The sequence below is a fragment of the Dipodomys merriami genome, unplaced genomic scaffold (genome assembly GCF_024711535.1).
Source record: "Dipodomys merriami isolate MVZ:Mamm:240054 unplaced genomic scaffold, mDipMer1.0.p SCAF_2, whole genome shotgun sequence".
Classification (NCBI taxonomy): domain Eukaryota; kingdom Metazoa; phylum Chordata; class Mammalia; order Rodentia; family Heteromyidae; genus Dipodomys; species Dipodomys merriami.
Genome location: NW_027203381.1, coordinates 74,250,329 through 74,498,930, shown reverse-complemented (window position 1 = coordinate 74,498,930; position 248,602 = coordinate 74,250,329). Strand labels below are relative to the sequence as shown.

General features: G+C 39.6%; 3 protein-coding genes, 1 non-coding gene and 1 pseudogene across 7 annotated transcripts; 3 read left to right on the top strand and 2 right to left on the bottom strand.

Moving 5' to 3' along the window:
- The first annotated feature begins 7,894 nt into the window (after positions 1-7,894).
- Cfap91 (cilia and flagella associated protein 91) lies at positions 7,895-53,845 on the top strand. 2 transcript variants are annotated; one of them, XM_070030141.1, is made up of 18 exons: positions 7,895-8,084; positions 12,446-12,522; positions 13,130-13,287; positions 14,248-14,331; positions 16,348-16,404; positions 21,189-21,373; positions 26,320-26,497; positions 29,967-30,124; positions 30,575-30,757; positions 32,702-32,844; positions 33,375-33,491; positions 35,038-35,109; positions 36,920-37,066; positions 40,381-40,602; positions 43,055-43,203; positions 44,136-44,227; positions 48,227-48,790; positions 53,530-53,845. In XM_070030141.1, exons 1-17 carry the CDS (start codon positions 7,964-7,966, stop codon positions 48,787-48,789), a joined length of 2,706 nt encoding a protein of 901 aa, XP_069886242.1. In that variant the 5' UTR covers positions 7,895-7,963; the 3' UTR covers position 48,790; positions 53,530-53,845. The 2 variants fall into 2 exon arrangements, with proteins under 2 accessions (XP_069886242.1, XP_069886243.1); XM_070030142.1 differs by having other exon boundaries at positions 8,062-8,067.
- Positions 53,846-62,022: 8,177 nt separating this feature from the next.
- Positions 62,023-84,461, top strand: Nr1i2 (nuclear receptor subfamily 1 group I member 2). Of its 2 annotated transcripts, XM_070030140.1 has the most exons (10): positions 62,023-62,313; positions 62,880-63,014; positions 77,002-77,220; positions 78,183-78,316; positions 78,591-78,778; positions 79,503-79,777; positions 81,187-81,329; positions 81,493-81,609; positions 81,914-82,019; positions 83,391-84,461. In XM_070030140.1, exons 3-10 carry the CDS (start codon positions 77,030-77,032, stop codon positions 83,536-83,538), a joined length of 1,302 nt encoding a protein of 433 aa, XP_069886241.1. In that variant the 5' UTR covers positions 62,023-62,313; positions 62,880-63,014; positions 77,002-77,029; the 3' UTR covers positions 83,539-84,461. The 2 variants fall into 2 exon arrangements, with proteins under 2 accessions (XP_069886241.1, XP_069886240.1); XM_070030139.1 differs by lacking the exon at positions 62,880-63,014.
- A 2,834-nt stretch (positions 84,462-87,295) lies between these two features.
- On the bottom strand, positions 87,296-231,479 carry Gsk3b (glycogen synthase kinase 3 beta). 2 transcript variants are annotated; one of them, XM_070030136.1, is made up of 12 exons: positions 230,672-231,479; positions 176,523-176,716; positions 159,302-159,385; positions 150,753-150,863; positions 145,567-145,697; positions 143,999-144,105; positions 138,369-138,466; positions 123,890-123,985; positions 115,416-115,454; positions 112,612-112,798; positions 101,953-102,051; positions 87,296-92,718 (listed from the first exon to the last, which is right to left on the bottom strand). In XM_070030136.1, the coding sequence occupies exons 1-12, from the start codon at positions 230,757-230,759 to the stop codon at positions 92,651-92,653; spliced, it is 1,302 nt and encodes a 433-aa protein (XP_069886237.1). In that variant the 5' UTR covers positions 230,760-231,479; the 3' UTR covers positions 87,296-92,650. The 2 variants fall into 2 exon arrangements, with proteins under 2 accessions (XP_069886237.1, XP_069886239.1); XM_070030138.1 differs by lacking the exon at positions 115,416-115,454.
- Positions 209,008-209,122, top strand: LOC138832732 (U5 spliceosomal RNA). Its single transcript, XR_011373664.1, has one exon. It is a non-coding gene; the product is annotated as a U5 spliceosomal RNA (small nuclear RNA).
- A 5,368-nt stretch (positions 231,480-236,847) lies between the features above and the next one.
- Positions 236,848-236,978, bottom strand: LOC138832729 (small nucleolar RNA U3; annotated as a pseudogene).
- Between the last annotated feature and the right edge of the window lie 11,624 nt (positions 236,979-248,602).

Sequence of the window (248,602 nt, the reverse complement as noted above, 5' to 3'; positions counted from 1 at the left end):
ATTAAGCCACTTAATTATCTTCTTGTTTTAGAATGGCTATACCCAACCCCCACTTTACTTTTCCTTCTACCTTTTAATTCTTTTTTTTTGGGGGGGGGGGTCCAGTCGTGGGGCCTGAACTCTGGGCCTGGGTGCTGTCCCTCAGATCTTCAGCTCAAGGCTAGCGCTCTACCACTTGAGCCACAGCGCCACTTCCGGCTTTTTTCTTTTTGCTTATGTGATGCTGAGGAATCGAATTCAGGGCCTCAGGCATGCAAGCCAAGCGCTCTACCACTGAGCCACCTTCCCAGCCCTACCTTTTAATTCTTGACTAAGTAAGCCTCACAGTCAACTTTGATTTTCACATTACCATCATGCTTTACTTACTTATCTTGCTCAGCTTGATTTCCTGTAGACTTGTTGGAAGGTCTGTTTTGGTATTAAAGGGAAAGTGAGAATATAAAACATGGAATTTATTGTTTCCTATTCCACTCCAAGGGAAAAAATCTCAATAACCTGTTGCCTCCAAGAAAAAAAATACAATTTTTAAAGAGCTATAATTATTGATCAAATTGGAAGTAGGCAGCATATGGAGATTAAATAGTAAATGACTCAACCATTTATTTTATGAGTGTAATTTATGAAGGTAGTTTGGTTAATGCTGTTAAAAAAACAAGTTCTCGGGGCTGGAAAGGTGGCTTAGTGGTAGAGTGCTTGCCTTGCATGCATGAGGCCCTGAGTTCGATTCCTCAGCACCACCTAAGCAGAAAAAGCTGGAAGTGGCGCTGTAGCTCAAGTGGTAGAGGGCTAGCCGTGAGCTGAAGAGCTCAGGACAGCACCCACACCCAGAGTTCAGGCCCATGACCAACAGAAAAAGAAAAAAAAAGTTCTCATTTCTCAATTCTGATTTGAATGAGCATTACAAGTAAGGATGGGTTGTTGAAATTGATAGAGAAGGAGTGACACCATTTGTCGAGAGAGAAGAATTACAAGGTTTAAATTCTCATTTGCCTAGTTCATGGGTTAACTTTGTATAACCTACTTATAAAACTAATTGAAGTAATTTTTGCATGGTCTTTTTTTTTATTTAGAGAATACTTTATTAGTTTCTGTAATCAAACCCACGTAGATAAGACCTTACATATTTAATACAGTGCGTTTACCCCTGTACAAATGGAAAAAAATTAAGTTTAACATTTCTAGACCAATATGGCTATTAATTTCTGTACAATGCCAACTCAACACGGTAAACTGAGATACTTTTTCCAAAGTTGACAGCACAGCTAAAGTTTCCAAAAATTCAAATTATATATGTATATATATATATTTATATTTATATAAAAGACCAATAATAGCAGTATGTTATGCATCAATAGCAGCAACAGCTTTTCCAGGTTCTGCATTTTTGCATGGTCTTTACATATCTACCTTTCTGGGGGGATCTTTAAAATTCCTCCTGGGTAAATATGTGTTAACTTACATTCTCTACAGCTTTTCAAGTTCCTGAAGAAGCTGAGATTTTACTTGTTTGCCAGTTTAATGACTGCTGGCAGCCACCAAATTAGAGTCACAGATAAAAGACAGTTTATTACTAACAACAGTAGCAGCAGGATCAGCAGCTGTTTTGCGCCAGTTCCTAAAGCACCAGTTCCCACAGGGTGGTATGGAAAAGGCCAGACAATGCCTGAGCTGCATTACAAGAGGAAAATGGAACTTAGGAAAGCCAAATGGGCAGAAGGTAAGAGATAGTATCTCCCTTTAAGCAAAAGGAGACCTTGGGCTCATTTCTTCCACACACATTGAAACAGGACAGGTGGCGCTCCCTGCCTCACCAGGCATTCAGGACCCCAAAAACCCCGGGAGAACTCTCTCCCAACAGCGCCAAATAACTTTCATCTCAATTCAAGTTTTTAACTAGGCCCCTTCTTGGGTACCAAAGCTCCTTTTATACAAGTTGACTAAATGACACAGAAGCTAATTTTATAAAGACTGCATATTAGTCATTTACTGTTGTTACAGTGGACTTAGTTTGTGTTCTCGCCAAATTCCTATATTGGAGCTCAAGTCCCAAATTGATGGTATTTGGAGGTGGGTCTTGTGGGAGGTCATGAAGATGGATGCCCAGGAGCAGGTGAACACCTTTATAAGAAGAGAAAGAGACCAGAATTCTCCCCATCCTTTCTACTCGGCTGATAGGAAAAAGAGGAAGAAAGCAATTATGTACAAGCCAAGAAGAGTAGGAACAGAACTGACCAACACCTTGACCTTGGTCTTCCTGGCCTCCAGAAATGTGAATATTATTGTTGAATCCACTCAGTGTATAGCATTTTGCTTTAACAACCCAAGAATACTGAGCTAGTTCAATAATATGACCACAATGCTAGTAGTAACACACAAAAAACTTCTCTCACAATCCAGGAATCTGGACATAGTATGTGTGTGGGGGGGCAGGGGGGTCCTCTGATTAGCAGTCCACAAGATTGCAATGAAGACTGGTAGAGACTGGTTTCTTCTGAGGTTCTAGTGGGGAAGAATAGGTTTTCAGTCTTAGGTTGTTGGCAGAATTCCATTTTTTGCTATTGTAGGACTGTGGACTTTCGCTTTAGGCTGGCTGTCAGTTGGAGGCTAGAATGCTGAGGGTCCCCTTAAGAGCCTGTCTACTGCAGATTAATTATCTAAAGGTAAGCCTAAGACTGCATAAAATATATTCACAAAGGAAGAGAAGTTAGCAAACACACATATATGTTTGCTTTTGATTCCTGACTGCACAAAATTTCTTCAATTCTAGATTTTGAGTCCATAAACCACAATTCAGAACACCCACAAATTACCAAGATAAAAAAATCAAACCTTAATTTTAAAAGACCTGTAAAATGTTAAAAGTGTGAGTCAGATTGAAGTGGAAGTTTTGTTTTGTATTCTATTTCTTATATTTTAAAAATTACTGAGTTAATGCATGTGTATTGAATATGTATTTAAGCAAATGCATTGAATCTTTGACAGGCATTCCTCTTTTTTTACCTTTACATTTGTCTAGTGTATGCTCCAAGATTTTAAGATAAATATCCAATATTAGTCCTGGGTAATGGAATCATTGTGATATGCAATGACAAAAAGGGAAAAGATGGTAAGATGGTTGTATTTAGGGAAGAATACTGTCAATATTTATAGCGTGTACTATCTACTAGATTGTATTCTAAGTAGACATTATGATCTCTGGTATTACTGCTATATTTATTGATAAGAAAAGTGATCCACATAGGTATTTATTGCCCAAAGTCATCTACATGGTAAATTTTAGACCTAACTTTAGACTTAACCCAGGAAGTCTAATTCTAAAGCTTATGCAGTAAATTACTGTATTAGAGTCTCTACAGTATAAGAAAATGTCACAAATTACTCAAGAGAAATTAAATTTGATTAGATGATGCTTGGCCATTTGAGATATTAGGTCCTAAAGCTTGTGGGGCTATGCCCTGGACAGTGAGATAGAAGTGGAGGCCCATGGAATGGGCCCATGGCCCATTCAGCCTGAAAGCTGTGGGTGGATTCAGGGTCAACAGGACATTTGAATCTCTGGTCTCACAGAGCTTACATTATAATGGGAGGAAATTAAATAAATAAGTAAACATAAACATTGGAATGGCATACAAATAAATCAAGAAGCTGGGCGCTAGTGGCAGAAAAGTCTTTGAGACTCTTATCTCCAATTAATCACCAAAAAAGCTGGAAGAAGCACTGTGGCTCAAGGGTTAGAATGCTAGCCTTGAGCAAAAGGAGCTTAGGGACAATGTCCAGGCCCAAAGTTTAAGCCCCACTACCAACAAAATAGATAGATAGATAGATAGATAGATAGATAGATAGATAGATAGATAGATAGATAGATAGATAGATAGATAAATAAGGTGGGGCTGGGAAGGTGGATTAGTGGTAGAGTGTTAGCCTAGTGTGCATGAAGCCCTGGATTGATTCCTCATTACCACATAAACAGAAAAAGCTGGAAGTGGCACTGTTGCTCAAGTGATAGAGGGCTAACTTTGAGCAAAAGAAGCTCAGAGACAGTGTGCAAGTCTTGAGTTCAACCCCAGGACTGACAAAATCAAATCAAATCAATCAATCAAGGCCATATCATAGTGTCCTTCAATGTTTTTGTGGAGAGTGCAGGCTCTTGTATAATAATTTATCTCATGGGGGAGTGAGGAAAATTCTTCCTGAAGAAAATGTTTTACCTGTGCTGGGGTGATGAAGCGCTATGGAATTGGGTGTTGGGGGAAGACAGGAGCACAGGCCATTCTAACAAAGACACGTGGGCCCTGAGAAATATAGCTATATTCACCCACAGAAAAATAGGAGACCATTATATTTTATTTTCCTCTATGCTTGCTTTCTCCATTTACCAGTGACCTGTCCAAATTAATTTTCAATACTATTTTGTTTAGTAGACTCTCAGGAAATGTATTTAATAAATGGATAGATCTATCCATTTAGTTTTTTTCCCCCAACTTTCATATATCAGGTACTTCAAAGGTTCAAAAAAAAGAAGGCCAAGTATTCACACTTGTCACTTAATTACTTAGGATGCTGAGATCTGGAAACACAGTTCAAAGCCAGCCATGGGAACAAAGGGCCTTAAGACTCTTTAATTAACCAGCAGAAAAGCCCAAAGTGGAGGTGTGGCTCAAGTGGTAGAGCACCAGCCTTGAACAGAAAAGGCCAAACAAGGCTTTGAGTTTGAGACCCAGTACTGACAATAAAACAAAACAAGATGACAGCAACAAAAACCATGTGGAGGCCTGTACTTTCAATGAACTCAAAAGGTGTGAGGAACAGAGTTGGAAACAATTACTAACAGAAGGTAGTCACTACTATTGGTAAGAATGGCATCTTACTCTATTAGTGGGGGTTGGAGAAATGGCAAAGAAACACAAAATGAGATGTGAGTCTTGGGGAAGGTTAAAAAAACAAAACATGCAGTGATGTTTATTGCACAGTAACTAGCTTCTATTCAGGACCATTGTGATAGGTATAAGGATTGCTGCAGCAGGGTATTGCGGTGGGAGACACATTGGATTTAACTGTGAATCCAGCAAGGGCAAGTGGGAACAGAACAGGGGTCACGAACAGAACAGGGGTCAGTGGATGGAAAACTACTAAGAGGAAACTTTAGATGAATGTTATGCTTTGGAAAGAAAGTTCTTCTCACTCCCAATGCAAGGCTTGGTCCCAGTGCAACCCAGGTTCAAAGGTGGGGCATTGGGAAATTGATTAGACCATAGGTCCTCCTCCGTGGGGAGGATTAATCCATCTATGGATTCAAAATCGGATTAGATTGTTGGGAGGTATGAAAGTGTAGAAGGTGGGGACTCTTTGGAGGAGGTCTCTGGAAGTAGGCCTTACTCTTTCTCCCTTTCTCTCTCTCCTGTTCACTATGAGGCAAGTTGCGCTCCACTGTCGGGATGGCCTGCCTCACACCAGCGCCCAGGAACCCTAATACAAGGAACAAGAAGGATTCTGGCTACACTGCCTTACCAGCATTCTTGTTAAAGGCAGGCCATGGTGTTTAGGTCACCTGGGGAGTGATCGTAGGTGAGAAACACAATCAGGTATGCAGAGTACAAAAAGGTCTGGGTCTGCCAAACTGACTTAGTAGGGCTCTTCACTAAAGCTGAATTTTACAAGGAAGTGCACAGCTGGTCAGGGGTCAAGGTTTAGGAGGTTGCCTAAAGTTGAGCTAGGTAAATCTTTGTCAGGGGCATAATAGGAAAAGGTAGTTTAGATGAAAGGACCAGCTTGTACAAAGGTTTAGAGGTGACAGAATGAGTAGCCAGCTTGCAAAATCCCTAAGAATTTCAGGAATAGAGACAGTTAACACCAGGTACATGCTGAGGGAAGCAGATCACCAAACTCAGCCAGAAGTGTCTAAAACTCACATTAAAAAAGACAAAGAAGTCACCTTTAAGGAAGGCCACTAGCTTAAGAGGATATTGTGAACATCCTAAAGAATAACCAGAATGATTGATTAAAATATCAGATATGCAAAAATTCAAGCATTTGTAAGATACTAAACAGATTAAAATTTTATGGTTAAAAATTTCAATACATATCCTACAAAATTAAGAAAAATGGAGTGGGTTGAGAGGCCTGGGTGAGAACGTTGGAAAGGGTGACATTGATCAAGATGCACTGTGTTCATAAACTGCTTTGTTAATGGCAGCTCCTTTGTGTACTGCTTCAAGATAAAAATATTTTTTAAAAACTTTATGGTTGACATTGGTCTTTGCTAGGGCACTGACCCATTTCTCTGAATTTGATACTTAAGAGAAAAAAAAATCCAGCATTCCCTCTATGATCTATATTTCAGGATAACCATTGAATTGGCTTAAAAAAAAACTCTATAGAAGAAACCCCAAAATAAATAATTTCGAGCAATTAACCTTTCTAGAAGAAAAAAAAAAGATTTAAGAAATATCAAATGTAACTTGAAAATATTCTTTAAGACTTTAAAAAATGATTCTCTTGAATGGAACAAAGCAATAATAAAAGACATTTTGAATTTGACTGGGAAAATTTACATATGTACTATTAGACCACAAGTATTTCTTTAATATATAACAATAGTGAAGGTTATTATAGAGATTTCAAAAAACCAATTTGAGATGCAGATTAATTTAAGAGCAAATAGTTATGATTAGGGTTTCTTTTAGAAAAACAGGGAGGGAAAGATGAAACTAGACTGTCAGAATGTTGATAAATGTTCATTCTGAACATAGGTACTTGGAGGTTCATTATTAGAAGCAGAATTGCACTGGCACCAGTAGCTCATGACTGTAATTTTAGCTTCTCAGGAGACTGAGGATCACAGTTCCAAGCTAGCCCAGACAGGAAGGTCTGAGATTGTTATCTTCAATTAACCACCAAAAAGTGGAAAATGGAGCTTGGCTCAAGTGGTAGAGCACTACTAGCCTTGAGCACGAAAGCTCAGGGAACAGTGTCCAGGCTCAGAGTTCAAGCCCCTGTACCAACACACACACACACACACACACACACACACACACACACACACACACACACACACACACACACACACACACACACACACACACACACACACACAGAATCACTTGCTTATCTTTATTTTTGGGTCTGGTCGTGGGGCCTGAACTCTGGGCCTGGGCGCTGTCCCTCAGCTCTTCCGCTCAAGGCTAGCGCTCTACCACTTGAGCCACAGCGCCACTTCTGGCTTTTTTCTTTTTGCTTATGTGGTGCTGAGGAATCGAACCCAGGGCCTCATGCATGCAAGGCAAGCGCTCTACCACTGAGCCACCTTCCCAGCCCTGTTTATCTTTACTTTTAATTAATGAACTAGTTAATTAACCTATCATTAAGTAGTTGAGCAAAGGAATTGCCACTCAACAAAGCAGTTTTATGAGTAAATGCATATTGATTAACATCACACCTTTTATCACTTCCACCCATCCCTCTCCCCGCAAGGTTCTTAATTTTGAAGGGCATACCTTGAATCTCATGACTCCATTCTCTCCCGGTTCTCCTTTTCATTGTCTACACTCCTCCTCTTGATTCCACCCCCCTTCCCCTACCTTTTGAATACTCATTTCCTGGTGTTAATTTTGCTGGACTGCGAGTTAGCCTTTCTAAGGAATTACATCGTTTGGATTCTACCCTGAATCTACCATATTTCAATGAATACACGTGTACGTCCTTTTAGAATCAATAATTTGTATAAGCAGAACCAGTGACTATGTCACAGCTTCCCCAGCTGATCTAATATAATGTCCAAGGCCAACCAAGGCCCAACATTTCTCTTCCCCACTGGACCATTCCGGCGGCCTGGCCCCGCCCCTCGGGCGGCCCCGCCCCCGACGTCCCTCCCCTCACCCCGGGAGCGCCTGCCGTGGTTACCATAGCTACGGTGCACACCGCTGCCAGGACTCACTACTGCTGGCGGGAGGCGAGGAGCAGCACCATGAGACGCACAATGACCGTCACCCAGCCCAAGGACCGGCCCCAGGAGGCTCCACACCTGGACTTCGGGAGGTCCATTGGCAGAGGACACATGCCCAATCGAATGTACGATTTCCTGTACGGTAAGGGCTGCCCCAGAACTCCTATCTCGGCAACTTGGCCCTGCAGATGGCGCGAAGGACCACGGAGCCTCTGGACAGAGGGGCTGCCCTGCCCCAGGCTGTCCTTCGTGGGATGGGGCAGCTCCGCGCCGGCCCGGGGACCACGCAGTGGGGGCGCCTGGGGAGCCAAGCCGCTGGTGGCTCTCCAAGCCCCACGCGGGGCCGCCTTGTTACTCCTCGTCACCCACTCTTCCTGATCATTTGCTCGGCACTGAGCCATCTTCCTGAAGCCTTAGTCCAGAGCTTTTGGTGTGCAAAAAGCATGGAATGATTGAGCAGAGTTGGAGATTCGTGCAATATTCCCTCCTTTCAAACTTCATCAAATGCCCAACGAAAACGATCTTCCTGCTCCCATTCTTGGGGCAGCTCCAATTTTGATGCGCTTGGTAAAGAAGTGACCCTTTCCCTCACGTTTGTTTTAGTGGATTCCCACTTCCTCCTTCTTATCCATCAACACATTGCTTATAAACTAGGTGCAGCGGTTCCTCTAAGGCAAGCAAAGTCCTGATTTGTTTTAATGCCTTGATGGTCTATTTGTGGGCTCTTTTGCCTGAATGTTTAAGTTCCTGAAGGATTCATCTTTAGTAGCCTCTTCAAGCCAATTTTACTACTGATGCAAATACTGGATACTTTATGATTATTAATCGACTATTAAAGTTTCTGTTTTAACACGTGTAACCAGTTAAGCATGCTATTTTCCAACTTTGCCCTCAGTAGTCCCCAGCTGCCTGTCACCGGAGCCTTGCTTTATCTTCAAACGTGTAATGTCACCTTTGGAATTCCCAGGGTCTACTTTGGAGGGGCAGCTGTTGGATAAGCATTTTCTGCATTAGGGATTGTAATGATTACTTACATATTCTGGTCGGTGTTCTTCTTTGTTCACTCTTCATTTCATCTGATAAAAGAAAATCAGTAAATTTCTGTAAACATATCCATGTTATTTTTACAAGGTAATTTGGGAATGCAAATAAACCTCTACAGTAACAGCAAGCACAGAATTTATTAGGCCATGTTTCTTTTACAGAGAAAAGAAACAGTTCAATGTCCCTTGCAGAGAACAGAAATCCACTCAGAGCAACCTGAATGAATTTTATACAATGGAAAAAAACCAGTCTCACTTGACTCATGGCCAGGAAGCAAAGCCTACACAGCAGTCTAAAACCCAGACAGGGAAAGTTGGAACTAGGGGCTCTCTTTCCTGCTTTCGTTCTTTGACCTTATTGTCTTTAATTCACAGGCTTGCCAGATGAGCAAATAAATATAGAGGGTGTGCAATTAAATTTTGAGCTTCAGTTAAATAACATAATATTTTTGTATGAAATTTCATCTCATGTATCTGTATTAAAGAGTTAGTGATTACTTATTTGAAATTCAGATTTAATTGACCATGGTGCATTTTTTTTCTTTCATACCAAGGTTTCAACTCAGGACTTGTTAGTCTGACACATTCTACCACTTGACCCATGCCTCTAGCCCAGCTTTTTTGCTGGTTACTTTTGGAGATGGAGTCTCTTGGATTTTTTTTTCTGCCTGATTTGGCCTTGTACTGCGATCCTTCTGAATAACTAGGTTTACAGGCATAAGCCACTGGCAGCTGGCTAGCCTCATATATATGATGAAGCTCCAGTTTTCTTTTTGGTGCATCTGCTCCCTTCTTTCATTTGATAAGAAGCCACTTGCATTTGACTTTCTATTATTAGGACAGTGGCTTTGCGGCTGTCTATGTAATGTTATCTTAAAGCTAACCACCAATTGTAGAGTCTTTCTGTATCTTAGCTAAAATTTAACAGAGAAGATTTATTCAAGACCAGCCAATGATCTGCATCAGACTTCCATCTGAGAGAAGGAACTGTGCTGGGGGTGGGTATGGAGATCATGGCACAACTATGATAACTTTCAAGCTCCTTTCTCCTACAAAGTCCCATGTCTAGGTGATCTACCCCTTGTTTCTTTCATCTACTAGTAATTCTTTCCATCTTCATTCCCTTTTCTTTCCCTTCAGTACAGAGGATTAAGCTCAGAAAGCACTCTACTGTTTGAACAAGTGCCCCCTAGTTCACTAACTTTGCCTGGGTTGGCCTGGAACTTTCCATCTTCCTGTCTTCACTCCTCAAGTAGCTGAGACTACAGTACAGGTGTGTGACACCTTACCTGACTTCTCATTCTGCTCCATTTGTTCTGGTTTCTTTGTTGTTCTTCAACTTATCAGTCTCTCTCTTGTCCTTCCCTCTAGCTATTAACTTCCTAGTACACTCTGCCTCCAAATGTCCATAAAAATATCTTCCTCACTTGCAAGCCACTTTACTTGTCACTTCTCAGTGAACCTGTCCTGCTCATCCTAATTAGAAATTGCAACTGTTTTCCTTAATCCAATTCCCTCTTCTTCTAAAACAGTTATTATTTTCTACCTCTAAGCATATTGTAGGATTTTCTAGCTTGCTATTCTTGTTGCTTATTGTCTCTCTTCTCCTAATGAAGTTTGGGTTTTTCAAATCTTTTTGTGGAGTAACATGTTCCAAGCCCCTAGGACTACTAGCCATCCAATAAGTATTGTCGAATAAAAGAAGAGAGAACCTGAGACTTGTTGTTACTCAAACTTGTTGGGAATGTCCCATGACAGCATCTAGGAAGTTGTTTTTGTTTGGTCACCTCAAAATTGTGTTTGGTTTTAGGTACACAATTTTAATTTAGGTACACAACTTAAAAAAAATCTAAGTCACAATACTATTTTCTTAATTTCTATGAGGAAATATATGTCACCAAGTGGTTTAGTCTAGTTTGTTTCCCTAGAGGTAAGTCTACTTAAGAAATCAAATCTTGGGGCTGGGAAGGTGGCTCAGTGGTAGAGCGCTTGCCTTGCATGCCAGAGGCCCTGGGTTCGATTCCTCAGCACCACATAAGCAAAAAGAAAAAAGCCGGAAGTGGCGCTGTGGCTCAAGTGGTAGAGCGTTAGCCTTGAACTGAAGAGCTGAGGAATAGCGCCCAGGCCCAGAGTTCAGGCCCCATGACCGGACCCAACAAAACAAAACAAACAGACTTTGGGCTGGGAAGGTGGCTCAGTGGTAGAGTGCTTGCCTTGCATGCCTGAGGCCCTGGGTTCAATTCTTCAGCACCACGTAAGCAGAAAAAAGCCGGAAGTGGCGCTGTGGCTCAATTGGTAGAACGCTAGCCTTGAGCTGAAGAGCTGAGGAACAGCGTCCAGGCCCAGAGTTCAGGCCCCACGACCGGACCCAAAAAAAAAAAAAAAAAAAAAAAGAAATCAAATCTTGATCTGAAGACTGCTTGTGAAATTAGTCCCCAGTTAGTTGATTTTAATAGATGGCATAATCAGTTACCAAGACTCGTCATCATTAAAGCTATACCTAATAAGCAGCTACTTACAACAGCAAGTTAATCTTTTGTTTTGGAGAGATAAATGAAGCTCACTGACAACACATAGTACTTACAACCTTAAGGACTCTGGGCTTGGGTACTGTCCAGCTCTTCAGCTCAAGGCTAGTGCTCTACCACTTGAACCACAGAGCCACTTCTGGCTTTTTTTTTTCTGCTTATGTGATACTGAGGAATCCAACCCAGGGCTTCATGCATGCAAGGCAAGCACTCTCCCACTGAGCCACCTTTCTAGCCTGCAAATATTTAGTTCTTAGAGAATAACTTTTGCTCATTGCATCTACCAATTCTGCTGAGGGGCCATGCTGTTTACATGTTGCCAGTGCTCTGAATGTGAAATGAACTACATGTATCCCTCCACCTGTAAATAGCCACAGTGCATAGACACAAGGGCTATCCTCTTTAAATACTTTTTGGGCTCCCCAGATCCAGAAAGTTTTCTCGCTGAGAAGCAAAAGAGATCATGTTGTGCTTAAAACGTGCTAGCCTTTCTTTACATTCCAATTCTGTAATTTTGAATTGACAGGAAAGAAATGTATGTCACAGACCTTTCCTGGTAGGTGAGTCAGAATAACCCGGCCATAGCTGCTGCAGAGATAAAGATTACTTGTTCTTTCTAATTCAGAGATTAAGAACTAGGGAAGGTAACACATATCTATTCCTGCCTACTCAGGAAACTGAGATAGAATGATTATATGAGTCTAGGAGTTCAAGGCCAACTTGAGCAACATAGCTGGACCTTCATCTTGAAAAGAAATAAAAAGGAAGGAAGGAAAAGAGGGAGGGAGAAAGGAAGGAAGGAAGGAAACAAGGAAGGAAGGGAGGTAGAGAGAGACCATGGGAAAAGGAAAGGGACTACTTGCTTTGACTTTTTTTTTTCATTATAGGTTTAGATATGTTCTATTCCTTATGCTACTTCTATTGCTCCACAGATCCTTTATTTATTGTGTCAAGTGAAAAAAACCACGTTCAGGCAAATATTCAAGCCACCCTGATTCGAAGCAGAATGGTAAGTCTAATTCGGCTACCAAGGCAATTTAATAAAGCTGAGTCATCTCCTTCAGCTAACTGCATGAATCAGATTGACTACTCACGAAATATACATTGAATTTCTAATCCTGCAGGAATATTATGATTACTTGGGTGGAAGGTATGTTAATACTTGTGTCCTATTGTGAAGATGAAATTACTAATAGAAAATAAAGGACCCATAAACTAAGTTATTTCAGTGGAAAATGCATCTGTGCCTGTGTTGGAAACATATACAGTTAGAAGTAATTTTAGTTCTGGCCCTTGCTACATAAACTGCCATTATCACAAATTAACTTGGATGACATTTTAGACATTTTTGTTTTTTGTTTGTTTCAGAAAAGGTTTTGCGATGTAGCCCAGGTTGGCCTCTACCTTGAAATCTTCCTGCCTTTGCCTTCAAGCTCTGGATTCTGGGCATTATCCACTATGCCATACTACTTCTATATGTCTATCAATGGCTCCTTTTCCTGTGCTATATACACTGTTGTTTTTTTTTTTTTGAGAAGTTTACAACGTAAATTAAATACTTAAGAAAATCTGATGGTATGATTTTTACTTTTTCCTTCCTTCCTTCCCAATATTAGAAAAAAGTTCCCAGATTTAGAGCCATGTTCAGCAACCTGATCCATTATCCAAGATATTCTCTGTATTGGAACAATGTAGATCCGGTCCCACCATTTATCAGGGGAGAATGGAAGGGAAAGGAGGTAAAACGGAAAGAAGCTGTCTGCAAGATGGCTGAGTAAGTGTTGGGAAGCTCCAGCTTCTAAAAGCACATATTTTTAATGAACACATTATTTTAAAAATTGTTATTTACTTACTCTACATGACTAGAAAGTATACAGTTGGCAAATAAGCTTCCTTGCCTAAAACAAGCCTGATTAAAGAGCAAGGGTTATATACTTGTTGGTTGGTAGACATTCTCAGAAGGTTGGCATAAATATTTATATGTATACTAAATGACAAAGACACCAAAGACATGAATGATTGAGTTAGTTGTTCCTTTAATCCACTTAGAGATTGCAAACTATCTTTGTGTGTGTGTGTGTGTGTGTGTGTCTGTGTGTGTCTGTGTGTCTTGGTGGGACTTGAACTCAGGGCCTGGGCACTGTCTCTTAGCCTTTTTCTCAAGGCTAGTGCTCTACTACTTGAGCCAGGGCTCAATAAACACCTTGCTTATTTTGGTAGTTAAGATTCTCATGGTCCTCCTGCCTGGGCTGGCTTTGAACTTTGATCCTCAGATCTCAGCCTACTGAGTAACTAGGATTATAGGTGTGAGCTACAGGTACCAGGCTTAAAATATCTTTTGAGACAGATAGCTTAAACACCTTTAGTAATAAATCTCATATAAAGTACTTGATTTTAAAATTACTTGCAAGTTTATGTTTAGTAAATTAACAAATAAGAATGTCTTCCAACGTGGACATCAAAATTACTTTGAAACTGTTTTTCTTGTGTACTTTTAATTGAAAGTGGGCACTTCTATTTCTCCTCTCTTCTTTTCTCTTAGTAGGCCCTGGTTTCCTGGCTTGGGAGGTGTGGTGTGTGTGTGTGGGGGGGGGAGTATTTTGATCTAGTTTAAACACATGTTACAGCAGACTTTGCTATCAGTATGGAATATTCTATATAGACATAAAAATATTAAGTGGAAATTATATGTGGAAATGATAGACTTGAATAATGTTTTCCTGCTTCATTTTAGAACTGACACTTCTTTTCAGATACCTAAAGAAGTTTATGAAGATCCAGACGTGACTGGAAGGAATCGCTATAAATACTTTGAAAGGTAGAAAATAATACCTAATAAACATTTGAGCCCTTTCTTGGTTGAAAAAGCTCTATGCAATACAGTGGCAGCTATGAGTTCTAACTGCATGTGATATACCATGCACCACTAGATATGGTTAGCATATCTAAGGTAATCCTGCCAACAGCACTGTCAGATAGTTTGTATTAGCCCCATTTCACCAATAGTGAAGCTGAAATGGAGATGGAATATAGGCAGGTCAGTGTCCTGGAAGCTAGCTAGTGGCAGAGGTGGAATTCCAATGAAGCCAGCCTGACTTTACAGGGACTCATTGCAACTACTGAGACTAAAACCAAGTCATCTAATGAAAGGCGACATGGCACTGATATCATGAGGTCATCCTATAGGGATATTTGTTAAATGTGTTACACTGAACAATGTTGATTCTCTGTGTAAATGTTGCCAAATCAACATAGTGCAAATATTCACTTTCTTTCATTTGTGACCAATACTCTTGGATAATCATATATGCAAATCAAATGAGAACAAAGTGAGGATTTTTCTGTAGGCCTTACTCAGATCAATAGAACTGTCTTGGTACCTCATTGAATAACCTTTCATTAGAAAGTACATAAAACATTTAAATTTTTAAACACATTTATTTCTATTATTCATACAAAGGAGTCTTAAGCTCAGAAGCTGGATGATTAGTACAATGCTAGAAAGGACATTCTTAAGCTACATTAAAAAAAATTAAGAGCAACTTCTTTATGGGAATATTTTTTTTTTGGATGCTGAACTTTTTCAGAGAAATGTTATTGCAGTGTTAACTATAGTCTACTCAGTTCTTAGAAGCATTAAAACTAAGCCATGTGGAGCTTCAGAAGGTTTCATGGAACTTGAGATGTTGCTGGGGACTAATGGAAGCTGAAGGGCAAGTGGAGAGCAGTTTCCGACAGTGTGACTTGCTCATCCCCTGCAGAGAAGACAACACATTGACTAAGCCTCCTGGGATAGACCAGGAAGTGTTTAACCCAGAAACCCTCATCCCACCCCCTCTGCTATGGTTTTATAGATGCTAAAGTTTGATCATGACTGATATGTAGGACAGTTGACCTCACTGACTTTTTTTCTGTTTATATTTTTTATTGTAAAAATTCTGTACAGAGGGGTTACAGTTACATGAGCAAGGTAATGAGTACATTTCTTATCAAGCATTGTTACCTCCTCCTTTGTTTTTCCCTACCATCCCTTTCCCTCCCCACCTCTCCAACTCCTCACTCCCCACAACCACCCCCAAGCTGTAAAGTTCATTTTCTTTTTTTTTTTTTTTTTTGGGTCCGGTCGTGGGGCCTGAACTCTGGGCCTGCGCGTTGTCCCTCAGCTCTTCAGCTCAAGGCTAGCGCTCTACCACTTGAGCCACAGCGTCACTTCCGGCTTTTTTCTTTTTGCTTATGTGATGCTGAGGAATCGAACCCAGGGCCTCATGCATGCAAGGCAAGCACTCTACCACCGAGCCACCTTCCCAGCCCTGTAAAGTTCATTTTCAACATAGTGTCCTGCACATCTCATTGTTACAATGGGTCAACCTGTATCCTTATTTCAGCATTTTGTTATTTCCTTTCCCCAATCAAGAAAATGTGATATACATATACATATATATATATATATACCATGGAATTCTATGCCTCCATCAGAAAGAATGACACTGCCCCATTTGTAAGAAAATGGAAAGACTTGAAAAAAATTATATTAAATGAAGTAAGCCAGACCCAAAGAAACATAGGTCCCATGGTTTCCCTTATCTGCAATAACTAGTATACATCTAGGACAAGCAGAAGAAGTCAAAAGCTATGTACCACATGACATATAACTTGATGTTAAGTGAAGTGAACCCCAAGAGAGTGACATAAGAGGTTTTATCTTTCTTGCTGTTGTTTTTAATCTATTTATAATGTACCTCACTGATTTTTTAAGAAACAATATTAAAGTTAGCAGGAAGCTCAGAGTACACCCACAACAATATCACACTTTGTATTTTCCTTTTCCTTCCAGGCCTTTCCTCCCATTTCTTCAAAAGATACCACTCAGTTATATGCTGGCAACAACCAAGTAAGTGGCTGTTATTTCAAAACTCTTTTCAACTTACTCTTTCTTTTCATATTTCTCCCAGAAGATAGTTCTCCTGAGTCAATATTTTTTCAAGCTGTGGATCACAAACCATTCCAAGGTAAACCAGAATTTCCCCAGCCCTTCAATGGTCTTCCATATGCTAAAGTTTGAATGTTACTGATTACAGAGTTAATATATTTTCAATATGCCAAAGTTGAATATTGGATATTCAAGCTCATTGGTTTTCTATGAGGTCATGGGCAACACTAAAAACAAACAAAAACAAATAAATAAAGAATAGTAGAAAAATAACCAAAGTATCAGGCAGATTGAGGACAAGTTGTTTTTTATATTTTTCGTTTAAGATAAATATATGCCTTTGTTTATATGTATATAGAAGATTGTGATATAAAATGTATTTCTTATTGTGATCTCTCTGTCTGCATTGCTATAATAAAACACCACCGGCTTGGTAATGTGTTCAGTAATACAGAGTTACTTCTCATAGTTCTGGAGGCTAAGAAGGCCCAACCTTAATATTATTAGAATGTGAATAAAGTATGATTTGTGAAGTGGGATTTTTTTTTTTTTTGTCGGTTGGCCTGGGCACTGTCCCTCAGCTCAAGGTTCAAGGCTAGTGTTCTAGCACTTGAGCCACAGCGCCACTTCTGGATTTTTCTGCTTACGTGGTGCTGAGGAATTGAACCCAGGGCCTCATGCATGCAAGGCAAGCACTCTACCACTGAGCCACCTTCCCAGCGCTGTGAAGTGGGATATATCAAACCATAGCAGTTGTTTTACAAAAGGAGTTGGAAACATGTTTTTTTTAAGTTAATTCACTTTATTGTCATTATAGATGTAATATTCAGAGGGGTTACATTTACATAGATCAGGTAATAAATACATTTCCTTTTGTAGATTGTCATCGGTTCCCTCATTTTCTCCTATTCCTTTCCTCCCATCTTCACCTGCAAGTTGCATAGTTCACTTTCATCAATGTCCAATGTGCTCTACTGCTGCATTTTTCATCCTTTTCCCTCAAATTCTGTGCCCTCCTCTCCCCCGGAAACACGTTTTAAGTGGTCTCTTTTGCTTTCCTAGAACACATACTTACTTGACAATTCTTTTAATGTTTACTCAGACAAATAAACCAGCCATGAGATATTTTTGGAATGCTAGAATGTTATAATTGATCATTTGACCTACACATGTGTTAAAGAAAGAAGTGATAGTTAAAGCATAGCTCATGGTTACACAGGAAGAACAGCACAGGACTGAATTTGGGACAAATTAATTTCAGAGCAAGATAGCAAGCGAGGCAGCCTATGCTTTTAACAATCTAGTTATTGCTATGCTCTTTCATACATTAATATGATTTAATATTTTTTAATTTAAATTGTCATTAGAAAGATAACATACAGAGGCCAGGTAATGAGTACATTTTAGTGGAACAATTCTAAAAGGGAAAAAGTAATCCAATGCATTCATTAAACGATTAGAAAACTAGTCTTTTTAAAAATTCAAATTTTGAACACAACGACGTATTTAAAGAATATACTCATTCATGGGCTGGGAAGGTGGCTCAGTGGTAGAGTGCTTGCTTTGCATGCATGAGGCCCTGGTTTTTGAGCCTCAGCACCACATAAGCAGAAAAATCCAGAAGTGGCGCTGTGGCTCAAGTGGTAGAGTACTAGCCTTAAGCTGAAGAGCTGAGGGACAGCACCCAGGCCCAGAGTTCAGGCTCCACGACTGACAAAAAAAAAAACAACCCTCATTCCTAATGATAGACAGCATCTTTGAATATGAATACAACACATGTTATTAAATGTCTCTAATCTCTAAAATAAATACCAATTTCAATCATACTTCTCCCTGGAGATTTTAAAACTGAGTTTGAGAACAGAGTTCCTATTGTCCCCAGATGGAGCAGCTCTGCGCGGTGCCAGCTTCTCTAGAGACAGCTGTGAACTTGAATCTTGTGAGATGTATGTGTGAGAGAAGGGGGAAGTATTCTGTGATTTTCTTGTAAATCCTCTGGTAATTCTTTGAAAGCAGATTCAGTGGATCACTTGCTTTAAGGTCATCGTTGATGGAGGTTTAAACGTTGCTAAGTAGATAGATTATAGGGAGTTAAAGGCCTGCAGTGATGATCACCCAGCCTTCCCAACCCCTTCTTTATAACGGTGTCATAAGTCATAGAGACTCTCTTCAAGAGTTAAAGAATGACATTTGGCCTTCGGAGCTCTTTTTCTCTTGGAAGGTTGAAAGAATGAATTGGTATCATTGAATGAAGTGAATACTGGAATTCTGGCAAGACTGGGTGTCTTGGTTGTAGGGAAGATTGCATCTTGTGTGGCTGGGACAGGTTGTCCTGAAGCCACACCTCTCTGCGTCTTGGCTGTTGGATGGAGTCTTTGAATCCCATGAATGCACAGGGGCACGGAGAATAAGAAATGTAACTGTGCAGAATACTCAATGATAATACTCATAGTAACAGAACAGGATTTGCTAGGTGTGTGAAGCACCTTTTCGTGCTGTTGGGCTGGGAGGGAGAATCTGGAAGATGGTGGGTGTGGTAGAGAGTACCTGCTTCTGGCACCTGGCCTGGGGTGAGCACAAAGTGTGACATGCAAGGGTTCCACAGCTGGAGCATGTGATGTAGCAGGGGCAGAACAAACAGAAAGCAGGTATCTTTTTCTGTGTCTCAGTTCTGGTCAAGGTTGGAAGAGGCAGGAAAGAAAAGACCATAGTTCATTCTCCCTTATTTTGTGCTCCAAATGGGGACAAGCAAAATGGGGGTGAAAGACTAGGTTAGTGAAAATGGGTAAGTTAGGGAAAGTTGTGTCAAAGTATCATTTTTCTTTTACACATGTTTCTTGGAGCCTACAAAGATCCCAAGGCATCAGAAAATTGTCTCTGAAGAGTTCAGTAGGCCTTAGTGTAGTCTGAAGCACATTTCGTCAGGTAACTTCAAATGCGTAATTATTTATTTAGGAACCAAGAATTTCTCTTGCTTCAAGCTGCTAGTATGAGACTATAATAGTCTAGGATGATGGAAAGCCAGTTTGAAATGATGTTAGTCAACTAGAATTTTTTTTTTTTTGGGTCCGGTCGTGGGGCCTGAACTCTGGGCCTGGGCGCTGTCCCTCAGCTCTTCAGCTCAAGGCTAGTGCTCTACCACTTGAGACACAGTGCCTCTTCCGGCTTTTTTCTTTTTGCTTATGTGGTGCTGAGGAATCGAACCCAGGGCCTCATGCATGCAAGGCAAGCGCTCTACCACTGAGCCACCTTCCCAGCCCTCAACTAGAATTTTGTAGTAGAATAATTTTGCTGGAAACATTAAGAATCTGTAAACATGTTTATTTCATATATACGTTAGAAACCCATAGCAACTGCTAAAAAAGTGATTTACTTAGAATTCACTTTTGACATTAAAATTAGAAAAAGTGCTTGCTCCATGATGGGTAGAATCTCCAAATAAGTTTCTTAGTGGCTTGAAACGCATTTTTTCCTTAGACTTAAACCCTGACTATGCTGTGCTCTTATCTATGTTCCTGCTAATGCCACTATTTTTCAAAATAGAACTATCTCTGTTTTTCCCATTTTAAACTTATTATTGATATGTTTTAAACAGATCTAGCAAGTAGGACAAATTATTGTTACTACTTTTGGAGGTAGTGAGGTTGGAATTCAATCAAGGCCTCTCACTTGATAGTCAGGTCCCTTATCTCTGAATCATATCTCCCGTCCAAAACTTACTTTTTAAAGGAAAGTAGCTATATTTTTTCTCCAGTATTTTTATTTATTTATTTATTTACTTTGGTGCTGGTCCTGGTGCTGGCTTGAACTTGGGGCCGGGGTGTTGTCTCTGAGCTTCTTTTCCTCCAGGCTAGCACTCTACCACTTGAGCCAAACCTCTGCTTCCAGCTTTTTGGTAGTTTATTAGAAATAAGAGTCTCATGGACTATTTGGTCCAGGCTGGCTTCATACTGTGATCCTCAGGTCTCAGCCTCCTGAGTAGCTAGGATTGCAGGTGTGAGCCACCAGCACCCAGCACTTTCTTGTTTTTAAAACAATACATATATATGATTATAGTTAGTTAGAAAATTTAGACAACTATAAAAGATGAAAACAATTCTCTATGTAATTGTACTACTGAAAAAAATAGTAGGGATACTATGTAAGTGATTCAGTAACTTTTCTAAATGTTAAGCAACATTAATCATTGCAATCATCATTCAGAAAGAGGCAGCGAACTTACTTGCTTGTTCATCACAGAAAACATGGCTTTTCTTTCCTCGCTTTCTATATTTCTGCAGAGAATCATCTAAATTGGGTATGTAACTGAAAGGCACAATGAAACCAGAGTGTGTAACAATTATGAATAGGTCCAAAAGTGTTGTACAATACCCTAAAGTCCATTTTATTTTCTTTAAACTAATATAGTTATACAAGAGGAGTTCATTGTGACATTTCCATACAATTTCCCTGATTCGTGATTTTTTTTTTTTAAAGCAAGTATCTTTATCCCAAAACCTTTCCAATGGCACATGGGTAAATACTGTCTAGATAGAGTGACAGATTTATTGCCATTCAGTTTCTTGTTGGAAGTGAGAATAATCAGATAATTCTGTCAAGACTTTGAGGGCATAATCCTGGTTAACTGAATTTATAACTAAGTGAGAGTGTGTTTAGTGAAGTTCCAAGGTTCATTTCTAGATGATTACATAGTGTTTAAATAATCACAATGAGTTTCAAATTTTAAAATACTTTTTTCCTTTTAGGATTGAACCTTATATCCATACTCCTGAAACTACAGAACAACTGCTGCCTATCTCTTTTAAGTCTACAGTGGCCACCCAGACTGATTACCGGGATGCCGATACTCAAACAGACCCCTACTCTCCAGAATATGTAGTGTGTCAGGACACTATCCCAGAGCTCTTGACCCTGGCTACTCTGACATGGGGTGAGTTGGTAATTATCTTAGAGTATTTGGAGATGACAGTGCTCATTGATAGATATGCTGTTGACTTCCTGGTGCACATTCACACACATACACTGACCACTCTGGTTTACAGGGTAAAGAGGTAACCCACAGATCTAGAGAAAACATATACACACTGTACATCAGATAAAACACTAACATTCAAAATATCAGTGGAACTCATACTATTCAGTAACAAGGAAATGTAGCCTAAATTAAAAATGGGTAAAGCACCTTAATAGACATTTCTCAAAAGAAGACGTATGAATGGTTAACAGATGTGGAAATGAAGGAAACTCTAGAAGGCGACACACAGAGGTAGAACAAGATAAAGGGAAAAGGAGAAAGGATAATAAGCTCCAGACAGTGAGGCTTGAAGGGACGAACGAGAAGCAATTCAAAGAAAGATAATGGCAAAGAATTTTCCAGGACTGCAGAAAGGCATGAGCACCGATAAAGAATATTCTACTGAGTAAGAAGCAGGATAGTGGAATAGCACTAGCCTTGAGCAAAAACAAACTAACAAACAAACTCAGTGTCAGTGCTCAGGCCCTGAATTCAAGCCCCAGGACTGGCACCAAACCAAAAGAAACACTTTTTAAGAATTCATATCTACTGGACTGGGAAGGTGGCTCAGTGGTAGAGCGCATGCCTTGCATGCCAGAGGCCCTGGGTTCGATTCCTCAGCACCACATAAGCAAAAAGAAAAAAAAAAGCCAGAAATGGTGCTATGGCTCAAGTGGTAGAGCGCTAGCCTTGAGCTGAAGAGCTGAGGGACAGCGCCCAGGCCCAGAGTTCAGGCCCCATAACCGGACCCCCCCCCCAAAAAAAAGAATTCATATCTACTAAGAAAAGAAAAAAAAATGAAAAGAGGAAGGTTGGGTGAATATAGTCATGACATTCTTAGTACATATGTGATGAGGAATATTGAGGAGATAAGCAGTGATGGTATAGGTGTGGAGGAGGGGAGAAGATGGGAGAGGCAACTCCCATTTTGAAGCACTGTGCACATAAGTGGACATGTTAAACTGAAACCCTCTTGTGTAACTATACGAAGATAAATAAAACAGTGGAAAAGAAAAGAGAAAACAAAGAGTGCAGAAACTGCGAGAGGGAAAAGTCACATTTTCCACAAAGGAAAAATACCAGATTGACATTTTATAGTATAACCTTTAAGGTGCTATGAAGAAATAAGTGCAAAGACAGAAATAAGGGCAAAGATACGCACACTGCTCCTGGAACTTGAATTCAGGGCCTGTCCCTGAGCTTTTCTGCTCAAGGCGAGCACTCTACCATTTGAGCCACAGCTGCATTTCCAGCCTTTTTTTTTTTTTTTTTTTTTTTTTTTGGTGGAGATAAGAGTTTCAGGTTTTCCTGCCCAGGCTGGCTTTGACTGATTTTCAGATCTCAGTAACTCGGATTTTAGGTATGAGCCACCAGTTCCTGGCCAAATCTACACATTGTATTAGATAAGTCTCTATGAAAATGAAAGACATTTGAATACATCATGAAAGTATCTATCTTGAAGAAAATCTAAGGTTTCAATTTTTATGCAATATGCTCATTACATAAAAATCAATCTACAATCAAGAGAGTTCATTCCTAGCTATATGTCTAAGAAAAAATGAATACAAATTTCTAGTCACAGAAATAGCTATGTGTAGTCACCAAAAGAAGTGTACAAGAATGACCACGGTAGCGCTGCTCACAATAACTCCAAAGTAGAAAAAACCCCAAATGCCCATCAGCCATAGAGTGGGTGGATAAAATCCAGTGTGTTCACGCAATGGATTCACAATTCATGCACGTGATCATGCATAGCTCTACTTCTATCCTCATCGATGAGAATGGAAGTAGAGCTGCAAGTAACCACATGGGTGAACCCCACATAGACAGTACTTGCTCCGTAAAGGGAACAAGACATAAAAGAACACTGCACTGTGATTCTACTTGTGCAAAACTCAAAAGCAATCAGAAGGAAATCAGTCTGTTATGTGGGAAGATGGCGGCTCTCCTTGGGGCTGGTAGAACCTACGAAGGAGACTGAGGTCCCTTCTGGTCATCCTCTGATCTGTGCTGGTTCTATGGGATACTCATATGTGCAACTTTTTGCATGTGTGGTATGCATTACAGATGTTTTCATAAAGCTAAATGAAAAGGCCAGGAGTATTGCTTAGTGGTAGAGTGCTTGCCTGGCATGGGTGAAGCCTTGGGTTTGAGCCCCAGCAAAATGAAAAGTGAGAGAAAGAATAACTGCTGAGCCAGTGCAATAAGATAAAAGGAACAATGAGGAGTGGATTAGAAGGAATTGGCAAAACTGAAATTTTTAGAAAATGCTCATTTTTTTTTTTGGTTTGTGTCAGTCTTGTGGCTTGAACTCAGGGCCTGGGTGATGTCTCTGAGCTTTTCTTAGTCAAGGCTAGCACTCTATTACTTAAGCTATATCTCCATGTCCAGCTTTTTGGGGGTTAATTGGAGGTAAGTATCTCACAGACTTTCCTTCCCGGATTGGCTTTGAATTGTGATCATCAGATCTCAGCCTCCTGAGTAGCTAGGATTATAGACACGAGCTACTGGTGCCTGACTGACAATGCTCATTTTTAAAACTAGTAAAATAAATGACCAGAGCTAAGAAGAAAGCTCCACAAAATTGCTGATGTTAAAATAAAGATACAAGGCGTAGTAGTATTCCTGTGCATGAGTAGTATCTAATTTTTTTAAGTTGGGGAAAAAAGTCACATTCATATGACTAGCAAATAAATGTCATTAGGAAATTGCTTAATAGCCTTTGTAGCAAAAAGTTATAAATTATTCTTTAAGCCTATAAACAATAATTCGGTTAAAATAGTGATACATCATGTTTACGGATAGGAAAACTCATATTCCTGAATAGATTTAATTTCTTCCCCAAAATAACATCTACCTTCAAACAATTCTTTTTTTTCTTTTTTAACTTAAATTTTATTGTAAAGGTGATGTACAGACAGGTCACAGTTACGTAAGTAAGGTAATGAGTACATTTCTTTTTAAACAGTGTTACCCGCTCCCTAATTTCCTCCTGCTTTCCCTCTACCCACCCACTCCCATCTTCAAACAATTCTAAACCGAATCCTCCTCTCCCTAGAGCTATGCCTCAGTAAATTAGTATCTTTCCTTTTCCTCCAAATTATATAGAGGCGACAAAACAGATTTCTATGACCTCTTTTTCCTGTGAAAGTAAAATGTATGTGTAATGTCTGAACTATTCGTAAGGACTGCTGCAAGAGATTAGGCAAAAGCATTGTGGGGGAGGATGTGAGGAAACATTAGGATGGAGAAGAGCTGACAGAGAATCTCAGAAGACGGGAGCGAAAATGCGCTTTCTGCAGGAAAACTTGGCAGTGTCCCAAACTAAAACGATCATGTTTTATGAGCTAGTTATAAGACGTTAGCATTTCCTCCTCTAAAAATCCTAGAAAAGCTCACACATGGACCCATGTGATTAGGATGCCTAATCAAAATCTCTAAAAATGTCCATCTGTGAGATAGCTTGAATTGAATAAGGTCTTAGGTCTCTGTAGGTCAGTATGGGTCAAGTCCCGAAAACAAGGCTGGGCGAAAAACCCAAGTTCTAGAATTATGCAGGCAGTGAGGAACCATGTATGTATATGTAGTTCATTTTTTGGTTCATGTTTAACGCAGTTTGGGTTTCTGGTTCACAATTGAGCTTATTAGCAAAGGAGTAGACTGCATTGAGTGAGAACTCAGAGCTAGACTGCCTTGTTCAAATCCAGTTCCTACCCTTCACCAGCTGTGACCTGGCACAGTTACTTCACCTTTCAGCCCTGTGGTCTCTTTACTAGTTAAGTAAGAATAATTGCTGAAGATCAAATGGGTGAGAACAGTAGTTGACACAATGAAAATGCTTTTAAAAATGGCAGGTTTTTATTATCATTGTAAGTCATTATACACAAATCTGTATCTAAACTGCTAAGGCTTTGAATTTTTGTTGAGCCATACATCCACTATATAGAATGCTAAGATTGACTAGAAAGAAAGCCTCAAGTTTCTTTGTATGTTTCCTTTGGAAAAAGGGATAAGAAAAAAGGGTGAATAAAAAAATATCCACTTGCCTTTTAATTTCTTTTATAGGAAAGGTAAAATGATCCAGGCACTGGTGGTTCATGCTTGCAATCCTAGCACTTCAGGAGGCTGAGATCTGTGTGCCTTAGTTTGAAGCCAGCTTATCTCCAATTAATCACCCAAACAGCCAGAAACGGAGCTGTGGCTCAAGTGGTAGAGTTCTAGTAACAAAAATTGGTTTGTTGGAGTTCAGTGATCAAATAGCTCTCATTTCCTTTAGCAGCTGAGTCAGTAAACCAAGGTTACATTTCAACATGCTTGCCACTTGGTCCAAAGAGGCATAAGGAAATCAGATCTGAAGCCATGCTTCTGAGATGGTCAGATGACATAACCAATGACCCCACCCATCTGCCTGAAATGAAGGACCATTCTAAGTTATCAATGCATTGTGGGCCACAAAGATGAGGAATTCTCAACCAATGACTATTCCATTCATTGTCTGTTGTTTTTAACAAGTAATTTTTTTAAACCTTTGTACAACAAATTCTCTACCTCTCATATTTTCCCTTTAGGACATTGTCCCTTTAGGACAAACTATGGATTTGTCCAATACAAGGTTAGTTAGTGGTCACTTAGTATTTCTTAAATGCTTTCCAGCATCTTAGCAGCAAGTGAAACATCTCCTGGCTCAGTCACCTGCTGGGCAATGCAAGGCATGGGTGGCACAGGTGCATCTAGATCACCTTTCCCAACAGACTCATCCTGTCACACCCCTTGGACTCAGAGAAGATAATAGGAGCTGATGATTAACTGAGCGCACATGGGTTAGCCCATTTGCTTCTGAGGTGTGACATGTCATCCCGCAGGCCGAGGACTCCCAGCAGGACTGGCTGAAGTGGAGATGATAGAAAGAGCCCGGGAGAAGCGTGCATGGGAGGCCACCCTTCCTCCTCTGAGCGACACTTCCCAGTATGAGAAGAGGCGGAGGATGATGGATGAGATGGAGAGGAAGGAGTGGCTCTTCAGAGATCAGGAGATTGAGAAGTATGTTCACTGACTTTCATGACTCTATCGATAGGAGTAATGTTCATATATATATATATACATATATACATATATATATACATACATATATATATTTAATCTCTGTAAAGCTTGTCCCCAAATATCTTGTTTCAAAACAATTCTTCTCTTACAGAGATGGGAAACAGGGTTTCTGGTGTTTTCAATAGCAATCATATACTTCTGATGTGGTCCAAGAGGCTGTTGTAATTTTCCCTCTGGAAAGGAATGATGTCCCCCCAGGGCATGTGGAGTTCAGCAGGGAACTCATCCAACAGCTCCTCCAGGGCCTTTCTGATTCTTCTCCCTTTTTCTCCAGGATCTCTCTAGACTGTGAAAGCATCCCCATGGTTTCTGCAAAGAATCTTGTAATCTGTCCTTGTGTTCATTTCAAGTGTTACATCCCTAGGCCTTAGCGCCATCCCCCCACCCTTTGAAACCCACCAAGCTGTGGCATTAGGTTTACCACTAGGACATGGCTTCTAGTTAGAGTTGAGGGGACTTTCCTATCAGAAAGCAAACTGTGGTCTCCTTCCAGGAACGTATGAGCTTAGCTACCAGTAAACACAAATAATAATATGTAGAGGCCTTTCTGCTTGAGTTTTCAGTTCTTTTAACTGGTTCACTTTGGGTAATGAGGTTGTTGCTGATAAGTAGAGATGACGAGAAATAATTACAACCAAAAATTATGACCCCTACCAAGCAAAGGAACAAGAACACTTGTGGAGATTGCACTCTATCCAAGGCCAGATGGAGGCAAGGTCCCAAGATCCCTTGCACACAGGAGAATTGGGGATCAAGGCAGAACCAACTCAGCTTGCTCACAATTTTAAAGTGCATTTCTTCTCTCCCTGCTCCCCAGTACTTTCTGATTAAGGTTGAATCCAGATTATGTGATGTTTTCATAAAAAGCTTACCCAAGCCGGGCACTGGTGGCTCACGCCTGTAATCCTAGCTACTCAGGAGGCTGAGATCTGAGGATCGTGGTTCAAAGCCAGCCCAGGCAGGAAAGTCCATGAAACTCTTATCTCCAGTAAAACATCAGAAAACCAGAAGTGGCGCTGTAGCTCAAGTAGTAGAGCACTAGCCTTGAGCTGAAGAGCTGAGGGACAGTACTCAGGCCCAAAGTTCAAGCCCTACCACTGACAAAAAAAAAAAAAATAGTATCTGGGCAAGGTAAGTGTCAAAGTATTTAATTGTTATCTGCAGAAATTTTAATTTATTGCTGTCCTCATATCTAGCTGCATGAAGACATCATTGGAGATGCCGAGGTAATATGTTAAACTGAAAACCTTTTTTGGGGGGGGAAGGGTCAGTCATGGGGATAGAACTCAAGGTCTAGGAGTTGTCCCTGAGCTCTTTGCTCAAGGTTAACACTTGAGCAAATAAGAGTAATATAAGTAATAAGAGGAAATAAAAGTCTCACTGACTTCAGTCTGGGCTGGATTTGAACCAGGATCCTGAGATCTTAGCCTTTGAGTACCTAGGCTTACAAACACTAGTGCCTGGCTCTGAAAAACCATTGTCATCAATGTAAATCAGTTCTCTCCAATGTTCTGTTCTGTATACAAAGAGCCAGAGGAACCGAGGTGGCTTTGTTTATAGTGGACGATTTGGGAAAGGTAGCCTCTGAGCTAGGTTCTGGTGGATGACGGGTGCTATCAGAGCTGGGTGCTCACACCTGTAAATCCCAGCCACACAATAGGTAGAGATGTGAAAGATTGGGGTTTGAGCCATGTGAGGCAAAAAAAGTAACGGTGAGGGCTGGGAAGGTGGCTCAGTGGTAGAGTGCTTGGCTTGCATGCCCGAGGCCCTGGGTTTGATTCCTTAGCACCACATAAGCAAAAAGAAAAAAGCCAGAAGTGGCGCTGTGGCTCAAGTGGTAGAGCGCTAGCCTTGAGCTGAAGAGCTAAAGGACAGCGCCCACAACCGGACCCCCGCCCTCCCCCCAAAAATCACGGTGAGACCTCTTCTTAAGTGGCCTCTGTAGTAGTATGTACCTGTCATCCCAGCAAGGTGGGAAATGTAAATAGGAGGATTATAGGCCAGCCTAAGCCAGCCAAACCCTATCTCAGAAATAACCAAAGCAAAGGGCTGGGGGCATGGCTCAAGCAGGAGTGCACTAGACTAACAAGCAGAAGACCTTTAGTTCAAACTCTGGTATCACAGAAAAAAAAAGAAAGAAGGAAAGAGAAAGAAAGGAAGGAAGGAAGGAAGGAAGGAAGGAAGGAAGGAAGGAAGGAAGGAAGGAAGGAAGGAAGGAAGAAAGGAAGAAAGAAAGGAAGGAAGGAAGGAAGGAAGGAAAGAAGGAAAGAAGAAAGAAAGAAAGGAAGGAAGGAAGAAAGAAAGAAAGGAAGGAAGAAAGAAAGAAAGGAAAAGAAAAGGAAAGAAGACATTAGGTCGCCAATAACAATATGATGCTGGTGGTGGTGATTTGGAGGTACTCACTGAGCTTGCAGTACTTTACAGAGTGTCTACCATGTGCTAAGCCAGTGGTTCTCAGAGTGTGGCTGGCCCTCAGACCTGATGCACCAGTATTGACTGTCCCCTTGCTATCAATGCATCTTTGAAGACCCCCTCACAGACCCACTGAATCAGGAGGGGATCAGCAATCCATGCCCTACCGTGCCCTCCAGAGTATTCCACACTTGCTTCAGTTTGAGACCTGACCTAGCACTTTGTGTACATGAACTCACCAATTCTTACCACCATCTTATAAGGTGGCCACCATCATCTTCATTTTGCAATTGAAGGAACAGAGGCAAGGTGATAGATAGCTGAGCTTCTAAGTTAGTCACAGGCTGCTGAGTGGTAGAAATGTGTTCTGAGAATGTGCCATTAGGTAATTTTGTTGTGTGAACATTACAGGGCAGGCTTCCACAACCCACATGGTATACATCAGTCTTTCATTGTGGCCTCTCAGTATGACCAAGAGGTACAGTAAACAAGAAATGGGTTAGGCTCTGCCAGAGTAACATGGCAGACTGTTTTACAGTAACCAGGAGGAGTACACACTAAAATAACAATGCAGGTATAGTGTTGTACATAAATCAGTAGTCATTTATCGTCATTTGCAAGCATAGAGTACTGCATGTGCACTCTGTAGGACCAGCTGCACAGCAGATGTGCTGAGCAGCATCGCCCCACATGAGTGATATGTTGCACTGTGATGTTACTATGGTGACGATGTCAGTCAGCAGTTCCTTAACATCTTCCAGGATTGCAGAGGTGCTGTGGTCCATTCTTGCACACAATGTGGTTATGTCGCATGTGACTGCATTGCACACTCTAGAGAGGAATAGGGCCCATTATTATTATTTTTTAAAATTATGCTGGTGCTGAGGTTTGAACTCAGGGCCTCGAGCTTGCTGGGCAAGTGCTCTGCCATATGGGCCAGGCCTGCAGTTCAGGGATGCTGGATAGTTCTTAATGCTTTGAAATTTACTTGAAGATTGCAGGATATTCGTCTGGAGCTTTTGCAAGAGCTGCTAAAGCAGCGAGCAGAGAATCAAAATGAATTGAATACGAGGCTGTTGAACGCACAGTGGTGTCGACTGCAAGAAGCCAAAGAGGAGAAAGTGGACAAAATTCAGCGCATGCACATGTCGGGTAGGTGTGTTTGAGACAGGAAAGCAAATAGGAGGGGTTCTGCTTTAGGTCTTGGACCAAATGTTGACTTAGCTATGATGAAATTCTGTCCTGTACCTGGTGAATCAAATAAGTTAGAGGTGAGAGGCAACTTGTTTCTCAACAATGGAAGTGTGTGTGTGTGTGTGTGTGTGTGTGTGTGTGTGTGTGTGTGTGTGTTGGCGGGGGGGGGGGGGAATCCCTCACTAAGAAAATCAAGTGTCTGTGTTCTCCCAGGTGGACAAATTATTGACATTATGTGTTGCACGCATATGTGTATATGTGTTTTCAATATCAGGTTCAGGCTACAGAATGAAATTCATTCAATGCAGTTGTTTCCCTGTGAGTAAAATTAGAACTGGTTTGCCATTCTGCCTTCATAATTTAGAACAAGATTTTTGGAGATGGTCATGGAGGTATGTCTCATTTCAGCAATGAGGAAATTTCTGTCCAAGTCAAAGAACGTAGAGGGGAAGTTGGAGAGGAGAGATATCATCAAGGAGTACTCTGACTATGGGTCACAGGTCTATGGACCTCTCTCTCGCCTTGGTCGTTTCCCGGACATCAGCGGGCAGCAGTTTGTAGTAAAAAACTACTATCTCAACACCTATGAAGGTAAGTGATTGATGAGATCTAAGAGCACTCTAGACATAAGAGTTAAGTATATAAATTCAAATGAAAAGTTTCCAAAATATTTGTAAAAAAAAAAAAAACAACCAAACAAACCTAAAAACAAACCTTCAATATACTCAATATACTCAGGTTCAATATACTCATTAATAGTTCATACAAACTAACAAAACTGCCAAGACCTAAATAAATAAATGGGCATAATATAGAATAATTTAGCAGACAGTAAAGGTCAGTTAACTACTAAATATTTTAAAATACCAGCTGGATGTGGCAGCATCTGTCTGTGGTCCTAGTTAGTCAGGAAGCTCAAGTGAGCTGATTACTTGAGTCCAAGAGTTTGGGGCCAGTCTGGGAAATATGGTAATGGAGTTTTTGTATGTGTGCCAGTCTTGGGACTTGAATGCAGGGCCTAGGCACTGTCCCTGAGTTTTTTTTTTTTTCTCAAGGATAGTGTTCTACCACTTGAATACATCTCCACTTCTGGCTTTTTAGTGGTTAGTTGGAGATGAAGGCTCATGAACTTTCCTGTTTGGGCTGGCTTCAAACCTTGATCCTCAGATCTTGGCCTCCTAAGTAGCTAGAATTACAGGTATACGCCAACAGTACCCATAGTGAATTTTTAAAAAATGGGATTTTGGGCAGTACTGGGTTTTGAACTTGGCCTAGCTTTATGTTCACTTGGCTTGCTTGCTTGGGTAAGGCTCTACCACTTGAACCATACCTCTAGCCTGGAATTTTGTTGATTATCTTGGACTTTTCTTCCTGGAATGGCCTCAAATCAAGATCCTATGCATCTCAGCCTCCTTGGTAGCTAAGGTAATGGGTGTGAGCCACTAGGACCCAACTCCGTTTAAAAAACATTTAATGACATTAATAATAAGTTATACAGAAAATGAAGTAGCAAAAATATTTTGTATCAGGTTTATGAAACAATTAGATGCATAGTGACATCATCCTTCTCAAAGGAATGTCAGAAAACTAGGGGGCAAGATAACAGGTGATAAATTCATGGTGAGGGCTATGTCAAGACCAAGAGGATTTGTACATTTCAGTTCACATAATTGAAGCTTCATGTGGCCAAGATCAAGACTTAGTCTTACACGATTAAAGCTACAGCTCTGGGCTATCATATTCAAAGTGGAATATGACAGATTGGTGAGTCTCTCTGTCTCTGAGCTTTTGTATTCAAGACTAGTGCCTCATTACTTTGAGCCATAGTGCCATTTCTGGCTTTTTGGTAGTTAATTGGAGATAAAAAGTCTCATGGACTTTCCTGTCCAGGCTGGCTGTCTTTGAACCCTGATCCACAGATCTCAGACTCCTGAGTAGCTAGGATTACAGGCATGAGTCACCTATGCTCTGCTTGACAATATTTTTAGTTTTAGAAAATGTTTCTCATCTTATAGTCTAGGTCACTGAGAACCTGCATTAATTATATGGACATAAATGGGCTTTACATTTCATGGACAATGCATTCTATTATGTGAGATGTGCCTTAAAAAGTATTCTAAAGAAGCCGGGCGCGGGTGGCTCACGCCTGTAATCCTAGCTACTCAGGAGGCTGAGATCTGAGGATCACGGTTCAAAGCCAGCCCAGGCTGGAAAGTCTGTGAGACTCATATCTCCAATAAACCTCTAGAAAACCGGAAGTGGCGCTGTGGCTCAAGTGGTAGAGTGCTAGCCTTAAGCTGAAGAGCTGAGGGACAGTGCCCAGGCCCAGAGTTCAAGCCCCAGGACTGACAAAAAAAAAAAAAAAGAAAGAAAGAAAGAAAGAAAGAAAGAAAGAAAGAAAGAAAGAAAGAAAGAAAGAAAGAAAGAAAGAAAGAAAGAAAGAAAGAAAGAAAAAAAAGTATTCTAAAGAAACCACTTGACATTTGTTGTTAAAATTAACAATATCCTCTGAAAACATGTACTTTTTTCCTGTAGGATTAGTTGAACTTGAGGCATGTCTCCCAGATTTTGTGACACAACCAAGAATCAAAGCTCCAAAGCCAAGGACCATCGTCACCAAAGCTGGGTTTCTGAAGCGGGTAGCGAGGACAGACTATGAGCTGGCAGAGGTCCATAAGGTACACTTTTTATATGGAAGACCAGATATTTCTCATGTGGCTTCCACAGAGAAACACCGCACTTCCCAATTTCATTCTGTCTTGGGCATTGCTGATCACGAAGCTAAGGCACAAGCTGACATTCCTTCTTCTCTAGACTTTTCTCCCCTGGAGGTTGTCCATGATGTGCCTAATAGTTTTTCCCCTCATTTCATACTGCAGGAAAACTTCTCAGAGTTCATTGTCTTCACTTACAGAAGTCATGTTATTTCCTGATAGGCTTTCTGACTTTGGATCTGCATTGGTAAAACTTGACGCTACCTAGAGGTACAGCAAATTCCTAGTATTAGACATTACAGTTGGTGTAGATGTTGTAAAGAGGCTCTACTTACTCCCTTTAATATTTGTTATCAGGACATCAGGAAGGAGTCAAACTCATCTAGTTTAAAATTCAAGAAAGGCTGTTGGTGCTCACATTGGAGCAGATTGCCTTAGCCTAGTGGTGGAGGAAAACGCCAAGAGAAGGGATGACGTTCGTTTGATCATTTCAGGTGCTGTTGGACAAGAAGAATAAAGTTGCAGAAACAAAGAAACCTCTACGCTTCCTTCAAAAAGTCTCCATGCCTCTGCCTCGACTTTCCACTCCAACCTTGGAGATGGGTTCCTATGTGAGTTGGAAACTGGCAGTCAGTGTCGTTAAGAAAGTTTGGGTTGAAAGAAAAATCTGCACTGTAGTTAGGTAGTTTCTCAAGCTCTGACTTAAAATTGGTTTTTTTTTTTTGTCTGTGTCCTTTATTCTTAAGTATCAAGCATCAAACACAAACACAGCCACATACGTGTGTGCACTCCTGCATGCTCATGCGTGCACACACATGTGCGTGTACACACACACACTGAAATCTGAACCCAATCATGCTCAAGAATGAAGCATCAGCATAGACGGCAGCCCTCTTGTGTGCCAAATAAAAGACTGAGAACAGTCTCCACGCCGACTTCCTTCTCACCAGCTAGTGGCTGTAACTGTGGCAGTCAGACAGGAATAAAATGCTGGTGGTGACATCACGACAGGGTGGCTTTTAGATGAGGAATGGCTCCAAGGGGTCCCACTGACCACTTCTCACCAAACTCCATGTGTGCAAGGTGCCAGAACTGGTAAGGATATAAAGGAGGGCGTCACAGCACACAAACCCACAGGGAACTGCTGAGCATGTCATGATAGAGACGTGGAGAACTCCCCCAGCAGTGGGAGCATCTCTGGCTGCCAGCTGAGCCTTCCAGAGGAAGGCTACTGTGTTCCTTGTCAGGAGATGGGTGTGGGGTGGGGTGAGGAGGGATTCGCACCAAGGCCTGTTTCCTCCTGTCCTAGAGGGAACCATACCCACTGCTTCTTCAGACTCTGTGCAGACCTTTGAATCCTCCCTGTCTGTGGTGGATGTTAATGCTACTACTGTCCCGACATTTTCTCTTACTAGAGATCCCTTCATGAGAAGGCTAGACCTCCTTCTTCTTGCCTTTGACCTTTTCATTTACCAGTTTAGCTAAATGTTCATGCATAGCACGTCACTCTAAACACGGACTAGCTGCGTTGTGTTTGCATGAGCAAATGTGAGCACGTGATTGCTGAAAGGATATTACGCACTGTGCTTGCTGCTTCAAGATTTTGCTGGAAATAGCATCATTTGCAGGGATAATAGAGCAGTCCTGGCATTCATTTTCCTTTCATATGACCTGGTAGCAATGCATTATTCATAATGAAAAAGAAACTGCGTGACATGGTAAGTACGGCATGTTCAATGAGGACAGAGAACAGGCTCTGTGTCTTTCAATCCAGCATCTGACACAGTCCCTCTTGTTTGAAATAAGTCTTGCTCGATACAAGCATTTGATGAGGTGTAGGTACCAGTGGTTCAAGCCTGTAATCCTAGCTATTCAGGAAGTTGAGTCCTGAGGATTGCAGTCCAAAGCCAGTCTGGGCAAGAAAGTCTGTGAGACTCTTATCTTCAGTTGACCAGCAAAAAAGCAGGAGATGTGAGTCAAGTGGCAGAACACAGCTTTACACTGAGAAAGCTCAGGGACAAAGCCCAGACCCTGGCATCAAGTCCCAGGACAGGTATGCACGTGCGTGCGCGCACACACACACACACACACACACACAGAGCATTTGATGCTTAGGCTGCTGCTGTTGTCAAACTATTTGCTCCGTTTTTCTCTCAGGAGGAAGAGGAGATGGAAATGGCTGTGATCTACCTGCAACAGCTACTCCGGGGCAGAGTGGTTCAGAACATGGTGTGTAGTCCAGCTTCCAGCGCTTGTGTTTCAGAATGCATATGTGCGTGCGTGATGGGCATGGAGGGAATGCTTGCCTGCCCCTCCTACTGACTTGTCTGCCACTTGGCACAGCGGAACCTAGGCAGTGTGAACCTTTTTTCTTCTTTGGGATACTCTCTATGCACATTTTCCCACCTGGATTTTGAGAAAAGCAACATTATAAAACAAAGAGACTCTCTCTAGTTTTCTAGAAGGATATCCTAATGCAGTTATTTGAGTTTGCCTATATCTGGAAATATCTTCATTATCAATGAGATAGCTAAAATTATAATGGCTACACTTTTAAACCCCTGCCATGTACCCATATTATCTATTGTTGGTTCTACATGTATCATCTCATTTTTTCCTATCAGGACTATCACTAGCTAAGTAAGTAACCTGAGTCAGGGAGATTTAGTTAACTACCATCAAATTCAACTCCCTTGTTCCTGACTATAAAACTTCAGCCATTTGTGTTGCTAGAGCTGGCACAATAGAATGATAGAATGGCGCAGCTATATGTGTATCTCCCAAGACACACATACACACATATACACACACATGTGCACACACCTTGCAGGTACTAGAGCTTGAACTCAGGTTTGGCTTTTTCACTCAAGACCACTTGAGCTACTTCTCCACTTCCACTTTTTGCTGGTTGGTTGTAGATAAGAGTCTCTTGGATTTATATGCTCATGCTGGTTTTGAACCATGATCCTAGGATCTCAGCCTCCTGAACAGCTATGATGACAGGTGTGAACCACCAGTGTGGTCCATGCATGACTTGGTTCTGATGAGTAAGTCCAGGGAAGCTAGAGAGAAACTTGTGCTCAGCACTGTTCTTTTGCACTGGGGGTTAAACTCAGGGCCTCATGCTGACTAGACAAATGCTCTTCTACTTGAACCACATCCCCAGCCCTTTTTATTTTAGTTTAGTTTTTCAGACAGGGTCTTAATCTTGTCTCAGACTGTGATCCTCCTACTTCTGCCTCCTGAATAGCTAGAGTTACAGGCATGTGCCACCATAGCCGTTTTTTGTTTTTGTTTTTTGATTTTGATTTTGCTGGTCCTGGGCCTTGAACTCAGGGCCTGGACACTGTCCCTGAGCCTCTTTGTGTTCAAAGCTAGGGCTCTACCATTGGAGCTACAGCACTACTTCCAGCTTTTTCTGTGATTAATTGAAGATAAGAGTCTCATGGACTTTCCTGCCAGGCTGGCTTTGAGCTGTGATGCTCAGATCTCAGCCTCCTGAATAAGTAGGGTTACAGGCATGAGCCACTGGCATCCAGCTCATGCCTGGTTTTAACGTGTTTCTTCACCCCATTTAATATTCTCCTAGAGGAATGCCATACTTCACTTCAGCCAGTACCTTATGTATTATAAGCCAGGGACACATTCTTGGATTAAAATAAAGGCAAAACAGAACAAACAACAAAACCACCACAGCCATGAAAAATGCCATCCTCAGGGAAGGAGGATAGGAAATTGTGGGGAAGGTTCTAGTTTCTTAATATGATCCTGTAAGTTGCCACCTAGTCTCTGAGAGGCATTGTTAGGAGCTAAACCAATAACTCACCTCTCTGCCTGTAAATTCTTTCTTTCTGAACCCCTGAAGGCACAAAAAAGAGGCCTAAATCCTAGCAGGATGGAATACTCCTGCAACGAGAGCCCTTTATGCAGGACAGAACCCACTCTCCCAAGATACTTTGCATGCTGCTCGTGACTCCTGGAGCACATCACCTTGAAGGATCGTAACGGCCAGGTCTTTGTTTGACTTGATTTCGTGCAGATGTTTGAAGGGAAAGAAAAGCGGCGAGAGTTGATCCACGAGCTGCGCACCAGCCATGCACTACAAGAAGATGAAAAGATACTGAAGAAAGCCGAGAAGCAACTGACACTGGCCCTACAGCGACAGAGGAACCTGCACGAGCACAAGGTTCTTCCTGTCTGTCTTGCTGTATTTTCCCTCTTCCTTTTATTATAGCACAAGGAAAATTGACACGATAATAGAGGACACGATAAAAAAAAAAAAAGATTCCTCCAACCTCAGCACTTTGCCAGCATTCAGCATCCATTTTGAACTCAGGGCCTCACACTTGCTTAGCTGGCACTCTACTTCTTGAGCCACACCTCTATTCTCACCTTTATTTTTTGGCTAGTTAATTGGGGATACGAGTTTCTTGGATTTGAAGCCAGCTGGCTTCAAACTAAGGTCCTCAGATCTCAGCCTCCTGAGTAGCTAGGATTATAGGTGTGAGCCGCCAGTGTCCAGCTATGTCAGCACTTACTTCTGAAATGGGAACCCATCAGAGCGCATGCTGGATGAAGTGCCTGTTACCTATGTTCACTCTGTGTTGGGTGACGTGCACCGTGACCTGCTATCTGTCCCCCATGCACAGCTTGAGAGTCATAGCTAAATGAACACCAGTAAAAGTTGTTCTTGTTCTCTCCCAATGTTCATGCTATTTTTGCATACTTCTTAATGCTGCTGACAACACTATAGACACATTTCTGCTCCTTCCCCCCACTTTGCTGTAAATCAGTATGAAAAACACAATCATCTTGCACTCTACCGCTTGAGCTACCCCTCTACTTCCAGCTTTTTGCTGGTTCACTGTAGATAAGAGTCTCTTGGATTTATATGCTCATGCTGGCTTTGAACCATGATCTTAGGATCTCAGCCTCCTGAATAGCTATGATTACGGGTGTGAACCACCAGCGTGGCCCATGCATGACTTGGTTCTGATGAGTAAGTCCAGGGAAGCTAGAGAGGAACTAGTGCTCAGCACTGTCCTTTTGCACTGAAAATTAAATTTAGTGTGAAGAAAGTGATACTTTAAAGAACTATTAATGTGACTCATGCATAACTCTTGTGCCATTGGGAATTGGATATAACAGTCAGCAGCTTGGAAGTGACCACAGCTTTACTTCTCTTACATGAAAGCAGGGCCATGGATGGTCGCTGAGCCAGGAGAGCAGGTCTGGGGGCTAAATAGGGGAAGAATAAGAAAGACACAAGCCGTGCCACCCAAGCAAGGGACCAGAAGCAGATGAGGGGAATGTGGATTGAAGTGTCTGGGTTCTATAGACCTAGAGATGTTCACATAGGGAAACAATGAAAACAGTAGGTCCGGAGTCTGTGGATGGCCTTTTAAGGATTGGGATAAAAGCCTTTAACAGATGCAGGGAAGCACTTCAGGCTTTTCAGCTCATTTTCCCCAAACGGTGGAGACATGACTGATGGTATCAGCTAAGTGTAGAGGTAAGAGTTAATGTGAAAAGTTGCCATTCATCCTGTACCTGTTCCCAGAAACACCAATGATATGCAGGCATCTGAGGATTAGGCTCCCGTGTATTTGTATAGCAATGCTGGTCTCCCTTAATCTGCTCTCGTTTCTCTGGAAAATAGTCCATAAAACACAGTTCCCAATTATGCAATGGATCCCATGATGTGATCACAAGAGAATCATCTTCCTACGTATGTTTTGCATACTTTTTTTTTTTTTGTCGGTTCTGGGGCTTGAACTCGGCCTGGGCGCTGTCCCTCAGCTCTTCAGCTCAAGGCTAGAGCTTTACCACTTGAGCCACAACACCACTTCAGCTTTTTTTTCCTGTTTACATGGTGCTGAGGAATCAAACCCAGGGCCTCATGCATACGAAGCAAGCGCTCTACCACTGATCCACCTTCCCAGCCCCTTTTGTATACTTTTAAGTTAGATCATCCTACCTAGATTGAGAATACCCAGGTTTGTGGGTGAGGAAAGAGGCCAATCATGAACAGATAGCTATCTTAGGATCTTGAAAATCAGTCTATTCTCCAACCCCTACTTCCACCCCTTGGCCTCAAGTAAAGTTGCGGATGCTGCTCAGATACAAGGAAGGAGAGAATCTGTTCTCATCTCAAGGTTGAATGTTCACTGTTTATTCATGAAAGAGCAGAGAGATGCTGCCACCCTTTCTTTCCATACTCCCAGTTATAAAAGTGAACTTGAACTCTGTGGTTAGGAAGTGTGCGTGCGTGAGGATGGATGGTCTAGGTACCAGGGAAACACCAGCCTTTGACTGACAACCTCCCCTCTGACACCTGTGCAAATTCCTTCCCTTCAGAGTCAAACCAGAAAGGGAAATGAGGAAGGAGGAGCTATCAGTGTTAAAAGCAGTGAACAGTGGGAAGAAGAACTTATTTTTCCACTCTTAAGACCTAGGGTAGGTGGGGGCACAAGATGAAATCAACAGGCTAAACAATCTCAAGCACTTTTCCATTTGATGTGTCAAAGATGGGGCTCACGGATCCATAAATAGGTACAGTGGCTTACTCCTTGCTGAGAGCTCCACGGGTCTCTATTTTACCCCGACAATCACATAGGCATTTAGGCTCTTTTCCTGTGCTGGTTCAAAAACAGTTGTTAATTCCTTTGGAGTTATTAAAAAAATCAAGAATAACAATGTTTTCTGCTTTCCTATTTTGGGAGATATTAAAATTCCTCAAGCTTGTATGAACGTATCAGATGGACACGACTTTAAAAAATTAAACGTGTCATGAGTGAATTTCTAGGAAATCCTATGTTATTAAGCTCCAATATTATGTGTGTGTGTGTGTGTGTGTGTGTGTGTGTGTGTGTGTGTGTGTGTGTGTGTGTGCCTGCCCTGGGGCTTGAACTCAGGACCTGGGTGCTGTCCCTGTGCTTTTTTTGCTCAAGGCTAGCACTCTACCACTTGAGCCACAGCTCTGCTTCCTGTTTTGTCTTTTTGGTTTTTTTGGATGGTTAATTGGAGATAAGAATCTCGGGGACTATCTTGGCTAGGCTGGTTTTGAACCACAATCCCCAGATCTCAGCTTCCTAAGTGGCTAGGATTACAGGCGTGAGTCACGGAGCCTGGCTTAAACTCCAATATCATCTTCAATAAGAACCTTGGCATTTCTCTTCCCGTCTGAAAAGACTTCACTTGACCTTCTGAATAAAACTGAAGGAAACAAACAAACAACAGATCACACCCCAAGTGGCCACTTGCAGAAATGTTTTGCCCCATCTCATTTGTAAGGTGGAGACTGACCAATCCGGGACAGCAGCCTACCTCCTGGTCTGAGTGACACACGTTCCCAGTAAGAGCCCTTGGGAAGGGGATCCTAAGGAAAAAAACAACCACCACAACAACCACCCAGCTGCACCCAGATCCAAGTAGTTAGACGACTCGACTGCCAAGATCTCCATTCCTTAGTGGCCTACAATTATATTCTTATGTTTCCAGCTGTCCCTGATTGAAAACCACCTGGCTGGCCTGGAGGGCAGGGCACTGGCAGACATGTTCGACTTCCTGTCCAAAGAGCTGGTGAGACTGCAGGAAGAGAGGCGCATCCACGCCTTCGCCATGCTGGCGGAGCGCCAGCGGCGCACGCGGGAGGCGGAGGAGAGCGGCCGGCGCCAGGTGGAGCAGAGGCGCCTGCGCGAGGAGGACGAGATATTTAAGGAGGTAGGTGGGCGCCCGCCCGTGGGGAAAGGGCCACCCCTGTCCTCTCCCCCGCAGGAAGCCGGTGGGCCGGAGGAACCGCAGGACAGGCCATGGCACTGAGCTTTCCTTTTCCTTTTTTTTTTTTTTTTTTAAATTTCCAGCAAACAGGCCTTAAGCTCCTACTCCATCCAGGCCCGGCACAGGCCAAGGGCATTATGAGATTATTTGGAAGGGAAAAAACAGACTTAATCTCTTCTCTCCTACTTGAAGGAAACATAAGTAGAGTTAGAAAATGGCATGATTCCATGAAGGAAACAAATGGGGCCCAATGATGTATTCGAAACAAGATTACTCTGCCACAGATAGACATATATACGTCTATGTATATCTATCTAATCTATATCTAGATAGGTAGGTAGGTATCTAGATAGATAGATAGATAGATAGATAGATAGATAGATAGATAGATAGATAGATAGATAGATAGACGGACGGACGGATAGACAGACAGACAGACAGACAGACAGACAGACAGACAGACAGACAGACAGATAGATAGATAGATAGATAGATAGATAGATAGATAGATAGATAGATAGATAGATAGATAGATAGATAGATGTGTCGGGGTGCCAGTACTGGGGCTTGAAACTTGGGTCTGCTGTTCCTTAGCTCAGGACGGTCACTCTACCACTTGAGTCACAGTTCCACTTCTGACTTTTGTTGGTCCATTGGAGATAAGGGTTTCATGGACTTTTCTGACCCGGCTGGCTTTGAAGCATGATCCTCAGACCTCACAGTGTCCTTGGTAGGATTACAAGCATGAACCACTGCCTTCCCCCTACTCTGCTTTTGTGTGGGGAAAGATCTGGAAGGGCGGAGAGAGAGAGGTACATAGAGAGAGGTGAAAGAGAGAGAGAGAGAGGAGAGAGAAGAGAGAGAGAGGGAGAGAGAGAAGAGAGAGGAAGAGAGAGAGAGAGAGAGAGGGAGAGAGAGAGAGAGAGAGAGAGAGAGAGAGAGAGAGAGAGAGAGAGAGAGAGAGAGAGCACAAGGAAACCAGGAAGGAGGCTGCTGAAGTCATAAAGGCCAGAATGAGAAACAGAGAGCCCAAGTATGGCAGGTGATGCTACTGTTTTCAAGGTAGGTAAGAGGACAGAAACCTAAGTTTCAGGCAGGGGTAATTTAGTCTGGGACTGCTAGATGGAGTTATCATCACACACACACAGAGGAAGAGAGTTGGGCTACCTGCACTGAACTATGGAAGAGTCTGCATGGTGGCCACATTCCCAGAGTACCTTAAGGGCAGCTAGGTGAGTACTTCCCCTGAACCAGCTGTAGGAAGAAAAGGAAAAGCCAGGCTGGAACTTTAAGACGTAGACCCCATAGGAGTATATACAGCTATACAGCTGAGCACTGGTGGCTTATATCTGTAATCCTAGCTACTTAGGCAGCTGAGATCTGAGGACTGTGGTTTGAAACCAGCCAGGGCAGGAAAATCTATAAGACTCTTGTCTCCAATTAAATACCACAAAGCTAGAAGTGGAGCTGTGGCTCAAGTGGTAGAATGCTAGCCTTGAGTACAAAAGCTCAGGAAAAATGCATAGGCCCTGAGTTCAAGCCCCAGGACTTACACACACACATACACACACACACACACACACACACACACACACACACACACACATACACACACACACACACACACACGTACTATGTGAATTTGGGGAGTCTTCTAAGTTGCCCTGAGAGTTTAATGATTAATGATTTACCTTATCCTGTAGAATTAAGATTGACCTAAGAACTGTGTGGTACTTTTTTAATTAAAAAGCTTTAAAAAAAACCCTCAATGAATTGTATCTTCAACATACAATTGAAGATGTTTGTAAGTATATATTATTAAGTTCAGATTTCTAATTTGATCCAACAATCACCTACCAAAAAAAACCCACAAACAAGCAAAAATAAAAACAAACCATAAAGACAAGAGCTCGATGAAAAGCTTCCTAGGGAGGTATCTTCTAAATACCATTTCTGAATTATTCTTTTGGTCAGAAGTTGTGGCCATGCTGGCTTCTATGGGTGCTGGAAAATAAAGTCCCTTTTGCCCAGCTAAAATCTAGGGGTTCTGTTATTTAAGCTGAAAGACAGAAAAGACAATGGGAAATATTTCCTAGCTTCTCTATGGTTAGGTAAGTTGGCCAGCTCACACTGCTGCTTAGAACAAAGCCAGAATCCAAACCAGATTATTGATCTGAAGCCATGGTTTTACTGCCTGCCTACCTCCAAGTAAGGTCCATGATTCTAAAATAGGCTGGACAGATGAGGCCCACCACAATGAAGACAGGAAAGAAGTGGAAATGTTGACTTGATGAATGAGGTACCTATGACAAGAGGTCAGCCAAGGTTTGACTTATTCTTATCTTGTTCATCGTGGGATGTTGTTAACAAGAAGGGATATTTCTGCTTTGTGCAGGTGGTTAAAGTTCACCAGAGTACTGTTTCATCCTATCTGGAAGAAATTATAATGAATACTGAAGCAAATACTGCAGATGAACAAGCCAGAGCAGAAATTGAGAAGGTGGCTGAGGAAATCAATAACATTGCCTATGAAATGGAAAGCCGGTACGCAGCAGAATCTCTCTCTCTCTCTCTCTCTCTCTCTCTCTCTCTCTCTCTCTCTCTCTCTCTGTCTCTCTCTCTCTCTCTCTCTCTCACACACACACACACACACACACACACACACACTCCTTTGCTGTTATGTGAATATCAATTGTCAGGAGCTTAAGATTTTTGTCACCAAGGGGAAACACATAAAAGAACTCAGATTGCTTGTCCATTGCCCTACTAGTGTAATCATTAGAAGTCAATCAAGCTCCTATCTCTGCATAGTTGCAATATTGGGAATTGAATTCCCAGCTATCCTCTGCAATGTTGATTACTTTCATAGATGCACTCTTAGAATACTCAGATGTGGGTGTGTACAACATTACTTAGACTTGATCCCACGTGTGGGGCTTCCTTCCACTTTGAGCCACAGTTCCACTTGCAGTTTTCTGGTGGTTAATTGAAGGTGAGCGTCACTTGCAGTTTTCTGGTGGTTAATTGAAGGTGAGCGTCTCAGATTTTCCTGCCTAGGCTGGCTTTGAACCATGATCCTCAGATCTCAACGTCTTGAGTAGCTAAGATTACAGGCATGAGTCACCAGTGCCTGGCAATAAACTGAATTTTTAACATTTCTTTCTTATCAGGTTGGTAAATGAAGGACAGAATCAACTACTAATTTTTCATGGAGTTTAAACAAGGTCTCCAAAAACGTGTTATTTCAGATTATTCAATCAAGGAAAAGGGGGTGGTGAGATTAGGGCACTGGAGTTGCTAACTATAATTCAGCAGTTCAAGCAAGGGAGCAAGAAAACAGTTTGATTTAAAATTTTTATTTTATTTATTGTTATCATAAAGGTGATATGCAGAGGGGTTACAGTTGTATAAGTCAGATAAAGAGTATATTTCTTTTTGAACAATGTCACCCTTTTCTTCTTTTCAAAATTTTATAGTCGAACACAACTTCAATCTGAGGAGATTGTTGCTGAGTTGGTTTACAGTTTTCTGATCCCAGAGGTTCAAAAAGACTTTGTCAAAGAAAAAGGTAAGCCAATAGAAATGCTTTTCCTTAGGTGTTTTAGAAAGCTCTAAATTATTTTTAGTATCCTAGAAGTGAAAACTAAATGGCAGCGTGTATGGGACTTCTGAAGAAGCATTGATTTCCCTTGTTAACAAGTTTGTCAGGTTCCCTTCCTGCTGTGTGAGTAGAGATTCTGAACACCCAACTAGATTCTGCAGATGAGATGCAGTTGCAATATGCTTGCCAGCACCTCAACCCTCTTTGAAAGGAAGTTCCCCAGCTTGCTGAGGAGGAGTGTCTTATGATTCACCCTGAAACAGCCTTTTGTAGGCAGGGCACAGGAAGCGTGGGTGTTGAAAAGCAGCCATGCTGAGGGCCTAAATCTATTCTACTATACTTCCTTGTGTCAGCCCAAACTGTGCCTCTCCTGGGGTCATGTCTCAATATAAATACCTCAACCTATCATTTGTCAAATGTGGCATGTTTGTAAAGATTAATTAATGCTTTCCGTCAATAGAGGAGAAGACAAAAGGAGATCATAAAAGGGCAGGTTCTTCCAGAGCTCTGAAACTACTGGCTTCATCCCCAAGATGGGTGATATTAGAGCAAGGCCATATTTAGGTGAGACAGCAGCACAAAGCGTGCAGGATTCTGTAGAACTCTGTGGAGTGTTCCATTGAGGATGAAAGGATGGTGGGATCAAACACATTAGGACAACGAACTTCCATGTCTTCCTCGTTCATGGTGGTTATGTGCTTTTTAAGCCAGTACCCTCTACTCATAAGCATTTAGTTTGTTAGTTTTTTCTGGTCAGTCCATACCTTTTACACCTATCCTGGGCCATGCTTCTTCTTTTTTTTTTTTTTACATTTCTTTTTTTATTTGTGAACATACTGTACAGAGGGGTTACAATTACATGGGCAGGATAATGCGTACATTTCTTACCAAGCATTGCAGCCTCCTCCTTTTGTTTACCCTTCACGTCCCTTCCCAGCCTCCCCCAATCCCAATCCTTCTCCTTCCCCCCCATTCCCCGCCCCCTGCACCGACGTTGTAAAGCTCGTTTTGGACATGACAACTTGTACTTCTCATTGTTGCAACAGGTCCACCTGTATCCTTAAACAACTGGTTTTTCCCCATCTCCTCCTCAAGTTATACTGACATCAAATATAGTGAAAGCAGGGGTTATACTGTGGGGGAGGGACATACAAAGCAACAAAGAGATAATCTTATAAATGCGTTAGAAACACATGCATGAAAGAAAAAAAAACATTAAAATACATATCTAAGGGTTCATTTTCCTGACATCACATTATCTGACCTTTTCCACTTGACTCATACATATACTAGATATTGCAAGTAAGGGAAACCATGGGACCTATGTTTCTTTGGGCCTGGCTTACTTCACTTAATATAATTTTTTCCAAGTTTTTCCATTTCCTAACAAATGGGGCAATGTCATTCTTTCTGATGGAGGCATAGAATTCCATTGTGTATATATACCACATTTTCTTGATCCATTCATCTACTGAGGGACATCTGGGTTTGGGCCATGCTTCTGAAGAGAGTAAAATCCTTGCAGTACAATTACTGGCAAGTAGGATTATGTGCATTTTGCACTGTGATAGATTCTACCCAGTTGTCCCACAAAAAAAGATTGTTCTACTCCCATAACAGTGTATAATACTGCCTATTCCAAAACAGTTAATTTTCAGACAAAGTAAGACATATTTCTATATCAACTTCACAGTGAAAATGGGACACTCTTGTTTTCTAAATCCATTAAAATGATCAGTTCTTTCCTGCTTCTCCCAGGTCCAAAGTCAGGTCAGTTTGCATCAGAGCATTCTACCTGAAGAGGATGAATGAGGTGTGGAAATGATGGGCTTAATATTTATTTAATCTTAGAGGGAGATTTTGGAAGGGGAATTTGAGTGGAAGAAATCAGTGGGAATTGTTTATGGTCAATTGTTTATGGTCGCATTAGTTCTGAGCCTCTTCCCTTCCTATTTATGTCAAATCAAAAAAGAGAAACTTTCATTTCTCATTTAAAATGAAGAAATATATATTTTTATGCATAATATGTTTCTATATTTGTGTTTTTATTTTATTTATGTTTATATAAATATATTTATTACTATGCAAGTATGTATTTTATATTTATAATATATATTTATATATTATCTATATTGTATGTACTAATTACCCAAGATTAAGGTAATATTACATGTGCGCCATATTGAATTATCTTTTCAAAAAAATTTTGGTGCTGGTCCTGGGGCTTGAATTCAGGGTCTAGGTTTTGTCTGAGCTTTTTGCAGAGTTGAATCCAGATCTCTGTGATTGCAGAGGTCTTGTTTTTTCAGCCACACTACTGTCACCTGCAAAAAGCTGCTATGTATTACCCTGTATAAAATAGCTGATATCCAAAGGACAAAGATTATCTATCATCTATCTGTCTATCTATATCTATCTACTTCTTTAGACAGGGTCTCACTATCTAGCCCATATTGGCCTCAAATTCATGATCCTCCCACCTTAAACTCTTGAGAGCTAAGATCAGAGCCATGTGCCACTGAGACTATTCCATAATACTTTTTACTGTCCTTTATTTGTTACATGACTTGGAATAAGTTACCTAATTTCTGTATGTCTATGTCTATTCTTCTGGAAATGAGGATATTAATAATATTCTCTTCTTGGGTTGTGAGAGAATTAAATGAATAATTACATGTCAAGTGCTTAAAAGTGTGGTTGGAACAAATTAAGGACAAATGCTAATGAACACCTCTCCTCTCCAAAGGCTTAGGCACTAAGGCTTGATAATAAATATTCTTAGAATTTGATGATTAAGTCAGCATCAATCAACAGTGCCCTCTCTGTGAGGAGCTAAGGTTCAAGGAGAAGTATGAGGCAAGAGTTTCATTAAGACTAAACAGTCGTTCATGATGTAGGTAGAAAACAAAATGTACCTTACATTTTGGGGCTCCCTGGTTGGCCCAAATGCAAGTGTGGTGAGTAATAAATGGGGATAACCCAATCAGAGTAGACATCCTAGAGGAGCAGAGACTTGAACCGGGCTTTATGAAAGTGTAAGACTTATACTGCAGACATTGCAGGTGAGGCAAAAGCTGTGGAGGGGTGAAGGGAAGGACAACCCCAGACAGACTGACCCAAAATGTGAGCAGCACTGAGTAAGGTATGGAGCCAGGAGCAATGGCTCACATCTGTAACCCCAGATATTGGGGAAGTGCAGGTAGGAGAACCACAGCCCTAGGCCAACCAGGCAAAAAAAAAAAGTGAGACCCTAAAACCCTGAAATCCTAAAAGCAAAAAAGGCTAGAAGCGTGGCTCAAGGTAGAGCACTCAAGTGCAAGGCCTTGAGTTTAAAGCCCAAGGAGACAGAGGGAGGGGTAGGTGTGGGTTTTCTGCTCGTCACTTTTCACTCTTGCCACCAAATACCTGAGAGAAACAATTGAGAAGGAGGAAGGGCAGAGCTGGGCTCACAATCAGAGGGGTTTCAGGCAAGATCTGCTGGCTCTGTTGTTTCTGGACTACGGTAAGGCAGAGCATAGTGGTAGAAGGGCATAGAAGAGTGAGTTGCTCACCTCATGGTGTCCAGGAAGCAGAAAGAAAGAGAGAAAGGTCTGAGAACATAATACCCTTCAAAGTCATGCTCCACTGACCTCCTTCCTCCCGCAAGGCCCATTCCTCCTAATGGCCCATTCTGCTGTGGAGTCATCAGTGGACAGATCCTAACCTGTACACCAGCTTGCCTTTTGGTGAAGCAGAAGGTGGAGGGCTGGGGATGCATTTCATAGCTAACCTGCAGCAGATGTGGTTTACCTGTAGAGGATGTCCTTCTAAAACAGAGATCCAATAATCTATATTGAATCCAAGTAGCCCTAGCTAGAGGATATGTGGCTTGGAAATTAGGGTTTGTGTCCCTCTGCCCTGGAGAGCATTTGGGAATGACTTCCTTCGGGTTTTCACGATAGAGATTCTCCTGTCTCTTTGGCACAGTGAGGAACGCCCAGCGGAAGCACATCCTGGCGGCCCATCAGATCATCCATGAGTTCACCGACGCCATGGTCCAGGAGCACTTCTCCGAGAAGCTACAGGCCAGGGGCCAAGCCACCGATGCTAGGGAGGCCTCCGAGAGCCAGGAGGCCCCCAAGATCCCGGAGGTCTCCAAGAGCCAGGAGGCCCCCAAGATCCCGGAGGTCTCCAAGAGCCCGGAGGCCCCCAAGATCCCGGAGGCCCCCAAGATCCCGGAGGTCTCCAAGAGCCTGGAGGCCCCCAAGATCCCGGAGGTCTCCAAGAGCCCCGAGGTCTCCAAGAGCCCGGAGGCCTCCAAGAGCCCGGAGGCCCCCGAGACCCAGGAAGCCCCTGAGAGCCACAAGGTACCCAAGAACCAAGAGGCGCCAGAGGAGGTGTCCGAGAGTGACGAGGTCCCAGAGAGTGACGAGCTAACCCAGAGCGACGACTTACTGGAGAGTGACGAGCTAACCCAGAATGACTTGGTAACCGAGAGCGAGGAGCCATCCAAGAGCAACACTGAAGACAAAGAGGATACAGACAGCTAAGGTGAGTGCGCTGGTCCGTGGGGAGGAAGCAGCAAGGGTGGAGGACCAGCCCTCACCCTGTGCTCTGCTCTGACAGCATCATGCCAACAACTGCCTTCTTCTTTAAGAAATTTAATGTAGCACTCCTGCTTAAACTGACTCATACCTTCCAAGTTAGGGCTCCAACGGTTGAAATTTAGAATTGAGTCAGCGATCACCACAGGTGGGACTCTCCGGATCTAGAAAGTAGGAATCTAGGTATTTCTAGTGGGTTATTTGAGCATATATCTAGACAAGATTGTCTGTAAGAAAGCCTGACCATTTTCCCACCTTTCGTAATACTGGGATTTGAACCCAGGACTTCACTCTCGTTAGGCAGGTATTCCACCTCCTAATACACGCCTTCAGCCCTTTTGGCCTTTAGTTACCCTTCACAGGGCCCTGGCTGACCTGGACTGCAATCCTCCTCCTTACTGCCTCCCACTTAGCTGGGACTACAGGTGTAAGCTGCCACATTTGACCGTGCACACTGTTTTAAAAAGCTTGCTCAGATGGGGGTGGACAGGATATGCATTTAGCTAGTTGTAAACACAGCATGAAGCACTAACCCTGTGTGAGATGCCAACTCAGATGTCATCTGCAATGCCCACCAGGAGCTGATGTTAGGCTCAACTAAACATTCATCCTCACAAGTCTGACCCAGACCACATTTGGCGTGTGCGTACTCAGCAAGATGCAGCAGGAAACATGGCATATGTCACTTTTCTTCCTATAAAAGTTCTATCATAGCCATATAGGACACAGAGCTCCTGTCCTTAGCCCTGGGTTACCAAGGAAAAGAGAGTTGGATGGGAGTAGGCTTGGGAGCCTCGCACCCCAAGGGCTACAAACTTTTCTAATAGTCTCATAGGTATAGCTTCGAGGATCCTCACAGTCACTTTGCCCAGTAACAAAACATAACACACCAAGGGAAGCTCAAAGTTACCATTTCCTGTTGGATAGTTGTAGGTTATTCATCAGTCCACCTAATTCAGGCGCAGGTTACTCGTCAGGGGTTATTTTTATCTGAAGGAATAAAAGTCACTTAGTAGCCCAGTTGACACATACCACATTATCTATCAGATGACTAGGAGGACAGAACTAGAGTCTATTGAAAGTTAACATGAAAGAGTCAATTGAAAGTTTTTTAAAGGGAAAGGGGGGCTGGGAAGGTGGCTCAGTGGTAGAGCGCTTGTTTTGCATGCATGAGGCCCTGGGTTCGATTCCTCAGCACCGCATAAGCAGAAAAAGCCGGAAGTGGCCCTGTGGCTCAAGCAGTAGAGCGCTAGCCTTGAGCTGAAGAACTGAGGGACAGCACCTACGCCCAGAGTTCAGGCCCTACCACGGACAAAAGAAAAAAGGAAAGAAAGAAAGGGGGTGGGGGGAAGGGAGTGGATCTTGGCCCAAATCAGCCCTTCTTTTTATACCTTGGTGGACACATACTTTTGCTTTTTACCTGGAATACTCTGTCATGTTGGGGGACAGGCACTAAGGGTTGAAAGAGCTTGTCTTGGCATCTGCTGCTAGCAATATACACTCATACACTGCCCTTCTCGAGGGGTCTGCTCACTCACTGCACATGTTCAAAGGGACCTGGTGCAGGGAACTATTGGAATCTTAAGTCCCAGTTAAAGGGAGGAACATGAAGGGAAGGTTGAAATAAAATGATGATGATGATGAGACATGAATGTAAAAGAGTGACTGTCTCAATAACAAAATAAAAGTAATGAAAAAGCCTCAGAAATCTTTGAAGATATTAACCATATGTTTATATGTAATGACTTCTACCATGCAGCAATTCAAAGCCTACCTCATTATCCTGCTAAAAATAAGCCAGAGGAATAGAGTGTCATTTTTTTCCAGCATGCAATTAAATAAAATTAGTATTTTTTCCCAGTTTGAGTTAAATATATCTGCATTCTGATTTTGATACCTGACCTAAGACATTCCATGGTGGTCCATGAAATAAAGGCAGAGGAGTCAAAAGACATCTTCGAACTACGGATTAAAAGTAAAATACACCTCATCAAACCCATGTAAAGTGTATATGATAGTCATAAAACATAGCTACAAAAAACCCTAAATTTTTTTTTGAGTTAAGGACCCTCAGCAAAGATCAACCATGTGAGTTCACATGAGTGGAACTCAAAGTTCAGTTGTCCCCAACACATAATATTTCTCCCTATTCTATCTTGCAGGGGTAGGAGAGAAGTTCTAAATTGATTTAGTAATGCATAGGGAGAGGGAAATTAGAACAACTACGAACTATTGAGACACATACATCTCACTTAGGAAGAAATGGGGATGTAGTAACACTGTGGAGAACTTCTGGACCAAAATCTTAAAAAGAAATTCACAGTTGATTCTGGCATATGGAGCTTCTGTTTTCCTGTTAACACGCTTTATAATTTTCAGTGATTTCCAAAGTCCTTTTGTCATTTTTTTTTGTTTTCATATTTATTTCCTGAGGAACTGTGACAATTCTAGAAAATGTGGCTCAACAATGCTACTTAAAACCATAAACTAAGGGGACAAAAACTAGAGCCAAAGTTGAAGCCCTGATGATTCCTCTTCCATTTTGTATAGAGACTCTGAAAGTCTATGCCCTAGTGGTAAGCATTAACTGGAAGTAAGTCTTCCTGCATATACTACAGTTAAGTTTATAATCCAAATTTTTAAAAAATAATCTCAGAAACTGAAGTTAGATACTTGATTCTTCAGTAACTTGTCAGATATAACATGTTCAGTTTTCCTTTGAGAAGGTTAACATCACCTTGGACCTCAATTTATTTCTAAAAACAACTTATCACATACAATTGGTAGAGCATAGCCAAAGATACCTGGGTACAAGCAGAGACATGGTACTTGAACAAGCAGTAGCAGAAACAGTAGGTCACAGAAACAACCTGAACACATCTAAAATACTGTGATTCTCAAAAAGCTTGTGTTCACTGTATGGACTTGGAACCTCTTGAATTGTGAAAAAATTAATTTCTGTGATATAAGCCACCTAATCTGTGATGTTTTGTTACGTTGAAAGACACAACCCATTTGAATATAGAATTGTAACACTATGCAGTGTACATTTCCAGAGCCTTGTGTATATTTCCAATGGACTTTTTTGCAAGCATACTTGTAACCATATGTATATAATTAACAAATCTGTGCATGCTTATGCCTGGGCACCTATTTTTTGTAACTCTTGTGTAGATTGTCTCAAAACAACGTGTGATCTTTATTTCGAAAAATACAGATCTTTGGAATCAGAAAAAAAAAACCAAAACAGGGTTGGATGCTACTGTAACAAATATCTACATATGTAGGAGTGGCTTTATAAAGGTTAACAGGTAGAATGTTGGAGTGTGTGTAGTGTCAGATGGAAATATGCAACACGTTATTGCAAACCTTCCTGACCTGTGTTCTAATCTTTTGTGGAAGGGAGAACATATGAGCAGTAAGACTGGATAATTACCTGAGTAGACTACTAAGCAAATATATTAAAAGACAGTGTCTTCTCCTGGCTGCTTATAGTAAGACAAGAGATGGCTTGATGAAAAAAAAAAGTGTTAAAGGGAAAGAAACCAGGTCTGAAAGATTTGAAAAATTCTCAGCCTACTCATATTGCAAAAAAAGAAGCAAGTCTTCTGATGAGAACATGAGGATGTGGCTGAACAACCATATGAAAGGGAGTTTATGGGGATTATATGATCAGCTTACTTGACCAGTTTGGCCTGGAGAGACAGAGGGAAGGCTACTGGACTTCTGAGATTTGATTGGGTGGGATGAAGGAACTTGTCATCATAAGGAAGGAAAACGACCCCACAGGGGATTGAAATGTCGTCCTGGCCATGTCCCCACTTCAGCAAGCCAGCCGTCCCCCACTCTAAGCCCCTTGGTGGTGAGACTCCAGTCCCAGCAGAACTACAAAGGAAGAAACCCTACCTAGAGCCATGGAATGGGACACGGCGGAGTCCAAGGATCAGAACCTCCCCACAGAAGAGCAATGGAAACAGTGCTCCTGTGGGCCTGGAAGGAAGCAATTCCTCAGGCTTTAATCTCCAATGGCATTTCCCTCACAAGGTCTTAGATTTCCTGGGGACCATCACTGGCTTCTTGTTTCTACTTTTTCCCTTTGGGAATGGGAGTATCTACGTAGTGCGTGTCTGCCATTGCAATTTGGAAGCACTCATAAGTTGTCTGGTCTCACAGGCTCACAGCTAGAAAGGGAATGTTGCCTGAGAATGTGTTGTATCTTGAGTCTCACTCATATTTGGCTTGGGTAATATTTAAACAAGAGTTGGGACTTTAGACTTTAGGGCTGATACTGAAACCGGTTAAAAGTTTTGGGACTGTTGGGAATGGAATGAATACGTTTTGTGTGTAAGAAGGCTATTCATGCTGGAGACCTTCTAAAATGCATGTGGTAAAGTCTTAACTCCCAGGGTGATGGTCTTTGATATTATATGTGGTTTGAATATTTTACAATGCACACATACTAAATTTTCAGTTAATTGAAAGCTTTTTTTTTCCAGTTCTGATATTTGGAAAATGAGACACTGATATAAGAGATGTGTGAGTCCATAGGTTTATAAATGGCAGAGCTAAGGTATGCCCAGGGGCTGTCTGTCTTCAGTGCATTGTAGCTAGGCATTTTACTCATTCTGGAAATGAATGTTTGTAAAAGATGGCTCACTCTTGAATATTTGTTCTTTTTTTTTTCAGATTGTGTGTGGTTTTTTATTAAGCTGTACAAATCATCTCGAGAACTCCAGTATTCTGTGCTTCTAAGACATGCAGCTCTCATGAGCATGTCAACACGTGCTTCCTGAGGAGAGAGATCTCTTTTCTTAACATGCCCAAGAACTTCAAATGGTTTGCACTAGTAACAGTTGATTGAAAAGCGTTTTGTTCTCTTTGGTGTTTTCTAGATTCCCTCTACTTCAAGAGAAAATTTTTCTTGTGTCTTTTATCAGCATTTTACTCAATATTGTGCTGGCTTGTTGACTCAAACAAAAAGAAATGTGCTGAATATTTCTTACATTGTTTCAGTGTGTCATTCCTAGGACACTGGAATTATCTATTAAGGTAGAAAATGTGCATCATCCAGCATTTCATCTCTGGGATTTACATCCAACAGAAATACATGAGTAACATGTATGACCTGTTAGTTGGGGTGACTTGCAAACTGGAAACCCCCATATCCTCACTCCTGGAATGGATACTATAAACATGGATGTATTCCTTCAACAGCACGCACCCCAGCATTGAGCATGGGGTAGAAGATGTATAGTCACACAACCCGCCTAGGGAGCGTGTGGAGGGAGGGCAGTCTGCCCATCCACCACAAACATCAGAATTGAATGGATTTCTCCTCAATCAAAGATGAGCAAATAGAAAAGCAATCAACAAACAAAAACATCGGCAACAAAATCAATTCAGAACCCCTGCAAGGATTTACAAAAGAAAGTCTGTATTACACTGAAAACAGAATAAAAGTTTATCTCACCTGACATTACTTTAAGAAACATCAAAGATTTTAGAAACACCCAGTGTTTTTAGTAAGAGGTAGAAAGAAAGGTCTTCTTTGGAATCAAATTAGGGAATGATAAAAAATACTGAAAAGAAAAAGTCATTCAAAAAGGATTAATAGGGGCTGGGAAGGTGGCTCAGTGGTAGAGCGCTTGCCTTGCATGCCTGAGGCCCTGGGTTTGATTCCTCAGCACCACATAAGCAAAAAGAAAAAAGCCAGAAGTGGCGCTGAGGGACAGCGCCCAGGCCCTGAGTTCAGGCCCATGACTGATGAAGAAAACAAAATTGTGATAAAAAGGATTAATAATCCAATATCAAAGGCTGCAGCTGTGGTTCAAGTCAGTGGTAGAACACTTACAAACACAAGGCCCTGAGTTCAATCTTAGCACTGCATCAGCAACAACAGAAAAAAAAACCCAATGTCAAAATTCCTGTATTCATTTGGATACAATGTAAAGAACAGAAGTATTGCAGCAGCAAACAAAATGGGTTTTATTGGTGACAAATTGGCTAAAGATGGAATGGGAAAGAAAGGGCCAAGTGATAAAAATGACTAAGAGATTAGCCCTGGATGGCCAATCATATGAGCAATAGAAATTCTTGAAGAAACTACAACAAATAAAATACAAATAATAAGCAGAAGTTGAATTCAAAACAAAACACAAAAAACCCTGAGCCAGAAAAAAAGGAGGCCAGAGATAGTGGTACACACCTATAATCCCAGCTACTTGGAAGGCAGTGATCATAGTGGTGTTGACGCAGCTGTAAGTAAAAGGATGACAGTCCAGCCAGCCCAGGCAAAATACAAGGCTCTATTTGAAAAATAAATTTTAAAAAGGCTGTCATGTAGCTCCAGTTACAACCACAAAGTGATAGAGTACCTACCTAGCAAGCACAAAGCCCTGAAGTCAAACTCCAGTATCACCAAAATTAATAATAATAATAATAATAATAATATACCAGATTGTACAAACTTCTGAGAGTTTAACTCGTCCTAAGGAAACTAGCATTAAGGCAACCTTTCATTTTCTCCCAAGGATCACAGATGAACAGAAAAGTACCTCACCAAGTAAGAGATTTTTTTTTTATTGTTTGTGCCAATACTGGGGCTTGAACTAGGACTTGGTAGTGATTACACTTTGTTCCTTAAAAACCATAGCCTGGGAAGTAGCACTGACAGCACCCAGGGCCCCTAGTTCAAGCCCCATGACTGAAAAAAAAAAACCACATACAAAAAAACCCAGCACTAGCCTGAGCTAGGTAAAGAGCTGAGGACTAAACTCAGGGCCTTGCACTTGCCAGGCTAGTGCTCTTCCACTGAGCTGAATCCCCAACCCCACATGAACTCACACTTGAAATAAAGTATCAGAAATACCAAAGGAGTGGAGGTGTTAGTATTGATGGGAAAGAAGGTGGAGGGGAATATGATACAGCAGAGAACAGCAGGGCCACTTGAACTAGTTTTGCTTTGCAGGTCAAGTGATAAGTACTGTAGCTATTTAGCTCTGCTGTTGTAGAGTTAAGTAGTCATAGGTAGCATAAATGAATAAGAATAATTGACTTCTAATAAAAGTTTACTTTTTAATTTTTTTAAGTTTACTTTAAAAGCAGCAGGATGATTGTGGCCCATGGACCAAGTTTGCTTACCTCTGCTACTATGTAATGATGAACTAAAACTAAAATCCATATGTGCTTTTCAAAAGGATTTAGAGTGACTTCTAACAAAGGGCATTGGAATCTTTACCTAGAAAAACTTCTGTCTTCCCTAAGTTTTATAGTTAAATATCAAAAAAGAAAAAGTAAGTTGAAGTTTTCCAGGAGAGAAAAACATTTTTTCCTGGTACCAGTAACCTTATAATGACTTGAGTTTAAACACTCCAACTTTTACAACCTTTGCTGCTGAAAATAAACCACCCGCTGTGTGATTGGAGCTCTGTAGGAATTTGAGGCTAGAATAGTAGTTTATAGTAATATAAACTCACAGGTGATTTTCTCTGTGTGTGTGTGTGTGTGTGTGTGTGTGTGTGTGTGTGTGTGTGTGCGTGCGTGCTTGAACTCGGGGCCTGGGTGCTATCCCTGAGCTTCTTTTTGCTCAAAGCCAATACTCTACCACTTGAGCCACAAAGCCACTTCTAGCTTTTTCTAAGTAGTTTGTTGGAGATTAGAGTCTCATAGCCTTTCCTGCCTGGGTTGACTTTGAACTGTAATCCTCAGATCTCAGCCTCCTGAGTTGCTAGGATTACAGCCGTGTGCCACCAGCAACGGCCACAAATGATTTTTGAGGTTGAAATGTTTGCATATGTGTACCACACCACACCCCCATTTTTTCCTAGCTCAGATTTTTTTTTTCAAATTCAACTTTGCTTATCATTTCTAGTGTACTTGTTCTGGCTTCTTCAAGAATTAATATTGCTTGTGGGATAGCAATCACACCAGCTCATTCAGGACTAATCTCTTTGTCTTTTTCATCTCTTGATCATTTTTTTTTTTTTTTTGTCAGTCGTGGGGCTTGAACTCTGGGCCTGGGTGCTGTCCCTCAGCTCTTCAGCTCAAGGCAAATGCTCTACCACTTGAGCCACAGCTCCACTTCTGGTTTTCTGATGGTTAGTTGGAAATAGGAGTCTCATGGACTTTCCTGCCTGGGCTGGCTTCGAACTGTGATCCTCAGATCTCAGCCTCTTGAGTACCTAGGATTACAGGTGTGAGCCACCAGTGCCTAGCTTGGTCCTTTTTCCCATTCCATATTTCACAAATAAGACACATTTTGTTTGCTGCTTTAGTACTTCTTTAAATTGTATCCAAATGAACACACTAATTTGTCATTGGGTTTTTCTTGCTGCAGCACTAAGGTTTGAACCTAGGGCCTTGTGCTCTCTGGTAAGTGCTCTGTCACGTGACTTAACATAGCTGCAGCTGTTGACATTGGATAAACTATTTTTTTTTAAATTGGCAGAAGAAAGAGGTCTACAACTCTCACTCACTACCCAAAGCTTATAGCTGGACACGGTTGACCGAAACAGTCATTGTAGGGAACCAGCTGTGTACTTGAGATGAACAAGAAATGGAAGCCTTCCCCGAGGTTCCGATGGAAGAGCACAGATCTGCTCCTTGCCCCCTAACTCCTACCCACTTCAGTCCCTGAGAATGGTGGTTTTCCAGTGTAGTGTTAGCTTTGAGGGTGGGTGTTGAAAATCTAACCTAAAATTGAATGAGGCGTCTTGAATGGGTTGACATTTTCTCCACACCTCTTGGCTGAGTGGGAATTCTACAGATTAATCCAGAAGGTAGAAGGAAAGAGGAGGGGAAGACTGAATACAACTTGGAGTCTGTAGAAAGTGAGCAGCAGCATGATATGCTTGAATTTAACATTGAATTTAACATTTAACATTCGTTAAATGCTATTGGATTAAACACTTGAAATCATACGCACAAGTTGTTAACATGTTTTTCTTTGTTGTTTTGGCTTTGATGGCACTGGCATTCAGTCTCACACTTGCTAAGCAGGAATCTACCACTGAGCCATGCTTTCAGCCATTTTGAAAGAAATACCTTTTCTTCTGGACTGGCCTGAATGCCAGTCTTACTATTTATGCTTCCTGTTGTAACGGGGGTGACAGGCATACACTACCACACTAGTTTCTTCCCTTGCAACAGAGTCTTGGAAAAGCCATCTTTCCTGGACTGGCTTGGAACTGTGAACCTCCTGATGTTAGCTTCTCAAGGAGCTAGCAGTGTAAGCATGTGGCACCATGCCTAGCTCAAATGTTGTGTGTTTTTTAAAGCAGAATCCCAACTATATGATTTACAAAAGATGCCTTTAAATATTACAACAGAATAAACACAAATAGAAGGAGAAGATGAATGAGGAAAACATGACAATTAGAGTATCTCTGCAGCTTGCAAAGAAAACTTCAAGGCAAGGAGGACTTCCAGAGACGCGGAGAGTGCTTCATAAAATAGCAGGATAGCTAGAAAGTCTTCACAGACTTTTCTCTCAGGCTAGCTTTGAACTAGGATCCTTGGATTGCAGCCTCTCAAGTAGCTAGGATTACAGGTGTGAGTCACCGGCATCCAGCTACAAGACATTCTTGATTGATTACCTGGTTAATTAACACTAAATGTAAAATTCCAAATCACTTTTTAGCATTTATAACCATATGTGTGTGTGTGTGTGACACAATTATTTCTCTGCTATCAAAATGGTTTTATCTTCATCATGACACTTGCCATCATATATGTTTAAAATTTTAAATTTACATTTCACACATTTGATTGGCAACTTGTAATAAACTAAATATAAGCTTCATTTAATAGTGATAATGAGCCTCAGGGAAAATGTGAGTGGGTTCTTTTTTTTAAAAATAAAGGCAGAATTCTAATTAAGCAGTATCAGTAAAAACCACATTAGAATTACAAAGAAGTGAAGCTGTGGCTCAAGGCAGTAGTGCACTAGCCTTAGGGAAAAGTGCTCAAGGACAGTGCCCAGGCTCTCAAAGTTCAAGTCCAACCAAAAAAAAAAAAACCCAAAACTAAATTACTAAGCTGCTACCAATGTAATTTGGTATAACATAATCTAACAGAACTTCTGCCATCAAGATTATGCCAAACACAGCTCCATTGCTATACCCAATACCTGCAGTAATAAACTTAGAATAGGTTGCTTTGGTACACTGTTTTGGAGATTTCAGTCCACCACAAGACAGCATATATATTGTTGCAACTGAATGGCAGTGAAAAATCACCTTGGTTCCTCAGGTTCCTCAGGTTCCTCTTAGCCCTGTTGGGCATACTGCTAATGACCTAAAAACCTCTTATTAGACTCCACCTCTTAAAGTTTCTACCACCTGCCAATAGCACTTCCTTGTGGGCCAGGCCTTTAACACATGGATCTTTGTGGGAATTCTAGATCCAAAACGTAGAAGAGATTAGAACTGAATGGGAGACTGTCACAGACAGCATACTCTGCTGTGGAATTTATAGATCAGGTGAAAACAAAGTGTTCTGAGACTCTGAAATGATGGAGATTGGGATTTCAACCACAGCAAGGGTAATAATAGTAGAGTCTCAAACAGCTAGAGCTCAGTTTTAGTCTTCTTCCTAAGGCCCATTGCTGGAACTTGCCATGTCTAAAAAGGGAAAATTTGTGTCACTCCTCTATTTATGATAAAAACGGAGCCACTTTCAAAGAAGAGGTTCCTCCTCCTCCTCTTCTTGAGACCTTGCTGCCTCCCCCACTAAGGATAAAAAGGAGAATGTTCCTCAAAGATTGCCTCCAGAGGCTCTGACTTTGGTCCTTGGTCCACACCCAGGGAGATGTTGAGAGATTTGAGAAAGACCACTGGCTGGCTGATAAATGCTGGTTTTACTCCAGATTATACTATCCATGCACGACTCCTTTAGTTAGATCCTTCAGCTTTTGATTTTTAGGGCTTGTTGTTGTTGTTGTTGTTATTGTTTGGAGGCTTTTTTGTTGTTTTGTTTTAGTGCTGATCCTGGGTCTTAAACTCGGGGCCTGGGTGCTGTCCCTGAGGTTTTTCTCTCAAGGCGAACACTCTACCACTTGAGTCACAGTTCTACTTTTGGCTTTTTCATGTTTAATTACAGATAATAGTCACATTGCCAGTGCCTGTAATCCTAGCTACTCAGGAGGGTGAGATCTAAGGATTATGGTTAGAAGCCAACCCAGGCAGGTAAGTCTGTGAGACACATCTTCAATAAACTACTCAGAAAAAGCCAGAAGTGATGCTGTGGCTTAAGTAGTAGAGCACTAGCCTTGAGCACAAAGAGGCTCAGAGACAGTGCCCAGGCCCTGAGTTCAAGACCCGGGATTGGGGGGAAAAAATAGTTGCATAGCCTTTCCTGCCCAGTCTGGCTTCAAACTGTGATCCTTAGATCTCAGCCTTCTAAGTAGCAAGGATTATAGGAGTGAGCCACCAGTTCCTAGCGTGTTGATTATTTTGGAGGCACCCAGACCGGCTTGGGCTGTAATCTTCCTACTTGTGCTTCCCCACATCACTACGCATGACATGCATGAGCTGCTATGCCCAGCCATTGGTTGAGATGGAGTCTCCTGAACTTTTATACCCAGATTGGCCCCACACTGCAACACCCTTCCCCCAGCCCCTCACAATCTCCACCTCCCGAGTAGCTAGGATTTCAGGCTTGATCCACTGGCACCTAGCAGTACTTACATATTTAAATATATTTATTTATATATTTAAATGCAAATATTCCTGGGAGGAAGAGAAAATATTTGATGAATGCAAAGCCAGGAAGGTACATCAGCTTTTCAGATCTGCTTTACCACAGTAGAAATGGGGGGAGGCGGGGGGAAGGAGAGTGTCAGGTACAATTTCACCTACTTTCCCTATGTGCTTGGGTTTACTTTAGGCCCTGGGGTCTGGGAGCATCAATAAGCTGTTGTTGTTTAATAACTGGATGCTTTGGTTTTTCTCCAAATGCTGCCATGACTAACACAGACTCTGTAGTTACCTACTAGCAAGACCTGGCAGTCCTGCGATCTATGGCACCTCACACTCAGAAATAAAGCCAGGCCCTTGTGAGTCGGGAGAGATGGGAGAGATGATGCAAGCCTATGTATTTGATCCATAACTCCTATGGCTAGCTGCCTTTCCCGGGCTGGGATCCTGCCCATTTTGCCCTGGGTGCGGACCTGCCTGGCTCCTTTCCATCATGGAAATGAAAATCCTGGGTGAATTCTTAACCCTTTTCAGCCTTCCCACACCCTTTGGCTATGACCTTCGAATCTGTAGCTTCTCTGAGGTACATCCAGACCTAGGATATTGCCCCCAGGCTATGTCTTGCTACCCAGATCACACAAGACAGGCTGTCTCCACTGAGAAGCAAGTTCAGTATTGTACTTGTTCTGGATCCTTCCTGCCCAAGGCACCCTCCTGGGCAGTTGAGTTTTGTGTCAACCTTTGCCAGTCCTGGTGGGACGCGGATGAGAAAATTACCCTCCAAACTTTCCCATGAGTCCAATGTCTCTGTTCCTGGTCAGTTTCTGTCTTGAAATTGGAGTGCACGTGACACATCTGTCTTATAGCCGTCCCCTGCTGTCCTACCTCTGTTTCCCTTCCTCTCACATCAACATCCCAGTGACAGACACTGTCATAATTTAGTACTTGTCTCAATTTTACCTGAAATAATACTGCCCAGGAAGGTAACTTAGACCAAGGAAGAAATCTTAAGGGAACTTTGCAGCCAGGGGCCAGTGGCTCATGCCTGCAATCTTAGTAACTCAGGAGGCTAGATCTGAGGATCGTGGTTTGAAGCCAGCCAAGGTAGAAAAGTCCATGAGACTCTTATCTCCAATTAACCACAAAAGGCTGGAAGTGGAGCTATGGTTCAAGCAGTAGAACCCTCGCCTTGAGCACAAAAGCTCAGGGACAGCATCCAGGCTCAGAGTTCAAGCCCCAGGACTAACCAAAAAAAAAAAAAGGAACTTTGCTCCCAACTGCTAATACACAAAGACTTTGAGAAGCACAGTTGGCCTAGAATTACTTGGGCAGAGTGGACAGGTATACTGCTCCTTCACTTCAGTGTTTGACAGGAAAGACAAGTGTGAGGGGGGGAGAAAAAAGGAGGGGTAATATAATGAGAGTAAATACGGTAATCTGTTGGTTTGCTAGTTCCTAGCTGGACTTGGGACTTAGGAGTGCCAAATGGAGCCACTTAGAGCCTACATTGGACCTGGGCTGAAATGCAGGTGAGAGACAAGCCTAGCTCATATCCGGAGATGCCATAGCTGAGGCCAACACAGGAAAAGGAAACTGTCCTTTCTTCAGCAGGACCTCAGCCTCTCCCTGCCAGCCCAGCCTTCACTCCTACAAAATGTGAGCAAAGCTGAGGCCCCACTGCACCCAGTGGCCGTGCTGCGCTTCTGTTTGGTCCTTCACCCCCAGTGTTCAAAGTGACACCCAAAGAAGTGGGAACAAAGCAGCTGCACCCCAGCAGGTATGGTCTTTCTTTACTGGCTTTTACTGGGGACCAACTGTCCCCCAGCTCCTGCAGAAGGGTCGTGGGAAGGAGAATGTGTCTCACACAGGAGGTCAGCAATGGTGGGCTGGGAAGCTTGGGGGCTTTGCACTCCCCTCGTTCCTCGGCTGAAAAAGAGAATGAAGACACGTATGGAATATTGAGCTCATGGCCCCTGCTTCCCTGGCCTACCCTTGCCTCTGAGAGGAATAAGTGTAGTAGATGCTAGAGTGGGTGGCTATGACTTAGCTGCGATGGACTGGAGTCCCCCAACCGGAAAATAATGCTGCTCTGGCCTGTGGGAGCCAGGATCAATTTACCCTGGATCTTCTGGGTTCATCTGGGTGAGGGTCAGCAGCCTCCGGTGCCAAGGACAGCAGCAGGACAGTCACCAAGCCTCGCCGCTCCTTGGAGGTCCCTCCCAGCCCTGTCACAACCAGGCACAGCACTGAGGTTGGGCTTTGGAGGTCTGAGTTTCCAGCTTGTATGGGGGGTCACCTTGTTCTGCAGACTGCCTCTGTCCTGAAATGTTCCATGTCCCCCAGGCTCTCTGCCTCCTCCCCTCCAGCACAACCCCTCCTGGCCACGTTGATGGCCAGAGGCGCGTCCCTAAGACCCTTGTAAATCTTGTGTGGGGCAGAAGACACCTCCAAGGCCACTGAGCCCTTCCCAAGTCAAAGGTGGGTCTGGGGCTTCTGTAGAAAGGTTGTGTGATGCTGCTGCTGGGCGGGTGAGTGGTCTCCACCCAGGTGAAAGGTTATGCATGATCTCCACTAAGATGAGTCTAAAGTATTCTGAGCTAGGCCTCAGAGACTATAGCTTATTTAATTAGTTGACTAATAGAAAAGATGGGTTTTCTGTACATGAAAACACTTAAAAATATATTAGTTATACACTAATCTTAGTCTAAACCTGAGATTCGCCAACTTTAAATTCACAGGCTAAATCTGGCCTTCCAGTTGTTTTATTTTTATCAATAAAGTTTTATTGAGACACAGCCATGTTCATTCACTATGCATTGTTGGTGGATGCTTTTGTCCTACAAGAGCAAAATGGTATAGTTGCACAAAAGATGGTACAGCCCACAGAGCCAAAATTGTTAACTATTCAGCCCTTCATAGCTCCTAGCAATCAACTTGATCCCAAATTATTCCAGAATAAACATCATGGGCAACCAAAAAATTAGTTATACTCTTTTTGGTAGGTATTCACTTTTTGAATTGTAAAATAATAAATAATTACATGGCCCTGGCAAAATGGCAAAGCAGGGTAGATAAAACTAAATTCTCCTTTGTTCACCTTGTTAATCCTGACCTCCTTTTCGCACAAAAGTAACCAGTGTACTGTGTTTATTACCCTTCCACACATGTGTATGCATGTACACATGTGTGTGTGTGTGTGTGTGATGGTCAGTGTGTTTTTCATCATGTCTTCTCATTCTCTTTTGCAATCAATAGCACGGCTTGGAGATTATCCATGTCTGTATGGAGCTCTACTTCAATAAGTGTACCTGCAGCCTAAGATTTTACAGTATAAAATCACTTCATTAAGCCAGTGCTTTGTGACAGATACTTTCTGATGTTTCAGATGTATCACTGGCCCTCAGTTTGTATTTATATATGTGGCTGGCATATGGGGCTAGTGTTTCTCTAAAGGAGACTCTGGGGAGTTCAATCTCTTCATTGCAGCTTATATGTGGTTTGATTTTGGAGCTGTCTAGCAGCTCTCCTCCATGCCTAGGTCACCCTACACCTTGTCAGCAGAACACTTGCTGTCTATTCTGTAGTTCATTTTATTCCTTTGGATGAATGAAAATGATGAACTGTTTTACTTTAGTTTATTGATGGCCTACTATTATAACCTCAATTGCAATTGAGGTTGAACATTCTTTTCCTTTTTTTTTTTTTGTGCCAGTCCTAGGTCTTGAACTCAGGGCCTGGGTGGTATCTCTGAGCATGTTTTTGCTCAAGGCTAGTGCTCTACCACTAGAGCCACAGCTCCACTTCCTGTGGGTTTTTTTTCTTTTTTGGTAGTTAATTGGAGATAAGTCTCACAGATGTTCCCGCCCAACTTGGCCTTGAACTAAAATCCCTAGATCTCAGCCTCCTGAGTAACTGGGATTAAGGGGTGTGCCACCAGTGCCCAGCAAGAATTCCTTTCATGAAATTCTTGGTTGTTGTATTTCTTTGACTTAATTATCCTACTCATGCCCTTAGTTTATATTATGTTTTTTTACTTATTTGTAGGAATGATGGATTGATTGATATTGATTGATTGATTTTATGGTAGTGAGGATTGAACCCAGGGCCTCATGCACAGTAGATATCTCCTACCCCGCACTCTACACCTGAGCTACATCTCCAACATTTCATTACCTATTCTTGATGTGGTTATCCTATGACACATATGTATCACTTCTTTTTGTTGTTAACTTTGTTTATAGGATATTTCTAGTTGATATAAATTTTTACTACTGTTGTTCTGGTTGTTGTTATTTTGAAGTCACTAAATTTGTTATTTTCCATCTTTGTGTATTTGGTCTGTGGAACTTATTTCAGGAAGCTACCTCAGCTTGTGAGATTGGGAAAGCATTTGGCAAACTTTCTTGTAATACTTTATTCACTTTAAAAAAAAAAAAAAGAGTCAAGCCAGGCTCTATTGGCACAATCCTAGCTACACAGAAGGCTGAGACCCAGAGGAGAGACGTTCAAAGCTAGCCTGAGCAGGATAGTCCACGAGACTCTTAATTCCAATTAATCAGCCAAAAGCTTGCCTGTAAATATGGCTCAGTAGTAGAGTATCAGTTGAGCAAGCTGGAGATGCTGAGTTCAAAGCCTGATACTAGAAGAAAAGATTGTTCATCCTCATGTAACTTATTTGAATGAATTATTTCAGTGTCATTTATGAAAAGTTTATCTTTTCCCTATTTATTTTAAATATCCTCTATTATGCAGAGGTGACATGTTATTCATCACAGGAATTCCCACTTATACATGTGGGTGTGTTGCCTTTTTTATTTATTTCCTTCTCCTGAGGAGCTTTTACCTACCTTCTTTCTTTTCTTTGTCTTTTCTTTCTTTTTTCTTTTCTTTCTGTCTTCCTTCCTTCCTTCCTTCCTTTTTTTTTTGTTGGTTGTGGGGCTTGAACTCTGGGCCTGGGTGCTGTCCCTCAGCTCTTCAGCTCAAGGCTAGCTCTCTACCACTTGAGCCACAGCACCACTTCTGGTTTTCTGGTGGTTTATTGGAGATAAGAGTCTCACAGACTTTCCTGCCTGGTCTGGCTTTGAATCATGATCATCAGATCTCAGCCTTCTGAGTAGCTAGGATTATAGGCATGAGCCACCGGCTCCCAGCAAGCTTTTACCTTTCTAACTGTTCTTTCTCTTAGCAGAAAATCTATGTAGTCTGATATTTTATTAGTTGCTTTATTGAATTCTCTTAATGGGAATGATATTTTCTTTTTGGAATTTCATATTATCTAACTACAGTGAGAGGGTTTTTTTTTCTCCCTTCCTTTCTTACTTAGCTGAAGAGGATTTTGCCTTATTGCATTTTCTTGGCCCTTAAGAACACTGCTGAACAACAGTCCTGGCAATAGGCAGTCAGGGTCGATTTATACCACTGTGTGGATTGTACACTTTGCAAGTCTAGGGTGGATTGTTCACAAAAACTTAGATGTTCTAGGTATTTTTTGTAATCTGCCTAATTTGAGTCACTTTTATTTCATATTGTGAGCTTGTATTTCTTGGAGCCTTCTCTGATTCCTTGAGCTTAGGGTTGAGACTATGTTCTTCCAAAGGATTTGTATTTACCTTTGCCACGAGTAGGTGGCTGCTGGTCAGAAAGTAACAAAGCTGTCTTCTACCCTTTGTTCAGACCTGTAGGAATGACTAGAGGTCTCCCTGAGTTTTTTCTCTGTCCTCTTCTCACCAATCCTCAATGTTTCAGAGAGCAGTACTTTGGGTTTTTTTATTTGCATGGTGATGGGACTCAAGTACATAGCAGAACTGTGGGCTCTTCATCAACAAGATCAGTGACTCAGGAAAGGGAGTAATGTTGATTCAGACTGTGGATGCAGTTGCTGGCTCTGTTCTCTGAGCCATGCATCCTAGCCATGTTCCCTTACTCCAGGTGTTGTGTGATGCATGGGGAACATGGGAACTCCCCCCCCCACACACTTTGCATTTAGGGCTGAGATTGGGCAGAGCTCTCTGTCTCCCAGAACCTGCTCCTCTGCCCACACCTCCTGCACGTCTATCAAATGCTTTAACAAGCCGTAAAAGTGAGAGAAAGAGACACAATTTACTCCAAGTTCCAAACAAGGAAGTCAAGGTATAAAACGGCAGGTGACAAGAGCACTACATGAGCTGAACAGGGCTAGGCAGTCAATTCAGATGACATTGTGGCCTGCCGGACACTGGAAACGGGGACAGAGTGTACTCGTGAGCCGATGCCAGCTGCCACCTCTGATCCACATAGAGTAACAGCCTTCTGACCTCGTGGGTCTGGTGACTGAGTCCCTGAAAGCACAAAGGCCAACTTCTATTTATGGTCACATGAAGGTATCAGATGAGCTCTCTTACTTGAGTCCATAAACTGTGACATTCATTTATTTATTATTAATATATTAATTTTTCTAGCCGATGATCCCCAGAGCCAGAGAGGAGGAACACTTTACTCATTGTATATACCTGAACCATTTCAAAAGAATTTTAAACATATGATCTCATTTTACCCTCACCCCCACCCCTGGAATTGTGTGATAAAATGTAAGTTAGGTGGCATATCTGTGTATAGTATAGAAAGAATCAGAATCAAGCAGAAAGAGAAAAGGTCCTGCTTACTGGCCTTCATCACTCAAGCCATTCCAGCACCCTGCAGCCTTCTTTATCATGTCCCAATCCACTGCAGGGAGGAGCCCTGCTGCTTGCTGTCTGTAGGTTACTGGCCTCTTCATGTGAGGCTGTGATTTCAACACAGCCCTGTGCACAAGTGACTTAATAAATTCACCAGTCTTCTCCCTGTATTGGATGAAGCCAACAGTTTCATGCTTCTCTTATAATCCATCTATTCTTACATTTTTCCCCCTTCTTTCTTTTTTCTCCCTCTTCTTTTCACTTAGGATCGTCTCACACCAAATATACACTGAACAAATAACTGTTTAATATTATTTGTCAGTTGTGGGGTTTGAACTCAGGGCCTGGGCACTGTCCCTGAGCTTTTGTGCTCAAGGCTAGCACTCTACCACTTTGAGCCGCAGTGCTACGTCCAACTTTCTGGTAGTTAATTAGAGATAAGAGTCTCATGGATTTCCATGCCTGGGCTGGCTTTGAACTGCGATTTTCTGATCTCAGCCTCCTGAGTAGCTAAGATTATAGGCATGAGCCACTGGTACCTGGCCCAATAACTATTTAGGGTGTGGCTTATTTCTCTTGTTTGTCTTCTCGGCTCCTCTAGCTCTAGGACAAACCAAAAAGATTTTTTTTTCTTTCATGCCAGTAGTGGAGATTGAAATCAGAGCCTGGGTACTGTCTTCAAGCTTTATTTTTGCTCAAGGCTAGCACTCTACCACTTGAGCCACTCCTGGCCTATTGGTGGCTAATTGGAAATGAGTCACATGGACTTTAGAGCCTGGGTTGGCTTCGAATTGTAATCCTCAGATCTCAGACTCCTGACTGGCCTGAGCCACTGGTGCCCTGCCAAGAAGATCTTCGCCATTCCATCTTTTCTGTGTGCTGTAATTTTCTATGTGCTCACCTGGATTTCTTAGGTCCTTACTCCTCCAAGTAGGATCTGCGTACTGGTTCCATCAACATCACAGAGAGATTGCTGGAAACGCAGGAGCCTTAGATCTCCCCCCTTTGAACTGGAAATTTGCCTTTTAGAAGCTGCGAGGTGGTTTGCATGAACATTAATGCTGCAGAGTCAGCTCTGAGATTTTAAGCAAAGGCTCCAGGTTGACTTCAACAGTGGGGATGGTGATGTAGAAATCTCAGCTGCTCATACCCTGGCTGCTCAGGAATTCAAATGTGGTTCAAAACTGAGATCATTCAGGATCAATGTGGCAGGTGGACCAGGCTACCTCTGTATTTCTTGCTGTGGTGCTTTTCACGCTGGGTGCTACTTTCCCTCCCATTTCCTTTCTGCTGCCGCTGTGCCTCCAGGTCTCTCCCTTCTCATGGCTGGCTTCACATCTGCCTTCTCTCCTCTCCTGTGTGCTCTGACTGCCATGCACAGGCATAACTGAGCCTGTTGGCGCTCAAACCAGACTTACAGTTTGGTTTTTCCTTTCAGTGTCCTTTCAACATTTCCTCGACATTTATTTACTCATTAAAATAGTTAAGTGGGAAAATACATATAAGCAAATGTATTAGCTTAATCATTTGTGTGGGGGTGGGGCAGGTGTGGTGTGTACTGGTATTGGGGTTTGAACTCAGAGCCTGAGTGCTGTTCCTTAACTTTTTTGCTCAAGGCTAAAACTCTACTACTTGGAGCTACAACTCCATTTCCAGCTTTTTGGTGCTTAAGTGGAGAATGATTGATTTGGTGATGGATTGGAAAGTCTCAAAAGCTTTCCTGCACAGTCTGGTTTTGACCTGTGATTCTCAGCCTCCTGAGAAGCAAGGACAACAGGTGTGAGCCACCAGCACCCAGCTACCCTATTTTTAAGTGTACAGTCCATAGTATGTATATTGGCATTGTTGGCAACCAATTTTCAGACCCTTTTCATCATATAAAATGGGAATGCTTGATCCAGTAATCAATACCTAGTGCTCTTTCTCTGGCAATTGTATTCTTTTTTTTTTTTTTGTATTTCTTTGAGTGTGATTGCTACTCTTCATATAAGGAAAACCAGACATTATTTGATTTTTTTGTGATTGACTTATTTCAGTTGGCATAATATTATTTGCATGTTTTAGCATTTAACCAAATTTACTTCCATTTCAAAACTGAATTATATTCCATTGTGTGCAGATACAACATTTTTTTTACTTGTTTATCTGAGGGGTTGTTTTCTATTTGTTTTGTAATATTGGGGATTGAATCCAGGGCCCTGCACCTGCTAGGCCACAGCTCTACCACCTCACTATACCCCTGGCCCAATTCATTCATCTGTGATGGGCATTTGGGTTGCTTTTCTCCTTTTAATTATTGTGAATTGTACTGCTACGAAAATAGGTGTGTAAGTATCTCTTCTAGACCTTGATCTTAGTCATTTGTGTGTGTGTGTGTGTGTGTGTGTGTGTGTGTGTGTGTATGTGTGTGTGTGATTACTAGGCTGCATATATTCCCCTAGTGATTAGTGATGTTGAACACCTTTTCAAGTGACAAGCAATCTTGGTGTTATTTCTTGTTGACAAGCAATCTCCTTTTAGTAAAAAAAAAAAAATGCTTACCATGTATCTTATGGTTAAAACAAATAGTTTACACTGTAGGATTTTCTGAACCCTCAACTTCTTAGAAGGCATGATTAAGTGTTTAGATAGTAGTAGTCTACTTACTTCCTGAAAACAGTTCCTCACCACACATTACTATGGTGCTAGTTCTTGTCCAGGTTTGTTTATCAACTGCACGAGGCTGTGGCCACACAGAGTGACACTGTGTGACGTTTGTACATCAAAGTGCCCTGAATATTGCCGTCTTGTCTGCATTGTCTACAAGCGTTTTGGAATCTCCCCCTGGGTGTGATGACTTCTTTGGTAGGGAAGGAAACAACTTCAAATCTCACTTTATTTCTGACTAGTTCCTGCAACGTTTTAGTGTCTATGAAGATGGTGGCAACTAGCAGTGCTCCAGCCAGCTTACCCTTGAAGGAGTCTGACATTCAGACTCTGGCAGGATCTGAACGTAGATATCTCTTGTCTGCAATCACGCCATCCTCCATGGGCCCCGGAAAGCCTGTGGCTCTTTCTTCATGTATCTGGCCCATCTGGCCAGGGGTATGCGTGTGTTGTGTGTGGGGCCGCAGAGCAGCTGGCCCTCACCACAGTAGTGTTTGCAATAGTCCCCTCTTGCAGGGAGACTGCAGACAGGAAGCTGTGGACCTGCATCTGTGACACTGTTTCCCCTCCTGGAATCGCCTCTGGAGTGAGGGCGTTTATACACACCTGTTTAATGACTAAGGAGGAGTGGAAGTTACGCCTTTTTAACCAAAAGCTTTCTTTGACTCCTATTCTATAAAGAAGGTATTTGATGGGCCTCTTCTCCACATCTTACGCTTCACTGTTACTCTTACTTTGCTACCCTCCCTCCTCCTCTCACCTAAGCCTACTCTTCCCCCCCTCGGAGCTGTTAGAAAGAAAATGAATGACCTGAATCCTTACAATGCAGATGAGATTTAAGAGCAACCATGTGGCAGAGGCAGGACAACCCCTGCGGCCAAGCAGTTCCAATCTTTGCCTTCCAAGCTTTGCCCAGCCAGTGGAGGTTTCCTTCTGGAGGCCTTTTAGTTTCTAGGTGTCACTACCCTCCTGATAGCATAGTCCCTTCCTCCATCTCAGAAGCCAACAGCTTAGCATCTGACCCCTTCCATGCCACAGCTCTTTCTCTTTAAAATTCATGTGATTTAGTTGGGCCCATCTGGAAAATTCTGTCTAAGAAAACATTCGCATGTTCTAGGATTTCAGGTATGAACACTATTCTGCACACCACAAGGACACACTTAAAAGTAGTATAAAGATATGTCCCACCATTCATTCATTCATTCATTCAGGTATTATTTCACTTACTCTTTCTAATGGCTGTCATTTATCATGATTTCCTTTTCTCTTTCTTTCTCAAAAATACATATTTTGGTTAGTACCTAACTCGGAAACTGTAACTTTGTATTTCTTTCTTTCTTCCTTTTTTTTTTTTTTTTTTTTTTTTTGTGTGTCGTGGGGCTTGCACTCTGGGCCTGGGCGCTGTCCCTCAGCTCTTCAGCTCAAGGCTAGTACTCTACCACTTGAGCCACAGCGCTACTTCCAGCTTTTTCTGCTTATGTGGTGCAGAAGAATTAAACCCAGGGCCTCATGCATGCAAGGCAAGCACTCTACCACTGAGCCACCTTCCCAGTCCTGTAACTTTGTATTTCTTGACTTAGGGAAGATTTCTCAAGTTGTTTAAGCTTCAGATTCTGTGGAAGTGGACTGGACACCTCTATCAGCCCATTGACTTCAACAGTGAAATTTCTTCTCCAAACACCACTGGCCAGGGAGACTTCTTGAGGTCAGGGTTGGCCAGCGCTCAGCACAGGCCAGCCAAGGGACTGGAAAGAGCAGATGTGGGCACACTTGTGTCTCAGACAATGATTCTCCTATCTCGGTGATCTTGAAGAGGCTTTACCTGTATAAAGTGCAGTATATAACAGCAGCCTCCAAGAACAAACCAGCCTGGTGTGCTTGGGGGCAAAAGATGATAAAAGCCCCCAAGCTATTTTATGCCGGGCCCATTGGCAGATGCCATGATTGTTGTGGCTTCTCTGGCTGGATGTTGCTCCTGTTGATGACCACACACTGCAGCTTTCTGGCCTTTCTCGTGATTCTTTCCTAGTCTCCCCATCAACCAGATGCCTTTCAGAAGACCAGTTTTTGAGTCTGACTGGTATGGGCTCTGACTCTGGCTTCATCTTCTCTTTCTCCTGAGCAGGGAGAGCAGCTCAGGTGTGTGTGCTCTGCGTAGCCTGACAGTACCACGTCCCCTTCATGGAGAAACACCACACTCATTGATTTAAGAGCATGCTAAGAACATAATGTTCTCTATGGTTTTCAGTATGAATACTGAATTTTACTTTTGTTTGTTTGTTTGTTTTTGGTAAAAGCCTCATTGAAGAAGTATTTTACTTTCACTGAATACAAGAGACCATCATTTCAACCCTCTTCTGGCTAGATTTCCCAGTCTGAGTGCTTAGATGCCTTACCCAGAAGCAAATACTGCTGTATTGGACTAAAAGCACACATCTAATTAGGCGCATTTTCCTGTTCCCAGAGCACCATTCCTGTAAGAGGGCTGGTCTGTTTCTAATAAAATCCCAAATGTTCTGTAATCATTATCTGCTGTTGTATAACAAATCTCCCTTACATTTATTAGGTTAAAACAATCCTGGGGTTGGAGTCTGGTGGCTCTCACCTGTAATCCTAGTTCATTAGGAGGCTAAGGTCTGAGAATCATGGTTTGAAGTCAGTTGGAGCAGCAAAGTCCAAGTCTGAGACTTTTATCTCCAATAACCAGCAAAAAGCCAGCAATAGAGGTGTGGCTCAAATGGTATGGTGTGTGCTTTGAGCAAAAAAGCTAAAGGACAGTCCTCCCCCCCCCACACACACACATACCTCACCTCCACCATCACTACCACCACCAGCAGCAGCAGCGGCAGCAACAACAAAACCCAAACAACTCTGTGCCGGACTGGGATGTGATCCTTGTACTCATGCTTTCTTGAGTCACTGGGATGACAGGTATGCGCCACTATGCTCAGTCATTGTACTTCCCCTGTGGTTAGGATGACAGGCAGGAATCATTGTATCTACCCATTGCTGAAATGGGGGGAGGAGGGCTCTCAATTTTATTTTTGCCCAGGCTGACCTCAAACCACAATCCTTCAATCTCTACTTTCCAAGCAGTTATATCACAGGCTTGAGCCACTGTGTCTGTTTATCTCTCTATTATCTTTTTAAAGATTTTAATTGGTATATAATACTTGCATATTTTATGGGGTATAGAATAATAATGCAATACATATGTGCAGTCTAGAATGGTCAAATTGATTAGCATTTCCATCTGTTCAGACATTCATCATTAGGAGCATGTGGACTCTTCTAATTATTTTAAAATACATCATAAATTGTAGACTAGAATTGCCCCTGCTGACCTTTGAATCACTGGAAACCTTTCTTCCTGTCCAATTGGACTTTGATCGCCATTATCTAGCCTCTAACTTTCCTCTTCACTCCCTTTCCTAATCTTTACTGAGCAGTATTCTGCTCCCTTTTTCTAAGAAACAAATCATATTTTTAGCTCCATAAACGAGTGAGAACAGGAAAGTCTTTGTCTTTCTGTGCCCCACTTACTTCATTTAACATAATATACTTCATTTTGTTCTTGATTCCCAGAAGTGACAGATTTCATTATTTTATGGCTGTAAAAGATAACACTGTGACACATTTTTTAATCTACTCATCTACCAACAGACACCTGAGTTGATTCCAGACCCCAGGCATTGTGAATAGTCACAATAAACATAGCAGTGGAGGTACCACTTTTGCAAACTGATTTCACGTCCTGTGGGTGTGTTTATGATTAGTGAAGTAGCTGAGTCGTATGGTGAACCTCTGTTTTTGAGGAGTTTTGGTATTTTTTCCATAATGCTATACTAAGTTATATTCCCATCAACAATGTGTGAGAATCTGCCATACTTTGAATCTCGTCAGCATGTTTTTAGTTTGTGTTTTGGATAAGAGCCATTCTTGTCCCCAGACACCCAGAAATGACATCTCATTGTCTTTTAATTGCATCTTTGGAGCATTTTTTCATACACTTATTGGCCACTTACATATTTCCTTTGTCTATTCTGATTATTTGCCCATTTTAATTGGATTTTTATGATGAGTTTTGTGAATTTCTTAGTCTAGATATCAATCCTTTGTCAAATGGGCAGTTTGTGCATATTTTCCCCTAGGCACGCTCTCTCTCTCTCTCTCTCTCTCTCTCTCTCTCTCTCTCTCTCTGTCTGTCTTGGGGCTTAAACTCAGGGCCAGGGCACTGTCTCTGAGCTTTTTTTACTCAAAGCTAGTACTCTACCACTTGAGCCACAGCTCCATTGCCAGCTTTTTGATGGTTAATTAAAGATAAGAGTATCGTGGACTTTCTTGCCTGGGCTGGCTTTGAACCAAGATTTTCAGGTCTCAGCCTCCTGAGTATGTAGGTTGTCTCTTTACTTCACACACACACACACACACACACACACACACACACACACACACACACGTGAAGGTGATGTACAGAGGGGTTACAGTTACATAAGTGAGGTAATGAGTGCATTTCTGTTACCCCTTCCCTCGCTCTATTTTCTTTACTGTGCAGAAGCTTCTTAATTTGATACAATCCCAGTTTTCCACTTTTGCTTTTGTTGCTACATTTTTGGATTATATATGTGTGTGTTATATATGTGTGTGTGTGTGCGTATACACACACACCTATATAATTAAAATCTTTGTCACCATCTTGGTGACAAAATGTTTCTCCTTGTGTTTTATCTGTTTCTACCATTTTCCCTGTGTTTTTCATTCAAGTTGCCTTTCAGCTTCTTCTTTTCTCTCTAGTGCCTTCCTTTTCTATCTCTTATGGCTTTCTTCCTTCCTTCCATTTTTCCTTCTTCTCGGTTACCTAGCCAAATATCATATTCCTCCACTTATTGCAGATATATTGGGCATTTTAACAAGCATACTTTATTAATTAAAATCTAAGTCATTTACTTTCTTCTTTTCTCTCACCAATATAGACCACAGACAACTTGCACTATGGCCACCCACCGCCTGGCTTCTATTGGGTGCATATGTCAGTTGGATTTCTCTCTCTAATGATATTATTATTGGTTCATATAATCACTGTTCAGATTTTGGCATCTAGTTTTATTCATCTTTCAAATATACGTGGTTAATTGTATACCTTTTTTTCTTTGCTTATATCTTCAATCTCTTCTACTGTTTATTTAAACATGTTTGTGTTTGTTGATTTGGGGAGTTGTTGCATAGTTACTTGTGCTGAAGTTGCTTTTGCTAACTCATTCATGGTGCTGTATTTGTCTTTGGTTCATGATTTGTGAGCTTTTTTTTTCTTTATTTTTTTTTGTTTTTTTGTTTTGTTTTTGTTTTTTGTTTTTTTGTTTTTTTTTGGAGGGGTGTCCGGTTGTGGGGCCTGAACTCTGGGCCTGGGCACTGTCCCTCAGCTCTTCAGCTCAAGTTCTACCATTGAGCCACAGCGCCACTTCCGGCTTTTTTCTTTTTGCTTATGTGGTGCTGAGGAATCGAACCCAGGGTCTCATGCATGCAAGGCAAGCGCTCTACCACTGAGCCACCTTCCCAGCCCCGATTTGTGAGCTTTTGCTTATAATCCTTGGAAGTTATTCATGTAACTATGTCCTGTGGATGGGAAGGAGAAGGTGAGCTCCTTCAGAGCAGAGCAGCTGCAGCTGCCTTACTGGGTATCCGAGAGAACTGTTAACCCAAGGGAACTTTACACCAAATCCTCGGTTGCAGGTTTTTGTGGACAACTCAAATATACCTTATTTCTGCAAGCTGATATAAAGTTAGAATTATAACTTGAACACTTAGGAGAGATCCTCTTTGCATATTCGTGCAGTTCAAGTTTCTAGTCCATCAGTATGATTCACAGTTTTCTAGAGATCTAAGATCAAGGACAAGTTAGTTCCCTGTTCACTATGAGAGGTGAAATGTTGGGTGCCATCTGTTGAATAATTTCAACAGAATTTATTCTCTGAATGGAAATTTTCCTGGGAGTTTTATTTTGGTTTTGGAAAAAGTAGCATCATCTATGGAAGGCTGCTTTGGACAGGGGTGTGTGTGTGTGTGTGTGTGTGTGTGTGTGTGTGTGTGTGTGTGTGTGTGTGTGTGTGTGTGTGAGTGAATGAGTGTATACCAGTACTGAGGCTTGAATTCAGGGCCTGAGCACTGTCCCTGAACTTTTGTGCTCAAGGTTACGGTTCTACCAGTTGAGCTATATAGCTCCACCTCCAGCTTTTTTGGTATAATTGGAGATAAGAGACAACCAGAACTTTGTTGCCTGGGCTAAGCTTGAAACTGTGATCTTGAGATCACAGCCTCACCTGGCTCCCTAGACAGACTTTTGAGCATGGTGAGGTCAGTTGCTAATTTCTACTCACCATCTTCAGTGCCCATTCCAAGTAGAATTCATGTCGCACTGTGGAGAGGGGCGTGGCCTGGGAAAGACATCCTGAGCACGGCTCTATTAATGAGCACAAGTTCTTATTTATCCACTCACACTCCACCTCCACCATGGTGGAGATCCTGGCTCCACTCTCACAGCTGTTTGGTTTTTCAGTTGAAAGTCTTGCTTCTTCTCAGTATTTCAGTGCTCTCTCTTTCTCTCTGGGATCTTGGACCACATCACACCTGCAAGGCCATCCTCCCTCTAACTCCTCAGCTCCCGAAGTCATTTGGAAGAGTAGTGTGTCCTATGAGCCATTCACTCTTCAAGCTTTTTTTTTTTTTTTTCAAGTTGTGGGATTTGAACTCATGGTCTGGGCACTGTCCCTGAGCTCTTTTACTCAAAGTTAGCACTCTGCCACTTTGAGCCATAGCTCAACTGACTTTGAACTGCGATCCTCAGATCTCAGCCTCTTGAGTAGCTAGGATTACAGGCATGAGCTACCATGCTCAAGCTTTGACCAGCCTCTTCAACTCATCCTCTCAAGTACTATTTGACCCGATCCAGACCGCCTCTCCTCCTCTTTCTCTTCTCACTTCTTCCCCCTGATCACCCCATCTCTCCCACAGGTGTTCTATCCTAAGACATTCTCCCACATTTTTGTTTTCCATGACAAGTCAGCTCTTTGGCCTAGCACCAGACCCAAATGTGAGCCATGTTCAGAAAGCATAGTCCCTAGCCGGTCACTGTCCAGCCCTTTCATGCTCTATTTGTTTTTCACTTCTAGTTCAAGAGGCTAAGAAGAAAACCTGGAGATGAGACCTGAAGAAAGATGGAGCCAGGCTGCCCCTGTGGCCTGTGAAGAAGCAGACTCGGTTTCAGGAAGGTCCACCACCGATGTAGACGAAGAAGATGGCAGTCCCCAAATCTGCCGTGTCTGTGGGGACAAGGCCAATGGCTACCACTTCAATGTCTTGACATGTGAAGGCTGCAAGGGGTTCTTTAGGTAGAGTCACGCACCAACCTTCGCTCACCTGCTGCCATGGGTACACTGGGGCACATCTAACTGGATCTTCCCTTAGCCCTCCAGGCAGTGTCTCAGAGGCCTCAGTTTGCTCTGTCTCCAATCTGTCTCCATTCAAACGAGCCATTTCTATAGCAGAGGATTCTTTCATCTTCCATTCTTGCTGGATGTACCCAGTCAAGGTCCCCTTCCCTTAAAATACTCCTTGTTCCTCATGGGTTCTTGAATAAAAGATGAGTCAGTAAAAAATGAAAGAATAGGGAAATCCAAGGGGCAAGTGTTCAGTCTTATAGGGAAATTAAGTAAAGACTGGGCATACAATGAATGGATAAAATAGTCTCATCTCCAAATAGACAGGGAGGAGCCACAAATGAGGCACTAAACTATTCCATCTCAAAAGCAAGGCAGCCCTGGGCAGAAGATTCATATTGTCCAGCTGAAGAAACAGAAAGACTAGAGCCAGGCAGCTCAGCAAGGCTACTCTCAGCACAGAAGGGAGGGGAGAAAGGAATGGGTGAGGAAGGATCAGACCACCCCCACCTTTGAGTCCTTATTTATTCCCCCAATGGCCAGCCTAATTTGGCTCTCTCTTGCTTCCTGGTGGTTGAATATTCACCTTTCCCCACAAATCCTAAAGATGGGGTACTGGTCAACATGTGGGTAGACCACTCAGACTTCTGCCCCAGGACATAGGAGAAGGACCCTCCCGACCTCACTGTAGCAAGCTGTGTGTTGTGACAAGTTCAGTGTCACCAGAGTGAAGAGCCTCCAGCTGCCAGGGCCAGGCCTTGGGGACAGACCTCCACGGCTGCTCCTGCAGCTAGCTGGGTGAGCCAGGCCTCTCCTCTGAGTAGCGTGTGGCCCCAGCGGCCTGGCATCCCTGGCCTAGCTCGGAGCCAGGTGTTCCCAGCACGGTGCCCCAGTTGCCCCCTCTCCTCTCGCAGGAGGGCCATGAAACGCAACGTGCGGCTGAGGTGCCCGTTCCGCAAGGGCACCTGCGAGATCACACGCAAGACGCGGCGGCAGTGCCAGGCCTGTCGCCTGCGGAAGTGCCTGGAGAGCGGCATGAAGAAGGAGAGTGAGTGATGGGCGCTGGCAGGCTGTCCGGGCACCGTGCGCTCTGGGTGGGTAGGTGGGATGGGGGGGTTCCCCGGGGAGAGGGGCCGGGGGAGGGACGCTGGGGGCGCACACCGTGGCCAGACACGGGGGGCAGTCACTGGTGTGCACACACGCTGTGCGTCTGGATGTGAGCGCGCACGTGTGCGTGGAAGGCTGCCGCTGCTGGTTTTTTCTCACCTGGATGAGGAGGGCACGCGTGCATAGCCTGCTTCGCGGCCCTCCCCACCCCGCAGTGATCATGTCCGATGCTGCGGTGGAGCAGAGGCGCGCCCTGATCAAGAAGAAGAAGAAGGAACGTCTGGAGGCGCAGCCCCCCGGGGTGCAGGGCCTGACCCCCGAGCAGCGTATGTTGATCGCGGAGTTGATGGACGCTCAGACGAAAACCTTCGACACCACCTTCTCCCACTTCAAAGATTTCCGGGTAAGAGGCCTTTCCACCTGGCTGCGGCTCCTCATAAGCCCCAATGGGTTTATCCCTCGCCCCCAGGGATTCCTACAGGGGAGACTCAGGGAGGTCCTGGACTCAGGAAGCTCCAGAACCTTGGGGGAATCTGTGAGGAATGCAGATTCCCAAGCACTTCTCTGAAGTGGGGGACAAGACTCCCTGGGTTGGAGAATCTCTGCCCAGTCTTCCCATTTTAGGTTTGAGGCTAAACGGAGAGGAGGCTAAGTAAAGTCCCAGCCTGTGGATGGCATAGGGGGATTTTTGAAAGGTATGCTGGAATAGTGACCTTTCTGTGGGCCCTCCCCCAGGGCCTCTCTCCCTGAGTGCGCACAAGTATCTCAGGTGATCTGCCCCAGCTCCCCGAAGGGGATTCGATTGGCCCAGAAATCTCAGCTTCTGCCCTTCCCACCTGTAGCTCCTGAGCCCCACAGTAGGGATGCTTGGGAGAAACATCTGGAAGGAGAAACACCCCCGCTCCCACCCTCCACATGGACCAGGCATGAACACGTTTGGCCATTCATTCACAGATTCACAAAGCATCACCCGATAGTGCCAGAAAGAAGGAACAAGGGCTGAGTGTGCATGCGGCTGCGCATGGACCTGCATTTGTCAGGTGCAGTGGCCATGTGGGGCATGGATGGAAACATCTCCATGAAAACACACAGCCTGTCCCCTCTCCCGCCTCCTGTGTGCATTCTAGCTACCAAAGGTGTTCAACAGTGAGTGTGAGACCCCAGAGCTCCTGCAGAGTCCACTGGGAGAGCCGTCTCTCAACTGGAGTGAGTTCAGGAAAGAGCTCTGTCCCATGAAGGTTTCTCTGCAGCTGCGGGGGGAAGACGGCAGCGTCTGGAATTACAACCCCCCGGCCTACAGGGATGGCAAGGAGATCATCCCCATGCTGCCCCACCTGGCTGACATGTCAACCTACATGTTCAAGGGTGTCATCAACTTCGCCAAAGTCATCTCCTACTTCAGGTAGGCCATGAGGGTTGAGGGGGGGAAATGTGGAGAGGAAAGGAAATGGCCTAGAGGTTCACAGGATCTGGGCCCCAGGAGTTTAGGGGATGGACTTCAGTGGCAAAGGAGAGTCTGTTAACCCCAGCAAAGGGCTGTTGTACGAAATAAGAAATGTCCCCCCAAATAATGGCCACTTCCCTTCCCTTTTCCACCAGAAGGGCAGAAATCACAATTGGACTTTTTCAGAGCCAAGAATGAGTTGGATGGGAAAAAGAAAGAATTGCAGAAAGGGAAAAGAGAAGAGAGGAGGGAATAGACATTGGACTTCCAGCTGTCTCTTTCCAAGGGGAGGATGGGTGACACTGACATCCAAAGAGCCAGGTCTAGACATAGCTGGACATAGAGGTCACAGCCAACTGGGCTCATCAGGCAACCCAGTACCCCTTGTGTAATGAGAACCTAGTTCCATAAGATAAGGTCTCAAGGACTGGAGAGGGTGCAAGGTATATTTGCCTTGGGGCTAGCCACCTTGCTTGCTGAGCCTGGACAAGTGGGGCTGAATCACACATGCAAAAAGCCTGGATTTCATTGGTAGGGAGAGGGCAGGTGCGAATAGCCAGGCTCAAGTCATCCAGGCTGTCTGGAGAGAAAGGGCAGAAAGAAGTATGTGCACATTAATACTGGGAGCGATTATCTCCACTCTACAGAGCTCAAAAAGGAATGACATGTATGGGACTCTGCACTCTGGCAACAGCTCTAGGAGGGGCAAAGACAGCTTGGCTTGAAAAATGAGCACAATTTACTTAGGTGATGCTCTAAGTAGAGCAACTGAGGCAGAAGAAGGCTAAGAAACATGAGCTAAGACATTGACTGTAGGCCAGTGGCTATGTGAGAAGTTGGAGAGGATGGGCCAGGTTGTAAAGCTCCTACATGTCAAGCTAAGTGGGCCTGGAGGGCTCCCGAGGGCAGCAGGAGAGGAGAGGATGCTGTAGGGGAAAGTCACTTGCTTGGCTCGACTGTCATGGGCAGAGACTGGAGGGAGCCATAGTCCTCTGGAGGAATCCTTCCTGCCTGTTTTCCTCCTCCTTTTCCTTCTCCTCCTCCTCTTCCTCTCCTGCCTCTCCTCCTTCCCCTTCTCCCCTTTCGACTCTCCTCCCTTTCCTCTTCCTCTCCTCCTCCTCTACCTCTCTCTTCTCCCCCTCCTGCTTTTCCTCCCCTCCTCTGCCTCCTTTTCTTTTCTCTTCCTTCCTCTCCTCCTGCAGCCTCTTCCCTTAATCCTCCCCCTTTCCCTCCTTTCCTCCCCCCTTTCCCTCTTCCTCCTTCTCTTCCCCCTCCTCTTCCTCTTCCTCCTCCAACTCCTGGATTATCGGGGTGGCCTGTGGGTAGTTTCCTGGGAGCTGTGATCCCCTCCCCATCCTTGCTGCCAGGGACTTGCCTATCGAGGACCAGATCTCCCTGTTGAAGGGGGCCACCTTTGAAATGTGCGTACTGAGGTTCAACACGTTGTTCAACACAGAGACGGGGACCTGGGAGTGTGGCCGGCTGGTCTACTGTTTTGAAGACCCTGAAGGTGCCCTGGTGGAGGGAGGCGGGGAAAGGAGGAGGCAGTGGTGGGAGAGAGGGAGCTACAATAGGCTCTCCTGGGCTGGCAGGGCAGGAAGACTGGGCAATGGTGAGGGAAGGCTGGCTCCTGGGTCAGCGTCCTGTTTCTCCATCAATATACCCATCCACAGGTGGCTTCCAGAAACTTCTAGTGGATCCTGCGATAAAATTCCACTACATGCTGAAGAAGCTGCAGCTGCATAAGGAGGAGTATGTGCTGATGCAAGCCATCTCCCTCTTCTCCCCAGGTGATGGCTTTGCCCAGCTGGTGTCATTTCCTCAGAGGATCTGCCCCTAGCCCACCCACCCTCTCCCCAGGGAACTTTCCCACCACTAGCCTGTCTCCCCTACTCAGCCCCCAGCTAGACTGCAGACAGGATGGTTTCTCTGGGTCAGTGGGGTGACACAGAGAGCGCCAATGGGCCTCCTTCCCAGCCCTGCCTGGGTGACTTCTCCAGCTTTGAAGGTGCTTGGTGGGGAGAGGCGAAGGGGGGAGCCTGCCTGTGTCCGGCCTGCCCTTGCTGATACCACTCCCTTCCCTTCGCTCCACAGATCGCCCTGGTGTAGTACAGCGCAGGGCAGTGGACCAGCTACAGGAGAGATTTGCCCTCACCCTGAAGGCCTACATTGAGTGCAGTCGGCCACAACCTGCCCACCGGTGAGAACAGGCAGGGAGAAGGCTGCATAGGGCACTGGGATCCTGCTTGCAGCTCTGCCCTCCCGCTCTCTGCCTGCCTGAGCCTCTCAGGCAGCAATATATTTCTGAGGTAGCCTCTGACATCTCAGGCTCTGGGGATGCATCCTGTGGCCTCCACCGAGACCTGCCCTTCCTGGTTAGCTCTGGCACCAGCCTAGTCATGATGAAACTAGAGGCTAGATCAGATGAAGGGACATTTGTCTGCTCCTATCAAAAACCAGATGCCCCCAAGTCTCCTACAGGGTCTTCTAGCAATGGCCAGTAATGAGCCATAATGATAGTGCAGATAACAACGATACTGACCATAAGACAATCACAACAGTTATTATTTCTTGGGAAGTGCTGGCCACAATGCCCAACAATTTCTGTGTGTTATTATCTTTAATCGCCCCAGAATGTAGTTGTAACAGTGTCCTGTAAAGGCCTGAGGCTCAGGGCTATGACCTAAGGTTCTACAGAGGGGTGGAGACTGGCATGGGCTCAAAACAGACCAAAACCAAAGCATAAGCTTTAATACTTTCCCAGGAAGAGTACAAACCAAGACTAGGAAGGAAGCAACCTATCTGGTTCTGGTTGCAACTCAAAAGAAGGCTACTTGGAAGGTGGCCTCAACAGAGGCCCAACACCCTCACTGGACCTTAGTATTCCTACATTCTAGTGTCCAGTCTGATGCCCACAGCCTGAGAACCAGGAGAAACTTGGGTCACAAAGCGCCTGATGTCCTGAGGATTAAGGCAGCCAGCCCTGGTACTAGAGTGTTGACTTGAAACTCAAATTCTCCCTTGGCCCACACCAGCTTCCTTTTGGGCTCAGAAGAAGATGAGATGCTAGAAGTGGCCATGTCAGTCTTCCCGCTGTATATAGCCAAGAGGCTGGAGGTGCCAGCCAGCTTTCTTTATCTTCTGGAGAGAAGGAGGCATGTAGTGTATCCAGACAGACACTAGATCCAGAGTTAAGTTCAGGAAGAGAGCTGAGTCTGCAGGTCTTGGCTCCTGGATTTTAACCAAGAAAGTGATCCCTGGTCCCTTTTCCCTAACCTATGTATTTGATGCCTGTAAGTCAAATACATTTATGCCTGTAAGTGCCTTCCCCACTAAGATGTCTATGTATTACTCAAGGCTTTTAGGACTTTAGCCTCTGGGTGGGGTGGGATTACAGCTTCTACCTGAAGTGCTGGCATGCCGTCTGCCCTCCTTGTAGATGAGCTAAAGGAATTGGATGACCTGAGCTGTCCCGAGACTGACCTTGCACTCTCAGAGATGTGTCCAGGGGGCTGGAGGATGGGAGAGAGGGCGGCTGTATCTCCATCCTCTTCCTCCGGCTGACCCACAGGTTCCTGTTCATGAAGATCATGGCTGTACTCACAGAGCTACGGAGCCTCAATGCTCAGCACACCCAGCAACTGCTGCGAATCCAAGATACCAACCACTTCTTCACCACCCCACTCATTCAGGAGCTGATCAGCAACACAGATGACTGAGCAGCTGTCTCTAAGTGAGGCTTCTGTGGGACAGGCAGACCCGGAGCCTTCCGCCCGAGCTGCCACTTCCAGGGCTACACAGATGGACACCGTGATAGCTCACACTGCCTTGTGACCCCAGCTGGCAGGCATTTCTCCAGAAGGGGACTCAGTTCAGCAAAGGAAAACTACAGACCCCATGTGGACAGACACTATCAGGGTGGCAAAGCTGCCCTTCCCTTAGACAAAGCCCTGTGGTCTGGGAATAAATCTCTAAATCCCACTAAGTCCCAAATCCCACAGAAGTAATGGGGTTGGGAGAGAGAAGGGGTGACCAGGCCTGGGCCAACTGATGGTCCACACTCATATACCAGCTCAATGGCTTGGCTTTTCATTGGCATTTTTAATGTTCAACCCCAACACCCAGCCACGTTCTAGCTGCTCAGTGGATTCCAGGCCTGTGTCCATCATTCATGCAGTGACTTATCTTCTAGAGAAGCCAGGAGGCCTGCATTACATGCAAGAAGCGTGTCACGACCTTGTTCTGTGCACATTATTCTGGGTCTGTGCATCCACTCAAATACATTAATAATATCAAGACCTGCTTGAGTTGGTATGCAGTGGTGACTGGGATATAGATTCTGACCTGAGTTTATAGTTAAGAAAACAAAGCACTTGTTATTAATAGTTCCCCAAACCCTGTCATAACAAACATGAATCAAAACAAGTGACATGTGACCTAGCAGAAGGAACTTTACATGGAGGCTGAAGCTGCACTGGGGTTCAGTGAGACCAAGGTGCCAAGGACAGGTCCCTGTGGGAAGACAGGGGCTGCCTGTCTGACTTTGGGTAGGTATATCCACTCCCATCCTGACTGGGGCCTGGCTTCAGATGTGTGGCGACAAGCCCAAGGGGACAGTTAATAAATGTGCCACTTGCATGCACTGATGTTCCTGTGCATCTCTTCTCAAAGGGTGTAGAAGTGTCTGCCTTGCTCACAACCATTTATGAAAATAAAAATGCTATTTCCACAATCTACACTTCACTTTACATAAGAATGAGGCTTAGCAAATAGATTCCTGGGTTTCATGTGAAGTCAAGGCAAGGAGATTTAAGATATGTAAAACTTTTGCGATCTCCTTTTTGGGGGAAGAAAGAAATGTGGGAGTAGGGAAATAGAAATTTTAACAAATGTACAACACGCTAGGCACTGGTGGCTCATGCCTGTAATCCTAGCTACTCAGGAGGCTGAGATCTGAGGATCGCAGTTCAAAGCCAGCCTGGGCAGGAACATCCGTGAGACTCTTTGTTTGTTTGTTTGTTTGTTTTTTAACTGTATTTTTTTTTCTCTTTTCTTCTTTGGTACTGGGGATCGAACCCAGGACATTGCACTTGCTAGGCAAGCGCTTTGCCAATGAGCTACATCCCAGCCCCCCGTGAGACTCTCATCTCCAACAAACCACCAGAAAACTGGAAGTGGCACTGTGGCTCAAGTGGTAGAGTGCGCGCCTTGATCTGAAGAGCTGAGCATCAGCACCAAGGCCCAGAGTTCAAGACCTATGACAGACAAAAAAAAAAAAAGCACAACATGATGTAATCTCAGCACTCAGGAGGCTAAGGCAGGATCAAGAGTTTGAGATCAGCTTGGACCTCCATTGTGAGACCCTGTCTCAATATATACATATATACATGCACATTTTACTATTTTATTACTGCCCTTTATACCTACCTGTAGACTCCACTGGTATAAAAACATAAACATGATTTAATTTGTTCATGAGTGTTCTGTACAAACACTTAAATGCATATAAATGTAAGACTGATTTTACCTTTTTTGTGTGTATGCTGTTATTGGGCACTGTCATTTGGCTTTTTCACTGAAGGCTGGCACTCTGCCACTTGAGTCACAGCTGTACTTTTGGCATGTTGGTAGTTAATTGGAGATAAGTCTCATGGGCTTTGAACTGTGATTCTCAGACTTGAGTTTCCTGAGTAGCCAGGATTACAGGTATGAGCCACCAGAGACTGGCACTGAATTAATTTAAAATATGTTGTTACAAAAAAGCTGCAAGCAATTGAGTTGCTTAATGCTCAGCATTGCCCAGGCCCAGAGTTCAAGCCCCATGACTGACAAAAAAAAAAAGGCTCAGCATTTTACAAGAAGCAGGATTGTTGTTTTTTGCTAGTCCTGGGACTTGAACTCAGGGCCTGGGTACTGTCCCTGAGCTCAAGGTTAGCACTCTACCACTTGAACCACAGTGCCATTTCTGCCTTTTTCTGTTTATGTGGTACTGAGGACTCAAATCCAGGGCTTCATGCATGTTAGGCAAGCACTCTACCACTAAGCCACCTTCCCAGCCCCAAGCAGGATAATTTTTGAGGAATCACTAAGTGAAAGTAATAAACTTATTCTTTCTCCTACCTTTAGATTTACTAGTCTCTCAATGGGCTTCTTTATTCCAGGTTGGCACTCTTATCACTTGAGCCACAGTTCTACTTCCTGTTCTTTTTTTGCTGGTAACTAAAGACTTTCACTGACTTTTCTGGGCTGGCTTTGAACAGCAATTCTTAGATCTCAACCTCCTGAGTAGGTATGTATACAGATGTGGGCCACTGGTGTCCAGCTAACACTGGTTTTGAAAACAGGGGCTTGCTTCCTGCCTGGATCAATGCTGGAAGGTCAACTTTGTGGGGATGCAGTCACATGGACTTTTCTGTTGGAGCTGGCCTAGAACTACAATTCTCATCTCAGTCTCTGATAGGTGTAAGCCACCATGCCCAATTATTGGTTAAGGAGGGGTCTTGCATATAATGCCCAGCTGGCCTTGAACCACCGTCCTTCCAAACTTAGCTTCTGGAAACTAGCTAAGATTGCAGGAATGAGCCACTAAAACTTGTTTCCAGTATTCATTTTTAAAACACTCAAGCACCTCCCCCAAACAGTAAATCAATGGAAGACTCATAGATTGTAATGTAGTGTGTTGCAAGAGTAGTTAAGATGCACCATTAGATGCACTGATGCACAGGGTGCCTTTTCAGCAGCTTCGTGTTTCTCTATTAGGATGAGGAGCCAGATTCAACTTTTTCTTTTGGTCATTCATGGGGTTTTAAATCTGGGCCTGGACACTGACCCTCAGCTCTTCAGCTCAAGGCAAGCTCTCTACCACTTGAGCCACAAGTGCCACTTCTGGTTTTCTGGTGGTGAATTGGAGATGCTCATGGATGTTCCTGCCCAGGCTGGCTTTGAACTGCGATCCTCAGATCTCAGCCTCCTGAGTAGCTAGGATTACAGGCATCAGCCACTGGCACCCAGCTTCATAGAGATTCAACTTTTTTTATTCTCAAACATTTCAATGTCCTCATTACCCCCTTCTTTGAGCTTTTAAAACAAGAACTAGACATCTCTGTGGCCTCTTTTCTTCAAGTTCCTGGCTCAGGAGGGGAAGATTCAGCGTTCAGAGGATAGATCTATATGTTATTGCCTACCTCCTGGCACTTACCTGCCTCTGTCATGTTTTGATATGGACAGCATATCATGTGGGAAGGTTAAGTGGCCCCTCATTTCTGGAGAAAAGCAGTTACAAAATCCCAAAGGAGCCTTTTCACATTCTAAAAGAACAGCTTACAGGACACCAAATCCCAGTTCAAATGGTAATGCTATTTCCTAATTAGGGCAGCAGTGAATCCATGCCAGGTGTAGACCTGTGCTACAAGTACAAGTGCTATTTGTGTTTCTTCCCCCATTAAAAATTGTTAAGGCAAATAAAGAGAACAAGACTTTATCGAATATAAATTTGTTTTTATTGAAGCAGCAGTCACATGACCTTTTATCTAGCCTTTAGGTTAGGCCTGACAAGTCAGCCCTGAAAAAAAAAAAAAGATGTTTCTTTTTGCACTAAGAGACAGAACATGTTTACATACATCATCCAGTATTGGAAATGAGCAGAGTCAAACACAATGTGTTGATTACCTGGTAGGTACAGCCCCACTGTTTGTGGTGTTCATGTTTTACAGAGACCCTCCCCAAAGACCATTATTAGTAGGATGAAAGTTAAAAGAAAATACAGCTACACCAAAGTATGAACACAGTAATCAAAAGACAGCAGCTTTTACACATTTTTACAACTGTCCCTTTCAGGGATATTTATTTTTCAAAGCAGTGTCAGCAACCCTTCCTCAGTATCAGATCCAAAGGTTTCCACGCTGGAAGCTGCACCTCTTGTGGCTATGCAGTGGAGTTAAGGTTATTTCAAAGAACGAGACATGATGGTGACGCCTTGATTTTTGTAACAAAGAGTCATGTTTCCCTGGGGGGGGGGGTGATGTGACTACATTATTACAGTGGCAACACAGGTAGGGTGAAGAAAGAGGGTGGGACTGAAATAAAGACCACACACTTGTGAATTTTAATTTCATTTCCAGACTAACCTACTTTTTATTTAATGCAAATTACAGTACCAGTTAACTATTTCCAAACCAAGTCACATAGAACGAAATGTATTTACAAGGGAATGGGGAAAAGAGGAAAAAAAAAAACATTGAGCATACTTTTCACAAAAAAGTTTATATTTAAAATGAAAAAAAATTCAGTCACAGAGGCATTCAAGTAGTAATAATGTTATACAGATTTTGCTTTTCCTTATATCAAGACAGATTTGCACAAGTGTTTGCAATAGTTTGTATACAACCCACAGTCCTTTATATATATATATATATATAATAAATTTTTAGATTTGTTTTTAAGATGGAAGTGGTCACGCTAATTGGTATGTGTACAGGCCCAAGTGATCCATCGGCAACACATTTATAAATGCAAATTTTACAGGCAAGCACATTTTCATACATCTATCTGTATCTGCCTGTAGACAGATATAGTAAGAAAAAGAAACTTAAAAAGTTACCACAAGGAAGTCTACTTTGTCAAGAGAACCCCTCATGTACTGGTTGTCACTTTACTCTTATTGTGGAGGTGCAAAACGGAGCAACAAACTTGAATAAAACGGCATAATCTGCATGAAAATAATCCAAAACCCAGGGATTACTTTCAGACTCTCACAGGTAGAATTTAAGTCTGGGACTCTACTTTGCTTCTAGTTGTTTCTCTTATTTTCAGTGGCTCAGATTTCTACCAGAAAAGACAGATTACATTGTAAAGCATGCTTGTTCTTTCATATAGGGGAGAAAAATGTTAGTCTCTGTGATGACAATGATCACGAACATGAATAGGAATCAGATACAATTCTGATTAAAACAAAACAAAACAAAACAAAACCCCCAAACTCCTGGGGATCTGGCATTGGCCAAACTTCCTTTGGAAGACTCCAAATTCATTGAAAAGAAAAAATAAAATGCCAGTGTCTTTATATCCACAGGGTTAGAGAATGAATAATCCTCTCAGAAACCTTTGCATTGGTGCAGACAAGATGGCTGGCTAGGCATACCTTTATTAAAACACAACCAAAGGGATGACTCTAAAAATCAAGAGGACTTTTTAAAAAAATGACGCATGTCATTGGAAAGAAGGTGCAGTCTTCTGCCTTGCTGGACAAACACATGATGTTTTAAAAATAGCAACCTTTGGTCTTTTTTTTTTTTTTCTTTTCTATTCAAGACATCATATGTGGAGTAGTTGGAGGCAAAACAATACTATTTTTCTTAAAAGTAAAAAAGGCCTTCATTTTGGGCACACAATAAGAATGAAACTTTCTTAAGAAAGAAATGAAAATGACATTTCATGGAGCAGGGGTAAAGATGGCAGGATTGGGTGGAGAGTTCCCTTGTTAGACAATGACCCTCCATCAGCATGGCGCCAGTAACTGCCAACGAAGGCATGTACATCACTGATGGAACAAAACACAGTACTACTAAAACACCTTGATTTGTACAAAAACAAGAAGACAAAAACAAAACCCACTTTTTTTCTCCCTTGCTCTCATTTGGGAAGGATGTACATAAGGAGAGAGCCAGCACAGAAGGCTCTTAGAATCTGTTGTTACTAAGACCCAGGGCTGGGGTTTGTGGAACAGATGCGTAGTATGTAATCTATTCTATATCCTCCAGCTCTAGAGCTTCCTGTGCTACACTGAGTCCCTGAATGGACTGTGCACAAAATGAAACCAAAACAAAGGCCAGGCTTGAATGAAATGAGATTACGAACATGTTTTCCTCTTCCCACTCCTGAGCATGCTGTCACTGAAACTTATCTGGAGGGGTAGATATTGTTCTCTCAAAGGGAAAAGAGATGGACAGTGTGACATGGATAAAGGAGATCAATTAAAACTTTAAAAAATGAGAACAAAACAAAAAACTAAACACATGGAAGCGAAGGCACTCCAAACTATATAGATACACTATACATTGCTAGAGTTATTGTTACAATAATACAGGCCGGTACCTACTGTACAGAGTTAAAACTATATGGCTTTAAAAAGCTCGTCTACATTTTGTCTGATTATTAAACAGAATCACTGCCCTGAACAGTAACTTTTTGCTCATTAATAACAGTTCCTGGGTCCATATATTTACATACAAAACAATAAAACTTAAATTTAAAAACATTGAAAGAAAATATAATGTACAAGCTTGAATTTGGTGAGGAGCTTTTAATTATTATTATTATTATTATTATTATTATTTACACAGATATTCAGAGACCTGGATCTCACTTGTATAAAAGAGTTCTATGATCCTGCCATGATCCTTGAGAAAGAAAAATCGTGCACCTCAGCCCTCACACATGCATGTGAATGCACATACACACGTGCAAACACACCCAAACACGCACACTGAGAGAAAAGCATCTGACTTTCCTCTCCTCTCCTCTTCCTCCCATTTGTAGGGGGAAAATATTCTCTTACAAGCATTGATCTTACTGGACTCTAGTAAGTGCCCCAAGTCCAGCTTAGTGTTTGTACCCAAACATCTGGCTGGGCAGTTTGATCTGAAAGCTGGTCCATTTCTGTCATGGACCTGCCTGTTCAGATTCTTTATAAATCCTTTCTGAAAATGGTCTACCAGGTCATCCCCTGCTGCTAAGTAATTTTTTTTTTTTCAAATCTTAATTAACTCTCAGAAGCACTTTTTATAAAAAGGAAAGTTCAGTTGGATTTGGTTTGACTGAAGTTTCCCTTCTCATGAACTCTGATATAACTAGAGGTTTGAGAAACCTCTTTTGTGACCCAAAGAGCTTAGCGAAACAGTGAGTGAAAATTAAGATGGCTCACAGTTGTCCTTCTGGGTATCAGCAGGCAGTATGACTCTTGAGGAGTCACACAAATGGTTAAGCAGGATAGGGTGTTGGGGCCTGTGTGAGGGCTGCCAGGAGACTGCACTTCCTAACCACCCAGAGGATGAGACCCCTACCATGACCTAAGATGGCAATAAGAAGGGTGAAAGGAGGCTACACACAACCTAGGGCTCAGCTCTGAAGCCCTACAGTTAATCCCAGCGGGGAAGGACTGGGTGGGAAGGAAAGGCGGCCATCACTCAAGTGATCTTTAAAAGTAAGATCTAACTGATTGTGCCTTAAAGATTCATAGGTCAAGTAATGGCCCATAAGCACCAAGGTGACTAAGGTTCTTTTAGAGTATATAAGGCCCATGAAAATACCAACTTTAAAAGTATTTAAAAAAAACTAGTTATGAAAATCTATTTCCTCACTGCAAACATAATCCTTCAATCCTCCTTGCTTTCCAAGGAATATTGCTTTTTCTTCAAAAACAAGAGACTGATTCTTACACCATTCACTGATTAACAAAGAAAAACAGAAACGAAAACTCTGAACTGGGTGTGGGGGAAACATTCTTCTCATGCTTCAACCAGTCAACTTTGATATTGTAGACAGAAATAAAAAGGCAGTATTGAATATATGTATATATAACATATACACACATTTTATAGACTTAGTTTTCCTATAAAGTCAGCAGGTACAGGTGACTGTTTATTATTTTGCTGTGTACTTTTTAATATTCCTACCATCTAAAATCATGGCCTATCTGACATGCATCAATAAATAAATTTAAAAAGCATGAGTTTAAAAAAAGCTGAAATTAAATAGATTCTAGATTTGGATTTAAAATTAAAACTATAGTAGAATGTGGCGATTCCCGCAAACTTGATTTTCAATTCAAAAAACGAAAAAATAAAGCAGTAGACTGTTACGGTTCACATTATTTATCGATAATGTCCTCTTCTCAAGTGTATCTCTCCAAGGGAAGTAACTTTAGACAAAGTCTGGACAAATTCGTTCACAGTGGTGAGATCTGCCCCCTGGCCTGGCCCCTCCCCTAGGCCTGTCAGACTCTGGCCTTGCATGCAGATGGCTTGCTCAACACTCTCCAATCTCTTCCTAGGGAACCAGTTTAAAACTGTATGACTTGCAGAGAGCCTTTGGTCAGGCAAACAAAGATCCACTTGAAGAGTTTTGCGAACATGTAAACAAACCTTAACCAATCAACTTACAAACTTCTCTTGTAGTTACAAACTTTATTAACCTCCCTGGGTTACAAAAGATACATGTATCATTTTTTGTTTTTTATTTTTGTCTGCCTGCCACACCTGCCATCATATGCCAAAGGCAAGTCCTCAAATACCAAGAATATGCATTAATTTTACAAGTGACATTTAAGTCCCTGTTGAGTTATACCTGCTAAGCTCCCAACCAATTTCAAGTTGTGCACTATACCAAAGTCTTATGCTAGACTTCAAGAGAAAATAAAGTTCAAGAAAACTTCAGCACAGAACAAGGTTTTCTTCTTTTATGGAAGGGGCATGAGGCAGGAGCCCTGTTTTTAAATACACAACAGCAGACTTTTGACAAAAAAAAAAAAAAAAAAAAAAAAAAAAAAAAGATTGTCACGGGAGAGAGATTGTGTGTTCTAGTGCTCCGCTTTCCCCCTCCCAGCAGCCCTTCTGCCCCCTGGATCTCCTGCAAAGTGAGAATACAATGAAATTGGTTTGTATTTATAGGTATTTTACAAGGTTAAATAAGAACAATAATAAAAAAAATTGAACACTAAAATGAACAAGTTTTTTTTTTTCTCTTTTTAATTTTCTTTCCAAACGTGACCAGTGTTGCTGAGTGACACTCAAGTAACTGGTGGTTTTTCCTGTGCAGCTGGCTACTTGGGACTGTTCAGGTGGAGTTGGAAGCTGATGCAGAAGCGGCATTATTGGTCTGTCCACGGTCTCCAGCATTAGCATCTGCAATTTAAAAGTCCCAAGAATGCATGAGCAATGCTTTAACACTCAGAAGAACAAGTCCATTGCCTCAACTACAGACTGAGCTGTATTGTTAATGGGATGAAACCTGAATTTCTTCCCACTTAGACCTAAGCTCATGCCTTTGCAGGACTGACAATACATGAATGCTGAGTTAAGACTCTAGCATGCTAACTTGAAAATAAATGAATAGTGCACAGCTGGAAACTCTTACTACATTCTGAGCTATGTTCCAAATATGGTGAATGAAAGAAAGACATATGGGTCAGTGTAATTCAAGCCCAGTTGCTTGTTTCCTACGTGCTGTCATTTTCCATTATTAACAGAGATGGAAGACAATCAGCACATGAGAAGTAGCCACTGTGCTCTTAATGCGTTCACTTGTTCAATAAAACATTCTGCAGTCATGTATCTTGTCTGATCTCCCCAAGGTCAGCTTCACAGCTAACCTCTATCTCCTATTCCCTTTTAAAGATCTATTATTATTTCATGGCACCTGTTGGCATTTAAGTGGGTATCTGTGTCCAGACTGGCTGGCTCTCCATCCTGGATAGACAACAGACTGTTCTTTCAGTGGCTTTCATTTGTATATACAGTGACGGGGAATGTACTGCTGGCCAAATATTCCTCCCAAAGACTTCATCCTAAGTCCTGAGCAAGAGAAGTAGTTTGACTTGGATGGGCAACTTCTAACAGCTACCTCCCTAGTATTCTTGGCCACCAAAGTTAATGAAACCAAAAAAGCATACCAGAAAATTTCTGTCTCTCTACAACGGAAGGGATCTGTAATTTCCCATGTCTTATGATGAGTAGCATAAACAATGAAAGGACTGAGTGCAAACATTTGGTCCTTTATCTTTCTTTGAATTTATTAAACTAGAGTGAGATATAGGAGATCCCAAGGAATACTTAACCATTCCCTTACTGCTTAAGAAAATTTAATCATTTCTATAGCTACTCTAAAAAACAATATTTCTTTTCCAAATTCCTAAATAAGAATAAACAAGGACTTAGTTTCATAAATTATGGCACAGTCCTAGAACGTTAAATATTATATACCACTATATATAACATAGTAAATTAGCTTCACCCACAAGATAGCATAACCCTAACTGAGAAGAAAATCACGTTTAGTCCATGCATACAAAAAAGAGCCAAGAACATAGGAAATTTTTATTTTCTAAAATATGGGTTTTAGGCCATAAAGCAAATCTTAACAAATAGAGGAAAATTGATATTTTTTGGGGGGGAGGGGGTTGGGTAATGTTGGTTGTATGGTTTAAACTCAAGAGTCTGGATACTGTCCCTTAGCTTTTTTTTGCTCAGGGCTAGTGTTCTACCACTTGAACCACATCTCCAATTCCAGCTTTTTTTTGGTAGTTAATTGAAAGTAAGAGTCTTGTGGATTTTCCTGTCCAGGATGGCTTCAAATTGTAATCCTTAGATATCAGTTGCTAGGATTACTAAAATAGCTTTTCTTTTCTTTTCTCTTCGTGTGTGTGGGGGGGGGGGGGAGTGTGTGCATGTGTACTTAAGTCCTGGGGCTTGAACTCAGGTGTTGTCCTTCAGCTTTTTTGCTCAAGACTAGCACCTTACCAGTTGAACCATAGTCCACTTTTGGCTTTTTGGAGCTTAACTGTAGTTAAGAGTCTCATGGACTTTCATACCCAGGTTGGTTTTGAACTGAGATGCTTAGATTTTAACACCCTGAGTAGCTAAGATTACAGGTGTGAAACATCAGCACCTGAAAGTTACTTATATCTTACTAGATCATAATGGAATAAAATGAAAAATCAATAGCAAACACAAACTACATAAACACATTTAATTGAGTAATACACTTTGAATGAAAATAGTGGGTCATGGTAGAAATCAGGAAGGAAATTTAAGAAAATTCCTAGAATCTAGTTAATACTAAAATACAATATACTTGAATTTGGTATGTCAGAGAATGTAGCAAAGGCAGTTCTAGAAGGGGAGTTTATAGCTGTTAGTACCTACATTGAAAAGTCAAAAGATCTCAAATAAATAACCTATGATGAATCTCAAACTTTTAGAAAAACAAGAATAAGCTAAACTTGAAATTAGTAGATGGGAAGAAATAATAAAGATCAGAGTAGGAACTAATGAAATGGAAAACTTAAGCAATGAAATAAAGCATATAAATAAATAAAGGATATAAATAATTTAACCAGAACTACAAAAAGCAATGAGACTGAAGCAGTAACAGTCTCCCAATGAAGACGAGCCCAGTAGCAGGTGGATTCAATGTTGAATTTTACATCTTTTAAAGAGCCAACACCAATGTTTCTCAAACCATTCCATAAACTAGAAAGAGAACAAACACTACCAGCATCACTTGATACCAAAACCAGAAAAGGATATCACAACAACAAAAAAACCCAAAACTATACACCAATATTCCAGATGAGAATACATGTAAAAATTCTCAATAGAACAACTGAAACATTAAAACAATCATTTATGCCATGAACAAATTAGTTTCATTCTAGTGATCAAGAATGGTTCAACATATGCAAATCAATAAAGGTAGTAAAGCAGAAGCAGGCACCAACGGCTCAACTTGTAATCCTAGTTACTCAGTGGATGTTGGTATGAAGCCAGCCAAGCAGACAAATCTGAGACACTCATCCCAATTAACCAGCAAAAAGCTGGAAGTAAAGGTATGGCTCAAGTGATAAGAGCATCAGCCTGGAGTGAAAAAGCCAAGCAAGAGTGAAAGGCCCCGAGTTCAAGCTCTTGTATCAACACACATGCACACATAGAGAAAAAAGTAAAACAACACCTTAAATAAAATCAAGGCAAAAATCACAAGGTTGTCACAATAGATGTAAAGGCATTCGACAAAATTTAACATCTAGAGACATAGCTGAAGTGGTAGAACACTTGCCTAGCAAGTTTCAGGCCTTTTTTCGTGAAACTAGGAACAGAAAGGACATATTTCATAGCAATAAAGTCTATATGTGACAAATCTTTAAACAATATCATACCAAGTGAGGAAAATATTTTCTCTAAGTCAAGAATGAGACAAAGCTATCTACTCTCTTCATTCTTATTCAATTGAAGTATTTGAATTCCTAGCCAGAGCAGTAAGGCAAGAAAAAGAAAAGGGATTCTAAAAGAAAAGGAAGAAGTCAAAATATTCCTATTTATAGATAATAACCTATACTTAAGACCCTACTGACTCTACCTAAAATCTCTTGGCACAACAGCATACAAAACTGACATAAAAAATCAGTAGCTTTTCTCAGTAACAACAACAAATAGCTTGAGAAATCAGGAAAATACAGTCATTCACAAAAACCTCAAAAAACAAAACAACAAAACACAACAAAAAACAAACTGGGAATAAACTTATCTAGGGAAATGAATGACTTGGACTGTGAAAACTACAAAACATTGAAGAAACAAATTAAAGAAGACACTAGAAGATAAAAAAGATCTCTCTATATTCATGGAATGGCAGAATAAATCCTGTGAATAAAAGCTACATTAACCAAGTTGATCTACAGATAAAATGAAATCCTTATCAAAATTCTAATGACATTCCTCATGAAAATAGAAAAAAAAAACCCCTAAAATCTATATGGAAGTTCAAAAGACCATGAGGAGCAAAACAAATCTTAAGCAAAAAGCAATGCTAGAGGTATCACAGAACCAGAAAAACAAAAGCAGCATGCTCTTGGAACAAAAACAGACAATAGACTAGAAGACCCAGGAATAAACCTATATAACTATAGCTATGTGGCAAAGCTATCAAAAATATATGCTGGGAAGTGGCGCTGTAGCTCAAGTGGTAGAGCGCTGGCCTTGAGCTGAAGAGCTGAGGGACAGCACCCAGGCCCAGAGTTCAAGCCCCCACAGCCGACAAAAAAAAAAAAAAAAAAATATATATATATATATATATATATATATATATGCTGAAGACAGCTTTTACAACAAATGGTATTGGGAAAACTGGACATCTACATGTAGAAGACTGAGCTAGATCTGTTCTGTACAAAATAAATCCAGCATGGATCATAGACCTTATATAAATCTTGAAATGTTTTATATTTTATATATAGTATATAAATATAAGAAAACAGCAACAGCTTTCTGAATAGGACTCCAGTAATAGCTTAGGAAATAAAAATAACATGAATTAACAAATGTGACTGTAACAGATTAAATAGCTTCTGCACAACAAAGGAAAAATTAGCAGAGTAAACAGACAGCCTACAGAACAGCAGAGAATTTGTCAGCTATTCATATGACAATTAATATTCAGAATAAGAATCTGCAAAAATTGAACACCAAAAGAACAAATAAATCCAATCAACAAATGGAGAAATGAACAGTATTCAATAGAAGTATAACTGGAAAATAAGAACATGAAGAATTATTCAACACCCTTGGCCATAGATGAAATGTAAACCAAAACATTAGGCTTCCCTCACCTCAGTCAAAATAAGCTGTTGTCAAGAAAACGACAGTAAATGCTGGTGAGGATCCAGGGATAAAAGGAAGCCTCATACTCTGCTGTTGGGAATGTACATTGATATAGACAGTACAGAAATCAAAATGAATACTAAAAAGAATAATCCTGTGATACCACTCTTGGACAAAATACTTAAAGGGTAAAATGTTCTACCACATCTCACATTCAACTGATCTGATCATGACTCCAATGGTCACTATACACAGTACTCTCATTCCATAAAGAGCGATTTATGTTATGTGTGTTATTTTCAAGAAGTTCTTAGAGTCACATTTAACTATAATGCACCAAGATACTGAAGTGTTTTAAAAAGGAAAATAATATGAAAGTTTTGGGAGAGAAAATATAAAAGCATCCTTTACCTATTAATTATATACTTGCTAATCCTTATCTACATTCAAACATACATTTGACCATAGCTGTCAACATGTATCCTAAGATTTAAGAATTTTTCCCACATAGAATACGTCTGTAAATATTTATAGTATCCATAATAACTGCTTTTTATGACCATATAAAAGTGGAGATTCTATGTGTATTAAAATAATTTCCTGCCAGGCGCATGCCTGTAATCCTAGCTACTCAGGAAGCTGAGATCTGAGGATCGCAGTTCAAAGCCAGTATGGGCATGAAAGTCCATGGGACTCTAATCTCCAATTAACCACCAGAAAACCAGAAGTGGCACTGTGGCTCAAGTAGTAGAGCACTCACCTTGAGCAGAAGAGCTGAGGGCCCAGGCTTAGAGTTCAAGCCCCACAACCAACAGACAGACAGACAGAGACAAAGACACAGACACAGACACAGACACACACACAGACACACACACACACAATCCATCTGGCTGCTAGTAGCTTACATCTATGATCCTAGCTATTTAGAAGGCTGGTATCTGATGATTGCCGTATGAAGCCAGCTTGGGCAAAAAAGTATGTGACTTTATCTTCAATTAATGTCTATGAGAGCACTAGCTGTAAGCAAAAAAATGGCCCTAAGTTCAAGCCCCAGTACCAGCACAAAAAGAAGAAAGAGGAGATATTTTCTACTGCTGACCATTCAGAAGCTTGGCTCTCTTACTTGTTACATATAAAATTTGGTTATTATATAATTTATTATATATTATTCCTATGCTGTATACAGTAGCTTTTTTCCTTTTAATAGACATCATGAAAATAAGGACCCTAGCTTGTGATTAGTGAATTAAAAGTATGAACTCTGATTATTATACATTGAAGGGCTTACCAACAACAAGTTTTTAATCAATGCCTATCGATCAGTAACTACCTGAACACAAAGAATGATTGAAACATCTACAAAAATAAACTTCCTCTGCTTATCATCCAGCTTAGTAAGATACAACATATCTTTAGAATTTTTAAGGAAGGGAAAAATTATTATGAAATTGCATTTTGTTACTCAAAGATTTTTGGAGAGAACATAGAGAATAACAATTATTTATAAATTCCTAAGATAACCACAATAGGATTTTAGGCAAAGGGCACAACAAAAAAATAAAAATTTAAGAAAAGGTCTATTTTCTTTATTTCCAGAAAGAGCAATATAGAATTAACCAAAATGTCTGACTCTATTTTTAAACTCAATAGGACCTAACATTTGGAAATCATTTAATAGCTTTGGCTACTACTAGTAATCAAAAACCAACCAACAAACCCAAAGTCAATTCCACTGTACCTGCTTTAGAACTAGGTCCACATAATCTAAGAGAATTTCATTCTTACTTAAGCCAGACATAAACATGGAAGATTCTGAGATAGTCATTTGTCCAGACCTGGGTCTGGACACTACCATGTTATTGATAATGTTTCGTTAACTGCAAGTGAATTTGCCTCTAAAAGTATTAATTTTGATGTATGTTCTCTAACAGATTGACTTAAGTCAACTAAGCCAACGGACTCAGTAACTTAGGGGTCCATATTCTTAATTAAGCCCAGGCCATGCTAGGCTCAGTACTGCTGTAATATACTTAGTGTGAATGATTAAGAGATTCTGACTTTGAAAACTTTAAATTTGAAGCATTTCCAGTTTCAGATACTCTAGATGTAGAACTTTGTAGACTGCAAGTTTATTTCTTTGTACCCTGAAATGTTTTTGTGAAGAAAGCTTTGTTTATGCTTGAGAGACAGTTCAATCTACCCTGAGTCACAGATTCTTTCATTGTCAGGATATATGTCAATCTTAAATAACATGCTTTTCCCCTCCTAAACAAGTCTGGATCTGTCCTTTCTTTACAGTAACAATAAAAATAAAAAGCAGTTCTCTTTTACTAAGGACCTACTGAATTAGTAGGCAAGGCCTAAGAACTTTTAAGATTTCAATCTCTTTCTCACAATTCTGTAAGTTATTTATTTAGTATGTCTACTTTATGGATAGGGAAACTGAAGGTAAGAAAAGCTGTGGGCATGAATACTTTAAGGTCTTATGTAAAAAAATAAATACAGGGAGCTGTTAATGCCATATAGTTAATCTCTTTATGTAGACCATAGACTAGAACACTGAGGAACACTTAAAAAAAAAAGCATCTATCCCCAAAATGCATTATTGTATTTTTGTTGGAATACTAATGAGAACGTCACTTTTATATGTCTTTTGTTACTATATATAACATCTGGAGGGGAAAAATCTCAAGCACCAACACTGCTTCTTCTAAATCATGAATATACTTTTCATCTAATGAATAACAGCACTTCCTTAATTTACTTTAGCCACTAGAAAGCTCAGAGTAACATGAAATCCTCCCTGGTACCAAAGACTCCTTTTTTTTTTTTTTTTTCGGTTGGTCATGGGGCTTGAACTCTGGGCCTGAGCACTGTCCCTCAGCTCTTCAGCTCAAAGCTAGCACTCTACTACTTGAGCCATAGTGCCACTTCTGGCTTTTTTCTGTTTATGTGGTGCTGAGCAAACCCAGGGCCTCATGCCTGGAGGCAAGCACTCTACCACTGAGCTACCTCCCCAGCTCCCCCAAGACTCCTTTCTAAGCATACAATGTGCTCTAGAACCTGAGTTGCAATCATAATGAACTAGTTCAGTATTTCAAATTAAGAAAATTATTTCTAGGGTCAGAGGTATGACTCAAACAGTACAAAGCTTGCCTAGTAAGTACAAGGCCCTGAGTTTAAACTCCAGTACTAAAAAAATAAGAAAAGGAAGGCTATTATTCTTATTCAAAACCTAACAATTATTTTTATAAACAATCTAAATTCTAATTCTGGAAATGAGCTCAATAACTAACCATGTGTTTAGGGTTATGATTTATTTCTTATCGTGAGCAATCAATACAATAATAAATGGCTCATCTAAATTAACAGGCCATAGTGGTTTTTGTCCTAAATAGACATGGTCATAGTGTTTGGTTTTGTAACTGCTTTTTTATTTTATTTATTTTTTTGCACATATTTGATTTTTGCATTACTTTGGGACAGTACTGTATTCCATTGTATAGATTAGTTAAATAAGACACTAATAGAACTGAAGGGTCTTGTGACTTTCTCCAGAGAGAGCATGTGCTAATTGTAACTGGAATTAGGCAAAAAGGAGATTTCTTCCTAGATTTCTTCCTGGAAGGTAGGATACATACTACAGTGAAATTTTTTTTTTTGTTTTTTTGTTTTGGTCAGTTGTGGGGCTTGAACTCTGGGTCCAAGTGCTGTCCCTGAGCTCTTTAGCTCAAGGCTACTACTTGAGCCACAGCACAGCACCACTTCTGGTTTCCTGGTAGTTAACTGGAGATAAGATCTCACAAGTCTCACAGACTTTCCTTGCCTGGGCTGGCTTTGAACCGCAATCCTTAGATCCTAGCCTCCTGAGTGAGCCACCAGTGCCCAGCTCAGTGAAACAATTTTTAGACTTTATAGCCAACATTTTAAAAGATTAAAACTGAGCAGGTCTGGATGCTGTGGTTCATGCCCAGCTACATGAAAGGCATAGGTAGGTAGATTGAGGTCTGGGGCTGGTGTTGGGCAAAAACACTGAGACCCTGTGCAAAAAAATTTTTTTATATCAAACATATATACATCATTATATAAATCACAAACATTATGAATGTTTTTGTTTTGTAAATAAATTTATTCTATTTTATTCATTTGGCTAGACTTTTGGTACTTTAAAATATATAATTAGATTATGTCATCTGTGGGGACATAGATGTATCTGCAAAAAAATCATATTGAGTGAAGTAAGCCAGGCTTAGAAAGACAAAGAGTACTTACTTTCTCCCATATGTGAACTTAGGCCCAAAACATAATCTTTCATGTAAACACATAAAGGGGCATATGCACATAAACATGATCAGGTGGACTAGAGAGGAATATATGCAGGAGTGAAACACTACAGTGCAAACTCCTTTGCAAAGTTAAGACAGTCAAAATGAATATCGGGAAGTTGAAACATGTCTTGAATGAGGGAGATGTAAAGGAGGCGGATGAATGGAAAAGGGAACAGAATAAATAGTAGACAAATAAGACATAATAATCCATGTGGATATGTGAAAACGAAGCGAGAAACAATGTGGCTGATGGGAGAAGGAATGGCTCTCATCAGGTGCACTGTACCTATCAATGGAAAGACATATTAAATTATTCCCCGTATGCAACTTGTCTCAGTTTAAAAAAATTCATACTCATTTCATGAGGTGGAGGCAATCATAGTTTGTTTTAAGAAATATAAAATTTTTTAAATAGAAAGGACTCATGTTTCCTCACCTGAGGCTGCTGTGGCATTTGTAGGGGTTGAAGCAGCTGCTTGAATCCGAGCATGAGGAGGAATAAGGACAGTAGCCAGAGGTGGATTACTTGACAGTTCTACAGAATGAAAGACAAAAAAATTAGAGCCCACTCATCTCTACTTTATATGTGAAAAGACTTAAAAAATATAGGATGCTAAATTAAAGTGCAAGTTCAGCAGGAAAAAGACACAATGAACCTAAATCTCCAACTACATCAATGAGCTAATAAATAATGGTGAAATAATGCAGAATGTGATACAAAGCAAAGGCTGTGTTGCTGATATTAAGATATGTCTGAGAATTAAGTGTATTTTGGAAAAGGTAGTAGCTCAAAGCTTCAGAGTAAGCCTATTAGTAACATATGTTTCCACTTGTCACTGGCCTACTGTGGCAGCACTTGATTAGGAATCACAGCAGGGCATGTGAGTGTGTCGCTGCACCTGCATATGTAGGCAGATGGAACTGAATGTACAGACAATTCACCCAACAGTTTAAGACCTACCTACAACTGAAATCAAGATTTAAAAAAAAATGTTTTTAGTAAAAACAAACAAATTAATTAATTAGTCATTAAAAAAAAGACTACTTTTTTGTGTTAGTCCTGGGCCTTGAACTCGGGACCTGGATGCTTTCCCTGAGCTTTTTCACTCAAGGCTAGCACTCTACCACTTGAGTCATCGCTCCATTTTTGGCTTTTTTTGGTGGTTACTTGGAGATAAGAGTCTCATGGACTGTTCTGCACAGACTGGTTTTAAATTGCATTCCTCAGATCTCAGCCTCCTTGAGCAGCCAAGACAGGCATGAGCCACCAGTGGCTGGCAAAAAAGACTGTTTTTACAATGTTTGGAATAGGCTTCTTTACCCATTTGTAGGAAGGTTATCTCTGCCAACTGTATACAACCTAGCTTTTTCTAAAGAATCAAGTTCTTGAAATAAATTATTTTAAGACATTGAGTGGGTATGTATATATATGACTCTGGCATTAGTTTTAGAAAGTGTGACTGGTTTTTGACTGCTAGTCCAGGACTCAAGTCCAGAACTGGTGAGTGCTTGTTTTCACTCTTGCAAATGTAGTTTGAAGGAATAGATTATATGATCATACTAGCTACAGGAAGATATTATCCTCTCAGCTACAAGTCTGACAATTTATAGACATAGTGTGAACTAAGAAAAGTTAGGAAATAGTGATTTTAATGAAGATAAAATTCACATAGTACATAAAAATCAACCATTTAAAAAAGTGTACAATTCATTTGCATTGTATGCATTTGCAATGTTATATAACTGTCACGTCTATCTAATTCTAAAACATTTTCATTACCTGAAAACAACTTCAAATCTATGTACTCAGCTATTTCCAACCACACTCCCCTCTAAGTCCCTAGGAAGGGAAATGAGTGTCTCAATGCTTTAGTTTGTAAAATGTTGTGCGGTGTAAAGCCCTTACTTAGCTTACTATTTAAATATCAAAACTGTTTAATTAGATACTAAATGATTCTAGATTCTGATAAAGAAAGAAATAAACTGACATCATGGCTTATAGAAAATGGATGAGAAAAATGAAATGGAAAAAAAAAGACTATTCATTCTCTTTTTTCATTGAATGGGAAAAATCAGTCCAGCTACTCAAGCAATAGTTGTTCCCAGAAAGATAGCTGGCTCAGATGTATAATCCTAGCTATTCAGGAGGCCGACATCTGAGTATCGCACAACTTAAAGCCAGATGGGGCAGGAAAATACATGAGACTCTTTATCTCCAATTAACCACCAAAAAAAGCTTGATATGGAGCTGTGGCTCAAGTGGTTGACTGCTAGCCTTGAACAAAAAAGCTCAAGGACAGTGCCCAGGCCCTGAGTTCAACTACAGAGGAGGGGGTGGGGGGAGGAAGAGAGGGAGGGAGGAAGAGGAGAGAGAGATGAAGAGAACAAGAGAGAGACAGAGAGACAGAGAGAAAAAGATACCTTTTTTGTTTCCCACAATCAGATTGACAGTTTTCTCACTGAGCAATAAAAAAAATTCTATGATATTTTACTTTCAAGTCAGAAAAAGTTTAATCTGCAATCTTTTATACAGGAAAAAGATAGAATTTCTGGTAAATGGCCATGGCTGATGACTTTATGGTTCTAGGAATATAAAAAGAATTAATATAGAATGTGAATATCTTTCAATAATTTAGAATTAGTTTAGACTTACCATTCCAATTACAGTTAAAATCTCCTAAAATAGAAATCCATTCATCTACTCACACACCCACATACAAATCCATCTAACACTGAGCCTGAAACAGTGGTTTAGGTCTCAGAACATGTAGAGAAAAATGTAATTACCCTTGTTTGATCAAAATAAATTTAGACACTGAAACAAGCTGACAAGAAAGGCATTCAACCTATTTAGGATAGGAGCCCTTTCAATAAAAAGTTCTCTATAACTATATTCCCAATCTGAAAGAAAATCTAAAGAGTGGAAAGATGATCAAAGATATTGCTAAACACATTTTGACAAAGCTTCTGTTTATAAATGAACCTGAGTATCAGGGACCTGTATTTAATTTCCTATGGCCCATTTTCCCTAATTCATTTACTTTCTTCCCAACTCACTTATCCTGTAATTGCATGCTGAGGTGTGGCCATGCTGGTTTTCTGTCTTCGTCTGGGTAAAGGTATGTATATGTACAGACACATGTAGGTACAGGACATTTTCCTTAGGTAGTAGGTGTAGACTGTCATTCTTCTTTTTTTTTAAATTGTTATTAGAAAGGTGATTGTTTTTGCTATTTGGAGTCTTCTATTTTTCCATATGAATTTTTGGATTGCTTCTATATCACTGAGGAATGTTGTTGGAATTTTGATGGGTATTGCATTGACTTTGTAGATAGCTTTGGATGGTACTGCAATTTTTACAATGTTAATCCTTCCAATCCAAGACCATGGGAGATTTTTTTTGCTTCCTTAAATCTGCTTGAATTTGCTTTTTCAAGTTTTTAAAGTTTTCATCATAGAGGTCCTTTATATTTTGGTTTCCCTTATTTACAATAACTAGAATATGTCTATATATCTACAAGTTAATCTAATGGATAATAAAAGACAAAAAATTACATTTGGACATGATTAATTAAACAGCAGTCTAAGCATCTGCACAGTGAGAACAAAGGAGACTATTCTTAGGAGAGGATCACAGTGGCTCAATAGCTATGTGTATATGACCATATAAAATGATGCTTATTGAAATGAGCTTGAAAAAAGGGAAGCAAGAGGTTTATTATTGTAGTGTTTGTAGTTATTTGCTGTGCAAAAATATTGATGTAATTCCATTTGTCAAGTCTTTCTTCTATCTGCTGTGCACCTGGGACTCTTCAAATAGTTTCTGCCTATTCCTATGAGTTAGTTCTAGTGTTCACCTACTGCCTCTTGCAGTAATTTCAAAGTTTCAATAGACTGTTATTCTTGAATTGGATAGGGAAAGTGGGGTTGCTAATAAAGGGAAAGAAAGGAAAGGGGAGATGCTCCAGGATCCTGAAGGCCTTGACACTCCCAAAGACCTGAGGGTCTTTGTTAACTCTTTTAAGTCAAACACCCTTAAAACATTAAGAATTATAATATGTATAATCATTACGAGTTTTACAACTCCTGTATTTCCTTGTTCTTTTCCAAATTATAAGCATTCTTTAAGAACCCACAGTATCTACCTGTTTGGTCTTTACTATTTCAGAAAATGTCAGTTCACATGCTAGTTTTTGCCTGTGCACTCTTCCTATAGTCCTGTTCTCTCCACAAATCTGCATCTTTTATGAGAGCAGACTATAAGCACTCCTAATGGGGCTATCACAGCTAGTTCAAAATGGCTCCCTTTGATTTTATTCCCAATGATTACTACTACTTCCAATTACTCTAAAACAATAAACAATAAGGAAATAGAGGCTATGAGTATGGACACAATCTGTAGCCAAAGAATGTAAAACCAGTGGCATTTTAGAAGACAGAAACAGCAAAGCAATAGCACTCCTCAGGATCAGAAAGCATGTATATATGGACGAGGCAGAGCAGAGGCTGAAATTGAAAAGCTAGGTACTATTTATTTACTGATCATTAGTACTAGGAGTAGAGAGACAAAAACTGAAAGACAGGAAGGGTCAGAGACAGATGGTTAACTTATTAGAGACATATTTATAAAAAGTAAAATGGCAGGGGCTGGGAAGGTGGCTCAGTGGTAGAGTGCTTGCTTTGCATGCATGAGGCCCTGGGTTCAATTCCTCAGCACCATATAAGCAAAAAGAAAAAAGCTGGAAGTGGCGCTGTGGCTCACGTGGTAGAGTGCTAGCCTTGAGCTGAAGAGCTGAGGGACAGTGCCCAGGCCCAGAGTTCAGGCCCCATGACCGAATAAAAAAATTAAAAATAAAATAAAATAAAATAAAATAGCAACAGCTTCCAAAAGACAAGGAAAGTTAAGTCATGGTAAGGATTTTTTTCAACTAGTTGCATTTGCCATGAAAATTATTTGTTAAAAAGCAAAACAATAACAACAACAACAACAACAAAGCTGAGCACTGGTGGCTCATGCCTGTAATGCTAGCTACTCAGAAGGGTAAGATCCAACGATGGTGGATTGAAGTTAGCCAGAGCAGGAAAAGTTCATGAGACTCTTCTCTCCAATAAACACCAAAAAGCCAGGTGTGGAGCTGTGGCTAAAGTGGTAGAGTACCAGTACTGAGCAAACAAGCTAAGGGACAGCACCTAATCTCTGGCACAAAAAAGGGGGGGGGGACCCTAGAGTTTATAATAGAAAATTACATGTTTTGATGGCTTAGAAATAGTTACATAAAAAAAGCAAAATGATATGTGAAACATAGAAATATATCAACTTACGAAGACAAATATCAACCAAAAGGTTAACCAAATCCAAATTTAAATAAAATTTGTTTCACTATTGTTATACTGTAGAAATTCCCATAAAAGCGGGATTAAATGAACTCAATCCTGTCTAGTAATCTTTTAAAATGAAGTAACAAACCTAAATCTAGTTAACAGACCTGGTTTCTTTTAATCTAACTTTTTATTCTTCAAAGTAAGATTCCCAAGTCTATTGGTAAGGAAGGAGTAGGTAAAAATCTTTCCTTGTTTTTTTGTTTTTCCGTGTGTGTGTGTGTGTGTGTGTGTGTGTGTGTGTGTGTGTGTGTGTGTGTGTGTGTGTGTGTGTGTGTGTGTGTGTGTGTGTGTGTGTGTGTGTGTGTGTGTGTGTGTGTGTGTGCGCGCGTGCTGCACGTGTGCACGTGTGGTGCAGGCAGGTAGCAGTGGTGGTAATGTACATTTGTTCAAACTATTGTATAAAAGCTAAGAATAAATTTAAGATTAGCATACAGTACGTGAACCCTAAGAAAGAAGTCAGGTAGATGAATTTTGTTCCTTTGTTAGCTTTGAAATTCATATCCCCAGAAGGGAGCTGATGAGCAGGGAGACTTCCCTTTTCTTTCATACTTAGTATGAAATCAATTTATGTGTATCACACTTCTTATAGATATGTAAAAACTGTCAGTAATTATCTAAATGGTTAAGGCCACTATTTTTCTTTACATAAAAAGACTTAAATGACCTAACAGTGGAGCGACTTGTTCATTTGTGTACACTAATTTAAAGCTACAATAGTGTTCCTTGCTTTTCTGCTGCAATCTAATGTTATTTGTAGATATTTTTTAGTTGACAGCTTATCTTCTTTCCTAACAAATTCAAGGTGCCCAGGAAATCCCTGTCCAACTTCCTAATACTGACTGTACATTCCATACTCAGCCAGAAAAATTTTTAAAAATTTTGTAGTCTAAATGTAAAATATTAGCAGTGTTTCCACAACAGCAGGATTAGACCTGGTAAATTAATTCCTGGCAATTGGTTTAAGTAAAGTTCATGTATTAGCATTAAAAAATATATATCTAGCAAAATGCTAGAATTTTTTTAAAGTTTTGAAAAATTACAATAATCTTCATATAAAACTGATAATTTAGTCTAAAACCCCGAATAGTCACTTTTTTGTCGTTAGTAGCATAGTTTTCTAAATTAAATCTTCCTTTCCCCATCTTAGCATATTTTGAATTTTCTTGAGCTCTCTTGCAGAATCTTTCCTTTAATCTCTGATTTCAATGCCAGAAGGGGGTAGCCTAATTACCTAGAAATGATATTCTTCTTGATTATTTATAAAGTATTAGAGAATCATTCTGACATCAATTTATTTGATGCTGCTACATATAAAGCTTTTACAAAAATATGTAAATCCATGGAGACAGAAACATACTGCTGCCTGGGGCCCAAAGATGAATAACTGGGGCGTCACCACTTAATGGAAACAAAGTTTTCTTCAGAAGCAATAAAAATATTTTGATAGCTGAATAACACTGTAAATGTACTAAATAAGTTGTTTGCTTTTCAAAAACATGCTTAATACACGAATACTTCAGTGTTTTTGAAAAGCTTAAGAAAAATTTATGGGATTGTTTTCTTTTCTTTGACAACAATGGAAGATTTAAGCTAGTGACTGAACTTAGTTCTGGAGGGTTTATTTGTAGTACTGGGAATCAAAGCCAGGGCATGCCCCAACCCTTTTGTCCATTTTTGTTTCTGAGCCAGTATTTCCCATTAACTTTACTCAAGATGGCCTCAAACTTTGAGATTCTCCTGCCTCTGCCTCACAAGTAGCTGAATTACAATCACATAAAACCAAACTGTTTTTTAACTCTGGATTTTTAAACTTGATTAATTAAAATGATTGCTATCTCTTCTAGTACTGAGGATCAAACTCAAAAGCCTTACACATACTAGGCAAGTGGTTATCAGTGAGGTACAATCTTAGCCCTGAGTAGATCAATTTGATTCACATGCACATGTACAATGATGAATGTACACCAAATATTTCTCAATATAAAAGAATTATCTTCCAGAATCTACCTGTCATAAATAGTATTTAATATCTGAGTTTTTACCAAGTCATACACCTGATGACACTGAGTATTCTTCCTTAGTTTATCCTGAACTACAAAGTTCTTTTTAGTAAGGAGAGTATAAAATAGCCTTTACCAATGTTTATGAAACTTTGTCATTTGACAAAGTAACAACAATTACAACAATAACAACAACAACAACAAGGTCCAGTTATACTGTACAGATAACATATATCTAAAATTTGTACATGGGTACTTATAAACTTTTCCTTACATAGTTTTAAAGAGTGTTTTATATTAAAAAAATTCAGGTGTCAACCTTAAAAACTGGTTCAAACACAATTCTATTTATTATAAAGACACAGGTAAAATATACTTAAAGAATTTGAGTATGATTATTCTATGAAAGTTGATATGTCAAAAAAGCAAAATTCCTAAATTGGTATATAAATGATGCAATATAGAACTTAAGAGTATTCAAATTAACAAACCTATTTTGGATCTCGATGGAAAAATGGAAGATTATTTTATATTTAAAGATTATCAGTATATGTGTTAGAAAATAAAATTTGAGAACTACATTACAAAATACTACATAATGAGAGATTATTTTGAATGCTAACAGGAACCATTTGGGAGTTGTGATTTAATTTTCTTTGTACTGTGTTTTCAATGTTTCCCTCATTTTTAGAAAGTGAATTACTTTTGATTGAAACAAAAACATTAAGATTTAAAAATTTTAAATTTATTTTTTCAAGTGGTCAAAAACTTTATGGCATGGGATCATAGGAACTTTGCTTGACAGAGAGGTCCACAGTCAGTTTAATGTTTTGTCAAGTGGGAATAACACTATCTACCCATTATCTGACCCTATCTAGCTTTCTTTTGAAAATCTGGGTATAGAGATTAATATTTTGAAAATAAATTGTTCCACTGTTTGAGCTGAACATTTAATCAGTGATTCATGAATAATTTTATTCAGTCTCTACACCCAAAACATATGTCCTGTGACTAAGTTCAAATACTTACCATTTATAAACAGTATGCTACTACTTTCAATTTTTCAATCTGTAGAAAGAACTGTTGTTGTTGTTGTTGTTGTTGTTGTTGTTGTTATTAGTCGTGGGATTTGAACTTTGGGCCTGAGTGCACTTGAGCTACGGTGCCACTTCCAGTTTTCTGGTGGTTTATTGGAGATAAGAGTTTTACGGTGTGGACAGAAGGGAGCCTTACTGCATTGTTGGTGGGAGTGTAAACTTGTTCAACCACTTTGGAAAGCAGTATGGAGGTTCCTCAAAAGACTCCACATAGAGCTCACTTTTGGGCATTTACCCAAATGATCATAAACAAGGCCACACTAAAGCTACTAGCATGACTATGTTTATTGCAGCATTATTTACAATAGCTAAGATATGGAACCAACCCAGATGCCCCTCAGTAGATGAATCGATCAAGAAAATGTGGTATATATACACAATGGAATTCTATGCCTCTGTCAGAAAGAATGACATTGCCCCATTTGTTAGGAAATGGAAAGACTTGGAAAAAATTATAATAAGTGAAGTAAGCCAGGCCCAAAGTAACATAGGTCCCATGGTTTCCCTTATTTGCAATAACTAGTATATGTCTGAGTCAAGCAGAAAAGGTCAGATAAGTTGATGTTAGGGAAATGAACCCTAAGATATGTATTCAAATGTTTTTTTCTTTCAGATGATTGTTTCTAACAAATTTATAAGATTATTCCTTTGTTGCTTTGTATGTCCCTCCCCCATGGTATAACCCCTGCTTTCACTGTATTTGAGGTTAGTATAATTTGTGGAGGGGAAGGGAAAAAACAAATCATTTAAATAGGGATACAGGTGGATTCATTGCAACAATGAGATGTACAAGTCGTTATGTAGAAAACGAACTTTACAACTTTTGGTGAGGGGGTGGGGAGAGGATGGGAAGGGATGGGAAGGGGAAACAAAGGAGGAGGCTACAATGCTTGATAAGAAATGTACTCATTATCTTGCCCATGTAATTGTAACCCCTCTGTACAGTATTTTCACAATAAGAAATAAATAAATGTGTATAATTTTTCTCTCAAAAAAAAAAAAAGTTTCACGGACTTTCCTGCCTGGGCTGGCTTTGAACCATGATCCTCTGATCTCAGCCTCCTGTAACTAGGATTACAGGCATGAGCCACCAACATCTGACTTGTTATATTTTTTCTTTATAAGGTATGTTATGTTCACTTCTCTTTTCCAACCTCTATATTTAATTTTGCTTCTTTGTGCATCCTACCCCTATATACTAATATTCTTAAAATGGAGTAACCAGGACTCCAAGTAATATTTAGATGGTTTCCAGTTTTAATTAGCCAGAATTAATAGTCACAGGATATCTGCATATTCCTTTTAAAATATAATTTGAGAATACAACATCAGTGTTGTTAGTAGGTATATAATATTGACAATGGAGCTTACAATCAACTAAACTATACACATCTATTTTACTATTAACTCAAGTCTTCCATAGATATCTACTGCTGAGATTATGCATCTTCTCACATTCAATTTCAGCAAAGTTTAAATATAGGGGGAAAAACATTCACCTTAAAATAAAGAAAACATACTTCTTTCTTAGTCAACAGAAAGCTTGATATAATCTATTCAATATTTTCTAGTCCAAACCTTACTACAAACTCAATCAATTTATTCACTTTCTTATTTTATCTTTTTATGGTCAGTTTAAGGGAAAAAAAAAGATCATTTGGGGCATCATAATCAGGGGAAAAAGTGAACATAAAAAATGGAGAAGGGCTGGGAAGGTGGCTCAGTGGTAGAGCACTTGCCTTGCATGCCTGAGACCCTGGGTTCGATTCCTCAGTACCACATAAACAAAAAGAAAAAAAAAGCTGGAAGTGGCGCTGTGGCTCAAGTGGTAGAGTGCTAGCCTTGAGTTGAAGAGCTGAGGGACAGCGCCCAGGCCCAGAGTTCAGGCCCCACGACCGGACCAAAAAAAAAAAATGGAGAAGAAATGACTATCACTAGGCTTTTCAGAAATGACAAATGAATACACAAACTCAGTTTTCCTTTCAGTATTTTTCTGCAGCAGTGGTGTCAAATTCCAAAAGAAATTGGAATTTCTCTGTATATATTTTTTATACAAGTTCTTAGAATGTGTTTATAGGGTTATAGTTCAATTTCTGCTTTTACAAGATCACTGAGTTTCTACAAATACAGCTGTTAATTTATTTCTGGGTTTTATAATTGATGTAATATGTGAGAAATAAGAAATGAGTAACAGGAAGTGGCGCTGTAGCTCAAGTGGTAGAGCGCTCGCCTTGAGCTGAGGAGCTGAGGGACAGCGCCCAGGCCCAGAGTTCAAGCCCCATGACCGACAAAAAAAAAAAAAAAAAAGAAATGATTAACAGTTTTAAGCTTCAGATTCAAACCCAAGTGTTACATTGTACATCAGTCTTATTTGCAAAAAGCCTAACTCATTAAAATCTCTAAACAAAGTTGTTTATAACTGCTAAGGCTGAGGGAAAATGGACTAATTAAAATTTTTCTCGTCACTGTTTTGCTCAAGACCATAAAAAGATTTGCTTAACAAATATGAGAGTGCTTCCTACCTCTGAAAGTATTTAATATATCCATTGTTCTCATCTAGAGCTTAAGGGTATAGGCTCCGCAGAAACAGTAAAAAGAGTTAAGTGTCTGAAATACCTTGGGTGGTGAAGTTGAAGAGTGCAGGTGTGTCTCGCCCATTTGGTAGTTTGACATTTGGGTCCCGTAATTCATCAAAAAATGAATGTGCACAAGCTTCTAGTGGTGTTAGTCGGGCAGTTGGAGTATACTCCAGGAGACGGCTACATAGTGCAATTGCCTCTGGTGGAGTTCGGGGCCGGAAGACCTAAAGTACGAAGAAGGGAAATAAGATTTAATAGGAACCTAAGCAAATAGCCCTCTCAGTACTGAGTGAATTCCCACCATGTATAAAACCAAGGTTACATTTGAGAAAGGAACCATCTAGAGTGACAGGTTAATCACATGTGATTTACTAAACAATGTGAACTATATGAGAAAAGCTCAGAGAAAAATCTACATATGCTAATCATAAGCTCTACAATCAAACTTTCATATAAAATATAAAAGTACATATGAAGGCTAAGTTCTGGAGGTAAATACAACTAGAATATTAAAAAATTAATTTTGAGCTGGGTAGCAGTGGCTCATGCTTGTAATCCTAGCTACGCTGGAGGGTGAAACCAGGATTGAAGTTTGAAGTCAACACAGGCAGGAAAAATAGTGCCTGGGCTGAGTTCAAGCTCCAGGACTGGCACAAGCTCGAGCGAATACACACACACACACACACACACACACACACACACACACACACACACACACACACACACACACACACACACACACACACACACACACACACACACACACACACACACACACACACACACACACACACACACACACACACACACACACTCACAATTAGTTTGACTTGTGGCAGTAAATAAAGGATTTTTGGCATTATTTTTAACTACATAATTATTGATAATGGATGGCACTTTTCGAATTTGGCAATCATTTTTTAAAAAAAGGAATAAATAGCTATTACGCTAGTTCCATAAATGCTAATACTTTGGTATTATCTCTTCCATAATCAAAGCCTATCATTATTTGAAGTAATTCTTGAGTACTTATGTTTTGATGAACTGCCTGACATTGTTTTCTCAAGTAGCTATTATCATGAAATGTGGACAGATTACTTTCATTTGAATGTATTTGAATAAATGTTCTAGTTTTAATCAGCAAGAAAAAAATGGATTTGCCATTATGAGTCATCAAGTTAAGAGAAAAAGTCAAATTATACAAAATGTACTTAAACTAACCTGTTTAAAGAATAGATAACTTTCTTCTACTCACTGTACTTAAAAAAAAATCAATACACAAAATGATGATGAAATATACTTGTTCTAAATTATAGCCATTTGAAAAGGATTAAAACAGAAGGAAAAGAAATAGAAATAAATATAAGCATATGGACAAAAACCCTTCGAAACTACAGAAAAATGAAATATCTTGATAGAATATACAAGTAAATAAAAGGTGTGGCGAGGAAGGTGAGCAGATACATAAAGTGAGCAGGCACACATAAATGAAAGGGCATGCACACTGTGATAGGGAACAAAGGACTCTGGGAGGCTGTGGTTTCCCAATGAAAATGGCTCACATTTTCTGGCTATTCATTCAGGCTGAAAGCAGATAACTACAGAGTTTGTAAGATATCCATGAGACTGTTCATGAGTACTTTATACAAAATCAGTAAAAACTAGTTTTTGTTTTTTTTTTGCTTTTATACACAGTTTATTACTCAAAATGCTTATTTCCATGGAAATTGAGAAACTGCATTAAGTAGGATCTTAGGAACTTATCTGTTGGATATGTCTTAGTTATTAATCTGTTGGCTTTGTTTAGAAGGCCTTGCCTTTTTATGTCTTTGAGTATGTTTATTTGCCTTAGTCAAAAACATCTTAATGTTATTGCATATTATTTAATATGTTTAACTCTTGCACAAGTAAAAATATTTCCTGCTAACATTCAAATATAAAGTAGCAAGATGGCAAGTCATTTTAAGTAAAACTTTCCATGTTTACATTAATGAGGATTTTGTGTTAAGTGTATTAATTAATAAAGTATCACTGTCAGTTTGTTTCTAACTTAAAGAATGCTAACCTATCTGTTGTTTTTCTGGCTATAAATGATCATTCATTTTGGTAGAAAGACATAGGTAAGAGTGTTTTGTCAGGAAATTCTAACACATGGAGTCAGAGCGGGAAAGCAATAAAGAAAATTGCTCATTCCAAGAAATATTAAAATCATAATTTAAGCTTTTAAAAAGTATAGATTGTTATTTTAAACCCTTTGAGAAGTCTTGATGAGAAATGTCTTGGTTCAGTACTTTGTGGACAATCAGTTGGGATCAAAACCAAGCACCTCCCAGCCTTTAGATATCTGACCATAATATGGAATGTGGTAGAGCATGCAACTTCCAAAATTATAGTTCATACTAAAAACTAGCTCTTCTGAATTTCCTGTTTCTAAAAAAGAAAAGAGAGAAAGAGAGAAAAAGAAATAAAAGGAAAAAAAAGAACAAGCAAAAAAACCCCAAAGGATATCAACTAATGAATTTTGGCTGCTTAATACTTAGGACTTTTGCTTTCATGAATCTTTATCTACATTTATTCTTATAAAAATAATGACTTAAAAAAATGCCTCAATTCCCAAACTTCAATCTGTGTATCAATGGATCACCTAAGGTACTGTTTACCTAAGTGTATCATAAGAAATACTAGACCACACCAATAATGAAAACAAACTATAGTTACCTCCACTGCTTTTCTTGACTACATTTTAAGAATAAAAAATTGTTTAGTCTTCCAAAAATGTTTTCCCCTGAATTTTATAAACCTGCCCTGAAATTTTGGGGAAAAAAAAATATAAGTACATACCCGAACTCCTGAGGTGAAATGTCCTGTTCCTGATGAATCCTAAAGATGATAATGCAGTGAAATAATCCAAACAGGGGAAGTCAATCCAAAAGAGAATAGTCAGGCAAGGAAAAATATAACCACTGTTATAAGAAATCCATGGTGTATGGGGGGACATAGGAAATGTTTATACAGTTATTAACTTTAAACATCAGTCTCCACAGTAGCAAGTCCAAATTTTAAAAATTATTTCACCACAAGTGTATGTAAAAATGTTTTGATTTGTGCAATGGTGAGGCACAGTAAAGAAACATTTCAAGTTTTAGTTTATTATGTTCCAATGCCAGTGTGTTTATTAAAAAAATACAAAACCAAAAAAAGTTAAAATTAAAATGAAATCTAGAAGTAAAGTTCCCAAAGTAAAGTGGTCTTCTATGACCTGGATTCATCATCCACAGACATGGCTGGGAAGGGGGCATATTAGTCTGCTTTTAAATATGTAAGTTCCCAATATACTAAATTTTTTTTTTACAACTAATGTGTCCCAGTTGCACAGTATAAACATTTTTCTTGCAAAATTATTAGCAATGGGAGAAAAGCATTAAATACATTTGATTATATTACTTGACTTTAAGCCAGACATTTTTACTTTGTGTGAGCTAAGAAGGATCAGGCCACCGCGGATTATTCTCCACTTTTTGGATTGACTTCCCTGCTAAAAGATATTTATTTGCTGACATTATCTTAGGACTCTTCAGGAAATTGACATATCATCTTAGGAGTGCGGGTATAAACTTACTTGCTCTATTGTGGGCTTTGCCCCCTCATACCCTTGCACCCATTACTTAGGAAAAATTAATATAGAACATTCTGTCTTTTTTGGAAAAACTCACTGAAAAAATATCTTCTATCTGTGAGCACTACAAATTCAACACAATTCCATCTGCAAATATGCCCAATTCACCCACCAAAAGCTAAACAAAAGTTTATACAGTAAACAAAACAACTAAGGGACAGTCACAGTTACAGGTGACATGAATAGCAATGTACACCAACACCTAGGCACAACGGAGCCAAATACGCAAGGGAGGTAGCAGGGTCTATTATGTCTAGGTATTGAGAATAACAACAATAACAACAACAACAAAAAATAGCAGAACTCACTCACCGGTAGCTGTGAACTCCCTTGGCTATTCTAAGAGAATGTAACTTTTTTTTTTTTTTAAGATAGTTTCCAGTGGGAGAATTAAATATTTTGCAAAAATAAATAATCCGCGGATTACTTTTAGTCTGCAGACTAAAATTTAGTACATGGATTGAAATTCGGCCCATCAGAATTAACATCTCAAAATACAACCAGGTGAACAAAATAGGAAGCCATACTAAAAGAATTGACAGAAGGAGGACTCAACTGGGCCAACTAATAATTAGTGCGCAGACTAAGTATGGCCAGCCAAGTATGCAGCAAGGCCATGGACACCCCTTTTAAAACTAAAACTTAAAAACAAAATCAAACAAAACAAAACAAAGCAAAACTAAATAAAGAAACGAGTAAGAGAAAAAGAAAAAAAAAAAAGAAAGAAAAGAGAAAGGAAAAATTCAAAAGAACCAAAACACTGACATGAACTTTTTAAAGTGATTTAAATACTACCTCACCCATGCAGCAAGGTATTTTCTTAAATTGTAACAATATCAGCTCTCATTGCAAATACTAGTCCACAGGAAAAAATTAACAAAAATTCATCTCCCGCTCCCAAATGAAAGTCTCTGAAGCATTAATTAAATGCAAACAAATTATTAAATGAAGAATTATTCAAAATAAATTTGCATCTGGATAACTAAAAAATGGCTCAATTTTCTCCCTACACATCCTATAATAACAACAACAACAACAAAATAGCAGAACTCACTCACCGGTAGCTGTGAACTCCCTTGGCTATTCTAAGAGAATGTAACTTTTTTAAAGATAGTTTCCAGTGGGAGATTTTGACCATCAAAGTTCAAACTAAAGCTGATTGTTATTACTGAATCTCAAACCCTCTAATACGATCATTTATAAACACTCACATACATATTAGACCATATCAAGGACTAACATTAAAACTGCTTCTCAGGAACCAGGTGCTGGTGGCTCATGCCTATTATCCTAGCTACTCAAGAGGCTAAGATCGGAGGATTGTAGTTCGAAGCCATCGAAGTCAATGAAACCATTATCTCCAACTAATCACACACAAAAAAAGCCCAAAGTGGAGCTATGGCTCAGGTGGTAGAGTGCTAGCCTTGAGCAAAAAAGCTGAGGGTCAGTGTCCAGGCCTTGAATGTAAGCCCCAGAATTAGCACCAAAAAAAGAAGACAAAACAAAACAAACAAAACAAAAATTCCCCTGCTTCTCACAGCCTTATCTCACACCAACTCTATTATATTATGCAGTCAACCAGATATAAAATTGGCCACTTTTTATGGCTATGGTCAATGGTAATTAATCTAATAGGACATAGAAAAAGTGCTGTGACTGGAAAACTGGTTTACATCATGCTAAGTTTATAATGCTAACACTCTTTTCTGGTCATACACAAATGTAAGTCCCTAGTTTCAAAAAATGATAGAACATATATACACTGAACAGGAACTTCAATATTGACTCTAAATATTGACTCTAATCTGTTAGTCCTTTAAAATTATTTTCAATTTTTTTTCTTTTTTTGTTGGTCGTGGGGCCTGAACTCTGGGCCTTGGCACTGTCATTCAGCTCTTCAGTTCAAGACTAGCACTGTACCACTTGAGGCACAGCGCCACTTCCAGCTTTTTCTGTCTATGTGGTGCTGAGGAATTGAACCCAGGACCTCATGCATGCAAGGCAAGTACACTACCACTGAGCCACCTTCCCAGCCCAAAATTATTTGCAATTTGTGGTCTTAAATACAGGATTAAAAGTGAGACAATGTGATTAATCTACTGAGTAACTGTTTCTGTTAATTAGCTAGGAAATCCAAACCACCTCGGTGCTTTTAGGTAGTACATAATTTAATAATTAAATCACTTCACATTAATAAAATTTGCTATCTTACATGGTGTTTACACATTTAATTATGCACTTAGATGCAAGGTAATCCAATTGACTTTAATATTTTAAAAAATGACTACCAGTAGTTACTGAAAACCAATCTTAAGAGTCCACAAGCCAAGTAAATTCTTTGTCTGAATTTAGTATTTAACTAAGTGGATATATAAAGTAAATATAGGAAGTGGCGCTGTAGCTCAAGTGGTAGAGCACTTGCCTTGAGCTGAAGAGCTAAGGGACAGTGCCCAAGCCCAGAGTTCAAGTCCCACAACTGACCAAAAATAAAAAATAAATAAATATTAAAAAATAATAATAAAATAAATATAGCTCAAGCCTACTGAAAAAAGATGTATTTTTATAACCTTTAAAAGGAGCAGTCCTAAACTATGATGAAAGATAAACCCAAGGAAGGCAAAAAATCCTAGCCTAGCATTCAATAAATCTCAATAAGAAAGTTGAAGTTATATAGATATCAGCACTGAATGAAGCATTGTAACATTACTCACTGATGAAACAGTAAGAGCTATAGGCCTGACCAGATGAAAGCATGATTTGACAAATGCATACTTAAATCAACAGAATCTCTGATTGTTCACAAAATAGTTCCTATCAAACTGATCTTCCCCAAAAGATGAGAAGTAAAATATATAATCCTTTAACTGCTTATACTTGGAGTTATAGGTCTGGCTTGAGAAGTAGAGCACCTGCCTAGCAAGTATGAGCCCCCAAGTACAGCCAAGGTGGGGTGGGTGGGCATGGTAGTAAATAAAGCTTATACTCAAAAAGAAGTTCAGTTGAAACAAACAATAATGTAACAAATTAAATACTGTAAATTATGTATTTTAAGTGTTCAAAGGTATTCCTAATGGTGTAGGTGTTAGAAGGTGAACATGGTAATGAAGGAAAATCTTAAAGATAATAAAGGAGGCCAGCTGTTGAAGGAGAAGACTCCTAGCAAAAGGCTGGGATGGAGGCATGGCTCACCAAGCTGTGAGCAAGCAAGAAAAGATACTGTGAGTTCAAGACTCAGTGTGAGCACAAAAGAAAAGAAAAGGTTAGGAACTGTAGCTTACCCAAGTATCTTATAATGGCAAGGTATGGATGAAAATATAGGATCATCCTTTCATTACATATTTTTAATGCCAAACTTTCTTAAAAGCTATGAGGAATCAGAGAATAACTCTAATAGAAATGGCAGTATTACATACACTTTTAAAAAAACCTAATTTTGACATTAACGAGGATGGATTGAAATGATATGAAGCTGAAGGAGAAAATGAGGAGGGAGGAGGTTGTTTTACAGCTCTGATATGACTATAACCTCAACCGAGGGTGGGAGAGACAGAGAGGACACATCAGAACAATACTGGAGGAAGAACTGTACATTTATTCCAAACTTAAAAAATTAAATAATCCTTTCTAAGCCTACTATAGCTATACTTTCAAAAGAACTAGAAGAAAAGGCATGGCAGATAATCACTATCTTACAAAAGAGAAAGGCTGAGACATAAACATTAGGAAAAGGCATGTTTAAACTAGATCCTTACACTTCATAGCTAATGAGCTATCGTTAAAGTACACCTTCATGTATTAACTACAGAATTTACAACTCTTTTCTTCCAACCAATCCCTGACTCTTGTTTTTCATTCTTTGAAGTGTATAGTATATAACAATTCAGAGGACTTTTATTATCTCACCTCTAGGAACCATGTCTGTTTCAAAACACTAGCATCTATTTCCTTTCCAACTTAAAGTACAAGTGCTTTACTAAAGACTACTATGTAACAATCAAAGGCAACTAAATGGATCTTTAAAGCCTCAAGATTCCTGCCATACACCATTCAAGGAAGTTTATAGTGTTTTTTTGTTTTCCTCTAGCTCTCCTATACATCTGTATTCTATTATCTCATTGTTTCTGAGAAGTAGGATTTTCTTTTCCTCTTAATACCTTTATTTCTGTCCAATTTTGAGAATAGAAGCCTGTATTCCAGGGATCTAGTTGTAAACTACAGCGTAGGAAACCAGGGTTCACATGCCCATAGCTTCAGGGGATGGGACTGAAGTGGGCTCTGATGGAAGATAGTCTCTTATTTGCTAGACCCCAGTGCAAGATAATGTCCTTTCTAGAGAACAACATCACGTATGTTTTCTGCTGTTGTTGTTGCTTTTTTGTTTTTTTCTTTTTTGGTTGGTTGTGGGGCTTGAACTCTGGATCTGGGTGCTGTCCCTCAGCTCTCCAGCTCAAGGTGAGTGCTCTACCACTTGAGCCACAGTGCTACTTCTGGTTTTCTGGTGGTTAATTGGAGATAAGAGTCTCATGGACTTTCCTGCCCAGGCTGGTTTGAACAGCAATCCTCAGATCTCAGCCTCCTGAGTAGCTAGGATTATAGGTGTGAGCCACCAGCACCCAGCATCATGTATGTTTTAAAAATGATTCCCCTGGCTATCTAGCATAAGGTAGCATCTGTCAGTGGAAGGGGAAGAGGAAGAGGAAGAGCAGACTGAGCCATTCTTGGAATCTAAATTTGTATTATTTTAGTATTTTTTAAAAAAATCATTACAAGCCTAATTTTGATCATCTAGCTGACAGAGTAGAACCATGGAATTTCTGCACACCATCTGATTTTGTGTACTCATCAGAAATTAACATAAATCTATTTACTACATAATGAATTTGGATGAAGTGAAGACCAAGCAGCTTATGAAAAGGACTAGATGAATGAAAGGTTCACAGTAATTTTAAAAGACAAAAAGTATCAGAACTGAGCTGTTATTATACACATGGTATAGAAATGGAGATCTAAATAAAAGGGCCTTACACAAATTATTCAAGTTTGAAAAGTACTAAGGGATATTAGAGAACCAATGGAAATTCAAGAAAGCAAAGTTAAATTTAAAGCATACAAATTTACCACAGCTGTTCTGCTGGCTACATTTTACTCATTTTATATTTTGGTTCTACTAGGGTTTGAACTCAGGGTCTTGCATTTGCTTAGTAAATGCTCTGACTTCAACCTTGCCCCCAGCCTTTCTTGACATAGTTATTTTTCAGCTAGGGTCTCACATTCACCCTTGAACAGTGATCCCAAGTTGCTGGAATTAGAAAGGCGAGCCATCCCACCAGGTATGTTAAGGTGCATTTTAATCATAATAGACAATTCTTCACACTTTGCTCTTGCTAATACTTCCACTGGAAAGAGATAATTGAGGAGAAAATGTAGAATATGGCACATACTATGCTGATTTTTTTTTTAAAGGAAAATGGGTCTGTTAAATAAGATTTCAATTTCAGCATCAATTGTATGAGATCCGAGGATCCTGGTTTGATGCCAGTCTGAGCAGAATGAGCAGAGTAAGTTATTACCCCTTAACAAACAAAAATCCAGAAGCAGCATGATTGGGGATTTAGCTCAGTAGAAGAATGCTTGCTTGCTAAGTGGAAGGCCCTGAGTTTGGCCTTCAGCTCTGCAATAACAATAGCAGCAACAAAAGCTAAAAACAGCAGTGGTGCTTTGGCTCAAGTGTAGAGCATTAGCCTTCAGCAGAAAAAGCTAATGGATAGAGCGTAGGCCCGAAGTTCAAACCCCAGTACCAGCTAGCACAAGCAAACAAACAATAAAATGATTATCAAAGAAAATATGAATAAATAAAACAAAGAAAATAAAATCTCTCACACCGTTCCTACTGAAGTCTGTTAGTATTATGGAATAATTTCTTTTTTAATTCAATACACAGAGTTATCTGTTACTTCTCTCTTTGCTGGAATCATAGTACACTAAAATTTACTTATTAGAATTATTTAACTTGCAATAATCTTAATGGATTCAAACTGCAAATCAATGCTTAAATCCAAACAGATCACCTAAGATTCTTTGGATTTAGAGCCAGTGAGAGCCCCTAAATATCTTCTGACTCAGAATCAAAATAAACTTTAGGGGCAAAAATAAAAGAATGTTTTATGACAAGCTATCCAGTACTTTAGTGCTTACCATAGATTGTAAAATGGATGAGCTAATCATCTTGGCTTATTTGGTCAGTGAAAGAATATAGAGCCTAAATATTATGAGACACTAAAATACAATGGAGTTCTTTGTTTCAAGTAAGAAAGAAATAATCAGTAAGGGAGGAAATGAGATTGTGAGAACTTTAAGAAAAGTAACTGGAATCATAACACAACTGAGAGAGGCAAAGAGGAAGGGAAGAGGGACAGAGAAGCAGGCATACTTTAATTCTAAGGAATTTAAATTATTTTATCTATAGTTTTAAATTACTTTATCTTATAAATGATCTATAACCAACTAATTTATAAATGTATGAAACAAACTGTTAGGTGGACATTTTAAAATATAAAAAGTCTCTGCTCGAAACACATAACTAAAAAGTAGATTATTTCTAATCCCCAAATACATGATATAAATATATGGTGCATGATACATGACTAAATTTAATATATCCATAATTAACAAACACATATATGTGCATCTGCGTGCACACACCGTAAAAAAATACAAGCTTAATACTAGTTCTGGTACAAGCCACCTATATAGTTATGGATAATTCACTTGTTATCTGGGGCCAGAGCTTCTGAATTTGTAAAGTGAGGATTTAGAGCTTCTGAATCTGTAAATGTAGATTTATTCTATTAACAAATTCTCAGACATTCTACCATTTTCTTTGTATACCTAATCTCGTTTATCAATTTAAGGTGAAAAAACTTTAAAAATAAAGTATTTCTTAAAATAATTTCAAATAATATCAAAGTGAAAAAAATCATATCAAAAATAAGCAATTGTACTCTTAAGAATTGGTTATACCTAATGTTAAGATTAGGCCTTTCCAACAGCTACTGACATCCTGTAAACTTACCAATTGCTTTCAATGTGTATACTGAACAAAAAAAAGCAGATTACATCTGCTTTTTAATACTGCTTCCAAAGTATCAATAGAAAAATAAATTTAAAACAAAACAAAAAACATATAACACCTTATAAGATCAGTAATATACTCTAATAATTTAAAAGTATATCGAACACATATGAAATATAGATTAGGATTTGTTACATAATATTGAAATATGTACCTCTATGTAAACAGAAGTTAATATCTGAATTTTAGGTTGTCATAATTATTCTTCTCCAATATTTTAATGATATATGTTCAGTGTTCTTACCTTGGAAATGAAAGTCCAGGGTGGACACTGTCGACAGGAAGTCAATAGGAACAAAACTACAAACTGTCAACGAAACTTTGAAATACAACTACTCAACTGTCTTTACATACAAAACTAACATGCAGTTATATATTCAGGCAGCTTTCTGGTTTCAAACTAGTTTAGAATCAGTAAAAAACAACAACAACAACAACAACAAAAAACCACAAGTTTTAGTTAACTACTGATTAATATGCTTTCTTTTAAAACTCAGTTTAACTCACCTTTGTCCAAGGATGTGCCTTAATTTGAGGGAATTTGAATTCTGTGTAGTTTGGATTCATTTCTCGAATTTGTTCCCTTGTTGGTGTTCCTAGGACCTAGAAAAAGAAAAGAATATTATCACTATTCCTTTTAATATACTTACAAAGAGTCTTTAAGTTTTAATGCACTGGATATGAAAAAAAGGAATTCCAAATTTAATTATATAAATTACATATTACTATATGAAGCCCACTTTGTAAAAGTGTACTCATTATTTGTAACAAACTATAGATTCCATGTTACATTATCCTAGACAGACTTCTACGATTATGAAGTTAACTCTGAAATCATAAAAAAATTACTAGAAGATATTCAAGTAACTGTGGATCTATTTCCTGTATTTGAATACTGGCCTTGGTAGCTGTAAAAGTAAGAAAAGTAATACCCGAACTGGTTTTACAGTGTCTGGAATATAAAGCACATGGGATAGTTTTAAAAAAAAATTAAATGAGATTCTGAAATAATCTTCAACACTTAATAAATAAAATTTTAAGTAAAAACCAGGCAGCTTCTTTTCTCTTTAGAAATAATCTATTTGCAGTGATGACATCTGAAATAACAGTATCTTTTACTCAGTTAACAAGGTAAAGCCAAAAGCTTTATTATCAACATTACTCAAGTACATCATTATTTTTTTTCTTGTTCTGGAACTTGAACTCAGTGCTTAGTAGCTGTCCTGAGTTCTTGTTGTTGTTGTTTTTATTTTTTTGTTCTGCAAGGCTAGTGCTCTACCATTTAAACCACAGCTCCAATTCTGGCTTTTTTGGTGGTTAATTGGCAATCAGAGTCTCATAGACTTTCCTGCCTGGGCTGGCTTTGAACCACAATCCTCAGATCTTAGCATACTGAGCAGCTAGGATTATAGGCATAAGCTACCAGTGGCCAGCTCAAGTACATTATTAATTTCACTCAATCACTAAAATTTGATGTTTCTTATATTCCAAGGAACTATATTGTGATCTGTGAAGAATACAAAAACAAGAAATTTCCTGCTACAGTGAGCTCACATATAGTGTATTAATAAATGCACAAATATAAGTACACTGAACACTTCATTGCTTCTAGAGCTGTGCTAGGCACTGCACCTGGCAGCACAAGACAGGTAAGAAAAAAAACATCACAAATCAAGTACCAGTAACTTATGTTTATAATCCTAGCTACTCAGGAAGCTGAGATCTGAGGATTGTGGTTCAAAGCTTGCCTGGGTAGGAAAAGTGCATGAGACTCTTATCTCCAATTAACCACCAGAAAACCAGAAGTGGAGCTATGGCTCAAGTGGTAGAGTGTTAGCCTTGAGCAAAAGAGCTCAAGGACAGTGCCCAGGACCTGAGTTCAAGCCCCAGCACCAGTGTTGAATAGAGAGGGGAGGGAAGGGGAAAGGATAACATAGAGTAAAACTAATCGCTTTCAAGATATGCCACATGTTACTTATCTGTATAACCAAAAAGACCTAAAATTTAAGTTTATTGGAGTTACAGGCATAGCTCATTTGGTAGAGCATCAGCCCATGAGTAAAAGAGCCAGATACCAAGTTTGAGTCTCAGTCTTGGGCCAAAAGAAAAAAAAAAAAAGACAAATAAAGTAGATTTATTTTCAAAAAGTAAACTATTTACAATCTCAGTATAGTTTCACAGAAACACTCAGTTGTCAGTAGCCATCAGTAATTATCATAGGTATTTGTATAAATATTCAGGGCAAAGTGTGAAGTTCTCATTTTTGTCATTGTTGTTTGTTCTAATAATCTAGATTCCATTAAAATTTTCAAAACTTCACTGAAATCTCAAGTTCTTTCTTCTTCAAAAGATACTTTTCAAAAAATGAAAAGGCATATCATAGACTGTGAGAAAACACTTCTGAACAGGGAGGCCATAATTTTAGGTGAAATATGCCCATATAGAAAACAAGTATTACATATTTTCTCTTATATGGAAGTTAAACAGTTAACCTCAAAGAAGCAGGACATGTAACAGGACTACCAGAGCCTGGTAATCCCTCCCTAGGTGTGGAGGGTAGGATGGAGAAGTACATATAGCTGGTTAAGAGAAATAACTGATGCTCTATACTACAGAAAGATTAAATATGATTGACAACAATTAATTGACTATAGCAACTCAGAAGATTTAGATTTGCTGAATTGGTTAGAGGGCAACTAATTCACTTTACAATTTCAGTAGTTGTGAAAAAAAAATGTTTAAGTTATTAGTCATGAAAGAGTAAACCCGGAAAGAAAATAGTATTGAAACAAACCATGTGGTAAAAAGCAGGAAGAGTTCTCTAGCTTGGTGGATTTTAGGTTTATCATTTAGAAAAGGGCTAAACACTAGAAAAATCGTTTGGAAGTATATGCTCTATAAAAGTTAGGAGGCTGTTAAAGTAACAAGCAAGCAGGGGAAAATGAGTATCAAAGATATGGACTTGAGTGACAGAGAATATTAAAAAGAGAAGTTTTAAAAAACTGTGTAAGTTTTTAAGTTAAATAAGTTAATAAAAAAGAAAAGACCACCATTTATTCAAGGAGACTTTCCTCTCTCCAATGTATGTTTTGATTCCTTTGTTTAAAGACCAGTTAGTTGCAGTTTTATGGGTTTATTTTGGGTCCCTCTATTCTGCTCCACTGATCTGTGTGAATTTTATGTCAGTGGCAGTTACCACAGTTTACAATATGCTTTGAGGTCAGGTATGAATCTTGAGCTTTTTACTTTTTGCTCAATACTACTTGGGCTATTTGTGGTCTTTTGTAGTCTCATATACATTTTATGATCGTTTTGTCCTAAAAATGTTCTTGACGATTTTAAAGGCATATATGTTGTTGAAACTCATTAAACAGTACACTTGAAATGGCTCTATTTTATTGCATATAAATTACAAATTCACTTGATTTAAAAATAGTATTGTCTTGGGCTGGGAAGGTAGCTCAGTGGAAGAGTGCTTGCCTTGCATGCATGAGGCCCTGGGTTCGATTCTTCAGTACCACATAAGCAGAAAAAGTCGGAAGTGGCACTGTGGCTCAAGTGGTAGAGGGCTAACCTTGAGCTGTAGAGCTGAGGGACAATGCCCAGGCCCAGAGTTCAGGCCCACAACTGACAAAAACAAACAAAACCCCCCCCCCCCGAAAAACAAAAAATACTATTGTCTTTACAGAACCAATCAAATATTTATCCTTCCTAAAATGCCATTTTAAATACAGCACTGTCAGTCTGAGTCAAACCCTAGAATCAAGATTTTATGTAAAATCTGCATGCTTGTGTAAGTAATGATACAATATAATTGAGATTTTTTTTCTTTTAGCCTCTGAAGTCATTCATTTATTTAACTCATTTATTCCTTCATTAAGCAGTTTTCTCTACATAAATCAACAATAGTAAAGATCCATACAGAAAGATCAGCAGAGATAATGTGTGAGGCAAAAGTGAACTGGGATGATGAAGGAAAGAAGGAAAGTTCTGGAAGGAGAGAGATGCTGATTTTATTTAAGACTATTCTTCCACATGATTTATTCTAGCTGAATTATATAGTCACAAATTTCATTTGTGACACAGGACAACTGAAATCCATGGGAGTAGGTGGCAGAAAGATTCAAAGCCTCAGTCTGTCATACCCCTTTGAAGATGTTGTTTATCTTTTTCTAATAAATCAATCATTTCAGCTGTACTTCATCCTAACAACATCTCTTGGTAGTATTATTTTTCTTCATTTCATTAGTTACAAATTATCCAGACACTGAAAAATAAAAAAAATCAGGAACTGTGAATCAACAGTAACTGTCTTCAAAGAAAAAAAAAAAAAAAAAAAAAAAAAGGCCAAAGGAAATTTTTATCAAAGCTCTTGTAATGTTTTTCTCACAGACATGCTGTTTTTATAGCTCAACACCAGAGGTCACCAAACTTCAGCAATACAGCCATATGTGCAGGTAGCTCTACAGAAATCAAGAATGAAGTAAAAGAAACCTTATTAGAAAAATATTAGTCCTCTGCTCAAAATTCTGCAGTGGCTTTCAGACTCCTGTAAACGAATGTGATCTGGATACTGTTCGTAACTCCTTACTTCTTCCTAACAAACTCATATTCTGTAATACTTTCCTAACCATACATTGCAACCATAATTAACATATAACTGGATCAATAAGAATTTAACCATTCTCTCCCTCTCTAAATAGTGTGTAACTTTCCATTTTCAAGATTCAGCTCAAAATTGTCTTGTCTCCCTTTTGAGATAGGGGCTCATTATTACCCCAGGCTGCCCTGGAACTTCCTCTGTAGCCCAGGCTAGCATTAAACTCATCCTATTTCTCCCTCTCGTGCTCCTGGAGTGCTGGAATGATGACAAGTTCACACACTGGGCTTTCCCTCCTCCTTAAAAATATAACTTTATTATGATTAAGGTGTTGTACAAAGGGGGTTATCGTTTCTTAAGTCAGATAATGAGTACATTTCTTTTGGGACAATGTCACCCCTTCCTTTGCTCTCCCCCAGTTTCCCCTCCTGTACCTCCCACAAGTTGCACAGTTCTTTTTCCAGAGTCTATTGAGTACCCATGCCTGCATTTGTTCATCCTTCTTCCCTCCATTTCTGCACCCATCTTTGTCACCCCATCCAGCCAGGAAAAAAGAATAGAACAAAAAAGTAAAGCAAAACCAAATACCACTACTACCACCACCACCACCACAAACCATGTTTTCTCCTCTTTTCCCTTAATGTTGTGGGTGGGATGGGGAGGTATAAATAAAGGGTTTATAATCTTCCTTTAAGTATGGCAGAAAAAAAAGCAAAGCTATCTTAACAATAAATGCTCCCATTTGAGGTCTGGCTTTTTTTCTCTTCATCAATGACTTTATAAGATATACTTCATGAGGCTTATGGGATAATTATAAGATATAATTCAGTGGTTTTGAGTCTATTCAGAGAGGTGTGCATTTTACTGCTATCTATTAAAATGAGGCTTTGCACCCATCAACAGTCATTTACATTTCCATTCTTCCCAGTTCAAGAAGACTACTAATCTACCTTTTATGCCCAAAGATTCTGATATTTAATAACATGAAATAGCCTAATGGGATGTTTTATGTTATCAGTTTCCTACTCATTTATTAGTAAATGGACAACTATTCCATCTGGTAAGCTATAAATAGTACAGCTATAAGTCTTGTCTGTGTTCAAGTTTTATGTGGGCATGTTTCTCCTAGATACAAACACATGAAATGACTAGTTGACTTATATGGAATCACACTGTTTAATTTTTTGAGGAAGGGTCAAATTATACCATTTAAAATCCACTAGCAAATGTATGAATGTTCCAATTTGTCCACATCCCATCAACTCTAGTTAATGTTTTCATTTTTCTCCAATGAAGGTAATGCAGTATTATGCTTCCAATTTGCCTTTCCTTGATGACTAATAATGTTGAGCACATTTTTGTTTGCTTACTAATCATATGGTTCTCTTCTTTAAAAAAGAACTATCATAGATGCTTTTGCTTATTTAATTAGTCTATATTTTTATTTTTGGTGAATTGTAAAATCCTATACATATTTGAGAAATGGCAGGAGTTTAAGACTAGCCTAGGCTACAGAGTAAGTTCCAGGGCAGCCTGGGGTAATCGTGAACCCCAATCTCAAAAAGGAGAAAAGATGACCTTTGACTTGAATCTTGAAAATGGGAAGTTATACACTATTTAGAGGGAGAGAATGGTTAAATTCATATTGATCAAACTACTATTGATTGATATTATGCCTTTGAAGTTTCTTTCTGGTGCCATTTATAAAAGAATATGACATTTCCATGAACTCCAATTTATATACTTTACTTTGTTATTTCTGAGTTTCACAACCTATCTAAAACACCAAATAGTTATGATCCCTAAATAGATATGACAAAAAGAGAATCTGTGCTTTATTATAGCAAAAATGTCAAGAGCACAAGACAAAGAAAGAACACTGAAAATTGGAAGAGAAGCCTAATTTAACTACAGAGACAAACCCTAAGAATAAGGAAAGATCTCTCAGCATAATCCTTAAAGGACAGATGAGCTTGAACTGATGCAATTCAAGCCCAGCAACAAAATAGCTGCAAACCAGGGCAACTACATCAGGCAAAGTTATTTATCCTTTAAAATCAAAGGATAAAGACCTTCCATGATAAATCTAAATGAAAGCAATTGATGAGCACTTAGCCAGGACATAACACACAGAAGACAACAGATACACAGAACACCAGAGTGTGGGGAAAAACATAAATCTCACTGAGAACAGATGAACAATAAGAAGAAAGACTCAAATATTATCTCTGTAAACCAGCAAACCTCTAAGATGAAAAAGGGAGGAATAAGTACACACCTCTCAATAATAAACATATACAGTCTTAACTTTTCAATGGGAAAATAAAAGTCTGGCTGAATGGATTAAAAACAAGAACTCCTGCTGTTTATCATTTACAAGAAACTTATTTATCTGATTGGGAGACATACACATACACATGCAAAGCGCAAGGTTGAAAACAATATTCCAAGCAAACTAAACCAGTAAGCAGCAGTGACCGTACATCTCACTAAGCAGACTTTAAGACAAAATTAGTTAGAAACTAGGATAAAAAACAATCACTACATGTTAAGAAAAACAATTCATTAAGATACAATGATTATAAATATACATGTACAATGCATTTTAATTAGTCACTCCTTCTATCATTCTCCCTGCTTTCATCTGCCCATTCCCCAACAGTCTCATCATTTCTATTTTCATGAATGTACACTGAGAACTATGAGTTCACTCATAGTACTCTCTATTCATCTTCCCCCTCTAAAAGCCCTTACTCCAACCCCCCAATCGAGACAAGTTTCTGTTTCCTGATTTTGTTAAACTATTAATTGTTCAAAGACATGGAGTCTCACTCCTGTGTAAACCATACTATAGTAATTTTGACTATATATTTGATTTTTTTCAGATATATCGAATTCCATTATGTGTATCTGGGCTGTTTCTATAAATTAGCTATTGTGAATAGTGTTGGAATGAACATGAATGTGCAAATGTCATTACAGTATCATGACTTGCATTCTTTCCAATAAATACACAAGAATGGTTGCTCTGAGTCATAGGATTGTTTTATTTTTATTTTTTCTTAAGTATCTTTCATGATAATTTTATAACTCTTATAATTTAGCATTCCTATCAATCAACTAAAGTGCTTGCCTAGCATGCATGAAGCCCAGGGTTTGATTCCTCAGTACCCCATAAACAGAAAAAGCCAGAAGTAGTGCTGTGGCTCAAATGATAGAGTGCTAGCCTTGAGCAAAAACAGCCCAGGAGAATGCTCAGGCCCTGAGTTCAAGCCCCAGGACTGACAAAAGAAAAAAAAAAGAAAAGAAATTATGTCATTTCAGGAAAAATGATAGAACTGAAGATCATTTTATCAAGTGAAATAACCCATATTCAGTTAAATATCATGTTTTCTCTCATTTGTATTATCTAGATTTTTTAAAAAAGATATTAAAGTGGAAAGCTATTTGGGAAAAGGACAAGGACCAATTGGAGTGAGAAGGGGAATATAAAAGCAATGGAGGTGAGTATGATCCAAGTATACTGTGTACATTCATGAAAATGTAATAATGGAAGGCCATTATTTTGTACAACCAAACTGCAGTAATAAAAAAAGGAGAAATTATTGCCTAGTTGCCTTTCCTTTGAACAACTTTATAGTTTTGGCCTTTATATCTAGGCTTCTGTATTACATTATGAGTTCATTTTTAAAATTCAATTAATTGACAAATTATTATCATATATAATTATGGTGTAGTGACTTTTATATGCATTCAGTATAGAATGATTAAATCAAGATAATTAACCTATCCATTACCTTAAACGCTTGCAACTTATTTCTAACTGCAATTTTGTATAGTTTGACCCATGTCTCTTATTCCTATCCTCTCACCTCTGGTAATCAGCATTCTATTCTCTGCTTCTCTGAAATCAATGACTTTATATTACCATATGTCAGAGAAAAGTGCTGTCTTTTTATACTTAGCTTATTTCTTGATCTGCCAGGTTCACTATTACTATTTTTGCAAATAACAAAATTCCCTTCTTTATAAGGCTGAATAGTAAGTATTCCATGCACACATTTGCCTTATTTTCTTCATCCACATATCCACCAATGATTCCATACTGTAAAGAACATTGCAATGAACGAAGTGTACAAGTATCTCTTCTACATGGTGATTTCAAGTCCTTAAGATATAGAAGTAGTACGCTGAGCACCAGTGGCTCATGCCCATAATCCTAGCTACTTAGGCTGAGAACTGAACATTGCAGTACACATATCAAAGTCTGTGAGACTTTTATATCCAGTTAACCACCAAAAAGGCAGAAATGGAACTATGGCTTAGTGGCAGGGTACAAATTTTGAGCAAAAAAGCTAAAGGACAGTGCCCAAAGACAAAATTCAAGTCCCAGTGCTGGCACGCATGCACACACACACACACGCACACACGCACGCACGCACGCACGCACGCACGCACGCACATACACACGCACACACAGTATAGGATTGCTGAGTTATACTCTACACTTATGTTTAGTTTCTTCGGGAAACTTCGTTTCCACAATGTCTGTACTAATTTACATCCCATCAACAGTGCATAAAGGCTCGGTTTTCTCCACAAATTAATTTTTTTAATATGGTGTGGAGTATGGGGTCTAACTTCTCAATATGGATACAGTTGCCTAAGCATCATTTGTTGAAAATACTATTTTTCCCCCACTGAGATGCCATAAATGTGATTCTGTTTCTCAAATCTGTATGGCAACATTCATACCATTACTACATTTTCTTAATTGTTTTGGGCCTTTTCTTCTTTCCTCCAGAGGTGATGATCATCATTTCACCCAAAGCTGTATGCCCATGAAAAAGTATAAGACAGAAAGTATCTGTTTGAAGGTCTTGGGTAAAATAACAAAAGCAAACACTATTTCCAACTTTTAAAATATTCTCTTTTAGCTGGGCGCCAATGGTTCATACCTGTAATCCTAGCTACTCAAGAGGCTGAAATCTGAGGATCATGGTCCAGAACCAGCCCAGGCAGGAAAGTCTGTAAGACTCTAATCTCCAATTAACCACTAGAAAATTGGAAGTGGCATTGTGGCTCAAGTGGTATAACTGTAGCCTTGAGCTGAAGAGTTGACAGACAGTGCCCAGGCCCAGAGTTCAAGCTCCACTACCAACAACAACAACAACAAAAAATAAATAAAAATCTCTCTCTCTCTCTCTCTCTCTCTCTCTCTCATGTCAGGAGGATACTGGAGTTTGAAGAGCCTGGCACTTGTAAAGCAGGGGCTCTATTATTTTAGTTATGCCTCCAGCTCAACTCACTTTTGAGACATAAACATTTTGTACACATAAGACAATTCCTGTCTCTTTTTAGTTTGGGGGAAAAGGAACAGGACTAGTGAACTCAGGACCTCACATTTTTTTTTACCCAGTATGACTTGAACCAGGATTCTCCTACCTCCACATCCCAATAGGCTGGGATTATAAACTACCATGACCCACTTGTTTTTTGAGAGAGTCTCATCAACTTTTTTTGTCCAGACTATCCTTGAACTGCAATTCTCTTAGCCTCGCCATCTGAATAGCCCATTTTTACTTCTTTGAAAAACTACTACATCTAGTCTTTGTTTCACAGTAACCCAGTATTTCTTCATGTTTTCCTTATATCCTACGTACCAATAAAACACTAAAAATCTTGTCTCATAAAACTCGGTATGCTTTTTTTTTTTTGGGTCCGGTCGTGGGGCCTGAACTGTGGGCCTGGGTGCTGTCCCTCAGCTCTTCAGCTCAAGGCTAGCACTCTACCATGTGAGCCACAGCACCACTTCCAGCTTTTTTCTTTTTGCTTATGTGGTGCTGAGGAATCGAACCCAGGGCCTCAGGCATGCAAGGCAAACGCTCTACCACTGAGCCACCTTCCCAGCCCTCGGTATGCTTTTTAAAAATCTAAACAGCCCCTTCTACAAGGCTGTTATATTTCCTGTATTTTTTCTACTACTCAACTGTTAGCAGTCATTGCTTTAAAAAAAAAAAAAGCATGAACTGCTTTGTAAAGTATAGGGCAAAGCATATGAATACCTATCCCTGCCCACCTCTTACCTGCCCCATTTCTAATAGGTTACTCCAAAGAAAACAACTGAGGCTTTAAACCCAGTTAATAAAAGAACTTAAAATATTATTATGCAGAATTTGCCTTTGTTAAGTAAATAAAGGATCTCATGGACAAATGACTTAGGTGCTAAATAAAATATAACCATCACAACAACTAAAGTTAATAATGTTGAGAAATGTGCTTTTGTATGGAAAACATATGTTTACAAACAATGTATAATGGCAACTCAGTAAAAATTTTTCAGTTAATACTTTGGAAAAGATTTCAAATGGATGCCATTATCTCCAAGGGAAAAGCTAAACTGAGACACATTGCACACATACCAAGCAAGTATATAGAGATTTAATTAAGCGTGGGTTACTTATTTTTGTTTTGTTTTGTTTTTTGTTGGTCGTGGGGCTTGAACTCTGGGCCTGGGTGCTCTCCCTGAGCTCTTCAGTTCAAGGCTAGAGCTATACCACTGGAGCCACAGTGCCACTTCTGGTTTTCTAGTGGTTAATTGCAGATAATAAGAGTCTCACAGACGTTCCTGCTGGTTTTGAACAGCGATCCTCAGATCTCAGCCTCCTGAATAGCTAGGATTATAGGCGTGAGCCACTGGCAACCGGCTGGGTTACTGTAGACACAGTAAAATTTCATAGCATTAGGTCAAAACTGATTGATCTTTTTGGTTTGCAGAAAACATTATATTGATGTAAAAATGCAGGGGAACAGTTGTTACATTATATTAATACTTTTAAAGCCTCCTTTACTAATTTACTGGAGCTCTGGAAAGGCCATGATTCATTTGAAATTTTATGTAAACTTTCCACATATAGGCAGCAAAGAATTTATTGCTGTTAAGGAGATTTTCCAAAGTAGCCCAAATCCAAAAACTTGTAGGAGATTTGTGGCTCTAGTCAATTTATAAGCACAGAAAATTTATATAATAGAAGAATGAATTAAGCAGCAATCTATGCAATCAGCAAGTATTGGTTTATAAATTATAAGCAATGTATGTTACAAGCAAAATATCACAATGTGTAAATGGGATGCACTTAAATGTTCTTAGAGGACAAAGAAGATAATTTAGTAATTGGTGCCTTCACTCTGTTAGTAACACAAAAAGTTCTATGGTACAACATGAGAAGTATCACAATATGCTATCAGAAATACATGATGGGTCCATCAAAATCTTAAGAAAAACAATTATAGGGCTGGGAAGGTGGCTCAGTGGTAGAGCGCTTGCCTTGCATGCTCAAGGCCCTGGGTTCGATTCCTCAGCACCACATAAGCAAAAAGAAAAAAGCCGGAAGTGGTGCTGTGGCTCAAGTGGTAGAGCACTAGCCTTGAGCTGAAGAGCTGAGGGACAGTGCCCAGGCCCAGAGTTCAGGCCCCACGACCGGACACACACAAAAAAAAAAAAAAAAAAAAAAAAAAACAAACAATTATATATATTTAACTCTGATTTAGTATCTTAGATTTCTGACTGAAGATTGTTTGCTAGAAAGAATAGATAGATGCTGAACAAACAGTATAGGGAAAGATAACTGAATATCAAAAACACTTGCTAAACAAAAATGTAGAAAAGAAATTATACTAGAAATCAAAGAAATTGGTCATTACAGATTTAGTGGTTTGGCTGCTTTAGGTTACAAACAACAACTAACAAAAACCTAGTCTAAAGAGCTCTCAAACTAATTTTATATTTTTATTCATTACAATAACATTTAGAGGCCTGGTGCAGGTGACTCATACCTCTAATCTTAGAGGCTCAGGAGGCTTAGAGCTGAGGATCACAGTTTAAAGCCAGTCCAAGCAGGAAAATATGGGAGACTCTTTTTTTTTTCCCCTTCGGTCATGGGGGCCGAACTCTGGGCCTGGGCGCTGTCCCTCAGCTCTTCAGCTCAAGGCTAATGCTCTACCACTTGAGCCACAGCATCACTTCCGGCTTTTTTCTGCTTATTTAGTGCTGAGGAATCAAACCCAGGGCCTCATGCATGTGAAGCAAGCACTCTACCATTGAGCTAACTTCCCAGCCCTGGGAGAACTCTTATCTCCAATTAAAAACCAAAAAGCTACAAGTTGAGTTGTGGCTCAAGTGGCAGAGTGCTAATCCTGAGCACACATGCATGCATGTGCGTGCACACACATACAAACACAAACTCGTGACAGAAACTAAGTCCTGAGGAGTTGAAATCCCAGGACCAGCACAAAAAAACAAAACAAACAACATTTAGAGGTTGTTCCCTTTAGTTTGTGGTGGCAAACTTTTATAGCAGACCTCATGTAAGTAACAGATATGACTAAATGTATTCTGGACAGTAACCTGACATTAAGGACCATGCTGCTTCCTCCAGAGCTACAAAATTCCACGAATATAGAATTTCAATTTAGCTAAATATCAGTTTAATTAATTTAGCAAATTCTAGTACCCCACCTCCAGACAAGGTAGTGGGAATGGTAATAATAATAATATTTTCTAAGTTAATATAAAGATTAAATGTGGTAATAAATAAAGTGCTGAACCTAATGACTGGGAAAAAGGAAGGTTTCAGTGATAGGTTTTATGAGTGACAACAGTTTCTCAATATTGAAAATGGAGAATACTGAGGAGCTAAGAATTCACTGATTTCTTTCTTTAAATTATACCATAAACAACCATCAGTCAAATTAAAAGATTAGGAACAATTTTTTGATCAACATTTCTTACAAATATGGTTTTAGCTTTATTCAAACTGTTATTTGGTTATTTACAAAAGATTCTAGCACAAGACAAAAACATCTTATCTTCCTAGTTCCTGTTATTGTAAAAACACAGGATTGCAGTGTTTATTAAAAACATTGAAAAGAAAAAAGTTTTTCTTCTACCTTCCTTCTAATTTTACTCTCCACTAGTAAAATAGGTGAGTCCCTCTGAATCTTTTCTTTCTGATACGCATGATAGATAAATGCACTTTACTAACATGGCTTCAATAACATAGATGAAAAGATTGTTTTGAGCCATGTGCCAGTGTCACATGACTGTAATCCATGCTACTGAAGAGGCTGAAATCTGAGGATTGTGTTTCAAAGCCAGCCCAGGCAAGAAAGTCTTGAGACTCTTATCTCTAATAAACTACCAAAAAGCTGAAGTAGAGTCATAGCTCAAGTGACAGAGTGCTAGCCTTAAGTAAAAAGCAGCTCAGGGACAGTGGCCTAGGCACTGAGTTCAAATTTAGATATGAGAATAGTGCAGAAATTAAGTCATAATAGTGTTAGTAATCTTAAAGGTTCAATATGAAACAAAAGATGATTACCACAATGGTCTCTGCTGCAAACTGTAAAAAAATTATATAGATCATAAATAACTCTGATTACACTGATCTTTTCAACCAAATGTGTATATAACATTTGGCAAAACCACCTTTGATCAAAAGAAAGTACAAAGATAAAATAACTTGTATTCAACTGGTTTTAATTACCAGAGGAGTTAGGGTTCAACATAATAACTGAAATCAAGCTGTCCAAAAATGTCATGGCTGCAGCCCAAAGTAGCAATCTAAAGTTGGAAATGCTCAAGAAAATATCAGAAAACCATCTGTCAGGAATATAACTGAAAAGCTTTCTCATCAGAGATGATGAGTCTGCATGGCCACGAAGAAGACTTTTAATTTTATAAATTTATGAAAAATGGGAGAAACTACGGATAAGGCCCAAATAGTAGTTGATACTGTTACTTTGACCAAACTGAAACTTTAATTAATTCATGTAGTAGTTTAAATATAGATACTTGAGTTTTTAAAAGTTGTGTTTGTGTGTGGAAGGTAGGGGTCCTTTAAAACCTCAAATATTAAAAACTTTTTTACATAGAGGTATTCATTCTCACATATAGTAAATACTGATAAAACTGAATAAATACAAACATCCATCATATGCTTCAGATTATTAGCAGAGTACATGATAAGCAAAACCATACATGCCTTCTGCTTTTATTCAGCTTACATATACTTTAATGAGTTAATATTCTAATTTTGTTTTTAAGTATTTTAAATAATAATTTCCTTCCTGCATAAGGTATGTATATTTCATCTCCCCTCCCCCAGAACATACAACAGATGAAAAACTCAAATTCTCAATGGAGCCTAACTGACTAGTAATTCTTTTACTTATTCTACAGCTGAATTTGCTAACTGACCTTAGATCACTTTCTCCATTTTTTGTGTGTGCATATGCTCAAGCATGTGTATGTGTGTTGTGTTGGTGATATATTATTAAAACAGTACCAAGATTATTTTCAATTAAAAAATTCTATTTAACTATTCTCACCTTGATTATTTCCACCAACTGATCCACACCACTATCTCCTGGAAATATTGGTTGTCCTAGCAATAGCTCGGCCAATACACAGCCCGCAGACCATACATCTGATGAGAAAAGAAAAAAAAAAGTTTATTAAAACACTGTAGCATGAATTGAAATACATAAACATTTTCCAGTTTACTTATAGATAAAAATAGCACTACGCAAAATCCAAAATAGGAGGAAAAATACTGTAATTTGTAAGTTACAAAAATAATGAACTCTCCTTTCAGTACTAGGAATTGAACCTAGGCCCCTGTGATTGCTAAGCAAATTATCTACCACTTGAGCAATACCCCCAGCCCTCAGATAATTGATTTTTCAATGAAAATAGGAATCTCAAAATGTAATGTAAATATCTTGTCTACTGATAAATTTAAAAAACAATTTAACAAAATGTCCTGGTTTATCCAAAATATTCTGGGTTTTGTTTTTGTTTTTACTGGTCTTGGGACTTGAACTTGGGGCCTGGGTACTGTCCCTGAGCCTTTTTGCACTCATGGCTAGCAATCTACCACTTGAGCCACTTTTAGCTTTTTCTGGGTAGTTTATTGGAAATGAGTCTCATGGACTTCTCTGATCAGGCTGGCTTTAACCCTTGATCCTCAGGGCTGGGAATGTGGCTTAGTGGTAGAGTGCTTGCCTCACATGCATGAAGCCTTGGGCTCGATTCCTCAGTGCTACATACACAGAAAAAGCCAGAGGTGGCGCTGGGGCTCAAGTGGTAGAGTGCTAACCTTGAGCAAAAGAAGCTCAGGGAAACCATGGGACCTATGTTTTGGGGGGGGGGGGACCTGGCTTACTTCACTTCATATAATTTTTTCCAACTCTTTCCATTTCCTAACAAATGGGGCAATGTCATTCTTTCTGATGGAGGCATAGAATTCCATTGTGTATATATACTACATTTTCTTGATCCATTCATCTACTGAGGGGCATCTAGGTTGGTTCTGTATTTTAGCTATGGTAAATAATGCTGCAATAAACATAGTTGTGCTAGTATATGTCTGAGACAAGCAGAAATGGTCAGGTAAGATGACGTTAGGCAAAATGAACTCCAAGATAAGGACATAAGTAGTTTTATCTTTCTTGCTATTTTCTATCGTATTTATAAGGTGATTTTTTTTTTTGTTGCTTTATATGTCCCTCCCACACTGTATAATCCCTGTTTTCACTGTATTTGATGGTATAATTTGGGGAGGGGAAGGAAAAAAACCAAATTGTTTAAATAGGGATACAGGTGGACCCACTGCAACAATGAGATGTACAAGATGCTAAGTCAAAAAATGAACTTTACAACTTTGGTGTGGGGGAGGTGCAGTTGTGGAGATGGGAGGGAAGGGATGGTAGGGGAAAAACAAAGGAGGAGGCAACAATGCTTGATAAGAAATGTACTCATTACCTTGCTCTTGTAATTGTAACCCTCCTCTGAACAGTATTCTCACAATAAAAAACTTATTTAAAAAAAGAAGCAGCAGGGCTGGGAAGGTGGCTCAGTGGTAGAGCGCTTGCCTTGCATGCATGAGGCCCTGGGTTCGATTCCTCAGCACCACATAAGCAGGAAAAAAAAAGCCGGAAGTGGGGCTGTGGCTCAAGTGGTAGAGCACTCGCCTTGAGCTGAAGAGCTGAGGGACAGTGCCCAGGCCCAGAGTTCAGGCCCCACGACTGGACCCAAAAAAAAAAAAAAAGAAGAAGCAGCAGCAGCTCAGGGATAGTACCCAGACTCTGATTTCAAGCCCCAGGGCTGGCAAACAAAACAAAACAGAACAAAACTCCACAAAACCTTGATCCTCAGAACTCAACTTCCTAAGTAACTAAGATTATAAGTGTGACCACAGCAAGAATACTCCAGATTTTATCTACTGCCTGGAGGTAACCATTAATAGCATTTTCTTTTTCTCTCAAATGTACCTAAATATAAGTTGTCAGTTACTCTAGTTAAAGCCCACTATTAAGACTTCTTGCTAGGAAAAACTGCTGTTTAGTTCCCAGGTTTCTGGAATTTCTGGATTTTGTATGGATGTTCACTAAAGCGTTTTTAGAGGAATGAACATAAATCATTGCTAGTCAGGAAGAAATAACACTGAATGTCATGGAGACAACAATAATTAGGAATCTGACTTGGTAAGGAACACTATCACTACTTAAGAGGAACTGGAAATCTCTTTTCCAGTGACTACTTATTTTCTTGCCTTTTTTTCTTCTCTGTGTGTTCTTTTCTTATCTACATAGTGCAGGTAAGTGGAACTCAGGACCTTATACACGTGAAGCAAACTACTATTGATCAAAGTCTGAACCCTAATCCTATTTTATTTAATGAGATTTCCTATCTTACTATACCCTGGACAGTCATGAACTCCTGGACTCAAGGGATCTGTGATTACTTTCTACTCACCTAGAAAGTGCCATAGAACTCATTTAATAAATTCAAGTTGATTTTGTCCAGTTCCAAGTAATGATAACTGAGACATCTATTTTGTAACATACACTGAGAGTTCTACTTGGATATATTAGGAATTTGCTAACTGAAGCAAATATAAAATTTTGCTAGGCACATTTTACTTCATGTAAAACCAACACTATACTTTTATAGTCAGGTGCAAATATATGATTTTATTCTTTTGGCCATATTGGTGGTGCCACACACATTACTGACCTATATCCCAGACTCCTTGTTATTTTGATCCAAGTTTTAAAACATCTCCTTACCCAGCTAATTAGATGAGAGATATGCACCCATTCCTTTCTTTTGTAAAACAGAATACTTCGTCTCAGAAGAAAGGTTAGGAAAGTTGCAGGTAAATAATTATGCCTCGGGGCTGGGAAGGTGGCTCAGTGGTAGAGCACTTGCCTTGCATGCTCGAGGCCCTGGGTTCGATTCCTCAGCACCACATAAGCAAAAAGAAAAAAACTGGAAGTGGTGCTGTGGCTCAAGTGGTAGAGCGCTAGCCTTGAGCTGAAGAGCTGAGGGACAGCACCCAGGCCCAGAGTTCAGGCCCCACGACCGGACACCCCCAAAAAATAATAATAATTATGCCACATAAAAAGCAATGAGAAATGTTTTCTTAGGATTCAGTTACAAATGTAGAAGATAATTAAGGAGTGAAACATCAAGGAATACTATTACCTAATAGCTATCCAAGATTCACTAAGTGAATTTAAGTGCCTTCAAATTACTACAAACAAGGTATTTGCTATTCACTTTTTAAGAAGTAACAAGATCTCTTCTATTCTTACTTCATAAGACAAAATGATCAACCTCTTCAAACAGAAGAAAACTTTAAAACAAAGGTTTGGCTCACTAGATTTAGTTGAGAGTTAAGCTAAAATAGTATTTTGTTTCATAGTTAAGTCTTAGTCATGATCAAAAGGCATTTTGAGACCATTCAGCCAAAGAAATTTGACAGATAAGAAAATAAAGGCATAATAAAGTCGAATGACTTGCCAAAGGTAAAGCTACCGGGCAGCATAGCTAGCACTAGCTTTGGAACCCATTCTTAAGTCCCAATCAAGCAGTCTTTGAAAACTTATACACAGTCTTTCGTTGTCCTAAGGAAGTCTTTTGTTCTCATTCTGCTCAGTTAAGACCATCTTCTAATAAAAGTGAGAGTTTCAGTTTTGGTAGATACAATCATAACAGTATCTAGTCAGAATTAGTGACTCTTTTATTTCCAATATTACTACTGAAACATCTCAAAATCTACTTAGAAGTCAGTATACTTCCAAATCTCAATATCTATCCATCTATGTACTCATCCATCTAACCCCACTTCTGTCCCTAAGTATGTATACAAATCTTACAAGAGGTAAGCTTCCTAAATCTCAAAAGAAAAACTAAATCTAGACAAAAGGCTACAGTTCATATAAACATTCCTTAAAGTAGCAGATGATATACTATGACTGTTTTAGAAGAACAAAACTGTCTGTATGTTAGGTGACTAGGACAAAACCCGACCCAGGATCTTGTAACACAGATAACCAAAATCATGCATTTGAGTGAAATATCAATCAACTAGAAAATTTACTGATATCTGCAAAGACAAAGAGTTAAAATTTGCTTGAGGACAGTCAAGTTAATAAGTACCACAAAAAGAATACTTCCATTTCTTTAGTGTTTACTTATATTTCCATAGTCCTTTCACTAACATTTTATTTACTGCCTATAGCCACTGGAACAGAACTATTAACAAGTAACAATCTAGTTTATAGTTCCGCAGAGACAAACCTGAAAGTCAAACCCAGATGGATTCCAGACAAAAGTCTTTGTAGCATTCATCATCAATTAACATAATCCACAGAATATAGTCGCAATAAGGTTTACCTAACACACCTATAAAAAGATCACACTTTCCTCCATGTAGCAGGTCTCAAAATGTAGTCCAAGAGCCCTAAGTAATTCTGGACATGTCCAGAAGTCTTAGAAGGCAAACCTACTTTGATAAAAATATGATTTTTTATTTAGTGGTCTGATACTTGCACTGTTAGGAGAAAAGAAATGGGGACATAAATCTCTCGGCACAACTGAAAATATACATTAGCTTATTGCTCTTTTACGTGAGTATTCATATCAGAAAAGGTTTAATTGTATTAGAAAGGTAAAAACTGTCACAAGTTCTATTTATGACCCCCAAATTATTCACGGGCCTTGAACTCAAGGCCTGGGAGCTGTCCCTGCCTGAGCTTTATTTTGCTCAAGGCTAGTGCTCCATCACTTGAGCTACTGCTCCACTTCTGCCTTTCTGATGGTTAATTGGAGATGAGAGTCTCACAGACTTTCCTGCCCAGACTGGCTTCAAACTAGGATCCTCAGATCTCAAGTCTCCTGAGTAGCTAGGATTACAAGTGTGAACTACCAGTGCCCAACTCTGTTTCTACATTTCTTACTAAAAAGTTCTCTATAGAAACAATACATAAGTAAAATAATTTTTGTCTCTATCTGCACACCTAAGCTTTCTCCTTGTTTTTTAGTATCCTATTTATATTCAGCTAATCATGGACTCTATTTTTTCCAAGCCACTGCATTAAAATGTGAGGAAAAAGGTCAAAGAAGAATTAACTAATTTTCCTTATTCTTATTCTTTCTAAACATCTCAGATGAAGATTTCTAAAGAATCAGTGAGTTTAGCTGAAACCCACTGATGACTTAAGTGGACTTGAAATTAAATAACCAATTCAGACAGCAAGTAGGAATTCAGAAATATTGTCTTCCTATCAAATTTCATTACTAGTATAAGGAAATAACATTAAATATTTTAATAGCAATTAAGCTCAAAAATGAGTTTTTCAGAAAATTCTTTTAAAGAATTCAATTAAACCATTTAAGATATATTTGAAACCTTTAAGGTATACAAGTGTTATCTGATCATAAGAGACTAGTTTTACAATTCCATTAAAATAAATAAACAATCCCCTAAAAATGGAATCACAAGACCATCTTAAACCAAAAAGGTGAAAAAAATTAATTCTACACATTTTTTTAATCTTTAAGGACATTTCTATTATACGACACTATTCTTTACACAGCAATAAAAACAATAAATAACAAAACTTATGATGTGACTAATATTACAAGCATTCTAGTCAGCGTGGATACTTACCTATACTAGAGGTATAATCAGTGGCTCCAAAGATCAACTCTGGTGCCCTATAGTACCGAGAACAGATATATGAAACATTGGGTTCTCCTCGGACCAGCTGCTTTGCACTAATAGAGAGGGAAAAAAAAAAAAGTAGAGCCTTTCAGTTAATATACTGAAGGAACCTATACTGTTATCACAACACCAAATGTTTATGGAGACTTCATATCATTCCAGTTATACAATATAAAAAAGAAACTATGAGCTGAAACTCTCTCCAAAAAAAGAAATATATAATCTTATAATATTACTCTGGAGAAAAAAAATAGAACAGTAATTTTGTGTGTGTGTTTGTGTGCACACGAGCACACATGCAGGTGTGCCAGTCTTGGGGCTTCAAAACTCAGGGCCTGGTTACTATCCCTAAGATTCTGTGCTCAGGCTAGTACTCTACCACTTGAGCCACAGCTCCACTTCTGGCATTTTGGTAGTTTACTGGAGATAAGAGTCCCACAGACTTTCTTGCCTGGGCTGGATTTGAACCATGATCCTCAAATCTCAACCTCCAGAATAGCTAGGATTACAGGCATGGGCCAGTGGCCACTAGCCTTAGAACAGTAATTTTAAATAAAGTATTTGTCAATTGTCACCACCTAAGGGAAAAAGAGATTAAAAGTCACAGGACTACAAATGATTATTTTCTTCTGATATACTATTTTTTAAATTCAACTTCTAAAATATAGAGATGGAAGACTAGAAAAATGGTATCTCTCTCTACCAAAAAGCATGACAATAGATCAGAATATATCCAATCCTAACTAATCAGTTTTTAGGCTACTTGAAAATTAAAACAGCTTTCAGCAAAATTGCAGAGTTTTGGGTTGGTGATAAGGCATTCTACCACTAAGTAATGGATTCAAACCTCAGCTCAAAAAGAAAAAGAAGTCCCTCCCCCCCAAACTGGGATTTGAATCTAGGGCTTTGAGCTTGTTTGGCTAATGCTTTAACATTTGAACCATGACTCTAGTCTGAATTTTTTGCTGGTTAGTTGGAGTATCATGGAATTCTCTTCCAGAGCTGGCTTTGTATTGCCCTTCAACTTCCTGAAAAGCTAGGATTAGCTAGGTGTCCAGCTAAAAGTATATATTTTAATTAATTCAATATATAATCAAAAAGTTGCTATAAGACAGTAATAAATATTGAAAGCTTTGCAGCCTCTATACTGTTTTATGCTACTTGATGGACCCATCTTCTTTTTCTAACAGGTAAGGTAGGAGTATATATACATAAAATAAATTCAGACAATAATAAAATACAATAAAAATTAAGTTTCCCAAGTATACTATATTCCCTAAATTTCTCCTACCAGAAGCAATCAATGTTTTGGAATTATTGTATATTCTCTCAGAAACGAACCATTTATAAACTTATACACAGACAACATATTCATACCATCACAACTCACGTTTCCTTTTTTCATATAATAACTTTTTAATTTAATGTCCACAAGATTTTATAATCTTATAGCTTTTGATCAGGTTTATACAATTACATTTTTGAAATATTGGATAGAAGATCAACTAGCTTACCTTCCAAAGTCACAGAGTTTTAAGACAGCTGTATCAGGATCCAACAAGAGGTTTTGTGGTTTAATATCCCGATGGCAGATTCCAAAGGAATGGATATAGGCTAAACTTCTGAACAGCTGATACATATACAACTGGTACATATAAAAAAAACAAATCAGAATCATTAAACAGCAAATAGAGTAACATTCTTAGAATGCATTTGTCCCTATTTGTTTAATTCTTACAGTGATTCTATGAGCACACTTTTATTCTCATTGTATAGATGAGAGGAAATTAAGGCTGAATGAACAGGTTGAACATAGTTCTAAGTTATCAAGTATAACATGAGCCCAGTGTTTTCTCTTTGTGAGACAACATGGTTAAGACAAATAGTAACTGTTTTATTATTTCAAAGGAAAAAAACGCATCCAGCTCTTTTATATATTCAAATCTTGTTGTCAACCAACCTTTTTTCCATTTAAACAAAATAAAACTTTTAAGCCTGCTATAGTGGTACACGCCTGTCATCCCAATTACTTGGGAGGCTAATGTAGGAAGATGGCTTGAGCCCAAAAGTTCAGGGCCAACTAGGATGATATCTAGAAATTCTACCTTGTAAAAACAAACGGTGTTGGTGGTTTCACATCTGTAAGCCAAGCTACTCAAGAGAATGAGCTCTGAGAATCACAGTTCGAAACCAAGCCCAAGCAAGAAAGTATGTGAAGACTCTTATTTCAACAATTAAGGACCCAAAAAGCCCGAAGTAGAACTTGTGGCTCAAGTGTAAAGCACTAGCCTTGGGCAAAAAAAGTTAAGGGACAGTGCCCAGACCCTGAGTTCAAGCCTCAGGACTTGCAAAACAAACAAACATCAAGTTCCTAACAATGATTTGATAATCAGCTATATTAGAGAAGCATTATAAGACCCATTAAACTCTGAAAGGTGCTCACTAGAAAAGGAAAGGTGCTCAAAACCTTTTTAAGGTATTAATTGTTATCAATCACAAAACAAGCAGTACTATGAAACAAGATGCAGAAAGGTTCAGATAATATGGTAACAGACCATTGTCAATGTATGACAAATAAGTCATGTTTGTTACCAGAGTAGCAACTGCATTTCCTTATAATTGATTTTCACTTTTTTTCTAGGAATATTGAGTATGTTCTGCACTATCTCTTAACATTTTTGATCAATGCTAGTGAAGCCACTCACACCCCGTTATTTGTTCGTTTTTTGCTGAAAAATAGAATTTCTAGGTGTCACACTGGTTGGTCCTGAACTTCTGGGCTCAATCCATGTTCCTGGGTGTTAGTGGAGGGAGCCACCAGGTGCCCAGATAATTAAAAAAAATTTAAACAAAATCTGTAACACCAAGAACTTTGACAGTTCATCCCTAACAGGATCTAATAAGGAATTAAAGGAGCTGTACAAGAATCTTAAATGAGTCTCAGTTGGAGGTCATAGTATTGGGACTGTTTCGAAGATGTAAAACATCTATTTTTTCCCAAAAATATATACCATAAGTTCTATAAGGAAAAACTTCCCCTATTTGTATCCTAAGATATAGTTAGAATAAAAAGACAAGACATGGGCTGGAAAGGTGGCTCAGTGGTAGAGCACTTGCCTTGCCTTGCATGCATGAGGCCCTGGATTCGATTCCTCAGCACCACATAAGAAAAAAGAAAAAAGCCAGAAGTGGTGCTGTGGCTCAAGTGGTAGAGCACTAGCCTTGAGCTGAAGAGCTGAGGGACAGCGCCCAGGCCCAGAGTTCAGGCCCCATGACCAGACCCCCCCCCCAAAAAAAAAGACAAGACATATGTATTTGATTCCTACCTTTCACTTATCAAAACTTTTAATTAGTTAGCTCCATAGAATACTTCATAGGTTAAGTGGCCTGGAAAGTAATTTCTTATTTGTATGTTTTAAGTGTTTGGCATGATTCTTGATATCATTTGATAGTTTTCTTGCTTTTTGTCCTGACAATATTCTCGGGTTCTCTTATACTATAGAAATCCAATCAATTAAACAGAGACCTAACTTGTTTCATTTCTTTTTGTGCTGCTCCTGGGACTTGAACTCATGTCCTGGGTGCTGTCCCTGAGCTTTTATGCTCAAAGCTAGTGCTTACCACTTGAGCCACACACAGCCCCACTTCCAGCTTTTTGGTGATTAATTAAACATAAAGAGTCTCATGAACTTTCCTGCACAGGCTGGCTTCAAACTATAATCCTCGGATCTCAGCTTCCTAAATTGCTAGGATAACAGGTGTGAGCCACCAGCATCCAGCATCTCCTGGTTTCTTTAAACCACAACGTGTGAGAAGATAAGAACCTACAGATTTAAAGAAATATTAAAGGTACATAATAGATAGGCCTTAACTGGATACCAATTCAAATATATAATTTTTGAATGAACAGTTTGAACACAGTTCTAAGTTATCAAGTATAATGAGGCTAGTGTTTTGTGAAACAAAACATAAAATTGTGAAACATGGGAAATATAAATAGGATATTTACCGGGCACTCATGGCTCACACCTGTAATCCTATCTACTCAGGAGAGGAAATCTGAACATCTCAGTTTGAAGCCCAGGCAGGAAAGTCCATGATACTCTTATCTCCAATTAACACCACACACACACACACACACACACACACACACACACACACACACACACACACACACACACACACACACACACACACACACACACACACACACACACACACACACACACACACACACGGAGCTATGGCTAAAGTGATAGAGCACCAGCCTTGAGCAAAGAAGGTGAGGAACAGTTCTCAGAACCTAAGTTCAAGCCCCACTACCTGACATTCCTAGCTTCTGAACCACTTTTATAATGTTTTACCTTATTTACTGTTAACTTATGCAGTTGTTTTTTGCCTACAGAAGGAATAATGAAACCCGTTGCTAAATATTAGATTACTATGTAATAGTTTGTACTTAGTTGCTGAATTAAAGATCTGAAACAAAAACTAGTCTTAATACTATGCACACCTGGCTGAATGTCCTTAATATGCCATTTCTGGTCATGTTAAGGCCTTCTATGACTTCTACTTACAGCCCCCACAATGTTTTCTCTTATCTTAGACTCATTTTGCACCCCAACAAAGCTATATCATGGGGAGGAAAGAAATAGTTTTACAAATGTGGAAGACAATGAATGACTTATGTAAAAGTACCAACAGCATGTTGGGCTTCAGAACTGGATCTTTAGAAACCAAATCTAGTGTTTCTTGTGATTCATATATCTATCAACATTCTGCACTGTCAGGAAGGTACAAATTATCATTACTCTAAACTAAGATCTTCAAAGACTGATTACCTTAGATTTAGGGAGGTCAAAAAGATACACTATGCGTTAGTAAGAAAATAGGATTTGCTGCTCTAAAATGAGAAGAAAACAAATCTATGAGAAAATCTGTATGTCTTTTAATTCCTACTACCATCAATTTAATTATAACCTAAAACAAATTTTGATAAACCTAAGTCAAATTATACTGAAATCAGTTTTTAAATTCTAGTTCAGTTCAATAGGACTCCTGAACTCCTTGCACAAACTGAACTAGCTACCAAAAGTATTAAAAGAAATTCTATTATTAATGTTCCTCAAGTCTAAAACTGTTAATAATTAGCCAGGTGCCAGTAGCTCCTACCTGTAACCCTAGCTACTTGAGAAGCCGAGGTTGAGAGGGCAATCCAGTCAGGGCAAAAAAGTTTGAAAGATGCAGTGGTATATACCATCATTTTGCTGACAGGAAGCCTAAAGTAGGCACATAATGGCTCAGGCATGTGCCACAAGAAAGCAAGACCCTACCTCAAACACAACTAGGACAAAAACAGGGCTGGAGGTGTGACTCAAGTGGTAGACCACCAGCCTAGGAAATGCAAAGCCCCAATTTCAAACCCCAGCACTTTTTTTGGCCAGTTCTGGGGTTTGAACTTAGAGCCTGGGCACTGTCCCAGAGCTTCTTTGGCTCAAGGTTAGCACTCTACCACTTGAGCCACAGCACCACTTCTGGCTTTTTCTATTTATGTGGAATCAAACCCTGGGCTTCATGCATACAAAGCAAGCGCTCTACCACTAAACCACATTCCCAGACCCAAACCCCAGTACTTCTAAATAAAAGAAAGAGAAAAAATGTAACAATGAAGAAAATTCAATTCTTAACATAAAACACAAGAATATTACTGCTAGTTTTTAAAAGTATATGTCCATTTTATATTTAATGAAAATATTTCTTTCCCCTTCCCTCTGCCTCCCTCCAACTCTTCCCTAATGCCCTCCCCCACCCAGTTCTTTTCCTTCCCCCTTTTTATGCCTCACATGTTTCTCTAGGGCTTTTAAATACAGGATCTTGAGCTATAGGCAAGTGCTCCACCAGTTAAACCTCCAATGTTCTTCCACTTTTGAGAATATGGAGGAAAAAGTCGCTAAACATTTATACTTCTGATACAGTTGCAATAAATGTATCTATAAATGTCAATAAACACTGAACTTGTTTATACTTATAATTATATAATTCTAAGTATACAAGTTTATATCATAATGCTCTTGTTTTGGTCTGAGGCATAATAAAGACATTAGACATTAATACAAAATGACAATGGCTATCAGAATTAAAATCTGTAATTTCCATTAAAAAAAAAATCAGTGTACTTTATCAGTCATAAAAGTTTAAAAAGTGAAGACTTCTTGGCTAGCTAGGGTTATACACACTTGTAATCCTAGATTGGGAGAACTGAAGATCAAGGCTACGCCAGGATAAAAGTTAGCAAAACTCCCATCTCAACAAATAAGTTGACAGTAGGATTGTGGTCCAAGATCTGCCTACGCTTTAAAAAAAAAAAAAAAAAAAAAAAAAAAATCCCACAGGATCCAAACCAAAAATTAACTAAAGCAAAAAAAAAAAAATTAGTGCTGGGGGCATAGCTCAAGCGGTAGAATATCTGTTCAGCAAGCACAACACCAAGTTCAAAGTGGACAACTAGCATCCCCACTGCATAAAAGTTAAAAAAAACTTTTTTAAAATTTTGTTTTAAAATTGTACATGAATAAGGAACTCTACAAATTCTTTCTTTGCAATTTCCCCCCTTGTATTTAAAGCAGTAATTAATTAAAACATACCCAGTATTATCCCTGCCTGGCTCACAATAAAATAAGAAATTGTTACTTTTACATACCTTGACATAGATCACAGGGAGTGTCTGTTTGGCTCGACTATAGTGTCTAGCAACTCTGTATACTGTTTCCGGAACATAGTCCAGCACCAAGTTAAGGTAGACTTCATCCTTCTGAAAGAATTTATTATAAAACAAAAAAACAGATTAGAAGTTAGTTTAAGTGTTCAAATGGGAGTAAAATTATATTAAGTTGCTTATGAGCATATCACACATATCAGTTGTATATGAATGTATTTCATGCTGAGACTTGAACACCATTCTCAGAATACTTCATTCTATATAAGCAAATTTAAGAATTGGTCTCAAGCATTTCATATAAAGAGATAAGAATTATTCAACCTGTAGAAGTAGAATGCAAGGAATTGTGATTCTGAGGTGTTGGGTCATTTATACAGAAGTTGAAGCTAATTTTTTTCAAATGAAAACTATTTCTCAGTGTATAAGGTCTCATAATTCTAATAAACCATTCAAGCATTGCTCAAAAATCCAGCTCTAAAATATCCTGAGATCCAGATAAACCTTCCCCCTCTGTAAAATAAAAATGCCAAGCTACATATGCTTAGTATACAACAGTGGGATAGGCATAGGGTAAACATTCTCATTCTTTAAGGGAGGAATAGAATACCAAGGAAGGAATGGATGAGATCCTAACCCATGCACATAGCTATCTAAAAGCATTCTTAAAATCAGAATAAGCCTGGTATTGTGGCTCAAAGCTATAATCCTAGTTATTTGGGGGGGGGAGGTTAGGAAGTGTAGATATTGGGGTGCTAAGGTTATAGGCTAGCCTAGGCAAAAAGAAGACTCCAAGACCATTTTAACCAATGGCTCAGTGTAGTGGTACATGTCCCTTGTCTCGTCTGTGTGGGATGCAAAATGGCTGGGCCCAATGGCAGACATCTGTCATCTTCGTCAACACAAGTAGGATCACAAACCAGAGAACCCAATCTACCTTGAAAATAACCAGTACAAAAGGGGCTGGAGGGCAGGCACTGATGGCTCAGGAGGCTGAGATCTGGGAATCATGGTTCAAAGCAAGCAAGCCCAGACAGGAAAAGTCTGTGAGACTATTATCTCAAAAAAAAAAAAAAAACAAAAAAAAAAAAACCACTAGGAAAACAGAAAAGGAGCTGTGGCTCAGAGTGGTAGAGAGCAAAAAGATCTCAGGGACAGCAGCCAGGCCCTAGCTCAAGCCCTACAACTGACCAAAAAAAAAAAAAAAAACAAAAAAAAAAGATGGGGGTAGCCTATGGAAGTGACTCAAGTGATGAGTGCCTACCTAGCAAGCACGTGGCCCCATGTTCAACCCCCTAGTTCTGTAAAAACAAAACAAAACAAATTACAAAAGAGACTCCCCTCCCACCAAAAAAACAAACTTTAAAAACCTTCAAGGGCTCTAGTTAGGCTAAAATGACAGAACAAATCTGTTGTATGAAATTTAACAAAGCTAAATATAAAGCCTAATAATTAAAGTCAAAATATCAGTAGCAAGATCAAATGACAGTGATTCACTGGAAATTAAATGGTAGATGTAAATAATGCAGTTGAAATGCCCCTGGCTATGGATTCCATTCCCTCTTAGTAGAGGTGGAGGTGGAATCAACCAGCTGAGAGACCAAAACATTGAATGAGCAGTTAAGATTCCTTACCAGCACACTTCCCTCATCAAGGTGCCTGGAGGTACACAATGACCACTACATGTCTGACTTTTAACTAATGGTACTAAACCAGAATGGTAAAAAAAAAAAAAAAAAAAAAAAAAATCAAATGCGCAGCATCTAGCCAGCATCTTCTCATATGAGGCATATAACTACTTCCCACAAACAGGTAATCATTGCAATTACTAAACTTCTTGGGGAGGGCCACAAGAAAGTCCCAAGTTTGAACTGTTAGACATTATACATCCTACCCTGTTGGATAATAAAAACCTATAGACTGCCTCATGTCTCAAGGTGAATCTGTGCTTGCTAAAAAAAAAATCCTGTCTTGCTATCTTTTGCTATGACTAGAAAGACATCTTAATCTTAGATGTTGAACCAGAAGGCTCAAGGAACAATCAACTTGAGATACTAATGCAAAGAGTATTATATACCAGGAGAACTGTGTATAGCTCAATAAAGGCAATTCTACTTCTTTGTTCAGTTCTGACCACATAGAAGTACAGATGATCGCCTATTTAGGCAGCGTGTTTTATTCATAATATTGGCAAAACAGACTAGTGTATCTGCTATAGATTCAATGCTCTAATTTACCATGAGAAATATGATCTTAAGTAAACATTTTTATTAAATTTATAAATACTTTAATGCAAATTGAGCAGTCACAGGAATAATCTATGAGGGGAGAGGACAATGTTCAATCCCTGGAAACATTTTATAGAAAGAAATCAGTAACATTTTCCTGCAAACATCATTCAGGAGGCGAGGGACACTGATATTTCAAGAACAAAGAAGAGGAGGGGAGGGGAAAAGGGAGAAAAATGAGGGAGGAGTAACAAGTTGAATAAGAAATGTACTCACCAAAAAACGAACTTTACAACTTAGGTGGGGGAGGATTGGGGGGGGGGGAGAGGGGAGGATACGAAGGGACGGGAAGGGGAAACAAAGCAGGAGGCTACAATGCTTGATAAGAAATATGCTCATTATCTTACCCACGTAATTGTAACCCCTCTGTACAGTATTTTCACAATAAAAATATGTTTTAAAAAAAGTAATGAAGGGCAGGTTTTTACTATCTGCAGTACCCCCAGACTGGCCTTAGACTTAAATTCAAACTCCTAAATGCTTGGAGTTACAAGCCGTTACCACCACACCTGGTTTCTTTTGATTTTTTTTGGTAAGAGTTGTAATAGTTATGAAGTAGTATCATAGTAATTTTTAATTACATTTCTCTAATGACTTCTGCTCACAAAGCATTAATCTAGCATAGAAGTTGTATTAAACAGAACTTTGCAAACCCACTGGCGATTTTCAGGGCTTTATGGAGAACATGTCTATTCAGAACTTTTGTCCATTTTTAATCAAGTTTCTTGTTAATCTCATCTTTAATCTTTCTATACAAATCGATAATTAATTCACGGTAGCAGAAAGGAAAAAAAATTAAACAACTCCTAACAGTTTTCAATTTTCATTAACATATTGCTTAATCATTTTCTGATTACACTAGAAACTATATAACTCAATTTAGTTAGACCTGTTATAAGAATGTATGTATAAAAAAAAGAAATGTATTCACTACCTTACTTACATAACTAAGTTATGTATATCAACTTGACAATAAAATAAAACTAAAATAAAATAAGTTTATTTTAGGAAGAAAAAAAAAGAAAGAGGACCAGGCCTCATCATTTATAGCATCTGTAATTTTCTGACCCATCTGAGGTCTGATATTATTTTGGTATAATCTCTCTTAGAATACTAAAGTGAATTTCAAAAGACTCACGGATTAGTTGTAAATATAGAAATACAACCCAGTGGGGCTGGGAAGGTGGCTCAGTGGTAGAGAGCTTGCCTTGCATGCATGAGGCCCTGGGTTCAATTCCTCAGCACCACATAAGCAGAAAAAAAAAGCCAGAAGTGGTGCTGTGGCTCAAGTGGTAGAGCGCCAGCCTTGAGCTGAAGAGCTGAGGGACAGCATGCAGGCCCAGAGTACAGGCCCACAACTGGACCCCCCGCCCCCCCCAAAAAAAAAGAAAAAGAAAAAAGAAATACAATCCAGTGAAGGAAGAGGTGACACTGTCCAAAAAGAAGTGTACTCTTTACCTGACTTATGTAACTGTAACCCCTCTGTATATCACCTCCATAATAATTTTTGAAAAATGTAACCCATGAAAATTTTAAAGAAAAATATAATCTATGAAGAACATGATTTCAAATGCAGAGGTTGAAAATACTTACTTCACTAGCAAAATGACTAAATTCTAACTTCAAAGAAATGTTACCAGGCTTCCAAAATAGGCCATGGAGTCACTGAAGCATCCTTTGAAACAAATATAAAGCATAGATCGATACAGAAAGTTCCACAAAAAATTACGTGACACATAATTTAGTAAAGATTCTGTACGATGGCCTAGTTTTCCTTGTTATCACTTTTTTCCCCCCAAGAACACAGGGATTTGAATCAGGGCTGACATGGCATCCTACCACTCGAACCATGCCTTCAGCCCAACTTTCTGCTAGTTATTTTAGAGATGGAGTCTCTTGATCTTTTTGTCTTGGCTGGCTTTGAAGAAATATCCTGATCATCCAGATCTCAGCCTCCTGTGTAGCTAGTATTACAGGTGTGAGCCACTGATATCTTTTTTTTTTGGGGGGGGGGGAGGGGTTGGGGGGGAACGTATAGAAGTACTAGGACTTGTATTCAAGAGCTTGGAAACTGTCCCTTAGCTTTGTTGCTCAAAGATGACACTACCACTTCAGCCCCACTTCCGCTTCTGGCTTTTTTGTTGCTTAACTGGACATAAGTGTCTCATGGACTTTTCTGCCCAGGCTGGCTTTGAACTGCAATCCTCAGATCTCAGCCTCTTGAGTAGCTAAGTGTACACCACTGGCACCAGGCTTGTTACCACTTTTATGATTATATTCTGATCATTGATGCCTGATCATCATATGAATGCCACATTAAAGCCATACACAGACATTGTAAGAAAAAAAGAATGTGGGGAGGAGGGAGGGGGGAGACAGACAGAGACAGAGACTGTCTAGAGACAGAGACAGAGACAGTTACTGGGGTTCTCACAGCCTCCTGATCTCTTGCTTGGCTTTTCTATTTACAGCTGATGTTGAACTATGCTTCCACTTCTGACTTTCTGCTGGTTAATAGGAATGTCTTTTACATATCTGCCCAGGCTGGCTAGAAACTACAAATTCTTACATCTCAGCCTCCTGAGTAGTTAGGATTATAGGTATGGGCCATTGGCACCCTGCTCTAAAGAACAAACTTTTGAACCCAGCCATCAACAACTCAGTACTACCTTTGTAAAATAGATAATAATATGATGTCTTTATCCCCAGATGACTTCTGAGATCAAGGAAATAAAATGGCTTACAGTTATAAAGAGAAATTTTTAGCAATAAAATGCATATACATGAGTCCACAAATGTAAACAAGTGACTAACCACATTAATAAATAGGACAAAACTGGATGTGAGAAGCTGAGCCAGGAGAATGTGAGTTCTAGGCAAGACTTGGCTATAAAGTGAGTTTGAGATTGGCTTGGGTCACACATAGCAAGAACCTGTCTCAAAAAAATGACAATAATAATGTAATTTAAAACTTACACATAAATGGGAAATATGAGATAAGTCTGGCATGCAAAACAAACCAAAATAAGACAAAAGACATCAACAATTTATGTTGCTATTCTAGTGTTAGAAAAAAAGAGTATAAGAACATAGCTACTTCTTCTTACAGTGATCTACAGTGACTGCAAGTAGTATAGAAAGTGGAAGATGGGGGGTAGCAAGCTCAATTTGAGAAAGCTCAAATTCACTATGGCAGACTGGTAAGGGAAGTCAGTAATAGCAGTCATATATCATGCTAACAGTATATACCACGATAGAATATGGTAAGAAGGACACCATCCATTTGGTGTTCTTCCCAAAAACCTATAACTACAAATGAACATCCTACAAAATACCTGATCAGTATTTAAAACTCCTCTTAGACATACACAAATACACAAAGCTTCTGCGAGAAAAATGCCTACCACAACAGGACTACCACATTTAGATGTAAGTACAAATGCCAGAGGTGCTAAGGTCCTTATTTAAGCAGCAACAGAATCCTCTCCTAAGAAAATCAGAGTGTTCATCTCGAGAACAGAACTCACGCTCTCCTATGGTAGAATTAACTTAGTTTCTTAAGTGTATATTAGTCCTATCAGAACAACTCAAGAAATGGAGATCATTTTTAGGGTCACTGAAGTGATCCTTTAAGTAGCTGGAAGATTTGGAGTGTTGAACCTGTATAGTTATGTGTATCTTTAGACAATTTTCTTGTTTGGGGACAAAGGACCACTACCTCCCTTCTTCCCCATCTCTTCCTGTAATTTTTCATGGAGCTACCCCAAACAAATGTGTCTTTATCTTTAACTTGAACAAAATTACAATGCTCAAAAAATAGTTCTGAGATATATAAAATATTTGAAAGTGTGTTTCTTTTGCTAACAGTGAGTTTCACTATCCTTCTTACTAACTTTGGTTAATAATTTCTCTGCATATATTTATGATACATAGGAAGCTGTGAGCAGCAGCAGGATGGAACTCTTTTTTTTTTTTTTGGTACTGGGGATTGAACCCAGGACGTTGCACTTGCTAGGCAAGCGCTTTGCCACTGAGCTACATCCCAGCCCCAGGAAGGAACTCTTCTTCTCAGGTACTCTCAAGATAATAGCCAGTCAACTGCCACCAATAAGGCAGGGTTAAATCAGGGTTAAATCAGGCTGACTGATGGAGGCTTCCCACTAGCTACAACTAGACAGGTAAACCACTGAATTCAAAGGTCTAATAATCCTTATTCTCTAATCTTTAACTTCAGAAAAGTTAAATTAAATCGAATAGTTGTAAAGAATTAGTGTCTGGTATTCTAGGAATTTTATGTATGTATGTATGTATGTGTGCACATATATATATATATATATATATATGAGGAAATGTTTAGAAGCTTTGTAAGGAGGCCATCAAAACACATAAGATTAAAGACAGGAACAAAAAGTTTGCTAGGTTAAGAGGGGGAAAAGGAGCATGAAAAAAAGAACTCATAATATTTATGAGGGCTGATAAAAGGTGAAATATCGTTTACATTTGTTTTTTAAAAAAGGAACTGAGAAGCAAATACCAATAAAGGATCAATTTGTAAATTATGGTTAAAATGAATTAGCTATGACATGCTGTAGACAGGGATATCATTACATTGTATGACTTACGTAGATTTACTGTCATAGGCTTTGTTTCAAAGGGAGGGATTCTTAAAGAAATGTAAATAAGTTTAAGGCAAACTAGCAAATCTGGTTGAATACTATAGAAGATTTGCAAAATTATTAAAACAAAACAATGAAACCCTATTGGGGATGATAGTTTTTTAGAGGAAAGGAGAAAGACTGTGATTAGGGGTGGGATTGACTGGAAAACAGTGTAAATATGTGTGGAGATGTAACAATGACATTCTCTCCTATGTAACTAATATAAGCTAATTTTAAAAAATCAACCTGTGCCGGGCCGGTGGCTCATGCCTGTAATCCAAGCTACTCAGGAGGCTGAGATTTGAGGATTGCAGTTCAGAGCCAGCCCGGCAGGAAAGTCTGTGAGATTCCTATCTCCAATAAACCACTAGGAAACCGGAAGTGGTGCTTCAGCTCAGCCTTAAGCTGAAGAGCTGAGGGATAGCGCCCAAGCCCAGAGTTCAAGCCCCCCAACCGACAAAAAACCAAAAACCAAAAAACCTGTGACATTAGAAAAATTATTTGCAGTCAAAAGAACAATGAGCTACAAATCAATAGGCACGATGGATCTAAGACCAATTAGATACTAACTATATGTGTGAAATGTGAACTCCAAAATGTCAAGTGAATTTATTCAAAGGCTTAATTTTTCCGTAGTCATGCACAAATCAAGTGATTTAATTGTTATTTCTCTACCTTCCACCTTAAACCAGTAAGATGGGTGGGAAGGGGGGAAAGTGACAGACTGAAATCTGGCAGAAGGTAAAGTGATAGACAGAAAGATAAAAATGGTGGACAGGAGAAACTAGTTTTCTTTGCTTCCAGCTTCAATGTATATAATGACATTAGTTACTGTCCCTCTGAAGAGAAAAGAAAATGGGTAAAGGATTCACAGCATGGTCACAGACATCCCTTACTTTTGTAGAATTAAATGTGATCAGAAATAGTCACTACATATGATGAGCTCTGTAATATACCCTTTTCAGCTTCTTCCCTGGCTATGGATTGGTTAAACTACCTCATAATATTTAACTCAATCTAGTCCAACCAGTCCTCTTCCTTCTTTCTTCTCTGTAGTCGTTCCACTTAACAAAATGATTCAACTTTCCTCCCTCCAAAAGAATTTATCAGAGGGTTTCATAAATACATAAAGGACACAAAAATATTAATGAAAAATATTAATTTGCTTGAAAACTAAAGGTAGGTGTTAAAAAAAGAGAAAATGCTTTCCTCCCCCCCTCCTTCCTTCCTCTCTAATTATCCTCTTTTCACCCCCTCTCTTTTCTCCTAAAGACAGACTTGTTATGCAGCCGGGCTTGCCTAAATATTCTCCTGCCTCAATCTCTCTCAAGTACTGAGATTAAAAGCCAATACCATACTGCCTGGCTGAGACAATTTTTAAAAGTACATCTTCTTTTATTTCGCATTCATATTTTCTTGATACAACTAATAGTTTCAATGAGCATATTCAGGTTCAGAGCCACTGTGGCCTGTGCTTTGCATTGTTCCATTCCATTACACAAACTATTTTATGGAGATGGAGGGCAGGGAAAGGTTATTTAGAAAAGTGTTTATCACAGTATTTAGTGAATAGTTTTGTCAGACCTACCTTCTCACCACTTGAGTAGAAGAAATAACGCAATCGGACTATGTTACAGTGATCTAGCTTTCTCATGATTTGGAGCTCTCGATTCTGAAAGGGAAACATAGGAAAATATTCTTAAAATATTTTACAAACTCTTTATTATGACTTAGATGCTTCTGAGATAACACCAAACATTACAAACATCTGACTACAAATATGCAACATAGTGAGCCAGGTATGATGGCCCCCAACTGTAAACTCTGGGCAGGGGAGGCTCAGGCAGGAGGACTACAAGTTCAAGGTCAGTCTGAGGTACACAACAACATCCTGTCTCAAAAAAGCAATCTGTGGATTAGTATTGTTGTACAAAGTATTTGCTAGAAGTCAATGAACTACTCTCAGCAAGAATATAAATGTAGAAATTAAGTTTTTAGAATTTTTATAGCAATTTGAGAATAATGTTATATCTATAAATCTGATTCTAAGAATTGGAACCTATTTTTTTTTAATGTTTTCTTTTGAGGGACTGCCACTGGTGGCTCTTGTCTGTAATCCTAACAACTGAGGAGGCTGAGATCTGGAGGCCTGTCTAAGCTTTCAATCAACTTCATTTCTAAACCAGCAAAAAGAGGCATGGCTCAAGCCAGCTGAGCAAGCTAGCTAAGGAGCTCAAGAATGTGAATTCAAACTCTAATACCACAACCCCGACCCCTTCAAAAAAGCTTTCAGTAACTCATTTGTATTGTATTTTGCAAAAATGTTAGTCTACTGACTGCAAATAGGGTATGGAACATGGTCTACGGTTTGTAAGAAGTACTTGAAATTGTTACTAGTGCAAAATTTTTGGCAAATATATTTATTGTTTATGTTTATCTGAGATATAAACAATTGAAAAGGTATAAACATGGAAAGAGCTCAGTTTAGTTTTAGAAAGAGGTAAAATACAGCATACTAGCAACTGAAAGGCCATAGTTTGGGAAGATACAAATGTATGCTCACTCTTTCTAAAAAACAAACACTAAATAGCAATATAATTCAACTAAATATATTAATTTTATAGTAGGGGGCAATTCCTTTTGATATTGCATACATACAATGTATCTCAATGAATTAGCTCTATCATTCTCCCTCCCTACTTCATAAATTTAACAATTACATTATTCTATTTTATACATGTAAAAGTTTAGTTAGACCATATTTAAGCCTGCCACTATTTTTGCCATCTCCCCCATCTTCTAGCTCCCAATACAATAGAAGTAATCAGAAATAGGAAAATATAAGGTATTTTAAATCAATGTAATTCAGAGAGCTACAAAGTACAAAATATATGCTTGAAAATCAGGAAGATTCGTAGTGTTATGGTCGGAAAAGAGACCAAAAAAGAGTGTAGGTATGTCTAAGGGCCACAGAGACAGGAAAAAAAAAAAATTAAATACTCCTTAAACTGACCTTCTGGTCTATGTATAATGTGATATTGTACATTCCTTTTATAGTATAACAATCTATCAAGACATTACTTACTAAGCACATAAGTAAAGCAGTAAGGTGACAGGGCAGTATAACTATTTTAACAAAGATGATAGCTGATGTAAGACTCTAGCTTTTGACCTTGGCAGATAGCAAAACACAAAGAACTACTAATTTCAAAACTTCCATTTCCATTCTAAATTCAACCTGTTCATAAAAATGCTCCTATACTATGCAATTCACATTTAGGTGGCTAGATTCAGGAAAAACTAACATACCACAAACCTGCTATTAAAGCAAGACTCACTCTTCCCATGATACATAGCTATTAAAACTATTGATCTGAAGGCAGAATACTGTGGTTACAGGGACTCCAAATGTAAATATTTACAGATGGGCTTGGAAATAACCAAAAGGAAACCATATGCCAGCAACTCATGCCTGTAGTTCTAGCTACTTCGAAGGCTATGAATGGAAGGACTGAAGTTTGAGGCCAGCCTGGGCAGAAAAGATATTGAAAGAACTGTCTCATGGAAAGAAGCTGATGTGGTGGTGCATACCTGTCATCATGCACACCGGCATCCTGGCTATAAAGGCAACCTATACAAAGGTAGACTACAGTCCAAGTATGTCCCCAGGCAGGAAGCACAACATCTCAAAAATAATCACTAGAAAAGGATTTGAGGTGTAGTTCACTGACAGAGTGGCTATCTAGCATGTGTGAGGTCATGGGTTCAAATCTCAGTATTGCCCAAAAAAGGGAAAAAGTACTCCTCTTTAAAACAAAAACAAAAACACAAAACCACCAAATAATCTAAAGGATAACATGTTTGCATCATCTGAGTAAAGAAAGAACAGTAGAAAATATTCAGAGATGCAGGCAGGGACAATAAGATGCAATGTTCGCATTATTCATGGTAAGAAACTGAATTTCACTCAAAATATACAGTCAATGGAGGTTTTGAGGCTTTATAAAGCAGTACTGGGATTTGAAGGCAGTCTTCTCTCCTTAGAGCTGAAGCCATGGCCCTCAAAGGAAAATAGGACAAGGAGAGTGATATGAACTGGTTTACCTTTCCAAAGAGCATTCTAAAAACTGAAGACAGTAATTCTGAAGACTAAAATTGGATCAAGAGTTCTGTGGTGTTTCCCCTAAAGTCAGCAACACAGCAAGGATGCCGATGTCATTTCTCTCTACTCATCTTCAATGTAGTTCTGGAATTCTTAGCCAAAGCAATAAGGCAAGGAAAGGACATAAAAGGGATTCACATAGAGAAAGAAGAAATTAAATTATCCCTATCTGCAGATGACATCATCTTATACCTCAACGACCCAAAAAACTCCACTCCCAAACTTCTAGAACTAATAATCCACTTTGGCAAAGAAGGATACAAATTTAACCCACAAAAATCAGTAGTCTTTCTGTATGCCAACAATGTACAAGCAGAATGGGAAATCTTGGAAACCCCATTTGCAATAGCCTCAAAAAAAACTACAAACACACACACACACACACACACACACACACACAACAACCCCCCCCCCACAAAACTAGGAGTTAACCTAATCAAAGATATAAAAGGTATTATAGCAAAAACTATAAAAATCTAAAGAAAGAAATCAAAGAGGATACCAGGAAATGGAAAGAGCTTCCATGTTCATGGATAGGTAGAGTCAATATTGTGAAAATGGCCATACTGCCAAAAATGATATACAAATTCAGCGCAACCCCCATCAAAATCCCACTGATGTTGTTTACCATGATAGACAAAACAATCCAAAAATTCATGTGGAACAACAAAAGACTTAGAATGGCCAAAGCAATTTTAGGCAAAAAAAAGCAATGCAGGCGGTATCACAATACTAGATTTCAAACTCTACTACAGAGCCATAATAACAAAAACAGCTTGGTATTGGCACAGAAAGAGACCTGAAGACCAATGGAACAGACTAGAAGACCCAGAAATAAAATCACATACTTACAGACATCAGATATTCGACAAAGGAGCCAAAGACATACAGTGGAAAAAACACAGCCTCTTCAACACTTAGTGATGGGAAAACTGGGCAGCCACATGTAGAAAACTAAAAGTGGATCCCTGCTTGTTGTCACCATGCACTAGTATCAATTCAGAGTGGATCAAAGACTTCACCATCATACCTAAAACTCTGAAGAAGAAGAGCTAAGAATGGCAAAGAAACACATGAGGAAATGCTCATCTTCTCTGGCCATAAAGGAAATGCAAATCCTGAGCTACCATCTTACCCCAGTTAGACTGACCAACATTTTTCATTTGAACAACAACAAATGCTGGTAGGGATATGGGAAAAAAGGAACCCTGCTGCAGTGCTGGTAGGAATGTACAACCACTCTGGAAAGCATTCTGGAGGTTCCTCAGAAAACTAAACATAGGCCTTCCCATGACCCAGTCATACCTCTCCTTGGCATCTACCCCAAGCATCATGAGCCAGGATATGATAAAGACACCTGCATATCCATGTTCACTGCTGCACTATTCACAGTAGCCAAGATATGGAAAGAACCCAGATGTCCCACAATAGATGAGTAGATTTTAAAAAAAAAAAAGTGGTACCTATATACAGTGGAATTTTACACAGCCTTAGAAAGAATAAAATAATGTCATTTGTAAGGATACAGAGCAAACTAGAACAAAGAATATTAAGTGAGGTAAGCCAAGATGAGAGACAAAAGGCAGATGCATGTTCTCCCTCATATTGGAAGTTGGATCTAAAAAGCACTGATATGACAAATTACACAGTATTGGAGATACTCACATACAGTGAGACCAAAAGAGGATAGTCTTGAATCACAAAGGTGCAATCCCAAGCGCCTCTTCATTGCATATAAAATAATATGCATCTTGAAACAAATTCCAAAGAAAGGAAAACAAAGGACTTTTTTCTTAATATGTTTTTTCTTTTGCTGATGATTCTGTATTCTTTACTTTATATACAATGTATTCATGTGCACATCTACAAGAAGGTGAGGAGAACAGAATCCAAGGAAAATGGTGAAAAAGACAATGATGAAAGTGAACTATGCAACTCATGGGTGAAGATGGGAGAGAGGGAATAGGAGAGAATAAAGGAACAAATGATACTGTGGGAAAGGAAATGTACTTATTACCTGATATATATATAAATGTAATCCCACTCTATATCACCTCCAAAACAATAAAAAAAAAATTTTAAACACAAAAATGGTTTTTTGGTGGTGCTGTATTTAAAATCCTTATGCAGCCAGGTAAGGATTCGAGGTAGAAACATGAATCTGAAGTTTCTCTGCATAAAAATGTTTTAAATGGTTTAAATGTGGGGACCTTATGGTAACTTAGGGAAGAAATTGTGTGTGGGGATCATAAAATAAAAATGAATAGAGTAGAGTAGTTAATGGAACAGAAAAGACAGAGAATGTTATCTTAGAAACCAAGAGTTTTCAATAACACAAAGTGCTGAGCGACTGAATAAGAAGATTAAAAACAAAAGACAGACAAAGTTAAGTTTCAATTGAACAACAGTAAAAGAAACCTAATGAGATTAAATTAAAGTGGGTATAGAACATTTTGAAGGATATTTCCAGCCAGAGGAATGGCAAGATCAGGAAATTTATTCCCCCCAAACAACTATAATACCAGAGTTCATTATGTAAACACACTATTTCAGAGATCTGGAAACTGATCAAGAGAAACTGCAAATCAACAAGTAGATGGGATGCTATCATTCCTCTACCACCATTTAATGCAAATGTGTTTTTACCAGGAAGGGTGGCTATAGAACAGAAATAAAAACCTCATGCTTAGTGACATTAGGGAAAAAAAACAGCGAATTAATATAAAACAAAGTGTGTGTGGTGGGGGAGAGAACCCTACATTTCTGCTATGCTGAGGCTTCAGTCTTGGCTAAGAAAAAAAAGACAGATAGGATATCCAGAAATACAACAGGAATATTCTATTCAGAAATACAACAGGAAGATTCTAGAAATGAAAGGAGAATAGGGGCCTAATAAGCAACCTACTCATCCCTGGCTGACTGAAAGCTGTATGTTCAGGCAAGACCCTAGACAGCCTCAGACACAGTAAAAGCCAAAGCACTTGAAAGCTATCTGAATTTTGAATGCATTCTCTCCCATACAGAATAAGCCCCTGAAGAGGATGGAAGCTATTACAAACTTTGTGTTTCAGCACAATCTAACGAAGCCATGTAGACAAAAGTGAAAACACAAGGAAACTAGGCACAAAAGTTGGAATTAAAATTTTAATTCCAAATTCAAGGGTTTTTAACTGCTGTGAATAAAGTTCTACCATTACAATCAAGCAAGTTACAAAAACATAAGACATTTACCTTCAGATGATTTTTTTAAGAAAAAAATCAAATTCTGGAGTTGTTATATATTATGTAAAATATTGAAATTGTGAGACATACAAACAACAGAAAAAGTCGCCCTGTATTCAAGTTGTTGTTGTTTTAAGTAGTCAATACAAGCTTACTGGGTACCTGCTGCATTTAGCAAAGAATACAAAGCTGCTACAATTAAGTTAAAGAATTATAGGAAACCATATTTTAAAAATTAAGGAAAGATAACAATTACATGGAATTTCAATAAAGTTTAACTTTAAAATAAATAAAATTAATCAGAGTTGAAACTACAATAACAAAAATGGAAGATTAACGCTTAGTGCCAATGACTCCCACCTATAATTTTTTTTAATGTGGAACCACAATGATAAGTTTATTTATAATGTAATATTCATTAATTAGATTAAACTGCCAGAGATAAATCATTATGGGAAGATAGTTACAATTTTTTTGTCATTTTTTTTAAATTTAATTTTATTTTATTTGTGAACATACTGTACAGAGGGGTTACAATTACATGGGCAGGATAATGCGTACATTTCTTACCAAGCATTGCAGCCTCCTCCTTTGTTTACCCTTCGCATCCCTTCCCAGCCTCCCCCCTCCCCCCCATCCCAATCCTTCTCCTTCCGTCTGAGAGACTCTTTTTTTTTTTTGGGGGGGGGGGTCTGGTCGTGGGGCCTGAACTCTGGGCCTAGGCGCTGTCCCTCAGCTCTTCAGCTCAAGGCTAGAGCTCTACCACTTGAGCCACAGCGCCACTTCCGGCTTTTTTCTTTTTGCTTATATGGTGCTGAGGAATCGAACCCAGGGCCTCAGGCTTGCAAGGCAAGCGCTCTACCACTGAGCCACCTTCCCAGCCGTCTGAGAGACTCTTATCTCCAGTTAAACACCAAAAGGTAGAAGTATGGCTCAAGTGGTAGAACACTAGTTATGAGCAAAAAAGGAACAGTATCCAGGCCTTGAGTTCAAACTCTAGGACCAGCACCAAATAAAAGAAAGATTCGCTAAGGGCTCAAGATTTTAAATGGCATTAAAAAATAAATCAGTGAACTTGAAAATAGTTCAACAAAATACATACAAAAAAATACTGCAGAAAAACCAAACAGACTTAAGAAATCACACATAGGAACATATGTGCAAAGGAATTATTAGGAAGCCAAGAAAGGAAAAGGAAAAATACATGAAGGAATAATAGCTGAAATCTTCCTAAATTAGAAGAGAAACACAAACAAACTATGAAGCTCAAAGAATCTCAAATATGAGAAACAGATATCTACATCTAGGCATATCACATTCAAATAATCTAAAGCTAGAAAGTAAAACTCCTAAGAATACAAGAACAGAAATTATTTACCACAAATATAGGAAAAGCAATACACAACTGACTTGGGGAAGCAGGATATCTCCAGAAAGTAGTTTTTAAAAATTAAAACCTACAAACTGAAAATGCTACTTACAGCAAAATTATTACCCATAAATGATTAGAATACATTAAGTGGAACTTTTCCTTTGGAGGGAAGGCAGTGAAACTTGTTTCAATTATTTTTCTATGAACAGAGTTACAATGTACAGTTTATCTTAGTTTAGGGTCATAGTTAAAAATCTGAAATCTTGCTGGGTGACTATAGTTTATAGTAGACAAATCCCCAATTATTACCCCCACAAATCTGAAATCCATTATCTACAAACTGATCTGTCTAAACATGCAATTCTTCTAATAAAGAAAAGACAACAAATACTCCTAGATTCTCTTTTTTATTTTTGTGCCAGTCATGGGGCTTGAACTCAGGGCTTGGGCACTGTCCCTGAGCTTTTTTGCTAAGGGCCAGCACTCCACCACTTACATCTTCATTTCCAGCTTTTTGGTTAATTAGGAATAAGAGTCTCACAGATTTTCCTGCCTGGGTAGACTGGCTTCAAACCACGATCCTTACATCTCAGCCTTCTGAGTACTTGGTATTATTCCCATCTCACTAAAAAAAAATAAAATAACTACTCAAGATAGAATAATCACTATATGGGCTGGGAAGGTGACTCAGTGGTAGAGCGCTTGCCTTGCATGCATGAGGCCCTGGGTTCGATTCCTCAGCACCACATAAGCAAAAAAGAAAAAACCCAGAAGTGGCACCGTGGCTCAAGTGGAAGAGTGCTAGCCTTGAGCTGAAGGGCTGAGGGACAGAGCCCAGGCCCAGAGTTCAGGCCCCACGACCGGATCCCCCCCCCCAAAAAAAGAATAATCACTATATAAGAAAACCTGATACATTTAAATTATTTTACTTTAACCAATAACCATTCAAATATATATATCTCTAATGCAGACTGTTGTGGTTTGGATATGAAATACCCCCAAAATGTTTATGCATTAAGGCTTTGTCTCCAGCTGAGGTACTCAATGATTGAGGAGCAATGACATAAACAATTGATTCATATGTTGACAAATTCCTAACATGATGGCATTACTGGGATGTGGGCCTAGCTAGGAAAAGTAGATCACTGTGGACATGTCCTGAAAACTTACGTTCCCCCACGCCTTCCTGTCTCCCTGTCACTGCTTCTAAGACAACATGCCATGAGCAGCTCTGTGCCACAATGTCCAACTACCATAATCTCTCTACAAGCCTAGAAACAATGGGGCCAGAAGGACATGGAGTAAAAACTGTAAAACCACAACTAAATCTTTTCTTCGTTAAGTACGTTATCTCCGCAACAGATTCTAAAACAGACACAGGCTTTTTTTCCTTTTGACATCACTGCCAACACACACTTAAAGAAGAAAATTTCTGGAAACTAAAAGCACGGAGTCAAAAGATTCCCAGAAGGGTACTTTATGTGCTCTTATGTAAAGTTCAATTAAAGAAAAGCCAACTTTTAGGTGAAGAAACAATCTGCAAGCTTAATAGCGTGGGTGTAGGGTAGGCAGTATATGGCTGCCTATCATCTTTTCTTCCTCATCAAAGCTTATTCTATCCGGAGAACTTTTCTCCTCACTGTAAAAAACTCCACTTTCAAAAACTCTAGTATATGGAGGGGCACAGGTGAACAAATGCAGCAGTGGTACTCATTAGATACTATGTTGAAAATTAATTATACAACTTGTGGGTGGGGATGGGAGGAAAAAACTAAGAGAGAGCAAGAGAAGGGTGACAGCCAAAAAGAAATGTACTCTTTACCTGATTTATGTAACTGTAACTCCTCTGTACATCACCTTTATAATAATAAAAATTTAAAAAATAGTATAATAGCATTTACTTTAAAGGTTTTGTCTTAAAGATTTCTCCAAAAGCTGAAGATTTTATCCAAGTTCTAGTTTCCACTTTCAGTTATCACACTAAGATCAAATAGTGTTTATATCTAACTCTTTGATTCCACAATAAATCAAAAGCCCTTAAAGGCCCTAGAATTGGATTAAAAAAAAATTTCAAAATAACTTCATGTATAAAACATTTTGTTCCGAACACAAAAATTCAGTGTTCAAATGCTTCATATTTTAATTAAAGGAACAACTTGCTATAAGTTACTGGGCACAGGAGAGAATCAAAGTACATATTTCTTTGTAACATTCCTCAGAAGAGCCCGTTTTATAAAATGTTGAAAATTTTAAATATTATAAGCTATAAAGAATCACTGATAAGATGTTTATTTTAGGAAGGTCACTGACTATGAAGGCTTCTTAAAGAGATGGGGAAGGATAAATATAACTATGACAGTAGTTAAGTAGAAATAGTGAAAAATTATGAGAGAAAATAGATGTGTGAGGAAAGATCAACAGTTACCTAATCACCTATTGCTGTTGGATTAATAATGTATTAGGAAGGAGATTTTTCAGATGTTTTACTTATATGACTATTTACTTAGCAATAGAGTCCACTGGCCTAGAAAGTTGGGAAGCAGGAAAAGAATGAGTTCGTTTTAGGACATGTTCCCATTTGAAATAAAATGAGACACAACCAAGGTTAATATTCCAGAAAGCAATCTCAATACATTCATCTTATGCTGTAGCAAAAAATGTGAATGGTACTTGAAGCCATAGAAGTGTTTAACAACTGCCTGTAAAATAAGAAATGACAAAATTCCAAGAAGCAGAAAAGAACACACACACACACACACACACACACACACACACACACACACACACACACACACACACACACACACACACACACACACACACACACACACACACACACACACACACACACACACACACGTCAAAAAGTAGACTCTGGACAATAGTGCTACGCAAGCCTAAATAAAGAGTGCTGGCTGGGAATGACTTACACTTAAGACAGGAGAGAATCAATACAAAAGACTGAAAATGAGCAAAGTTGTAAGAGAAGAGCCCCAACTAGCTATAGAAACAAAAGGGAATGGATGTGTGTGTGTGTGTGTGTGTGTGTGTGTGTGTGTGTGTGTGTGTGTGTGTGTGTGTGTGTGTGTGTAAGAGAGAGAGACAGACAGAGAGACAGAGACAGAGAGACAGAGAGACAGAGAGACAGACACGGGGTTGGGGGATACCTTCATGGGCTAAAGTAAAAGAATTCTACTTCTTGTCAGCTACTTTGGAAGGATATAAGCCAAGTTCTTGAATGCTTAGTTTAAGAAGACCATGCATATAAGTTAATGATGAAATTCACATTCTTTAGGTACTGCATCATGTATTACTTTAGCAGTAATAACCCTAACACTAACAATTAAAGATTACTGAGAATTTACTGAGTCAGTTAATGCACTAAGAGCTTTATCTTTGTAACTTCATTTAATTTGCTCTATAAACTTATCAAATAACCAAGTCTGGAATCCTAATTTTAGAGGGGCTGCATGATGGACAACAAACTTGCTAGCAAAAAGCTAAACAAGAATTAAGCCAGATATGTCAGACTCATGCTCTTAATTACCACAAGAAAATGGAACTCAATATCATCCCAACTTTCATTTACTATTGCATTATTGAAGCACACAATGACAATACAGAAGACCACAATATTGAAAGAGTTTATAATTCAGGTTGACTATGGTGGCATTCGTCTTTACTACTCGAGTGGCACTACTCAGGAGGTAGAGATGGGAGGCTTAAGATGCAAGGCCAGCAAGGACAAACGGTTAGTGAGACTCCATCTCAACCACCACTCTTGGTGTATCAGTATGTACATATAATCCAAGCTACATGAAAAGTTTAAGTAGGAGGATCAAATTCCTCCAAGGCAGAACGTGGGCTCCCTTAAATCTGTGCTACCCATATCCTTAAATCTCAATCACTTTCCCACTTACTCAGGCTAAAAGCTTTGAAGTCAGGATTCTTCTTTTTCTCCAACCTCATTAGTATCTCTGTCAAGAAATCTTGTTGACTCCACCTTCAAAATACACCCATATTTAGGGCAATTGTACCCTCAGGTATTTACTTAATGGAAATGAAATTTTTGTTCCACACAAAAATCTGCGCATGAATGTTCAAACTGCTCTATTTGAACAACCATATATCCTTTAGTACATTACTCAGTTATAAAAAAGAATGATACATGCAACATGCGTAAAAATACAGTTAATGTATCAGTATTGGCCTACTGATTATAACAAATATAGTATCCCACAAGAAGATATTAGTAATACTAGAAACTTGGGGACTAGAAGGAGAGGAGGAGGCGGCTTTATGAGCATTGTCTATTCATTCTACTCATTTTTCTGTCCAAGTAAAACTTGCAAAAAGAGTCAAATAATTTTTTAAGCTTGAAATAGAAAAAAAATTAACAGGCAAAGGATTCCAAAAGGTATTTCTCCTAAGACATACAAATGGTCAATAAATAAGTACATTAGAACATGTTAACATCATTAATTATTAGAAAAATGTAAATTAATTTGACAAGGGAAGGCTACTCATGTAGCTTGCTGGTAGAGCATTTGCTCTCCATGTATGAGGACCTGAGTTCAATCTCCAGTAAAACATACACACATGTACACACGTAAACACACATGATGTTGAAACCCTATACCCACCAGGATGGGTTTAATTTTTTGAGAGTGTTTTTGAGGGCATGGAGAAATGATAATACTTATACACTGGTATGGACTGTAAAATGGTACAATTTTTTGTAAAAGAGATTCAGAATTCCTCAAATTATTATAGAATCACTCTATGACTCAGAAGTTCCCTCCTAGATATAGATGCCCAAAACAAATGTCCTTACAAATACTTATAAACACATGTAGAGGGTAGGGAAGGTGGCTCAATGGTAGAGTGCTTGTCACCCATGCATGAAGCCCTGGGTTCAATTCCTCAGCACCATATAAACAGCAAAGGCTGGAAGTGGATCTGTGACTCAAGTGGTAGAGTGCTAGCCTTGAGCTGAAGAGCTGAGGGACAGTGCCCAGGCCCAGAGTTCAAGCCCCATGACCAACAAACAAAAAACACAAGTATAGAACCCAAGTAATGTAAACAACCTAAATGTTCATAAGTTGATGAACAGACATACAAAGAGTGTAATAAGCCCACACATTAAAATATTATTCAATGATAAACAAGAATGAACTATTAAAAACATGAAACAACAGTTATTAACCTTAAAAGTATTACAGTAAGTGAAAGAAGCCAATCACAAAAAATCAAATATTGTCTGATTCCATTTACATGAATGTCCAGAAAGGCCAGTTAGATTAGCCATTTCCCAAACCTTAGAAGGAAAGGAAAGGGACAAACAGTGAATGGGTAAGAATTTCTTTTTGAGATGATGAACAGGCTCTGAAATTAGACAGTGGTGACAGTTGTAGGATTCTGTACTCTATCCAAACTACTGAATTGTAAACTTTATATCAGGTAGCTACTGCACACAAAAAAATAACAATCCTAATATTAAACAATGCTTTTAAATTTACCACTGATATACAGGTTTTAGAATAATGTAAATGCTAAATAATAGTAAAGTCAAATAAAAGTGAGAAAACTTGAAAAGCAATTGCATTTCTCTCCTAAACATTTAAGCCACAGCAAACCAGAAAGAGGGGGACATTCAGGTCCACAAATATGATACCTCTATTTTTTTCTTCTGCCATAATGGAGACAATAAAATTCTGATTTTAAGTGCACAATCAATAGAATTCTTTCACACCAGCCTTTGGAAAGTCATTTACGGTAAAACATCACACACACACAGACACATAGACACAGACACACACAATCACACTCACACACACACACACACACACACACACACACATTTCCCTTGATACCCTATGTATAAGTACTAAGAAGTTTGGTATGACAACTACAAAAATGTGCTCTCTCAGATTTCTCACTACAAAGAGAACACTGCTGACCAATGGTGCTGAGTTCTCAAACCACTTATCTTGCTGGGAACAAGCCAAGATTCCAATCAGTTGTCTGCAGCCAATAACTGGGCATGGCAGGCATACTTAATACAGGGCTTCTTGGCTGACTATACTCCTCTGACAGGGCAATTTTAGATTATTACTCTCTTCACCTTTGCTGTTTCTTTCTTAAAGGTGTAGTGTTGTGTAAGATTTTTCCTACTCGAACTGTCTTTTCCTTTTTCCGCCCACTGGGATTTTAGCTTCCACTTAGTAACTACAAGTTTTTGTGGGCCCAACAACATTGTTTTATAAGGCATGGGTACAGATCACAACTATTTAAAGATGTCCATCCATTTTATCAGCAAATGGGTTTTCCATGAATGATGTGCACTGCTGTTGTAAATACAAATAATTTGGCACTTGAAAAATGGGATCAACAAGTATAGAAGTAAAACAAATATGAGGAAAAACTCAAAATGAATATCAGGCTGTAGTAATTCCAAGTCATAAGAAGAAAAATACAGCTTAAACAGTAAGACTGCTTAATTCTCAGGTTCAGCAAATGCAATTTTGACCAAATGCGGTTAAAACATAAAATAAAATTTTGGAAGTCAAAAATACAGCTCAGGCCTGGGAATGTGGCTTAGTGATAGAGTGCTTGTCTAGCATCCATGAAACCCATTCCTCAGTACCACATAAACAGATTTTTAAATTGTCAGAGAAACTCCTATTGTTTTATGGTAACCAAGAGAAACAAATTAATCAATATATCAGATTTTGTATTTTCATCCCAACTACTTGTACAGTTAACATTAAAGAAGAACAAAGAATATTCTAAAAAGGAAGAGTGATATAACAAGAAGAACTGAGCTTTCTTTGTGTAAGGTAGCTACTTTTTAACATATAGACAAAAACCATATAACAAAACAATTAAAATACTTAGAAATAAACTAAAAGACCTAACAGTAGACTTGAACAAAAGGAAAGATATCTTATTCCTGAATCATATGCGTGTATACACATGTACATAAATACCCATACAAATACAGGCATATTTCTACTAACTGTCTATTATTGGCTAGGAGGATTTAGAGTTAACTTGAAAGGACTTTCAATGGCCACATCTGGGCCAATTTAGGTAGCAAAAAGAAAGAAAGAAAAAAAAAAAAGACAAAATTGCTGGGTGCTGTAATCCCAGCTACTTAAATAGAAGACTGAGATCTGAAGATCAAGGTTCAAAGTCAGTCAAAGCAGGAAAAGTCTGAGATTCTTATCTTTATTAAGTAATTAATAAACTACTTATTTAATAAAATAAATAATTCATTTAGCATTTAAGAATTTAATGTTATTAATAAAGTATTAAAATATTTGTTGATATTATAAAGTATTGATAGAGTATTAATATTAATAAACTATTAGTAAAGTAATAATTAACTACCAAAAAGCCAGAAGTAGAGCTGTAACTCAAGTGGTACAGTGCTAGTCTAAAGCAAAAAAGCTCAGGGACAGCCTCAAGACCCTGAGTTCAAGCCCAGAACTAGCACTCAAAAAAAAGCAAAATTATATTTATTATAACTCATATATTATATTATACTTCATTCAGTAATAGATAAGTATAAAAAAGTTCATTATGGAAGAATCTCAACTCATAAATTAAAAATAATTTAGCAGCTGTAACTTCAACTGATTCAAACAAGATGTGTCAGTGAATACTAAAACTATTTGGCAAAAGTTTGGTGGAAAATAATACATATTAAGTGGGCAACAGTGTCTCAGACCTATAATCCTATAAGGCTCAAACCTGGAGGATGGAGGTTCCAAGCCAGCTCAGGTATAAAAGTTCATCAAAATAACCAGCAAGAAGTCAGGCTGGACAAACAATACTTCAGCTGGTAGAGGGATAACCCTGAGCAAGCCAAGCAAGTTGCAAAATCCCCGAGTTCAAGCTTCAATACTGGCAAACAAACAAACAAAAGACAGGGGTTTTTACAAAATGTAGGAACTACCTCTCCACAGCCTTAATGCAAGAGAAAAATTAGTAAACCTGCAGGAAGCATATACTTACTTATTGTCATATTATCAATAATGGGCCTTCCAACATGATACATTAAGAACAAACAGTCATTGCTATGGCATTTCTACTTAAACAATTAACGTTCTCAATCTAATAATAATAAAATATTAGGCCAGGCGCTGGTGGCTCACGCCTGTAATCCTAGCTACTCAGGAGGCTGAGATCTGAGGATCGCGGTTCAAAGCCAGCCTGGGCAGGAGAGACCGTGAGACTCCTATCTCCAATAAACCACCAGAAAACCGGAAGTGGCGCTGTAGCTCAAGTGGTAGAGCGCTTGCCTTGAGCTGAAGAGCTGAGGGACAGCGCCCAGGCCCAGAGTTCAAGCCCCACAACCGACCAAAAATAAAAAAATAAAAAATAAATAAAATATTAGATAACCTCAAATAACTAGTCTATACTAACTACACATAAATGTGAATGTTATAAATGATAATAACTGAAAAATTCTCCCATTGTAGGGAACTATTGAAACATAACAATGAAAATATATAAACCAGTATTTTCTTTTGCTGTAAAGACCATTACTGGGGCAACTAGAGAAACTTTAATAAGATCTGTATATTACATGATAGTATTGTATAGAAGTTAATTGATTTCATAACTCTTTTGTGTATACAAATATCTCTTTCTGGAAGTGGAAAGAGGAGGTTTAATACAGTGACAGTAAGAGATTTGAAATGACAGTTTGATACTACAATAGAGTGAGTTGTAACACTGGTTTGTTTTGTTTTGTTTGGGGGAGGGGGAATATTCAGTCATGACACAATGTAGGAAGGCTTTGGAATAAGGCCAGCATGAGCTGCAAAGTGTGTCAGACTCTGTCTCCCACTGACCACCAAAAAGCTGGAAGTTGAATTGTGGCTCAACTGGTAAAGCACTAACCTTGAGCAAAAAAGGCTAAAGGACAACTTAGGGACAGTGAATGCAAGCACACGTAAGCACACACATCAAAGCAAAACCTCCTTAGAATATTTTAGGCATTCTAGAGCAGTAATCATCAGAGTGCTATTTCAAAGTAGTGTTCACTTTTTTATTTTTTAATATCACTCAATGGAAAGTTTAGCATAGTCCTTAGTACATGGGAATCTCTCGGTAAAATGAATGTTGCATAAGTGAGAGAAACAGAAGAAAGTCTGCACAGCTTGTTATTACTCTCCACTACACAATACAAAAATATCTAATTTTCCACACATATTGTATAAGAAATGAGAAAAACAAGAACTGAACTTGGGTACTGCAGGTGTCTAGGGGCAAGAGGAAGAAGAAACAAAGGAAGGCAGCAAAGAAAGATTAAGCATTATGGAGGGGGTGATAGTGCTGCATGATGGAAGGCTATTTTCCACATTAACCATACTCAACTGTATCGAACACACAAATAACAGTCAGTACTTCTCTGATCTCTCATACCAGTGAAACACAATGCAGGAAAACGTTATTTAAATTAAAAAAAAAAAGAATACATTAAAAAATTTAAAATTCCCTTTCATAGGATTTTTTAGTCTCACTTGGCAGTGTTTATAGAGAAATGTTAACCTTTGGTAAAGTCTATCGCTATAAAATATATAATTAGAAATCCTGAAATGTGGCTTAGTGCTTGCCTACCATGCATGAAGTCCTGGGTTTGATGCCTCAATACCACATAAACAGAAAAGGCCAGAAGTGGCACTGTGGTTCAAGTGGTAGAGTGCTAGCCTTGAACAAAAGCAGCTCAGGGCCAGTGCGCAGGTCCTGAGTTCAAACCTCAGGACTGGAAGGGAAGGGAGGGGAGGAGAGAGGAGGAAAATCAAGTAGCTACAGTAATTAAGCTGAACAAAAATTAACACAACAGATGAAATGCTAAGCAAAATGAAGAAACTGAAACAAATCTTTTACAGGCATATGTATCAAAATAGCAAAGAAAGAAAGAAAGAAAAAGAAAGAAAGAAAAAGAAAAAAAGAAAGAAAGAAAGAAAGAAAGAAAGAAAGAAAGAAAGAAAGAAAGAAAGAAAGAAAGAAAGAAAGAAAGAAAGACTCAAAGGTTTTTACCTTAAATCTCTTGTCCTGCAATACTTTCTTGATGGCAACCAGTTCTCCTGAATCACAGAGTTTGGCTTGATATACTACACCAAATGATCCATTTCCAATCACTTTAGTGTCTGTATAGCTGACTTCTTGTGGCCTGTCTGGACCCTGCCCAGGAGTTGCCACCACTGTGGTCACCTTGCTGCCATCCTTATCTCCTAAAGGGAAAAAAGAGATTTATTTTAAAAGATAAAGTAAGAATTGTGCAAAAGTATATTATAAAAACTGCCTATGCATCAAAGTTATATTCTTACATACAAATCATTTTTAAATGCTCATTTTAGCTTTTAATATAGAAATGTTTTAATTATAAGCCATCTTTAACCACTATTCAGTTATACTACAGATAGGTAGCATGGTTAGTTTATACAGGATATAAACAAAATATTATGTGATGGGAATAAAAACTTCTCATCAAGTAAATATACTGTCTTATATTAAAAGTAGTAGGAAAGCCAAGAGTGATGATAACTATCTGTAATCTCAGCATTTGGTAGGCAGAAGCATCCTAAATTTGAGAATAGTCTGGGCTATTACATAGCATGACCCTATCTCAATAAACAATAATAGGGGCTAGAGGTGTGGCTCAAGTGGTTGAGCACCAGCCAATGAGTGAAAGCATCAAATAATGAGTCTCAGACTCAGAATAGATAATAGGAAGAATGTTAAATTTGCCTAAGATCATATAGCAAATAGTGGACCCACCATGATTTATATGTAATTATAAAGGACCTAGTTTTTGCTTTGAGGCCTTTCACCTGAAAATAAAATATACAGCTGAAAAAAATCTAAATATGCTAATTCTACTCAGACAATTCTAAAGATTTCTAAATTTTGCCTCCCTGTACCTTATTTCCATTAAAAAAAAAAAATAGCACAATAAACCAGGCACGGGTGGCTCCCCTGTAATCCTAGCTACTCAGGAGGCTGAGATCTGAGGATCATGGTTCAAAACCAGCCTGGGCAAATAAGTCTGTGAGACTCCTATCTCCAGTTAACCACCAGGAAACCGCAAGTAACACTGTGGGTCCAGTGGTAGAGCACTCGCCTTGAACTGAAGAGTTCAGGGACAGTGCCAGGCCCAGAGTTCAAGCCACAACCAACAAAAAGGAACAAAACAAAACAAAACAACAACAACATAATACCTTTTGGAAAACGGTTGTATGGGAGGAAGAATTTTAATTTGAGATTAATAAACGTAAAATCTAAAAGCAAAATCAAACCTGTTCTGAAGTTAACCCCATTCACAAGTAGTTTAACAGTCTAGTCCCTGCTCACCTGCAGCCCTCTCACCTCTGCTTTCCTTCATCTCTAGCAACAAACTCAGGGCTCCCTAATTCAAGCTCTAGAGCCACACATTACTTAACATGTAGGCATAGTCAGTCCAAAAGCATCTTACTCTTTGAGTTCTTAACTTATTCTGATCTAGCACCTGATTTTTAAAAGCTTTAAATTGTTCTTTTTATGGTTTTAGAATAAAAATAGGTTCTAGAGACTAGTATTATCTTAAAATGGTAAGTATGGCTCCTCTAGAAGAGGCCCTGTGGCCTCAAGTGGTAGAGCAGTTGTCTTGGGCTGAAGGGCTGAGGGACAGCGCCCAGGCCCAGAGTTCAAGCCCCATGACCAACCAACCAACCAACAAAAAGTTTACTTTATGAAAGATACAAAAGCATTAAGTAAGCACAATAAATGGTATATACACATAACTGAATGTTTTCATTTACAAATCATCTTGTGGCTGCATATCTTTTAACATGTATATCTTTAGTTCTGAGGTAAAATACCCAATCAGGTATAATTTAATTGGCACAAGTAACAAATCAGCACAATATCATTTGTGGAAAGACAACTCAAATCTTGTGGACATAATAATATTTATATAAAACATTATATATGCTTTGAATGCATTCAGATCCTAGCAAAAGTCAACTTAAGTGCTCAAAATTTTCAAATGTTCACTCTGAGTCTCAACTCTAGATAAAATAAATCTTAGATACATTTGCTAAAAGGCCAATTTAATCTCAGTTCTATGTCCCATCCCTCCAAAACCGTTAATCTTAACATAAATGCTACCATAAGTTATTTTCTCTTATTTGAAGATTAACCCTTTCTTTTCCAGCATTTCTGCATTCCTGAAGAAAGATTCAGTCTTCTGAACTTAAACTCTAAACAAAGAGAAATAACAAGTTGAGATCCAGAAAGATTAAATCCAAATTCTTACAATCCAATTGTTCCAGAGGATAAAAAGCAGAAACTTCAAATTTTAAAACAATCTTTTTCCTAGGTCATCTAAATTAAAATCATCAAAGAAAGATGTCAAAAACTTAGAATAATTCCACTCAACAAGTTGCTCAAAGTCTAACAGGCCTAACTCATAAACAAAGCATCATTATCTTAATTAATGTTGAAGTTCATAGACTTTAAAGAATGGTTGCAGTACTCCACAATTTTTATTAAAAATGAAAACTACCCCGCAGTTCAATGACATTATGTCTTTCTACTGTGTGGTGTTATTTCAATAAAGAACACACGAGGCACTGTTTTCTATTTGCTCTAGTAAGATAAGTTAAGCTATAGAAGCAATTGTGATGACTTCTCCCACTTGCCTCCTCAGACTAAACTTCTAAAAATGTCTTTAAATTTCAGAGGTTTGAAAAAGAGTATAAAATATACCTGTCACAAACTCTGGCTAGCATTTCTTTATTGTAACTACTAAGTCTGGGAATACATATCCCAGAATCATGATTTTAAATGGGAAAGAGCACAAATGAAATAATCCTGCTGAAATATTAAACAGGAAGGCTATATCTATGCTACCATTGAAAGAGATTCTTGCGGCCTCTTAACCTCAAAGGAAGATTTGATGTAGATAAAGACCAATCCTTCACCCTCCCGTACATCAAGAGAAATGTACTTAATATGATAGTAGGAATTAACATTTTTATACTAGAGAAACTGCAGAAAACTCTTATAGGCTCCTGTCTCCAGTATTATCAAATATCTGACTGGATATACTAAGAGCAATGGAGCTCTCACAGACTTCAAGCATTCTGGAATTTTTATTCAGAAAATATCAAGCTCTTTCTGACTGTTATACCAAAGATCTGAAATAACAGAACCGAAAAAAACTACAGGGTAATACCAGGGATGACTTGGCATGAACATTACTAGCACTGGCAGTCAGCCACTAGTGTGCCAAGGGAAAGAATGCGACTGCTTCACAGTGAAATGTCATTGCTTATAAGGAACTTTCTGATTCATTGCTTTTATCTACTTCAATACCTACAATTTAGGCAAGGATATATCCTTCTGTCTACTATGAACATGAAACAAAATGATAAAGATGTGAACTTTAGCACAATCTTTACATGTCTGGCACTGCCTCTGCTTTAAATTACAACCTTTTAAATGATATAAAACTAACTTTATGTCCTTTTTGCTATTGCCCCCTCCCAAAGGAGATATTTCTGATAATATAAGAAGATCATCTCCAAAACAACCAGAAATAAATGAACAATTTTCTATGCTTTTTAGCCTAAACTACTTTTTCCAATGATACTTAGACAACTTTAAGTTTTGAAATTTACATCCTCAAAAAGTCCTTAAAAAATAAAAATTTAAGCTAGGCATGGTGGTTCATACCTGTATCCTAGCTACTCAGAAGGCTGAGATCTGAGGCTTATGGTTCAAAGCCAGCCCAGGCAAGAAAGTATGTGAGACTCTCATCTCCAATTAACCACCAAAAAAGATGAAGTGGAGCTGTGACTCAAGTGGTAGAGGGCCAAAAAGCACAGATGTGCACGCGCGCGCGCGCGCACACACACACACACACACACACACGTGTGCACGCATGCACACACAACACACACAGCTGGATGTGGTGGTGCATACCTAAAATCCTAGCTACTCTGAAGGTGGAGATAAGAGGTTGCTGGTATGAAACCACACAACCAAAATCAAGAGACCTTATCTGTAAAACAAACTAAATGTCTGCACTCATGGTTCAAGTGGTAGAGCAAGTACCCAGCAAGGGAAAAGAATATACTATTTAATTCTTATGACAATCTTATGACACACACAACAATCATTTAATAAATGGGAGAACATAAGGTATTTTAAAACATTTGCTAATTTACCCAAAGTAACCCTTTCACTAAGCACACCCTACAGAATTCAGACCTGTGCACTCATTCTAACACTTGTACCCTACAACACTACTTTGCCTAAGGACCATGCCAGAGATAACACAAAATTCAATTCCTAAAATTAACTCTCCATATTCAACAAAATTGAACATTCTCAACTATTTTATAAAAGATTATGGTATATACCTACTGGCTATTCTGTACTTTGAAATATCCCTACTTCTTTTCAACTAACTCTGACTCAGTTTGTATGTAAATGTAAGGCATTTAATTAAAAATACTGTGCACATAGTCTTTCTATAGCTGTAAGAGTTACTTAAACCCAACAACAACAACAACTATTAGGTCTCACTGTGAATAAGACTAGTATCTTCACCCTTGAGCAAGGCCACATTCAATCACAGTGATGTCTACAGTCAGACTCAACCCCAACTGCTGAGACACCTGAACCATAGCCAGCTCTCCCGCAAGCCACAGCTGCCCGGCAAGTCACTGCCACCTGAACCATGCCCCCTCTCTTCCGCCTGTCACTCCTGAGGAAACTGTCTGGAAAGCAGGCTCCGTTTTCGCGTTCTCCCGAGTGATGAACGCGATATGCTGTGAACAACTTCAAAACAAACCCAAACCCCGAGGCGCCCGAACTCCAACCATCGCGGTTTACAGAATTCACTACAAAATGCGATAAAAACTGCCTTCACTTAAGTTCTCTTTCTCCCGCATCCGGCGAGCCAGCTGGATGCCTTTGGGCATGGTGGCGACTTGGTGTGGATGGCCAGAGATTGGTATCTTCACACAAGCCCCCCAGGTTCGCGGACTCCTCCAGAGGCGCCCCCAACGGCTGCGCGGCTCCGAAACCTCAACTCGGCTTGGAAACCCGGGGCGATCTCTCACCAACCTCGGAAAAGGCGGCTTCCGGATGAGAAGCTTGGTCCATTTCCATAACGACGAAGGGCTTAAACCGCCACCGCCGCCGGGTCTGTGCCCGGCCCGGGCCGGTGCCTAGCCCGCCGGCGGCGGCGAGGCTTTCCCGGCAGCTGTGGCGGCCAGCTGTTCGCGGGGGGCGCTTTCCTACCACGGGGCTCAGGGGCAGGCGGCTTGATTCGGGCCATTTTCGCCGGTTCTCCGGCGCAGCGCGGCTGCCAACAGAGCCAGCCTCAGTCGACGTCCCTCCAACCAACGCCCAAACGGCACCCATCATTCCTTTTTTTTTTTTTTTAATCTTCTGTTGGGACTGAATTTTACTTTAAGCCACACAAGAAATCAGAAAGTCAGAATGAACCATGTTAATTTTCAACAGCCTACACGTACATCATATTTTACTTTAAAACCATCATCTGGAATCGAAAACACTTTCTTTTCGTCCAGCGTCTATCAAGTGGAATGAAATTAAAGCACACCTGAAATGAATAAGTATTTCACTTGCTCTAAGCTCGCTCTCTTGAAATAATTTCAAGGTGCGCTTTAGCAACAGGCCTATGTTCTACGAAAATCCCGCAACGTGTGAATCAAGTACTGTCTTGGGCTGGGCGCCGGTGGCTCACGCCTGTCATCCTAGCTACTTGGGAGGCTGAGATCTGGGGAGCACGGTTCAAAGCCAGCCCGGGCAGGAAAGTCTGTGAGACTCTTTAATTAACCACCAGAAAACTGGAAGTGGTGCTGTGGCTCAAGTGGTAGAGCGCTTGCCTTGAGCTGAAGAGCTGAGGGACAGCGCCCAGGCCCAGAGTTCAAGACCCACGACTGGAAAAAGGAAAGGAAAAAAAAAAAAAGAATTCTGTCTTTTAGGAAATATGCCAATCTTTAAGCATGTTTATCTGGCTTGATTTATGACTTGTCAAATTCAGAGGAAAGAGATGATAGATAATATATTCAAATTGGGGTGTTTCTTTTTCTTACAAGGTTGGTTCTCCAGTTATCAAAGAAATAGTATACTATACCTGGAGGAAACAATTAATTGTTGAGTTTAAAAAAAAAAGTAACTCAGATTTAAGAAGACATAATTAACTTTAAGAAATGCAATGAGTCACTGATCCAGTAAGTGGTCACTCTGACAAAACCAATCTTGAGCAGCCTTATTTATTTATTTTGTATGTTTGGGGGTTTTTTTGCCAGTCCTGGGGCTATAACTCAAGGCCTGGGCACTTCCCTTGAACTTCTTTTGCTCAAGCCTAGCACTCTACCATTTGAGCCACAGTGCCACTTCTTGCTTTTTCTTTTTTTCTTTTTTTTTGGTCTGGTCGTGGGGCCTGGGCACTGTCCCTCAGTTCTTCAGCTCAAGGCTAGCACTCTACCACTTGAGCCACTTCCAGCTTTTTTTTCTGCTTATGTGGTGCTAAGGAATAGAACCCATAGCCTCATGCATGCAAGGCAAGTGCTCTACCACTGAGCCAACTTCCCAGCCCTGCTTTTTCTGTTTATATGGTACTGGGGAATCAGACCCAGAGCTTCATGCATGCTAGGCAAGCACTCTACCACTAAGCCACATTCCCGGCCCCTTCATGTATATTAAGTATATTAAATTAATAAGCTAAAAACTGTCATTGAGTACCATGTAGTGACAAAGTAAGGAGGGAGAACAAGGTTTTACTTTCTTGCAGAGGAGTACTGCTTACAGGTTGGTTTATGTGTTTATCAAATGGCAGCTTAACCATATATCCATCTCATGAAGACAACAACTATATTCCTCACACATTTACAGGAGTTACTCCATTTTATGCCTATGCACATAGCGGGCCATAAAATAATTACATTTCTAAGTAAAATTTTCACAGATCTCCACTATACCCTAGAAACTACAAAGATCTGAAAGTTAATAAGAACATCTAAAATGACATAGGACCTCATAATCATCATCTCAGAAAGATTAAGTCCCTCTATAAACTTAAGAATGTAATGCAAAGACAAAACTTACCTGTTTGACAATCTTTCCTAAATAAAACCAATCTTGATCACCACACCCTATTACTCAAGTAATACATCGTGGAGTATTTTATAATATACAAATTACATAATTTACACAAATTAAGGCTGGGAATATGGCTCAGTGGTAGAGTACTTGCCTAGCATTCATGAAGCCCTGGGTTTGATTCCTCAGTATCACATAAGCAGAAAAAAGCCTGAAGTAGCGCTGTGGCTCAAGTGTTAGAGCACTAGCCTTGAGCCAAAGAAGCTCAGAGACAGTGCCCAGGCCCTGAGTTCAAGCCCCATGAAAGGCAATTAAAAACAAAAACCAAATTTATACAAATTATTTTATTCAAGTAATAATCCTATGAGGAAGTGAAAACCAATATGAAATCGGAGAGTGTTGAAGCTCAAGCAGTTTAAGATTGTCTAGTAAAAACTAAATTCAGAGGGGGGAGGGGAAGTGGCTCCCGCCTGTAATCCTAGCTACTCAGGAGGCTGAGATCTGAGAATTGCAGTTCAAAGCCAGCCTGAGCAGGAAAGTCCATGAAACTCTTATCTTCAATAAACCATTCAGAAAACCAGAAGTGGCACTGTGGCTCAAGTGGTAGAGCACTAGCCTTGAGTTGAAGAGCTCAGGGACAGCACCCAGGCCCAGAGTTCAAGCCCCATGACCAACAAAAAAACAAAACCAAAAAACCCCCCACTAAATCCAGGGTAAGTTTCAAATATGTCCAAATATCTATAAAAATGGAAGTGAACTGAGCCATTTATATCCAAAATAAATCTACAAAAGTAACGCCATCCAATTGTTACATCTTGAATAAAAAGTCCATACACCTATTACAACAGCAAGAATTCCTTTTTTTAAAAAATTTATTTATTTTTGCCAGTTGTGGGGGCTGAACTCTGGGCCTGAGCACTGTCTCTCAGCTCTTTTTTTTGAGCCACAGCACTACTTCTGGCTTTTTTCTGCTTATGTGGTGCTGAGGACTCGAACCCAGGGCTTCATGCATGCAAGGCAAGAGCACTTTACCACTGAGCCAACTTCCCAGCCCAAGAATTCCTTTTTAAAAAGTGGTCTCATTTTGCTTGAGATAAATCTACTTGAGATAATTCATCTAAAATGAGTAAAAGGAGATCCAAGTCAAGTCAGAAAATTGACAGCAAACGTTTAAGAACTTGTACATATTTATCATATATAAAGTAAATAATGTACTGCATAAGCACTGCTGCTGCTATCAAATAAATTCAAAGAAATATTTCTTGCCCTTTTTGGATTAGTTAATTCTAAATATGGAACATTACTAGAGTCTGAAAAAAACAGAAAGGCATGGTTTTTCTAATCAAGAAACCAATATGAAAATTAAATCAATACACACAAAGGCTTTAAGGACCTCCGGTTGACTTAGCTGAAGTATTTTACTTTTCATAAATTCAAATTGTGATGCTCTTGGATACAGACAATATAGTGAAAATGGCCATATTACCAAAATTAATATACAAATTCAATGCAATTCTTATTAAAATTCCAATGACATACATCACTGAAATATAGAAAGCAGTTCAAAGATTCATATGGAACAACAAAAAACCTAGAATAGCCAAAACAATTCTAGGCAAAAAAGACAATCTGGGAGGGATCTCGATGCCAGATTTCAAATTCTACTATAGAGCCATAATAACAAAGACAGCATGGTACTGGCACAAAAACAGACCCAAAGACCAATGGAATAGAATAGAAGATCCAGAAATAAAACCACACCCCCACAGTCAGCTGATATTTGTCAAAGGAGCAAAGGAGCCAAAAACATACAGTGAAAGAAGCACAGCCTCTTCAACTACTGGTGCTGGGAAAACTAGGTGGCCACATGCAGAAAACTAAAAGTGGACCCCACCTGTCACCATGCACTAACATCAACTCAAAATGGACTTAAGACCTTAACATCAAACCTGAATCTCTGAAACTACTACAGGACAGAGCAGGAGAGACACTTGAACTTATAGGCACAGGCAGAAACTTCCTGAACAGAGTCCCAGGGTCACAACAAATTGGAGAGAGACTTGACAAATGGGACTACCTTAAAACAAAAAGGTTCTGCACAGCAAAAGACATAGCAACCAAGTTAGAAAGACAACCAACTAACTGGGAAAAAATATTTACCAGCAATATATCAAACAAGGGGTTAATATCCAGTATATACAGGGAACTCAAGAAACTAATCCCTCCCAAACCTAACAAACCAATTCCTAAATGGACAAGGGAACTAAAGAGAGACTTCTCAGAAGAGATAAAAATGGCAAAGAAACACATGAGGAAATGTTCACCATCCCTGGTTGTGAAGGAAATGCAAATAAAGACAACCCTGAGATACCACCTTATTCCAGTCAGAATGGCCCACATCCTCAAGTCAGCCAATGGCAAATTCTAAAGGGAATGTAGAGAAAGAGGAACCCTATTACACTGCTGGTGGGAATGTACACTTACTTATACAACCACTTTGGAAAGCAGTCTGAAGGATCCTCAGAAAGCTAACTATTGATCTCCCCTATAACCCAGCCATACCACTCCTAGGTATCTATCTTGAACAACAGGAACCAGGATACAAGGACACATGCACCTTCATGTTTATTGCAGCACTGTTCACAATAGCCAGGATATGAAAACAACCCCGATGCCCTACCACAGATGAACTGATCCAAAAATTGTGGTATCTATACACAATGGAATATTATGCAACCATTAGAAAGGACAAAATAATGGTATTTGCAGAGAAATGGATGGAACTAGAAGAAATCATGTTAAGTGAGGTAAGCCAAGAGCAAAGAGACAAACAATACATGGTCTCCCTAATAAGTGGATGTTAAATACAAAATGTCAGGTGATACATCAAGTTAACAAGACTTGAGAAACAAAGGACCTCCACTCATCTGGTCCAGTCACTACTAAATAATCCCATGCTGATGATCACACATAGTATATATGCACACACTGGAGGGAAACTAGGAGGAGGACACAAAACTAGAGGGAATAAGGAAAAAAACATACAACAGTGGGACCCATCAACTGCACTGGACATTGATCAAAACGAACCAAGCAACTCAATGGCAGCAATGGGAGGGAGGAAATGAATGGGAAAGAGGGACCCTATGCAAAAGCAAAGAAATGTACACATCACCCAATGTAGAAGAAATAACTGTACTATCAAAGCCCATAGAACTCATACACTTCATAGACCACAATAGACAATTTGCCCCATGAAAGTTAGAATGTATTTGTGAATTTAACTAAGCATCACTATCCCACAATACTGTAAAATTCATGAAATTATGTCATCACTTAATCACAATAAAGAATCTGCAAAAAACTCAAATTGTGATAGTTGCTTATGAATAATTAAATTTACATAGGGTGCCAGTGGCACCCTCAGCTACTCAAGAAGCTGAGACCTGCTGGGCACTGGTGGCTCACGCCTGTAATCCTAGCTACTCAGGAGGCTGAGATCTGAGGATCTCAGTTCAAAGCCAGCCGGGGCAGGAAAGTCTGAGAAACTCTTATCTCCAATAAATCACCAGAAAACCGGAAGTGGCGCTGTAGCTCAAGCGGTAGAGCGCTAGCCTTGAGCTGAAGAGCTGAGGGACAGCGCCCAGGCCCAGAGTTTAAGGCCCAGCGTTTAAGTCCTGAGACCAAGGAGAAAACAAAAACAAAAACAAAAACTGAGATCTGAGAATTATACTTCATTCACAACCAGGGCAGATGTTAATCCTTGAGGTTTTTAAGGATTAATAATTAACCGGTCCCTCCCCCACAGTGTAACCCCCGCTTTCACTATATTTGATGTCAGTATAACATGTGGAGGAGATGGGGACAAACAAGTCGTTTAAGGATTCAGGTGGACCTGTTGCAACAATGAGAAGTACAAAATGTCATGTCAAAACCAGCTTTACAATGTCGGTGTGTGGGGGGGGAGGGGGGTATGATTGGGTGGGGGGGAGGGGGAGGCTGGGAAGGGAGGTGAAGGGTAAACAAAGGAGGAGGCTGCAATGCTTGGTAAGAAATGTATGCATTATCCTGCCCATGTAATTGTAACCCCTCTGTACAGTTATGTTCTCAAATAAAATAAAATTAAATTAAAAAAAATAAAATGTTTTGAAACAACAACAACAAAAAATAATAATAATTAACCGGCAAAAAGCCAGAACTACAGGTATGGTTCAAGTGGTATACTGCCAGCTATGAGAGAAAAAGGCAAGAGGAATATGAGACCTTGAGTTCAATCCCAGCACACACACGAAAAAAGGAAATGAATTTATTTTTTAAAGACACCCGAAATATAAAGCTATTCTAGTATTTTTGGTGGATGCTGTCCAAAACCATAAAAGAAACCAACTCTGAAATCATTTATATAAAAATAGCAAACTAGCACACTGCTCCAGTCCTCATTCTAAACAGCTTCTACTAAAGATACTGGGTAGCAGTGACTGGCCAGTAAAATGATAGGGATTGCTGATTCCACTTTTTCTTAACAAATATCTCTTACATCAGCCATCATTCACAGGTATACTTCTTTGCATTTTCTTCAATTTGTATTATTTCTATGTCACTTAAATCTACTTCAAGCAACCTCTTTTACAAACATGCATGCTAGATTACTTTAACTTTCACTTTGCTTTCAAACCTTACCTTATGAAGCTTTCTTCTCTCTACTGATTTTATTCCATTTCAAGAGCTACAACATAACCTCAACCATAGCTGGTAAGAAAACAAATAGGACTCCTGGTCTGCACTCACGTCAAGCTAAAATCATGCCATCACAAGTTGATGAATGGCTCAAGCAGTAAAGTGGCTGCCTAGCGAGCACAAGGCCCCAAGTTCAAACCATAATACTGTCAAGAAAAAAAAGATAAAATATTACCATCAACCTATAAAACTACTGAAAGAACACAGAAAATCCTATGATTCTCCCATAAGTCTCTACCTTCTTTGGATTAAAACCCTTTATCAATTAGGTACCAGGAAAACATTTCAGGTATTCAGGAAGGTTTTTTTCAAAACCAATTCTTCTGGTTTTTAAATTTTTTTTGTTTTTGTTTTTTTTTGGGTCCGGTTGTGGGGCCTGAACTCTGGGCCTGGGCACTGTCCCTCAGCTCTTCAGCTCAAGGCTAGCGCTCTACCACTTGAGCCACAGTGCCACTTCCGGCTTTTTGCTTATGTGGTGCTGAGGAATCGAACCCAGGGCCTCATGCATGCAAGGCAAGCACTCTACCACTGGGCCACCTTCCCAGCCCCCTGGTTTTTAAATTTTTAAATTACTATTTCTGTAAAAATATTACTATTCATTATTTGGCATTACAACTATGTAAATATTTGCAATAACTGTGGCTCAATTATTAAGCTTTTATAGGACAGCTTAGGAACCTAGTCACTTTTACTTTATGTTTTTTTTGTGGTATGGTAGAGGAAAGAAAGCTCCTATGCTTGGGATTTTGCTTTTTTTTTTTTTGCCATAGGGCTATTTTCTAATATAAGTTAGTTTAACAAACTTTATAATGTTCTCGGCGGTTCTTTATATTTAAAGATATGTTATTATGCATTCTGTTTGGGGTTATTTTTTAATTGATTAACGCTTCCACTAATTATGATATGTCTTTTAATATATTACTTATATGTCACATTGATAATATTAATCTCTGATCTTAAATAAAAGAATTCAGACAGACATTAGCATAAAATAACATTTAAATATTTTATGTATTTATAAAACTTACTATAGAAATATTTTCCAAAATGGATAAACATTTTAGAACATGATCTGTTTATCAGTTAAATTGTTTCAGAATAATGAGGGCTAGAGACAGAGAAACACTTTTCAAGTATTACAATTACATCTGTTAAGACCATTACAATGGGTACAGAATATCTCCTAATGGCTTTACAACTTTCAACTAACCATGAAAAATAAACTAGTTAACAATTAAAAGTTATGACATTAACTCTAATTTCTATTTAAAAATCCATTCATTTTCATAGTGATTAATTTTAAATTTACAATTATTAGTAATGATGCTATGTTTGTAGTTAATATAATAATGAACATGCCTAGGATAAAAACAAATTAACATCCCAAATGATTCTATTTGGGATCAAATCCATACTGGGATCAAATCAATGTTAGTTTTTATATCTGACTCATCTTCCTTTCTTTAAAAAATGGCTTCAGGGGCTGGGAAGGTAGCAGCTCAGTGGTAGAGTGCTTGCCTTGCATGCATGAGGCCCTGGGTTCGATTCCTCAGCACCACATAAGCAAAAAGAAAAAAAGCCGAAGTGGTGCTGTGGCTCAAGTGGTAGAGCAATAGCCTTGAGCTGAAGAGCTGAGGAACAGCACCCAGGCCCAGAGTTCAGGCAGCCACGACCGGACCAAAAAAAAAAAAAATGGCCAGGTGCCAGTGGCTCACACCTATCATCCTAAATACTCAGGAGGCTGAGATTTCAGGATTATGGTTTGAAGCCAGACTGGGCAGGAAAGTCCACAAGATTCTTAACTCCAATTAACCACCAAAAAACTAGAAATGGAGCCGTGGCTGAAGTGGTAGCGCACAAGCCTTGGGTAAAAGAGCTCAGAGAGAGAAGCATAGGCCCTAAGTTCAAGTCCCAGGACTAGCATTTAAAAAACAAAAAAAGGCTTTATTCATATCCTTTAACCATTTTTCCCTTTCTCCATAAGAAACAGACTTTCAGGGAGCCTAGCAATCTCAGTCAAATAAGGCGTGTCCAAGTCTACCTCTCCATGAGGAAGAGTACTGTTAACTGGGTCAATTCACAAAACAAATCCACTTAGCATTTCACTCCACAAAGCTCTGCTTGAAAAGAAGTTAACTGGGTCCTATTAAAATAAAGGCCACTAGAATGACACATTCCTATGTTCACAGTGGTCTGTAATAAGATTTGCCTCCAATGTTACTATCAAAGATTTGGCTGATCTGTTGTTAGTGGGTCAAAGGACACCCCTTAACAAAGTAGCTCTCATCACACTGCTTACCCCCACTACTTGTCAGAAGCATAGCAGGGCATAAAGACAGGAAACAACTTTCAACCTTGGAAAAGGTCTACACTGCTAACCTTGCCCTTTTCAGATGATTTTTGACATGGCCAGACAGATATTTCCATTGAAAGCAAAGAGCTTCTGGACTAAGCAGATTATTTACAAAATTAAGATGTTATATGAAAATAATGATCAATGAGTAAAAACAAAACAAAAACAAAACACATAGGCTGTTTCCATCTTTAAAACTCATCTAGGCTGAGAAACTAAAATCAAAAACTAATCTTTTTCTCCTAGTAACAAAAAATATCTTTTTTAAACTGAGGAATGTCTATGTACACTCTCTAACAAGGGAAAAAATAGGTCATGAAAATGCCAGTCAGGTGAAAAGGGAAAATTCAGAAAATGTCTACTATATATAGGTTGTATACCAAAAAAGTCTCCTATTCATGTATTTCCATTTTCCAATTTAGTATATTAGTCAGTGAAAAAACAAAATTCCACTAAATTGGAATGTACCTCCATTTTGGTAATGAAATAGATGTCAAATAGAAAAGCACTATACTTGACAAGGGAGCCTCTCTTTACTTCAGTCTCTCATCCCTAGGCTAGTTTAAAAACAACAATCACACTCCTAGATGAAAAGAGATCCAGAACAAGGAGAAATATTCAGGGAGAATTCACTAAATACTTTATTTTTTTAATGTGAGAAAAGCTGTTAAACTTTACAGTGACAAAGAGGAGAAAAACGGATACAAACAGAAAAAATATCAAGTGAAAGCCAAACCAAGAACTGTAACTGGACACCATGGTAGACTTTGTCACCAGAAAAAAAAAAAAAGAGGGGAAAATGAAACAAAATAAACAAACAAACAAAAAACCCTCTAGGATTGGAAGAAAATCTTCAGAGTAGAAAACAATTCCATGCCAGGCACCAGTGAGTGGCTCATGCCTATAATCCTAGCTACTCAGGAGGCTGAGATCTGAGGATTGCGGGCAGGAAAGGCCATGAAACTCTTTTCTCTAATAAATAACTAGAAAACCAGAAGTGGTACCATGGCTCAAATGGCAGAGTGCTATCCTTGAGCTGAAGAGCTGAGGGACAGCACCCAGACCCAGAGTTCAAGCCCCATGACTGACAAAAAAAAAAAAAAAAGTGAGACTAGAGGCATAGCTCAAGAGCTCAAGGGATAGACAGCCAGTGGAACCAGCAAGCCAAGCAAGCACAGGACCATGAGTTCAAACCCAGTACTGGAGAAAAAAAAAAAAAAATCCCCAGTCCTGGAGACCAGAAGTCCAAAATATAGACAGCAGGGCTCTACTCCTCAGAGAGTTTTAGGAGAGAATCCATTCTTGCTACTGGTGGTAGCTGAGAACATTACATTATGTGTACTTTTGGCTTTATCATTTCATTCTATCCTTCATAGGTAAATCTCTTCCCTTTTTGTCTATTCTCTTTTGTATTATAGGTCCCAATGGACCAATCTAGGATTATTTCATTTCAAGATTCGTAATTATAATTTGTAAATCTCATTTTACAAATAAACAAATAATATTCATAAGTTTCAGGAATTGGACATGAATAGTGTGACTGGCTGAATGTTGGAATTCCCAGTAAAATCACAGGCTAAAGCCTCATACCCAATAAGATAGTATTAAGACACTGGATGAGGTCATGGTGATAAGTACCTCTACGATAGGTTTAGTTTAGATAACAGGAGAAAACCAGTGCTTCCTCTGTCCATCATAAGATGACAAAGTAAGAAAGTGGTAGTCCTAAAGCCAAGAAGAGGGCCTCCAACAAAAACTGAATCTGCTGGAATTTCTAGCCACCAGAATGGAGAAAAGCATGTCTTTTTTAAAGCCAACTACTGTATTTTACTATAACAAGCAGAGCTTACTGAGACAGATCTTTTGAAATACATCTTTTGAATCTACCATAGTTCTCAATTTGTCAGCTCAACAAAGCAATCACAAATCTAACCTAATAAATAAATAAATAATCTGAACCTAATAAATGAACTAAAAACAGCAAAGAACAGAAGAAACAATAAAAACTGAATAGCACAAGTTGAACTATGGCTCAATGGTAGAGCATAAGCCTTGAAAAAAAAGCTCAAGGACAGTTCCTAAGTCCAGAGCTTAAACCCCAATACCAACACTCTCACTCTCTCTCTCTCTCTCTCTCTCTCTCTCTCTCTCTCTCTCTCTCTCTCTCTCTCTTTCTCTCTCGCTCTTTTAAAAAAGAAAAATGAACAGCCGGGGGGGGGGGGAAATCACAGTGAATTCAGAGGGAATTAATTATGAGAATACTAAAGCAATTCTGGAGAACATGATAAACGTAAAGCACAAAGATAAATCAATATAAAAATAATCACTGTTCCAAAAGCAAATTCCACAAATCAACAGAAAAAGTATTTGAAGATACAACTTTCCTTTAAATCAGAAAACTATAGCTACAAGACAAAAAAGTTCAAGGTACACCAAAAAGAACCAACTCAGAAAGAACAAGTAGTCAGGAGGCAGAGGCAAAGGGATCAAGTGTTTGAAGTCAACTTCACCTACAGAAAAAGAGGTGATCTAAATACTGAAATGGGAGTGGGGGATGTTTTGGGGGCAAGGTGCAGGACTGTGGAAAATTCAACATGCTGACCAAAAAAACAAACACAACAACAACAAACCCATAAACTTTGCCAATTTTCCAGGCTCTATTTTCCCATCTACAAAGTGAAAGGGCTAAGTAAATGTAAACTCTAAGTACCGTCCAGCTTTGGAAAATACATGATTCTTGGGAGCAAAATGAAGAAGATAATTTCAAGCTTTATAGTCTAGTGTTCACATTCTAACTTTAAATTACAGGTTGGGAGATAAGAGCTTATTATGATTATTATTATTATGATTCCTACCAGCCCCCAAAGCATCTACCATATTTCACTTAGTAAATTAGCAAAGCCAGATCATTCTCAACAGCAGTTTGACTTTCATTTTTTTCAGTTTTACTATGCTGAGAAAGTGGTGTACATTCAGTAAGTAGAAATCATGTGTGGTACCATACTTTTCTGTGATGCTGGTCAGTAGCAGTGAACCACAGATACATGTCAAAGTCACAGGGGTAAACAACCAATACACTACATTATTCTGTGTTTACCAAACAGAATGAATTTTCAACTTACTATATTTTAAACAATGGATTTATCAGCAAATTAATTCCACCATAAATCAAATATCTAAAAAATAAAACATAAATATTTAAGACCAACAAAGTATACATTAAAAGTAGGCTTCTTATTTTGGAGTGAGATGGGGCAGTACTGAGGATCAAACCCAGGGCTTTACAGAACCACTGAGCCTCCAGTCCTAAAGTGTAACTTTTTTTTTTTTTTTTTTTGGGGGGGGGGTCTGGTCGTGGGGCCTGAACTCTAGGCCTGGGCGCTGTCCCTCAGCTCTTCAGCTCAAGGCTAGTGCTCTACCACTTGAGCCACAGCGCCACTTCCGGCTTTTTTCTTTTTGCTTATGTGGTGCTGAGGAATCGAACCCAGGGCCTCATGCATGCAAGGCAAGCGCTCTACCACTGAGCCACCTTCCCAGCCCCAAGTGTAACTTTTTTTAAAGCCTTGAAATTATTCCCCAACACTAAGCAATGTTAAAAAAATAAATAAAAAATTAATGCTCGTGCAGGACTACAGTTTGCTTCCTCCCCCCAGCAACTCCAGCAACCCCCCCCCCCGCAATAAACTCTTTGCTGCCTGAAAAAAAAATTACTATGTAGTCTGGCGCCGGTAATCACACCTGTAATCTTAGCTATGGTATCCTCAAAAGGCCTAGACCTGAGGATAGCAGTTCAAAGTCAGCCAAGGCAGGAAAATCCACCAGACTTTTTTTTTTAATACTTTTATTTATTGTAAAAGTACTGTGCGGAGGGGTTACAGTTACACGAGCAAGGTAAAGAATACCTTTCCTATCAAGCATTGTTACTTCCTCCTTTGTTTTGCCCCTACCATGCCTTCTGTCCCACCTCCAGTACCCCCCCCATTCCCATCCCTCCCCCCCAATCAAAATTGTAAAGTTTGTTTTTCAACGTAATGTCTTCTGCATCTCATTGTTACAATGGGTCAACATGTACCCCAATTTAAGCGTTTTGTTTTTTCCCTTCCTCTCCCCAAATTGGAGAAGTGTATATACAAGATCCAAGAGACTCTTATCTCCAATTAATCACCAGAAAACTGGAAGTAGATCTGTGGCTTCAGTGGCAGAGTCCTAGCCTTGAGAGAAAAAGCTCAGGGACAGCACTGAGGCCCTGAGTTCAAGAAAGGAGAGCACACATATATGTATGCACGCATATGCACACACGCATATATGCCATACACACACAAATTAAATTTACTGCGTAAAGGGGAAAATCTGTTAGGGACAATAAGAAGTTATCTGTCAGGGCAGATAAGAAGTGTGTGGAAGAAAGATGATGATGTTTTATAATCTCATGCCTCATGCATGCAAGGCAAGCATTGTATTTTCTATTCACTTCACTTCTTTAAACCTAAAACTCTTCCTTAGAAAGCCTATTAATCTAAAACAAAGAGAAAAAGAAAATGAGAAAGAATATGGATAATAAACTGCTCTCAAGTCTTAAGACAGTGTATCACTGGGAAAGTTTGAAGGGGACACAATGCCTACAATGTATTGTTTAGCTAGACTCATAATGCATGTTTAAGAGGCTTCCTAAATTACTGTATCTTAGTACAACTTTTCTGAGCTACCATCTGACTATTCGTTTAAATAGTAAAATAATCAGCAAGTCATTATTACTATTTAGCAAAACAAAGAAGAGGCCAGCTTAGAGCCTTATCACATCACAACTATACCATGCTGAAGCAGACTCAACTGCCAAAATCTGGTTCTCCATCAGACTAGTAAGAACCTTCCCAGACTGTGCCTATAGAACCTTGCAGTCCACCAGAGACTCTAAGGACTAAACCAATCATCCCTTTGTTTACCTTAGACTCCGTAAGACACACTAGGCTCTACCTTTTGTCACTGCCATTTCTCAGCTACTTTAGATTTTTTATCTGAGTCAACTCCTCAATCCTACCCCTTCTAAAATGTCCTTTAAAGTCTTAACTGTGTGAGAGCAAACTCCACCTTTCAGCCTTAAGAAAACTGTAACTCTTCCAAAGAGCTTACCATCAATCCCACGGGCTTATGATTATAAGTATATTATTTAATCTGGGGGAGGGAAGAGTATATAAGGACTCTGTATTTTCTTTTCTTCTCTTTTTTTTTTGGTCAGTCATGGGGCCTGGGGCCTGAACTCTAGAGGGGTGCTGTCCCTCCCTCAGCTCTTCAGCTTAAAACTAGCATACTACCACTTGAGCCACAGTACCACTCGCAGCTTTTTCTGCTTATGTGGTGCTGAGGAATAGAATCCAGGGCTTCATGCATGCAAGGCAAGCATTCTACCACTGAGCCATCTTCCCAACCCAGACTCTGTATTTTCTATTCACTTCTGTAAACCTAAACCTCTTCCTTAGAAAACCTATTAATTTAAAACAAAGAGAAAAAATGAGAAAGAAAATGGATAATAAACTTAAGACAGTGTATTACTGGGAAAGTTTTTAGGGGACACAATGCCTACGATGTATTGTTTAGCTTCATTTCTGTAATCTTTGTACACATATGTATGGGCCCTACCTCAAACCTAATAAATATGAAAATTTTAAGAGTAGATTCCTTGCACATCTGTGTTTATAATGCCCCCAGGTGATTCTACTGTCAACTTGATGCCAAACAAGCAGGATTAGAAGTCTGATTTTTCTTATTATGCAATATACTAAAGCCTAACATTAATTCTCTGAATTCCAGTTTCCTTAAATGAAAAATGAAAGAGTTAAACTTGACAGGAGAACCAGAATTATAAGGACCACTTTTACCTCAGAAGCTCTTTCTCCTCTAAAAGAATCTAAGGTTGGGGCTGGGAAGGTAGCTCAGTGGTAGAGTGCTTGCCTTGCATGCATGAGGCCCTGGGTTTGATTCCTCAGCACCACATAAGCAGAAAAAGCCGTTAGTGGTGCTGTGACTCAAGTAGTAGTGCGCTAGTCTTGAGCTGAAGAGCTGAGGGGCAGCGCCCAGGCCCAGAGTTCAGGCCCATGACCAACAAAAACAAAACAAAACAAAATTTAAAAAAAAAAGAATCTAAGGTTGTACCAAAACAAGTTCTAGGTTGGGGTATGGCTCCTTGATAGAATCCTTGCCTAGTGGTTTTGGATACGATTGTCCTTTGTTGCCAAAGCAAATACCACAGGACTTCTAAGCCATGTGCTCTTTACTTATCTCACTCCTAACAAACATAGACAAATAGAATTTTCACTGTTTTTAACAACAGCAACACAAGACTTAGAAACTAAAGCCAAATGTCTTAGAAACTAATGATCAAGTAATCTATTTTTTTCTATCACAATTCTCTCTTCATAGGAATAAAAATTTAGTCTTTCTCAACTTCTTGGCAGGGTATTCAAAAAGATTACCAAAAGGAGTATAAATTAAGAATCTGAGAGCAGGGCAATAGTGGTTCATGCCTGTAATACTAGCTACTCAGGAGGCTAAGATCTGAGGATGGTGGTTCAAAGCCAGCTCAAGCAGGAAGGTTCATGAGACTCTTATCTCCGATAAACTACTCAGAAAAAGCTAGAAGTGGCACTGTGGCTCAAGTGGTAGAGGGCTAGCCTTGAACAGAAAGAAGTTCAGGGATAGTACCCAGGCCCTGAGTTCAAGTCTCAGTACCAGAAGAAAAAAGAAGAACAAAGAATAATAATAATCAGAAGAAAGAGGACGAGGACGAGGACGAGGAGGAGGAGGAGGAAAAAAGGAAGAAGGAGAAGAAGAAGGAGGAGGAGGAGGAGGAGGAGGAGGAGGAAGATAATCTGAGATAACTATAAGAAATTAGAACATTATTCAAGCAGACAGTCCAACAGATAAGATGCCACAATTTTTAACTGATAGCAACTTTCTCCTATTTCCTAATATTCAGGTGAGGAAAGATCTACTCAAACTATAGCCCATACCAGCACAGTTCTACAATCTTGCCTCAAAAATGGTACCTCACACTACTTTGTCAAAGCCTCCTTGCTAAAATAAAATTGATCGTACATCCTTAGTACCTAGTATTAAAACAGCACCTGGATGTTATAGAGTAAGGCACAGAACAGGACAGACATGTACTTACCACTGCTTTGCCTAACAAGTAGCTATTGAACACTTTATATCAGGTACTATTGTTGAGCAACATTACAGAATTGTGAATAAAGCTAAAATTAAACAAAAAGAAAAATTAATACAATTTTAAACAAAATAAAGCAAAACAAAGGGTTTGTTAGTTATTGATAGGGATAGCACAATAAAGCCTTACAAATAATGGTGAACATGTTCCATACCTAACTATGTAAGTAATAAGTTACTGAGTTACATACTTAAGCTGTATGCAATCTGCTATGCATCTCCAAGTCTTCTCCAAATTTAACACTGGAAGACCTACCTCACCTAGTTCCAATGATTATTTTCTCTGGGTTAGCACAATTTTTAATATACTTCCAAACTTAGGGATTATAAAGCTTCACAGCTGTATAAAACTGCAAATTTCTAGAACCACATAGATGACTTTATGCTGCTTCATTATATATACTTAACTTCCCAATTATAATGTACTTTCTCTGTTACTCCTATAGTTTTTTGCTTAAACCTAGATCAAAAAACAAAACAAAACGAAAGACCTTCTCTCTCAACTCCAATTGAAAGATAAAAATAGAACTAAGTTAAACTTAGTTCTCTGAGTTGGGCATGGTGGCACACAATGGTAATCCTAGCTACTTTGTAGGCACAGGTGGGAGGATGGCAGTCAGAGGCTAGTATCCAAAAGACATGAAGAAAAACAGTGCCTTGCCTGGAAGTACAAGATCCTGTATTTAAATCAACGAACATGGGGGGGGGGGGGGGGAGGAGGGACACAAGGAGAGAGAGAACAGAGACCAACTACTAATCATGAATCTGTAATAGGATTGAAAGAGGTACTATGGCTCAAGTGGTAGAGCGCTAGCCTTGAGCTGAAGAGCTGAGGGACAGTACCCAGAATGAGAGTTCAAGCCCCACAACAACAATAACAAAAATACGAAAACAAAAACAAAAACAAAAATCCCAGGGGCTGGGAAGGTGGCTCAGTTGGTAGAGTGCTTGCCTTATATGCATGAGGTCTGGGTTCGATTCCTCAGCACCACATAAGCAGAAAAAGCCAGAAGTGGCACTGTGGCCCAAGTGTTCTGTAGAACACTAGCCTTGAGCTGAAGAGTTGAGGGACAGTGCCCAGGCCCAGAGTTCAGGCCCCACAACCAACCAAAAAAACCTCACCTTTAATATTCTGTACTTCTTCATTTCATTTCCTTTGCTGGCCCAAACTCCACAAAGGAGGCAAGGGCTCTGCACTCAAAATTGTTCTATGACCCATCCAGAGAAAGTCTAGTATAGTTTCTAAAAGCATATACTCTGAAGCCAGACAGCTTTTAGTAAATTCTGGCTCTACCATTTACTAGCTGAACTTTAGTCAAACCTACTTATTTCAGTTTTCTAGGCCTCATATTCCTCATCTATAAAATATAGTAGGACTTCATCTCATAGGATTGGCCTTACCTCTCAAATGAACTTGTCAGGTAACTTATGTATTATATCTAGAACACTGGCACATAAAAAATATATTCGGGCTGGGAAGGTGGCTCAGTGATAGAGTGCTTGCCTTGCATGCTCGAAGTCCTGGGTTCGATTCCTCAGCACCACATAAGCAAAAAGAAAAAACCCGGAAGTGGCGCTGTAGCTCAAGTGGTAGAGCACTAGCCTTGAGCTGAAGAGCTGAGGGACAGCGCCCAGGCCCAGAGTTCAGGCCCCACAACCGGACCAAAAAATAAAAAATATATTCAAACACACCCTATCTAGACGGTTCCTTACATATGCAACATGCAGAATAGTACTTACAATGTTTAACAGATAACACAAAATATTAATAGCAGTTGATCATATTCCCAAAACAGAAGGGGAGGAAAGATATAACAAGAAGGAAAATTAGTAGGTAAGCAACAAAATCCCTTTTTAGTGTGCTTAGTCTTATTTTGATGAACGTCTAAAAGGAAGGTCACTTTTTCAATAACTAAACCAGTATTTACACAACTATGGATTTGGCATTTCCCTTGATATCATCAGAGGATAAAAAACTTGTCTGAGACCTAATTCCTGCCTTGACAGTCAAATTAGGAAGAATCTAAAGCAAAGATAAATTTGGTCCACAGACACTTTGTGAAGGAACAACTCATTGACTAGCTCCAGATCTGGCACTGTTTGGTTTTGGAAGACTACTAAGGGAAAACTGTCAAATGAACAAAACTGTGCAAGCAAGACAGAATAGTCTAGAATGTCAGAACACGTTGCTATTAATCACTTTTCATCACAGTGACAAAATATCTGATAAAACAACTTAAAAGAGAAAAACATTTCTTTGGTTCGGTGTTTCAAAGGGAAAGGGAAGGGAAGAATTTTTAAAAAATTCAAAACAAGAAAAAGCACACAAAAGAGCAGAACACTGGGAAATAAAACTGAAAAGGCAATTAGAAATCAGATTTAGTGAGTGTGGTTTAGGTTTCTTAACTATAACAGTCTTCAACAAAAGGCAGAAAAACCAGATACTGGTGGCTCCTATCTGTAATCAGGAAGCTGAGATCTAAGGATCACAGTTCAAAGCCAGCCCAGGCAGCAAAATCCATGAGATTCTTATCTCCAATCAAACAACAAAATTAAAAAAGCCAAATATGGAGCTATGGCTCAAGTGGTAGAGCCCTAGCATTGACCTCTCCACACCCAAAAAAAAGTTCAAGGACAGGACCCAGACTGGAATGCACATAAGAGTAAAAATAAAAATAAAATTTTAATAACATGATATTTATTACCTTAGAGCAAACAAGTATACTTATTTGTGTGGTTAGCTGAAAGCTAAAGTTTTAGAATGTTTTGTTTGCTTGTTTATTTTAAGGTAAGGCAAACTTCCACAAGTTATTGAAACTTCCCATTGTTACTGCTGTTAACTCTCAAAAACCCTATACCATAACAACCTCTTAATACAATATAAAAGTTTAAAAAACTAAGCCAAATAATATAGTAGTTTCCTCAACTGATGTGCATTCAACATTATTTCAACAGTCTACAGAAATCTCTCTTCTTTGCCCTTCTAGGAAAATCAGCACCATTTTAATAATCAGATTGCTACCTATCATATCAATGTTTACTAGCTCTTCCTATTGATTGGGGGAAAAATTGTATGCAGTCAGAATCAAAACCCTCATGAGTCATTTGGTATGACTGCAGACAGGTGTAAATAGTAAGTACTCTTTAAAAAAAAATGACCCCTCTAATATCTCATTAAACCATTGCTGAATTTAACAACACTTTGGGGTTTTTTTTGTTTTTGTTTTTTGTTTTTGTTTTTGTTTTATCAGTCGTGGGGCTTGAACTCTGGGCCTGGGAGCTGTTCCTCAGCTCTTCAGCTCAAGGCTAGCACTCTACTACTTGAGCTACAGTGCCACATCTGGTTTTCTAGTAGTTTATTGGAGATAGGAGTCTCATAGTCTTTCCTGCCCGGGCTGGCTTTGAACCAAGATCCTCAGATCTCAGCCTCCTGAGTAGCTAGGATTACAGGCATGAGCCACCAGCGCCGGGCTCAACACTTTGTTTTTTTGCCCAACATTTTTTTTTTTTTGGTCCCAGACCAGGTCTTAAACTTCATATCTATGTTTTCATTTATTGGCTTGCACTTGACCACGTGAGTCATACCTCCAACCTCAATATTTAACTTTTTTTTTTGGTCATGGGGCTTGAACCATCTGGGCCTGGGCACTGTTCCCTGAGCTCTTCAGCTCAAGGCTAGCACTCTACCCTTGAGCCACAGTGCCACTTCCAGTTTTCTGAGTGGTTTATTGGAGGTAAGAGTCTCATGGACTTTGCTTCCCAGGCTGGCTCTGAACCACGATCCTCAGATCTCAGCCTCCAGAGTAGCTGATTACAGGTGTGAGCTACCAGCACCTGGCCCAATATTTAACTTTGTAATAAACCAGTTATCACTGTTCCTGGGGCACTTAAAACAAGCTAAAATTCCTGTGTGGGTTTAGCAACAATAACTTTAAATCTCATTAATACATCCTGAGAAATTTCCATAGAGAAATACTAATTTTCAACAAACTTGAGTGTTCCTCTCCTTTGTAAAGAGACTCTATGGATAAGAATTCATGGAGAAGGCTGTTCCACAAAACAGGATTTTCTACCCATTTACAACAGGATTAGAAGCATGCAACAAAATAGTACCATTTATTTGACAGGTAGGAGAAAAAATAACTACATTGATGATCATCATATTCTATATAATGTCATACTTTGTCTCTATTTTAAGAGTGCAAGTCACATATACTAAAGTGAACATAGACTTTTTCCAACCATAACACAAACCCTATCATCCTGCCCTCTAAGTATTGCCCTGGGTTAAATTACTGGCTACCCAGGAGTTCTGATACTAAACCTGCAATATTCATGAAACCAACAGGTAAAGTTAATGTCCTGTCTTAAAATACACTTTCCACAAGACCTCTACTGCTTATCTCCTCCTACACACACTCAAGTGAAAAATATCTCATATAGTAATTTTGGGTCATCTTTTTCTTCTCTCTCATTTTTAAATACATTATAGTACTCAAACAGAAAGAAAAGGATGACTGAATCATTTCAAGAAATAGTGTTTCCAAATGCCTCTAGGAAAAATTTCCCTAAACAGTTGTATTAAACAACCAACCTACTTCAGAAATATATCTTGCAAATGTTGCAACTTCTCACAGCCTCTCCAGATAAAAAATCTGTCATATGATTCCATCTGAATTTATTCTCTTTTAAAAAAGAGTAACAGTCTTCTAATCAACATTTTCAAAAACATATCAAGCTTGAAAAATCCTAATTCTGATTATGGAGAACTATTAACAACTAATGTTTACCCAATAAATACAATGGGCAAAGCTGTGTTTTTTCACGTGTTACATCACTTTACTACAACAGTCTACAAGGCAGTTCACTATTTTAAATTAGAAGGAAATTAAGTTCTTAAAGTAAGTCATTTGGGGCTGGGAAGGTGGCTCAGTGGAAGAGTGCTTGTCTAGCATGCATGAAGCCCTGGGTTCAATTCCTCAATACCACATAAACAGAAAAGGCCAGAAGTGGTGCTGTGGCTCAAGTAGTAGAGTACTAGCAAAAGAAGCTCAGGGACAGTGCCCAGGCAGTTTAAGTCCCAAGACTGACAAAAATAAAAATAAATAAAGTAAGTCATTTGCTCCATGTCAGAGTTGAGTTTGGAGCTGAGACTCTAAAGCAGACTTTACTGATACAGTCCTACATTAATGGTTAAAATATGGTTAATAGTCTACAATTCACATGCTATGGACTTTAAGCAAATTATAAGCTCCTTTTCTTTTTTCTTTTTTTTCTTGGGGGCAGGGGGCGGTCATGGGGCCTGAACTCTGGGCCTGGGCGCTGTCCCTCAGCTCTTCAGCTCAAGACTAGCGCTCTACCACTTGAGCCACAGCACCACTTCCATCTTTTCCTGCTCATGTGGTGCTTAGGAATCGAATCCAAGGCCTCATGCATGCAAGGCAAGCACTCTATCACTGAGCCACCTTCCCAGTCCCTCCTTTTCTTATTTATAAAACACAAGTAGTAATTTCTTTCTCTGAGTATTGCTATAAGAACTATGCTAAGGGAATAAGCATGTAAAGATATAAGGCTTAATACTCACTAAATGTTAATTCCTTCAAAAAGAAACAAGCATGCAAACTCTAGCACACTAGCTAATTGTCACCAAAATTACATGATTAGACATGACCTTAATAATTATGACTCACATTAACTTTTGTATTTTAATTAAATCAAACCTCAAAATAGCCAAGGAAATAAATTCCTTTGCCTTTTAGGAAACCTCAAACCTAGAAGCAGCAATATGGAACTTAAAAAAAAAAGTTACTCAATCATCCATATTTAATTTTTCTACTTTGAGAGGCCTAACAGGGCCTAGCATGTGGTTGGCCCTGAGTGTTAGATGAGTAATTGCAGAGGCCATGGACTGCCTAAAACTGTTTCTAATATTGAGTTTCATTATTACTCAAGTAAAAACTTTTAAAGAAAGCTGTGTTGCTAATTAATATTGAACAACAGTTTTAATATCAAAAAAGCTACTCTGCAGCACGTTTTATCCAACTCACTTTTGTACAACATCCAATTTCCAATTGAAAGTACTCAAAAACACAATATCCTGGGGTATAATGCAAAAGTAGAACAGGAGAGCAAGAAAGTAAGATCGCTGAAATCTTAGTTGGTATTCATTTAAGAATATTTAATGGGCTGGGAAGGAGGCTCAGTGGTAGAGTGCCTGCCTTGCATGCATGAGGCCCTGGGTTCCATTCCTCAATACCACATAAGCAGAAAAAGCCAGAAGTGGTGCTGTGGCTCGAGTGGTAGAGCACTAGCCTTGAACTGAAGAACTGAAGGATAATGCCCAAGCCCAGAGTTCAGGCCCCATGACTGGACAAAAAAAAAAAAAAAAAAGAATATTTAATAAACTACTATGACTAGGGAACAAATTTCTGAAATTCTTGACTATAACTTAATTCTATTATTAGACTTAAAATGAGACAACACTATCACCAAACTATGGAACGGTAAACTTCTGTGAACACTTAATTTTACCTCTACCAACTACATACCAATCTACCTACCTAACAATACTGATGGCTTCTATGTGTTTATTAAAAAAAAAAAAAAAAACTGTTAAAATCTCATGTGCCAGATTATCTATCATTCCAAACTTTGAGCTTATCCAAAGACCTAATGAAAATATCAAAACCCTGCATTAATGGAGCTAACATTTTTACAGGACAGAACAAAAGGAAAAGTAGACACACAAGTTACAGTAGACATACAAGTTATATATTACAAAGTAACAAATGTACAGACTAGAGTCTTAGTTGAAAGGGAAGTGGGAAGTGTAAGGTTCGGGGCAGTAATTTTTTAAACAAGCGGTATAATACCTAAGAAAAATATTTTAATAAAGTCTTAAAAGATGAAAACATATAAAATTAGCAAGACTATTGCCCTAGATAGATCAAATTCATTAGCAGTAACCTGGTGAACTCATTTTTCCCCCTTCTTGTACAGTGCAGGAACAACACAAAGTGTAAGCTAAGGTTCAGAAGATTTTAAAGAAACCAACTTTTAGAAGACAAAAGGCTCGCCGGGCGCTTCTGGCTCAGGCCTGTAATCCTAGCTACTCAGGAGGCTGAGATCTGAGGATCACGGCTCAAGCCAGCCCGGGCAGGAGAGACCGTGAGACTCTTATCTCCAATAAACCACCAGAAAACCGGAAGTGGTGCTGTGGCTCAAGAGCTGAAGAGCACAGGGACAGCACCCAGGCCCAGAGTTCAAGCCCCATGACCAGCCAAAAAAAAAAAGAAGACAAGTGGCTCGTGGCTGATACCTATAATCCCAGGAATTCTCAGGAAGTAGACATCAGAAGGATCACAATTTGAGGTCAATAATAGGCAAAAAGTTAGCAAGATCCACCTATCTCAACAAACAAGTGGAGTAAGATGGTTATGCATGTAACCCCAGTTACATAAGAAGTAGAAGATAAATTTGAGATCAACAAAGTCAAGAAGTGCACCTGAAAAACAACTGACAGCATACCTGAAAAACTCAAAACAAAAAGAGCTAAGGGTATGGCTCATGTGGTAGAGTGTCTGCAAGCACAAAAGCATGAAGCCCTGAATGAAAACCAGTACTACAAAAAGAATGAAAGGAATGCCAGGTGCTGGTGACTCATGCCTGTAATCCTAGCTACTCAGGAGGCTGAGATCTGAGGATTGCAGTTCAAAGCCAGCCTGGGCAGAAAAGTCTGTGAGAGTCCTATCTCCAATGAACCACCAGAAAACAGGAGGGGCGCTGTGGCTCAAAGGCTAGAGCACTAACCTTGAGCTGAAGAGCTCAGAGAGAGCACCCAGGCTCAGAGTTCAAGCCCCATGACCGACCCCCCCAAAAAAAGGAGAAGGAGGAGGAGGAGGAGGCAGTGGCAGCAAGGGAAAAGGGAAAGAAGCCAAGCATGTTAGCTCATGTCTGCAATCCTAGCTACTTGGGAAACAGAGATTATAGTCACTGGCCTAGACAAAAAAAGTCTACAAGAATCCATCTCAATAAAAATCTGGACATAAGGCCATGTGCCTGGCATGCCACCTTCATGGGAAACACATTAAGAGGGTCATAGTGTAGGCCTGACCAGGTAGAAGATGTGGCTCAGATGGTTAACATGCCTGCCTAGCAAGCATGAGGCTGAGTTCAAACCACAGTACCACACACACACACACACACACACACGCACACGCACACACACGCACATGCACACACACGCACACGCACACACATGCACACACATAGAAAGATGAAGTAACAAATAATGAATGAGCAACGATAAAGCAATAACTATATAGTAAATTAGATTCTGACTAGGAAAAATAAATATCTGACTGCAATATCATAAAAATGTAGCCAATTCATTCATTCATTCATTCATTCACTTTTAGGAAAGCTTCAACAGCCATCAACAATGATGTTACTGTCAGGCAACCAACTTTAGATGCTTGACTTTCTATTTTTTCCACTTCTATCCTCAAAATACAGCACTGAATTAGCAGAAAGCAAAGATTGTACAAGTAAGCATAATTTCAGTTCCTCTATCATGCACAAGTATTTCTATAGAATTAACTTGTTACTAAAGAACTTATATTTTAAAATTACCTAGAGGGTTTACTGTTTATAGGACTCCTGAAATAAACCTTGTGCAAAAATCAAAGGAGACTTTAAAATATAACATTTTTTAAAAATTACACTACCAATGTTCACTGTCAAAAAATTTTAGAAAGTAAAGATAGAAAAAAGGAAAGATGTTAGGAAGGTAATTACTTAATTTTGGATAGTATTCTCAGAGGTTATTCTCTAGATTTGCTGTAGTCAATGGAATCACATTCTAAGTACAAACCTTCGCAATGTGTTGTCATCCATTATTAATTTATTTCTAAGCCAGGTGCTAGTGGCTCATGCCTGTAATCTTAGCTACTTAGAAGCCTTAGATCTGAGGATCACAGTTTGAAGCAAGCCAGGGCAGAAAAGTCCATGAGATTCGTATCTCCAATAAACTACTCCAATAAAGCTAGAAGTGGTACTGTGGTTCAAGTGATAAAGCACTAGTCTTGAGTACAAAGAGGATCAGGGACAGTACCCAGGCCCTGAGTTCAAGCCCAGTCCAAAAAAAAATGTATTTCCATGTCAAATGTTTTTCTACATTATTGTCATCCTGATGTGTATCTTAGGACTACTGAGAGGATTAATAAGTGTATTATTTGATACAGGAAAGTTACTACTGTTTAAATCTACTGTTTAGTCCCAGAACAAACACTTGTATATTCAAATATATAAATATCTTTAATTATTTTTTTCTTAAAACCCCACAAGTATAACTTCCAAAACTCTGACTGTGTTCCAGGAAAAAAAAAATCCAAATTTATTTGCCAAAGCAATATAGCTCTGGAAAACTCCTGTCACAAAGTGAATATGATAGTTTCAATCTTTTGGGAAATGAGTGTTAAGTTTATTTCATTTTATTTTTATTTTCCTCAGTTATATTAAATTGATCCTTCTTTCACATGTTGGCTATTTGTATTCCTCCTGTGTGGTTTGCCTATGAAAAATATTTTACAGTAAATCACTCCAATATTCATAGTCAGGATAATCATATGCATTTTAAAAGATGTTGCTATGAGCAAGTTTCATGAACCTACATGAAGTTACACACTGTCACCACATCATAACACTAAAATAGTATCCTCTGCTAAGATGTCAAAATAAAATACTAATTCCTAAGTCAGAGAGAAAATACAAGCTACACAGGAGGCTGAGATCTGAGGATCTTGGTTCAATGCCATCCTGGACAGGGAAGACTGTAAGAATCTTATCTCCAATTAACCACTAGAAAACAGGAAGTGGCACTGTGGTTCAAAGAGGTAAAGCACTAGCCTTGAATAGAAAAAGCTCAGGGACAGCCGGGCGCTGGTGGCTCACGCCTGTAATCCTAGCCACTCAGGAGGCTGAGATCTGAGGATCGCGGTTCAAAGCCAGCCCAGGCAGGAGTGACTGTGAGACTCCTATCTCCAATAAACCACCAGAAAACCGGAAGTGGCACTATAGCTCAAGTGGTAGAGCGTTCGCTTTGAGCTGAGGGACAGCGCCCAGGCCCAGAGTTCAAGCCCCACGACCGACAAAAACAAAACAAAACAAAACAAAAAAAAAGCTCAGGGACAATGTCCAGGCCCTGAGTTCAAGCCCTAAAACTGACCAAAAAAAAAAAAAAAAAAAAAAAAAACAACTACCTAAAAACTAAAAAATGATCTAACTACAATAGAATAATCTGTAGTTTCTCCATTTGCTCATATCACTTTAAAGAATACTTCAAATAGTGTTATAGGAAAATGTCAACGATATACTGACAAATTAAAAAAAAGGACAGAGAATGGTTTGCATACTGTGATTCAATTACAATATCTAGTGAAACAAGGGGAGAAAAAAAGGATGGAAAGCATGAGGAGCTAAGTCGCTGTCCTAGGTACTGGACATCCAGTGATGAATACGATAGGCAAGGGGTTTCCCTGTTTTTAAAGAAATTATTTCTGCTGGTCACTGGTGGCTCATGCCCTTAATCCTATCTACTCAGGATGCTGAGATCTGAGGATCATGGTTCAAAGCCAGCCCAGACAGGAAAGTCTATGAGACTCTTATCTCCAATTAACCACCAAAAAGCCAGAAGAGGAGCTGTAGCTCAAGTGGTAGAGTGCTAGCCTTGAGCAAAAAAGCTGAGGGATAGCGCCCAGGCTCTGAATATAGGCCACAGAACTGGCACAGGAGGGAAAAAAAAAATACATTTCATTCTAATGGTTAATAGGCAGCTTCACATTATCTGATTTACTTTTAGTATCAAGCCATACTAGATTAAAACAATAAAAAATTCCTTGATTTTTTCCCCCCAAAACTAGGTTTGAGTCTTTAGGGGAATGTAAAGAAGAACTTAACAGTTCACACCACCTTACAGATTTTATAGCAAGAATTATAGCAAATTTAGAAAGTACACACAAATATATACAATCTATACATATAAACGACAAACAAGGAAAAGTATCTCAAAGTCATTTTTTAAAGTCCTACTGTATACTCTGGTTTTTCTTCAGATCGTATAAATCTTTGGCCTTTTACTAAAGATTTCTGTGGAGAAGAACAACACTGAGTCATATTCCAATTTTTGAGGCCTTGCCTTGTCAAGGCCACCTTAAAAAAAAAAAGCCCTACTTCTATTCAATAATCTTCACCCATTATTCAACATAAAGCTTAACTGATAGCACTTAAAGTTTTAAAACAACAACAACAAATAGGGCTAGGAATATGACTCAAGTAGTAGAGTGCTAGCCTTGAACAGTACCCAGGCCTTGAGTTCAAGTTCCAGGACAGGCAAAACAAACAAACAAAAATAAACAGAAAACAACCAAGCAGAGTGGTACAAAGCTATATTTCAAGCAGTCAGGAGGTTGAGACAGGAGGATCACAAGTTTGAGGCTAGCACAGGTAGCATAGTGTGACTTTTTCACACTATGTGAGAAAGGGGGAAGGAAGGGAAAGAAAAAGAAATTTATCTAGACTCTATCTCAAAAAAGCAAGCAGAACATGGTACCAAATGCCTGTAATCACAGTTCAAAGGCACCAATAGAAAGACTACAGTCGCAGGCCAGCTAAAATTAAAAATTAACTGAAGCAAAAATTTAAAAAAGTCTGGGAGCAGGGCTTAAGTAGTGGAGCTCTAGCAAGACCAAGGAGTGGAATTCAAGACTCCATAACACTCAACAATAAATAAGACTTCTAAACTAGCCAGACACAGTGATTTATCCCTGTAATTCCATCTACAAAAAAAGAAGATATCTGGAGTTTGCAGTTCAAGGCCAGCCAGAAAAATCTCATCTCAATTATTAAGCCAGGCCTGGTGTAGTCACAGCTATTCAGGTAATACATAGGAAGATGATAGTTTGAGTCCTATCCCTGACAAAAACCACAAGGCTTTATCTGAAAAGTAACTATAGAGACAGAGAGGCAAGGAAAGAGGAAAAATTTTCACTCTGTAACTGGAAAGAATCCAATGACACAAAAGTCATCAGATTCTGAAGAAAAAATGGAAAGAATGGACAAGGCACAGAACCTAGACTCCCAACAAGGAGTTAAAAGCAGGTTTCCAGCTTTATCAGCTGGGGGAAAGGAATCTGGGGTTGATCAGGCCAAAGGATTGTCAAATTCAACTGTGCAAGCCTCATCTCTAGCACAGGGGTCTGGGAGGCGGTGACTAAATCCACTGTGAGAGGATGGACTGGGGAAACTAAGAAACTTCACATCTTCCCTATACCTCAGAGAACAACAGAGTCACCATCTTTAGAAAAATTGCCCGCCCAGAAACAAGGAGCAATTATCTTGACTCACAGGACTCTTTGCCATAGAACGTGTGTATAAATCAGTTAGAAGAGGTGTGTGAGGTGAGGGTCGAAATGTCTATCAGAGATTAAAAACCAGAGGCTAGAGAAACCCAGTGACGGTACAAGAGACAGAGCTGACCTGACCCAGATAGCAGAGGCACCTGGGTGGCAGCTGTGCAAAGAGCTTGGAAAGAGCTGCAACACCAAAGAGGCACAGCACACACCTGGCACTCGCTGGTAAGCTACGCCATAGTTTGTGCAGCAGCTCAAAAAAGCCTAGCACAGCCCACCATTAGATAGAGACAGCTGCTCCAGATGTCTGGCAGCAAAACACCCTTAGGACTCCTGGCTATGTCAATTAATAGCAGCATCAGCCACTAGTTTAAAATCTTTAGGGCCCGACTCTAAGTAAGGTCTTCTGAGAGAAGCAAAGCCCTAACACCCAAACCTAAAGCAGCCTCTTATACAAAAAAAAAAAAAGAAAGAAAGAAAAGAAAAAGAAAAAATATACACACTCATCACACTCATATGTATATATGTATGCACGTACTACTGATCAAAACTTCTATTTTGCTATATAAAAGTGTGTGTTGACGGGTGCTGGTGGCTCACGCCTATAATCCTAGCTACTCAGGAGGCTGAGATCTGAGGATCATGGTTCAAAGCCAGCCCAGGCAGATAAGTCTGTGAGGCTCTTATGTCCAATTAACCACCAGAAAACTGAAGTGGCACTATGGCTCAAGTGGTAGAGCGCTAGCCTTGAGCTGAAGAGCTCAGGGACAGTGCCCAGGCCCAGAGTTCAAGCCCCATAACCAACAAAAAAATAAACAAAATAAATAAATAAAAATCTGTGTAGTCTGTGTGTCTTAGTTCTTGTTTTGATTTAGTATTTTATTTTGTTGTATGTTTGCTTTTTTTTAACTGTACTCTTATAAAGGGTATTTGCCTTTTAACATCTACATTTTTGTGTCATCCTCTTACCTGTTCCCATTTAATTTCTATTTTACTTCTCTTTTCTCTAGAATCACCAGACCTGAATTACACTATTTGCCTTTTAGTATTCCCTTTCAAATCATAATATCATACCCTTCCCATAGTATCATGCTCACTCCCATTTATACCCTCCTTCTATTGACAAGTGGAATGCTTTCCTTATCATATTTTCTTCTAATCCTATTCCCCTATCCCTAATTCTTTCTCATTACCTATACCCATACCTAGTAACTAGATGACTGAAATATCAGTTTGGGGGATTTTTGTTTGTTTTTATATTGTGCTAGCAGCTTTGAGAGTTGCTTCTTTTTCTTTCTCTTTTCCTTGGCCAGTGGTGTTGTCTGGTGTGCGTGAGTGCGTGTGCCCAGACATGCTCAACCCCTCCTACTTTATCTCTCCTCTCCCTTATCAAACACATTACTTTTTTTCTACTTTCTACTTCTCATTAACCTCTCCTATAAAGCTAGCTCTCATGCCTTCTCAACCTATCTTACCCTATAACCAAATATCTAATACTATTCTAATAGAACTATCCCCTCTTTCTCCTTTCTGTTACTGCCCTAATTATAAAACAAGGGGCGCCAGTGGCTCACCCCTGTAATCCTAGCTACTCAGGAGGCTAAGATCTGAGGATTGCGGTCCAAAGCCAGCCCAGGCAGGAAAGTCCATGAGACTCTTATCTCCCATAAACTACCAGAAAACTGGAAGTGGCACTGTGGCTCAAGTGGTAGAGCGCTAGCTTTGAGCTGAAGAGCTCTGGGACAGTGCCCAGGCCCAGAGTTCAAGCCCACAACTAACAAAAAACAAAAACAAAACAAACAAACAAAGAAAAATCTAATGCCATAGGCCATAGGGCTGGGAATGGGGCTTAGTGGTATATACTTGCATGCATGAAGCCAGAAGTGGCACTGTGGCTCAAGTGATAACAGTGCTAACCTTGAGCAAAAGAAGCTCAGGGACAGTGCCCAAGCCCTGAGTTTGAGCCTCAGGACTGGGGAAAAAAAACAAAACAAAACAACTAATGCTACAATAAAGAGAGAGTAAAAAAAGTACAAGAAGAAAATGATGTTTAAACACCAGAGTGAATTCAAGGATACAAACAAGATAAAACAAACACAAGAGAATACAAACAGCTGAGTGAAAAAAAAGAGGAAGATGCAAGCTATTAAAGGGGAACTCAATAAAGATGGAAATCTTGAAAAAATGGTATCTTGCACATAAAAGGTTCAGTTGCTAAATAAAAAATCCAATCAGAAGTCTAGGTAATAGAATTAGAAGTTAAACAGGGCATCAAAGGTTGATGATAAAAATTAAAGATAAAAGAGATGAATTAAAAACACTGACAAAACACTGGAGAAAAGGATAGCCCCAACAAATGATTGTCCAGGAAACAAGAACAAGAATTAACAAAATGGGACTAGATCATATTTAAGAGTTTCTGTATAGGTTAAAAAAACAAACACCAGAATTAAGAAACAACCAATTGAATGAAAGAACACTTTTGCTAGCAATTCAACAAAGATTAATATCCAGAGTATATATAGAACTTAAAATATTAAAGAACAAAGGATAAATAATTCAATTAATGAATAGGCAAGTGAACTGAACAAAAGTTCTCACAAGAAGAAATGTAGGGCTGGGAAAGTGGCTCAGTGGTAGAGTGCTTGCCTTGCATGCACGAGGCCCTGGGTTCGATTCCTTAGCACCACATAAGCAGAAAAAGCAGTAAGTGGTGCTGCAGCTCAAGTGGTAGAGTGCTAACCTTGAGCTGAAGAGCTCAGGTACAGTGCCCAAGCCCAGAGTTCAGGCCCCACAACTGACAAAAACAAACAAAAGAAGAAGAAATGTAAATGATTAATAAATACATAAGAAACTTTCAACATCCTTAGTCATAAAGGAAATGCAAACTAAACCCATCTCACAGGGCTGGGAAGGTAGTTCAGTGGTAGAGTGCTTGCCTTGCATGCATGAGGCCCTGAGTTCGATTCCTCAGCACCACATATGCAGAAAAAGCTGGAAGTGGCACTGTGGCTCAAGTGGTAGAGTGCTAGCCTTGAGCTGAAGAGCTGAGGGATAGCACCAAGCCCAGAGTTCAAGCCCCACAACCAACAACAACAAAAAAAAAACTAAAAATAAAACTAATCAAAAAGTGACAAATAAACCATCCATTTTCGAAGAGGTGACACTGTTTGAAAAGAAATGTACTCATTACCTGACTTATGTAACTGTAAACCCTTCGTACATCACCTTTACAATAACAATAAAATAATATAAAAAAGAAAAAAAACATCCATTTTCATAATACAATCTATTTCCTTTCCAAATTATGGAGATCATATGGCAGTTAATAAGTCAACATACAGCTATAAACTCAGTTTTCTCATTTATAAAGTATATTTGTCTTGTAGATGCAGCAAATAAGAAAGTATTATATTACTTAGTTCAATGCAATAATATAATGAGTAAGTCTGGAGGGCATGAGTTAACATTTGTACATATTTTCTGCTAGCTGTAAGACCTTAAATAAGTCATTTAAAACATGTTTACCTCAGCTTCCCCATACATTAAATAGGGAAAAATATAGTCTCAAACACTGCCAAAGTAAAGTTTAAAAAAGGGGGGCCAGGGGGAACGGTAGCTGAACCCAATATTAGTACTAAAAGATCTAGCCACCACCAAATAATAACCAGGGAAAATCAATACCTACCATAAGCTGAAACTTTTTTTCTAGTTTCCTCTTCCACTCTCTTTAGTCATAAGTAGTACCTTTAATCTTCCCTAAATCTCACAGTGTACACAAGCTTTCTTGGAAATATGTGATAAAAACAAAAAATATGGATGTGTTGTTTTTTCTTCAACAAGAAAAATGTAAAACTGCATTTCAAGTATCTTACTGCTAAATACTGAAAGTGAACAAATGGTGTGTAATTTATAGACATACACTACACAGGAAACACTAAAGACTAAGGACCCAGGAATGGGCCCGCTTCCGCCTATTTTGCTTCTTACTAATAATTGTTATTCTTTCTAAAACGTTCACATGCAGCCATGTAAAGCAGAAATACAATATTAAAATATTTTATCTGTCTAACAAAATACATAGCTATTCCTTAACTTTTTCTTTCTTTTTTTTTTCTTCTTTTTTTTTGTCAGTTGTGGGGCTTGAACTGGGCCTGGGCGCTGTCCCTGAGCTCTTCAGCTCAAGGAGAGTGCTCTACCACTTGAGCCACAGTGCCACTTCTGGTTTTCTGGTGGTTAATTGGGGATAAGAGTCTCATGGACTTTCCTGTCCCTGCTGGCTTTGAACCATGACCCTCAGATCTCAGCCTCCTGAGTAGCTAGGATTACAGTCCTGAGCCACCACCACCGGGTCTTAACTTCCAAAGAGCTAAGCAGAAATTGCATATTAAAAGTTTTAGAAGCCGCTAGGTAAAATGTATCCCTTATGTTCAAGTGAACTTAAAAAGAATTAGATACATCATGTTTGTGAAACCTGTTGAAACTTTTAAGAAGGGAGGGAAGGGAGTAAGGAAGGCCAAACAGAAGGGATGAAGTTGATTGGGATACATTTATCCATGTGTGAAAATGTCACAATGAACCTCTCCTTAATAAAAATAATAATAATAAATAGAATTAAATACCTTGTTCTTTACTTCTCTTTCAAGAAAGGCTTAGCCAAGTATTTCCTTACTTAAAGAGAAAACAAATCTCTCCATGTCTAAGGATTTTAACTTAGGGCTGGGAAGGTGGCTCAGTGGTAGAGCGCTTGCCTTGCATGCATGAGGCCCTGGGTTCAATTCCTCAGCACCACATAAGAAAAAAGAAAAAAGCCGGAAGTGGCGCTGTGGCTCAAGTAGAGTGCTAGCCTTGAGCTGAAGAACTGAGGGACAGCACCCAGGCCCAGAGTTCAGGCCCCACAACCAGACCCAAAAAAAAAAAAAAAAGAATTTTAACTTAAGCCAACTAAGCATGTCATGGAGGTATATATGCACTATGCTGATCAATGGGAAACAATTCCTTCTCAAACCAAATTAGATAGCCATATTTAACTATAGAATCTATTCTGTTATTAGCACTTTCACCACTTGGGAAAGTGCTAAAACTGATAGTATAATGCATTCTAGTTTATCAAAAATCTATTGTTACATTCAAGTTCATCAAAAAATCTATCATTAAAGATTCAGTTTTCATTTCTCTCTCACAATACAATTACATACTTAAGTACATCCATGAAGAAAAATTGTTTATACTTAAATCTTTAATTTATTCCTAGTATTTACAGAATAGGCTACTTGGTGAAAAGACACTAATATCAAGTTTCCCTTTTATAAATCTCTTTTCTATCCTCATCCATTCAAAATAAAAATACTAGAGGACTTGTATATATTCAATGTTTCAAAGGTATTACAACCCAGAACCTGGATTCTTTCACTCTTTCTTTCACACATCCAAAGAATTCAAAGCCACACATTGCTAAGCACACAGAGGAATGAATGTGTGTATTTCTCTTTCCCTTCCCTACTACTGTTCCTTCACATTTAAGAAAAAATAGTTTAACTTCTTAAGTTCTCAAAAATCAAAACTTTAAATGTGTCTAGGTATCAGTAATAATTTGGTGACCTAGAAATTCCTTACCATCACACTACTATACACCACAGTACCTTGACAAACTGCCTTCAATGTAAATATGTATTAAGTGACTTAATATACAAAGCACTATGTTTTTACACTGCAGGGAATATGAAGGTGAGTAAAATATTTATGCCATGTCAGAACTTATGAGCTCCTATGAAAGAAGGAATTAGCAAGTAAGTTGGCTAGAATATAAGGCAGAAGATAAAGGTCAAAGAGAGTGCAGCGGTAGTTATATCCAAGTGCATCTCAGGCCTCAGGGTAAAGAATGAGTGACTAAGTCATCAAACGAAACATCAAGAGAAAAGAACATTTAACAAAGACCATTTGGCCCATTCAAATTTCTTGAGGCCAGGACAATCGCAGCAACAACAAATATAGTCAGGTAACAACTATGCTAAAACATAGGGGGAGGGGGGTGGGAATCATTACTCCCCATAGTAAGCACCTTCAGGGAACATAAAACTCACCCTTTGTGTGTGTACGTTGATCCTGGGGCTTGAATGCAGGCTTGGACACTGTCTCTATAAGCTTTTGTGCTCAAGGCCAGTGCTCTACCACTTGATCTACATACAGCTCTACTTCTGGTATTTTGGTGGTTAATTGGAAAGTCTCATGGACTCCCCTGCTCAGGCTGGTTTTGAGCCCCAATCCTCAGATCTCAGCCTCCTGAGTGGCTAGAATTACAGGGATGACCCACTAGTGCCTGGCAAATTTATCTTCTTTAATGAGATAAACCTGCAAAATAAACTGCAAACATACACACACACACACCACATACCACAACACAAACACACAAAATGACACAAATCAATAAAATGTTTTAAACCAGACATACATTCTATTACTTGAAAATCACTAAAAAGTGTTATTTGTTAGGTTCAAAATAGTAATGTAGTTCCTGAACAAAATTCTGAACCTAAATACAGTACCACTAGCACCTTGTATTTACTGAACACTTGAAATGCTACTTAAATCTTTATGTTAAGTGTGAAATACTAGGTTATGAAGATTACCAAAAAATAAATATAAAAAATTTTGCATTCATTATATATTGAATTTTAGATTTAAGTAAAACATTAAATTTTATCTCATGCATGTCTTCCTTTATATGACCCACAGGAAATTTGAAATTTGTCTATATGGTTTGTCTAATTCTGAAAAGCTCTAATCTAAACAATTTCTTAATATTAAGAGTTGTAGGGGCTGGTAATGTGGCTTAGCGGTAGAGTGCTTGTCTAGAATGCACAAAGCCCTGGGTTCGATTTCTCAGCACTATATAAACAGAAAAAGCACTGTAGCCCAAGTGGTAGAGTGCTAGCCTTAAGCAAAAGCAGCTCAGGCCCTCAGTTCAAGCCCCAGAACTGGCAATAAATTAGTTGACTATAATGATAACCTGCTGACATCTGTTTTTCTATCCCTCCATACAAAAAAGTTGCCCCCCAAAATGTGTAATCTTCCTAACTACCCATCTGGAGCAAATATAGAAAACAAAATGAAGATGGGAAGGTAGCTCAGTGGTAGAGCGTTTGCCTTGCATGCATGAGGCCCTGGGTTCGATTCCTCAGCATCACATAAGCAAAAAGAAAAAAGCCGGAAGTGGCACTGTGGCTCAAGTGGTAGAGTGCTAGCTTTGAACTGAAGAGCTGAGGGACAGCTCCCAGGCCCAGAGTTCAGGCCCCATGACCGAACCCTCACCCCCAAAAAATTAAGAAAACAAAATGAGTCCAGTGTGCAGGAGGGAGGAGGGAAGATGCTAATAATCCCAGTACCCAGTACACCCAAGAGGCCAGAAGGGAAGGGAGGCAGAAAGAGGGAACAAAAAAGGAACTTTTCCAGATTATTTTCACTGAACAGTTGGTTAGTAATTTGGGCACTGCTGGCTGACTTTGGAAGATTATATGAGATAGTAAATATTTAGTGAAACAAAGATATTGGATCTAGCATAACAGGACAGCCAACCCTGAAGAGCAATAAATGAAATCAGAAGATGACATCTGTTTAATGGGTCCAGGAAAACAACCAGGTCAGACACCAGCAACAGAAAGAGGGCTCTAAGCCGGGCTCAGGTGGCTCACGCTTGTAATCCTAGCTACTCAGGAGGCTGAGACCTGAGGATCGTGATTCAAAGCCAGCCCCTACAGGAAAGTCCGTGAAACTTTTATCTCCAATAAACCACCAGAAAACTGGAAGTGGTGCTGTAGCTCAAGAGGTAGAGCGCTAGACTTGAGCTGAAGAGCTGAGGGGGCAGTGCCCAGGCCCAGAGTTCAAACCCCACGACCAACCAAAAAAAAAAAAAAAAAAAAAAAAAAGAGGGCTCTAAGAAACAGGACATTCCAGGAAAAGAGAGGGGCAAGGGGGGGCGGGGAGCAGGGTAGGTAACAATCCTGAGAGAAGTCTGTTAAATGGGATAATGGGGATAATGGCTCACCCCTGTAATCCTAGCTATGCAGGAGACTGAGATCTCTCATCTCCAATTAACCAGAAAAACAAAATGGTAGAGCAACATGCATTGAGCTCAGGGGCAGTGCCAGGCCCTGAGTTCAAGTCCCACATTGACAAAAAGAAAAAAGAAAAAAAATATTAAAGAAGATGTGATTATGATTTTGGAAATGTTCCATAGTTCCTTAAAAATGTTAAATATAGAATTTACATATATATATATATGTATACATATATATAACCCAACAATTGCACTACTAGGTACATATCTAGAAGACCTGCAAATACATGTCTACAACAAAATTTGTTCACAAATATTCACAACAGGAATTACTCATACTAGCCAAAAAGCAGCAACAATCTAAATATCTATAAACTAATAAAGGCATACATAAATTGTGGTATTTCTATATAGTAAAATATTATTCAGCAACCAAAGGAAGGAAACACTAATATAATGTGCCACATGGAACAATCTTGAAGACATTATGCTACGTAAAAGTCACAAAAGGCCATATAAGCCAAGCGCTGGTAGCTCACACCTATAATCCTATCTACTCAGGAAGTAGAGATCTGAGGATCTCAGTTCAAAACTAGCCTGGGCAGGCAAGTCTGAAAGACTCTTATCTCCACATAAGCACCAGAAAACCGGAAGTGGTGCTATGACTCAAAGTGGCAGAGCATAGCCTTGAGTAAAAGAGCTAAAAGAAAATGCACGGGCTCTGAGTTCAAGACCCATGAGCACGTGGTAGATAAGTCCACTTATTTGAAGTTCAGAATAAGAATACAGAGATTAGCAGCTGCCTAAATGACCACTAATAGGTAAAGGATTCTTTCTGAGATGTTAAAAGAATCCTAAAATTAAATCATGGTGATGGTTGAACACTCAATGGGCATACTAAAACCCAATAAAATTTACACTTCAAATGATGGATTTTATGGTATGTGAATTAAATCTTAGTAAAGCTGGTTTTCAGAGAAAATATGAACATTGTACCAACTCATTTCTGCTATGAATTTTGTTCAGTCTAGATGCTAAGAATAATTTAAATATTCAACTAAAAACAGTGGTATAATTACATTAGCATAATAACAAAAGGCAGACATACTAATAAATAATATCTATTATAATGAGGAGACAGAAATACCTAACATTAATTTTAAAACTAAACTAAAACTAAAAATATGACAAGAACTACTAGAGAAAGCTATTAAAGTTTTATCTGAAAAGGAAGGCTGAGGAAGAGATAGCAAGGTTTCTATTTCAAGCCTTTCTATACTATTTGAATGTTTAATCTCATGAATGTATTAATTTATAGAAACAGTAATTTTTTAAAATAATAAGAAATAACTAGGTGCTCATGGCTCATACTTATAATCAGGACACTGAGACCTTAAGATGGAGGTTCAAAGCCAGTTGGGCAGGCAAGCCATGAGACTCTTATCCCCAATTAAGCACCAAAAAAGCTATAAATGGAGCTGTGGTTCAAGTGGTAGAGCACCAGCCTTGTGCACAAAAGCTCAGGAACAGGGCCCAGGCCCACAGTTCAAGCCCTAAGACTGACACATGCGCGCGTGCATGTGTACACACACACACACACACTAAGGTATGTGTGGTTCAGAAGAATAAAACCACATGCTCTTAAAGAAAAAAATTAGAATAATTTTTTTTTATAAATATTATTTTATTTTATTTTATTATTTATTTATTTTTTTTTTTTTTTTGTCGGTCGTGGGGCTTGAACTCTGGGCCTGGGCACTGTCCCTCAGCTCTTCAGCTCAAGGCGAGCGCTCTACCACTTGAGCTACAGCACCACTTCCTAGAATAATTTTTTTTTAAAAAGAAGAGCACACTTCACTGATAGTGTCATACTCTGTACCTCTGATCTTTCAGAACAGGTTTTCTCATCTAAAGATCTGATAATGGAAAGTTAAAGGAAAAAATAAATTTTCTTATGTCTTTTTCTTCATCGTGAAATAAATATTTCTAGAAATATACACAAGATATCTTCTTGGCATTACAGATAATGTTTTAAATATCTGAAGTTTTGGTGCTTTTTTTTTTTGAGAACAGGGGTTTGAACTCAGGGCTTTGCTCCAACAAACAACTAACACCTTTAGTTTTTGCAATGGTAATTTTGAGAGTGTCTCACTTTTGGCTGGGGTCTACATCTGAACTGCAATTGCCTGTTAAGGCTTCTTGTCTATTTGGGATGATAGATGCAACTTCTTCAACTGAAGTGGAATCTGGAAGATACTGTTGCCTGGGCTAGCCTAGAACCACAGTCCTTGTAATCTCAGCTTCCTGGCCAGATAACTAAGACGACAGATACCTGCCATGGATATGTAACCATCCGTTATTGGTAATAAAGGGGTCTCATATATAGGCCTAAACAAACCTCAAACCATAATGACCCTTTCAAGCAACTAGGATTACAGGTAAACCACCAGTACCCATCTTACAATGGGAAGCATTTTAACTGTTACTAAATATTCACTGTTTCAACATTGGCATTTTACCTTATCTAATTCATGTTCAGAAAATAAAGATTTGGCTGAGTGCTGGTAGCTATCATACTGTAATCCTATCTACCTGGGAGGCTGAAACCTGAAAGATAAAGTTCCAAGTCAAACCAGGCATAAAAGTCTTCTAGACTTCAATCTTTAACCAGAAAAAAAGTTAAAATGGTAGAGCACCAACCATGAACAAGAAAGCCAAGTAAGAATGCAAGGCCCTGAGCTTACCTCACAATATCAGCACATTAAAAAAAAGGGGGGGGGGACTAAAACACCCAATATCCACAAACTTTATAGGCTGTGATAATGACAATTTGCCTTGTGAAGGTTAAAAATGTGTTTGTGACTTTAATTAAGTATCACTATTCCACAATACTGTGAAATATGTAAAATTTATGTAATCACCTAATTTCAATTTTAAAAAATTTTAAGGGGAGAACCTAAAACACCCAATTTTTTTAGTTACAGTTTTAGTTAATCCCCTAAGAATTCCTCACACCTACAAAAGAAGGAAAAGTACTTTGCTACAATTCTTTCCCCAGCACAACTGGTATGTGCATTTTTAAAATTTTCATTACATAGGCCAGAAGTGTTATTTGGCAAACTTGTTTTCTAGATAGCTATTCACAGCTCATAGAAAGCTTATACAAGGCTGGGAATGTGGCTTAGTGGTAGAATTCTTGTCTAGCATGCATGAAGCCGTGGGTTTGATTCCTCAGTACCACAAAAACAGAAAAAGCCAGAAGTGGTGCTGCGGCTCAAGTGGTAGAGCACTTGCCTGGAGTGAAAAGAGGCTCAAGGACAGTGCCCAGGCCCTGAGTTCAAGCCTCAGGAATGGCCAAAAAAAAAAAAAAAAAAGCTTAAATGATTCCATGATTCCATGTCATCTAAGCATTCCACAAACAGAGGCAAGTAAAACTCCAAACTGGAATTCCACATATATACCAAGTAGAAAATTATAAAATAAACCTTGAAACAGATAAAGCCCTGTTGCTAAGTAATAAATGTAGATGGATGACAGAAGACCTGGAAGGTTATAGTATTGGGACAATACTAAAGACTTTTTTTGGGGGGTCCAGTCATGGTGCCTGAACTTGGCCTGGGTGCTGTCCCTCAGCTCTTCAGCTCAAGGCTAGTGCTCTACTACTTGAGCCACAGCACCACTTCCAGCTTTTTCTGCTTATGTGGTGCTGAGGAATTGAACCCAGGGCCTCATGCATGCAAGGCAAGCACTCTACCACTGAGCCACCTTCCCAGCCCCCCCCCCCCCGAGATTCTTATCTTCCAATAAACCACTAGAAAACCAGAAATGGCGCTATGGCTCAAGCAGTAGAGCACTCGCCTTAAGCTGAAGAGCGAAGGACAGCGCCCAAACCCAGAGTTCAAGCCCCACAACCGACAAAACAAACAAACAAACAAAAAACTGATGAGTGCAAAAAAAACGGCTAGGAGCATAGCTCTACAGCAGACTGCCTGCCTAGCAAGTCCAAGGTCCTGAGTTCAAATGCCAGTATTGCCAAAACTTAAAAAAAAGGGTTAAGTTAGTATACTTTAACCTTCTTTTTTCTTCCCTCAGATCCTGTGGCTTGAACATGGGCACTGCACTATCCTTGAGTTTTATTCTCAAGACTAGCACTCTACCACCTGGGCCACAGCTCAACTTCTGGCTTTTGGTAGTTTAATGGAGATGAGTCTCACAGACTTTCCTGCCAGAGCTGGCTTCAAACTGCGATCCTTCAATCTTAGCATCCTGAGTGCTAGGATTATATGCATGAGCCATGGGTCCCCAGCTCTACTTTAACCTTCTTTAGGTAAGTATTTTGGATAATTATCAGAGTGATATCTCCTAAACCTATTTGAACCTATTCCCAGAGTAATTTCCCTTGAAGCTATTGAGCCTATACTAAATAATTCCAAATTTTAGACACTAATGATGTCCAATATATAGCTGACTAATTACCTGAATAAACAATTTTAAAAATACTTCTTGCTATTTGGCATAAAATTTTAGAAGGGTAAAGAAAACTTGCATATGCAATTAGAAGAGAAATGAAGAAACTAATCCTTAATAATGACTAATTTTAAAACTTAATAATGACATACTAATATAACCTGGGACATAAATATACTAGCTTCACTTATGAATTGTCATTATTCTTCAATGGAATGCTCTGACTTAACATTAAACAAAAAAATCATATATTACTTCTTATGTCAACATAAACCTTAATATTTTCATTTTTAATGTTTGTCTTAAGGAGTTTGCCTTGAAACTTTTGAACAACTAAGAATTGTTTACACAAATATAAATGGATAAGTAATATATTTGCTAACAGACAAAACTAGAATTTCAAAGCAGTACTAATAATGAAAATCTTACCACAGTTATCACTAAATTAGTACAGAAAGATTACCCTAAAAGCAAAAGATACTTACAACTTATCTCTGGAATTTATACTTTACAACACATCTTAAGAACAAGTGCTCTTGGGCTGGGAAGGTGGCTTAGTGGTAGAACGCTTGCCTTGCATTCATGAGGCCCTGGGTTTGATTCCTCAGCACCACATAAGCAAAAAGAAAAAAGCCAGAAGTGGCGCTGTGGCTCAAGTGGTAGAGCGCTAGCCTTGAGCTGAAGAGCTGAGGGACAGCGCCCAGGCCCAGAGTTCCAGCTCCATGACTGGACCCAAAAACAAAACAAAACAAAAAAAAGAACAAGTGCTGTAGATTCAGAAGCCTGAGTATACCTGGCAAAGCCACTTCCCAGCCAAGTAATGGTCAACACTTTTTCCTATCTTGGAATCTCATCTACATCATCTATAAAGTAGAGATAATAATATTAGCTGCTTTATAGCACTGATATTGCATGTGGAATCTGGCAGAGTATTTGGAAATTATTCAGGTATATAACATGTTAATAACACAATAATTTACAGCCACTTCTACTAAAACTGTTTATTTTTACCTTTCTAAAACAAAATTTGTACAATGATACAATTCATGATAATGAAAAAAAAATAAAGAAAATGGGCACCAATGGTCCACGATTATAATCTTAACTATTCAGGAGTTTGAGATTTGAGAATCATAGTTCAAAGCCAGCCTAGGCAAGAAAACCTATGAAACTGTTACCTCCAACTAACCAACAAAAAGACAAAAGTGGAGCTGTGGCTTAAATGATAGAATACTAACCTTGAGGGGAAAAGGCTAAAGGACAAGATGTAGACCTTGAGTTCAAGCCCAGGACCAGAACAAAAAAAAAAAAGGAAAGAAAGAAAAAGAGAGAGGGGGGAGGGGGAAGGAGGAAGAAGGGAGGGAGAAGAAAAGGTAAGAAAAGAGAAGAGGAAAATGTTACCTCTTTGTACCACAGTTCCTTATATTTTTGCCTAGCTGTTGACTACCTTTCTGGGCATCAAATTTCACTATTCAATCCAAAGCACAAACCAATTTAAATAATTATCTTAAAAATTTTCCCTTTCTTCTCCTCTAACCCCTCCAAAATCAAAAACGAAACTAGAAAATAATGCTAAGTGATGATTATCTTTCTAGACCAGTATCTGGGGAATCAGGCTGATCCTATTAAAACCAGCATACACTACTATTACAACCATTGGCTCTGACCCTCCATTATCCATTGCAGGGTAGAGCATGAAAAGAAGTACCAGTTTCTCATTCTACCATCTTCATCCTTGCTCTCAATCCCACATACTACTTAAAATAACTACAGAACTGTGGCAACAAGGTCAGCATATGCCTATTTCTCAGCCTTCACTATGCACAGAGCTCACATAAAAATAGAGCTTCCTAGGGCTGGGAAGGTGGCTAAGTGGTAGAGTGCTTGCCTTGCATGCATGAGGCCCTGGGTTTGATTCCTCAGCACCTCATAAGCAGAAAAAAGCCAGAAGTGGCTGTGGCTTGAGCTGAAGAGTCCCAGAGTTCAACCCCCACAACCGACAAAAAATAATAATTTTTTTTAAAAAATAGAGCTGGGCTGGGAAGGTGGCTCAGTGGTAGAGTGCTTGCCTTGCATGCATGAGGCCCTGGGTTCGATTCCTCAGCACCACATAAGCAGAAAAAAAAAAGCCGGAAGTAGCACTGTGGCTCAAGAGATAGAGTGCTAGCCTTGAGCTGAAGAGCTGAGGGACAGCGCCCAGGCCTAGAGTTCAGGCCCCACGACTGGACCCCTCCCCCCCTCAAAATCAGCTGCAAGCACTTAGAATTCTAGCTTTTTCCAAGCTTGTTGTCTATCCAAAACAGTATCTCATGCTTGCAATTCAAGTCCAATATGGAAGATAGCACAGGGTGTACCCTTAGTATCAGCAGGTGTATGATCCCAAGAAGATCATCAATGAGAAAAAACTGTAAATATTCAGGATGAACATATTTCAGTACTGTACTGCGTATACTTGATCATTTTTCCCATAACCCAACTTCCACTAAAGATATGCCACCTTTCAGTAAGTCTAACATTTTTACTTTATCACTTAATAATACTGGCTTTAAGCTTGCTTTTTAGGTACCATTTGCTTTGGGGGAAGCATATTTTCACAAAATTAAGGACAGGGAAACACTCAGCAGATCACACAATGTAAGTACAAAAAAAGAACTGACAATAACGTGGGACTGAGATATTCTCTACATCAACTGAGCTTCCTAATGAATGCGTGGGAATTTAAATTTCTTGTTTTTGAAATTTCATCTGATTTATGTAGGTTTTTTTTTTAAACCACACTGGTCAAAACTTCAAGCAATGAATGTGAGCTTCAGTGAAAAAAAGGATGGCCTATTATTTTCTAAATACAATTCCTTATCAACCACAAATAAATTTGTGAATCTTTACATTCCTTTGAAACTATACTAGTGCCTGTGGCTGTCACTTGACAATTAGCCTTCTAAGGGTACAGCAATGACAGCAACAATTCTTACATGAATATCTTAAGTATTTTAACAACTACGGTTAAGTCTAATTGGAAAAGAAGCAAAACGAAAGTTCCGATTTTCAGTCTCACACATGAACGATCATTAACACAAGAAAACTAAGAAATCAGCTAGATTCTAATAACATTATTTTCAGATTATACAACTTCCCTGGAAAATACTCTTTAATCATCACACAACTAAATACTGCAGAATATTATTCAACTACCTTAACCTAAAGTTTTTATAAAATGAGAAAATAAATTACTGTAACTGACTTACCTCTTCTCAGTCCCCATATTTAAGCATTAAATATTGGAAATTAGATAAATTCTTCCTAATATTATACCAAAAGCTTATATTACCAATATTTTAACAAAAATTTCCATTAGCAGTCCCTTACTTTACCTATTTTGAATAAAATATCATACAAGTCTGAAGAAGGACTTTTATAGGTACTTATTATATATTTAATAACAGATAATCTTGGGTGTGAACAAAAAAATTCCCCATGCTGGGTGCAAGTGGCTCATGCCCTACAATCCTAGCTACTCAGGAAGCTGAGATCTGAGGATTATGATTCAAAGCTAGCCTCAGCAGTAAAAGTCCTTAAGACTTCCATCTCCAATTAACTACTAAAAAGCCTAGAAGGGGATGTTTGCTTAAGTGGCAGAGTGCTAGCCATAAACAAAATAGCTCATTGAAACTTGAGACCCCCCCAAAAAAAAACTTGTTAATAAAATCAACTATTAATTTCTGCTAGAGCAATCACTAAGTGAAGAACTCTTTTCTTTTTCTTTTTCTTTTTTTTTTTTTTGGGGGGGGTCCGGTCGTGGGGCCTGAACTCTGGGCCTGGGCGCTGTCCCTCAGCTCTTCAGCTCAAGGCTAGTGCTCTACACTTGAGCTACAGCACCACTTCTGGCTTTTTTCTTTTTGCTTATGTGGTGCTGAGGAATCGAACCCAGGGCCTCAGGCATGCAAGGCAAGTGCTCTACCACTGAGCCAACTTCCCAGCCCTGAAGAACTCTTACAAGTGTTATTTTAATATAACTTTCCCCCAAGAATTACTTATTTATTTATTTGCCAGAACTCTGGGCCTGGGCACTGTCCCTGCTTCTTTTTGCTCAAGGCTAGCAATCTACAAGAAGTGGCGCTGTAGCTCAAGTGGTACAGTGCTTGCCTTGAGCTGAAGAGCCCAGGGACAGTGGCTAGGCCCAGAGTTCAAGCCCCATGACTGACAAAAAATAAATTAAATAAAATATAAACAAAACTGAGGTTCTACCACTTGAGCCATATAACCACTTCCAGCTTTTTCTGTTTATGTGGTGCTGAGGAATTGAACCCAGGGCTTCATGCATGCTAGGCAAGCACTCTTATTACTAAGCCACATTGGCAGCCCTAATCACTTTTTAAATAAAAGTTTTATTTTGTTTTTTCTGGTCCTTGGGCTTGAATGCAGGGCCTGGGCTCCATCCCCGAACCTCTCGGTGCTCAAGGCTAGCACTCTCCTACTTGAGCCACAGCGCTATTTCCAGCTTTTTCTGTTTATATGGTACTGAGGAATCAAACTCAGGGCTTCATGCATATCAGGCAAGTTACATTCCCAGCCCTTAAATGTAAGTTTTAAGCATGTACCAAGATAAAGTTAAAGCTATACGAAGTTACCTTAAATGTTTAAGTCACAGTATTTTCACTGTTTTCAAATATATTTCTTAGAACTATTACAACTAGTTTTTAAGAGCAGGCATTTTAAAAAAATCTATGCTAAAAATTATTTTCTCTTTTGAATTTTTAAAAAACATTTAAAAACATTTAAAAAACATTTAAAAAACATTCTAGTTTACTGCTCACAAATATGAACCTAACATTTTTAGGCACAGAAAAATTACAAACTGTAATTAAAAGACTAGAATGTTAAATATTCTTTCCAGTAATCAACTGCTGTCCGCTGAATTTGAAAGAGAACCTATTGTATATAAAAATTTTTTAAAGTGAGCTCATCTACCCTCTCCATCTCAGCATTTTCTCAATTTTCCCATTACAATTTACAATATAATTCAGCAGTCAAGTCTTCCAGACCAGTAACCTCAGAATTTATTTTTAACTCCTGACTCCTTCACAAATATTCCTCTTCAGTCCAATCCAAAAAGTCCTGCCAGTTCTTCACTCACACTGCCCTCAAATCTGTTCACATATCATCCCATTTTCACATTTTGTTTTTTTTCCCTCAGGATTCACAAGATATTCTTACTATATCTCTCTAACTGTTATATCTCCAGTCACATTCACAACTCATCTTCAAATATCTACCCAAATCATCCACAAATATCTGGTTCAACAATCCCCACTAATCAGATTGCTCTTGAATATGAACCAGACGTTCCTTTATTCTCTATCAGCTAAGTTAGTCATATTTCTTAAATTCCATCTCTTATTTTCCTTCCAAGCCATTTAATTCAGATTTACCAACTCATTGCTGTCTCTCTCACAAAACTCACCACTTTTTGCTTCTATACATTCTTCCCATCTAAGTTCCTTGTTACTTCTCCATCACCTAGAAGTGACAGCTGCCTGATTTAAAACACACCTCTGCTGAAGCTTTCCTTCTCAAACCCTTCTTTTTTGCCATCTCTCATTGTCCCTCCTGAATAGATTTAATTTGCATTTAATAAATCTTGCAGAGATCATGCTATTGTTTTTCTACCCCCCCCAACACACACAATCTGTCTTTATCACTAAGGCTGGAGGCCAAGTTCTGTAATTTCTTCTGTATTTCTAGTTTTGAAAGGAGTTCCTTAGAACTCCTAACAAATGCTTTATCTACAACCTGAAGTTGTCAAAAGTTGAGCATCAACATTAAACACCAACTTTTTAAATATTAAACTGGATTTTATGATAATATAAAATTCAGCACTTTTAACATAGAAACTTGAAACTCTCTTTTCCATCAACATCCCTATTAAGAATTATAATCATTTCCAAAGAAAATCCTAGAAACAGAAAGTCCCAAAACTTAGCACTGTAATCGTGCATTACCCACTCTGAGATAAACCTAATAAATGAATAATCTAAAACTGATTGAGTGGTTTGACGCTATCTGACCAAAATATAAAAACATACAAACACTCCAGTTCAAGAGGATCTTAAGAATGTACTATAATATTTGCTTCATTACAGCTGAAAACTACCCCAGAATTTTTTTAAATTCCTCTCAAATGCCCCCATAAAATGCTTAGAAAGCATGATCTTTCTCTGAAAGATGCAAAATCAGCTTCCTTCCTCTACCTTGAGTTAACTTTCAAATATCTCTCCCATTCAATTATTATCTTGGACTACCTTGTTTCAGTTAAATCTCAAAAGCCAACAAAAATTGAAAGTTTGAGTGCAAGTAACTAAAAGTAATCACTTTATGTTGTTAAAGATACAATCTATTTCGCATAATAGTATACACATCTGGACTCTAAAGCCTTAGTTCTCCAGTTCTCTCAGTTCTTCTAAGGCAACAAAGTAGTTTAGTTTTGCCCTCATCATGCCTTTAGAAAATATGGAAACAGCATGGATATTTGTTGTCAAATTCTGGAAGTATGTTTAAATAAGCTGTCATCAAATACCACATAAACAGCTCCACAAATAGATACACTGGAACACTGGATACTTAGAATACTAAAAACTTCTAATAACACACACTTTTCAGCACAAATCCAGGGCAAGAGTACAGTGGCTAGCTAGTGAAGACCACAACCCTGAACACAACTGAACAAAGTCCAATAACAACCCAAATTATCATTTTATGTCTAGCACCACAGCCCTTTGCTAAAGCTAGGATGGAAAAGACTAAATCCATAATCTCGCAACTAAAACCAGTCTGAGGTAAATGTAACAGAAATTAATGCAGTAGCATTTTAAATAGTCCTTAAAAAGGAATCCCCTGTACTACAGAATGCAATGGCACCTCAAAACTTAAATGACAATCAGTGACATTTAACTTTGGGGCCTATGACAATACAAACCAGTCAAAACTCGGACCTGCTTCCAAGTTACCTTTTGAACAAATTACATAGTGGCAGACTGGTAATGTCAAAACAGGAAGGTTGAGAGATAACATATTAAGGCACTTAACCAACTGAAGACAATGCACAAGAGAAGAAACTGCTGCCGGGTATTTATGGCCCCCACCCGTCCCTAGTAAAGGGAGGGATCTACGGTTGATCCAACATGAATGCCAACTCCGGGGAAGTTCATCCCCAGATTAAAAAGAAATACTTTGTATAGTCACACTGGCAAAAGAGAAATAAATGTTAGGAGGCTCGGATGTCTCTATTAATGTCTCAACAAGAATAGAGAGGCTTTTACGTCTGTATGAAGAATACAAACCTAAAACCCTTGGGATGTGAACTAAGCAAAATACCTTCCCCTCAGTCCAAAAGACACACATACACTCTGCAAATGCACATCACGGTTATGAATCAAGTCTGTCCTCTTGATATCAAACCATGGGCTTTTAGAAACCCTTTCCATTGCCATTTTAACGCGCAAACACTGGAGCACTTAATAAAGCTAACTACCAACAGCAAGCCAAGTATACGACGAGAAATAAGTTTCCAATGGAATCATCCAAATAAAAATCCTAGTCTCTCAATTCAAGGTTAAGGAGACCTGGGGGAGGGGGGGGGAAAGGGTCGGGGATGGGAGGAGAAAAGAGGGAGCGGCCTCATCCTTGACTGAAGACAGGTTTTGCCCTGTTCCATTACCTTGGATTGTTGCAGTAAGAGATCTAACAGTTTTAAGATCCTGGTATCCCGAGATTTTCCTATTTTAAGGGTGAGGTGGAAAGGGGGTGGAAAATTAAAATCGATACTCACTGCTAACTTTCATGCTGCCAAAAGCTGAAGGCTGCTGCACTGGCTTGCAGCTCTCCGCAAAGGAGGTGGTTCTGGGCCGCCCTGACATGATTGCTCTTCCCAATCACCTTTTTCCTTCCTTCCTCCTTTTTCTTCCTTTTGTTTTATGTGGGAGCGTTAGGTTAATGATAAATGCAGCATTAAGTTTCTCCCACCAGAAGAAAAAAGAAAAAGGCAAACAAAAAAGACTTCGTCCTCTTGGCTTTTGTAATAGCTATATTGTTCTTTTCGAAAAAAGCAGAGGGTTGTATTTCTCCTTCGAGACAGATCGGTACGGATATTTAACATATAGATGATTTGGGACGGGGGGGGGGAGAGGGAGGAGGAGGGGACACAATTCTTTCACCTCCCTTTGCTGAGAGGGGAGTAAAAGGGTAAAGGGGAAGGGTCCTTTAAAAATAGATGTATATATATATATATATATTACATATATATATCCCGTGAAAGGAAAGAGCAAACAGTTGAATGAAATTAAGTACTTTGAATATTCTATTTTCCTCGGGGATTTTTTTTTTCCCCGAGTCAATGAAGGAGAGCGGCGGAAGGATCACGAGTCTCACGCTTGGAGAGAAGGGGGATGGGAAGGAGGCGGGCGGGCGGGCGGGAGGAGGCGGCTCCGAGATGCGACGGGCAGCGCTGCGGCTCGAGCAGCGGCGGGATCCGGCGGCTGACGGCGAGGGCCCGGCGAGCCGGAGGGCGGCGGAGTCGCTAGTCCGTCAGGGGCGGGCGGTGGTGGCGGTGGCGGCGGCGGCGGCGACTCCGCTCCTCATTGCGCCAGGAGCAGCTGCAGGCGGCGGCTGGATCCAGCGGCCATGGCGGCGGCGGTGGTGGCGAAGACAGCTCCCTTCAGACCCCAGGCAGCGGCTCCACGATTGCTCCCCGTACGCTGGGGACATGGGAACCCGACAGCCGCTTCCGTCTCGCTGAGGCCCCCTCCCCCGGCCGCGGCACCGGCGGCGCGGCCGCCCTCCGCCCCTCGCCTCTGCTCCGTGCGGATCGGGAAGTGTCCGCGCTGTGCCCCCAGCCCGGAGCCTTGTCAGCGGCTGCGGGGTCAGCTCCTCCTCGCTTCCTTCCTTCCTTTGTCAGTCGGCCCGGGCCGCGGCGGTAGTGGCGGCGGAGGCGGCGGCAGCAGCAGCGCAAGCCCGCATTCGCCCGGGTCGGGGGCGGCTCTGTGTGAGGAGCGCCGTCTGCGCAGCCGCCGAGCGCTTCCCCCTCCCCTCCCCTCCCCCTCCTCCCCTCCCTACTCGTCCTCCGCCTCCTTCCTCCCCCACCCAGCCTTACACCGCCCTGCGCCCCGCCGCCCGCGTAACCTGCGTCTGGGAATCGCCCGCCGAGCCCGCGCCCGCCCGCTGTGGCTGGAAAGCCGAAACCCAAAGGCCGAGCCAATCAACGGCGTCGTTTGTTTGCGGCTCTTGCCGGAAAAAGCCGATGGGGCCGAGGGACCAATTAGAAAGTGTCGCTGGGAAGCTACGCCCGGAGAGCGTAAAAGGCCGAAAGTAGCCGAAGGGAAAGAAGGTGGGCTCGCCTTGTTCTACGGCTGGCTGGAGGAGAAAATTCGATGATAACAACAGTGGCCAATCAAAGTTTCCAGCACTGAGGGGGGTTAAAAAAAAAAAAAAAGGAAGAATTTTTAAGATAGCAAAACGCAGAGTCGCAGGAGAAACTTCACGGCGGGGCACTGCGGCCGATCCCTCATTGGCCGGAAAACTCCGCTGGGAGTGCACCTTTCTCGATGATTGGTTAAGGGAAGAGGGCTTCCGAGAACGTCTGGCCAATCAGAATCTGCCCTCCCTAGCCGAGGTGGGCCGTAGCGGCGGCGAAGGGAGGGCGTCTACAAAGTGCCGTATCATTGGCTTGCAGCTTTGGAGCTGGAGTTGGGAGGGGGTGGGAGAGAGGCGGGCTGCCGAGTCCCGGGGCAGCGGCCAATGGGTGCGCAATGCCGTGCAATCGCAAGACCTAGCCGCGGTACGATTGGCCTCCGGTGGTCCTTAGAGCGGAGAGAATCGCGCCGGGGTCGTGGCCGACTGTCGTCTGACGGACGAGCTAGCCTACGGCTGCTCACTATCCGTGTGAAAACCGCAGATAGGGGCGCGGGCTTTGTGCGCAGCCGGTCCGAAACTCCTGTGGTCGGCTGGCAGCGCCCGGAGCGCTGGAGCGGATCGAGGGCGAGGGGCCGTTCCCACCCATCGGAGGCTCTCCTCGGGGCGCGGCTCGTGCTGCGTTCTCTAGGCTCCCTCTGCGCGGGATCGCGCGTGCTGAGAGAGGATGGGGGCGTTAGGAGGGGCGGGGGAGTGGGATGTCTTCCCCCCCAAAGAATCGGACTGACCAAAAAGCCGAGGTCGGCACGAGCTAGCACCCAGAGTCTGAACAAAGCTTCCGAAGAGCCGTGCCTGGGGCGGTGCGGGGGGGGGGGGGGGGAGGGTGCCGCGCCCCTCGCATCTGCGGGAGGGGGGAGACCACTGATGGAAGGAGGCCCACCGCGCCCAGCGCGCGCGGCCTGGCCCGGCCTTGTGGAAACGCCCCTGAGAGATGAGCTCATGCTGGATGCGCGCGCTCCTTGGGCGCGACTGCCCGGCGCGGCGCGGGCCCCAGCGCAGGTGAGGGGAAATGCCGTCAGACTGGATATCCTAAAGCCTCCCGGGAAAGGAAGAGCCAGAACTGCACCCCGCAGTAGCTTCGGATCTTTTCGAACCGGGATAGTCTTGGTCTATACAAGTAACTACAGTCTGTTTCACACATGCAGGCCAGTGTCCTTTGTTCTACCAGGGAACCGATTCCTTTGGCCCACCTGAAAACAGTTCATATGGGATGGGACGGACTGGCCATCCTGATTGTAATCCAGAGGTGCTTGTTATTTCCACCTGCAGAGTCATCCCTTTTTGTTCAGATGCTATCTTCAGAAAGCACGTGTAAAAGTCCTTGCACTTGATCAGATTACCTAGCTACTGCTTTGAAAGACTGATAGGACCGGACAAAGTAAGCTTTGATGAGAGACAGGAAAGGAGGTCTAAATAGGGTTTTCAGGCGCAGAAGCCAGAATATTGAGGCCACCTTGGTATAAGACAATGAGGAATATGTCAGGAATATGGAAATTGGAGTATCCATGCTATTATGAGAGCAACCTCTAGAAACGTGGGTTCAGCCAGTGACATATTCTGTTTTTCTTCCCCAGAGATGCTCTAAAGTTGGAGTTAAACATGAGCTTGCTAGACTTTTTTTGTTTTACGTAGGCAACCAATATTTCCAAGGCCAAAGTAAAAATATCCCAGAGTAGATGTGGCCAAAAGCAATCAATTTGTTATCTCAAACCTAATTGCAGATTTTATAGCCTGAAAGCAATAGAGGCTCTTGTTCTTTACCATTAAAAGAGAACCAAGAGGTTTCTGGATGCGAGGGAGGAAGGGGGTAAAGAATGCTAAAAGCAAACTCACTGCTTGGCAACTCTGTCATCCTTGTGGTGCCTCACCATGCTATTATGGATGAAAGACCTTTGCCACTGTTCTAAAATGCTGTGAAGCAAATCTTTCGATCCTGCCTGCCTTCTCTCTGTTTCTCATCCCTACTCCCAATTATAGCAGCAAGAAAGTGAATGACAAATATTTAGGTTATACACACTGGAAACATGGCTATTCTTGTATGTAGTAAGTACAAAAATACCCTACCTTAAGGTTATGTTAGCAGCTTTTCTTTTGCTGCCTTCAAATATTTTTAACTGGTGCTGTTTAAAAGAAAAAAAATTACTAGCCACTAGTGGCTCAGATCTATAATACTAGCTACTCAGATTACTGAGATCTGATGATTAAGCTTCAAAGTCAAGCAGGCAAACAAGCCCCAGAGACTCTTATCTCCAGCAAAAAGCTGGAAACAGACACATGGCTCAAATGGTAGAGGACTAGCAGTGAAAAAGTTGAATAAGAGCTAGAGGCTCTGAGTTCAAGCCCAGTGTGTGTGCGTGCGCGCGCGCACACACACACACACACACACACACACACACACACAAAGTGGATGAAGGTGGTAAAAGAAGGAATCTTATGGGGTGAGAGGGGCCTTATAGGAAATAATATGCTTTGGTCTACAAATACAACTTGAGGATGAAAACATTTTAAATATATACAAGTAGGGGCTGGAAATGTGGCTTAGTGGTAGAGTGCTTGTCTAGCATCAGTGAAGCCCTGAGTTCAATTCCTCAAAACAGAAAACGTTAGAAGTAGCACTGTGGCTCAAGTGGTAGAGTGCTAGGCTTGAGCAAAAAGAAGCTTAGGGACAGTTGCCAGGCCCTGAGTTCAAGCCCCAGGACTGGCAAAAATAATAAAAATATACAACTACTGCTGGGTGCTGATGGCTCGTGTCTGTAATCATAGCAACTCAGAAGGCTGAGATCTGAGGATCACAGTTCAAAGTCAGCCCAAGCAGACAAATCCCCATGGGACTCATCGCCAATAAACTACTCAGGAAAAGCTGGAAATGACTGTGGCTCAAGTGGTGGAACATTAGCCTTGAACAAAGAAGCTTAGGGGCAGCACCCATGCCCCAGGACCAGAAAAAAAATACATACATATACATATGTGTGTGTGTGTGTGTGTGTGTGTGTGTATAACTGCTGAAACTAACTTTTAGTGATTTTTCTAAAAATTTTTAAAGCTTTTACATCATCTGCTTCTCACCACATATCATTTGTAATTCTAATGGGTATTTTTACCATGTTTCAGGCACTGTTTTCTTGTACTTCATATATACTATCTTATTTAAATTTACAATAATCCTATAACCACCTTCAATTTTCAGATGAGAAAACTGAGACCCAGAAAGTTCACCAACATCCCAAGATCTACAACCAGGTTTCAGATCCTACTCTATGCTTCTCTCACAGTCCCATCCTTCTTTCTTGATCCTATGGCAAAAGTATACAAGGCATAAGCCTTATGTCTTGCACTTTGAGTACCCAGAATCATAACAATATGGTTTCCTCAAGGGCATGGTCCCTTGTAAAACCAGAAGTAATAGTAAACCAAGGAATTAAGGGCGGGGGGGGGGGGGGGAGGAAAGCTGGGTAGTACAGAATAAGTGAGTAAAAAATAAAAGTCTAGGGCTGGGAATGTGGCTTAGTGGTAGAGTGCTTGCCAAACATGCATGAAGCCCTAGGTTCAATTCCTAAGTGTCACATATGCAGAAAAAGCCGGAATTGGCGCTGTGGCTCAAGTGGTAGAGCAAAAGAAGCTCAAGGACAGTGCCCAGGCCCTGAGTTCAGTCCCAGGATTGGCAAAAAAAAAAAAAAAAAAAAAAAAATTCTAGATAAGTATGAGTTAATGCATGTGAAATGGCTTCCTATATTCTGTAGTAATACCAAGTACTTGAATATTGCTTTGCAGTTTATGAAGTACCTTGATATGCATTACATTGTTTAATTCTCACAATATAGTAAGATAGGAAGGGAAGCTATTTTTCTATTTGCACATATGGGGACACTCTACCCAAAGTGATTAAATGGAATGCTCCAAAGTCACTTTAGCTTCATTTTTAATTGAAGCTAGAAGAAAAGATAGGTTTTGTTTTTTTTTAATTGTGAAAATACTCCACAGAGGGGTTACAATTACATGGGCAAGATAATGAGTACATTTCTTATCAAGCATTGTAGCCTCCTCCTTTGTTTCCCCTTCCCATCCCTTCCCATCCTCCCCCCCTGCACCCCCACCCAATCCTCCTCTGCCCCCCACCAAAGTTGTAAAGTTCTTTTTCGACATAATAACTTGTACATCTCATTGTTGCAATGGATCCACCTGGATCCCTAATTAAACGATTTGTTTTTCTCCTTCCCCTCCACAAATTATACCAACCTCAAATACAGTTAAAGCAGAGGTTATACCATAGGGGAGGAACATACAAAGCAACAAAGAAATCATCTTATAAATGTGTTAGAAACAATCGCATGAAAGAAAAAAAACATTTGAATACATATCTTAGGGTTCATTTCCCTAACATCACCTTATCTGACCTTTTCTGCTTGACTCAGACATATACTAGATATTGCAAATAAGGGAAACCATGGGACCTATGTTTCTTTGGGCCTAGCTAACTTCAATTAATATAATTTTTTCCAAGCCTTTCCATTTCCTAACAAATGGGACAATGTCATTCTTTCTGATGGAGGCATAGAATTCCATTGTGTATATATACCACATTTTCTTGATCCATTCATCCGGTACTCTACACTATCAGTGAGATTTCTTTAGTAACAAACTATAGAAATGATCCCTGAAGGTATAGTCTTAAGATAGGCAGGTTTTATAACAAAGAAGCACATAAAATATGAAAGACAATTTATTTAGATGAGCCCAACAAACTGATGAGCAAACTCTTCCTGAAGCTTCATTTATTTAGCAATATGCATTAAAAAGCCTAACAGTTATTGGATGTTGTTCTTCAAATTTTAATAAGTGTGCTCTAGGTACTTGTAGACTGGAAGAACTGTTTTGCAGTAAGGCCAAAGAAAACTTCCCAATATCAAGGTCAAAAAGATGGGGCTGGGAAGGTGGTTCAGTGATAGAGTGCTTGCCTTGCATGCATGAGGCTGGGTTCGATTCCTCAGCACCACATAAGCAAAAAAGAAAAAAGCTGGAAGTGGTGATGTGGCTCAAGTGGTAGAGAACTAGCCTTGAGCTGAAGAGCTGAGAGACAGCACCTAGGCCCAGAGTTCAGGCCCCATGACCGGACCCAAAAAAAAAAAAAGAATAGAGGAAAGAAAAAAATTACATTTATTGATACCTATCTGGCCCTCCCTAAAACCTCAAGAGATAACTACCATTAGCCTCTTTTTCTTTTCTGGTTCTGGAGCTTGATCTCAGGCCTAGAGCAGTGTCGCTAAGCAATTTTGCTCAAAGCTAGTGCTCTCCTGCTTTGAGCCACAAAGCCACCTCCCATTTTTGAATGGTTAATTGGAGATAGGATATCACGAGGACTTTTTTTTTTTTTTTTTTTTTTTTTTGCCAGTCATGGAACTCTGGACCTGGGCACTGTCCCTCAGCTGTTCAGCTCAAGGCTAGTGCTCTACCGCTTGAGCTACAAGCTCCACTTGTAGCTACAGCACCACTTCCAGCTTTCTCTGCTTATGTGGTGCTGAGGAATTGAACCCAGGGCCTCATGCATGCAAGGTAAGCGCTCTACCACTGAGCCACCTTCCTACTCCCTCATGAGGACTTTTCTGCCCAGGCTGGCTTTGAAGGTGATCCTCAGATGTCAGCCTTCTTGAGTAGCTAGGATTGCTGGGTGTGAGCCACTGGTGTCAGACAATCATCATTAACCTTTTTTCTTTTTCTTTTTCTTTTTCTTTTTCTTTTTTTTTTTTGTCGGTTTTGGGTGGCTTGAACTCTGGGCCTGAGCGCTGTCCTTCGCTTTTCAGCTCAAGGCGAGCGCTCTACCACTTGAACTACAGTGCCACTTCTGGTTTTCTGGTGGTTTATTGGAGATAAGAGTTTCACAGACTTTCCTGCTGGGCTGGCCTTGAACCGTGATCCTCACATCTCAGCCTCCTGAGTAGCTAGGATTACAGGCGTGAGCCACCAGTGCCCGGCCATCATTAGCCTTTTTTTTTTTTTTTTTTTTTGGTCCGGTCGTGGGGCCTGAACTCTGGGCCTGGGCGCTGTCCCTCAGCTCTTCAGCTCAAGGCTAGCACTCTACCATTTGAGCCACAGCACCACTTCCGGCTTTTTTCTTATGTGGTGCTGAGTAATCGAACCCAGGGCCTCAGGCATGCAAGGCAAGCGCTCTACCACTGAGCCACCTTCCCAGCCCCCATCATTAGCCTTTTTATGAAATGATTGGAGGTGGAGGATGAGTTTTAAGATACATACATTACTCAAGGATACACGATAAATGAAATAGTTGAGATGGGATTTATACCAAGTCAATTTGAGTCCAGCCTTAGATTATTCTACATTCCTTCAAGAAGTAATGCTATTACATCTATTTGTGTAAAATTGCATATGTACCTGTTTGTATATGCACATATAAGTGTCTGGAAATACTAGCTTTGGTAGCTTATTGGATTCCCTTCATGGTTTCCAATATCTTAATTTTTTACCTTTTGTCAATATCTTTGCTATCTATCCCGTAGGATAGGAATTTAATTTAACATTATAGGTCAATATCAGCAGTTAGGCATTTTTAGAAAGATTCAGGAGGTATTTTCAGGGCTGTGCACAAGAAAGAACTGGAAAACCAGAGCACTTTTTTTTCAGTACTGGGGTTGAACTCAGCACCTCATACTTGCTAAGCAAGTATTCTGCTGAAATATGCCTCCAGCCCTTTATGAGCTGGTTATTTTTGAAATTAGGTCCCTCCCCTCTCTCTCTCCACCCCCATGTATGCTCATGCACATGTGCATGTGTGCCTATATTGGGACTTGAACTCAGGGCCTGGATACTGTCGCTGAGATTCTTTTTTTGTGCAAGGCTAATGCTCAACCATTTGAACCATGGATCCACGTCTGGCTTTTTGGTGGTTAATTGGAGATAAGATTCATGGACTTTCCTGCCAGGGCTGGCTTTAAACTGCAGTCATCAGATCTCATGAGCATCAACACCATCATTCAGCCTGGGCAGGTACCTAATTGTGTGTGTGTGTGTGTGTGTGTGTGTGTGTGTGTGAAAAGGCACCTAATTGTGTGTGTGTGTGTGTGTGTGTGTGTGTGTGTGTGTGTGAAAATACCGTACAGAGGGGTTACAATTACATGAGCAAGATAATTAGTACATTTCTTATCAAGCATTATGGCCTCCTTTGTTTCCTCTTCCCATCCCTTCCTATCTCCCACCCACCCTCCCCCCAGGCACCTAAATTTTAATAATTTTTTTTTCTTCCCACCATAGCTGGGGTGACCAGTGCACACCTCTAGGTCCAGCTTCTTCCTTTAAGATGGGAGTCTCATGAACTTTTCTGCCCAGCCTGACTTCATTCTTCGATCCTCCTGATGTCAGCTTCCCAAGTAGCTAGTATTACAATCATGAGCCACTAGCATCTAGCTCAAAAATCAGGAGACTTTTTAAAGCTTTGAAGGAGCAGCAGAAATTTTCTCATCTGTAGGCAACTCTTTTTTTTTTTTTTTCTTGCTGGTACTGGGGCTTGAACTCTGGGCCTGAGTGCTGTCTCTGAGCTCTTTTCATTCAAGCTTAGCACTCTACCACTTGAGCCATAGTGCCACTTCTGGCTTTTTTTGTGTGATTAATTGGGGACAAGAGTCCCAAGGGCTTGCCTATCTGGGCTGGCTTCAAACTGTGATCCTCAGATCTCAGCCTCCTAAGTAGCTAGGATTACAGGCGTGAGCCACAGGTGCTCCTGTAGGCAGCTTTTATTTCCAAAAAAAGAAACTAGTTGTGGCAGTGTATATTCAAAATAACGGTGATGAAATGACTCGCTGTACTAGAAATCATTAACAGGAACTTAATTACTGTTAGGTTTTTAAAAAGAGGTAGCCGAGTAAGAACTGCACCACACATGTGGTATTCAGGTAAGGGGTAGGTTTATTCCTGGTTCCAGCTGGCATCAGGCCATCTTGGTCCTCCACGCGGTGGGGAAAGGCCTGGGAAAGAGAGAGAGAGCTGGGAAAGAGAGAGAAAAGAGCTAGAAAAGAGAGAAAAGAGCTAGAAAAGAGAGCATCTGGGAAAGGTGGGAAAGAGAGCTAGGAAAGAGAAGGGAGCTGGGAAAGAGAAGGAAAGAGCTGAGAAAGAGCTAGAAAAGAGCAGAGAGGGCGGCTGGGCCTGAGCTAGGCCTTATCTAGGGTATGGGCGGAGAAAGGTGTGGCCACATCAAATTCAGATGTGACCTCAGCGTATGCTGATGTGACCTCTTCCAGGTGTGCCAGTTGCCTAGGTAACGCAGGTACTGGGTGGAGACTTTGCTGCGAGGAGCGTGGAGTCTGCTAGGAGTCTGCTCGCCATCCAGGAGTGGACCTTACAATTACCACCAAGGAGTAACAAAAATTAATTTGTCCCAGATACTGTGCTAGATGTTTGGGACATAATAATCAGCCATCTTTAAAGGACAGGTGCAATGCTATTATCTCTGTTTTCCTTATAAGAAAACTGAAGAAAAAAAAAACAGCAAAGAGCGTTGGTCAGATTTATACAGCTAAAAAGTGGTGTGTCAAGCCTGATGCTTCAGTCTCATGCCCTAACGCTAGCACTTACTCACTAGAAAAGCATTCAAAATAAGCAAATTACATTTCACTCAAGTCCATGTAGTACTCATTTATTCAACCTTTGATATCTTTGTAGGATACTAGCCTAGACCTTAATGGTGCAGAGGTATAAAGATGAATAAAACTCATCTAGAGATGCCTACTGACTCTTGTGGTGGACGGGACATTTGCACAGAGTACACACAGGAGAAGTCAAGTGTCCCAGAGATTTTTTCCCAAGTGATAATTAAAACTATTATCCTATCTGGGCACTGGTGGCTCACCTATAATCCTAGCTACTCAGGCTGAGATCTGAGAATCATAGTTCAAAGCCAGCCCAGACAGGAAACTCCACGAGACTCATCTCTAGTTAACCACCGGAAAACCGCAAGTATAGCTGCGGCTGAGACTGGTAGAACACTAGCCTTGAGCAGAAAAAGCTCAGGGATAGCGCCAGGACTTGAGTTCAAGCCCCACAACTAACTAACAAAAAAGGAGGAAAGAAGAAAGAAAGAAAGAAAGGAAGGAAGAGAGAAAGAAGGAAGGAAGGAAGGAAGGAAGGCAGGAAGGAAGGAAGGAAGGAAGGATGGAAGGAAGGAAGGAAGGAAGGCAGGCAAGAAAGAAAGAAAGGACAACTACTATATCCAAAGTTGGGTAAGTGAACCTATAGGTTGAATAGGATGATCCTTAAATTATAAATAAAATCATAGGATGATCCTTAGATCATAAAATATAAATTTACATTTCCAGTGATTAATTTCCTAGTGCCTTCTTCAGTCTTTATATCAAAAGAACAAATGTGCCGGGCACCGGTGGCTCACGCCTATAATCCTAGCTTCTCAGGAGACTGAGATCTGAGGATTGAAGTTCAAAGCCAGGGCGGCCAAGGAAGTCTGTGAGACTCTTATCTCCAATAAAACACTAGAAAACAGGAGGTGGCTCTGTGGCTCAAGTGGTAGAGCATTAGCCTTGAGCTGAAGAACTCAGGGACGGTGCCCAGGTCCAGAGTTCAAGCCTCATAGACCAAAAAATGAAGAAGAGGAGGAGGGGGGGAGGAGGAAGAGGGGGAGAAGAAGAAGAAGAAGCAGGAGGAGGAGGAGGAGGAGGAGGAGGAAAAGGAGGAGGAGGAGAAGGAGGGGGAGGAGGAGGAGGAAAGAAAGAAAGAAAGAAAAGTAGGTTAGGTTACATAGTCTACAATTTAACTATACTAAGAATACAGAATAAATCCATATTCTTAAAGGTATGGTAAACTTAGGTACTCCTCTGTTTTTTTGACTTTCAACAGAATATTACGTATGCTTTACAAGAACACAGTACCAAGTTCTGGGCCTGTAATCCTACCTGTAATCCTAGCTGAGATCTGGAGGATTGAGAAAAGTTTGTTAGACTCTATCTCCAAAATAACCAGTAGAACTCAAGGTTGGGAGTATAGCTCAAGTGGTGGACTGTCAACCTACCAAGCTTGAGGCCCTGAGTTCAATCTTCAATACCAACAGGAAAAAGGAAGAAAACAAGACAGAAATGGTCCTGCAAGTCACCTTTGGTTTTTAACTAAATTGACCTTCAGAGGTTTTAAAAACAGTTCTAAAAATTAAAATATAAGTTACAGAGCTGGGAAGGTTGTCCAGTGGTATAGTGCTTACCTTGCATGCATGAGGCCCTGGGTTTGATTCCTTAGCACCACATAAACAGAAAAAAGCTGGAAGTGGCGCTGTAGCTCAAGTGGTAGAGCACTAGCTAGCCTTGAGCTGAAGAGCTGAGGACAGTGCCCAGGCCAGAGTTCAGACCCCATGACCAACGATAGCAACAAAAACAAAAACAAAAATAGGTTACAGATTTTACCAGTAGTTCAACAGTTCACACACAGTGAGATCAAAGGAGGATACTCTTAGGAGAGGAACATAAAGACACCATGCTGGAAGTGGTGCTGTGGCTCAAGTAGTAGAGTGCTTGCTTTGAGCTGAAGAGCTGAGGGACAGCGCCCAGGCCCAGAGTTCAAGCCCCATGACCGACAAAAAAAAAAAAAGACACAATGCTGTTGTGCATTTGATCATATAAAGTAGTATTTATCAAAATGCTGATCAGATTTAGCAAGTGGGCCTGTAATTTTTTAAATTGTCAAGTTATTTATTACATATTGACAGATAATAGTTGCACATATTTATGGATAACAAAATGGCATTAGTGACTTAAATGCAATGTTGAGTGATCAAATAAGACAATAAACTTAGCCGTACTCTGAAATATTTGACATTTTTTGGTCAAGAGAACATTTAAGATTTACTACTTTAGTGATATTGAAATGTATAATACTCAGTTGTCAACTGCATTCACTATGTTGTGCAGTAGATCTTATTTTTCCTACACTATGCTGTGCAGTAGATCTTATTTCTCCTACCTATAAAACCATTTATTCACTGATTACCATCATGAAGTTTTTGAAATATGAAATTACAACCTATTGTTGTTAAAGTTTGAAATATGGTTGAGATATGGCTAATATGAGTCTTCATAATCACAAAAACATTTACAGATGCTGCATCTGGAACCCTTAGTAATTTGAGGTTAGGAAGCAATAATTGAAGGTAAAAACAAAAAAGTATGAGAGCTTAGATATTAAAACATTTTTAACAATAATGGTTATTGAAACATCTTTTTATTTCTTTGTGTATCTTATAATATGCATATCATGTTAGGTCAAGATCAAGAACAAAAAAATTATAAAACCTTTACTTTGAACAAAGATTGGGTCACATGAGTGAGGAAAGGAGAATTTTTGTTGTTGTTATTCATGGTGGTAGTGGTGGTCATGGGGCTTGAACTCTGGGCCTGGGTGCTGTCCCTAAGCTCTTCAGCTCAAGGTGAGCTCTCTACCACTTGAGCCACAGCACTACTTCCAGTTTTCTAGTGGTTTATTGGAAGATAAGAGTCTCATAGACTTCCTTGCCCAGGCTGGCTTTGAACCTCCATCCTCAGATCTTAGCCTCCTGAGTAGCTAGGATTACAGGCGTGAGCCACTGACGCCTGGCTAATTTATTTTATTTTTTTATTTTTTTTTAACTCTGGCTCTAGATGTTGTCCCTGAGCTTTTGGCTAGAGCTCTACCCCTTGAGCCACAGTGCCACTTCAAGCTTTTTCTGAGTAGTTTCTTGGGGATACGAGTTTCACAGCCTTTCTTGGCTGGGCTGGCTTCCAACTGATCCTCAGCTCTCAGCCTCCTGAGAAGCTAAGATTACAGGTGTGAGCAACTGGGGCCTGGCAAGGAAAACATATAATATATTCAGAGATCAGGAGGTAGATTGAAATTATGCAGTGTATAACATCTAGGACAAGAAAAGAAAACAGTATTTGATCATTGAAGGTCATTAAATAAATTAGCTCTATATTAAGCAGACATTAAAAATAAATAAGATGAGGTAGGCCCTGGTGGTTGATACCTGTAATCATAGCTACTCAAGAAGCTGAGACTTGAAGGATTGAGGTTTAAAAGGAGCCATGCAGAAAACTCTTCAAGGCTCCACCTCTAATTGGCCGGCAAAATGCTGGACTGGAAGTCTGGCTCAAATTATAGAATACCAATTGTGAGAAATTATAAACCAAACAAGAGCAAGAAAGCTGGAACTCAAGCCTCAGTCCTGGCAAAAAAAATTTTTAATAGATAAGTAAGTGAATAGTCTGTCTGTCTGTCTTTTTGGGTATCAGTCATGGGGCTTGAACTCAGGCCCTGGGCACTGTCTCTGAACTTACTTTTGCTCAAAGCTAGTGCTCTGTCACTTGAGCCATAGTTCCACCTCTAGTTTTGTTTTTTGTTGTTTTTTTGTGGGGGGGGGGTTGTAAGTTTTTTGGAGATAAAGGGCTCACAGATTTTCCTGTCTAGGCTAGCTTCATGTTGCAATCCTCAGATCTCAGCCTCCTTAGTAGCTGGGATTATAGGTATGATCCACCAGCACCCAGCCTATGTTCACTTTTGAATAAATACTGAAAATGAAGACAGAAATTAGAGTAATTTGTTAGTGTATTGACATATTTAATTTAGATTAAAACAATTTAAATGTCTCTACTTGGTATTTATAATAAATTTCTATTGGTTTGATTTTAAAAGAAACCGCCCCTCCCACAAATTAATGTATTCTTTTTCTGACTCACATGTTCCCCAGAAACTTCCATTACCATTATCAAAATCTCCAAATTCCTTAGCAAAACTTTCTAAACAATACTACTAATAATCGTTGATTAGACTAGTTGAATCAGTAAAAGTAACCAATTTTTATTATACATACTAAATCAAGACATCTACTAGGTATTTAATATAAAGAGTTGGGCGCCAGTGGCTCACGCCTGTAATATTAGCTACTCAGGAGGATGAGATCTGAGGATTGCAGTTCAAAGCCAGACTGGGCAGGAAAGTCCATAAGACTCTTATCTCCAATTAACCACTAGAAAACCAGAAGTGGCTCTGTGGCTCAAGGGCTAGAGCACTAGCCTTGAGCTGAAGAGCTCTGGGACAGCACTCAAGCCCAGAGTTTGAGCCTCATGACCAACCAAAATATTTTTTTTTAAGTGCCTGAGTGGAGTTATGTCCTGGAAGAGCTTACTGCCTGAGGAAGCAGTTTCATGAAAAGCTAACTAATAATGAGTCAAATTGAATCCATAATAAAAGGAGGTTGTGAAGCAGAGCGTATCTGCTAACATGGTTGTTACTCATATGCTCCAGTAAATTGCTCATGCAGTTCTGTGTATAAGGGAGTGGAGGACACTTATATCTAAAGCAAGTCTTAAAGGATGAGTAGTAGGTTTTGGAGATGAAGAAGGGAAAGGAAATACATTACTTTCCAACTCTTCAAAAATCCTTACGTGGTAGAGCTGTCACGGCAGTTGTCAGTCTGTTCCTGGGACTTCAGAAAAACCAGTTTGGCTGGAATAGAAAGCTGATAGAGAAGACTAATAGAAGATAAGATGTAAAAGTAGTTTGGGGTTAAGTTTTAAGGAGTTTGAATGTTACACCAAAAGATCTGAGCTTTGTCCTGTAGACTGGAGAATTATGGGAGATATTTTAGCTGACATAAGACATTATCACTATAAGAGAACTTCCGAAATAATGTATACTGGCTGGCTTTTCTTATTTCTGAAAATGTTTCCTGGGCTAATAAGATACAACATACTTAGTCACAGATCTTATAACTCATGAGGTATGCTCAAATAGGATAACTACCTAATAAGAAGATGAGTATTGGAAATGTCACTATGAGGGAGACAGGCAGCAGTAGAAGTATTAGACATATAACTAATTTTAACATCTAAAGGAGTGTCCTATACAATAAAAGAGAAATGCACCCTTAGTGAATCTTTTTTTTTTTTTGTCAGTTGTGGGGCTTGAACTCTGGGCCTAGGTGTTGTCCCTCAGCTCTTCAGCTCAAGGCTAACGCTCTACCACTTGAGCCACAGCCCCACTTCCAGTTTTCTGGTGGTTTATTGCAGATAAGAGTCTCACAGACTTCCTTGGCCAGGCTGGCTTTGAACTGTGATCCTGAGGAATCGAACCCAGGGCCTCATGCATGCAAGGCAAGCGCTCTACCACCTTCCCAGCCCCTGATTAGATTTTTTGAACTAATTCAGTTTTATCTTATGCCATTTCCACTCACATTTAAAAACAATAACTTTTTAAAGGCAAGAATATTGTTGGGCACAGTGGCTTATGCCTATAATCCTACCTACTCAGGAGGCTGAGATCTGAGGATCTCTGAAGCCAGCCCAGGCAGAAAAGTCTGTGTGACTCTTATTGTCATGTAACCTCCAGAAAATGGTAATTGGCCCTGTGGCTTAAAGTGGTAGAGTGGTAGCCTTGAACAAAAGAGCTCAGGGACAGTGCCCAGGCCCTAAGTTCAAGCCCCATGACCTACAAAAAAAAAAAGTTTAAATAAATAAATAAATGCAAGAACACAGATATTTAGCCGAGTACCAGTAGTTCATGGCTGTAACCCCAGCTACTTGAGATTCTGAGATTTAAGGATCATAGTTTCAAAGCCAGGCATAGCATAACTACCAAAAGCTGTAAATGGAGTTCAAGTGGCAAAGTGCTAACCTTGAGTGAAAAATCTAAGAGACAGTGCCCAGGTCCTGGCACCAAAAAAAAAAAAATGAAAAAGAAAAGAAAACATATTTTCACATTGAATAAAGTAATTCACATTAATCGAAAATACTTCCTTATAACAAATTCTAGGTAATTTGGCTATTATTTAAAATGCAATAATATAGATACAGGCATAAGAAGTCTTTAGAACAAACATTTACAGACCTCATCAGCCAACAGTAAATTAGAAATGGTCGGTCTTTATATGAAGATAACACATCTGTCAGAGTAGAACAAAAGTCTTTAAGTCTTTATATTACACTGATAGCAAATGTGAGAGCTAGAAGAAAAATGACATTTTGTTTCTTGGTTATTTAATATGTGGCAAGGAGAGTTAAAAAAAAAAAAAGCTTGGAAAAAAATTAAGTCCCATGAGTCAAACAGAAGGAATTCTAAAATGCAGAGGGGGCCTGTCCCTTCAGTCAGGCAAGCAGTTTCATTTGGATTGTGGCCATGGAGTTGCACATGGCTCTGACTTCATTCTTCTGCCCTGTTGGGTGGAATTCTGAAAGGAAATGGGAGGGAATATACAAAGCCCAGAGGAATGTGTGTTTCTGTGTAACACTGGAATCAGACATCGGATATGAAAGATTTGTACGGAGTGGGTTTACAGCTCAATTTTGAAAAACCATTAATATTTCACCACGTTTATTCTTGTTCCTTATTTTCATTATTTATATTATGTACGCACTCATAGTGTCCAGGACTTAAAAGCAGTAATTTAGCACATGTATGAGGCTCTAAATGGATGAGGCTTGATAACAAGCTCCAGCAGCACATGCGCGCGCACACACACACACACACACACACACACACACACACACACTTATGCATGCATGAGGTGATAATTTAGGAAACAGAACTTGTGTTTCCCTAGATAGTGTTCAGGGAAGTAACAGTTCAGATTTTCTTTTCTTTTTGCAGGATCAATAGGTTTTAAAATATTGAAGGTTTCCTCCTGTTACTTCTGCTTTTTTTTCTAACCACTTCTAGACAATTCTGAATGGTTTTCAGTTTTAGTCTTACCACGTCTCACTTACTCTAGTTTATATAAGTGCTGTGGATGTGATTGTATAGGATTTCATAAGCTTTGTTGGCTGTGTTGTATAACACGTGAAAAGACACAGTATGGAATAGCACTCACTTCACCAGGAAGCACTTACTGTGTGTCAGCTGTATCCTGGTACTATACCAGATATGACAGGAAAACACAGTTGCTCACGGCAATGCAGAAAACTGCTGTAAATGTTTTCAAATCTAACCTTAGTTTATGCAACTGCATTTAAAAATATCTCTAAGGCCAAAGGGATATGGGCCCTTTCACAATTAAAAACAGATCTCCTACAGAACTATATCAGCAGCAACTCTAAGTAAAGAATAGTTTACTTACTCAGAGTTAAGCTTTTAACTGGAGAGAACTTCAAGTAAAGTACTACACACCAGGGAAACCATCAATTGAAAATTTAAAAAAGGCACACACAGGTTTTCTTCTCATCTAGTCTTCTTTCATACATGGAATATTATATGTGAAATATTTCCCTTGATCTCCAGAGGTCCTGTATTTAGTAGGAACTCAGTAAGTGTTGGCAAAGTG

Coding starts and splice junctions, on each gene's coding strand:
- Gsk3b (XM_070030136.1), bottom strand. CDS start 230,759: ATGTCAGGGCGGCCCAGAACCACCTCCTTTGCGGAGAGCTGCAAGCCA. Junction 145,698..150,752: donor TCCCTGTGATCTATGTCAAG/GTATGTAAAAGT, acceptor TATATGTACCAG/TTGTATATGTATCAGCTGTT. Junction 112,799..115,415: donor ATTTCACCTCAGGAGTTCGG/GTATGTACTTAT, acceptor TTCGTACTTTAG/GTCTTCCGGCCCCGAACTCC.
- Cfap91 (XM_070030141.1), top strand. CDS start 7,964: ATGAGACGCACAATGACCGTCACCCAGCCCAAGGACCGGCCCCAGGAG. Junction 37,067..40,380: donor GGAACCTGCACGAGCACAAG/GTTCTTCCTGTC, acceptor TTATGTTTCCAG/CTGTCCCTGATTGAAAACCA. Junction 43,204..44,135: donor GCCTATGAAATGGAAAGCCG/GTACGCAGCAGA, acceptor AAAATTTTATAG/TCGAACACAACTTCAATCTG.
- Nr1i2 (XM_070030139.1), top strand. CDS start 77,030: ATGAGACCTGAAGAAAGATGGAGCCAGGCTGCCCCTGTGGCCTGTGAA. Junction 77,221..78,182: donor GGCTGCAAGGGGTTCTTTAG/GTAGAGTCACGC, acceptor CTCCTCTCGCAG/GAGGGCCATGAAACGCAACG. Junction 79,778..81,186: donor AAAGTCATCTCCTACTTCAG/GTAGGCCATGAG, acceptor CCTTGCTGCCAG/GGACTTGCCTATCGAGGACC.